Below are 288,358 nucleotides of genomic sequence, written 5' to 3'. Positions count from 1 at the left end.
CAGATGGTGGTTGAGTTGCCCTTGGTGGAATGTTTTTTTAGTTGCCGTGGAGGCAGTGTCTCTGTTGTTCGTGACGCCAGCACCGTAAGGTGCAATGAGGGAGTCAGAAGTTGCTGAACAAACTGGAACTTAACTTGAATAATTGCCTTCAGGTAGTTATGATCCAGTAGTAGTGCTTTGGTATACAATAAGATGGCAGAGATGCAAATCCCAACAACAGGCTTGGTAGGGTTGGTTATTACAGGCTTAGGTTTGGCTGGTGTGGGAAAGATACTCCCGGTAGCTGGATTTTGATCAGAACTTGGCAACCAACAGGGCGGGCTCCCTAGTGGCAGACATCAGTCTTCTGCTCCATTCTTTGGATAGGTTGCATTAACGCACAAAAGTCCAGTTCTTCATTGGATGGACAGTGAAACTATGGAAAGGTTTCTCTCTATATATTGCACTACAGGAGAGTGTCCTGGGGGCACACATCAGCAACTACATACATTTCTTATCTCCTCTCCTTTACTAAGCTCTCATCTAACTTCTTGTGACTGACCTGTTCTATATATATGATGCTATGGCACCACCTAATGGTGACTAGCAGTAATGCAGTGACCAGCCTGTGGAAAGGAATTTGCAGCTATTACAGACAAAATTTACATTAGCATGACATAACATTATAAAAGGTTTAAGGAACCACAATACAGAGTGGGACACTGAACCCATTTGTCTGGAACTGACACTGATGTCTGTGCACACCAATTGATTACAGTTGATCTATGGAATCAGCCTCTTGAGAAGTTCTGCTCATAGGTGGTCCTGGTTAATTAAAAAGGTGCCATTCTATTTAAAGACAATTTATCAAATATATATAAAAAAATAGGAGGCAGCACCGATCAAAATTGGAAATGGTCGGGTGCACGCTCTGGGGAATAAAGCTTACCCAAATATATAATGTCCAAAAAACACAGGGTAAAATAAATCATAGTTTATTCACCCATGGTGTAGCGATGTTTCGGCTCCACAGCTGAGCCTTTCTCAAGCTACACCATGGGTGAAAAAACTTTTGTTATTTATTTATTTTATCCTGTGTTGGACTGCTGCTCTTCTTTTTTGGACATGATATATATATACAGTACAGACCAAAAGTTTGGACACACCTTCTCATTCAAAGAGTTTTCTTTAGTTTCATGACTATGAAAATTGTAGATTCACACTGAAGGCATCAAAACTATGAATTAACACATGTGGAATTATATACATAACAAAAAGTGTGAAACAACTGAAAATATGTCATATTCTAGGTTCTTCAAAGTAGCTACCTTTTGCTTTGATTACTGCTTTGCACACTCTTGGCATTCTCTTGATGAGCTTCAAGAGGTAGTTACCTGAAATGGTCTTCCAACAGTCTTGAAGGAGTTCCCAGAGATGCTTAGCACTTGTTGGCCCTTTTGCCGTCACTCTGCGGTCCAGCTCACCCCAAACCGTCTTGATTGGGTTCAGGTCCGGTGACTGTGGTGGCCAGGTCATCTGGCGCAGCACCCCACCACTCTCCTTCATGGTCAAATAGCCCTTACACAGCCTGGAGGTGTGTTTGGGGTCATTGTCCTGTTGAAAAATAAATGATGGTCCAACTAAACGCAAACCGGATGGAATAGCATGCCACTGCAAGATGCTGTGGTAGCCATGCTGGTTCAGTATGCCTTTAATTTTAAATAAATCCACAACAGTGTCACCAGCAAAGCACCCCCACACCATCACACCTCCTCCTCCATGCTTCACGGTGGGAACCAGGCATGTAGAGTCCATCCGTTCACCTTTTCTGCGTCGCACAAAGACACGGTGGTTGGAACCAAAGATCTCAAATTTGGACTCATCAGACCAAAGCACAGATTTCCACTGGTCTAATGTCCATTCCTTGTGTTCTTTAGCCCAAACAAGCCTCTTCTGCTTGTTGCCTGTCCTTAGCAGTGGTTTCCTAGCAGATATTCTACCATGAAGGCCTGATTCACACAGTCTCCTCTTAACAGTTGTTCTAGAGATGTGTCTGCTGCTAGAACTCTGTGTGGCATTGACCTGGTATCTAATCTGTCAACCTGCGATTTCTGAGGCTGGTGACTCGGATGAACTTATCCTCCGCAGCAGAGGTGACTCTTGGTCTTCCTTTCCTGGGGCAGTCCACATGTGAGCCAGTTTCTTTGTAGCGAATGCTGGTTTTTGTGACTGCACTTGGGGACACTTTCAAAGTTTTCCCAATTTTTCAGACTGACTGACCTTCATTTCTTAAAGTAATGATGGCCACTCGTTTTTCTTTACTTAGCTGTTTTTTTCCTGCCATAATACAAATTCTAACAATCTATTCAGTAGGACTATTAGCTGTGTATCCACCTGACTTCTCCACAATGCAACTGATGGTCCCCACCCCATTTATAAGGCAAGAAATCCCATTTATTAAACCTGACAGGGCACACCTGTAAAGTGAAAACCATTTCAGGTAATTACCTCTTGAAGCTCATCAAGAGAATGCCAAGAGTGTGCAAAGCAGTAATCAAAGCAAAAGGTGGCTACTTTGAAGAACCTAGAATATGACATATTTTCAGTTGTTTCACACTTTTTTGTTATGTATATAATTCCACATGTGTTAATTCATAGTTTTGATGCCTTCAGTGTGAATCTACAATTTTCATAGTCATGAAAATAAAGACATTTCTTTGAATGAGAAGTTGTGTCCAAACTTTTGGTCTGTACTGTATATATATTTCTCCAAAAAAGAGGCAGCACTACAGTGTAAAGGGTGAAATGACCCGCTTTATTCCCCTCTGGAACGTTTCAACTGCTCATTGCAGTCTTTATCAAGCATATATATATATATATATATATATATATATAAAAATAGTGAGACAGTGACTGGAAAAGTAGTATAAAATCGCTATATTTTGCCTAGGTTTCTTTCATATACAATGTAATAGGCTACAGAAAGTGGATATCTCAATTAGGAAAGCTGGATGAGATATCAGAAATCCAGGAAAGATGGGTTGCCTTTAGTGCTGATCGATCACCAAAGTGCTTGGGTGCACCCGAGCACAATGGAATCAATAGGAGAACCCGAGCATTAAACCAGGCACCCCCTGCTCTGAAGAGGGGAGGGTGTCTGGTTCACACGAAAAGGTCACAAATTAATGGAAACACCACAAAAAAATGGTTTGGGAACAGCATGGGGAGGATGTCTGGATGCATCTTGGACTCCCAGGTCGCTGCAGGGAACGAAGCCAATTTTACAGACTGCCAATAATACGCACAAAACCGAAGATAAAATAGATTTTAGAGGAAAAATTGTTAGGAAACATTCTTTCCTGAATTTACTTGTATATAAAGTGCAAATGCTGCCAAAAATTACAAGAAAGAGGCACTCCGATACAACCTGTATATCACATAATGGAGGGCCTCATTCACATTGTGTTACAATTGTTCAGGTATTGGGAATTTTAAACTCATAAAGCCTATGCACTAAGGAGACCATCATACATAACTTATGATTAATGGCCTGCTGGTGACCCTCAAAAACATTAGGAGCAAGAGCCTGCTGGTGACCCTCGAAAACATTAGGGGCAAGGGCCTGCTGCTAGGGTGACCATCTAAAACATTAGGGGTGGGGGGCTGCTGCTGAGCTGACCATCGAAAAAATTATGGTGGAGGGTGTGCTGGTGAGCTGACTCTCTAAAACATTAGGGGCGAGTGCCTGCTGCTGATGTGACCATGAAAAAAATTATGGTTGAGGGCCTGCTGCTGATCTGACCATGGAAAAAAATATGGTTGAGGGCCTGCTGCTGAGCTGACCATTGAAAAAATTATGCTTGAGGGCCTGCTGAAGAGCTCACCATCGAAAAAAATTATGGTTGAGGACCTGCTGCTGAGCTAACCATTGAATAATTATGGTTGAGGGCCTGCTGGTGAGCTGACTCTCTAAAACATTAGGGGCGAGTGCCTGCTGCTGATGTGACCATGGAAAAAATTATGGATGAGGGCCTGCTGCTGATCTGACCATTGAAAAATTATGGTTAAGGGTCTGCTGGTGAGCTGACTCTCTAAAACATTAGGGGTGAGTGCCTGCTGCTGATGTGACCATGGAAAAAATTATGGTTGAGGGCCTGCTGCTGATCTAACCATGGAAAAAAATTATGGTTGAGGTTCTGCTGCTGAGCTGACAATCGAAAAAATGATGCTTGAGGGCCTGCTGCAGAGCTCACCATTGAAAAGATTATGGTTAAGGACCTGCTGCTGAGCTGACCCTCTAAAACATTACGAGCAAGGGCAGCCTTATAAGCATGTTGATATGATGGAGGAGGAGGACGAGAAAAGGAAGATTGAACCATATAGCCTTTTTTGTGGTGAAAGGGGTGCATGGGAATACAGTGTATTCAATACACCATAAAACAGGCAGCTGGCCCGGGCCCAGTTGCTCATGGGGGGCCCACGGCAGATGCCTCTTGAGCCCCGCTGCGGCTCTGGTAACATGTGGGGGGCGGTGGCAGAGCACAGGGAGATGAGCGCTTCCATAGTGGAAGTGCTCATCTCCATAGTCATCTGTATCGCCGACAGCGATACAGATACTGTAGATGTGCTGCGGCGGGGCAGGGCCTGCAGCCTATCAGAGGATGGTGCAGGCGGCAAAATGACGTTATTGCGCCGCCTGAGTTGTACAGAGCGCGACACAGGCTGGAAGAGACCTGCACCGCATCACTGCCAGTCTGATGGAGGTAAGTATAAGTGTTTATTTTTTTATATGGTACTACTTACTGGCACATGATTGGGGGGCATCTATGGGGGCACTTGTTACTTGCACATGATTGGGGGCATCTATAGGGGCACTTGTTACTGGCACATGATTGGGGGGCATCTATGGGGGCACTTGTTACTAGCACATGATTGGGGGCATCTGTGGGGGCACTTTTTACTGGCACATGATTGGGTTATCTATAGGGGCACTTGTTACTGGCACATGATTGGGGGCATCTATGGGGGCACTTGTTACTGGCACATGATTGGGGGCATCTATGGGGCACTTGTTACTAGCACATGATTGGGGGCATATATGGGGGCACTTGTTACTGGCACATGATTGGGGGGCATCTATTGGGGCACTTCTTACTGGCACATCATTGGGGGGCATCTATAGGGGCACATGTTACTGGCACATGATTGAGGGGCATCTATTGGGGCACTTGTTATTGGCACATGATTGGGGGCATCTATGTGGGTACTTGTTACCGGCACATGCTTGGGGGGCATCTATGGGGCATTTATTATTAGCACATGATTGGCGGGCATCTATGGGGGCACTTGTTACTGGCACATGATTGGGGGGCATCTATGGGGGTACTTGTTACTGGCCCATGATTTGGGGGCATCTATGGGGGTACTTATTACTGGCACATGATTGGGGGGCATCTATGGGGGTAATTGTCACTGGCACATGATTGGGGCTCATCTATGGGGGTACTTGTTACTGTCACAACATTGGGGGCATCAATTGGGTACTTGTTACTGGCACATTATTGGGGGCATCTATGGGGCACTTGTTACTGGCACATTATTTGGGGGGCATCTATGGGAGCACATCTTAAGATGGGAGGATGATGGAAAAGTAGTAAATTAAGGTTTTGTTTGTCAAACTGCAGAGGCGAGAAATGGCAGAAAAATGGTGGTCTGGTCTGAAAGTCTGAATGGAGAAGATGATGTAAGAGAACATCTACATCAAAGAGACATCACTGCCAGAGCATGCTCGCCCAACACTAGGGGATGGGGTTTGTTTGTGTTCTGTCCAGCAGTGTTTAGAGAGTGGAGGGAAAAGGGGGGTTAACCCTTGAAGTATCAGGCCGCTCCCACAGCAGAGCAGCGGCCTGATGGTTAGCCCCCTTCATACAGTGGTCCCTAAGGACCATGGCATGGAAGGGTGTAACGGTCACGTACACACACACACAGGGGGGAGGATAGGGACCACTGCGCTCCACTCTCACCCCTGGCCCTGCCTACTTGTCTCACGAGTCCTGATGACAGGGGACAACTGGACGGCAGTCCCTAACATAGGATACGTGCGGGCAGGACAGACAAGACAAATAACGGATAGTAAGCGGACTGGGTCTAAACCAAGAGGACAACGCAGTACAGAGAGATAAGCAAAGAATGGTCAGGAGAAGAGTTGAGAAGTACCAAAGGAGTCCACAAAGAATAGTCAGGTGGAAGCTGAGGTCAAAATACCAGGAGGGATGCGCAGTACAGGAGGAGCAGGCAAAGGATTGTCAGGGAACAGGATCAGGTAAGTATACAGGTATCCAACAAACGCCAGGAACCTAAATTAACAGGCAACCTGTGGCCAGTTGGCTGCCTGTATTTATAGTGGGGAGTGAGGGTCATGTGACGTGGCCAGCTTCACATGACCGACAGACCAACCAGTCGAGCACCGAGTGATCAGCTCGGCGCTCAAGGCAGACCTAGGAGCAGGGAGCAGGGAGAATCTGACGGATTCTCTGTAGATTTACTGAGTGTGGCGGCCGACATGACATTCTACAGCGTCTACCTAGCCGCCGTTTAAAGAGAAGAAGAGCACATGCCTGTGACAGCGAGAGTAGCACCCATGCTACAGGACGTCAGTCTGCATCTGAAGACTCTGATTCCTTAAAGGGTGTGGTCAAGGCCCTGCAGACAGAATTTAAAGAACTTTGGCTGGAAGTGTCCCAGTTAAAGGCAGGATCACCCCAGCCCCTGGAAATGACCCCAGCACCGCACACCACTCCACCCAGGATAACTCAGGTGTGGGGGCGTGTGTAAAGAGGTCCCCTCTGTTGGGCTTGTCGACAGTACGGCCACATGGCCAAAAAGTGCCCAGAACAGATGAAGTTCGAGCCGACGTTAAACTTCCGACCGACACAGTAGCTGGGTGTACTGCAAAGGTGCACCCAAAGCTATGTCCTATGCAAGAGGAACATGACCTGTTTGCCAGCAGCCCCGTTATGGATGCCGAGTTTGAAGGCCAGAAGCCTAGTTGATACAGGGTCAGAGTGCCCCCTTATGCCCCTGGGGTTTTTCTAAAGGCACTTCCGGCATACGATGAAGCCCGAAGATGTGAGATTCTTCAGGCTGCCGATAACAGAGAGATGGACATTTGAAGGATAATCTGGATGCGGGTCCGACTGTTTGGGCAAGACATCGTCAAGAAGGGGGTAGTGCTGGTGGACCATCCATCCCAGAAAGGAATGGACGTGACCCTAGGTATGAATTTACTGCTAGACCTAGACCATCAACTCTATGCAAAGATGGGCCGAAGTATTGGCAACGGGCCACCACACACCGGTCGACCCAGAAGGTTTTACAACAGATGGTAAGGAGCTGTAGTCTGCAAAAGAGTAACATATCCGGTCAGCCCATTGGAGATGTGAAGGTGCCGCGGAGGACCCCGGTGAAGATCCCACCTTGACAAGAACGAATATTGATGCTGCCGGTGGAGGCTGGACAACAACTGAATAGATTGGAGGTCCTGATTGAGCCCGCTTATCAACAGGAAACGCAGACTCGCCCACTGGTAGCCCAGGCCCTCGCCATTCGACAATGTAGTTTCACGCTACAGCCTGATAGGAGATTAGTCTGGACCTATGCTGTAGAGTTTCATCAAAGGGAGACCCCAACAGCGGAGTGGAATGGTCGAGTGATCATGGCCCGAATGGGGGTGGACTGCAAGACTCTTACTCCCGGACAACAGAAGTTGCTGGAAGACACCCACTGGGAATATCAAGAGGCATTCTCGTGACATGATGAAGACTTCAGGTGTGCTTCCTCCATTGAACACAAAATCCCTACCGGTGATACTGCACGGATCATGGAACGTTACCAGCAAATCCCACCTAAAATGTACCAGGAGTTGAAGGATATGGTAGCCAGCATGTTGGAAAACCTGGTGATCCAAGAGAGTCAAAGTCCTTTGGCTGCTCCAGTATTCTTGGTGCGGAAGAAAGATTGGAGTCTCCGGTTCTGCGTGGATTATCGGAAGCTGAATGCTCAGACCGTCCGGGATGCTTACCCACTTCCTCGAATTGAGGAGTCTTTGTCAGCCCTAAGCCACACGAAGTTCTTCTTGACTCTTTATCTGGCCAGTGGGTATTGGCAGGTGCCGGTGGCCAAGAAGAACAAAGTGAAGACGGGTTTCATTATACCTATGGGACTCTACGAGTACAACCGGATGCCATTCGGCCTGTCCAATGTCCCGGGAACATTCCAGTGGTTGATGGAGCAGTGTCTGGATGGACTGGTTGTGTAAGACTGAATCCGGTTCCATCCTGATGTCCGAGTGTCCTGGAGTGCTCGTGGACGCAGTGGAGGCGGACTAGTCGTTGTACCTCACTTAGATCTTGCTCTTAGGAACAGGGATTGTTCCAGGAGGACTGTTTGCAACAATTGAACAGAAGTTTAACTACCAAGCAAGGCCGCATGAGTACTAAGGGACTGGTGATCATCTCGGTTAAAAGACATCTTCTGACACAGAACGGACGCAGGTCAGTAAATCCATTTACTCATCGTATTACATTAGTGGCGTCTGAAGCATCAGAGAATAAATTTAGACCTGCAATTAGTTATTTAGTTAGATAGGACTTGTATGTTGGCAGGCTTTACAGAGTTGTATTGCGGCACAATATTGACTCACAGGCTCTGCTGTGTGCGCCATCGGCTAGGTTTGTCCTCTCTATTGTGGCACAGTATTGAGTTGCAGGCTCTGCTGTGCATGCCACCTCCATAGGTCTGTCCAACTGAATAGGGACAGTGACTGTGGACCCGGGGTATAAGATATTTGGTGCACCTTCATATTGTTATGTTTATATTACTGTTTTAGTAAAGTTTCTGTTTTCTGCACAAAGCTCCCTCCCCAGTTCAAAGGTCCCTCCCCAGTTTACGGTCTTACAACTAGGAAGCACAGCAGGTTGTAGAACCAAAACGGAAAAAGAAAGATAAATAGAACCACTTTCTCCACATAATAAATTACTTAGTGTAAAAATTCTATTTTTAACAAAGGTGTCCATATCCTTTAAGTCTAGAGTCGCTGATGAACAGTTTTCTTCACCTGCCTACTGAAGAAACTACTCACCAGCAGCAGCAGCTAGACAGAGAGCATAACCTGAATCAGCAGGTTGTGGCATACTTGGAGTGCACCCTCAATTTGTGACTGCAACTGGCTGAGTTTGCCCTGGACAAGCTTTCCTGCCCGGCCAGCAATATGGCATCAGGGCGGGTGTTTAGTGCGGCGGGTGCCATAGTTACCCCAAGGAGAACTTGCATATCCACCCAAAATGTTTTTCAAACACAGGCACCTGATGCATCAGACTAGATCATCCATGGTGCCACACCTATACTTTGTCAAAAGAGACCTGTTTCTTCTGGCTACCTGCTTCAGCTTCTATTCTGATGCTGCCACCCGTCTGATGCCACACCTGCTGCCAGGTGCTCCTACTGCCACCCACCATCTTCAGCTGGTACTGGAATTTCCCCCCACCTCCCCACTCTGTCACTAGGCCACTCTGTGGTCTCCTCATGCTGCTGCCACCTCACCGCTCTATGGTCTCCTCATACTTCTGACACATCACTACTCTACGGTCTCCTCATGCTTCTGCTACCTCTACACTCTATCACTGGGCTACTCTGTGGTCTCCTCAGGCTGCTGCCAACTCAACACTCCGTGGTCTCCTCATGCTGTTGCCACATCACCACTCTGTGGTCTCCTCATGCTGCTGCCACTTCACCACTATGTCACTGGGCCTCTCTGTGGTCTCCTCATGCTGCTGCTACCTCCCCACTGTCACTGGGCCACTCCCTTCTCATGCTGTTCCCACCCTTCCCACTCCATGACTGGGCCACTATTTTGCCTTTTTAGCCTGGTAAGCATCATCATTTATTTGAGCCTTCTTGTGATCTGTCAGAAGGAAGGAAAAATTAGACACACAGCAAATCCTGTCTATGTAGCAGCTATAAGGCCTGTATGACATGTTCCCTATTTTGCATCAGAAGTGGCTTATGATTTAGTAGCCAAAAGCAGGAGTGGGTACAAAACACAGAAGACATGCAAATATTCCATTCACGTGTCATCTCTGTTTTGGATCCACTCCTGTTTTATTTTGGCTTTAGCAATACTGATGGATTACTGACCAAATGTTGACCGAGTGAAGGAGGACACTCAACAGACAAGATCTGTTTTTGGGGGGTTATTATTCTGATGGATTAGAGGAAGGGAAAAATAATCAGTGACGTCAACACAAACTTTCTGCTGAAACCCTTTATTTGTATAAGTGTTTAATAGAACAGGTTCTGTAGAAAGCTAAGTGTAATAAGCTGACGACAATTTAAAAGGAGTGCGCTCTTTCAAGCTATAGTAGGATCTTGGGCGTCTGCATGGTTCTTTATACCCGGCACTAACATTGACCTGTAAGGCTGAGTTCACTATTGAGTTATTTGGTCAGTATTGGCCCCATAACTAGTGATGGACGAACATCGGCCGGGACGATTCAACTGACCCTGTGACATTAGAATGTCCTTATGGTGAATGCAGTTCATATGCCACCATAATGAGAGGCAGAGGAGTGAGACAAGGGTGTGATTATGTGGCTAGAGATAAAAAATGTAACTGTCGACTGTACAGTCCCCAAAAATTAGGCAATAGGCATTCACCTGACAGCAAAGAACTTTAGATTCTGTGGCTCGAGGTACATTAGGCGGTCACAGGATAAATACTGTATGTAACTGTAGGCTAGTACAGGCCTCAAAAATTAGCCTGAAGACATTCACCTGACAGCATAGAACTTTGGATTCTGTGGCTAGAGATACATTAGGCGGTCACAGGATAAATATATATCTGTCGGGAAGTACAGGCCCCAGAAATTAGCCAATTGGCATTCACCTGACAGCAAAGAACTTTGTATTCTGTGGCTGGAGGTACATAAGTTGGTCACAGGATAAATATGTAACTGTCGGCCAGTACAGGCCCCAAAAATTAGCAAATAGGCGTTCACCTGACAGCACAGAACTTTGGATTCTGTGGCTGGAGGTACATTAGGCGGTCACAGGATAAATATGTAACTGTCGGCCAGTACAGGCCCCAAAAATTAGCCAATTGGCATTCACCTGACAGCAAAGAACTTTGGATTCTGTGGCTGGAGGCACATTAGGGGGTCAAAGGATAAAATTGTAACTGTCGGCCAGTACAGGCCTCAAACATTAGCCAAAAGGCATTCACCTGACAGCAAAGAAATTTGGATTCTGTGGCTGGAGGTACATTAGGCGGTCACAGGATAAAAATGTAAATATCGGCCAGTGCAGGCCCCAAAAATTAGCAAATTGGCATTCACCTGACGGCAAAGAACTTTGGATTCTGTGGCTGGAGGTACATTAGGCGGCTACAGGATAAATATGTAACTGTCAGCCAGTTCAGGCCCCAAAAATTAGCCAATAGGAATTCACCTGACAGCAAGGAACCTTGGATTCTGTGGCTGGAGGTATATTAAGCGGTCACAGGATAAAAATTGAACTGTTGTCCAGTATAGGCCCCAAAAATTTGCCAATAGGCATTCACCTGAGAAGCACAGAACTTTGGATTCTGTGGCTGGAGGTGCATTCAGCGGTCATAGGATAAATAAGTAACTGTCGGCCAGTATATGCCCCAAAAATTTGGCTTTCACATGACATAAAAGGCTTTTTATGCTGCTTTATATTCATAAGGCAAGGACCATTCTTTGTTCTGTGTAGTGGAGGATATGTGTGGGCTGGCATGAGGAAATTCAATTACACATGGTCATCACAGGTGTTGAATTCCTCTGAGATCCATGCCTCATTCATTAAAAAAAATGTGAGATAGTCCACACATTCATGAGCTAGGTGAGTGCACTTATCGGTCACGATCCCCCCTGCTGAGCTGAACAGGGCAAGCTAAGAGTTCTATGGCAAATTATACTCTGGCCACAGGTCAAGCCTGCACACCCAGTAGTTAAGGGGTTCCTCGCTTCTCAGAGCGTCCACATCGGCCGTTAACCCATGTAGTCGGACACCTGTCGGTCTAGGCGTTCTCTGAGGATGGATCCAGAGGGTGGCTGTCAATAGGTTTGCTGCAAGAATGATCTCATATCCAAAGTGACCAACACATCTTCAAACCGCCCTCTTTTTACAGTCACAGTAGGATTGGTACCCGCGCCTGTTTCGCTGTGAGTGGAAATTCCTCTGCCAGTGCCCGCAACAGCAGAATGCAGCATCTCTCGCAGCAAGGCCTGGAAATGTTGCATTTTGAGAGACTTCTGTGATGCTGGTAACATGTCCACCATTTTGTGTTTGCACCAGGGGTCTAAGTACGTTGCCACCCAGTACAGGCCCTTGCCCTTTATGATTTTTATACGGGGGTCCCTCTTCAAACACTGGAGCATTAAGGCCCCCATTTGCACTAAATTGGAAGCGGTGGAGCGCCCTGGCTCCTGCTCATTGTCCAGGAGAATGTCGTCCTCTCCAGGAGAATGTCGTCATCGGTCTCCTCCCTACAGCCACGGACAACACCAGGGATCCCTGAAAAGATTAAAGCCTGCATCTCTTGCTCCGCCTCCTCCTCCTCCCCACAGCCACCATCCTCCTCTGACTTCTCTTCAGACTCCTGTTGACTTGTCTCAGATGAAGTTAGCCCCCCTGGGAATTCATTCAGCATTGCGACTTCCTCATCTTCTAGCTTCTGCTCCTCGACGACTTGATCAATGACACGACGCAATGCATGCTCCAGAATGAAGGCATAAAGTACGATGTCACTGATGGTGCCCTGGCTGCAACTGACCAGTTTAGTGATCTCATCAAATGGCCGCAGAAGTCTGCATGCGTCGCGCATAACCAACCACTGGCACGGTAAAAAAAAACAAGCTCCCAGAAACTGTCCTGCCGCTGAGTTCATACAGGTAGTTGTTAACAGCACGTTTCTGCTAGAGCAGCCTGTCAAGCATATATTGGGCAGTCACAAATCCGACGTCTGACGGGCAAGTGGTATCGCTGCTGAACGTCAGCAAGGCGATCCATGGCCGTGTAAGATCTTCTAAAATGGCCAGAGATTTTCCTGGCCTGCCGCAAAACATCCTGGAACCCGGGGTATTTGTCAACAAATCTCTGCACGACTAAATTCAGGACGTGTGCCATGCACGGCACGTGTGTCATTTTGCCCTGTTTCAACGCGCTCAGCAGATTGGCACCATTGTCGCACACCTCTTTACCAACTTTCAAATTAAGTGGGGTTAGCCACTCATCGGCCTGTGACCGCAGAGCTGAAAGCAGTGCAAGACATGTGTGGCTCTTGACTGCCACAGCACAGTATGGCAACATCTTGGCATTCTCTTGATGAGCTTCAAGAGGTAGTCACCTGAAATGGTTTTCTCTTCACAGGTGTGCCCTGTCAGGTTTAATAAGTGGGAATTCTTGCCTTATAAATGGGGTTGGGACCATCAGTTGCATTGTGGAGAAGTCAGGAGGATACACAGCTGATAGTCTTACTGAATAGACTGTTAGAATTTGTATTATGAAACCTAGAAAGTCTCACACATATACAGGTCCTTCTAAAAAAATTAGCATATTGTGATAAAGTTCATTATTTTCTGTAATGTACTGATAAACATTAGACTTTCATATATTTTAGATTCATTACACACCAACTGAAGTAGTTCAAGCCTTTTATTGTTTTAATATTGATGATTTTGGCAAACAGCTCATGAAAACCCAAATTTCCTATCTCAAAAAAATAGCATATTTCATCCGACCAATAAAAGAAAAGTGTTTTTAATACAAAAAAAGTCAACCTTCAAATAATTATGTTCAGTTATGCACTCAATACTTGGTCGGGAATCCTTTTGCAGAAATGACTGCTTCAATGCGGCGTGGCATGGAGGCAATCAGCCTGTGGCACTGCTGAGGTGTTATGGAGGCCCAGGATGCTTCAATAGCGGCCTTAAGCTCATCCAGAGTGTTGGGTCTTGCATCTCTCAACTTTCTCTTCCCAATATCCCACAGATTCTCTATGGGGTTCAGGTCAGGAGAGTTGGCAGGCCAATTGAGCCCAGTAATACCATGGTCAGTAAACCATTTACCAGTGGTTTTGGCACTGTGAGCAGGTGCCAGGTCGTGCTGAAAAATGAAATCTTCATCTCCATAAAGCTTTTCAGCAGATGGAAGCATGAAGTGCTCCAAAATCTCCTGATAGCTAGCTGCATTGACTCTGCCCTTGATAAAACAAGGTGGACCAACACCAGCAGCTGACATGGCACCCCAGACCATCACTGACTGTGGGTACTTGACACTGGACTTCAGGCATTTTGGCATTTCCCTCTCCCCAGTCTTCCTCCAGACTCTGGCACCTTGATTTCCGAATGACATGCAACAGTCCAGTGCTGCTTCTCTGTAGCCCAGGTCAGGCGCTTCTGCCGCTGTTTCTGGTTCAAAAGTGGCTTGACCTGGGGAATGCGACACCTGTAGCCCATTTCCTGCACACGCCTGTACACGGTGGCTCTGGATGTTTCTACTCCAGACTCAGTCCACTGCTTCCGCAGGTTCCCCAAGGTCTGGAATCGGTCCTTCTCCACAATCTTCCTCAGGGTCCGGTCACCTCTTCTCGTTGTGCAGCGTTTTTTTGCCACACTTTTTCCTTCCCACAGACTTCCCACTGAGGTGCCTTGATACAGCACTCTGGGAACAGCCTATTCGTTCAGAAATTTCTTTCTGTGTCTTACCCTCTTGCTTGAGGGTGTCAATGATGGCCTTCTGGACAGCAGTCAGGTCGGCAGTCTTACCCATGATTGCGGTTTGGAGTAATGAACCAGGCTGGGAGTTTTTAATAACCTCAGGAATCTTTTGCAGGTGTTTAGAGTTAATTAGTTGATTCAGATGATTAGGTTAATAGCTTGTTTAGAGAACCTTTTCATGATATGCTAATTTTTTGAGATAGGAATTTTGGGTTTTCATGAGCTGTATGCCAAAATCATCAATATTAAAACAATAAAAGGCTTGAACTATTTCAGTTGGTGTGTAATGAATCTAAAATATATGAAAGTCTAATGTTTATCAGTACATTACAGAAAATAATGAACTTTATCACAATATGCTAATTTTTTTAGAAGGACCTGTATAATTGATAAATCTTTATTAATAGAAAGACACAAATCATGAGTAATACATATACATCGGTACAATTAGTGGTAAAAAATGCAGGAGGATAAAGTGAAAAGTGCACGGAGCCACCAATAATCCTGAACTGGTAAGTCAGAAAATGCATAGGGTTAAATGAGACACAATGATGTCCTATACTGATGTGATAAATGGTAATAAATGCCTATAAATAACCACACAGAAAGATGAGGTGATGGCTCCTAGCCCGACGCGCGTTTCGCCTTGCTTCTTCAGGGGGCGTATAGTTTCTCCTGATCACCGACCAGATATAAATACCCCTGTAATCTCTCAACCTCTCTTTGTATTATGGCAAGAAAAAAAGCAGCTAAGTAAAGACAAACGAGTGGCCATCATTACTTTAAGAAATGAAGGTCAGTCAGTCTGAAAAATTGGGAAAACTTTGAAAGTGTCCCCAAGTGCAGTCACAAAAACCATCAAGCGCTACAAAGAAACTGGCTCACATGCGGACCGCCCCAGGAAAGGAAGACCAAGAGTCACCTCTGCTGCGGAGGATAAGTTCATCCGAGTCACCAGCCTCAGAAATCGCAGGTTAACAGCAGCTCAGATTAGAGACCAGGTCAATGCCACACAGAGTTCTAGCAGCAAACACATCTCTAGAACAACTGTTAAGAGGAGACTATGTGAATCAGGCCTTCATGGTAGAATATCTGCTGGGAAACCACTGCTAAGGACAGGCAACAAGCAGAAGAGACTTGTTTGGGCTAAAGAACACAAGGAATGGACATTAGACCAGTGGAAATCTGTGCTTTGGTCTGATGAGTCCAAATTTGAGATCTTTGGTTCCAACCACCGTGTCTTTGTGTGACGCAGAAAAGGTGAACGGATGGACTCTACATGCGTGGTTCCCACCGTGAAGCATGGAGGAGGTGTGATGGTGTGGGGGTGCTTTGCTGGTGACACTGTTGGGGATTTATTCAAAATTGAAGGCATACTTCCATACTTGGATGCCCTTTGACTTAGTGCATAGGCTTTATAAGTGTAGGAGTCTCACTACCTGAACAATTGTACCACAATGTGAATGAGGCCCTCCATTATGTGATATACAGGTTGTATCGGAGTGCCTCTTCCTTGTAATTTTTGGCAGCACTTGCACTTTATATACAAGTAAATATACAGGAAATAAAATGTTTCCTATCAATTTTTCTACTCAGACAATATCGTTCCCAGCAGCAACCTGGGAGTCCAAGATGTATCCAGACATCCTCCCTATGCTGTTCCCGAACCATTTTCAGTGGTGTTTCCATCAATTTCTGACCTTTTCCTATGAACCAGACACCCTCCCCTCTTCAGAGCAGGGGGTGCCTGGTTTAATACTTGGGTTCTCCCACTGACTTCCATTGTGCTCAGGTGCTCCATAGAGCACCCGTGCATCCCAAGGTGTTTGACCCTAGCCCCGAACACCCCAGCACTTTGGTGCTTGAACAACATTATTCTACAGTTATTTCTGGTGAAAGGGAATAGGGACGTATTTCAGTACTTCAAGAAATATATATACACACTTTTCTCTTTACGTTTTTTCAGGTCAAAGCTTATAGGGGCATATTTCAGTACTTCTAGAAAAATATATTCTTAGTGCATTCCTGCAGTTAATTGTAATGAAAGCGTTTAGTGGACTATTTTAGTACAAAAATAAAAATATATTTGTCGCTTTTAGGGGTGTTTTATTTTCCGTTTAATTTGTTTAGTTCAGCTACGAGTACACGCATGTCAGGCAGAGAACTGCCAGGCCATGCACAGAGGAGTAGAAGAGACCTGAATATTTCAGGTGCAGGCAGAGGTCACATCAGAGTAAGGGGGCGTGGCAGCAGGAGTCACAGCGAGAGGCCTGAGCTCCCAGTGTCATCTAGCGGTCGTGTCTTGACCAGCAACCCAGCGGTTCTTGATTGGTTAACTCGGTCATCCACTTCATCCCAAGTGACATCAGACACCCCCAGCTAACAGTCGGTGGGTTTTTCAGACACAACCTATAGTTGGCATGGCCCAGGAGCAGGCGCTGTGCCCTCACCTGTCCTGAACCTGCCTCTGTCCTTTGCTTTTTCCTCAGCCACAGAAGTATTGTATGCTGTGGGCTCAGCTCCACTATACAGCGAGGACGAGATGCTAGAGGACAGACAGCAGCTACTGGCCAGCCATAATCTGAAGGAGACATCCGCCGCTTCCTCCGCTAGGCGGGCAAGTAGTGATGAGGAGAGTGGCGCAGGAGCTTGTGTTGAGAGCGGTCCGGCTCCTGACCCAGAGACCATTGAGGAGGACATCAGTGACGTGCAGACACTACTTGATGATGATGAAACTAATTGCACTTGGGAGCCGGGTGCAGAAGGGGCTTCATCATCATCAGGAGAAGAGGGTGTCAGCTTGCCTGTGAGGCAGTGGGTGAGCCAGCTGCCTGGCAGCATGGCTGGGAGTCAGCAGGGTGGCAGCAGTTGCAGGTCGGAAGACAAAAGTGCCGGTGGTAGACCACCTGCTTCGCAGCAGCCTACCTGCACAAGAAGTAGTGTGCGGGGGTTCACAGAGGCAGGGGCAGTAGCTTTCAGTCAGTGCGGAATGTTGGCGGGAAAATCACCTACTCGGTGGTGTGGCATTATTTTTTATTAAGCTGGGAGAGGAGGTTAACGTGGCCACGTAGAATATGTGGGCAGAAGGTGAAGCATGGCTAGGGTGCCAATGTTGGCACTACGACCCTGCATCAACATATGCAGCGTCGCCATGCAGTGCCCAGGGAGAACCGTGACTCCGATGTGGTGATCCAGCCTGCTGCAGCTACAGCTGCATCACCCTGTGGCATGCACCTGGTTTCAGTCAGTCAAGGCTCCACTACCTCAGCCGAAGGGAGCTGTCTGTCATTCCCATCTTCTGCTGGTCCAGATGCTCCTGCTCCTACTCCTCGTCAGTCATTCCGTCACCAAAGCAATTGCCAAGAGACAGCAGACTGCGTGCACGCATCCAATGGCGCAGAAGCTGAACGTGCTCTTGTCCAAGTTGCTGGTGCTGCAGTCCCTCCCTTTCGAAGTGGTGGACTCTGCACCTTTCAGAGAACTGATGGCTTGTGCCAAGCCGAGGTTGAGAGTCCTAAAGCCGTCATTTTTTAAAAAAAAAAGGCAGTACCAGCCCTGCACAAATATGTAGAACAGAAAGTGGGCGAGTCCTTGAGCCTGTCGGTGTCTGCCAAAGTGCACGGTAGTGCTGACGAGTTGACGCATTTAACTACAGTCAGAGACAGTACATGTCATTTATGGCCCACTGGGTGAATGTGGTTCCTGAACAGCCACACCAGCAACTTGGCCAGGTCAATCCTCTTCCGCCTCCACGTTTTCACGCCCTTGGTCCTGCGACAATGTCCTCCTCTGCTTCCTCATCCTCCACCGTGTCTTCAGCCACCACTACAGGGACAATTCACAGTGCCCCTCCAGCATACCACATGTGCAGGGCTTGACACACAGGGGAGGAACTGCTCAGTGTGATGCATCAAGAAATCGAATCCTGGCTTTCTCTGCGTCAATTGAAAATGGGAACAATGCTGACCGGCAACAGGAAGAACATGGTGTCGGCACTGAATCAAGGAAGGCTGAGCCATGTGTCCTGCATGGCACACGTGTTCAATCTGGTTGTCAAGCGGTTCCTGAAGTTTTCAACCTATCTGCAAGACATCCTAAAAATGGCCTGGAAACTTTGCATGCACTTCAGCCACTCGTACACTGCAAAGCACAACCTCTTGAGCTGCAGCGGCAGAACGGTATCCCCCAACATAGGCTGATATGCCATGTTTCCACCCATTGGAATTCCACCCTCCATATGTTGGACCCACTATACGAACAGAGAAAGGCCATCAACGATTTCTTGATGATGCAAGCATATAGGAGTACTCCACTGTGTAACTTCGATGTCAGCCAGTGGCAGCTCATGTGTGACACTTGCCGTTTGCTCGGGCCCTTTGAGGATGCCACATTATTTGTCAGTCGCCAGGACTACGGAATGAACGTCATTCCACTGCTTTATGTCCTGGAACAGATGCTGGTAACTATGGCTAGTCAGGGGACAGGAGACGTGTGCCTAGATCTCACGGCCACATGAGCCCTGTGGGGTCTGAACTCGAAGAGGAGGAGGAGGGTTAGGAGGACATTAGAGCACAGGAGAGGAGGAGCAGGATCAGCCAGAGGAGCTACAGGGTGATGAGGAAGACCAGACAGAGGAACCGGACACACCGTGGCAGTATGCAGAGGAGATGGCGTCAGGGAGTCCCTCCAAGTCACTTGCACAAATGGCACGATGCATGCTCACTTGCTTGCATAGTGATAGCCAAATTGTCACCATTCGGCAGAGAGATAACGTCTGGCTCTCCACCTTGTTGGACCCTCGCTACCGGTCCAGAATTGGGGCCTTTTTTATACTCACTAAGAGGGAGGACAAACTGAACTACTACAGAGACATCCTATGTAGTCAGTTGGCCGCTGCCTATCTGCGTCATCGTCCATCCACTCACAGGTATGACCGGGGGAGCCCTTTGCGCTCATGTTCCACTGCCATGGCTTCTGGGGAGAGGTGAGGTGGCAGGAGCAGTACCTGCTCCATCAGCAGCAACCTAAGTCTACAGTTGCTGATGAGTAGCTTTCTTCACCCGCATAGTGAAGAAACTAGTACTCACCAGCAGCAGCAGGTAGACTTGGAGCTGGACCTGAACTAGCAGGTGGTCACATACTTGGACAGCACCTTGCCACCAATATTGAAGATCCGCTGGACTACTAGGCCAGCCAAACTAGATTTGTGGGCGCAACTAGCAGAGTTTACCCTGGAAAGGCTGTTCTGCCTGGCCAGTAGTGTGGCATCACAATGAGTTTTTAGTGCGGCGGGGGCCATAGCTACCCCAAGGTGCACTCGCCTCTCTACCCAAAATGTGGAGAGACTGATCAAAGTCAAAATGAATCAGGCGTGGATCAGCCAGGATTTCCAACCACCAATTTCTGATGCATCAGACTTGATCACCCATGGTGCAACACAAAAACTTTAATAGGAAGAAACCAGTTTCTTCTGACTACCTGCCTCAGCTACTACTTTGATGCTGCAACCCGCCTGATGCCACACATCTGATGCCAAGTGATCCTTATTTCACCCACCTTCTTCAGCGGTTACTGGAATTGACACCCACTGCCCCACTCTGTTACCGAGTCACTTTGCGGTCTCATGATGCAGCTGCTGCTGCCATCTCCAAACTATGTCACCTTGCCACTCTGTGGTCTCCCGATGCTGCTGCTGCTACTGCCATCACCACACTATGTCACCTTGCCACTCTGTGGTCTCCTCATGCTGCTACCATCTCCACACTATGTCACCTTGCCACTCTGTGGTCTCCTCATGCTGCTGCCATCTCCATACTATGTCACCTTGCCACTCTGTGGTCTTCTCATGCTGCTGCTGCTGCTACTGCCACCTCCACACTATGCCATATTGACACTTTGTTGTATCCTCCTAATGCTGCTGCTGATGCTACTGCCATCTCCAGACTATGTCACCTTTCCACTCAGTGGTCTCCTCATGCTGCTGCCAACTCCACTCTATCTCACCTTGCCATTCTGTGGTCTCCTGATGCTGCTGCTGCTACTTCCATCTCCACACTATGTCACCTTGCCAATCTGTCATATCCTAATGCTGCTGCCATATCCACAGTATGTCTCCTTGCCACTCTGTGGCCTCCTGATGCTGCCGCCACCTCCAAACTATGTCACCATGCCAATCTGTCATATCCTAATGCTGCTGCCATATCCACAGTATGTCACCTTGCCACTCTGTGGTCTCCTCATGCTGCTGCTATATCCACACTATGTCACCTTGCCACTCTGTGGTATCCTCATGCTGCCACCACCTTCAAACTATGTCACCTTGCCACACTGTGGTCTCCTGCTGCTGCCATCTTTAAATTATTTCACTTAAAATTTTGTGGTCTCCTCATGCTGCTGCCAACTCCACACTATGTCTCCTTGCCACTCTGTGGTATCCTCCTGATGCTGCTGCTACTGCCATCTCCACACTATGTCACCTTGCCACTCTGTGTTTTCCTCATGCTGATCCCATATCTACACTATGTCTCCTTGCCACTCTGTGGCCCCCTGATGCTGCTGCCACCTCCAAACTATGTCACCTTGCAAGTCTGTCATCTCCTCATGCTGCTGCTATCTCCACACTATGTCACCTTGCCACTTTGTGGTATCCTCCTAATGCTGCTGCTGCTGTTACTGTCATCTCCACACTATGTCACCTTTCACTCTGCCATCTCCACACTATGTCACACTATGTCACTCTGTGGTCTCCTCATGCTGCTGACATATCCACACTATGTCACTTTACCACTCTGTGACCTCCCGAAGCTGCTGCCACCTCCAAGCTATGTCACCTTGCCACTATGTGGTATTGTCCTGATGCTGCTGCTGCTATTGCCATCTCCACACTGTCACCTTGCCACTTTGTGGTATCCTCATGCTGCTGTCATATCCACACTATGTCACCTTACCACTCTGTGGTATGCTGCTGCTGCCATCTCTATGTTTTGTCACCTTGCCACTCTGTGGTATACTCCCGATGCTGCTGCCATCTCCACACTATGTCACCTTGCCACTTTGTGGTCTCATCATACTGCTGTCATATCCACACTATGTCACTTTACCACTCTGTGCTATGCTGCTGCCATCTCCACATTATATCACCTTGCCACTCTGGTATCCTCCTGATGCTGCTGCGCCTGCTACTGCCATCTACACATTATTTCATCTTGCCACTATGTGGTCTCCTGATTCTGCTGATGCTGCTACTGCCATCTCCACACTATGTCACCTTGCCACTCTGTGATATCCTCTTGATGCTGTTACTGTCGCCACCTCCAGACTCGGTCATTGTGCCACTCTGTAGCCTCCTGATGCTGCCGCTATCTTCATACTCTGTCATTGTGCCATTCTGTGGCCTCCTCATGCTGCTTCTACTTCACCACTATGTCTTAAGGCCACTATGTGGACTTCTCATGCTGTAACCGCCCTCCACATTTCATGACAAGTGATGAGAGGCAGGGGCTATATTCAAATTTGTGATATTTCACAAATATTTGGGCGAATATTCATCATATATATGTGAATTTGCGAATTCGAGATTATTTTCTTGATTGTGAAAAATCAGCAATGTAATATTTGTGTAATGCGCGCAAAATACAGGCGTGGGTCACTTTTGCTACATTTTCCAAGCTGCTAGAAGTTTCCTGAGACTAGGGAATATGGTTGGCATGGCAAAACATTAAAAATGGCTTTATGTGCAGTTAGAGTGCTACAATATATTTGCGATTGCGCTAATCGGCACTAACGATGTAAATATTTTGGCGTTATATGTGAAAATTAACATTTCAGAAGGTTTGCATTTATGTATGGACAGCAGAACCTATCACACTACCTAACACACTACACTGCAACAGCTATACTATATCAGGATATAACCTACACTGACTATCTCCCACTAATTACATTATATACAGTATATATAAGCTTTCTACCTCTAACTATCTGTAAAATGTAGTATGGAAAGCACAGAGCACAGCAATGACACTGCTGTCTCTCTCAAAACTTTAAAAAACTGTAGAAAATGGCTGCTGGGGAGGTTCTTATATAGTAAGGGGTAGGCAGCTTTCCTATTGGTTGTTAGGGATGTTGCTAAGTTCAGACAAAGACATTACAACCTTCTGATTGACCCACAAGCAAGAAGGGAGGTTACTGATGGGAAAAAAAAAATCTCTTTTACTCACTGGAAACTTGTCCCTTAGACAGCAATGGCACTCAAACTGGTTGTCTGAAGTTATCGCCGATCTGTGCTTAGTAGCAACAAATTATGCATTCGGGCACCTTATTTGGGGCACCAGCATTCATCTGCAATTTGCTTGCTGTGTTACGCATGTTTATCAGAACCATTCTTGCCATCCTTCTCTGACCCCTTTCATCATCAAGTTGTTTACATTTACAGGATCCCCTTTCACTGGAGGTTTTTCATCATTCACACCATTCTCTGTATACTTTTGATACTGTTGAATGTGAAAACCCCACAAGATTGGCAGTGTTTAACATACGGTACTGGACCCAGGTAGTCTAGCAAGAAGGATCATGTCTGTTTGAAGTTCCCCAGATTGCTTGATTCTCCCATTCTAATGTGGATTTCAACTGAATCTGATACACGGAAAACTTGCTCACTTAGTTTCATGCTGCACTCTGGGGATACTTGTCAAATTGTCTCTAATTAAGTAGCCAGTATATACTGTATATTATACATGTATCCTATATATATACTATAAATATTATAAATGTTAAGTACTGGTTTGATCCTTGATGTATTTTTCTGTGACAGAATAATTAATTAGCTCCTTTTTTTAAGTTACTGAATCAATTACTTTCTCAAAATCCCAGTGTGAGTCATTGGCACATTGCACTGGCTTTTTATGGCTGTAGGAGTTTCAGATCTTGAGCCAACAACAAATCTCTGATTAAAACTTTATAGCAACAGAAAATTCAGTCTACTGTTCCTATTTCCACACATGGCTCTTATATACCTATTCCATAGCAATCATCGTTAGAGGGTGACGAATATATTACACATCTTGCATATTCAGTTAGGAAATTATGTGTCATGTCGAATCCTTGCATGGTTTATTTCAGTCTTTGTTTATGACTGCTATATATTTTGTGTAATGTCATGCTGGTTTACAATGGATAGATGTAATAATAAATATAGATAAAACTGAGTGCAGGGAGGGGATAGATGCGGTAAAGAGGACTGTGCAGCTGTACACTGCACAGTTCTCTATATGAGTGCTTCTTGCCCCAGTCCTCAGCAGTCCATTCACCATATTTTCTGCAGAAGATCAATCTGTCCCTGGTGGGTTTTTTTGCAGAGAAGTGGCTTCTTTGCTGCCCTTCTTGACACCAGGCCATCTTCCAAAAGTCTTCGCCTCACTGTGCGTGCAGATGCGCTCACACCTGCCTGCTGCCATTCCTGAGCAAGCTCTGCACTGGTGGCACTCCGATCCCACAGCTGAATCCTCTTTAGGAGACGATCCTGGCGCTTGCTGGACTTTCTTGGACGCCCTGAAGCCTTCTTAACAAGAATTGAACCTCTTTCCTTGAAGTTCTTGATGATCCTATAAATTGTTGATTGAGGTGCAATCTTAGTAGCCACAATATCCTTGCCTGTGAAGCCATTTTTATGCAACGCAATGATGGATGCACGCGTTTCTTTGCAGGTCACCATGGTTAACAATGGAAGAACAATGATTTCAAGCATCACCCTCCTTTTAACAGGTCAAGTCTGCCATTTTACCCCAATCAGTCTGACATAAAGATCTCCAGCCTTGTGCTCGTCAACATTCTCACCTGAGTTAACAAAAAGATTACTGAAATGATCTCAGCAGGTCCTTTAATGACAGCAATGAAATGCAGTGGAAAGTTTTTTTTGGTATTAAGTTAATTTTCATGGCAAAGAAGGACTAGGCAATTCATCTGATCACTCTTCATAACATTCTGGAGTATATGCAAATTGCTATTATAAAAAACTTAAGCAGCAACTTTTCTAATTTTAGCAATACAGAGATATACCACCGGCGCTGATTACAGAATTAAAGCAGCAGTGTCAGGAACAGCTCCGCACTAGCTGTTAAGAAAGGGTTAAACACATGATTTATAAAAGGGGGAGACACCGCGCTGAGCCTAGATCACCTGACCCTAATTTACCTCTTGTTCCGATCGTGTACAACCTATCCACCTCAGTTTTAAAACAGGAATTACCTTGATTCTGATGTGTGGGATTAGGGGACCACCTTCTCGGGCGTTCCGATGTGCACGTGTTCTTCTATACAGGAGGTGAATAGCAGGTAGAGGTAGGCTGTATGGAGTTCGCCCCGGCCGGTGGCGAGACTCCGTTTGTACTTACGCTCACAAGGGGAGCTGGTGACGTCACCTGTTGAGCTACGGGCTGCTGTTAGCACGAAAAGACCTTCCTACGCGTTTCGAGTGCTACGGCACTCTTCGTCAGGGAATCAGCATGGTGCCTCTAGTAGCTGCCTTTTATTCTACCCGCATATGATCTTAATTGCACAGATTTACCATTAAGGATATATTTGGTATATTCAATCAAAACCAAATAACTCAATTTCAGAGTTTAAACCATTCGGGACCAGTGTGTTCATATTGAAGATCCATTGGGTTTCTTTTTTTGACATATTTTTAATGAAATCACCTCCCCGTATGTCCATTTTAACTATTTGTATCCCAAAGAAGGAGGATCCATCAAATTTTCCATTATGCTTTACTGTATAATGTCTGGACAAAGGGTGCCCTTCAGATTTTTTATTTATATTATATATATGCTCACTCAGTCGTTTTTTTAGTTGTCTCTTGGTGCGCCCAATATATAACTTTTCACAAGGACATTTTATGGCATAAATAACCCCTTTGGTACTGCATGTTATATAATCCCGGATGTTATATTCAAAGGTACCATCCTCATTTGTTATTTGGCTCATTTTGCTGGTAAATTTCTGAGATTTTTTACATACCATACATTTTTTGCAAGGAAAAAATCCTTTTAACCTTTGCTTGTCATTAGATTTTTTTGGGATTCATTATAGCTGCACATTTTTTCGTGGGTGCGATTATGTTCCCAATGTTTGCTGCTTTTTTATAAACAAATGCTGGATCTTCATTAAACAGATGTCCAATTACCTTATCTTCCTTTAATATGTCCCAATGACGTTTTACAATATTCCTAAATGTTCGAGTTTGTGCATTGTATGGGATAATAATGGGTGGAATTTTTTCTTCTTCTTTTTCTATTTCTCTATCCTCCTGTTGTATCTCTGATACTTTCTCCACCGTTACGTTATTTAGAAGGGTTTCCCTCTCTATGGATTTAATTTGATCTTTCTGTTCCAAGAGTTTATTTACATTATATCCCTTTGATGCAAATTTATTTTTTAATCTATCTGCTTCTTTGTCATACTCTGCCAGCTCAGTGCAATTTCTCCTGATACGTAAAAACTGGCTCCTAGGTATGTTGTCAAGCCAGCAAGGTAAATGACAGCTGGTCCTGGAAATATAGCTGTTGGAGTCGGTGGGCTTTTCATACGTTTTTGTGCATATTTCTTCTCCCCTTACATAGATAGTTAAATCTAAAAAATTAATTTCCCTAAAACTATATGTGGGAGTAAATTCCAAATAAAAATTATTTTTATTAATATCCATTAAAAACTCCTTTAGACCTATTTCCCCCCCCTCCCAAATAAAAATGACGTCATCTATGAAGCGCCGCCAGAGGACGAGGCCCGTCCGGAGCTCATTGTTGGGGTGTATGTTTTCCATCTCCCACCTCCCAACATATAAATTAGCGAACCCCGGCGCGAACCTCGTCCCCATAGCGGTCCCCCACGTCTGGAGATAAATATCATCCTTATATCTAAAAAAAAAATTTTCCAAAATAAATGAAATACATTCCCCAATAAATTCTATCTGCGGATTGGGTAGTTCTCCCTTTTGGTGTAAAAAATATTGTGCAGCTTCACGGCCTTTGTTATTTTCTATTACCGTATATAGTGACTTCACGTCTAGCGTTCCTATTATATAGTTCTCCCTCCACTGTATTGTCTCCAAAATTTGGAGTATGTGCTTCGTATCTTTGAGATAGGTGGGTAGCATATATATAATATAAATAAAAAATCTGAAGGGCACCCTTTGTCCAGATATTATACAGTAAAGCATAATGGAAAATTTGATGGATCCTCCTTCTTTGGGATACAAATAGTTAAAATGGACATACGGGGAGGTGATTTCATTAAAAATATGTCAAAAAAAGAAACCCAATGGATCTTCAATATGAACACACTGGTCCCGAATGGTTTAAACTCTGAAATTGAGTGAATATACCAAATATATCCTTAATGGTAAATCTGTGCAATTAAGATCATATGCGGGTAGAATAAAAGGCAGCTACTAGAGGCACCATGCTGATTCCCTGACGAAGAGTGCCGTAGCACTCGAAACGCGTAGGAAGGTCTTTTGGTGCTAACAGCAGCCCGTAGCTCAACAGGTGACGTCACCAGCTCCCCTTGTGAGCGTGAGCGTAAGTACAAACGGAGTCTCGCCACCGGCCGGGGCGAACTCCATACAGCCTACCTCTACCTGCTATTCACCTCCTGTATAGAAGAACACGTGCACATCGGAACGCCCGAGAAGGTGGTCCCCTAATCCCACACATCAGAATCAAGGTAATTCCTGTTTTAAAACTGAGGTGGATAGGTTGTACACGATCGGAACAAGAGGTAAATTAGGGTCAGGTGAACTTTTCTAATTTCCAATATTTGTGTAATTCTCAAAACTTTTGGCCACGACTATATATATATATATATATATATATATATATTGAATATGTGAACAGGGTCAAATACATGACGCCAATATTATTATTATTATTATTAATTACTGCAAATGCAGTAAAGAAGTTTTTAGCGCATATTATTGATCAAAAATATGTCGGGCCCACCTACCAGGCGACAAGGTTGCTTCTTATCAGGTTGGACCTACTCTAACATGGAGGGTCCAGCTCCATTTTCACTCTGATTTAAAAACACCAAGGGCTGGGGGATGGGCAAGGAGTGCTAAGTTCCAAAGAGGATGCCTAGTCCTCTATAATATACATATAAGCAAAAAACGGAACAGCACCTCCTGAGACTAATCGCAGGTGCAGGCTACCCGGCAATAATACAGCAAACAAATAAAGTAGCATATAAAGTATGTTAGAGTAGGTCCCACCTGATAAGAAGCAACCTTGTCGCCTGGTAGGTGGGCCCGACATATTTTTGATCAATAATATGCGCTAAAAGCTTCTTTACTGCATTTGCAGTAATTAATAATAATAATAATAATAATATATTGGCGTCATGTATTTGACCCTGTTCACATATTCACCTGTATACTCAGTCTTAGTGCATTTAGTGGTGTGCTGCTACTTTATTTGTTTGCTGTATTATTGTCGGGTAGCCTGCACCTGCGATTAGTCTCAGGAGGTGCTGTTCCGTTTTTTGCTTATATGTATATTATAGAGGACTAGGCATCCTCTTTGGAACTTAGCACTCCTTGCCCATCCCCCAGCCCTTGGTGTTTTTAAATCAGAGTGAAAATGGAGCTGGACCCTCCATGTTAGAGTAGGTCCCACCTGATAAGAAGCAACCTTGTCGCCTGGTAGGTGGGCCCGACATATTTTTGATCAATAATATGCGCTAAAAGCTTCTTTACTGCATTTGCAGTAATTAATAATAATAATAATAATAATAATATTGGCGTCATGTATTTGACCCTGTTCACATATTCACCTGTATACTCAGTCTTAGTGCATTTAGTGGTGTGCTGCTACTTTATTTGTTTGCTGTATTATTGCCGGGTAGCCTGCACCTGCGATTAGTCTCAGGAGGTGCTGTTCCGTTTTTTGCTTATATGTATATTATAGAGGACTAGGCATCCTCTTTGGAACTTAGCACTCCTTGCCCATCCCCCAGCCCTTGGTGTTTTTAAATCAGAGTGAAAATGGAGCTGGACCCTCCATGTTAGAGTAGGTCCCACCTGATAAGAAGCAACCTTGTCGCCTGGTAGGTGGGCCCGACATATTTTTGATCAATAATATGCGCTAAAAGCTTCTTTACTGCATTTGCAGTAATTAATAATAATAATAATAATAATATTGGCGTCATGTATTTGACCCTGTTCACATATTCACCTGTATACTCAGTCTTAGTGCATTTAGTGGTGTGCTGCTACTTTATTTGTTTGCTGTATTATTGCCGGGTAGCCTGCACCTGCGATTAGTCTCAGGAGGTGCTGTTCCGTTTTTTGCTTATATGTATATTATAGAGGACTAGGCATCCTCTTTGGAACTTAGCACTCCTTGCCCATCCCCCAGCCCTTGGTGTTTTTAAATCAGAGTGAAAATGGAGCTGGACCCTCCATGTTAGAGTAGGTCCCACCTGATAAGAAGCAACCTTGTCGCCTGGTAGGTGGGCCCGACATATTTTTGATCAATAATATGCGCTAAAAGCTTCTTTACTGCATTTGCAGTAATTAATAATAATAATAATAATAATAATATTGGCGTCATGTATTTGACCCTGTTCACATATTCACCTGTATACTCAGTCTTAGTGCATTTAGTGGTGTGCTGCTACTTTATTTGTTTGCTGTATATATATATATATATATATATATATATAAAGACAGTGCAAAGCTATATATCTTACCTTAGTAGCCCATGCCATAATATCCCTAGAGTACTTTGCAATGGTGCCCTGATAAAATATAAATTAGACTTTGCAATTTCTCAAGAAAAAATAAAATAAAATATACAAAGTGCGAGGAATGGATCATTTTCAAAACTATTTAAATATTTTTATGCCTGCTATTCATAGTGCATACCAATGGTTTATATGAACCCTATTAAATATTAATTTATGCAGTTTCATGTTTTTAAATAATTAGCAGCAGTGCTGGGAATTTCAAATTGCTTTCATTTTTCCAGGAACAGATATTTTCTTAGGTCATTATCAATCATGATAGTTTTAACATGAATCGAAGATCTTAAAATGATGCCTCATGGGATGACAATTTTGAGAATAGGAATTTGGATCAATGAGCTGATTTATGTACTTACAATACAACCATCTAAAAGAAAGCAGTGTTTTTTCTGTGTATGCCCTAAGCTGCAAAGTGATCATTGGTCCTTCCAGAATTAAATTGAGGCAGAAAGGGCTGACCTACCGTGTTAGCCCTATAATCAATGCCTATCTCCTTCCAGATGTCCCCACAGGGTGTTGACACTGCTCCTCTTCCAAGGTAAACCCATGTCCTGGTCTTCTCCATGCTGCTAACTCTATGATCTTGCCTGATACTCCTTTAGGGCACATGCACACTCACCTCCACCCTCTTGGCCTGAGTGTCAGTACGTGCAATCCCAAATCCTTCCCCAGCCAATGGCTGAGGGCAGGGGCGTACATAGAAATTACTGGGCCCCATAGCAAGAATCGAAATTGGGCCCCCATTCCCCGTTTATAGCTCCTCCCACTACCCATTCCAGGCCTCTCTTTTTGTTCGATGAACTATTCTTGCTGCTGCGTTTTATAATTTATGCCTGCAGGGCCGGATTGGGATTACAAAACAGCCCTGTATACAGCAGTGTACTGTTATGTGAGGTACGAAGTATAATAGATGCAGTGTGCACAGGTATATAGTATATACAGCAGTGTACTGATATGTGAGGTACGGGGTATAATATATGCAGTGTGTACAGGTATATAGTATATACAGCAGTGTACTGATATGTGAGGTACGAGGTATAATAGATGCAGTGTGAACAGATATACAATGGCCAATTCGCTTCACCTCCCTCCTTCCCCGCCCATGGCATGCCCAAAATTTTAGACCTGGCGTGAACGGGGGAAAGTCACAGATAGTGGCGCAACTAACCACGTCGCCTACAAAGATATTAAAAAGAATAGGACCCAGGACAGATCCTTGAGGTACATCATTTGTGACTCATCTCTCTTCAAAATGTACGCCATTAACAAAACAACACTGATATTTATCCAACAGACAACTACAGATCCAATCTTCAGTAATTTATTTATCAGCTTATTATGTGGCACTGTATCAACAGGCTTTGCTAAAATTCAGGTAGGCAAAATCCATGGCACCTTCGTCATCTAACACTTTTGTCACATAGTCAAAGAAATCAATAAGATTAGCTTGACATGATCGGCTCTCAGTAAAGCAATGCTGTTTTGGGTCCAATAAGTTGTTGGTTTTTAGGTGGTCAATTACCTTCTTTTTTAGGAGAGTTTCCATTATTTTTACTACTACAGATGTTAAGCTCGCTGGTCTGTAGTTTCCAGCTTCCTATCTAATACCCTTCTTGTGGATGTGTACAACACTGGCCATTTTTCAGTCTTCAGGAACATCATATTAAAAGGGACTAGTTAAACAAATCCATTAGAGGAGCAGCAATCACAGACTGGAGTTATTAAAGGACTCTGGCGTGGATGCTGTCTGGACCCATAGCCTTGTTTGACTTTAAGCATGCCAATTCACCTATAACATCATCCTCCAGAAACACTGGAGTTCCTCTCTTACAACTACTAGGACTGTCATGCCCATACAACTCATGATTCTGAGAGCTGCCTGCTTAAAATACTGAACAAAAGTAACTTTTTAAATGGTCAGTGACTTATCCCTATTAGCTCTCACGACTGTAGACAGGGACACGCACTCACACAGTGAGCCTTAACTTGAACCCAGCCCACTGACCCTTCCTATTTGCAGAACAAGTCCTAGGCGACAAGTCTACAACTGGTCGACAGTCCCTAAACTGGTAAGTTCAGAAATACAATCCAAGTGCCCCCAGAACCGCAGGTACCTGTACATAGACAGGACAGACAAACAAACAGAAACAATCAAACCAGGAGATCAGTACCAACAAAATCACAAAGCAGAAGAAGGAAGCAATAACAAGCCAAAGTTCAATATCGGACAGGAAGAAAGTACAGAATCGCTAAGCAGAGAGAGAGGTCTAGGTATAGCCGAAGTCAAGTCCAAAAATCCCAGTTCAATAACACATAGGCAGCAGAGCACAGCAAGGAAAACCTATAACTGGCAAAGGTGATTATCAGTTGCTGCCTTAAATAGGAAGCTAATCACCTGAGAGCTGAAATCACCGGGGGCGTAGGTGTGACTTAAGGGGGCGTGGGCAAAGCGGCGGTCGAGAGGGGGCGTGGCCTAAATGCCATGAGAGGGGTGTGGCCTAAATGCTGAGTCACCAATTGGCTTGGCATGACAGCAGGTCTGGCACCGCGCTGCAGTGTCCGAGCCCCAGACTGCAGCGCTGGAGCTCGGACAGGCAAGTTGGTGACATTAGCATAGTTATTTGCCCCATTTCTGATTTTATTTTATCCCACTGTTTTTCTTCTACCACTGAAGATGTTTTTATCTCCTTTCTGGCAATTTCTTCTTCCTTTGTAAACACCATATGGCAGCTTATTTAAAAAATACCTGAAACAACAACTACACTTTAAAATGCAAACCTCTGGTAACAAAACACTGCTAGAAAACATCTATAAAAGTTTGCCCAGTTCTGGAACAAGATTCCGAGAAGTGATTGAACCAATTTCTTGTATCAGAATAATGGGAAGAGAAAAATATAAAGAAGGAGAGAAAGGGTTTGCATGAATTGAAGTATACCACATTATCTGTATACCATGGTGGAGGAAGTGCTATGGCTTAGGTATGTATGGTTACCAATTTAACTGGTCATTGGTTACCAATTTAACGTATACCTCTACTTTCTGCTCAAATTCCTTCAAATACTGAAAATATGATAGGGCAGCAGTTCACAGTACAGATGGGTAGTGACTAGAGATGAGCAAAGTTTTGAAATATCCGATTTAACAGGGGCTGTTGTTGGAATGGGGTTTGGCTGGTTAGGTTGCTGTTCTTGCCTGCAAACTTCTGCATGTTATTTGACAGTAAACAAAGAATATTAATCAGCTCTGCCATACCCGCTTCTCCAACCCCAGTGCTCTCCTGCCTTACAGACGGAAGCCATCTGCATTTCCTCCTCTTCCACATCCTCTAATATCAATGAGAATATGTAATCAGAAACATCCAACTCCTCCTATCTCTGCATCTTGCTGACTTCTTTAGGACATGGAGACCAAGAAGGATGATTTGGAAGAAGTAAAGCCAGCAAAAGATGAGGATGGCCATCATAAAGGCCTGGCTCCCCTAAAGGGTGAAGTTTGGATGGTATTGGTTGGCACGCTGGCACCAGAATAATAAAGACTTCAATCTTATTGGTATTGAATTACATTTACGGCTGATGTAGGAATAAGTAAATGTAACAATAAATAAATAAAACTGAAGCAGAAACCCAAAAATTACAAGGAAGAGGCACTCCAATACAACCTGTATATCACATAAAGGAGGGCCTCATTCACATTGTGGTACAATTATTCATGTGGTTGGACTCCTACACTCATAAAGCCTATGCACTAAGTGAATGGGCTGCCAAAAATTACAAGGAATCGGCACTCCAATACACCCTTTGCTACACATAAAGGAGGGCATCATACACACCCTTGAAAAATTATGATTGATGGCCTGCTGGTGATCCTCAAAAATGATTTGGAGCAAGGGCTTGCTGATCTGGCCATCTAAAACATTATGGGCGAGGGCCTGCTGCCGCTTTGGTGATTCTAGATAACCTGGGGATGATCGCACGTCCCTGTGACGGCGAAGATCCATTCGGATGTCTGCCCTATCAACTTTCAATGTTATTTTCAGCCCAAACCATGTAGACCATAGGAAACAGGGGAATCATAGATCGATTCCAGAGAGGGAGCCTGAGAAACAGCTACGGCTACCACATCCAAGCAAGGTAGCATGCGCGCAAATTACCTATTAGGTATAATTCGGTGAGGGCCTGCAGGTGAGCTGACCCTGTAAAAGATTTTAGGTGCGGGCCTGCAGGTGAGCTCAACCTATAAAAGATTTTAGGTGCAGGCCTGCAGGTGAGCTGACCCTGTAAAAGATTTTTGGTGTGGGCCTGCTGGTGAACTGACCCTGTAAAAGATTGTAAGTGAAAGCCTACTGGTGAGCTGACCCTGTAAAAAATTAAATGTGAGGGCCTGCTGGTGAGCTGACCCTGTAAAAGATTTGAAGTGAGGACATGCAGGTGAGCTAACCCTCTAAAAAATTAAATGCGATGGCCTTAAGGTGAGCTGACCCTGTAAAAGATTTGAGGTGCGAGCCTGTAGGTGAGTTGACCCTGTTAAAGATTTGAGGTGCGGGACTGCTAGTGAGCTGACCCTGTAAAAGGTTTTAGGTGAAGGACTGCTGGTGAGCTAACCACCCAAAAAATTATATGCGAGGGCCTGCAGCTGAGCTGACCCTCTAAAAAATTATATGCGAGGGCCTGCATGTGACCATATACCCTTGTTTGTGGTGGAAAGGGTGCATGGGAATACAGTGTATTTATTACATTATAAACAACACATTTAAAGTGCATTTATGTTCAGCCACTTTCCTCTGGTGGAGTAGAGAAGTCATGGTAAATCCAGGCCTTGTTCATTTTTAGAATAGTCAACCTGTCAGATTTTTACAGTTAACAGGCGGATATGCTTATCTGTTATAATGCTACCAGCAGCACTAAATACCCACCCAGACAAAATGCTGGTGGCAGGGCAGGCCAGCACTAGTGATGAGTGGCATAGGCAATATTCGAATTTGAGATATTTTGCAAATTTTTGGCCGAATATTTGCCATAAATTTTCAAATTCAAGAATTTGTGATCTCCAGTCATTGTTTACTTGATTGCTAAAATCAGCAATGTAATATATTCACAATAAATTTGCGATTAAAATATTCAACACTATTCGCGAATACGAATATATAGCCCTATATTCAAAATATTCGAGATTTTTCAAAGTGGCAATATTCACGATTAAAATTTGCAATTTGAATATTCGCGCTCAACACTAGCCACCACCTCCAAGGCGTAGAGTGCCAGTTTGTGCCACATGTCCAGCTTGGACACCCAGTAGTTGTAAGGCACTGAGGGATCATTGAGGACGCTGACAAGGTCTACTATGAACTCCTTCACCATCTTCCAAAATATTTCCCTCCTTGTGACACTAGGCCGTGCATCAAGGTGAGGGTGCTGGCTGTGGGGTCATGAAACTGTCCCAGGCTTTGGAGAGTGTTGCCCTGCTGTGTGTGCAGCCAGCCAGAACCGCAGGGGCAACACTTGAGGTGCACGGTGGGCCAATGAGGGGCCAAACAATAACACAGTTCATCAGTTTAGTCACGGTTAGCAGAAAGCCTCCCTGGGCTGGCAGCATAGTGTTGAGGAAGACAGCACGAAATCCTCCGGGGCACGCTCTGTGGTAGGGAAGCACCAGCCTAGATAGAGGTTGAGGTGCCCTTGGTGGCAGTGGTGTTTAGGGTGCTTGTGTCGGCTGGGTCCCATGGTGTTATTTGTCGTGACGCCAGTACCGTTAATGGTGGTACAACCAGTGGTAAGAATGAAGTAGACAGTGGTAGGATACAACTCACAACTTTTACTGATGTTGGTTCCAGTTGCGGCACATACATCCAGACAGAATACAGTCTTTTGCAGTTTAAAGGAATCCTGTAGATCCACTGTTAATAGGTTTGGCTGGGTTTAGCTTAGCTTGAAGGTTCTGTATCAGTAGTTCTGGTAGGTGACTTTGCTTCAGGTCTCTAGTGAACCAGAGTTATTTGGTGAGGCTGCCCGTAATGCTTATTTGGTATGCTTAGTCCTTTTGTTTCTGTATCTTCCAAGCCCTTGAACAGGTAGCTAGTCTGTATTCTTCAATGTATGGTGAGGCTGCCTGTAGCTAGATTGTCCTCCACCATGTGCAAAGGTGCCCATTAAGCCTTTAGTAATGGCTTTTATCACCAATGTCTCTCATTTGCTTGGTTAACTTCTTCCAGGGACGAAAACGCTATCCTCTGGTTATAGGATCTAGGATCTAGGAAGGTCACAGAAGGAAAACGCTCTCCTGCACCTCATACCTTGGCTCTACCTCATTTCTGCAGCTGGCTTCAACCACTAATCTGTGGTGTGTAGCCTCAGAATAACCATAGACTCTGTTCTCTAATCCCTTCACTACCTTTTTCCTACTGCTACAACTACAACAACTCCTACACCACTAGGCCTGACCTAAGTATATATATGACCTAAGTGCTATCCCCATCTAGTGGTGGGATGTATAAATTACACCAGACCAGCCTATACAACAGGTGTTGCAATACAAAATGACATGCAGTATGTTTATGCCGTTTCACAGTAATTTCCTGAGTGGGACGCTGCATGTGTTCCCCCCGTCTCCCCTGCTCGGTTGCCCTAGCATTGTCAGATGGAAATTTTTGGAGCAATTTTTCAACAACAATCTTTCGGTATTACACTGTTTTGCTCGCCCTCTCCAACAAAGGAATTAGAGATGAGCGGGGGTCGAGAAGGGTGAACAACCAGTATTCAGTTTTGTCTAAAATGGATGGGCGTGTCGTGGGAAAGGCAGCCTAACATAAAGTCAGCGATGTGTGCCAGAGTACCAACAGGCTTCGCTGTCGTCATCACGATGATTACTCTCAATTAGTGTTGAGCGCGAATATTCGAATTGCAATTTTTTTTCTCGAATATCGCAATTTCGAGATTCCGCGAATATTTCGAATATCGTTCTATATATTCGCAAAATCGAATATTCTTTTTTTTTTTTTAATTGTTATATTTTTTTCTTTCCCACTTCCCTAAAGTTGTTCTTACCTGTCCTTTGGATTCCTGGCTTCCTGGCTGCTCCAGTCAGTGCCCGTTGCCGCTTCTGCCGACTTCCGTGCTCATGGAGCGTTCCCATCACTATGGGAACGTCTCCATATACTAGAATGTACTGTCGGATTTGAGAATTACGTTGAAATCGCAATTCGATTAATTCAAGTTATAATAATCGAATTGCGATTTCAACTTAACACTGCTATATTCCATATTCGTTAATTCTAGCCTATTAGGCTAGAATTAACAAATATGGAATATAGCAGTAAGTTGAAATCGCAATTCTAAAAGACGAAGTTAGAGCAATAATACGAAATTTCGTAAAATAAACATATTAGCCTAGCCATAGTCAATTAGTCATAGGAACGTTGCCTTATACTATCAAAGGAAAAATCGCAATACGCGATTAATTAAATTGCATATTAATCGCGATCATTGGAATAATTACGAATATTCAATTTTGACGAATATAACACGAATATTCAATCGAATATTTGCGAAATATCGCGAAATCGAATATGGCACCTCCCGCTCATCACTACTCTCAATCTTCTCATCTTCTTCCTTCTCTTCTGCCCACCCACGCTGAACAGATGGAATTAAACTACCATGGGTACTACCCTCTGTAACGGAGGCAACCATCTCCTGCTCCTCCTCCTCCTCCTCCTCCTCTTCCTTTTCATCATCCAATTCGCGCTGAGAAGACGAATTGAGGATGGTCTGTCTATCACCCTGTTTAATGTCTTCCCCCATTTCCACCTCTTCCACATGCAAAGCGTCATCCTTAATTGTGAGCAGCGAGTGTTTGAGTAGACACAGAAGTGGGATGGTTACGCTGATAATAGTGTTATCGCCGCTCACAATCCATGTTGATTCTTCCATGTTTCTTAAAGCCTCAAAGAGGTCAGACATCCTTGCCGACTCCTCGCTTGTGAATAGCGGAAGCTGACTGGAAAGGCAACGACTATGTTGCAGCTGGTATTCCACTACTGCCCTCTGCTGCTCACAAAGCCTGGCCAACATGTGAAACGTCGAGTTCTAGCACCTGCTCACATCGCACAACAGCCTGTGAGCTGGTAATTTTGTTAACAGACTGGCTGAAGCTATCGGTGACTTGCGGAAATGTTCACACACGCTGCGCATCTTCACCAGTAGCTCAGGCAAATTGGGGTAGGTTTTGAGAAACCGCTGAACCACAAGGTTGAACCCATGGGCTAGGCATGGTATGTGTGTGAGCTTGCCGAACTCCAAAGCCACCACCAAGTTACGGCCATTATCAGACACAACCATGCCTGGTTCTAGGTTGAGTTGTGAGAGCCACAGCTCAGTCTGGTCTCTTATCCCCTGCCACAGCTGCAGTATGCAGCCCTGCAGAGTGAGCAATGGTGAGGTCACAGTGGTAGTTACTAACCGAGGGTGTTTTTTGGTACTCACAGTTTTTTATATACCCTGGGCAGGTGTACAGCAGTGATGGAGAGACTGGCACATGGATCCTCTGGGGCACTCTCTATGTATAGGGACCAGGCCTGGTGGTAGGTGAGGTGCCCTGGGTGTTGCAGGTTTAATGTGCCGGTGGCAAGATCCCTTTAAGTTTGTGACGCCTGTGACGGTAACGGTGGCACACCGATTTGTTGTAGGAATAATTGAGGAACACAAGTTGCAGTGAACCAGAACTTCCTTTTACTGAACAGTTCAACTATGTACAGTCTTTAGTTAGTTCCACATGTAAAAGGTGGTAACAGGCAGACTTTATATAAACGGCAGGCAAAGTCCTTGCAAGATACTCAGAGGGAATAACACTTACAGATCAGGCTGTATTTTCCTCAGTTCCTGTCTGACTTTCTCCAAGGCCCGTATTCCCTATTGCTGGCTTTATCCTTGGGTAGGGAAGCCTTCCTCTGGTATATGTCTCCTTGCTGTAGAATATCCTTCTGCCCTTCAGCTCTCTGTTTGGCTGGAATAAACTTGGCTCTGCACGGTACTTTTAAGGGAACTTCAGGAGGCAAACTCTTCCCCTGGATTTACTCCTGAGCTCCTCTTGCTCAGGGACTCAGGCAGGCTAGACTGCACTGACTAGCCTCCTGGACTAAACTCCCTTTCCTATCTTGGCCTAACTATATATATATATATATATATATATATATATATATACTAGGGGGTTCCCTAGCTCCCTCTACTGTCTAGGAGGAGGAACTACCCCTAACAGGCCTGGTACAGGAGACAACAGGAAAACACACACCATTATGCAATACAAAATACCGTATAAAATACAATGACCCTGTTCCACAAAAGGTGGGGAACAACGTGGCCCAATTGACCCTTGTGTAGTGCCCATATTTACCTAGTGGGACACTACACAGCTCTACGGCGGTGTGCGGTTTGTTCCCTAAGCATATCAGCTTCAGCACGGCCTGTTTCCGCTTCCCCACTGCAATGCTACACTGCATCCAGCTACCAACTGATGACTGACTGGTGCTGCTGGTGGATAATTCAGAGGTTGAAATGGAGGAGGAGGCGGAGGAGGAGAAGTGGGGGTTGGAGCCACTAAAGTAGGTGCTGGCGGAAACCCTGATCGATGCAGGGCCTGCAATCCTTGGCGTCGGTAGCACCTGTGCCATCCCAGGTTACAATTTACTCCCGGCCTCCACAACGTTCACCCAGTGTGCTGTCAGGGAAATGTAGCGTCCCTGGCCGAATTCACTTGTCCATGTGTCCATGGTTAAGTGGACATTCTCAGTAACTGCATTGGTCAGAGCACGTGTGATGTTACGGGACATATGTTGGTGTAAGGCAGGCATGGCACACCGTGAAAAATAGTGGCGGCTGGGGGAGGGCCTGACTGGGGATAAAAACCAGCCCCGGAAAAAGTTGCATACCAGCCCCACAGAGGGGGGGTGTCTTTACTATTTGGTTGCATAGAGGGGGGCCTGTACTATATGACAGCACAGAGGGAGAGCCTGTACTATATGGTGGCACAAAGGGGGAGTCTGTACTATCTGGGGGCACAGAGGGGTCTGTACTATATTGGGGCTCAAATGGGGAGTCTGTACTATCTGGAGCACAGAGGGGGGTCTGTACTATATGGGGGCACAGGGGGGACTATATGGGGGAACAGAGGAGGGAAATTAAAATAAATGTAGTATTGTAGTATGACAGACTTGTATGACTTTAAAAGGGTTATTGGCGGATCGGAACTGCCCGCCGGATCCGCCAATCTGCATGTGACTGAAAGCATTTGTGGGACGGATCCGGATGCGGATCCATCTCACAAATGCATTACAAGAGCGGATCCGTCTCTCCGCTTGTCATGTGGACAGACGGATCTGTCTAATATTTTATTTTTTTTCACATTTTTACCGGTCTGCGCATACACAGGCTGAATGCCGGATTCGGCACTAATACATTCCTTTGGGGAAAAATGCCGGATCCGGCATTCAGGCAAGTCTTCAGTTTCTTTGTCCGGAGATAAAACCGTAGCTTGAAAATTTTTTTACAAAGGTATTTGTGATAAGGAAACGTTATACAGGACAGGTACCACAGGTAATGTCACAGTTCGCAGTGTCTACGGAAAAAGTGCACTGGATGTCACTGATATTTTAGGGATGTGCATTCTTTAAATAGGAGAACAGAGCCGACTCTATCATAAATCAGCCCAAGCGGCTGCTTGAGGGCGCAGAGAAGGGGGGGTGGCAAACAATTTACTTGCCAACTTACATTTACCTCGCTGAGCCTGTGTGCCACCCCCCGCACTTACTGACTTTCTCACAGTCACAGAGCGGCACGTAGCTATGAGACCTGGTGTATTTAAATCTCATTTAGCATGTCTTTCAGAAAAGTTTTTCTCCTGGGATTCAAACTCACGACCTTTCAGATCAGAGGCAAGGCTTTTACCCACACAGCTATGACATCTGTATTGCCAGTTACTTAACTGCTTCCCGACCGCCTAACGCAGGGATGCGTCCTGCGGGTGGCCGGGTTATTCCTCCTTCACGCATCTACGCGTCATCTCGCGAGACAAAAAACTTGTGACAAAAAATAAAATTTTACATGAACTCACCATACCCCTAACGGAATACCTTGGGGTGTCTTCTTTCTAAAATGGGGAGACTTGTGGGATATTTATCCTAAAGGTACTCATTGAAATTTGGGCCCCTTTGCGCATCTTGGCTGCAAAAAAGTGTCACTCATGTGATATCTCCGTACTCAGGACAAGTAAGGCAATGTATTTTGGGGTGTATTTTTACATATACCCATGCTGGATGAGAGAAATATCTCTGTAAATTGACAACTTTGTATAAAAAAATGTAAAAAGTTGTCATTTACAGAGATATTTTTCACACACAGTATGGATATATGTAAAATTAGCCATGAAATATGACCGAGCAATAAACCGTGAAAGTAGTGTAGTGCAGAATTGTAAAAAGACTTCTATTTTTATATAACTTTGATACCTAGTGTACATACACATGACAGCTGCCCCAGAACACTGTGTATGGATGTAGCAGAGCTGGGTGTGTTGGGGCAACTGTCATGTGTATGGTTGTACCCTAGGTATCAAAGTTATCTACAGTAGAAGTCTATATATATATATATATATATATATATATATATATAGCTTTTTTTATTTTTTTTTGTTAAAGGCAATTGGCTCTACAGCTCTCATAGCTGTGTGGGTAAGTGCTTTGCCTTTGATACAGAAGGTCATGGGTTTGAATCCCATCATAAACTTTTCAGAAAGACAGGCTAAATAAGAACACGAGCACCAAATCTTTAACACTAGAGGCTGCTGGGAACACAGGAAGAGGAAGAGGCTGCAACGCATCGCTGACATGGAGGTAAGTATAAAAGTTTTTTTTTTTGTTTTTTTTTTAATACCGGACTGTTAATTTACTGCCACGGGGGAGGGGGGCTATTGGTGCCATGATACTGGCACATGGAGGGGGGAGGAAAGAGGCACTTGATACTGCCACATTAGGGGGCAGGGGGAGAGGATGGCACTATGATATTGGCTCATGGGGGGGCAAGAAATGGACATGAATCATGAGGGGCAGAAATGTGAAATGATGGGGGAGGGGGGGCAAGAAATGGATATAAATCATGAGGGGCAGAAATGTGAAATGACAGGGGGGACAAGAAATGTATATGAATCATGAGGGGCAGAAATGTGAAATGAATGGGGGGCAAGAAATGGATATGAATCATGAGGGGCAGAAATGTGAAATGATGGGGGGGGCAAGAAATGGATATGAATCATGAGGGGCAGAAATGTGAAATGATGGGGGGACAAGAAATGGATATGAATCATGAGGGGCAGAAATGTGAAATGATGGGGGAGGGGGGGCAAGAAATGGATATGAATCATGAGGGGCTGAAATGTGAAATGATGGGGGGGGGGGGCAAGAAATGGATATAAATCATGAGGGGCAGAAATGTGAAATGACGGGGGGACAAGAAATGGATATGAATCATGGGCAGAAATGTGAAATGATGGGGGGGCAAGAAATGGATATGAATCATGAGGGGCAGAAATGTGAAATGATGGGGGGGCAAGAAATGGAAATGAAACATGAGGGGCAGAAATGTGAAATGATGGGGGGCAAGAAATGGATATAAATCATGAGGGGCAGAAATGTGAAATGATGGGGGGCAAGAAATGGATATGAATCATGAGGGGCAGAAATGTGAAATGATGGGGGGCAAGAAATGGATATAAATCATGAGGGGCAGAAATGTGAAATGATGGGGGGGGGGGCAAGAAATGGATATGAATCATGAGGGGCAGAAATTTAAAATGATGGGGGGGGCAAGAAATGGATATGAATCATGAGGGGCAGAAATGTGAAATGATGGGGGGGCAAGAAATGGATATGAATCATGAGGGGCAGAAATGTGAAATGATGGGGGGGCAAGAAATGGACATGAATCATGAGGGGCAGAAATTTGAAATGATGGGGGGGGCAAGAAATGGATATAAATCATGAGGGGCAGAAATGTGAAATGATGGGGGGCAAGAAATGGATATGAATCATGAGGGGCAGAAATGTGAAATGATGGGGGGGGGCAAGAAATGGATATGAATCATGAGGGGCATAAATGTGAAATGATGGGGGGGCAAGAAATGGATATGAATCATGAGGGGCAGAAATGTGAAATGATGGGGGGGCAAGAAATGGATATGAATCATGAGGGGCAGAAATGTGAAATGATGGGGGGTGGGCAAGAAATGGACATGAATCATGAGGGGCAGAAATGTGAAATGATGGGGGGGCAAGAAATGGATATGAATCGTGAGGGGCAGAAATGTGAAATGATGGGGGAGGGCAAGAAATGGACATGAATCATGAGGGGCAGAAATGCGAAATGATGGGGGGGGGGCGCCAAAATGTAGATTTGCTTGTGTTGACAAAAATCCTTGCACCGGCTCCGTAGGAGATGTGGCGTGGATAATTTAACTGTCCGCAGTGGACACCGTCTACTAAAAAGTGCACTGGATGCCACTGATATTTTAGGGATGCGCACACTTTAAACAGGAGATGTGGCACGGATAATTTAACTGTCCGCAGCGGCCTATTACGCAGTATTTTGTGCCGGATGCGCTAAAATATATATTGCTGCTGTCACACACAATAGTCCTTAAAATGAATTTTGGGTCTCAGAAAAGTTTTGGGTATAAAAATCTGCCTATTACACTCCCTACACTGTTTGTCTGCACAGCTCTCCCTAAGGCCTCATGCACACGACCGTATTTTGTTTCCATGTCCGTTACGTTTTTTTTTATGGATAGGATGCGGACCCATTCATTTCAATGGGTCAGCAAAAAACACAGACAGCACACTGTGTGCTGGATATGAATCATATGAATGCCATACGGACCGCCATACGGATCGCAAAACACATACGGTTGTGTGCATGTAGCCTAACACTGAGCAATTTAGCACAGGTTGCGCTACAAACATATATTGCTGCTGTCACAGACAATAGTCATTACAAGGACTTTTGGGTCTATGAAACATTTTTGTAGAAAAATGTTATTCAATTACAGTCTCTACACTGTCTGTCCCTTCCTATGCTCAGCTCTCCCTGACTTAGAATGAGCCGAACACGTGTCATTCAATTTGTGAGATCCGTTTCAGGGCTCTCACAAGCGGCCCAAAACGGATCAGTTCAGTCCCAATGCATTCTGAATCGATAAGGATCCGTTCAGAATGCATCAGTTTGCCTCCGTTCTGCCTCTGTTCTGCCTCCATTCTGTTCTGGAGGTGGACACCAAAACTCTGCTTGTAGCGTTTTGATATCCGCCTGACGATGCAGAGCCAAACGGATCCGTCCTGACTTACAATGTAAGTCAATGGGGACGGATCCGTTTTCACTGACACTATATGGTGCAATAGAAAACGGATCCGCCTCCCATTAACTTTCAGTGTAAGTCAAAACGGATCTGTTTGCATTATCATGAACAAAAAAAATATATTATTTTTTATTTATCTTTTTTGTTCATGGTAATGCAAACGGATCTGTTCTGAACGGATACAAGCATTTGCTTTATCAGTGCGGATCCGTCTGTGCAGATACCAGACAGATCCGCAACTAACGCAGGTGTGAAAGTAGCCTAAGAGAGCAGATATGTGTCTGTCCAGGAGACGTCACTGTGCTGGCCACACCACCCTGCACTGCCATCGGCTCTCTCCTTGGATTCGTCAGGAAAAACTTTAACAGATACAGGACCCTCCAAAGACGTGAAATGTTTTGGATATTCAAGCTCCACACACTTGAACCCAATGGACTAAACGAGAGCATGGAAAACCAGTGTTTCTAGCACCCGCGCTGTCACGTTCCACCCCGCCCCCCCCCCCCCTTTCACCTCCAGTTCCACACTCTCCCACCCCTGAGCCACACACCAGGACACTCGGTCTGACCCCAGGACCCATCATCCATCCCGCTGACACTCGGCCCCCCATCCCACTTCCTTCCCAGCGATACACCCCATCCGGACCTCCAGTCCACTCTGCACACCACCGTTCCACATCCCCATCCCAATTCCAGTTACCCCCACAACTCCAGACAACACCCCAATACACCCATCACACCACACATTTCATCCACATCTACACCCCTACACCTCCCCTTCATACCCCCCCCCACTCTCCCCTCCATATCCTACAGAACCAACCACCACCCCCAACCATCCTCCTCACACAAGTTCCCCCCCCACCACTCCAGAACCCCCTAAACCGAGCCAGTCCCCCCTCATCCACCCACACCAGTCCCCCTTCATAGGTTAACCCACACCATTCATCCACCCTCCGCCTTACATCGCAACAGCAGTCACCACTGCATCCACCGACCACTCAGCATCATCAGCCATAGGACCGCCCCCCCATCACGCCCCTCTCTGGCCACCCAGTCAAATCATCTCCAACCCCGATCCCCCCTCCAGCACTTACAACACACCCCACATCGGCATCCACCAGCCCCTCACAAGGCAGGCTCAACACCCTTCCTCATTCCGGACCACCCGACCGCGTCCCCAGCAACATGCCCCGCCCATGTCCTCCACGCCCGCCCCCACCATCAGCTCCCATGTATCTCTACCACACCCCCTCCAGCCCGCTGCTGCACCGCAACGCCGCCCCGCCCACCACCACAACACACACCCAGGTCCGGATCCCCACCACGCCCACAGCTCCGCCCATAGCGCTGTGTCCCGCCGCCAGCATCGGCACCCTCACCATCAGCCACGCCTCCGCCTGCATCGCCACACCCAGTCTCCTCCTCCACCACTAGGGACCACCGCCCACCCTCACTCTTTTCCACACCGGCTCCCCACCATGCCCGCCCCCTCTCCACCCACCGAACTCAGCCCCGCCCCCGCTTCAGCGTACACAGTCACAGCAATCACCGCCCACCCCCTCACCACACACGCCCCGGCCACGCCCCCACCACCGCCCTCATAACCCCTGGATAGAGCGCGCTTCTGCACACCACTGGCCACACGTGCAGAAGCGCTACCACTGGAGGACACTCACCGGCCGCATCTAAAAGGTAACCACTGCTATCCCCCACATCCCGTCCACTGCCCACCACAAATCCACACCAAGTCCGGACCCAAGCCTTACATTATCCACAGTTACTCCCCCCTTGCCTGCTATCCATTTACTTCCCCCAGCATACTATTCCCCCCAGAAATATCTAACAGACTACACAGCCCAACCAGCAGACCACTGTCCCCCATTAACCCCTTATTGCACAGGAACTCCCTGCTTATCCTGCCCCCCCCCCCCATCCCTTCATATAACGCCACTGCCATCCAGCCACCACCACTATCCCCCACATCCCATACACACCATCACTGCCCATCGATCACTAACCAGTGCCTATCACATCCTGCATCAAGCCCGGATCCCTGCCTTACATCACTCACAGTCACTCTCCCCACAATTGTGTGCGGTTCTGCTGAGATACCGCAGCTAGATAGAGGGACAAAGGCTATTGGATAACTAGTTGCAACTGGTGTTATATACCTGTTTGACCCCCCAAAATAATCTGATTGAGGGGTGTGAAATACCTATAATATACCGTCTAACATAGAAAGTGTATTATAGTGCATTTGTATTGTGCTGCAGTGGTGTGCAGTTCTGCTGAGATACCACAGCTAGATAGTGGGACAAATGATATTGAAATAACTAATTGCAACTGATGTGATATACCTGTTGCCCCCCCCCAAAAAAAAAAAAAATTATTAAGGAGTGCGATATACCTGCTTCCACAAAATACTGATTGAGGGGTGTGATACACCAGCTTCCACAAAATATTGATTGAGGGGTGTGATACACCGGCTTCCACCAAATATAGATTAAGGGGTTTGATAAACCAGCTTCCAGCAAATACTAAATATTGGGTTCTATATACCTGTTTCCACAAAATAATGATAGAGGGTATTGATATACCGGCTTCCACCAAATATTGATTGAGGGGTTTAATTTACCAGCTTCCAGCAAATACTCATTATTGGGTTCTATATACTTGTTTCCACAAAATACTGATACAGGGAATTGATATACCGGCTTCCACAAAATATTGATTAAGGGGTTTGATATATACCAGCTTCCAGCAAATACTCATTATTGGGTTCTATATACCTGTTTTCATAAAATACTGATATAGGGTTTGATATACCGGCTTCCACCAAAAAATGATTGAGGGGTTTAATTTACCGGCTTCCAGCAAATACTCATTATTGGGTTCTATATACCTGTTTCCACAAAATACTGACACAGGGAATTGATATACCGGCTTCCACCAAACATTCATTGAGGCCTGCGATACACCGGCTTCTACCAAATATTGATTAAGGGGTTTGATATACCAGCTTCCAGCAAATACTCATTATTGGGTTATATATACCTGTTTCCATAAAATATTGATAGAGGGTTTGATATAACGGCTTTCACCAAAAATTGATTAAGGGGTTTGATTTACCAGCTTCCAGCAAATACTCATTATTAGGTTCTATATACCTGTTTCCACAAAATACTGATAGAGGGGATTGATATACCAGCTTCCACAAAATATTGATTGAGGCCTGCGATGCACCGGCTTCCACAAAATATTGATTAAGGAGTTTGATATACTAGCTTCCAGCAAATACTCATTATTGGGTTCTTTATACCTGTTTCCACAAAATAATGATACAGGGTATTGATATATAGGCTTCCACCAAATATTGATTGAGGCCTGCAATACATCGGCTTTCACCAAAAATTGATTAAGGGGTTTAATTGACCAGCTTCCAGCAAATACTCATTATTGGGTTCTATATACCTGTTTCCACAAAATACTGATAGAGGGGATTGATATACCGGATTCCACCAAATATTGATTGAGGCCTGCGATACACCGGCTTCCACCAAATATTGATTAAGGGGTTTGATTTACCGGCTTCTAGCAAATACTCATTATTGGGTTCTATATACCTGTTTCTACAAATACTGATAGAGGGGAATAATATACCGGATTCCACCAAATATTGATTGAGGCCTGCGATACACCGACTTCCACCAAATATTGATTAAGGGGTTTGATTTACTGGCTTCCAGCAAATACTCATTATTGGGTTCTATATACTTGTTTCCACAAAATACTGATAGATGGAATTGATATACCGGCATCAACAAAATATTGATTGAAACCTGCGATACACCAGCTTCCCACAAATATTGATTAAGGGTTTTGATTTAACGGCTTCCAGCAAATACTCATTATTGGGTTCCATATACCTGTTTCTACAAAAGACTGTTACAGGGAATTGATATTCCGACTTCCACCAAATATTGATTGAGGCCTGTGATACACCAGCTTCCACCAAATTTTGATTAAGGGGTTTGATTTACCTGCTTCCAGCAAATACTCATTATTGGGTTCTATATACCTGTTTCCACAAAATACCGATAGAGGGTATTGATATACCGGCTTTGAACAAATATTGATTGAGGCCCGCGATATACCTGCTTCCACAAATACTGCTCTTCTATAGGGACTTTTTCATAGGGTCATTTCGAAAATAACAGGCAGGGGAAGAGGCAGGCCATTCAGCAGGGGTGATAGAGGTCAGGCAGGTGCACCAGGCCGGAGCCTAAGTGGGAAGTTGGAGAAGGTGCGTGAGATTACGTAAAAGGATGCACCAGAGTTGGTTGAGTGGCTCACTTAGCCTTCCACTTCTGCACCCTCCTCATCCTCTGTTTCAGCACCCTCCTCACTCTCTGCTGTGTGCACCCCCAAAGACACCACCACCATAGCCACTTCACTCGAGTCAGAAGAAATACTTTTCCATCCATTACCAGACCTTAACAATGCGCAGCCATGCTTGGCATCGGATGAGGAAGAGGAGCTAGCAACGGCCGCTACCCAGCGGTCTGACGACAGTATCCGGACTCTCTAATGTCAGTGGTGGTGAAGGTGACGATGATGACGTGTCGATGGATGTCACGTGGGTCCCCACAAAGAGGAAGAGGAGGGGAGTTCAGAGGGAGAGACGGAGCAGCAGAGAGGGAGGAGAAGGAGGAGAAGCAGGCAGAACTCGCAGTGCACAGGTGGCAAAAAGCAGACTGCAAATATATCTGGAGTGAGCCATCCACCATGCACGGTCACATCTTGCGCTCCCAGGACACCGGCACATGGCTCCACAGTGTAGGCTATTTTTAACGTGTCAGCTGCTGACAATAGTGCTGTCAACGCATAAGTCGCGGTAAGCCCAACACTTACCGAGTGATGACCGCCTTAAGAAGGCACCTGGCCTCCCATCACCAAGCCCAGTGGGAGCAACACCGTCAGAACCCACAAAGCCACACTCTCGGCGCTCCACGTCCTGCCTCTTCTTCTTCTCCTCTTAATTGTCCGCCACTCCACCTTCCACCGTGCCATCGTCGCGTTAATCTGGCCAAAGGCAGGCTTCTGTGGCCCAAATGTTTGAAACGTAAAAAGTCGATGACGCCGGACAACCCTCTTGCCCGATGGCTGACCGCCAGCTTGTCGGAATTGCTATCCCAACTACTTCCATATAAACTATTGGACTCGGAGGCCTTTAGAAAATTTGTGGCCATTGGCACACAGCAATAGAAGGTCCCCGGATGGAAATATTTCTCCCAGAAGGGCATCTGAGAGCTATGTGGTCATGTTCAGCGGCAAGTGAATGTATCTCTGGCATATACTGTAGTGTTGTGGCCAAGATACATCTGACCACAGACACGTGGTCTAGCAAACACGGGCAGGGAACATACATAACTTTTACTGCCAAATGGGTGAACCTTCTGACGACTGTCAAGAATGCAACCTGTGGCACCCGTGTGGATTTGGTGTTACCGCCACGGATTGCATGCAGGCCTGCCTCTTCTTCTCTTCCTCCTAATCCATCCTCCGTCTCCTCCTCGGCTGACTCCTCCTTTTCAAATGCTACCGCCTCTTCCACTGCACCCCCCAGAACCTATTTGACATGCCAGGAGAGGCGTTGCCAGGCTGTGCTGCGGCTGTTGTGCCTGGAAGCCAAGAGCCACACCGGTACTGCACTCCTTTCAGTTTTGCGGTCACAGGCTGATCAGTGGCTAACCCTGCTAAATTTGACAGTTGGTAAAGTGGTGTGCGACAACGGTGCCAATCTGCTGAGTGTGCTGAAACAGGGCAAAATGACACACGTGCCGTGCAAGGTACACTTCCTGAACTTAGTCGTGCAGCGATTCTTTGCCAAATAACCCTGGGGTCCAGGACGTCTTGCATCAGGCCAGGAAAAACTCTGGCCATTTTAGATTTTACATCTTACACGGCCATGGCTCTCTTTGCTGACGTTCAGCGGCGACACCACTTGCCCGTCAGACGTCTGATTTGTGACTGCCCGACGCTGCTGTAACTCCACATTGTATATGCTTCATAGGCTGCTTCAGCAGAAACATGCCTTTAATGACTATCTATACGAACTCTGCAGCAGGACAGGTTCTGGGGAGCTTGTTTTTTTTTTTTTCACCGAGCCAGTGGCTGCTCACGTGCGATGCATGCAGACTTCTGTGGCCACTTGATGAGATCACCAAACTGGTCAGTAGCAGCCTTGGCGCCATCAGTGACATAGTACCTTACGCCTTCTTTCTGGAGCGTGCATTGTGTCGTGTATTTGATCGAGCCATCTAGGAGCAGGAAGATGAGGAAGTCGCAATGCTGAAAGAATTCCCAGGGGGGCTACTCCATCTGAGACAAGTCAGCAGGAGTCTGAAGAGAAGTCCGAGGAGTATGGTGCCTGGGGGGGAGGAGGAGCAAGAAGAGCAGGCTTTATATTTTTCTAGGATCCCTGGTGTTGTCCGTGGCTAGGGGGAGGAGACCGAGGACGACATTCTCCTGGCCGATGAGTAGGAGCCAGGGCGCTCCGACGCTTCCAATTTAGTGCAAATGGGGCCTTCATGCTCCAGTGTTTGAAGAGGCACCCCTGTATAAAAAGCATAAAGGGCAAGGACCAGTACTGTGTGGCAATGTACTTAGACCCCCGGTACAAACACAAAATAGGGGACATGTTACCAGCATCACAGAGGGCTGTCAGAATGCAGCATTTCCATGCCTTGCTTCGATAGATGCTGCATTCTGCTGTTGCGGGCGATGGCAGAGAAATTTTCACCCACAGAGAAACAACTGCGGGTACCAATCCTACATCGCATGCAAGAAGAGGGCAGTTTGAAGATGTGTTAGTCACATCGGATATGAGATCATTCTTGCAGCCAACCCATTGACAGCCGCCTTCCAGATCCAGCCTCAGGGAACGCCTAGATGGACAGGATTAACGGCCGATGTGGACGCTCTGAGAAGCAAGGAACCCCTTGACTACTGGGTGTGCAGGCTTGACCTGTGGCCAGAGCTGGCACAAATTGCCATGGAACTCTTGACTTGCCCCTCATCGAGTGTTCTGTCCAAAAGGACGTTCAGTGCAGCAGGGGAAATCGTGACCGATAAGCGCACTGGACTAGTTCACGACAGTGTGGACTACTTCACATTTCTAAAAATTAATGAGGCATGGATCTCGGAGGAATTCAACACCTGTGACGACCACGTTTAACTGAATTTCCTCATGCCAGCCCACACTTATCCGCCACCACCCAGGACAAATAATGGTCCCTGTCTTATGTAAATATAGAGGCATAAAAGGCCTTTTCTGTCCAGTGAATGTCTAATGTTTGGGGCCGAGGATGAATTCAACACCTGTGACTATCATGTGTTATAAAATTTCAACTATTATCATTTGGGGTTTTTTCAAGAGGGGAGATTTTGTTAGCGATGTTTTTAATCCAATTTTATATTTTTAGTTCTTTTAAACATATGTATTTGACATGTATTTGTATTGGCCTGCAGTAAAATTGATATCCAATGACCGTCTAATATACCTCCAGCCACATAATCACTTGTTCTTTGTTGTACGTTGAATGAATACTTTTTGGGGCCTGTACTCCACTGGCCTAAAGTAAAATTGTTATCTAATGACCGTCTAATATACTTCCAGCCACATAATCACTTGAACTTTTATGTACGGTGAATGCCTAATGTTTGGGGCCTGTACTCCAATGGCCTGCAGTAAAATGGATCTTAAATGACCGTCTAATATACCTTCAGCCATATAATCACTTGATCTTTTCTGTACAGTGAATGCCTAATGTTTGGGGCCTATACTCCACTGGCCTGAAGTAAAATTGATATCCAATGACTCCAGCCACATAATCACTTGATGTTTTCTGTCCAGTGACTGAATAATTTTTGGGGCCAGTAGTCCACTGGCCTGCAGTAAAATTGATATCCATTGACTGTCTAATATACCTTCAGTCATATAATCACTTGATCTTTTCTGTACGGTGAATGCATAGTTTTTGGGGCCTGCAATCTAACTTGCCAACAGTAATATTGTTATACCGTGACCGCCTAATGTACCTCCAGCCACATTATCAATTGTTCTTTTCTGTACGGTGAATGAATAATTTTTGGGGCCTGCATTCCACTGGCCTGCAATAAAATTGATATCCATTGACCGTCTAATATGCCTCCAGCCACATAATCACTTGATTTTTTCTGTACGGTGAATGCATAATGTTTGGAGCCTGTACTCCACTAGGCCTGCAGTAAAATTGATATCCAATGACCATCTAATATACCTCCAGCCACATAATCACTTGATGTTTTCTGTCTGAATAATTTTTGTGGCCTGTAGTCCACTGGCCTGCAGTAAAATTGATATCCATCGACTGTCTAATATATCTCCAGCCACATAATCACTTTATCTTTTATTTAAGGTAAATGCATAATTTTGGGGGCTTGTGATCTAACTGACCAACAGTAAAATTGTTACATGGTGACTGCCTAATGTACCTCCAGCCACATTATCAATTGTTCTTTTCTGTACGGTGAATGGATCATTTTTGGGGCGTATACTCCACTGGCCTGCAGTAAAATTGATATCCATTGACCGTCTAATATACCTCCAGCCACATAATCATTTGATGTTTTCTGTCCGGTGAATGCATTAAGTTTGAGGCCTGTACTCCCGTGGTCTAAAACACAATTTTCCTAGGCTCCAGCAGGTCACATTTTTGACAGTTTCCCTTTAAGATGCATAAAAATGGCCCCTGATTAAAATACTTATTTTTTTGTGGGAATTTTTGCCATTGATCCCCCTCTGGTATGTCACTGTCCATGTTGTGGGACAATTTGTGAACTTCTAGTAAATATTTTGTGGCTGCAAATATGACCTGAAGGTTTTTCAGTTTCGCCTGCCATTAAAGTGAATGGGGCCCGCTGTGAACTTGCGGTTCGCGGACATTTGGGAGAAATTGCTTTTGGAGAATGCTTTGTTAATGGCACTGCTCTTAAGAAAAATTGGGAGTGAGCCAATTTATTTTGATAAGAAGCAACCTCACACATGAATAATCTCAGGATGCTTTACTAAAGGCATGATACAGGACTCATGGTAGCATGAGCATCATTTTCCAGATGTCCCAAACAGTCTGAAGAGGGCTTCCTCAGATCAAATACCTTTACCTCAGACTTCTGCAGGCAAATCCCTGTACTTCCTGTAAAATATCAGTCTATCATATAATTCAGTCACATGACAGAGTGATATCTGCTGCCTTGTCCTCATTAACATTTTCTCCTCAGATAACAAGAACACTAAAATGACATAGCAGGTCATTTTGTGGCAGGACATAAATGCAGTATAAATGTTTTCTTTGTGATTAAGTTAATTTTTGTCAAATTAACTTTTTAGCAATTGCAATTCATCTGATCACTCTTCACAACAATCTAGAGTTAATGGAAACTGCCACCATAAAAACGGAAGCAGAAAACTTTGTGATAATCAAAATTTCTGTCAGCCTTATTACAACTATACAGTGAGAAGAAAGAGTATTCACAAGTGGAAAACATTCAACACAGATAACAATCTTTCCAGTTTTAGATGTTCTTGCCAATTCACCCCAGGGTCAAACCTTACAATACATAGAGAAATTGCAGAAAACTCAAGAGCTACATCTAAGACCAAACAGGTTTACTTTACCGTGTTAAATATTCAATAGAGATGAGCGAATCGAAGTTGATGAAGTGGAATTTGATCCGAATTTCCTCACATTTCGTGGTAACAAATCGCATTTTTTTTTTCAAAAATTCCTGCTGCATGAGTGAGGACATGGAGCAAGGAACTCTGGGAATGCGGGATTACCCATAATGCCATGCATGCAGCCAATCAGCAGCCAGCCCTGTGATGTCACAGCCCTATAAATAGCCTCAGCCAGCTTGTATTAAGCCATTTTCCAGTGTACTTAGTGCAGGGAGAGATGTCAGAAGGCGCTAGGGACAGTGCTAGGAAAGACTTCATTGTGCTAAAGAAAACGATTTACAAGTTCAGGGAAAGATTATTCAAGGTGTAGGGAAAGGATAGGGAGGAATCATTCAACATTATTTATGTATAGCAGGGTTCAGTAGGGGAGGTTACAGCCTGGGTAATAGGAACAATCCTATTACACCTTGCTGCACTGACTAGGGATCCAAATTGCCATTATACAGCTCTGTAATTCCAGCAAACCATTATTGTTATTAGGGTGCTTGATACAGCCATTAACAGGGTTTATTACAAGGAAATATTTCTACATCTTATTTGCCCTTATGCGGAGCAGTTATATGTTCTAAAGCATTTTTTGGCTTGTATTAGTGGAGGAAAAAAGGACTTTTTAGCTGTTGCGTGAAGTGCAAAAATGACAGCCCTTTTTGTTGTTTATTAGTGGCCAAAGAAAAATATATTTGCTGTTCAGCGGTGCAGTTATATGTTCTAAAGCCATTTTTGGCAAGCATTAGTGGCAAAAGAAAATATATTTGCCGTTCAGCGGTGCAGTTATATATTCTAAAGCGTTTTGTGGAGTGTACAAGTGGAAAAAAGAAAAATATATTTGCTGTTAAGCGGTGCAGTTATATGTTCTAAAGCCCTTTTTGGCGTGTATTAGTGACACAAAAAAAGTATTTGCCGTTGTGTGGTGAAGTGAGAAAATTATAGCCTTTTTTGGCGTGTATTAGTGGAAAAAAAGGGCTTATTAGCTGTTGTGTGGTGAAGTGAGAAATTAAAGACTTTTCTTGGGTACTTTAATTTCCTTTTTCCTTTTTTTTTATTTATTTGATCTAATAGTATGTCAGACAGAGAAGTGCCAGGCCCTGCACAGGGGAGTGGCAGAGGCCTAAATGTTTCTGGCACAGGCACAGGTAAGTCAGAGACAGGAAGAGAAAAAGAGAGTGTTAGTCACTGGACCTTCAGAATAACTTAGCAGGGCGCCAAAAGAAAGGCAAAAAAGAACACTATACAATAAATACTTTTAAATAAGAAAAGATTATATTATACAAATATATTTCTTAGTAAAGCATAGGTGGGCAGGCTGCCAATGGTCTCAACCTAGCCTTGGAGAACTCTAGGTAGGTGATAGAGAATGAGGATAGTGGTGCGTGAAACACGCTAAAAAAGACCAAAGGAGAAGGCGCCAAGTTCCCTAGGAGTAAAATATGAAGAGGCTATTAAGTAGATTATAGAGACCCGTATAATTTAATCTATATAGACTTATTAAGTCTATATAGATTACATTATACGGATCTCTATGATCCATTTCATAGCCTCTTCATAATTTACTCCTAGGGAACTTGGCGCCTTCTCCTTTGGTCTTTTTTAGCGTGTTTCACGCACCACTATCCTCACAGGCACAGGCAGCAGGAGTCACAGCGAGAGGCCTGAGCTCCCAGTGTCATCTAGCGGTCGTGTCTTGACCAGCAATCCAGCTGTTCTTGAATGGTTGACGGTCGGTCGGTCATCTCTGTTTTGGATCCACTCCTGTTTTTTGGGCATTAGCAATACTGATGGATTACTGACCAAATACTGTTCGAGTTAAGGCAGATGCTCAACAGACAGGATCCATTTTTTTTTTTTTTTTGTTCTGACAGATCAGAGGAAGGGCAAAATAATCAGTGACGTCAACACAAACTCACTGCTGACACCTTCTCCACTCTGTCGGGGACTCTACTTGTATAAGCCTTTAATAGAACAGGTTCTGTAGACATCTATGTGGAATCAGCTAACAACGGTGTAAAAGGAGTGTGCTTTTTCTTGACGCTAACACCGACCTGTAAGGCTGAGTTCACACTTGAGTTATTTGGTCAGTTTTGGCCCCGTGACTGCCCAAATAAGTGCAGTGATTCTAAAGTGTGCAGTGATTCTAAGAGCGACGCCTGTCATCTGCATGTCATACTGACTCATAGTATTATTTCACTACCACAGCAAACTCCCGATGCATGTTACTGCAAGGCACAGTGTTCTACACTACAATATAAGGTTCTCTGTAGCCAGGAACTAGCCGTTTTTAACGTGATTTGCCGTGAATAAATTCAGATCGAAGCGAATATTTTAAAAAAAATTCTGCAAACCGACCGAATCGAGTTTTTGAAAAATTTGCTCAACTCTAATATTCACGTTCATAACAGTACAATTCGAAAAATACTGAACAAATATGGCTTATATGGAAGGATTTCCCAGGGAAAGAACCTTCTTTCTAAAAAGAAAATGGCAGCATCTCTTAAGTTTTCAAAGTTTCATCTGAACAAATCAAATGATTTCTAGAATGATTTCTTTGTGGAGATGAAACCAAAGTGGAGATGTTTGACAATGATGCACATTGAAAACTGAACACAGGATATCAGCACAAACAGCTGAAACCAAATGTCAAGAACAATGTTGGAAGGGTGATGATTTGTGCTTGTTTTGCCGCCACAGGACCTGGGCACCTGGTAGTCACTGAGTTGACCATTAACTTATCTGTATATCAAAGTATCCTTGAGTCAAACATGAGGCCATGAAACTGGTCATGCAACAGGGCAATGATCCCAAGGACACTAGAAAATCTACAGCAGACTGGTTGAAAAATAAATGAATCAAGGTTTTGAAATGGCAATTTTAAAGTCCAGATCTCAACCCAATTAAAATGCTTTGGCCAGACCAGTGAGCTGAGCATAAATAAATGCTGAAAAACTTAAATAAAATAAGAATGCTGTAAGAAAGAGTAGGCTAAATTTCATACAGAACTATGTAAGAGACATAAAACCATAGAATTCAAAGAAGGTGTGTGTGTGTGCACATCCGATTAGTGATGAGCGGCAGGGGTCATATTCGAATTTGCAATATTTCGCAAATATTTTGTAGAATATTTGTAGAATATTCGCGAATTCGAATATTCGTTAGGAGTAGTGTTGATTGCGAATTTTCGTAATGAGAATTTTCGTGATGCAAATTTTCGTAATGAGAATCAATGAGTGACGGGGACGCTTGTTGGGGAGGAGTATGCCAAAGTGGAATAACTGTACAGATAAAAAAAAGACAAATATTCTAGAAAACAAATATATTTGTTTTTAGAATATTCTTAATATTCAAAAACAAGAATATATAACAATATAGCGAATATAAAAAAAAACTAATATAGAGCAATTTAGCTAATATAGGGCTATAATCTTCTTTGTCTAACAGTTATAATTTTTTTTCTCATCTGAAGTTCAGATTAACTATTAAAAAAACACATTATAGCACTCTATTAGCTATATTGTTCTACATTTGGTTTTTTTCAAATATTCCCTCTTTTGCTATATATTCTTGTTTTTGATTATTACGAATATTCTAAAAAAAAAATATATTTGTTTTTTAGAATATTTGTCTTTTTTTTTTAAATCTGTACAGTTGTTCCACTTTGGCAACCTCCTCCCCGACAAGTGTCCCCGTCACCATGGGAATGCCTGGGGGTTAGAATATACCATCGGATCTGAGTTTTCACAATCTCATTGATTCTCATTACAAAAATTTGCATTACGAAAATTTGCTATCAACAATACTCCTAAAGTCAAAGATATTGCAGCCTTCTCATTGGCCCACAAGCTAGAAGCAGGGAGGGATCATGTGTAATGATTTTAAAAAAATCTCGAATATTCGAAATTACGAATATATATCACTATATTCTAAATATTCGTGAATTCTTGAAGTGCTGATATTCGAGATAAAAATTTGCAATTCGAATATTTGTGATCAACACTACATCTGATACATAAACATTATTTTCTATTTAATATATCTCTTAATTTACTCTTTCTCTTCAGACTAAGAAATGTCACAGACACAGAAAACCAACTCCAGAAAGGTAAGTTTTATTAGGGCAATTTCACTTTATTTTCATACAACATGATCAACTATTAGCAGTAAGAATAAAATAAGCATAAAAAACTGCAGCCGAAGACGGAGTACATAGGTTTCAGCAACTACTAGCAAAAAAGTAAGCTTGTGGTTATACAACTGCAAAATCAAGCACATATGTCCTTCTAGCAGATGAAGAGTCTAACAATTCAATTTAAGTGCAACTTAGGTATTTGCCAGTGTGACTTCTGGGTAATAAAATGGTCCAATAATATTAATAACAATAATAATAATAACAATAATAATAGCAATAATAAATTTTAGCTTTGGTTTACAACAATATACTGTTTGGTGAGTGCAATTTATTAAGTACTTATATACAAATCATCTGCTAAAAGAACAATTAAAAGCAAATTAAATATAAAATCACACTACTACTGCAGCTAATGTGCGCTGTTTGTTTTGCCTGCTAATGAATATAAAGTGTACATTTCACAGAAACACAGTGGAGGTCTCTATTTTGTGCACCAAACAAATACCCATGAAAATGTGGCTATTGATGTTTTGAAGGGGTTACAACATTTAGATAAAGCATTTTTATATGCACTATTAGGACACTTAGATGTATGAAGCACCAACCAGTTTCATAGCACGCTATTCTAATACACATACTATTAGAACAAGTGGGATGTTGATCAAGAGATTTATTCTGATCACCATATTTAGTATGAGGAAAGCATTTTTGCCATATTATGAAGCAAATGGCATTAGCCTCATGGTTGATTTTTCCATTCTTCTGGATCAACAGAATAATATGTTGAAGATGATGGCTCTGTGTCCTTTTTCAACTTTATCAACTATATTTCTATGTAAGTAGAGTAATGCACCATCTGGCACTTACTACAGCTGTATGAACATCGTGGAGGTTGAAAGTCAGCCTCTTGGGGGCCTTCTCCATAAGCCAGAGAGGAGGCTCCACTGTGGTGAACTTTGCATGGCCATATATAACATGGAGACCTGTTCATGTTAATGAATGGCATGTAATACTACATTTCTCCTACAATGGCTGCTGCAAGAAAAGGTGTCGTGGCCGAAGGTTTCAGTTGCTGGACTTGTTTTTATCAGCTGATCTTCAGTGGGTCTGCATTTAGAAAAAAATGAATGGAAGCCTGAGAACCCAACATAGGAGATCCCGGGTCATCCTTTTGCATCGGTACTACTTTTGTGCTCCATTGATAGCTTTTTATGCTCAATCAGTCGTGATTTCACAAGTCACAGGCAACTGACCCATTGTGTCTTTGGTAGCATCACTGAAGCACAAGGTGCATCATATCTCTGTATTATTTGTTCCGCCCATAAAACAGCCTCCTCCGCTATGTATAGGTGACAGGTGCACTTTAAGGTTTGTGAAACTCCGTAAGTTCAGTATATCTTGTGAATGATAAACTACAAATCTGTCAGAAATTGAATAGTTATATACCCTTAATATAGTTTGTTTTTCTGTGATATTTTAAACATGCAGTTGTTTGTTCGAGTAATGGATGGATTACTTGATCCATGACTACCTTTCAATGGCTGGAATATCTGCACTGCTTGTATGATGCTGCTCAGGCAGACGTGGACCAGTGGGTCTGTATCTTTAAGTCATATGATCTTAGAATAATGGTATATCTGCCCAGCTAAAAATTCCTTGCAAACTACAAGCTGATCACATAAAGCAAAGCAACTTTTTATGGGGTATGGAGTGCTACCTCTGTGCCACTTTGCAAGCAATTTTGTTTAGTCTGTCATTTATAAGCCTTAACAAAACTCCTTGTAATTATAGACATTTTTATTCAAAATAAGATCTTACTATAATACATGTTTCTCTCTTTATTTTGACTATATACAGAAGTGCAAAAAGTCAACTTCTCCCTATCTTTTCCGACATGCAAAATTGCAGCATGATCAACCTTCAAGAGTTTGCACACTCTTACTCGCTACGTAAACTTTGAATATTTGGATTATCAACAAAAAAAGTCCCTTGATTTATTGATTATGCAGCTTATTTATAACAAGGCCTGATATTCAGGGATTTCCAAAAATATTAAAACAATATCTTAACATTTGAAATGGATACAGTAGAAAATAAATTTTTATTCTAATATCTAGGAACTATTTTATCATAACTAATTACAAACAAAATAACTCATCAAAATATTACTTGTCTGCCAGGATGGTTGCCGTAGCAACAACGTATCACCTTACTTTTAATGATTACATAATATAAGATATCCATACAAAAGATCTTTGTTCTCTTAGTGAAAACTAACAATGACTGATATTCTTACATTGCAATATTAAGTCAGTAAAATAGAAATCATTTTGTTAACAATAATACAAATACTTATATGACAATACATGTAAATTTAGAACTGAGTATGGTATGAAGAAAATAAAACTACTTTTTTTTTTTCTATTTTGAATTTTTTTTCAGTAAAACCTATGTCAATGAGAAAAAAAAACCTACAAACTTAACAGTATTTAACTTGCAATAGAAATGAAAACATTCTAATAAATGTATGAAATTAAAAATTACATTTTAACAAGAAAAAAATAACTATTTCAATGATGTAAGTAATTATCATAAAATGCAAAGTCACTTAAACTTTCTTAACACAACTGAAATTACATTGGTTTGGGTTATAACCCGTAATGTAATCTAAGGCTTTAATAGATGCACAGTACAATCATTAATCTTGTCTTCAGCCCCATAACTAAAGTGATTGTTATATCATGTATCTCAATCATAAGTATTTGTGACTCTGAGGGTCCTGCATCCAGTTCTGTGTGTAAAGATTTCATGGGTGCAGGTTCTTAGCAATAGGATGAAATGGATGAACAGTTAATAGAACATTTTATTTTTCTACATTAAATATTTTTGTATGAGGAAAACTTTGTCAATGCTAAAATATATGGGTTCTTTGCTATTAAGGCAAAGCAATGCATAGGCTGGATGAAGTGGACTTTCCAGTTTCCATGGTCCACTGGCCAGATAGAACATACAGCCTTTGAGTCAGATTCATTATATTTTAGATAAGATGCATTAACGTTTAGATGCAGGTGACATATTAGATCAAATTCTGCTCAGCAGCATCATGTTAAATCAGCAAGTATATTATGACCCTCGAAGGGATTGTCTAGTTCTTTACTATTGAGGCCTTCAACATCTGATCAACGGAGGATCAACACCATGCACCCCTGCCAATCAGCTGTTTCAGAGTAGATCCGATGCCGGAAATGCACAGCTACATCAGTGGACAGGGCTTTGAAATACATCCCTGCTCCCATTCACTTCAATAGGAGCACCACTGCAGTAACCAGCTCTGCCTGCTACATAATGGACTGAGCTGTGCAGTTTCAGCACTGACTTCTAGTAGTGCAGGGTGTTGGACCCTGGATGATCAGATATTGATGGTCTATCAATAGTGAATGATTGGACATCCTCTTTTATTTAGTGCATTGTAAATATGGTGGTTGGTAAACAGCTCATGACCATTATAGCCCTGAGGGTCTGACTCCATACCACTCTCAAAACCTAGTGAACCAAAGCATCTACCCCAGTCTACCTTGGGCTCACATTAGCCCATGTTTTCTTAAGGTGAATTATTAACTTGTTTTGTATAGGATCTACAAGCTAGAATAAGGTGGTACTAATGCCCCAGATTCATCACACTGAATATACACTGTACTGCACATGAGTGGACAATGACATGATCCATGTTATGATCCTGTCCTATAGCATTTATTATATCATTATCTTACTGTAGGAAATTAATAACTTGGCTGATATTCCTTGAACCAAATAGTAAAGGCTACCTACCCAGCCAATGCATTGCACACGTGTCCACTAGCAAAATACAAAGTTCATCCATGGAATACAATTCAAATGTTCTACATCAAATCAGAAAAATGCATACGTTGAAAGAACTGTAGTTTTTGGTACTTTTTGTCATATGGGTAATTTCATATCTATGAGTTTACTGAACCTTCGTGAAGATTGACTCCTACCAATTATTCACAACTAGAATAAAATTGCTGTAATAACTTGTACTCTGACATCACAGAAATAGCACATCACTGAATGCACACCTGTGACCAGTCTTCTGAGTAATTATCACTTATTTAAAAACACATATATTTTATCGAATATATTATATATGACTCTATATATTTACACACAATCATAAAAAGTCTAAATGTTTCTCTATAGTTCAGGTTAGTGCATACTGTATGTAATGTACATACTAGGTGTAAAATATTGGTATTCTTAAATGAATACTATGTTGTATATGCTTATCTATGGTACATATATACAGCACAGCCCTAAATAGTTTTGAAGGGGATGGGAGTAGCAGCATTTAATAACAGAGTAAGTGTATTATGTGACAGGATTATTTTGGATCCATCTTTGTATAATTTCCATATACATTTATAAATCTATATTAGAATGAATGTTGCTGAATCACTTGCCTATATGTTCACGCTATGTCCTTATAGTTTGTGAGGTTATGTTTTGTCATTTATTTAGGGGTCTGCAATATATTGTCACAGAATGGATCCATGCTATTACTCTAAAATGCATGCTAAGGCAATAAAAAGTGCAACGTGTGATGATTGATTAAGCATTGGAATTGTGATAAAAACATTCATTAACAAAAGAGGGTAATAATCATAGGTATTTGCTTAATGTGTACATTCACCTTTGGGAGTCCGAAATTAATATATTAGACAGTATATTGTGTATAGTCAATTCCTTAAAGGACTTTTCCCACCACAAGACTGTTGAGATCCTGACCAATCCTTCAAATAAAAGGAACACAGGAATAGTTGAGAGATGTGGGTTGTATTTTCATGAACAAGTTGAGCTCCACAAATTTTTATGTTAAAGGGATATTCCAGGTGTTTAATGTTAAGAACCTATCCTCAGGATAGATCATCAATATCAGATTGCTGGGAATCTGATAACCGGCACCCCCATCATTCAGCTGTTTGAGGAGCTTATCAAGCTCACCGCTCTACATTGGAGAGCTTGGTATTGAATGGGACTGAGCTACACACAGACCTAAGAAGAGGATGCAGAGCTCACCTGAGTGCCGCAGTCTCTTCAAACAGCTGATCAATGGGAGTGCTAGGACTGGGACCCTTATCCATCAGATATTGATGACTTATCATGAGGATAGGCAATCAATACCAAAATCTAGGACAATCCCTTAAAACATAATTATTTTGAATGTTGGCAGCCTGCATTCTGCCTGTAGAGAAGAAGACTCAGATCATTGTAAAATTTCATACAATATGTCTTCCAAATGACTAAAATGAAGTTCACTTCTCTGGCTTATTATTGGTTAAAGGTTATTCGGGTGACAGAAGTATACTGGTTCCTTAGTATACTGTAAAAGCCAAACAAGTAAGAAGGTTTTACATTATGGGTTAACAGGATGTCAATTTGTGATTGAGTGGTCTGATAGCAGAACAAAGCCCCCCATCCTTACAGATCAATGGTCTATTCTAACGATAGAATGTTATTAAAACTAATTTATGGCCACTATCACACAGGAGCATTTTGGTCAGTATTTTGCATTAGAGGAAGAGGAGGTATGCATTTTTCCATTATACTCTTCATTTCGGAGATTCCACTTCTGGCTTTGGCAAACAAATGCTGATGGAAATTACTGACCAAATACTGACTTGATGAAAGTGGTCTCAATCAGTTGTTGGAACTATATGTTCTTCTGGTAATATAATATATCCTACGATTTTTTTCATAAGGTTTAGGGCTCATTCACACAACCATTGTTTGGATCCGCATCCAAGCCACATTTTTTGTGGCTCGGGTGCGGACCCATTCCCTTCAATGCCCAAAAAATAGAACATGTCCTATCCTTGTTCGTTTTACAGACAAGAATAGGCATTTCTATCATGGGCAGCCCATTACATTCTACAAATTGCAGAACATAAACAAACAGCCGGTATCCGTGTTTTGTGGATCCACAATTTGCGGACCGCAAAACATGGCACAGTCGTGTGAATGAGCCCCTAATGTAACATAAATAATTAGAATTTGTTAAAAAATGTTTGAGGAGAGTTATCAAAACTGGCGTAAAGGAAAAAAGGCTTTGCTGGCCAGGGCAACCAATCATATTCCACCTTTTTTTATATAAAGTAGCTCTGAAAAATGAAATGTGTAATCTGATTGGTTGCACAATACATGGCATCCACCCACTATGGCATTTCCTGTTTTCCCTGGCATGTTTGTTTAAAACCACAAAAAAAGATGGCATTTCTATGATGTCAACCTCACAGGTTTGGTTCAGGTAAACTCATTTCAGCGAGAACTTTGGCTTTGCAAATCTAACAGTGCCTATGACTAATCCATTGTAACATAGAAAATGTGTTTTTTATGCATACAAAAAATAACACTGTTGCAATAATACTATAATATAATGATGCACACTCAATGGCACTTTATGGGCACAAATAGTAATTCCATATTTAAAGCCTTAATGTGTTTTAAAAACATACACAGCAGTGGGTTGCTTGGCACATTCATCTGTGTCAGACCTCCTGCCCCCTGTTACAATCTAGAGCAGGAAAATATCATCCTTGTAAAACTAGTTTGCATGCATACTCCCAGCTACAATGGTAACTTCAAAGACAAGGTGCACCCTTTGTTATTTGTAAACCTTAAAAGAAAAAATATATATAAAAAATTATAATCTTGGTCTAAAGACGTACCAACACGTTGTAAATAACCAAGTACAACATAGTCAGAATTTTCAACTCGGAAAGCAAATATTGATTAGTCTTAATTGACAGGGGCATAGCTGGAGGGGGTGTGACAGGGTATGTGGTATACCCCAGTGCTGAGTGCCATGGAGGTGCCAGAGGCAGAAAATTGAATATTTGGCACAGATGATGTAAAGACTGGCTAGGCCTCCGCTAAGAGATGTACGCATGCAAACCTCTGTGAGAAAAGACAGGATATGTTGTATCACGTTTGAATAGAAATTTCACTTTAGCACAAATATTAAGAAAAATAAAATGTACAAATTATATACTGTAATGTGTGTAATGGGATCCATGTTGATTTAGGCATTGTTTGGCATGCAAGATGAAAGTGTGTCTCTGTGGGCAATGCTGTGTTTCTTGTTTGTACTGTATGCATACTATGGCTAATGGCCTTGGCCTGTACTTTCTTCAAGTTCCTTGTCCCCTTAGCATAATCTATAAGGGAAAAAAATAAAGGGTTAATTTTAAGACTGTAATCAGTGAAATAATTATAATTCTATTAAAGTCTATTCAGTTTTATTTTAGAGCTATATGAAAAGACACTCCAGAATTGTTATATTTTGGGTATTAGAATCATGTAAGTAGAAGTGGATCCATTGTGCCAACTGAAATGATTTGGCTTGGTGCTATTCCCAAGGGTGTTAGCCTTCACCTTTAAGTCCTATACAGGGATCTAGACTCTGCTGCAAGGAAACCACCAGGTCACTTCCTCCTGGGGTAGTCTCTGTTTAGTGGTTGTTTACCTTCAGGAGTCAAAAGACACAGATGCAAAGTGCCACGGGGATCAGACAAAACTACACTCAAGGACAAGCTGAGGTCAGGGCAGGCAGAGTTTGTGCTATTCAAAATCAGTCCAAGGGTTATGACAGGCAGCTCAGGGTTAGTACCATGAATAGCTGGAGGTTTGTAAATGGACAGGCAAAACAAGACAATGGGGCACCTTAGCTGGACAATAAGCTACTAAAACATATTGCTCAGGCACTTTCCCACAGGGAAAGGCGCCTTCAATACCCTAAGGTAGCCAGTCATTGGCTGGGAAGACAGAGATACATAGACACTGGTCCTTTAAAAGCTGGAGGAAGCTTTCAGATCAGGCAAGGTGAAGGCCTCATTCTGAAGGGAGTGGACGGACAGGCTGCCATACCTGCCAGAAGGGAATAGGAGGACAGGCATGGACAACCCCACCTCCCAGAAGGGAAGGTGGCAGACTCTGTAGGCACACACTCTTTTGATAAGGTGAATAGTGATGCCCTGTTTTAAATTTAGTCATACATTTGTAGGAGGAATAACAGAGGTAGAACACAACACAACGAAAAGATGTCCTAGAATTGTTACTTGATGAGGAATACAAGTATTTAAGTAAAATAGGCATGCCAGGAGTGGTAATAGGTCCTCCACAAATACTGACCCTGATCCCACTGTTTATTGGACACTGTGCTAAAGCTGTTTATGACTGAGATACTCTGCTGTTGCTTAAGTGGGGTCAGTGTGATGGAGCTGCTCATGAAGCCATTATGGAGGCTTGTCTGTGTCAGGTACAGAATAAAAATAAAATTTACCATATTTTTCACCCCTTAAGATGCACTTTCCCCTCCCCTCAAATGGCAGATTTGCAGGGAGACATTGATGGGAGCATAGGAGCAGGCATATGAGAGGCAGAGCAGGCTTTCCTGCCACACATGCCTTCTCCACCTCTAAGTCTTCACACATGTCTGATGAGTGGCATGGGGGCTGATAAGAGTTATGAGGGCTGATAAGAAGTATGAGGGCTGACAGGAGGCATGGGGTCTGATAGAAGGCATGGGGTCTGATAGGAGGCATGGGGTCTGATAGGAGGCATGGGGTCTGATAGGAGGCATGGGGGCTAATGATAGGAGGCATGGGGGCTGATCTGAGGTCTGAATGGGGGTCATTTTTAGATTGGTGGTCTGACCTGATGTCTAATAAAAAATATTTTTTTATTGTCCTCTAAAACCTACAGATGTAGCAGGGTTAGCACTCCAGCTCTTAACTCAAATTTCTTAACTCATCGTGTTATCTTGAGACAAAAGCCATTAAAAAGCAATTGAAGGTGTTTGCTTAGATTAGATAACACATCTCAGAAATCTTAAAAAACAGTAGTGTTAACTCTACTCCATCCGTAGGTGCGTCTTATAGGGCGTAAAATATGATAATTGTTTCTAAGAATGGTATGTGATTTTAATGTACATGATATGACTTCTACACTATGGGACATTTTTTTTTATATCCCCTGTACCTGGCGATGGATCCGGATCCTACGCCACTTCTAAATGTAAGCCAGCTTTCTAGATGTCTTACATTTAGACCATTTTCTATGCCTAAAACAGGTGCAGTCTTGGCGTGAGCAGGGAGAAGTCGTAGAGTGCGGTGCAAATTTAGGCATAATTATGTTAGATAAATGACCCCCTGTATGTTTTATTCACATTATGTATTGGCATCTTTCTCTCCTATAAAAATTCTAAATACGTCACACGGTTTAGTAGTTCGGAAGGACAGCGGCTTCTAATTAAACATTTGTTGTACTGCATAATCTAACACTAACTAGTATTTAAAGCAGTCTGTTACCTCCAAATTCGGTTTCAAAGTAAGCATACCATTATGAAGGGTAAGTGCCTGGAAATGTAACCTTTTTTGTGAAAATCCAGTCCCCTGAGAAATGCTTCATTATGCTTGTATGCAAAAATAGAAAGAAGCATTCCTCAGGATTAGAGGACATGATTGTAACAAGAAAGTGATGGGTATGGTTTGGGGCCTCTACCCAAGATAGCTGTACACTTACTATGTGTTTGGAGATGACAGACTCCCCTTAAGCGTGTGACAATTCTTTTAATGGATTCATCATATATGGACTACAAAACCCAAATGAAATAGTCCAGCAACGACATCACATAAATGTGCACTTGGATTTTTCAAAACTGATTGCCACATTGCAATTTCTTTTTAAAGAAACACTGTATAAAGAGCAATAAAGAAATGAAAATTCCGTAATAATGAAACTTACTGCATCAGGACATGACCTCTAGAGCTGTGTAACATACTTGTGACTACTCAGATGATCTGCAGATATTATGGGTATCTGTAGATAAAACAGGTTAACAATGAATTGAAAACATTTGCAGCCAACAATCAGCCGTTTGTAGAAAACAGAACAAAAGCCGTTGACTTCTGAATACGGAGTAATAAGTAAAACATTGTGAAACTAAATGCTACAGTAGCAAACTGATGTTAAGAAATTGCTCAACAACTCTAAATAAGTGTCAGCAGCTGCCCAGGGAGGCGAGGGAGCAGCACACTACAGAAATCGTACGGAGCAGTAATCGTCAAGAGATCCTCTTTTGTTGGCATACACAAAGGGCATTATTGAATTCTAACTAGGATTATCTAACCAAGAACTAAGGCAGAACTTATACAAAGATTTATCGAAAAAAGTATACAAAATATTAGGGAAATTCTATATTTCCCAATGTTGCATCAACTGTGAGGCGACTTGACTAAAGGGGCAAATCCCTAAAAAGTTTTAACAATCAAATCTAGTAAAAAAAAAGAACATAATAATTAGTTGTAAAGGGCAACAACACTGACTACATATGTCTTACTTTCAATATGTGCTAGATCGGTATCAAAGAATGACACCGAAAAAGAAAAATGGAACGTGGCTTGTAGTTGCTATGGACAACAAGGAAATTTATGGATTCTCCAGGAATTCAATATTGATGAGAAAATATCTTAAAGTTTGATTTGGACCCCGATAAACACCACCAGAATCAAAAGTGCTCTTATTACCTGGAAAAGTCTCTCTCTCTCTTTGATTCTCCAGGATCAATACAAAATTTGGGTTCATTAAAATAAGAACATTTTGAAAAATTTGGGTCAAATTTTAAAATTTTATAATCTATTCACTCTTCTCAAATGATTTCATGATCAATGTCTAATTGGTAAGCGTCCAACTCCCGACACCCCTGCCGATCAGCTGTTTAAAGGGGCCACAGTGCTCAGGTGATTAGAAGTAATACAGCAGAAACGTGAGCTGCAGAAAGGCTGGGTGACTGATGGACTTGACATCACAGGCCATGGAGGTGGCAGAAGTTGGACCCACACTGATTAGATACTGTTGACGCATCCTGAAGGTAGGTCATCAGTATTGAATTCCTAGAAAACCTTGACAGGATCTACTCTGCTCCACCTAACCATGCTTATATTTTGGGAACCTGCAGAATGGCTCATTGGAGGGTTTATTTTTATTCTATCCTTCCCTAAGTTAACCTGTCACATTCAGTCACTGTACATGTGACCTTAGCTTTGTTACAGGAGATTGTCTTACTTCTTATTAAACTGCAATTTCAATAAAACCTGTCATAAGCTTTGAATGCCAGGAGAATGAATACGTATGCCAGCAGGAGGAACGGTGAACATAGTGTTATTACAAAGCACTGATTTAGAGTTGTTCTTAAGAATGGAAGCTGTAAATTAGCAAACCTGGTTGGCTGTGGCTGTTGCAGCGAAGGGAACACTTGTGGCAGATGTTGCTGCTGCAGACACAGTAGCGGGCGCTGTACCGTGCACCATGGGAACTTTCGGAGGAAATCATATAAGCAAACATACAGAAGAGTGTAGCACAGTGGGAACCATAGCAACAGGTGGCAGAACAATTTGGCATGGTATTTATTGCAGCGTGAAGCCACGTGGTGTAACATCATCACCAGCGAGTGGCATGCAATCAAAGTGCAAAAGCAGGTCAGCATTCCAGGGAAAAGGAGGAAAAGGGTGGGATGAAAGAGAAAAAAAAAAGGGAAAATATTTGTTACCATAAAAACAATGTATTCATTACACACAAAGCTTCATTTTATATGACTGAACCAGTTATAATGAAAGTACCCTTATTATGAGCACACAGGGGAGGAATACATTGTGTCGGCTTAACTGATGCTGCACAGTAGAAATGGGCAAACTTGAAAAAAATTGAGCTTAGCCTGCATTTTATATGTTTTTTTTCTCAATAAAATAAAATAAAAAAATGCATTTATTAGGGGATTTTGCTACACAAACAAGCCATGGTCCATGCAGGACCTAACCAAACATTGAGTGACAGGGCATCCTGCTCTCCTCCTAGTCCACCGTTTTTAGTACAGGAGATAAAATGAGCAATATTTATAGATTCAATTGACTTGAAAAATGTGGAACTATAAAGGCTATGTTCACACCACATTTCGTACTGTATGTATGTTTAGTGGGTGCATTAGACACTGTTCCTGGTTGGGTTAATGGGCTCCTATGAACTTAACTCATTTTAAAAGAATCTCCTTTCAGGATCTGCTGGGCACTAAGAATACATTAGTGTTCCTTTTTTCACTCTCTTGGAAACTGTGACCTGTCGTGTGTAGTGATGAGTGGCAGGGGCAATATTCGAATTTGCAATATTTCACAAATTTTTGGTAGAATATTCGTCATATATTTGCAAATTCGAGATTATTTTCTTGATCGCGAAAAATCGGCAATGTAATACAGGCGTGGGTCACTATAGCTACATTTTTCAAGATGCTAGAAGTTTTGCGGAGACTAGAGAAAATGGTTGGTACGGCAGAACCTTACAATAACTTTATATGCAGATAGAGTGCTCCAATATATTTGCGATTGCAAAATCGGCACTAATGATGCAAATATTTTGGCGAAATACATGCAACTTCACATTTTAGCAGGTCTGACTACTTATATGTGATTGGTGCACTAAGTATTGTTGTGAACTTGTGACATCACAGCACTATGTCTGTAGCATGTATGTATGGACAGCAGAACCTATCAGCTACACTATATCAGGATATAACCTACACTGACTATCTCCCACTAACTATCTGTATTATATATAAGCTAACTAACTATCTAATGTAATGACAGAGGAAAGCACAGAGCACAGCAATAACACTGCTGTCTGTCTCAGAACTTTAAAAATCTGCAGAAAATGGCTGCTGGGGAGGTTCTTATATAGTAAGGGGCAGGCAAATTTCCTATTGGTTGCTAGGGATGTTGCTAAGCTCAGACAAAGACATTGCAGCCTTCTCATTGGCCCCCAAGAAAGAATGGAGGTTACTGATGAAAAAAAAATTCTAGAATATTCAAAATTACAAATATATATCACTATGTTCTAAATATTCGCAAATTCTCGAAGTGCCGATATTCGCGATTAATATTCACTATTCGAATATTCGCGCCCAACATTAGTCATGTGGATTGTGTATATATATAATTTATTTTTTACAGTGGTGGCCTATAGGCAACATATGCAGTTGTATGACATACAGTTGCATGCATCAGACCTTTAAGTTTAGTGCATATGTTAGGAGATCTTCCCAGTGCATGTGTTGACAGTAAAGAGTAGATAAAATGGGGAGCCTTATGCCTCATTCACATGTCAGTGTTTGGTCAGTGATTTCCATCAGTGTGGCTGTGTGGCTGCGTCGCAAACACCCCTCGAACGCGCTGTGTGGTCGTATCTAAAGGATGCATTTATAGAAAACCACTCATGTAAATGAACTTATTAATAGTGTTGAGCAAACTTGTGTTTTAAGCTTGGCGTCCAAAGTCTGGGTTATGAAAGAATTCCGTTATGGATTCCGCTACCACGGACCATAATGAAATTCTATAACGGCATGAACCACGGAAGCCTACTAGAGGCATTCCGTAGTGCGTTCCATAATAATAGAAGTCTATGCTGGCCATAGACTTCTATTATGACGGAATACGTCCAACCCGAACCTTGCACGCCGAACTTAAAACACAAGTTCGCTCAACACTTCTCATTAACTATAAGTAAAAATTCTACACTGGGACAGCACACGGACGTGAACATGGCATGATGTCTGAATGAGCCATTAGTGAGCATTTCCATCCATATGGTATGTATGATGTTATGGGTTCAAATCAATCGGTCAGAAATGCTTTCTCTATTATCCCTGTGTTAAACTTCTCTTTGCTTGGGCAGATGACCTGACCAGACTGGGAAAGATCTTTCACTGCCATTGTCGTGGAAGGAAAGTGACAAGCAGACTCCGCAAACCTAGTGCTCATTATTTAGCCCAGGAAAATGAATGATGCCAGATTTAACATTCCCCATGGTTCAGACTGTGCCCTACAAATGCCATTTATTAGCTGGGGTATAAAATCCTCAAAAAAATAGGTTGTGCCAGAAAATGGATGCCTCCACTGTGTGCAGCTGCATTTGCCACTCTTTCTATGTTTAATGCCCATAAATAATGTATTTTAAACAATTTCTAGCAATAAAAATATTAGCACAATGTTTAATTGTACAGTCAAAATCCACAGACAGTAAATTTTGAAATGACATTAGCAGCATCTCCCAAACTAGACAAGTGGCCCCAGACATGGATTTTGAGTGCAAGAATAAAAGTTCATCAGGCATGTCAAATAATTAAGAAACAAAGCTGGCACCTACCAACACTTGCAGCGGGTGTCATGCACAAAATTGAGCCTGCCCATCATGCATTGCAACAGGAAGGTGGATTGAAAGGGAAAAGAATTAAAAAAAAACCCATCACACATGTTATTATTAGGAAAAATTATTTGTACAAGGAAGAAATGTGTTATTAATGCAACAGTGGAACGTACAGTGAGCATACTAAAATCACAGAGGAGCAGAGTGGGTGATTAGGACTTCTGTGGAGCGGAGGAACAAGAGTAAACCTTTATTCATCGGGTAATAGGATCGTTCATGCTGTCACCTAAATCATCACCGGCAGCAGCACTAACGCCTGCAGGATGCTGACTGCTGCTCTGGGCTATAACAGACTTTGTAACTACGGTTAAGTACAAGATAACTAATGCAATTTATATACTAAGTAACAGAACTAGGGCTGAGCGAATCGAAGTATCCAAAGTGGACTTCGATCATCCGAATTTCAGGAAAAAATTGATTTGTTGCAAAGCCGAATTTCCTTCTGCTTCGTGGTAACGAATCAATGTTCCCTGAAATTTTTCATGCGGTGTCTTCAATCATAATGGCTGCAGTGGCTTCTTTGCGCTCAAATGGATAAGGTGAGTATTATTTATTTTTACTGGATTAACCCCTGAAAGCCCTGACTAATATTCTCAAATGCCGCGATCAGCGATGAATGTGGCATCTGAGGGGTTCAATGACGGGGGCGGCGCAATCGCCATTCCCCATCATTGTGCCTGCTACTTACAAAGAAATGCACTCTGTGACAAAGTAACTCATCGCAAAGTGAATTTCTTTGTGAAATCAAATTTTTAAAAACGTGGCTCAACACTAAACTGAACTACGTGGAATAATTCTATGTGTAAACTGTAAAAAGCTGTTCACAGGTGAGCAAACACTTTTAAGGATTCTCCGATTTTGTCAAAATAATGCCAACTAAATCAAGATCTGTGCCCGTGTCCCCACGTGTCTCTCAGACACCTGGGCTGGGATGAGACTGCAACCCTCATGCCTAACTATTATGCCACTACTGTCCTAAAGAAATCCAGCAATCCTGAGAGCAGATATTCAGGACTGTGGGTACGAAGGCTCACTGGGCGAGGAGCGGACGCCATGTCTTGGACTTGTCCTATGTAAACAGCTCTTTTATTTGTTGTCCTTGGATTGTGCTGTGTAACAGCATGTTCATCTGGTGGAAATACATGCAGGAAAAATCTGATGTGTATTATTGCTGTGGAACCCATGGCAGAAATCCGAGGCTGGCCCTTTGGTTTGCAGTTTGCATTGACATAGAATCTACCCATGAATTAACCCCAACCTCACCAGAAATGGACATGCTATATATTTTTTTGCAATACATACTTTAAAATCTGCATTGCTATTGTTTGTTCTTGTCCTAAGAAAAATATTCTACATTTTTTAAACCAGTAACCGGATCTGTTTTTTTCCTTATTTCTCTGCCCTCCTCAGTAATATCGCTGGTGTTGACAAAGTGGCGTACATAGAGAAGTAAGCGTGCCATAGCAAGGATCAAACCAAGTCTCCCACACAGGACAGAAGGGTTTACGCCTAAACCCTTTTCAATGACCATTGGGCCATTTTTTCCACTGCCTTAGTTGCTAAAAGTTGTTCCTTTAGAGGGTAGAGTTCCTGACCAAGTTTTCACCTCCAGTAGAAGAGGAGATAATCCCAACTAAGACTGGGCCCCCTATTGCCCTGGACACTATAGCAGTCGCATGGTTGCCGCTATGGTAGTTACGCCCCTGTGTAGACACATATGTTCAGTTCATGTTAGAAGCTGTGACAGTTACAGTGCAAGAGCTGCAGCAGAAAGGTCACATCCCCTGAGAAAGGATACACCCTCTCAGCTGCTGGCTTAATATAAATTTAGAAGATCTACTGCAGTAATGAATAGAGAGAGGTCTGGATCCATGTGAACTATGGGTTGGATTCATATACTACATTAATTCTGATTATTATTTTTTTACATGAATTATGGGATCACCTCTTAAATTGGATTTTTATGTGTATTTCAGCACACAACAAATTAATTGAAATTCTCAGCAAAGATCCACCATGTGAACATGTCCTAAGGCCTATCTGCTACACGTTGTATATTGCAAGCTTTAAGTGTACCCAGTTGTCATTTAACTTTATTTGTCACTGTATAACCCTTTAAAACAAAGGTTTTATGCTCGATATATTATGCCTGTGGCTTTCCATCTAAACGAGGACCTGTTCTATCAAATGTTGGTATTCTTTATAAAATGACAATTCTTGATCATCTTTTCTTACATCTATCCATTGTGCCATTCTTCTGTGTGTGAATACATTGACAACTGGGTTTTACCCATTGGGGGTTGTCGCTGCACACCCTGACACTGTCCAACCAGTGTTGACTACGTAGGGACACACCCCTTTGTCAGTTCTCAATGCATTCATTTCCAGAAAGAATAATAGAGGAACGGTGCACAAGTATGACAGATGCTACAGAATTGTGGGGGATACAAGTATTTACTAAAATAAAGAAATGACAGCCCATTTATAAATGTTCCTAAGCAAGCAGAAGCAGATGAAATCATCAAGGTCAAGGCTAGAAACGGAAGCCAGTATCATGCTGAATACCAGGAATTGTGGGGGTAGGGAAGCGAGACCCCACTAATGTTTTATTGAAGGTGCAGATCACCAGCAGAACATTCAGATTTTGTCAGGTGTCTGGCTGTGTTCACATGCACAGGATTTGGTGATGATTTAAGTAAGGATAACGCACCTGAATCCTCCCCAGCTAATCTGACATTATGCATTCAATACAAGTGAATGGGATAATTATATCCGATGTACGTGCAGTGGGAAAACAAATTTGCCGAAATAATGACCTGTAGGTTTTCATATTTGAAACATGCTCATGATTTGCACCTTGAAAAGCCATGGATTTTTGCCCTAATGAATTACTATGGGTCTAACACTTGTGCGGATCTGCTGGCACATACATACATGTTGGATTTGCCTATACATGTGAACATACTCTCTCTGGACATATCACAGCATGCAACCATACTACGTGAATGTCTTAAAATTCAATTTGTGTCCAAATAAATCTGGGTCCAAATAAATTTTAACCATGTTGAAAGTGCCGAGTGTCTAAAAAGTCTTTCTCCTTGATTCTCCTAAATAAAATAAAAATTGGGTTCAGCAGAACAGAACGTTTTGGGAAAATTTGGGTTGAATTTCTGAATGTGCTAATCTCTATACAATATCTATCTGAACTTTCATATGGCTCACTACTAATTTTGCTGTATTCAAACCCGATTCAATAACAACATAGCCTCTGTCTTTCTGTAAAATGTATGGTCTCCGCAGAGGTGTTTGCTAATTTGTGACAAATATTGCGAGACTTGCTTCGTCTCATATCTATGACTTTATACTTTATTTAGTCGCATAAATTACAGTGTTAAAATCCCAAGCTGAACTCGGCTTCGTTAATGAGGAAGGATATTTGCAGCAAGTTTGCAAAAACCTCAGTGGAGACCATACATTTTATGGTAGAATGGAGGCTATATTGTTAAAGGGGTTCTCCAGGAATAGAAAATGAAAATACGTAAATATTACTTTATTATAAATATATTCCCAAATACCTTTCATTAGTTATAATGGCTTGTTTTGTCTAGGGAGCAATCATTAGAAGAAACAAAATGGCCGCCGTCCTATTACATAGTTACATAGTTAATACGGTTAAAAAAAACATAAGTCCATCAAGTTCAACCAAGGGATAGGGATAGGTGGGGATTCAAATTCCAGAATGAGCTGAGACTCTGATTTCTACACGTTTTCATAAGAATTAATGTTGTTTGCTTTTAAGAATTCATCTAAACCCTTTTTAAAACTGTCCACTGTTCCTGCTGTGACCATGTCCTGAGGAAGTCTTCCCCAGAGTCACAGTTCTTACAGTAAAGATGCTTCCGGGGACTAAACTTTTTCTCTCTAATCGGAGGCAATGCCCCCTCGTCTTTTGAGTGCATTTTACATGGAACAGTTTTTCACTGTATTTTTTGTATGGCCTATTTATATATTTGTATAAGTTGAATCATGTCCCCCCTTAGATGTCTCTTATCAAGACTAAATAAATTCAATTATTTTAATCTTTCTTGATAACTAAGACCCTCCATGCCCCTTATCAGTTTATTCTCCTATGTACTTTTTCCAGCTGTAGTGCACCCTTTCTATGGACTGGTGCCTAGAACTGAACTGCATATTCCAGATGAGGCCCACCAACACTTTGTAAAGTAGTAGTATTACATCCCTACCCCGCGAGTCCATGCCTCATTTAATTTATGACAATATCCTGGTGGCCTTAGAAGCAGCTGATTGACATTGTATATAGATGTATGCTACCAGAAGTCAACCAACTTCTGGCCCCTGTGAACAGGTATTCCAGCCCAGGATGATTGGACTACATTCCACAGTTCTTCTCTATTTCTTGGTTTTGCCTCATAAACTGCATTTTTTATGTCACCCCACAAGTTTTCTATTGGCTTAAAATCCGGGGATTAGGCTGACCACTCTAAAACTTCAATCTTGTTGGTCTGGAACCAAGATGGTGCATGTTTACTGGTGTGTTTGGGGTCGTTGTCTTGTTGGAACACCCATTTCAAGGGCATTTCCTCTTCAGCATAAGGCAGCATGATCTCTTCAAGTATTCAAACTAAACAATGATCCCTAGTATGCGATAAATAGGCCCAACACCTTAGTATGAGAAACATCCAAATATCATGATGCTTGCACCACCATGCTTCACTGTCTTCACAGTGTACTGTGGCTTGAATTTAGTGTTTGGGTTCATCTGTCTCCGGCCACTAGACCCAAAAAGAACAATCTTACTTTCATCAGTCCACAAAATATCTCTTTAGGCCAGCCAATGTGCTAGTTGGCAAATTGTAACCTCTTCAGCACATGTCTGTGGGACTTTGCGGGGGCTTCTCGAAGATAGCTTGGCTTCACATAGGCGTCTTCTAATTGTAACAGTAGTCACAGGTAACTTTAGACCTTCTTTGATCTTTCTGGAGCTGATTGTTGGCTGGGTCCTTGCCATTTTGGCTATTCTTCTATCCATTCGTATTGTAGTTTTTTGCTTTCTTCCACGTCTTTCAGGTTTTGGTTGCAATTTTAAAGCATTTGAAATAATTTTAGCTGAGCAGCCTATCATTTTCTGCACTTCTTTATGTTTTCCCCTCTCCAATCAACTTTTTAATTTAAGGTACGCTTTTCTTCTGAACAATGTCTGGAATTACCCAGCTTTCTCAGAATTTCAGAGAGAAATGCACTGTAACCAGCATGTACAACATTTGCTGCCTTCCTTAAATAACGACAATAATTGCCACCTATTTTTCAAAGAATGAATGACCTCACTCATTGAACTCCACACTGCTATTTTTTTTTAACATGCCTCTTTCAATAAGTGATTGAATTACAGAGAATCAGCAGCATGCATGTCATGACTGTTGGGTCTGTTGGGTTTCTTTTACTCTACTACACCTGCTAGTAAATTATTTGCCATGTAGAAATATCATTTCTACCAAAAACAGTGATTGATCAGGTTAGTGATGTCTGACTGCTATTATTTTGAACACAGCTGTAGGTTTTTTAGCATTTATATAATAAAATATTTTTGGGGGATTGTTTTTGCTCTCTATTGCTACCTGCTGTTTGTTTTGTATTTTTGCTAATTTTATCTCCTTTTTGCAGATTTTATTAAGCCCTTTGAAATCTTCAAACGCTACAGCTGACCCATCAGATTTGTATTTTTTAAATGCCCTTTTTTTGTCTTTTATTGCCCTTTTTACAGTAGCAGTAAGCCATGGGGGGTTTATTTTAGCCGTTTATACTTGTTACCTAAAGGAATATATATTTTTTAGTGCAATTACTCAATGTGGATTTAAAGCTCTCCCATTTATCCTCAGTATTATTATGTGACAGTAGCTGCTCCCAGTCTATGCCCTGAAATGCTGCCCTCAACCCAGAGAAATTATCCTGTGGTCACTATTACCTAGTCTTTCTCGAACAGTAACATTTCCAACAAGCTCTGCATCATTAGAGGCTTTCATCCCTAATATCAGCCAAACAGGCATATTTACTAGGGCGGTCCAGCTCAGGACTAGCCTCCCCAGCACTTTTCCCTCTACCCCTTCTTCTCACATTAACCCAACTGCTGATCTGATAGTCCTGATCTTGTCCTCCTCCCACCTCCATTTCACTGACCCCAGTCAGTGCCTGCACAGTGAGGTCTAAGCGTCTCTCCAGGTCTGCAATGCCCCTAAGTGTTTCAAGCTGCTTATTTAGATCCGAGATCTGGGCTTCCAAATATGCAACATGATTGCATCTAGTGTAAATGTATTTACCCTTGAAAAGCTCTTCAAGGCACGCATACATTGCACAGGACACACACTTAGTAGCATTGTCCATGGGGCACATGTTTAAATGGGGATGAACAGTAAAGAAAAAAAACTGTAAATATGAGTTAAGATTTTGACCCTGTCTGCTGCAGTTGGAGGAGTAGCTAGAATCAAGCCAACAACACACAAGGACAATCTATCAAACCTTAGTTTCTTGCTCCTTGTCTTAAACTCCAATTCTTTCACATATTCAGCAGCCCACTTACGGTAGTACAGAAAGCTTCAGGTAGAGCACACAAAACCAGTCCTAACCACACAGGAGGACATGTTACTTTACAACGCTAAGGTAAAGAGCTGCCTCATCCTCCTCTCTGCTATGCTCGTCAGGGATTATGATCCTGAATACAGTTTAATATGATATTCGGCTGAATATCTGTAGGATTGGAGTTCATGAGGATACCTGAAGTACAGAGAGGAGGTGGGGATGTGGCTGTGTCCTGCTGTGTGATTAAGAAAGGTTTTGTGTGTACTAGTAGGACGGCGGGCATTTTATTTCTGTTAATGATTGCTCCCCAGACTAAATGAGGCATTACGACTAATGAAAGACTTTTGGGAATGTATTTATAGTAAAGTAATATTTAGGCATTTTCATTTGCTTAATTCATGACCCCCTTTAATTAAGTTTACAAACTAATCAGGTTCGGATACAGCAATCCAAACCCTATTCGCTCAACACTACTCACTATTATTGATTTACCCCATAACTGCTACTTCCCTTCCCTATTATACAAGCTAATTAGAGATGAGCAAATGGATTCTACTAATTTGGAATTCATCCTGAATTTCAAACAAAAATTCGGATTCTAACTGACCCATTTTGAGTCAATGCCAAAAAGGCAGAGCAGCATTGGCTGAACTAAATACTCCTTATGCAAAATGATGAGCAGCAGGGGCTATATTCGAATTTGCGATATTTCAAGAATATTTTGGAAAATATTCCTGATATATTTGCGAATTCGAGATTATTTTCTTTATTGCGAAAAATCGGCAATGTAATATTTGCGTAATGCGAGCAAAACACAGGCGTGGGTCACTTTGCTAAATTTTCCAAGCTGCTAGAAGTTTCCTGAGACTGGAGAAAATGGTTGGCACGGCAGAACATTAAAAATTGCTTTATATGCAGTTAGAGTTCTCTAATATATTCACGATTGCGCTAATCGGCACTAATGATGCGAATATTTTGGTGCAATATGTGAAATTTCACATTTTAGAAGGTCTGCATCTATGTATGGACAGCAGAACCTAAAATACTGCATTGCAACAGCTACACTATATCAGAATATAATCTACACTGACTATCTACCACTAACTACAGTATCTGTATTATATATATAAACTATCTAACTATCCATCTAATGTAACACTGCTATCTCTCTCAGAACTTTAAAAAACTGTAGAAAATGGCTGCTGGGGAGGTTCTTATATAGTAAGGGGTAGGCAACTTTTCTATTGGTTACTAGGGATGTTGCTAAGCTCAGACAAAGACATTTCAGCCTTTTCATTGGCCCACTAGCAAGAAGGGAGGTTACTGATTACGAATATATATCACTATATTCTAAATATTCGCAAATTCTCAAAGTGCTGATATTCCGGTTAATATTCGCAATTTGAATATTCGCGCCCAACACTACTCATGCATACTTGTTGGTCTCCCTAATGAGAAAGAGAACTGCTAATGCCTCTCTGCTAACCAGGGCAATTTCCCTATGAGACTCCGCATGCACTCATCCTTTAGGAAGGAGAACTGGCTAGCATGTTTCACGTGGGATATTGGTTGTAGATCTCTCTCCACCACCCTTATCCCCCTTGTTTGTGTCTTTTAGGACTCTTAATCATTTACTGATTCTTTTTAGAACAATATGAGTCCTAGGAGACCACAGACTGTTATATTTTCAAAGCAACTGGGGCATATTTCATTTAGGTAAAACTGATTCAGATCTAAATCATATTTTTTTGAAAAATTAGCCGTATTGGACACAAAAAGTATTTCAAGAAATGTGCTCATCTCTATTGTTAATACAATGTTAGACTACGCTGAGTATATAATATTTAGGAGGTTTAGTCTTCTACACATCAAGTTATACATTATGCCAGTCAACAAATATTTTCACATTGGGCTTACCTGGTGGGAAAAAAGCCGCCTGCTGCTGGAGCTGCATGTTGGCAAGAGCCTGTTGATACTGGAAAAAACCCGTATTAAACATTCCCGTGGCACCATTGGTTTTTTCAAGTGCAGGCCTCTTTGGTAATGGGGGAAGTATAGTTTGAGGAATTCCCTTCAATCCGGAGGTGGAGGAAGAAACCATAAAAGAAATTAGGAACAAAAATAAATAAATAGTAAAAAGTCCAGACTGCCATCATAAAAAAAAACCTCTCTGAGCTGGAAAAGGCGGCAGGTAAGTGAATTCACTGCAGACTTCTCCAGGTCGGAGGGAAATGAGCCATAAGCAGATAAAGCAGCACGCTAGACTACTGCACTAATGTTATAAACCCTACCCTGGGGGAATCATTAACCCCTAAATTAGGGTCAATTACATCTCCTCATCACACAGGCAACAGATATTATAGGTGAATAATATCTGTACCTTGCGGGAGAAAATGTACAAGAGTATATTAATAAAAAATACCGCAATTCGGAGCTATATGGCAGGTAGAAGTTTACACGGTTATCATTTCATTGTATCTTTTTAGGGAAAAAAAATTGCACTGCTAGCTCCATGAAGGTCAACAATTAAAGCAACAGTTACCCCAGAAAATGACTGAAGAAGGTAGGATCATGTTGAAAAAATACCCACACTTCCCCAGACCTATCTACATGTAGTCATGCAAACCTTACCCGTGCATGCAGGTATGTTAACATTGACTTACAAATGTTAAAACTACACGTACATAAGAGTAGCAATAGAGCCATGCCAACCACACACATTTATGTACAGTCTGAATGTAGGTCTAGATGATAGTAATACTATTACTGCTGAGGTGGCACTGAATGTGGTTATTGCGGTAAATACTACGCATAAGAATAGATTGCTATCTATACCGATGTAGAAAAGCTGAATGGGTCATTTAACTCTTAGGGGTTCTGTTGCTTGCACAGAGAGAAAAATCGTTCACTAAAGATTTTGCCTGCAATCCTATGTAAACCCACAGACAACACAGTGTGCTATACCAATGTGCTGTAGCTCTGCTTCATCTAATATAAGCCCCTGTTAACCACACTCAGTTTTACATCTCATTTTATGACCACAGAAAACATCTAGATAACATACTCTATGCTTGCAAGCTTAACACTGGTTTCTACAGTAAAAGCTACATGCCAAGCTAAAAGGTGAAAGGTCATAGTACCAGGTCAAAGGTTGCCTCGAGGTTTCGCTTCAGTGATTTGACAGCCGACTGAGTCTTAATTAGCAGGCAGCGAGCACATGATGGCAATGGGCCAATGGGGTTCAAGCGCATTAACATAAACAGCAAGCAGAGGTGCATCATGGGGGCAGCAGTGCATATTTTGGTAGGTGAGAAAAAAAAACAAATAAAAAAAACAAATCATCCGAATGCCGTATAATAACATATACAAGACTAAACATGCACAATAAAGGCTTTGGTTTGTTACTGTCATACAACTTTTTAATGGAGAATTAGCATACATTATTAAGGCAGTGGCTGATATAGGATTTGCTGGTATTTTCACGGCAAGTATATATATAAATCTACCGTTACGTTTGTGGCCACATTTTCAATGGAGTGAAACCAGCAAATGACTTTAACTTTCTTTACCTACTGTATGTAGTAAACTTTTGCATGCTTTTATTTTTTTTTGTATTATTTTTAATCCATGCATTGTTTAAAGTGGGTTATACGTATATACAGGTGAAACTCGAAAAATTTGAATATCGTGAAAAGTTCATCTATTTCAGTAATGCAACTTAAAAGGTGAAACTAACATATGAGATAGACTCATTACAGGCAAAGCGAGATATTTCAAGCCTTGATTTGGTATAATTTGGATGATTATAGTTTCTGAAACCCCAAAGTCACAATTTTGAGGTACCCTTTGCTGAGGGGGTATGGATTAATCAGCTGACTAGAGTGTGACACTTTGAGCCTAGAATATTGAACCTTTTCACAAAATTCAAATTTTAAGCTGCATTACTGAAATAAATGAACTTTTGCACAATATTCTAATTTTTCTAGTTTCGCCTGTATAGGTAATACCCATTACATATTGCTGAGCCATCACAATGGCCAACGGAGAAGCATGCGCTTTACTTCAGTTTTTAGGGCGGTAGTAATTTATTTAACGACTTGTGTATGGAGTATCAATTAAAGGGCAACACTGTGCAAAAATGGAAAATTCTGATTTTATCCACCGATGCCTACTCTGTCCCTGTCTTTTGTAAATGGATATTCCCACATGTTATAAAGTGATGGTTACTTTATGATCTGTGGAGGTCAGAGAGGTGTGTCCTAGTGACATGTCATCATTTTAAAAGATGGGACTGCCCCTTTGTCCCCTTTCAGACGAGCGAGTGTCACACTCCGGACTCGCAGCACAGCACCCGTCCTGACCTCCCAGCACTGCCGGGGTCACATAGTATTTTATTGATTTATGATTCTATGTAACCTTTACAGTTCTGGAATGTATTATATAACACTGGCAGCATTATGTCAGTGTTATCCAGTACATTCCAGACCTCTAAGAGTTACATTGCATCACAAATAAATATAATGCCATGCGACCCCAGCAGTGCTGGAAGTTCAGGACGGGTGCTGCGCTGCGAGTCCGGAACGTGACACTCGCTCGTCTGAAAGCGACCTTTAACTGGGTTTCTGCTTTGAGGACATATCCAGGGTTGTTTTCTCCTGGCACAAAACTGCAGAGGTGTAATAGGCCACCTGACAGCCTGCCTAAGGACTCATGCACATGGCCATATACTGCAAAAACACAAACTAAATCTCCAGCATGCCGTGAAACTTCACATTGAAAACATCAGATGAAATATGAGAGACACTTACCCGTTTCAGACAAGTAAATATTTACTGTCTTTAGTCTCTATGACTGAGGATGGTACATATTTACTTGTCTGAAACTCATAAGCATCTAATGGTTTATGAGAAAAAAACTTCAAATTTTTATGGGATGCTGGAGTTTTACCATTTATTTTTAAAGAATCAGGGGATTGCACCAATGGCCACCTTAAGATTGCACCTACGGCCACTTTAAGATTTCTCTCCCTACCTAGGCTATTAGTCTAAGGAAAGAGAATAGACCCTGGGTATGTCCGCAGTGAAGGAACACAGGGATGGAAGGAACTTTAGGGATAGATTAAAGAGGACCTGTCACCTCTCCTGCCTCCATGTCTGTTTTGACAAATACTTGAATCCCCCTGTAATACCAATTCTGAGCATCTATTCCTATGACTCTATATTGTGCCATTCCTCCATTATTCCTTCTAGACGTTTATAAATTAATTACTAGCAGTTCGCAGTGAAGATAAAGCTGTTACCAACTGAGGGTGTGCACCTGCACAGTCTGATGTAATCCAATCAGTGCTGCCAGTGTCAGACTGTGCAAGGACCCCCCCCCCAAGTGGTAACATCCATCTGCAAACTGTTAATAATTCATTCATAACTTCTAGAAGGAATAATAGTGGAATGGCACACCATAGAGCTATAAGAGGTGTTATGGCATGAAGAATGAAAGTAGTTACTAAAGCAGACATGCCAGGAGAGAGGACAGGTCCTCTTTAACTCTGAAAAATACATTTTCAGAGTTACACTTTAATAAGTTAGAGGCCCGCATGTCAAGGTGTAATCTTCAAAGCAACCTTTTTCCTTGGAGTCTCACATTAAGACTGAAGTGTTAAGAAGGTTCGGCGAGATCTATGCTCAACCAACCACACAGAGGAGCAGATCATGACCTGACCAGAAGATGATTTATATCTTAAGACTTGGACTCCCTTCAAGAAGGATAAAAAAATAATAATAATTGCTCTATATAATCTATTAATGGAATTGCTAAGAAGTCATGTAAGGACACTGACAGGTTCAAAATGAAGCCACCAAAATTCACAGCAGCCCCTTTCAGAGTTTACCGTCTATCTAAATTCTGATGACATGTGTGCAAGTGTTATGGAAGGCAAGACAGATCGGGGCATAATCCATTAGTATTAATACAGCATAGGCACACCGTCTCCTCCCGCAGTGTTATATTGCCCAGTAGGTTACCATAATCAAGCCGTCAAAGCAAGCTCTCTTACTTGTCTTTTGTTATGGCTAAAATGTTACTTAAACTGTAAAAATGTAATGCACAAAGGACAAAATAAGATATTACCCACACAAGACGTAGCTGTATGCACTTTCAATATTAGAGCCTTAGGACATAGTCATATACTTTCATACTACATAGCCTGGCATATGCAATTATACAGAATAAGACAATCCAAAAAGGACACATTGTGGCCAATGACAAACTCAGCTCGTCTACATCTCACCAAGTCAGTGCACCTCTATCTGTACCTTTTCCTTAATGCAGCATTAGAGACACTAATTTAAGGAAGTCATTGTACAGGATTGGCAATTCGGCTCATAGTGGACAGCGTAAACTTACCATGGCTGCTGCGGTTGCTGCTGCCTGAGCAGCTGCAGCCTGGTTGACCTGGTATTGTGCAGCCTTTATCTTGGCTTGCAAATGTGCAGGGGGGTGGAAGTATTTGCACTTTTCCCGTGAACACCTTCCTTTAATATAATCCATACACACGGTAACGGTGTTATCATTGGTGTCGATCATTGCACTCTCAGATGGGTGCGCAAACCTGCATTCATTTTCTCCTCTGTTACAGTTGCCACGTTGATACTCTCGACAAACCTGGAGACACATCAGCAGAGAGCGTTACCTGGTTGGATAAAACTGCAAACACCAAAATAAAGGGACAACGATGTATTCATGTCGTGCACCCAGGGCATGTGTCTATAAGCAAGTGCACAAGAGAGCGGTAGCAATTTCCACTATAGCAGATGTGAGATTTTAAGTCAATTAAGGTTTGGTAACATTTCTATTAATTAATTTTTACAAATTGCACCAGTAATTTAACCTTGAGTGAATAGAAAACACTATCCAGACAGAAACATGCTGGTATTATTTTACCTGTATGCACATACAGTACTAGAGTGAATATTTCCAGTAACTGCATGTTCTATGGAAAGCCACTAGAGGGAGCTCTTAGCTTTAAAAAAAAAAAATGTAATGCTCAAAACAGGTTCGGAGACCATGCCAAGCACAGCCAATAAAACTGTAGAAAGAATAAAGTGGCTTTGTCTTTTTACAGTCATCATGCCAACAAAGCCAATTCATATATAACTAACTACTAATTATTGTTTTCTTCCCTCACCTAACAGGTCTTACATACCTAAGAGTACAGTATGTTCACACAGGAGAGTTGTGTGCAGAAAATACTCAGCATTCTACAGTACTAGCAATGTGGATAACATAAAAATAAAAAATAAACAAATTTACATATTGCAAAAAATTAAATAAATAAATTGACATGTGGTGCAGATATTTAAAGGGGTCATCCCACAAAAAATATTCTACAGTCAGAGCCAGTGCAAGGATTTCAAGGCTTCAATAACATAAAATATAGAAAATGGACAAAGCCCTAGGTATAAGTGGGGGCATATGGAGGTCTCGCACTAGAGCGGCGCCAATCGGAGAGAGGCCAGGCGGAGCGATGGCAACTGCACAGAAGAGCAGGTAAAGGCTGAGGCAGGGGCTGCTGGGAGAGAAATGTGGGGCAGGAGGGGACGGAGCCTGGGAGCGGACAGTATTCCGACCATGTAGGCTGTGCTGTACAACATCTGTATACACTGACTCTGCAGTGTAGGGGGGTGGCCGGCAGCGCTAGTGATTTATTTTAAAAAGTTTCATTCCCCCCCCCCCCTGCATCTTTGCGCCCTAAGGCAGCGGCTTGGTCTGCCTTATTATAGCGCCGGGCCTGTCTACAGTCTCCAAACCAGCACCTAGATCTAAATACTTTTGTATTTATATGTAATTAAAAATTAGCATAGCCACTGAGTTATTCATTAAAATGTATCTGTATAGCGCCACCTGCTGTTTGTACGCTTTCTTATTTCTTTGTCTGGCTCACTTAGGCTACTTTCACACTTGCGGCAGAGAGATCCGGCAAGCAGTTCTGTCGCCAGAACTGCCTGCCGGATCAGGCAAAATGTATGCCAACTGATGGCATTAGTAAGACTGATCAGGATCCTGATCAGTCTTAAAAATGCCTGATCAGTCGAAAAAATGCATTGAAATGCCGGATCCGTCGTTCAGGCAAGTCTTCAGTTTTTTTTCGCCGGAGATAAAACCGTAGCATGCTGCGGTTTTCTCTTTTGCCTGATCAGTCAAAACGACTGAACTGAAGACATCCTGATGCAAACTGAACGGATTACTCTCCATTCAGAATGCATGGGGATAAAACTGATCAGTTATTTTCCGGTATAGAGCCCCTGTGACGGAACTCTATGCCGGAAAAGAAAAACGCAAGTGTGAAAGTACCCTTAGGCCTCTTTCACACTTGCGTTTTCCGGATCCGGCGTGTACTACACTTGCCGGAATTACACGCCGGATCCGGAAAAACGCAAGTGAACTGAAAGCATTTGAAGACGGATCCGTCTTCAAAATGCATTCAGTGTTACTATGGCAGCCAGGACGCTATTAAAGTCCTGGTTCCCATAGTAGTAGTGGGTAGCGGGGGAGCGGTATACTTACAGTCCGTGCGGCTCCCGGGGCGCTCCAGAATGACGTCAGAGCGCCCCATGCGCATGGATGACATGCCATGCGATCACGTCATCCATGCGCGTGGGGCGCCCTGACGTCACTCTGAAGCGCCCCGGGAGCCGCACGGACGGTAAGTATGCTGCTCCCCAGCTCCCCACTACACTTTACCATGGCTGCCAGGACTTCAGCGCCCCGGGATCGTTCCGGATCCGGCCTTGCGGCAAGTGTTCAGGATTTTTGGCCGGAGCAAAAAGCGCAGCATGCTGCGGTATTTTCTCCGGCCAAAAAACGTTCCGGTCCTGAACTGAAGACATCCTGATGCATCCTGAACGGATTTCTCTCCATTCAGAATGCATTAGGATAAAACTGATCAGGATTCTTCCGGCATAGAGCCCCTGACGACGGAACTCTATGCCGGAAGAAAAGAACGCAGGTGTGAAAGAGCCCTTAGATGGCCGCACATGCTCAGTTTCATCCTTCAACTGCCTCCTGAGCTGTGATAGGGAGAGCTGAGACACGCCCCCTGAGCTGTGATAGGTAGAGCTGAGACACGCCCCCTGAGCTGTGATAGGGAGACCATGGACACGCCCCCTGAGCTGCAAAAGAATAGACACTCCCCTTGAGCTGCCAGCCTGATATAAATCTAGCAGAACAATGAATGGAAGATCTCTGGATCCATGTGAGGTGCAGGGCTGGTTCTAGCTTTATTAGAAAGGGGTTGTCATGTACTATATGATGTCAGTTTTTTTTTCTTTTTTACATTTTCCAGAGGATAGCACCTTTAATCCACAGGACGTTAATTTGTGCTGTGGATTTCCACTGCTGATTTCACCATTTGCTATGCATAGAGTGAAGTTTGTAGCAAATTCAGCAGCATATCTGCAGTACAATTTCTGCTGTGGAAAATCCACTCCGTGTGGCCATACTGCTAGGGTATGTTCACATGGTTGAATTAGCATGCTGGAAATTGAGGCAGAGGATTAAAAGAAAATGTGGAAAATGCACCAAAATGTGGGTGGAAAATTCCCTGTGTGGACATAGCCCTATAGTTTTTTTGCAGAAATTTCTGTGAGATATCCATGTGTGTACGGCTAAGACATCCTTAATCATATGAATAGAAGTGATTTTCAGTCATGGAAATTTCTGCAACAAATCCATCGCATGTGAATTTCCCCTTCAACATGTATGAACCTGGAATAACCTTGACAAGCAGAGCAGTAGCACCACTTCTATTATTTACAATCCCATTTACAGTTAATAGTGCTTTACATTTTTACTCATTTGTATATGTTGTGTACATTCATTATACATGACATGTTTACCATTATGAATTTATGTGCATTTGAATTATATAAATATTGCAGTTCTGCGCAGCTTCACATAAATTAATTATGATGGCATTTAGATCCAGGAATATCAATATCAAAGGACTGTCAGTCATAGCAGCTCTAGGCTACATACAGCTTCACACACTTCACTTGTATTATGTTTAAGGCAGAAAGTTTCATTACTTTGTTACATTATTAATGAATGTATTATTTAGTAATACATTATTATTAATTTATTTTGTAATAATTCTATACTAGGACAACTGCAGAAATTTATAGAAATAGTGACATATCACAGCAGATTGATGAAGTAGAAAAGTCGCAGCAGCATCTCCGTTTATTTCTTTTTATTGCGAAAACTTCACAGCATATACACAAATAAAGTGCAATGTTTCGGCTGTTACCAGCCTTTATCAAGCTGGTAACAGCCAAAACGTTGCACTTTATTTGTGTATATGCTGTGAAGTTTTCGCAATAAAAAGAAAAAAACTGAGATGCTGCTGCGACTTTTCTACTTCAACTTTCTGGTGTGACCGCTGTGGATCAGTGGTCCTCTTGGCGGCTGTTGCATTCTGGTGACCCGATGAGACCGTGTGTGCTACTTTCATTCCTTCTTCTAATATCACAGCAGATGTCAGTAAAGTGGGCTATTATTAATCACCTGTGTAACTCGGGCCTTAGGTTGCTGCTACATGTCATAGTGATTACCGTATTTTTCGCTTTTTAAGACGCACTTTTTTTTCCATTCAAAGTGGAGGGGAGTGACTGAGTCTTATAAAGCGAATCTGTTGAAAATCAAGCAGGCCAGCAGTATTACAGGGTTGCAGGAGCTTTTAATTAGCCTGCTCCTGCGATTTAAATGTGGGGCGGGAGGCGGCAGTTAAGTATTCATTGAAGCTGAATGCGCCAGCCAGCAAGTCCATAGTACGCAGCTGCTGCTGCCTGGGTCCGCTCCATAGAAGAGGAAGGGGGAGAAAAGCAGTTCTCCTTCTCCGCTGCACTGCCACCTGCACGTACTGCTGATTGGTGGTGTGCGCCGGCGGAAACTGCCGCCTCCACCAATTAACTTACCCCCTCCCCCAGTCCCTCCAGCCATGAGCAGACTGGACTCTGCTACATCCCAGCCTCTCAGTCCACACACACAATAGCCCGCTGTGCTCCAGCACTTCTCCAACTCTCCCGGACATCTCCCCTCCCGGTGCTCACCTTCTGTTTGGCCTCGTCAGTGCCCGCAGCCCCGGGTCCTGTCCCTCAGCCGCGGCCGCCTCCTCTCCAGTGACCCCGCAGTGCGCACCCGCGAGACACTGACCATTAGCATTGGGAACCCACAACTTTCAGGCAAGCCCTGTATCCTGAACACTTCTCTCCCTAAGATTTGAGGAGTCCAGCAAAAACCACACCCACAACTGTGTGTTAAATAGGACTATAACCCCCCTCATCCATAAGAATGCACCCATAAACTGCAGTACATGGGTGCACTCTTAAGGATGAGGGGGGTTATAGTCACATTTGATACAAACACATGTCAATTACATTACAGTCTCTGGGAAGTATTAATATTAAATGTGACTATAACCCACTCATCCTTAAAGGGGTTGTCCGGGTTCAGAGCTGAACCCGGACATACCCTTATTTTCATCCCGGCAGCCCCCCTGAGCCTAGCATCGGAGCATCTCATGCTCCGATGCGCTCCAGTGCCCTGCGCTTAATCGCGCAGGGCACGGGGTCTTTTGTTTTCAATAACACACTGCCGGGCGGTAACTTCCGCCCGGCAGTGTGTTCGGTGACGTCACCGGCTCTGAGGGGCGGACTTTAGCTCTGCCCTAGCCATTTTACTGGCTAGGGCAGAGCCAAATCCCGCCCATCAGTGCCGGTGACGTCACCAGGGTTCCTGTCAGCCCCATAGAGAGCTCCGGTACGTCACCAGAACTCTGAAAAATGCCTTTGCCCTGCGCGATTTAGCGCAGGGCAGAGGAGAGCATCGGAGCATGAACTGCTCCGATGCTCATGTCACGGGGGCTGCCGGGGTAAAAATGGAGGGCTGTCCAGGTTCAGCTCTGAACCTGGACAACCCCTTTAAGAATACACCCATGTACTGCCGTAAATAGATGCATTCTTATGGATGAGGAGGGTTCTAGTCATGTTTTATATAAACACAGGCCAATTACATTATAGTCTCTGGACAGTGCTAATATTAAATGTGACTATAACCCCCTCATCTTTAAGAGTAGACCCGTATACTGCGGTACATGGGTGTATTCTAAAAGACGAGAGGGGATATAGTCACATAACAGTGCGTCATCCAAAGATCTCCCAAATATCCTCATAACAGTGTGTCGTCTGTAGATCCCACATAGACATCCTCACATGTGCATGGTAGCAGGTTATGTACAATATTCATGGCTGGTACCTTCCTTAGGTTATGTTAATTTGTTTTTAACCAAGGTTTAAAATGTGTGTATGGCTAATAGAAAGATAGACAGATGATACTCAAGATTATTATTACCATTTTGTGGTGACAACCTACAGTACTTTACATGACTACCTGGCAATATGCTGTATCATATTGCTCTTGGATTGCCTATTAAATCTCAAAAAAAAAAGCTTCATCACCAGCACACTGTATTTCCAATTAACTGTTACTGTTTGGATAGATAGTGCCTGTCGAGGGGAGCTGGGCAGATTGCCTCTACACTTTACAATCCAGAAGAGGGTGCTATCATTCTGGAGCCATCTACATGGTAGTAGTGAAGGCTCCCATCACCATAAAGCCTTGCTACACCAAGGGATCCCAGGCAAGGCAAAGCCCCAAAATCAACTTACTGAAACCCAGAAAATCACCCCACACCACCTCACAAAAGACGGGATCAGGAGCACAGTAAACAAGAGAAAAGAGGAATGCGTCAGTGAATGGAGGAAGGAGATGAGAGCATCCCAGAAGCTGACGGTGTACCAGAGCCTGCAGAGAGACTACAAACTGGCCCCATATCTGGGGAAACTAGGAAACACTAAAGACTGGAAAATCCTGAGCCGTTACAGACTGAGCGCCCACAGCCTGGCCATAGAATCCGGATGGCATCGACAGAGCTACATGCCTAGAGAAAGCAGACTGTGCCAGCAAAGCCACCTGGAGGCGGGTGGAGGATGAGGCCCACTTCCCGATATACTGTTCCAAATACTCAGCAGTGAGGGACATCCACTTTAGGAGACTCTCTGATCTACTCCCAGACTTCAGCTCCATGGACGAGGAAGAGAAGCTGCCCATCCTGCTGGGAGAGGAAGAGAACACTGTGGACATAGCAGCACAATATATCAGTGCCTGCCACAGACTGAGAGGAGCCTGATATGCCATGGACTCATATACCCTGACCCAGGGTGTGTCCGCAACCAACCCCCCCAACCCCCCGTCATGATACACTGCGGACTCCTATACACCAACCCAGGTGTGTCTCCATTCCTCAACCCCCTATTTCCCTCATGCTTTAGCAATACTAATTTATAATTTTAGACCTGCCTATAAAGCTTTATTGTTAGATAGATAGATAGATAGATAGATAGATAGATAGATAGATAGTAGAAAGAGATAGATGAGTAGATATATAAATAGATAATAGATGGACAGCTAGATAATAGATAGATAGACAGATGAACAGAAAAATAGATAGATAATAGATGAATAGATGGATAGATAGATAGATAGATAGATAGATAGATAGAAAGAAAGAGTCAAGGCAGCACAAAATCGTAGCCAAAGAAAGGAGTGTGCGCAATAAGACGTAACCCATTGTCTAAAAATACAAAGTAGAAAAGACTGCAGCACTTCCAATCGGTGAAAAAAATGTGAGGTCCTTTATTTACCCACACAACGTTTCAGTCGACTTTCTGGGACCGTTCTCGAGCAGATAGATAAATAGAAGGACAGATATATATAGATGGAGGGAGGTTGAGAGGGATAGAGAGACAATATTCTAGCATATAAAATATATTCATATTTAAGACTAAAATATTATGAATGGATATATGGATGGATAGGCAGACAGACGAAGATAGATAGATAGATAGATGGATAGACAGATAGATAGATAGATAGATAATAGATAGACAGATGTAGGATAGATACTGTAGATCGATAGATAGATAGAACTGAATGAACTTATGTTCTCCAGCCCATGCTGTCTTCTTGCGTTGCTTTAATGGAGCGATTGTCCATTCATACTGGTGCCATGATATAGTGTAGCCATTCATAACGCTCACAAAAGTAAACAGACATTTTTCCTGGGGCCGGCATGCATATTCTATATAATTGCAAAATGATTGAGCTCACGGAAATCACACTCATAGGATACAGTCCATCTGCCTCAATGTTATATTTATTGTATATGCTAGCTGTATATTGAAATGTAAAGGGTAGCAGCTGAATTGATAGTGTTCAGTTTGAAGCCAGCAGAAATAGTAACCAGAACATCCCCAAGCAACATAAACCCAGGACTTTACATTGTCAGGTAGACATATTGGGCGAGATTTACCAAATTGGTGTAAAGTAGACCTGACTTAGTTGCCTGCCCATAGCAACCAATCAGATTCCACCTTTCACAGCTCCTTTGAAAAATGAAAGGTGGAATCTGATTGGTTGCTATGGGCAACTAAGCCAGTTCTACTTTACACCAGTTTGATAAATCTCCTCCAATGTTCTCTGGTACTATTTATAGTCAGAACGAACGCTGGACCTTAAACAAGAATACCTGCCAAGATTAAAAATCATGGAGGGTACCGGTTTTCACTGAAGAGAACCACCAGGGTAGCAATACACCATGGGAAAAGTCCAGCCAACCAGTTCTCTGCTCTGCACTGACGATGGGCAAGAACTAAACAAGAACAAAACAGCTAAATATTGGTCGCTCTTCCTTTTGGAGAAGTCTCTGGTTTGGCTAATTTCCATATTTTTTCCCATGAGCATGTCCTGAAAATAAGTCTCTTCAATGGAAAACAGTACCAAGAAAACACATCTCCTCTTAGACTGTAAATATCAATAGAAAGCACACAATATATGTAATGATTATTCATTTGATATGCATTTCTGTAAAGACACTGAACAAAAAAATACTTTTCAAAAAGACACAAAAGATATGGAATATAAGACTTAAAAGAAGAAAAGGAAGAAATGGAGTTAGCGGAAAGGAATATGGTAGAGATTGCCTTGAAAATGAGGTTTGATTGTGTAAGCACCAGAGTTGAGAAGTAATGGGATGAACTGGAATGGAAGGTGAATACAAGTAGTGACATGAAACAGAATTAATACATTCAGTGTTAGAAGATCCATGTGGTCACAATGATTTCCATGGACTCAAAGCTTGCACAGAAGGCAGAAAGATAGAAATAGTATGGTGTACATAGTGAGGAACACTCGCCTTTCTCTTCTGAGACCGGGGGTCAAGTCCAGCTTGATGTCCTAAGTGAAATGAGTTTGCTGGTCTCAGCTCACTTCCCAGAGGGCAGGAGTCCACATCATAAAACCACCACACATAATTTGGCACAACTGGCAGTCTCTGTTCTGGAGAGGCCCAGGATTGAGCTGGCATGGAGACTGAACTACCTCTCACCCATAAAGAGGGTGCTCCCTCCAGTTCAGGGTTGAGGTCATTGGTTGGGCAACGTGGGGAAGCTCGTACTGCAGCTGCCTGATTGTAGCTGGCCGCCTGTGAATAAAAAGAGGACTTCAGTTTCCATTCCAGCCAGTCCTTCCACCATTAACATAGTTAAAGTGAGCTCACTACCTGTGGCCGCAAATGCAGGGGCATGTCATGGCAAATGCATAAAACAAAATACATAAGCAATAAAAATAAAGCATGCAAGAAAAAGCCAAGAAATTGCAGGCTGATACTAGATGATTTCACCATTTATACTCTTTAGAACATTTTCACTATAATCCATGTACTGAATTAGAAATAATCACTAAATAACTTCAATGGGTTCTCCAGGACTTCTGATTAATGACCCATCCTTATAACTGACCATCAATGTATAATTAGTGGAGGACCTCCACCAATCAGCAGATGAAAGGGCCCTTTAACTGTTCATCTGATCCCAGTGCCATACATATGTTTGTAGCTGTACTCAGATCTTGAACGGGCCGGTCCTCAAATTGATGGTCCAACCTAAGGATAGTTTGCCAATCAAAATCCCCAAGAACACTTTACATTTTTAAGAATATGTTAGGCCCAATTCACACGACTGTTTGCATCCAATTGCAAATTGGATATGGGCCCATTCATTGCAATAGGGCTGCAAAAAATGTAGATAGCACACTGTGTGCCGTCTGTTCCACAGTCTCACAAAAAAGACAGAACATATCCTATTCTTGTTTGTTTTACGAACAATAATGGGCATTGTTACAATCAGTCCGCAAAAAAAAACAAAAAAACGGATGCAACACTGATGCCCTATGTATTGTTTTGTGGACCGCAAAATACAAATGGTCATGTGAAAGCATCTAAATTAAAGCAAGACCTAGGAGAATAAGCCCATGTGAAGTGTTTAATATTCCGTTCAGTTTTTTCTGAGTTTCCTTACCTGGGAGCTGAGTAACAGCCTATTGTATAATATCTTACCATTAGGGTGCCTTCACATGTGGCGGAAAATCCGCCAGAAAATATACACAGGTGCAGATTTTTACAAAGGTAGGGATTTTGCTGCAGATTTTTGTGCAGATCACATCCCCCATTGAAATAAATGAAGACATTCTACTTTAGAAACGCCACAACACATCATTAGTTGTTCTGCATAATGTAATTTCACTGTGGAACACAGGGCAGGGATTGACACTTTTCCACTCCATAGTATAACATAGGAAAATATTTAAGCTGTGGATTTTCTGGTGGATTTTTCCATCATATGTAAAGGCACCCTTACAATGCTCTTTGCGGTGGTCACCTAGCTATCCATTCTACTCACTGCTATGCAACCACTGAAGACATTATCTTCAGGTGCCTACCTTTCATACCATTAGAGTATATAGCCTTTCTTAAGAAATGATCTTAAACATATAAATTGTATAAAAAAACATGTTTGCTGCTCCTCTGATTTTAGTGCATTATGGTTATCTTGAGGAGCAACAAACTGTAACAGAACTCAGTCTCGCCTACTGTTAAATTGTAAATGATCAAGCTGAATCTACACTGAACCAAAATATAAACACAACACTTTTGGTTTTGCCTCTTTTTTGCATGAGCTGAACTCAAAGATCTGAAACATTTTCTACATACACAAAAGATCCATTACTCTCAAATATTGTTCACAAATCTGTCTAAATCTGTGTTAGTGAGCACTTCTCCTTTGCCGAGATAGTCCATCCCACCTCACAGGTGTGGCATATCGAGGTGCTGATTAGACAGCATGAATATTGCACAGGTATGCCTTAGACTGCCCACAATAAAAGGCCATCTGAAATGTGCACAGTTTTGCCTTACTGGGGGGAAGGGGTCAGAAAACCAGTCAGTATCTGGTGTGGCGACCATTTGCCTTACACAGTGCAACACATCTCCGTCGCATAGAGTTGATCAGGTTGTTGATTGTGGTCTGTGAAATGTCGGTCCACTCCTGTTCAATAGCTGTGCAAAGTTGCAGAATATTGGCAGGAACTGGAACACACTGTCGTATACGCCGATCCAGAGAATCCCAAACATGCTCAATGGGTGACATGTCCGGTGAGTATGCTGGCCATGCAAGAACTGGGATGTTTTCAGCCTCCAGGAATTGTGTACAGATCCTTGCAATATGGGGCCGTCCATTATCATGCTGCAACATGAGTTGATGGTCATGGATGAACAACACACAACGGGCCTCAGGATCTCGTCACGGTATCTCTGTGCCTTCAAAATGCACCTGTGTTTGTTGTCCATAACATACGCCTGCCCATACCATGACCCCACTGCCACCATGGGCCACTCGATCCACAACGTTGACGTCAGCAAATCGCTCACCCACACAATGCCACACACGCTGTCTGCCATCTGCCCTGGACAGTGAAAACCGGGACTCATCTGTGAACAGAACGCCTCTCCAATGTGCCAGACACCACCGAATGTGAGCATTTGCTCACTTGTCGGTTACGACGACCAACTGCAGTCAGGTCCAGACCCCGATGAGGACAACGAGCATGCTGATGAGCTTCCCTGAGACGGTTTCTGACAGTTTGTGCAGAAATGTTTGGGTTATGCAAACCGATTGTTACATGATTGTCACCGATCATGGAAATGAACATGCTGGATGTGGAGGTCCTGGGCTGGTGTGGTTACACGTGGTCTGGGGTGGTGAGGCCGGTTGGATGTACTGCCAAATTCTCTGAAACACCTTTGGAGACGGCTTATGGTAGAGAAATGAACATTCATTGCACGAGCAACAGCTCTGGTAAACACTCCTGCAGTCAGAATGCCAATTGCATGCTCCTTCAAACATTGCGACATCTGTGGCATTGTGCTGTGTGATTAAACTGCACATTTCAGAGTGGCCTTTTATTTTGGGCAGTCTAAGGCACACCTGTGCAATATTCATGCTGTCTAATCAGCACCCTGATAAGCCACACCTGTGAGGTGGGATGGATTATCTTGGCAAAGGAGAAGTGCTCACTAACACAGATTTAGACAGATTTGTGAACAATATTTGAGAGTAATGGGTCTTGTGTGTATGTAGAAAATGTAGAAAAGATCTTTGAGTTCAGCTCATGCAAAATGGGAGCAAAAACAAAAGTGTTGCGTTTATATTTTTGTTCAGTGTAGAAATGTCAGATGAAAATAATGAAGTACTGCGGCAGTCCTAAATGTCACATACATGCCTTACATGTCCATCTTAAGGAGAGGAAACTGGAAGCAAAGAAATAGTGAACGGATGAATGGTTAAGTATAACTATGATGAAGAGCGGAGTCTATCATGAGAAAGCAGAAAGGTGATACAAAGGTAAAGTTCTATGGAAAAGGAAGGCATCAAGCGTAAAGCACATAATATGATGAGCAGAATGGAATAATCTGTTACACAAAGCATAGTAGAATAAAATGAGCCCAGTCCTAGGTAGATACAGTAACATAATAACACACCACTTGTCTCTTCTACTAACCTTTCAATTTGTCAGTCTTGGAGTATATAGCATTCCAAACAGTAGATCTTCCTTAGCTGAACATTGCATTTTGAGGCCAATACTATCACGACTGACAACCAAGACATGGAGACTGCTGTTTGGAATGGTATACACTTCAAGGTATCTGCTCGATCAGTGGAAAAAAGAAGTAAGTCATAGGGTCTTCTATATCAGTGTTCCTCAACTCCAGTCCTCAGGGATCACCTGCTGGTCATGATTTAGGAATATCCCACAGAATGAATACCTCTGGTAAATACTGATGCATGGAAACTAGTTATATCACCTGCTCAATACTAAGGAAATACAGAAAACGGGACCGGTAGGTGTGCCTTGAGGACTGGAGTTGAGGAACAATGCTCTACATGACAAATTTGACTATGTACATCAACAAACAATGAACAGTAGTTATTATTTTATATTATCTGATGTGCAAAATGCAGAATGTTAGCCAGAATGTTAAGTTTGCTATAAAAATTATAGACATTTATGGTATATCCCTAGGACCATCTTTATGTTCCCGATTGTGCCGATTGGTCTGATAGAACCTGGCTGTGAAGAGGAGGAGGAGGAGAATTATGAAATATAGCTAAGCTCAGCTTGGCTGTTCATATCAGCCCAAAGACTATAAAGCGCATGTGCAGCCAACTCTCTCCTTCTTCTTTTCCCTTCTGCTAGCCAGGTTCTGCAAAGTTGATAGGCATGACTCAGAGTCCCTGTCCCATTCATTTATCTACAGAAATACCATAAATGTCTATTGGCAGAATACCCCTTAACCCATAGCTATAGCTATAAATACTTTTGCTTCATATTGATACTTTCATGAGGTGTTTTCCCCTGTAATTTTGACTCCTTTGGATGTCCTAGTTACAGTGGAAAAGTGCAAAAAAAAAGTATCAATGTTCCCCAGAAGTCTTTTAACAACCCTTTTGGAGACATATTATGTAGCAACTATTAAAAAAAATGCTAATAAAAAAAAAAAAAAAAAATTAAAATACAATAAAATAAAAAAACATGCTAACCAAAACCATTGCCATCATCACCGGGTTCATGCAAAACTATATATACATATTATATATCAAACTGACCAACACAAAATAGGGAATCCATTTTAATCATGTACAAACCGGATTCCAAAAAAGTTGGGACACTAAACAAATTGTGAATAAAAACTGAATGAAATGATGTGGAGATGGCAAATGTCAATATTTTATTTGTAATAGAACGTAGATGACAGATCAAACGTTTAATCCCAGTAAATGTATCATTTTAAAGGAAAAATACGTTGATTCAAATTTTCACGGTGTCAACAAATCCCAAAAAAGTTGGGACAAGTAGCAATAAGAGGCTGGAAAAAGTAAATTTGAGCATAACGAAGAGCTGGAAGACCAATTAACACTAATTAGGTCAATTGGCAACATGATTGGGTATAAAAAGAGCTTCTCAGAGTGGCAGTGTCTCTCAGAAGCCAAGATGGGTAGAGGATCACCAATTCCCACAATGTTGCGCAGAAAGATAGTGGAGCAATATCAGAAAGGTGTTACCCAGCGAAAAATTGCAAAGACTTTGCATCTATCATCATCGACTGTGCATAACATCATCCGAAGATTCAGAGAATCTGGAACAATCTCTGTGCGTAAGGGTCAAGGCCGTAAAACCATACTGGATGACCGTGATCTCCGGGCCCTTACACGACACTGCACCACAAACAGGAATGCTACTGTAAAGGAAATCACAGAATGGGCTCTGGAATACTTCAAGAAACCATTGTCAGTGAACACAATCCACAATTGCCAGCTGAAACTCTACAGTGCAAAGAAGAAGCCATTTCTAAGCAAGATCCACAAGCTCAGGTGTTTTCACTGGGCCAGGGAGTGTGGCAAAATGGAAGACTGTTCTGTGGTCAGACGAGTCACCATTCGAAGTTCTTTTTGGAAATCTGGGACGCCATGTCATCCGGACCAAAGAGGACAAGGACAACCCAAGTTGTTATCAACGCTCAGTTCAGAAGCCTGCATCTCTGATGGTATGGGGTTGCATGAGTGCGTGTGGCATGGGCAGCTTGCATGTCTGAAAAGGCACCATCAATGCAGAAAAATATATTCAGGTTCTAGAACAACATATGCTCCCATCCAGACGTCATCTCTTTCAGGGAAGACCCTGCATTTTTCAACAAGATAATGCCAGACCACATTCTGCATCAATCACAACATCATGGCTGCGTAGGAGAAGGATCCGGGTACTGAAATGGCCAGTCTGCAGTCCAGATCTTTCACCTATAGAGAACATTTGGCGCATCATAAAGAGGAAGGTGCAACAAAGAAGGCCCAAGACGATTGAACAGTTAGAGGCCTGTATTAGACAAGAATGGGAGAGCATTCCTATTTCTAAACTTTAGAAACTGGTCTCCTCGGTCCCCAGACGTCTGTTGAGTGTTGTAAGAAGAAGGGGAGATGCCACACAGTGGTGAAAATGGCCTTGTCCCAACTTTTTGGGGATTTGTTGACACCATGAAATTCTGATTTAACATATTTTTCCCTTAAAATGGTACATTTTCTCAGTTTAAACTTTTGTTCCGTGATTTATGTTCTATTCTGAATAAAATATTAGAAGTTGGCACCTCCACATCATTGCATTCAGTTTTTTTTCACGATATGAATATTGTCCCAACTTTTTTGGAATCCGGTTTGTATTTTCATGTTGGTTTGCATATAAAAAAAAAAAAAAAAAAAGCTACATGCAATGCCTCTTTCTTGTAAAACCACAACCCTTTGCTGTTAATCACCACCATTTTTGTAGACTAGGTGCAGAAAAGTTTCTCTTTACAATCTTGCTGCACTTTTTGGCATAATTTACAATAAACTCTAGGTGCAGTCACATTAGTAAATGTGAGCCAGTGTCCTATATACTATTCCTTCTTTACTGTAATTTATAAGGTCGGTCTGAAGTGACGGTCCCTTTAATGAATGTCTATCGGCATCTCTGTGGATTTTAGATGCTTAAGACTATTTAGAAAATTGAAGTGTAAAAACCCCAATTAGTACAAGATGCTCTTGTACATCATTCTAAAATAAGAAGCCAAAAAGCATGTTCTCATGGTGTACTAAATAAATGGTAAAATAACAAGTTCAGCTCTGCTACATCTGGACCTATATATGATGCAACAAAACAGCATTTTTAAGCATTTTCTGTTGAATACACCTTGGTTACTATCACTTGGCAACCAAAGTAGTTTGTTGTCTTCACAGCGTGGAATGGATGACTCCAACTAGAAGCAATTAAAATGTGCCACAAGTCCGCATACAGGATGGTTACAGTGTAGATAATTAGGTCACCTGAAAGTAGACTCTTCAGTTAGCCTAGTAGCACACGAGGGGTTAATAATAGCCATTTCATTCATAAAAGCATTTAATGGTTCAAGGACTTTAATGCATCTGACTGTGTGAAGACTGTGGTTATTACCTCTGATGTTCTTTAGTGACAGCATAACTAACTAAAATGTATGTTTTGCATTTATTACATTCTTAAAAAAAAAAAAAAAAGACATCCATGTTGTTAGGTGATTACGCTAAGTTACATTGCTCATACCTCCAGTCTGTCGGTTCTCATCAACTTCTGTGCGGCAGACGGTTGCATTGCGACTCCAGGGTTTCCGGCAACAAGCACTTGTGTTGTAGGAAGGATTTCAGTTGGTACTAGGCCCGGTGATACAGGACCCAGGTATGGATTAAAGGCTGCTGTTGCATTGGTGGCTAGGCTTGGTGCCATTGAGAACATTGGCTGGAAAAGACAACATACTATCAGGGTAACATTGTAACTTGCTAATAATTTCTAAAAATCAAATGGTGACGCATAAAGGTTTTGGGGAAGATTTATTGAAATGGTGGAAAGGAAAACTGGCTTAATTGCCTAAAGCACCTTTCATTTAAAAAAAAAAAAAAAAAGCTCTGAAAAATGAAAGGTGAAATCCCCCTTTGTCTCTTTGGATATATATATAAAACCCCAAAGAATAAAAACATATTATGTTTCCCTGAATGTATTTTATGAAGATATTTTCCATAGCATGGTGCCATACAGAAGCAACAGTGTCTACATCCCTATTCTATGGAACTGTAGAGATGCATGTCACCATAAAAAACTCCATTCCAGACACATGGCTTTGCTGTGTGCATAAGGTTTTAGTCTTCAATAGTAACTATTGTTTCATCCCCCCCCCCCCCCATAAATTAATAGTACAGGTGAATATAAGAAAGTTTGTAATATATATTATCAGAGAAAAATGCTTCCATCTCCTCTTATCAGGCTGCTCTCCTTCCTTCTGCTTGCCTCTAAGTCTCAATTCATTGCTCATCTATCTTTGGTAAAGACAGGCTGCCTGCTTACTGAAGGATCAAATTACATAGAACGCTAAAGATAGAGGAGAAGGAGGTGGGAGGGGCTGCTGGAAATAAGCAGAGGCATAGAGACTGACACAGAGACTGCTTGTAAATGATTTACTGTCTAACTTTACTGCTGGGTTTACATCTAAACTGCTTCTATGTGCTTCTGGGTCCATGTCTCTGCCCTGCAAAATATAGCACATGTCCTGTCTTTGGCTGCATCTTGCAGATCGTGGATTCATTGAAGTTAATGGATCCGAACCACAATGTGGGGTGCACATGGCTGGCGTTCGTGTTTTGCGGATCCGCTGTTTGCACTGCATGGACAGCCGTGGAACAGTTGTGTGAAAGTGGCCTTAAAGAGAGATTGCAAACCAAAAAAACTGCTAAAAATGCCAAATAAAATGTTTTTACTCATGTACACGTACATGGCAGATTATTCTGAAAAATTACCTGAAACAAGAGTTACACTTTAAAGTTTAGAAGAATTGATATGTTTAAAACAAAGCAAAAAAATATATATAAACCATATTCATTTCCAGTAAGGACTGGAAGATCTTCTAGAAGAATCATCTGACAGACTCCTCATGAAATGATCTGAGTGTCCAATGCCAAAAGGAATGTATAAAATTTTGTAGCGGTGGATACGACACAACACATCCCACCCTCTTGAATCTAGAACTCCCTGTTCCCTTCAAGTGTGAAGTAAAACTCAAAGACTGCCTTCAGTGCTAGGCAGCCATCCAACCACTTTCACAGATGTTAGCACTGTGTCTGTACACAGATACATAGAATCCTGATCTATGTTCCAAAGGCTTCTGTTACACTGCCTTTCTGTGTGTGGATTAGAGTTTATTCATTGAACCTCTTAGCACTGTGCGGCACTGTAGAGGTTAACTCCCTCTAGATCTGTGTCCAGGTGCTAGGCTGTGAGGTCCTGATAGGCACTGCTCTATACTGTATGCTTACCTGTGTGTCCCACCTCTTGCCTGTGCAATAGGTCTCCAAAGATCTGCCAGATCTGCCACTCTTCCTGCTGGAGCATGTACTAGAGCTATAATCTATTTGCCTGTCTCTGTACCTAGTATGCCTGTCTGTCCTAACCAGTGTTTGTGTCCCTGGTCTGTTTATCTGCCTGTTGTTTGTATTCTGACCTAGCTCCATGTGTCCTGGCCCTGGACTGTCCTTGAATTAGCATGTACTCTATCTGCCTGACCTTTGCCTGGTTCTGTTTGTATGTTTAGCCTGTTCCTCTGGTGCTCTGCACTGGTGTCCCTCTGGGTCAGCTGCTATCTACACTGGGATTATTCTGTGTGTAGCCAACTATAGTAACTTATTCTTCATTCACACCTGTGTTGGGTATTTTAGCAGAGAAAAAGAAAAAATGTAATGCAAGCCAAAGGTGTGTTTCAATGAACTAAAGCTATACAGTTTATTTCCCTTAAAAATGAAGCACATGTCAAATAAAATAATGCTGAACTTACCCTGCAAAAAATGCCACAAAACAGCCTACCATTTATTTCAATAAGAAAAAGGACTTGTTTTTTCCCAACATGCCCTATCGGGGCAGAATCGGAAATTGAAGAAAAGAATGGGAAGCATAAAAAATCAGCACCATGAAAGTCTGCGTGTTTTTGGGGCATTTTCTGCTCCTTTTTTGGTGCAGATTTGCAACAAAAACCTTGAGCTGACAATGCAGCTCTGTATTGAAGTGAACACCTATTGGGTCAAAAAAAGACACGTCAAAAACCGCATGAAAAAACATGCGAAAAGACACGCTGAAAAAAACAAGAGTGGATTCCTTGCAGATTTTTTGCAGCAAGTGTAAACACCCCATTAGGCTGGTTTTACACATTGTGAAGAAGCTATGCTGTGAAACCAGCCTAACAATCTACACTAAAACCCAAAATGGGATTAACATAGCTGATAGACGGATATTGTGGCATGATTTTTTTGCTGACTGTGATACAAATTTCACTTATTGTAATGCAATGAAATCTGTGCTGTAAACTGGTATCACTTCAGTTGTGTTGCAGCACATGGGTACAAATCAGACCAATTGGAGCTTATACAGTATGTTCTCACCATGGTTTAATGGGTTCACTGCAGATACTGACAGGGAGTGTTCCACAGGATTGGCGCATAGCAAATGTGGCGCCAATATTCAAAAAGGGTGCAAAAACAAACCCCCGAAACTATAGGCCGGTAAGTTTAATATTTGTTGTCGGTAAACTGTTTGAAGGTTTTCTAAGAGATGCTATCTTGGAGGACCTCAATGAAAACAAGCAAATAACATCATATCAGCATGGCTTCATGAGGGATCGATCATGTCAAACTAATTTAATCAGTTTCTATGAGGAGGTAAGTTCTAGACTTGACAGCGGCGAATCAATGGATGTCGTATATCTGGACTTCTCCAAAGCATTTGACACTGTACCGCATAAAAGGTTAGTATATAAAATGGGAATGCTCGGACTGGGAGAAAAAGTCTGTATGTGGGTAAGTAACTGGCTCAGTGATAGAAAACAGAGGGTGGTTATTAACGGTACACACTCAGATTGGGTCACTGTCACTAGTGGAGTACCTCAGGGGTCAGTATTATGCCCTATTCTCTTCAATATATTTATTAATGATCTTGTAGAAGGCTTGCACAGTAAAATATACATTTTTGCAGGTGACACTAAACTGTGTAAAGTAATTAACACTGAAGAGGACAGTATACGACTACAGAGGGATCTGGATAGATTGGAGGCTTGGGCAGAGAAGTGGCAGATGAGGTTTAACACTGACAAATGTAAGGTTATGCACATGGGAAGGAATAATGCAAGTCACCCGTACATACTAAATGGTAAAACACTCGGTAACACTGACATGGAAAAGGACCTAGGAATTTTAATAAACAGCAAACTAAGCAGTAAAAACCAGTGTCATGCAGCTGCTACCAAAGCCAATAAGATAATGGGTTGCATCAGAAGGGGCATAGATGCCTGTGATGAGAACATAGTCCTACCACTTTATAAATCACTAGTCAGACCACACATGGAGTACTGTGTACAGTTCTGGGCTCCTGTGAACAAGGCAGACATAGCAGAGCTGGAGAGGGTTCAGAGGAGGGCAACTAAAGTAATAACTGGAATTGGGCAACTACAGTACCCTGAAAGATTAGGGTTATTCACTTTAGAAAAAAGACGACTGAGGGGTTTTATAATAACTATGTATAAATCATATATATGTATGTATATATAATAGGTCAGTACAGAGATCTCTCCCATCATCTATTTATCCCCAGGACTGTGACGAGGGGACACCATCTGCGTCTGGAGGAAAGAAGGTTTGTACACAAAAATAGAAGAGGATTCTTTACGGTAAGAGCAGTGAGACTATGGAACTCTCTGCCTCAGGAGGTGGTGATGGTGAGTACAATAAAATAATTGAAGAGGGGCCTGCATAAATTTCTGGAGTGTAATAATATTACAGGCTATAGCTACTAGAGAGTTATTCTGATTGGAGTCGGGAAGGAATTTTCCCCCCCTTAAGTGGGGAAAATTGGCTGGTACCTCCCAGGGTTTTTTGCCTTCCTCTGGATCAACTTGCAGGATAACAGGCCAAACTGGATGGACAAATGTCTTTTTTCGGCCTTATATACTATGTTACTATGTTACTTAAGTTTCCTTGCAATGTGTGAATCTACCCTAAGAAATACATTCTAAAATAAGTCTACTTTGCACCTCCCACCCAGCAAAATCAGTTCTCCCTGTTCTGCACTGCTGAAGAGGGCAATCATCCTGAAAAAAAAAAAACTGTCTGCAGATTAGGTACTGGCTTAGCTATAATAATAAGTTAAGTCTCAAGGTCTGTTTAAAAGGTTGAACATTGAATTATAGGATAGCTACCTTCCAACTTATGGTACTAGAGGCATTGCTTTCTTTTCTTTTTTTCAGAAAAAGCTCTTTTGCATAACTTTAACTTTTTTTCCCACAGGAGCATTGCATAGCCTGTAAGACTCCTGATATCTACTAGACACTGTCCACAAGGAGAAATAGTACCCCCCCCCCCCCCCTAGATCCTCAACAAAGGGCTCTCATTTAACAAAGCCAGTTCTTTCTAATGTGCATTGACTCAGGGAAATTGCACTAAAACAGCAGATGAGATACTAACTTGACTATAATCATAAATTATGTCTCATGGCCTGCTTAAAGAGTCAAAAATTGACTTATAGGATAGCTAACTTCCAACTGGTTTTCTCTTTTAGAAAGGGCTCATTTGCACATTCGCATGCCTTTTTCCCACAGGAGCATTGCATAGCCTGTAAGACGCCTCACATCTACTAGCCACTTTCCCCAAGACTAAATAGTATCCCCCCCAGATCCTCGACAAAGGGCTCTCACCCAACAAAGTCAGTTCTTTCTGTTTTACTCTGATGAGTGGGAATCACATTGAAACTGCTGTATGCAGATTAAGTACTAGCTTAGCTGTAAGTCTCGAGGGCTGTTTAAAAAGTTAAAAAATTGACAGGACTTTTTATTCCATCATACATAATGGAACAAAATGGAACTATGTGCACCCATAAAAATGTATTATAACTCTAAAGGGTTCTGTTTTGTGTTCTGTACTCAAATTCCGTTATATTTTATTATAACCCTGTTATAACGGATCAGTATAATGGAATTGCAAACACATATGTGACCCCACCCTAATATGTGCCCCAAAAAAGATAAAATAAAACACTCACCCATCCATGGCCCTGCCATACCCATGCCACTGCTCCACTCCTGGTTAATTCACTGGGAGACCAGTGATAGTCAAATGGTCATGGAACCAAGCCACTTCCTGTTCCTACAAAGACTGGAAATGGGACAGCAGCCTGAGAATATCAGGACCACAGACAGGTATATATATATTTTTTTATATATATATATATATATATATGTATATATATAGTGACACAGTGAGAGGTTTGGTCTGGGAAAACAGGATTTTAAATGCCATTCCGGGTTTTGGCAGCACCTGGCTGTCCTTAAATAGGCAGCTGGGCTCAGAAGCCAGGTCTATGTGTTGGGATCTGGGAGCCCTTGTGTCTGGATGAAGGCTTGCTATGTGTTTGGCATGAAAACAGGTTGGTGCTGCTATCAGCAAGGACTCTTTGAGGCAGAGTTGCCGCATGGTGTGAATTACCTCTAACACCGCAAGGTGACTTTTTTGTTTGAATATGACTGCTTGTTTTGTCACTTGCCTAAAGTGTGAATAAAACACTGAACTGTTTGATCCAAATAACTTGTTGTTGCCTCTATACTGCGTCCGCTAATCCTGTCTACCAGAGCGAGTCCCCAACTACATATATATATACTAACAAGATTCCACGGCATGTCCAAAAACAGTATAAGTTTATTTCACTAGAAAAAACTGCAACGTTTCAATCCACTCGGTGGGATCTTTCTCAAGCAGTCATGATAACAGAAATGGTGCTCAAGTATAGGTATATATACACACCCACATAATAATTGATTAACAAGAGCAATTAGTACAGAAGTATAAAAAAGTGATACATCTTGAAAATAAATATACAAACATAATTAATAGTGTATATAAAACATGACGCAAAGGCATGTGTAAAACTCCAATCATCTAATACAATTATATAGCATAAAAGTACAATCGATCATAAAGTGTAATCATTACCAGATTAAAAACATATGTGAATCCACTTGTGATATCAATTAAAAACATCCGTGTATGATATAGATAAAGTGTATAAACACTAACCAGTATGGAGAATCCTCACGGTTTGAGTGTCTACTGAATCACATTGCACATGTCCACAATGACCTCCGATCACATGATCCGCTGACATCAGCAACAATGGGTCAGGTGATCAAGCATAAGAGGCGCAGTCTGCGCCAGCGTATCACGAAGGTCCCAGTGTATCAAATACCATCACTAGGCAACATCAAGAGATGCTCACTGTCACGTGACCGGAGAAAACGTCACGTGACAGCCTATGGCTACAGCGCAATGGTGAAATAGCTCAAAAATAGAAAAATCGAAATCTTGTGTATACAATTACAATGTATCAGCTGCATATATATTTTTTTGTGTAGATATATATATATATATATATATATATATATATACAGTACAGACCAAAAGTTTGAACACACCTTCTCATTCAAAGAGTTTTCTTTATTTTCATGACTATGAAAATTGTAGATTCACACTGAAGGCATCAAAACTATGAATTAACACATGTGGAATTATATACATAACAAAAAAGTGTGAAACAACAGAAAATATGTCATATTCTAGGTTCTTCAAAGTAGCCACCTTTTGCTTTGATTACTGCTTTGCACACTCTTGGAATTCTCTTAATGAGCTTCAAGAGGTAGTCACCTGAAATGGTTTTCACTTCACAGGTGTGCCCTGTCAGGTTTAATAAGTGCAATTTCTTGCCTTATAAATGGTGTTGGGACCATCAGTTGCGTTATGGAGAAGTCAGGTGGATACACAGCTGATAGTCCTACTGAATAGACTGTTAGAATTTGTATTATGGCAAGAAAAAAGCAGCTAAGTAAAGAAAAACGAGTGGCCATCATTACTTTAAGAAATGAAGGTCAGTCAGTCCGAAAAATTGGGAAAACTTTGAAAGTGTCCTCAAGTGCAGTCACAAAACCATCAAGCGCTACAGAGAAACTGGCTCACATGTGGACCGCCCCAGGAAAGGAAGACCAAGAGTCACCTCTGCTGCAGAGGATAAGTTCATCCGAGTCACCAGCCTCAGAAATCGCAGGTTAACAGCAGCTCAGATTAGAGAGCAGGTCAATGCCACACAGAGTTCTAGCAGCAGACACATCTCTAGAACAACTGTTAAGAGGAGACTGTGTGAATCAAGCCTTCATGGTAGAATATCTGCTAGGAAACCACTGCTAAGGACAGGCAACAAGCAGAAGAAACTTGTTTGGGCTAAAGAACACAAGGAATGGACATTAGACCAGTGGAAATCTGTGCTTTGGTCTGATGAGTCCAAATTTGAGATCTTTGGTTCCAACCACCATGTCTTTGTGTGACGCAGAAAAGGTGAACAGATGGACTCTACATGCCTGGTTCCCACTGTGAAGCATGGAGGAGGAGGTGTGATGGTGTGGGGGTGCTTTGCTGGTGACACTGTTAGGGATTTATTCAAAATTGAAGGCATACTGAACCAGCATGGCTACCACAGCATCTTGCAGCGGCATGCTATTCCATCCGGTTTGCGTTTAGTTGGACCGTCATTTATTTTTCAACAGGACAATGACCCCAAACACACCTCCAGGCTGTGTAAGGGCTATTTGACCATGAAGGAGAGTGATGGGGTGCTGCGCCAGATGATCTGGCATCCACAGTCACCAGACCTGAACCCAATCGAGATGGTTTGGGGTGAGCTGGACCGCAGAGTGAAGGCAAAAGGGCCAACAAGTGCTAAGCATCTCTAGGAACTCCTTCAAGACTGTTGGAAGACCATTTCAGATGACTACCTCTTGAAGCTCATCAAGAAAATGCCAAGAGTGTGCAAAGCAGTAATCAAAGCAAAAGGTGGCTACTTTGAAGAACCAAGAATATGACATATTTTCAGTTGTTTCGCACTTTTTTGTTATGTATATAATTCCACATGTGTTAATTCATAGTTTTGATGCCTTCAGTGTGAATCTACAATTTTCATAGTCATGAAAATAAAGAAAACTCTTTGAATGAGAAGGTGTGTCCAAACTTTTGGTCTGTACTGTATATAAACATATATATATATATATATTTTTTTTTTATTATTATTATTTTATGGGGCACAGGTTAAGGCCATAGGAGTTGTTAGCTGTTAGTTGTTCATTGATATTTATTTCTATATCTAATCATGTTATTAAACTGTACTTCCACATGTAAAAAAAAAAAAAAAGGCAGCTAACCGGCAGCAATGGTCGACATGCATTGTTTATGTTATTTTATATTCTGCATCCAGAGCTGAATTCCTGGCTGTTACTGTTGTGATGTCCTGTACATTTCTCAGTGACACATTGTGAGTAAACAGAAATGAAGTGCCTTGTGGTGACCTTTAAGAGGCTGCCTGTTATAATACCCACTCATTCATTAACTCAGAGTTAGGGATGAGCGAACTCGAACTGTATAGTTCGGGTTCGTACCGAATTTTGGGGTGTCCGTGACACGGACCCGAACCCGGACATTTTCGTAAAAGTCCGGGTTCGGGTTCGGTGTTCGTCGCTTTCTTGGCGCTTTTGTGACGCTTTCTTGGCGCTTTTTGAAAGGCTGCAAAGCAGCCAATCAACAAGCGTCATACTACTTGCCCCAAGAGGCCATCACAGCCATGCCTACTATTGGCATGGCTGTGATTGGCCAGAGCACCATGTGACCCAGCCTCTATTTAAGCTGGAGTCACATAGCACCGCCCGTCACTCTGCTCTGATTAGCGTAGGGAGAGGTTGCGGCTGCGACAGTAGGGCGAGATTAGGCAGATTAACTCCTCCAAAGGACTTGATTAACTGATCGATCTGCAGCTGTGGATCATTGAGCTGCTGATCCTCAATTGCTCACTGTTTTTAGGCTGCACAGACCGTTTGTCAGTCTCATTTTTCTGGGGTGATCGGCGGCCATTTTGTGTCTTGTGGTGCGCCAGCACAAGCTGCGACCAAGTGCATTTAACCCTCAATGGTGTGGTTGTTTTTTGGCTAAAGCCTACATCAGGGTGAAGCTGTCACACCAAGTGCATTTAACCAGCAATAGTCTGTTCATTTTTTGGCCATATACAAAATCAGGGGCAAGCTGCGCCTGTCACCAAGTGCATTTAACCCTCAATGGTGTGGTTGTTTTTTGGCTAAAGCCTACATCAGGGTGAAGCTGTGACACCAAGTGCATTTAACCAGCAATAGTCTGTTCATTTTTTGGCCATATACAAAATCAGGGGCAAGCTGCGCCTGTCACCAAGTGCATTTAACCCTCAATGGTGTGGTTGTTTTTTGGCTAAAGCCTACATCAGGGTGAAGCTGTCACACCAAGTGCATTTAACCAGCAATAGTCTGTTCATTTTTTGGCCATATACAAAATCAGGGGCAAGCTGCGCCTGTCACCAAGTGCATTTAACCCTCAATGGTGTGGTTGTTTTTTGGCTAAAGCCTACATCAGGGTGAAGCTGTCACACCAAGTGCATTTAACCAGCAATAGTCTGTTTATTTTTTGGCCATATCCCAGTCTAATTCTGTCACTAAATCCATACCGGTCACCCAGCGCCTAAATACTAGGCCTCAAATTTATATCCAGCTAAATCTGTCCCTAGTGCTGTAGCTGGGCAAGTTATTTAGTGTCCGTTCAAGCACATTTCTTGTTCTGGGTTGAAATACAATTCCCAATTTAGCAATTTCATAATTTAGTGGTTCCTGCTATATCAGAGCTATTTGAAATCTATCCCAAAAAGGGTATATAATATTGAAGGTGCACATTGGGTCATTCAGAATAACTTCACACACACCCGCTACTGTGTATTTCCAAGTCTAATTCTGTCACTAAACCCATACCTGTCACCCAGCGCCTAAATACTAGGCCTCAAATTTAAATCCCTCTAAATCTCTCGTTACCGCTGTACTGTTGTTGCTGGGCAAGATATTTAGTGTCCGTCAAAGCACATTTTTTGTTCTGGGTTGAAGTACAATTCCCAATTTAGCAATTTCATAATTTAGTGGTTCCTGCTATATCAGAGCTATTTGGAATCTATCCCTAAAAGGGTATATAATATTGAAGGTGCACATTGGGTCATTCAGAATAACTTCACACACACCCGCTACTGTGTATTTCCAAGTCTAATTCTGTCACTAAACCCATACCTGTCACCCAGCGCCTAAATACTAGGCCTCAAATTTAAATCCCTCTAAATCTCTCGTTACCGCTGTACTGTTGTTGCTGGGCAAGATATTTAGTGTCCGTCAAAGCACATTTTTTGTTCTGGGTTGAAGTACAATTCCCAATTTAGCAATTTCATAATTTAGTGGTTCCTGCTATATCAGAGCTATTTGGAATCTATCCCTAAAAGGGTATATAATATTGAAGGTGCACATTGGGTCATTCAGAATAACTTCACACACACCCGCTACTGTGTATTTCCAAGTCTAATTCTGTCACTAAACCCATACCTGTCACCCAGCGCCTAAATACTAGGCCTCAAATTTAAATCCCTCTAAATCTCTCGTTACCGCTGTACTGTTGTTGCTGGGCAAGATATTTAGTGTCCGTCAAAGCACATTTTTTGTTCTGGGTTGAAGTACAATTCCCAATTTAGCAATTTCATAATTTAGTGGTTTCTGCTATATCAGAGCTATTTGAAATCTATCCCTAAAAGGGTATATAATATTGAAGGTGCACATTGGGTCATTCAGAATAACTTCACACACACCCGCTACTGTGTATTTCCAAGTCTAATTCTGTCACTAAACCCATACCTGTCACCCAGCGCCTAAATACTAGGCCTCAAATTTAAATCCCTCTAAATCTCTCGTTACCGCTGTACTGTTGTTGCTGGGCAAGATATTTAGTGTCCGTCAAAGCACATTTTTTGTTCTGGGTTGAAGTACAATTCCCAATTTAGCAATTTCATAATTTAGTGGTTTCTGCTATATCAGAGCTATTTGAAATCTATCCCTAAAAGGGTATATAATATTGAAGGTGCACATAGGGTCATTCAGAATAACTTCACACACACGCTTCTGTGCATTTCCAAGTCTAATTCTGTCACTAAATCCATACCGGTGACCCAGCGCCTAAATACTAGGCCTCAAATTTAAATCCCTCTAAATCTCTCGTTACCCACCGCTGTACTGTTGTTGCTGGGCAAGATATTTAGTGTCCGTCAAAGCACATTTTTTGTTCTGGGTTGAAGTACAATTCCCAATTTAGCAATTTCATAATTTAGTGGTTTCTGCTATATCAGAGCTATTTGAAATCTATCCCTAAAAGGGTATATAATATTGAAGGTGCACATAGGGTCATTCAGAATAACTTCACACACACGCTTCTGTGCATTTCCAAGTCTAATTCTGTCACTAAATCCATACCGGTGACCCAGCGCCTAAATACTAGGCCTCAAATTTAAATCCCTCTAAATCTCTCGTTACCCACCGCTGTACTGTTGTTGCTGGGCAAGATATTTAGTGTCCGTCAAAGCACATTTTTTGTTCTGGGTTGAAGTACAATTCCCAATTTAGCAATTTCATAATTTAGTGGTTTCTGCTATATCAGAGCTATTTGAAATCTATCCCTAAAAGGGTATATAATATTGAAGGTGCACATAGGGTCATTCAGAATAACTTCACACACACGCTTCTGTGCATTTCCAAGTCTAATTCTGTCACTAAATCCATACCGGTGACCCAGCGCCTAAATACTAGGCCTCAAATTTAAATCCCTCTAAATCTCTCGTTACCCACCGCTGTACTGTTGTTGCTGGGCAAGATATTTAGTGTCCGTCAAAGCACATTTTTTGTTCTGGGTTGAAGTACAATTCCCAATTTAGCAATTTCATAATTTAGTGGTTTCTGCTATATCAGAGCTATTTGAAATCTATCCCTAAAAGGGTATATAATATTGAAGGTGCACATAGGGTCATTCAGAATAACTTCACACACACGCTTCTGTGCATTTCCAAGTCTAATTCTGTCACTAAATCCATACCGGTGACCCAGCGCCTAAATACTAGGCCTCAAATTTAAATCCCTCTAAATCTCTCGTTACCCACCGCTGTACTGTTGTTGCTGGGCAAGATATTTAGTGTCCGTCAAAGCACATTTTTTGTTCTGGGTTGAAGTACAATTCCCAATTTAGCAATTTCATAATTTAGTGGTTTCTGCTATATCAGAGCTATTTGAAATCTATCCCTAAAAGGGTATATAATATTGAAGGTGCACATAGGGTCATTCAGAATAACTTCACACACACGCTTCTGTGCATTTCCAAGTCTAATTCTGTCACTAAATCCATACCGGTGACCCAGCGCCTAAATACTAGGCCTCAAATTTAAATCCCTCTAAATCTCTCGTTACCCACCGCTGTACTGTTGTTGCTGGGCAAGATATTTAGTGTCCGTCAAAGCACATTTTTTGTTCTGGGTTGAAGTACAATTCCCAATTTAGCAATTTCATAATTTAGTGGTTTCTGCTATATCAGAGCTATTTGAAATCTATCCCTAAAAGGGTATATAATATTGAAGGTGCACATAGGGTCATTCAGAATAACTTCACACACACGCTTCTGTGCATTTCCAAGTCTAATTCTGTCACTAAATCCATACCGGTGACCCAGCGCCTAAATACTAGGCCTCAAATTTAAATCCCTCTAAATCTCTCGTTACCCACCGCTGTACTGTTGTTGCTGGGCAAGATATTTAGTGTCCGTCAAAGCACATTTTTTGTTCTGGGTTGAAGTACAATTCCCAATTTAGCAATTTCATAATTTAGTGGTTTCTGCTATATCAGAGCTATTTGAAATCTATCCCTAAAAGGGTATATAATATTGAAGGTGCACATAGGGTCATTCAGAATAACTTCACACACACGCTTCTGTGCATTTCCAAGTCTAATTCTGTCACTAAATCCATACCGGTCACCCAGCGCCTAAATACTAGGCCTCAAATTTATATCCCGCTGAATTTGAATACAATACATTGGGCCAAATAATATATTTGTTGTTGTGGTGAACCATAACAATGAGAAAAACATCTAGTAAGGGACGCGGACGTGGACATGGTCGTGGTGGTGTTAGTGGACCCTCTGGTGCTGGGAGAGGACGTGGCCGTTCTGCCACATCCACACGTCCTAGTGTACCAACTACCTCAGGTCCCAGTAGCCGCCAGAATTTACAGCGATATATGGTGGGGCCCAATGCCGTTCTAAGGATGGTAAGGCCTGAGCAGGTACAGGCATTAGTCAATTGGGTGGCCGACAGTGGATCCAGCACGTTCACATTATCTCCCACCCAGTCTTCTGCAGAAAGCGCACAGATGGCGCCTGAAAACCAACCCCATCAGTCTGTCACATCACCCCCATGCATACCAGGGAAACTGTCTCAGCCTCAAGTTATGCAGCAGTCTCTTATGCTGTTTGAAGACTCCGCTGGCAGGGTTTCCCAAGGGCATCCACCTAGCCCTTCCCCAGCGGTGAAAGACATAGAATGCACTGACGCACAACCACTTATGTTTCCTGATGATGAGGACATGGGAATACCACCTCAGCATGTCTCTGATGATGACGAAACACAGGTGCCAACTGCTGCGTCTTTCTGCAGTGTGCAGACTGAACAGGAGGTCAGGGATCAAGACTGGGTGGAAGACGATGCAGGGGACGATGAGGTCCTAGACCCCACATGGAATGAAGGTCGTGCCACTGACTTTCACAGTTCGGAGGAAGAGGCAGTGGTGAGACCGAGCCAACAGCGTAGCAAAAGAGGGAGCAGTGGGCAAAAGCAGAACACCCGCCGCCAAGAGACTCCGCCTGCTACTGACCGCCGCCATCTGGGACCGAGCACCCCAAAGGCAGCTTCAAGGAGTTCCCTGGCATGGCACTTCTTCAAACAATGTGCTGACGACAAGACCCGAGTGGTTTGCACGCTGTGCCATCAGAGCCTGAAGCGAGGCATTAACGTTCTGAACCTGAGCACAACCTGCATGACCAGGCACCTGCATGCAAAGCATGAACTGCAGTGGAGTAAACACCTTAAAACCAAGGAAGTCACTCAGGCTCCCCCTGCTACCTCTTCTGCTGCTGCCGCCTCGGCCTATTCTGCTGCTGCCGCCTCGGCCTCTTCCTCCGCCTCTGGAGGAACGTTGGCACCTGCCGCCCAGCAAACAGGGGATGTACCACCAACACCACCACCACCACCTCCGTCACCAAGCGTCTCAACCATGTCACACGCCAGCGTTCAGCTCTCCATCTCACAAACATTTGATAGAAAGCGTAAATTCCCACCTAGCCACCCTCGATCCCTGGCCCTGAATGCCAGCATTTCTAAACTACTGGCCTATGAAATGCTGTCATTTAGGCTGGTGGACACAGACAGCTTCAAACAGCTCATGTCGCTTGCTGTCCCACAGTATGTTGTTCCCAGCCGGCACTACTTCTCCAAGAGAGCCGTGCCTTCCCTGCACAACCAAGTATCCGATAAAATCAAGTGTGCACTGCGCAACGCCATCTGTAGCAAGGTCCACCTAACCACAGATACGTGGACCAGTAAGCACGGCCAGGGACGCTATATCTCCCTAACTGCACACTGGGTAAATGTAGTGGCAGCTGGGCCCCAGGCGGAGAGCTGTTTGGCGCACGTCCTGCCGCCGCCAAGGATCGCAGGGCAACATTCTTTGCCTCCTGTTGCCACCTCCTCCTTCTCGGCTTCCTCCTCCTCTTCTTCCACCTGCTCATCCAGTCAGCCACACACCTTCACCACCAACTTCAGCACAGCCCGGGGTAAACGTCAGCAGGCCATTCTGAAACTCATATGTTTGGGGGACAGGCCCCACACCGCACAGGAGTTGTGGCGGGGTATTGAACAACAGACCGACGAGTGGTTGCTGCCGGTGAGCCTCAAGCCCGGCCTGGTGGTGTGTGATAATGGGCGAAATCTCGTTGCAGCTCTGGGACTAGCCAATTTGACGCACATCCCTTGCTTGGCGCATGTGCTGAATTTGGTGGTGCAGAAGTTCATTCACAACTACCCCGACATGTCAGAGCTGCTGCATAAAGTGCGGGCTGTCTGTTCGCGCTTCCGGCGTTCACATCCTGCCGCTGCTCGCCTGTCTGCGCTACAGCGTAACTTCGGCCTTCCCGCTCACCGCCTCATATGCGACGTGCCCACCAGGTGGAACTCCACCTTGCACATGCTGGACAGACTGTGCGAGCAGCAGCAGGCCATAGTGGAGTTTCAGCTGCAGCACGCACGGGTCAGTCGCACTACAGAACAGCACCACTTCACCACCAATGACTGGGCCTCCATGCGAGACCTGTGTGCCCTGTTGCGCTGTTTCGAGTACTCCACCAACATGGCCAGTGGCGATGACACCGTTATCAGCGTTACAATACCACTTCTATGTCTCCTTGAGAAAACACTTAGGGCGATGATGGAACAGGAGGTGGCCCAGGAGGAGGAGGAGGAGGATGAGGAAGAGGGGTCATTTTTAGCACTTTCAGGCCAGTCTCTTCGAAGTGACTCAGAGGGAGGTTTTTTGCAACAGCAGAGGCCAGGTACAAATGTGGCCAGCCAGGGCCCACTACTGGAGGACGAGGAGGACGAGGATGAGGAGGAGGTGGAGGAGGATGAGGATGAAGCATGGTCACAGCGGGGTGGCACCCAACGCAGCTCGGGTCCATCACTGGTGCGTGGCTGGGGGGAAAGGCAGGACGATGACGATACGCCTCCCACAGAGGACAGCTTGTCCTTACCCCTGGGCAGCCTGGCACACATGAGCGACTACATGCTGCAGTGCCTGCGCAACGACAGCAGAGTTGCCCACATTTTAACCTGTGCGGACTACTGGGTTGCCACCCTGCTGGATCCACGCTACAAAGACAATGTGCCCACCTTACTTCCTGCACTGGAGCGTGATAGGAAGATGCGCGAGTACAAGCGCACGTTGGTAGACGCGCTACTGAGAGCATTCCCAAATGTCACAGGGGAACAAGTGGAAGCCCAAGGCCAAGGCAGAGGAGGAGCAAGAGGTTGCCAAGGCAGCTGTGTCACGGCCAGCTCCTCTGAGGGCAGGGTTAGCATGGCAGAGATGTGGAAAACTTTTGTCAACACGCCACAGCTAACTGCACCACCACCTGATACGCAACGTGTTAGCAGGAGGCAACATTTCACTAACATGGTGGAACAGTACGTGTGCACACCCCTCCACGTACTGACTGATGGTTCGGCCCCATTCAACTTCTGGGTCTCTAAATTGTCCACGTGGCCAGAGCTAGCCTTTTATGCCTTGGAGGTGCTGGCCTGCCCGGCAGCCAGCGTTTTGTCTGAACGTGTATTCAGCACGGCAGGGGGCGTCATTACAGACAAACGCAGCCGCCTGTCTACAGCCAATGTGGACAAGCTGACGTTCATAAAAATGAACCAGGCATGGATCCCACAGGACCTGTCCGTCCCTTGTCCAGATTAGACATTAACTACCTCCCCATAACCATATATTATTGGACTCCAGGGCACTTCCTCATTCAATCCTATTTTTATTTTCATTTTACCATTATATTGCGATGCTACCCAAAGTTGAATGAACCTCTCCTCTGCCTGTGTGCTAGGCCTAAATATATGCCAATGGACTGTTGCAGTGGTGGCTGACATGAAGCCTGATTCTCTGCTATGACATGCAGACTAATTCTCTGCTGACATGAAGCCAGATTGTCTGTTACGGGACCTCTCTCCTCTGCCTGGGTGCTGGGCCTAAATTTATGACAATGGACTGTTGCAGTGGTGGCTGACGTGAAGCCTGATTCTCTGCTATGACATGCAGACTGATTCTCTGCTGACATGAAGCCAGATCCTCTGTTACGGGACCTCTCTCCTCTGCCTGGGTGCTGGGCCTAAATTTATGACAATGGACTGTTGCAGTGGTGGCTGACGTGAAGCCTGATTCTCTGCTATGACATGCAGACTGATTCTCTGCTGACATGAAGCCAGATCCTCTTTTACGGGACCTCTCTCCTCTGCCTGGGTGCTGGGCCTAAATTTATGACAATGGACTGTTGCAGTGGTGGCTGACGTGAAGCCTGATTCTCTGCTATGACATGGAGACTGATTCTCTGCTGTCATGAAGCTAGATTGTCTGTTACGGGACCTTTCTCCTCTACCTGGGTTCTGGGCCTAAATTTATGAAAATTGACTCTTACAGTGGTGGGTGACGTGAAGCCTGATTCTCTGCTATGATATGAAGACTGATTCTCTGCTGACATGAAGCCAGATTGTCTGTTACGGGACCTTTCTCCTCTGCCTGGGTTCTGGGCCTAAATTTATGAAAATTGACTCTTACAGTGGTGGGTGACGTGAAGCCTGATTCTCTGCTATGATATGAAGACTGATTCTCTGCTGACATGAAGCCAGATTGTCTGTTACGGGACCTTTCTCCTCTGCCTGGGTTCTGGGCCTAAATTTATGAAAATTGACTCTTACAGTGGTGGGTGACGTGAAGCCTGATTCTCTGCTATGATATGAAGACTGATTCTCTGCTGACATGAAGCCAGATTGTCTGTTACGGGACCTTTCTCCTCTGCCTGGGTTCTGGGCCTAAATTTATGAAAATTGACTCTTACAGTGGTGGGTGACGTGAAGCCTGATTCTCTGCTATGATATGAAGACTGATTCTCTGCTGACATGAAGCCAGATTGTCTGTTACGGGACCTTTCTCCTCTGCCTGGGTTCTGGGCCTAAATTTATGAAAATTGACTCTTACAGTGGTGGGTGACGTGAAGCCTGATTCTCTGCTATGATATGAAGACTGATTCTCTGCTGACATGAAGCCAGATTGTCTGTTACGGGACCTTTCTCCTCTGCCTGGGTTCTGGGCCTAAATTTATGAAAATTGACTCTTACAGTGGTGGGTGACGTGAAGCCTGATTCTCTGCTATGATATGAAGACTGATTCTCTGCTGACATGAAGCCAGATTGTCTGTTACGGGACCTTTCTCCTCTGCCTGGGTTCTGGGCCTAAATTTATGAAAATTGACTCTTACAGTGGTGGGTGACGTGAAGCCTGATTCTCTGCTATGATATGAAGACTGATTCTCTGCTGACATGAAGCCAGATTCTCTGTTACGGGACCTCTCTCCTCTGCCTGGGTGCTGGGCCTAAATTTATGACAATGGACTGTTGCAGTGGTGGCTGACGTGAAGCCTGATTCTCTGCTATGACATGCAGACTGATTCTCTGCTGACATGAAGCCAGATTCTCTGTTACGGGACCTCTCTCCTCTGCCTGTGTGTGTGCTGGGCCTAAATATATGCCAATGGACTGTTGCAGTGGTGGCTGACGTGAAGCCTCATTCTCTGCTATGACATGCAGACTAATTCTCTGCTGACATGAAGACAGATTCTCTGTTACGGGACCTCTCTCCTCTGCCTGGGTGCCGGGGCCTAAATATCTGAGAATGGACTGTTCCAGTGGTGGGTGACGGGAAGCCAGATTCTCTGCTATGGAACCTCTCTCCAATTGATTTTGGTTAATTTTTATTTATTTAATTTTTATTTTAATTCATTTCCCTATCCACATTTGTTTGCAGGGGATTTACCTACATGTTGCTGCCTTTTGCAGCCCTCTAGCTCTTTCCTGGGCTGTTTTACAGCCTTTTTAGTGCCGAAAAGTTCGGGTCCCCATTGACTTCAATGGGGTTCGGGTTCGGGACGAAGTTCGGATCGGGTTCGGATCCCGAACCCGAACATTTCCGGGATGTTCGGCCGAACTTCTCGAACCCGAACATCCAGGTGTTCGCTCAACTCTACTCAGAGTTAAACAGATGAATTCTGGTGGCCCTCGCTACAGAGAGAACATTGCATACAGGTTTATACAGTTTCTTATTCTTAACAAATACAAGTTTGTGAGCGTTCACGTGTTTGATTTCAAGTGTGTGTTTGTATTGAGTGTGTGACTTTAGATTACTTCAGATTCAGGAGGGGACTACAGTAAATCTGTGCCTTAGTACTGCACTGTATTGTATATTTTTTTATTTTCTTGCATAATCCTCATTTAGTATGAGTTCCATTATTGACAGCGCAGTCCAGTGCACATCTTGTCTAATGTATGCAGTCATTGAAGAGCCGTTTGAGGGTGCATATCTTTGTTCAAAATATGAGAAAATTGGCAGTTTGAAATTGCACATTGAGTATCTAACCGGGTGAGTTTTAACACTGAGAAGCGTTGGTGATTTGGAACAGAGTTTGCTACTCACTGAGCAGGCACTCTATGGGGTAGATGTGGACGGGGGTGGTAGTATGAAGGATCAGGAAAGTGAGGAAGCTAGCTGGGTAACAATTAAAAAGCAGGGTAGAGGGAAGAGTGCCTGGGAGGCTATCCCTGATCTGACACACCCCGACAAGTTGCAAGGTTGGTAGTTGAGGGGGATGTCAGTTCAGGGAGAGCACTGCTGCACCCGGACAATTCCTCTGCCAGTCAGGAAAATGTCAGCTCCAGTAAGTAGGGGACCAGGAGAGCAGGGCAGGTGAGACAGATACTGGCAGTGGGAGACTGAATTATTAGCAGTACAGATAGGGCGATCTGTAACAATCGTCACAAAGACCGGGATGTCACAAAGACCGGGATCATTGAATGGTGTGTTGTCTTCCTGGCGCTTGAGTTTGACACATCGCAGATCTGGTTGACAGATTTTGGTGCCAATATTCAAAAAGGGTCCTAAAAACAGCCCGGAAACTATACTCCAGTAAGTTTAACATCTGTCGTGGGTAAACTGTTTGAAGGCTTTCTAAGAGATGCTATCTTGGAGTACCTCAATGAACATAAGCAAATAACTCTATATAAGCATGGCTTTGTGAGGGATCGGTCATGTCAAACTAATTTAGTCAGTTTCTATGAGGAGGTAAGTTCTAGACTTGACCGTGGCAAACCAATGGATATCTTATATCTGGACTTCTCCAAAGCATTTGACACTGTACCACATAAAAGGTTAGTATATAAAATGAGAAGGCTTGGACTGGGGGAAAACGTCTGCATGTGGGTAAGTAACTGTCTCAGTGATAGAAAACAGAGGGTAGTTATTACGGTACACACTCAGATTGGGTCACTGTCACTAGTGGAGTACCTAAGGGGTCAGTATTGGGCCCTATTCTCTTCAATATATTTATTAATGATCTTGTAGAAGGCTTGCACAGTAAAATATAAATTTCTGCAGATGACACTAAACTGTGTAAAGTAATTAACACTGAAGTGGACAGTATACTGCTACAGAGGGATCTGGATAGATTGGAGTCTTGGGCAGAGAAGTGGCAGATGAGGTTTAACACTGACAAATGTAAGGTTATGCACATGGGAAGGAATAATGCAAGTCACCCGTACATACTAAATGCTAAAACACTGGGTGGAAAATGACCTAGAAATTTTGGTGAACCGCAAACTAAGCTGTAGAAACCAGTGTCAGGCAGCTGCTGCCAAAGCCAATAAGATAATTGGTTGCATCAAAAGGGGCATAGATGCCCGTGATGAGAAACATAGTCCTGCCACTTTACAAATCACTAGTCAGACCACACATGGAGTACTGTGTACAGTTCTGGGCTCCTGTGAACAAGGCAGACATAGCTGGAGAGGGTTCAGAGGAGGGCAACTAAAGTAATAACTGGAATGGGTCAACTACAGTACCCTGAAAGATTATCAAAATTAGGGTTATTCACTTTAGAAAAAAGACGACTGAGAGGAGATCTAATTACTATGTATAAATATATCAGGGGTCAGTACAGAGATCTCTCCCATCAGCTATTTATCCCCAGGGCTGTGACTGTGAGATGGGTTGTTGATCCAGGGAGTTATTCTGATTGCCTGATTGGAGTCAGGAAGGTATTTGTTCTCATAAAGTAATGAAAATTGGCTTCTACCTCACAGTTTTTTTTTTTGCCTTCCTCTGGATCAACTTGCAGGATAAGAGGCTGAACTGGATGGACAGATGTTACTATGTATATGTAAAAAGGAGTAGTGGAGGATCAGAAAATGTTTGATCGTATTCAAAAACATCAGTGATCGGCTCAGATACAAAATCTAAAATGAAAACATATTCAAAGGCCCGGTAGAGTCGGCCGAATGACTTACCATAGGTTGAAGTTGGGTACCAGGAATCATTGCATTGGCTAGCTGCATTTGCTGGGCCAGCATGGCCATATTCTTTTGCTGAATCAGGTTATTCCGTCCATTTATCTCTAGCTGTGTTTTTAAGTGTGGTGGTGGATGGAGATATTTACAGTTCTCTCGTGAACAGCGACCCTAGATGAAAATAACAAGAAAGAAAAAGACTCATTATTATTTTCTAATAAAAGGGGCAATGTAATTCCACAACTAGAGAGAACATTAACTTCTTTAAACTTAAAGAGAATCTGTCATCAAGTAAGGTTTATATAAGTAATGCTATGATGCTGTTGTGCACTCAGATATGGTTTAAAACATACCTTTATTACCCTTCTGTGCATTTGTTCTCGCCAGAAAATGATGTTTGTTCTATATGCAGATTAGGCACAAAGTGCCAAGAAGGGCGTTTCCAAACTTTTAAACAGTCCAAGCCCACCTATTTAAATAGCCCAGTACCTGCCCCATGTGCTCCTAACTCCCTGCGATGTCACCAATGCCCCCCTTTGCCTGTAAGGTCACCTCTCTGCTTGGCCCTGCGCACTCCAATACATAGTAAGAGCATTGTATGAAAATAAGACAGGAAGTCCAGCTTTCCAAAAAAGACGTTGTTCTTTATTCCAAAATAACACAGGATAAAAGACAATCCAACACGGCAAGCAGGTCTACATGTTTCGGATGCTCTAATACTGATCCTTATTCATGACCTAGTAAGAGCATTGGCTTCTCTATATGTAATGGACAAGCGCAGTGCAGCTGTTTTCATCTTTTCAAGATCACGGCGCTCCCACAGTGACGGGGCCACCTATTTGCATACAGGATAGACATTTTCTGGCAAGAGCAAATGCATAGAATAGTACTAACAGTATATTTTAAACCATGTCTGAGTGCACAGCAACACTGCAGCATTACTTACAGATGGCAAATATTGGTGACAGATTCCCGAACATACAGTCTGATCTACCAGCAGTATGGTATACAGCAGGAGGAGCTAATCAGATCAATATATACTTTTACAGGAAAAGATTTAGGAGGATTTATTAAGACCAGAGTTTTAGACGCCAGAGTTAATAAGGCCCTACGTTGGCGGTGGTCTGCCAAAGTTATATAGAGGCGCCAGCTGGCGCTACATACATTTTGCGGATTGACTGGCGCTTCTAAATCTACGCCAGCAAGGGAGCGGAGTTTCTTTGCCCACACCCCCTTTTTTAGACCTGGCGTGAGCGGGGAAAAGTCGCAGATTGCGGCACAAATAACCTTTGCGCCGCAATCAGTTTCAGACATACGCCTTATATAGAGGTTTTTCTGGTTAGTAAATTACATCCTTAGTGTAACTTGTATTGTATTTGTTTATTTTGAACCTCTGATCATTTGTACTTTAGAAGTCCAGAGGGAAGGACCGCCCACTGGACTCTTAAACTCTTAAATAGAGATGGCCTTGCGGTTCGCCCGGCGGTCGTTTCACGGCGAACTTTGCATGTTTGCGATTCACTGAACATGCGGACATATGGCGTTGTCTGCCTGCGCCATATAGTTTTTTTCATTGCATCAAACTTTGACCCATGACACATCCATCAGGTGGGACAGTTAAGCCAATTGAGACGTTTCAGCACATGGACATACCCTCACCCTATAAAAGAACCCGATCTGGCAGCCATTTTACATTCTGTGTTTTGCCAGTGTAAGGAGCGGTTGCTTTGTGGAGCAGGGACAGACTGTTAGGGACACCAAATGCTAGCTAATAGCCACAAAAGTCCTTTTAAGGACTGGTATAGGTGTGCTATCGATAGGTGTGATATACTGAGGGGTGTGATATACTTATAATATACTTTCTAACATAGAAAGTATATTATAGTGCCTTTGTATTGTGCAGCAGTTGTGTGCGGTTCTGCTAAGATACCGCAGCTATACAGAGGGACAAACACTACATAAACAACTAATTGCAACTGGTGTGATATACCTGTTGCCCCCCAAAAAAACTGATTGAGGGGTGTGATATACCTATATTATACTTTCTAACATAGAAAGTATAGAGTGCATTTGTATTGTGCAGCAGTTGTGTACGGTTCTCCTGCTATACTGCAGCTATATAGAGGGACAAGCGCTATGGAATAACTAATTGCAATGGGTGTGATATACCTGTTGCCCCCCAAAAAAACTGATTGAGGGGTGTGATATACCTATATTATACTTTCTAACATAGAAAGTATAGAGTGCATTTGTATTGTGCAGCAGTTGCATGCGGTTCTGCAGCGATACTGCAGCTATATAGAGGGACAAGCGCTATTGGAACAACTATTTGCAATGGGTGTGATATACCTGTTGCCCCCCAAAAAACTGATTAAGGAGTGTGATATACCTTCTTCCACAAAATACTGATAGAGGGCTGAGATATACCTGTTGCCCCAAATAAACAGGGTGTTATAAAATAAAATAATTGAGGTGTGTGATATTCCTGCTTCCACAAAATACTGATTAAGGGGATTGTTAAGCCTGCTTCCGCCAGATTTTGATTGAGGCCTGCGATATACCTACTTCCACAAAATACTGATTAAGGGGATTGATATACCTGCATCCACAAAATACAGATTGAGGTCTGAGATATACCTGCTACCACAAAATACTAATTAAGGGGATTGATATACCTGCTTCCACCTAATATTGATTGAGGCCTATAAGATACCTGCTTCCATAAAATACTGATTAAGAGGATTAATATAACTGCTTCCACAAAATAGTTATTTAAGGCTGCGAGATACCTGCTTCCACAAAATACCGATTAAGGGGATTGATATATCTGCTTTCACCAAATATTGATTGAGGCCTGCGAGATACCTGCTTCCACAAAATACTGATTTAGGGGTTTTATATACCTGCTTCGACAAAATATTGATTGAGGCCACAAAATTTTGGAATGGGCCCCTACCAGCAACTTCTTCACAACTTTCCTCCTACCATGCGACCCTCCCTCCTGTGCCTAGTCAAGATTGCGCTCTCAGATGAGAATCGGCAGCAGCACAGTCCGTTTTCTACACGTATATACTGTATGTCAAGTCAGTGTATATAATGTCATTGTCAATACTGTTGAGGGGGCCCTGACAATAAAATCTTTTGGTCCTCCTCCTGGGTGGGCTCCTTCTGAGTTCAGGCCTCAAAGCAGATACTTCCCCTGCTTCCATTATAGCTACTCCCCTGGATAGTAGATAGATACATATAGATAGACAGACCAATAAATAGAAAGGTTTTTTTTACTTCTGAATTGTTTTGATTTTATTTCTCCATCCTTTTAAACCCTGAAGGAAGTTGATAGACATGGTCACGCTCACTATGACTTCATACTGTATTGACTGTCACTGTTTATTTGTCATGTTTTGGGTGTGAGAATTAGAAACAACTTTTAACAGCGTGCTGCTTTACTGCCTTCTCAGGAGTGGTTTTCTTCATCACCTGCCCCCTTACTAGCACCCCTTGTTTTGTACGATTTAGCTCTTTTATAGGGATATTAGGTGGATCCTAATCACCATTCACATCAATCTATACATCCTAAATATTTAACCCCTTAAGGACCTGTGCCGTACATGCACGGCGCAGACGTCCGTGACTTAAGGACCAGCGCCGAAGATATACGGCGCTGTGATTGTGCAGGTGCAGGAGCTGCGCCTGCCCAATCAGCGGTGGGGTCCAGCAGTCACTGATAACTGGACCCCTGCTGCATGGGCCGGTATCGGTGAAATTATCGATGCCGGCGCATTAACCCTTGATGTGCCACGGTCAGCACTGACCGCGGCACGTGCAAAGTGTGGAGGGAGGGAGAGAGCAGCCATCGTGTCCCTGCACTGCTGTGATGGGGACCAGATGGCAGGGAAGGCAGTCCGATGTCTTCCTTAGGCATCGTGGCTGCCTTCCGTGACAGCCTATGAGATCCACCCCCTGGATCTCACAGACAAGCAGGCTGTAAGTGTATTACAGTCTGTAATACACTTAAAGCCAATGCATCACAATACAGAAGTATTGTGATGCATTGTAAAGGGGATCAGACCCCCAAAAGTTGAAGTCCCAGAGTGGGACAAAAAAGAAAGTGTAAAATTTTTTTTACAAAAATAAAGTTTTACAAAAAAAATTTAAGTTTCAAGTAAAAAAAATAAAAGCGTCCTTTCTCAAAATAAAGTAAAAAGAATTTGAAAAAATAGGCAAGTAGACATATTAGGTATCACATCAGTATCGACCAGCTCCATAAAAATATCACATGTCCTAACCCCACAAATGAACACCGTCAAAAACATTTTTTTGTCACCTTACATCACTAAAAGTGCAACACCAAGCGATCAAATCACCCAAAAAAAAAAAATATATGGCTCTCAGACTTACTAAAACATATTTTTTTGGTTTAAAAAATGCTGTTAATGTGTAAAACTTAAGTAAATAAAAAAAGCATACATATTAGGTATCACCGCGTCCGTATCAACCAGCTCTATAAAAATACCACATGACCTCAGGTGAACAAAATAAATAAAAAAACTATGTCAAAAAAGCCATTTACTGTCACCTTACATCACAAAAAGTGTAATAGCAAGCGATCAAAAAGTCATATGCACCCCAAAATAGTGCCAATCTAACCGTGACCTCATTCCACAAAAAATTATATCCTACCTAAGACAATCACCCAAAACATAAAAAAATCTATGGCTCTCAGAATATGGTGACACTAAAACATGATTTTTAGTTATCACCACATAAAGTGACACGTCGGATTTGCAAAAAATGGGCTGGTCCTTCATGTGAAATATGGCAGGGTCCTTAAGGGGTTAAACTTTAGGTTAGCCCACACATTTAAAACTTTTTTTTTTGTTACTCATCTTTTTCCTTTTCTGTGCATAGTCAGAAGCTCACATTAAGTATTTGCTTGCTTCTCTCCAGATGCATGACAATTACTTCTTGTTAACCTCTTCTCCCCTTGCTTACATAATAGTCCTTCACATATAGCCCCAGAGATAATGTACATATGGGGATCTAATGCCCTCAAAATTTCCTTCTCCAGAGGCAAAGCTCTATGATTCTAGAGTAATTCTATATAATTCTAGAAGTAGGGATGAATGAATGAGCCGTTTCTACTGCTTCACTATGAGATCAGTATACCAGCACTGAGGGGAGTGGAGCAGGGAGGCTCCTGAGCATGTTACTCCACCTCTGAAAGCAGGAGATGGTGGACCAGAAGGATAAACAGCAGGGGGTGCTACCAAAGAGGAAAATGTAATGTACATACAGAAACTAACAATATATTTATTCCATGCATATTGCAATAACACTTCATTTGCAATGCCCTATACGATGAATAGAAATACTTTTTGTGGGATAACCTCTTTTTACGTGCTGATTATGTTGTTTTTGCAGTTTTTTTTAGCAAACTGCCAAAGCCCTGATAAATAATAAAAGCCCTTCCACTTACCTTTCCTTATCTATCACTGCCGCGCTTTTCTCCATCCTGGGCTGCAGCCAGTGACTCATTATGGTGCTGGCAGCAGTGGTGTATGGCCCAAGTCCGCTGAGGTCAGTGACTGGCTGCAGCAGTATACAGAACATTACTGCTGCAGCCTGGGAAGAGGAACGGTTGGCAGCGCAGGTTCAGAGTGGGTGGTAAAGATTAGTGGGAGCACTTTAATTATTTTATTACGGCTCAGGCAGTTTGCATTAGTAAAAAAAAAAAAATATTACTTTGACAACTCATTTAATGTGAATGATCTTTTTATATGACATTTCTGGTTGATCACCTAGCAGCAGTAGTTTGTAGGCATGTGAATTTGTTCCCGTATTTCCATATTTCCTTCAGATATGAATTGAGATAGACAATCATATGCAGGCAGATAGTTTCTTTGTCATTCACTGCAATGTTGTTCATATGTTAATACTCCACAATAATACATTTCTGCTTCAGTCTGCTATTAAAATGTCAAAGCTATTAAATGGTCTGTAAATGGTTTCTTAAAAGTTCTAAATCTTTATACGAATTGACAGATAATGCCTTCTCCCCTATTTCCCGTGAATACAGAAGGAGCTTCATTATGAACACAAGTACAAGTGATTCACATGACAGATACATCAGGCTCAAATGACTAATCAGCTTGTGTAATTGTAGGAACAAAACCAAGCTTTGCCACTGAATTACTGTACCATACTCGGAATATGATAAGTAGACTAATGCTCCCATCTGTAAGGCCTCATGCACGAGACTGAGCCATATGCACAATCTCGGGGAGAATAGTACCTCCACTATAAGTACAGCAGGGCCCCAAAAAAGTGTACGGGCACCCTATGAACCTTCTATATAACAGGCAGATTGTACAGAGCTGTAATATGACCTTGTGCATGATGCTCTGAAAATACAAATACAGTATAATGCATGCATATTGGGCCAACCAATCACAGCGCAGCTTCCATTTTCCAGGAGCACTGGGCTAAATGAAAGCTAGGCTGTGATTGGTAGACAGTTTCGGAAATCTATCCCATTATCTTTAGAAAAAGCTTAATTTTGACGGGTTAAAAGAGTCTAAAGGAGATATTTTTTATTTCTTCTATAAATGCCCCTGGCATCTCCACGAGTTGCCCTAGGTTAACAGAAATTATTATGACAAGAGGTATGCATTAATAGAAAGATATAGTCTGATTCCCGCCAGTTTTGACTAAGCTCTCGGCTGTCCCATCAAAATCTAAGTTGATGGCAAATAATGTGCAGAGAAAGATAAAGGGACTATATACTGATAAAGTCCAAGGACATTCTAGTTACCAGAACCTTGCAGAATATCATAGATTTCTTAAAGGGGTCTTCTAGCTTTCAGTAAATATAAGGCATGATAAAAGGTAACCCCGTACTTGGATCTAATAAAAACAAGTCTTGGTACTCCTAGAGGCACTCTGTAAGGGCTCGAATATATAAAACACAGATCTGCAAAAAATAGTCCATGTGACATCCGTATTGCATCAGTTTTTTATATTTTTTGCAGACTCATTGAGGTGAATGTGTAACATCCCAGAGTATTGTTACTAAACTCTCTTTATCCCGCTACAACCTGTTAATTGCATTTGTACGGTCATCTATGTGATTTATCTTATATTCTCACAAATGTGCATATTCTAAGCCTGTTACATGTATTTGCTGTAATTTTCATGTTCACCAGCAGGTGTCAGCAATGTGTCAGCAGGGCCTTAGTAACAGTTTAGCATATCTAGACTGGAATAGTACATTCCAGTTTACTCCCCCCCTCTTTGAGGAGGTGTGGAATGTTCCCACATCCTGCCTCATGGGTGGGGAAGGAAGTTCAGTTAGTGTGCCAGCCACCCCGGCTAGGGGAAGGCTGTGCTGGTAGGAGCTCCCAGTTCTAGGGGTCCAAGACCAGAATCTTGTCTCGGCTAAGACCAAAGATCATCATTCCCAGTCTGAGCCTTTCAGCCTCAGCTGGTGTAAAGCAAGCAGCCACCTCCAGGACTCCAGGAAGAACCAGACCCTGTGAGCACAACTGTGAGTAACATCCAGGAGACCAGGAGACCAGGAGAAGCCAAATGTCTCCTCAGCTAGTCAGTCCCATACACAGCAGAAGATAGACTGAGCAGAAGATAGTAATTCCTGCCATATTCTCCAGGCATATGATAGAAGCAGAAGAGATAGTAATCCCTGCCACATATTGCCTATACCTGCTGGGACCCAAGACTATTGCTGTATCTCATGTGGATTAATGCTGCCTCCAGTAAAGACAAGTTGAATTATATTCCAAGTCTGGATCTCATTCATTACTACCAAATCCCTCAATTACTCCTACTAGCAACACTCATTTATTGCAAGTGAGGAGTCCAGCCGTACCCAGGTAGGAGACACCGTTGACACTATATCCACTACTATACAGAGATATTACACCACTCTGGCATTCCTCACAAAAAACGGAACAGACACAGGGGAAAAAAAATTGCTTGTGTGCATGAGCCTTAAATCTGATCATTTTTCATGTATTTCAATTGTAGGGAAAGCAGGGCAGCAGTGAAAGGGTCCTGGATATTCCAGTATTATAATAACTTGATATTGCTTTGACTGTACTGAAGATTCAAAGGAATCCTCCGTCCCATTAATCTAATGCACACAACGGATTCGCAAAATGCTGATGATGTCCATGTTGGATCAATTTTTTTTGCAGACCCATTGACTTTAATGGGTCCATAGTCCACACTTTGCGGCCATGTATAGGGCATTTTCATGGGAGTCACTGTACCACCATTTACTTATTAGATGAGGGTTTCCATACATTAATAACACTTTAAGGGTCCATTCACACGTCCGCAAAAGGGTCCGCACCCGTTCTGCAATTTTGCGGAACGGGTGCAGACCGATTCATTCTCTATGGGCCCGGACGTGAAGCGGAGAGCACACTATGTGCTCTCCGCTTCCGCATTTGCGGAGCGCAGCCCCGAACTTCCGGTCCACAGCTCCGCAAAAGATAAAACATGTCCTATTCTTGTCCACAGCTGCGGACAAGAATAGGCATTACTATAGCGGGCGCCGGCCAGATGTGTTGCGGATCTGCAATTTGCGGGTCCGCAACACACCCAAGATGTGTGAATAGACCCTAAGACTGTCATAGTTGTCCCAGGGAATAGATTCTACAGTTTTCCTGGACCTGAATAGTTTAGTAATTGCATGTTATTACTCATTTTTTTGTAATTCCTCTGTCCTGCTCACTGAGGTGAACGAACATGATCCCATCTTTCAACTGCCACCAGCTGCAGCAGAAAGTACACGCCCCCTGAAAAAGTGCACTCTCCCTGAGCTGCCAGCTTGACATAAATGTAGCAGAAATTTTTTAGAAATGAATGGGGAGATCTCTGGATACATGTGAGGTACAGGGCTGGTTCTAGCTTTGTTTATGGAATATACCCTATACTATGTCAATTATTTCTTGTATGAGGTATCAGTAAATAGATGCTGAAAAGGATAGACAGATACTGTACATATACTGTACCTTTGGGTAGAATAGGAAGGATTTTTTTTTTTGCATAGAGAATAATTATAATCTAGTGTCCCAATTTCCAGTAGAGAATATTTTTCACATTCATTTACACCGTGATTTATTTTACAATTTTTCTACAATTTGCAAAAATTCAAACCAATTATTTTCAGGGATGTGGTTATTCACTTTATTTTTGGAGCAGAGCGCTCTATAGCTTAAGTGTGTGTGCTGTGTTGAAAATACATTAATGCTTTGTCATACTGTAGTTGAATCTGACCAAGAAAGCAATATTTGTGACAAAAAATCTATAACCCCCGAGAGTGATATCTTCAACCTGAAAGCAAATCTACATTACCAAAGAGCACATCTACCACACAGCAAAGGAGGTCAACAATAATGACTTGTTATTACTTGCTCAAGTCAGAATCATGAGATACACCATTGAAAACACTAAAAGCAGTTTATAAGTTTCATCCTCAGAATGATATGTAACCAGCTACAGGTAATGGTGGTCCAGTATATCTGCTGTAGAGAAGATCGGCGGCATCCACAGCTGAACTATAACTTCCATAATCATGAATTCCTATTAACATATATGCCACATGATGGGGTGGCATGTTCTAGTCACCAGTGTCTTTCCCATCTCATCTCTCAAGGTAGTGAAGGTGGGTAGCCACACTTATAGCAAGCTTGCTGGAAGAAGATGCCCACCAGATACTGGCAGAAGTTTGAGAAAGCTGTAGAAGCAAACCATGGGCCCGTGCCAGTAAAATAGTGCACATTCTAATTTTGCTATACCCTCTGTATATAATGGGCACAACATGTCTTAATATGTGGGATTATGTACGCCCTACTATTATATTAGCAGCCACAGAGATGTTGTGGGACCCTAAAGAATAGTGAATAGAGATGAGTGAGATTTGATTCAGTTGAATCGGTTGGGCGATTTGATTTGTGTCCTAATAAATTCATCCTGAATCAAAAGTGCTCCAGTTACCTGAAAAGTTGTGGATGAAACTCAGGAGGTCTCCTAGGACTGTATGCAACTCATTCTATGCTCTTTAACGCCATGTCAGCATTAGTCATTTTAAAGTGACAGCAACATATATAGCTATGGCTGCTGGTGGTAACAAACAACCTCTTTAAAAACCATCACTGTAACTTTTTTACAATTGAAAAAAAAAAAAGAAACTGAAAATGTTTTCAGAGGCAAATGCCTGCTGGTGTCTATACAACATGCACACCTCCTGGGCTCATGTAATCCTGCTTCTTCATTATCTTCATTCATGATCTTCTGAGCCGAAAAATGGCTGAAATTTTCCTGAATCTGGTTGTCAAAAATTAGGATTTGGAATTTACCTGCATTTTTGAAAAATGTGGGTCATAACGGCACCTCAAATAGTTGATGCCATTTTGAGAAATTTGCCTGAATCTAATCGCCAAAGATTCAGATTTGGTTTAGAATTGATTCCCTCATCTCTAACAGCGAGGCTATAGGCTGAGCGCATGTATACAGGTCACAGAACTGTAAGGTCACTTTGTAATATCCTGTATGATTTATAGTAGAGATATTATTCCTCATAAAACACACCTTCTTATCCAGCACTGGATGATCTGGAATGTCCTCTCATGCTCATCCAAAGTAAAGCCTACAGCATTGCCGTAGTGTATTATTGTATGCAGAGGCACAGGACTACATAATGCACACTGCTGCTGCTGAAGATCTTTTTTTTTTCAAAGAGAAAGGGCGATATATTTGTCAAGAGAATGAACAGCATAAAAAAGCAGTCAAAATATGAGCAGAGCCTAAAGTGGTAACTTACGTATTGGGATTCGAGAGGACGAGATGTAGTTGTGGCAAGGCCAAAAACCCAAGGTTTGTGCCGTGTGCAAATAACTATAGTGTTCAGTATAGAGTATGAAGGACAGATACTATCTAACCTCTTTGTTTAATCTGCTTCTGGTTTTGGATCCAAAATCTGCTTCAGAAAACCTGAACATGTAACTCAGCCTAAAAACACTGTGTATCGCAGTAAAGTGAATAACATTGACTATCTCTCATCATTGCGTCTGTCAAGGGGCATGATATATTAGGCCTCAAGTGATTAGTCAGTTCTTTAAGTGCTGGAAGCAGGAAAAATAGGCAAGCGAAAGGATTTGTGTGACCTAGCTAAGGGTCAGCTAGTGATGGCTGCTCTCCCCAGTGTACAGGTATCTTTCTCCAGGGGATCCAAAATCCAGGATGCTGAGCTGGCGTTCAGGTAAGTATAAAGACCAGAAGATAGGAGTAATTGCACTTCGTCAACAGGTTAAAATATGCACTCCACCGGTAAAAGCCCTGCTTACACGTTTTAGACTATGAAGGTTTTTAATCATAGCCAATAGCTATATTACTAAAAACCTTCCGACTTTAGGTTAAAAAGCAAAAGTGTGGTTTTCCCCTATGGATGTACAACTTGAGTTTTAAATAGTTGCTTCAATAAAGATATGTTTTAATTGAATGATACTGGAGAACTGCATTTTTCCTGACTTCTTATCTACAATGGTTAGTACTTAGTTCATATAGTTTGACCACTATAGCACAAATAGCTAAAAAAGTGAATGCTGGCTATGACAGAATGATGTCCAGGGACACAGTGCACTGCAGGACTTGTCAAACTGGTCTGAGGTTGGTCTGACAGACTAGTTGGATTGCCTAGGCTGACTCCTGTCCATCACCGAAGGCGTGAGTGATGGGATTGTGAGCATCAGAAGTGGACCATGAAGCAATGGAAGAAGATGGTCCGGTGTGATGAATCATGTTTTTTTTTTTTTTTATGTGGATGGCCGGGTGCATGTGTGCTGCTTACCTTGGGGAAGGGAATATACTAGGAGGCAATGTGATGCTCTTGGAAATGTTCTAGTGGGAAGTTTTGAGGATTGAAAAGTCTGGTATTTAAAAACGGTGTAGAGGAAACCATAGCTGCCAGGCTTCTGCTGTTTTAAACTAATGAATGTGGATGATGATAACGCAATTGCAGACATTTATCCAATCAGATACCATGGTCTATTGTGACCATGGCATCTAAAGAAGATTTCCTGGAACACTGAGCTCCCAGGGTCTGAACAGCTCCCCAGGGACTGATTGGGGGAACCGTTGGTTGTACGTGAAAGCCCTGCTCTCTCTGAAGGGCTTTTATAGCTGTAGTTTTTATGGAGCCACACCAGAACATAGAAAATCTGCAATCAATTGCAATAGTAATTAATTGCAATGTATTGGAGAAGCAATCTAATAATTGCATATTAAAGTCATCTATTAAAAAAAAACTAAGTAAACATTTTTAAATGTAACTTTTTTTTACATAAAAATAAATCAAATCATCCCTTTCCCCATAATTAAAATGCAAAAAGAACAATAAAAAAATAAACATCAAAGGGATCGCAGTGTTACAAAATGGCAAAAATTATTAAAAAATTAAAATATTTATCCCATACAGCATATGGCATAACAGAAAAAAAATGCTGATTTGAATAAAAAAATATCAAATAATCATACACAATCCAAAACTACAGATTGTAAATCAGAAAATAAGCCCCCACGCAGCTCCACAGTAGTAACTATAAAAATAAGTTATGGGGGGTGGAGTCAGAATATGGCAATGAAAAGAAAAAAGTTTTTTTTCAATATTAAAAAGCAAGAAAACTAAATAAATGTGGTAATTGTACTGACCCAGAGAATGAATGTAACAGATCATTTTACCACAGGAAATGCCATAAAAACAAAACCCCAAAAATTCCAATCTCACACCATTTGGAATTTTTCTCTAGCTTTCCACTATTATGAATTAGAAAGTGTAACTTGCCCCGCAATAAAATCAAGGCTATGTGAATGGAAAAATAAAAAAAGTTATTGCTTGGGGACAGCAGGGATTAAAAAATGAAAAACATGGAAAATTGCAGGGTGCCGAAGGGGGTTTATACAACTCCTATCAGCGGGCAGTCTCTATACACTGCCTACAATCACCATACAGTAACTGGAAGACCTCCCAGTCCTTCTTCTAGCCAGGCTATAGATTTTACATTGATCCAATACACAAGTGCAAATTAAAAATCTCCTAAATTTTGTTTCATTATTTAAAAAAATCTATGTGATTACTTTTCTTCTAAGTTACAGTTCCCTGAACAACTTTAGGTCAAATGCAGTAGAGAAAAGCATGGAATCATGGAAACTCAATACTACCGTTTAATTATTACGCTTCCTTTCTGTTATCACTTTTGCCGGCCTCGTTAATACTTGGCATGCCCGAAAAAAGAAACGTATGGTAGGAGGAGGGCGAGAGTTAGGATGCTGCCAGTTTATAGGAGCTCCGAAACTTGATCGGCAGGAATATGAAAGTTAGAGGGGAAAGCACAGACGACTGTCATATGATGTTTTTCTTTTCCTATCACATCAACAACATTTCGGCTGAACGCCCAGGCTCTGCTAAACAACCGGCCTGTGTGTAATTAAATTACAGCACCATTATGTGCGCAGCTTTTTAGAGCTCGGCCTTGGCTACTACAAGAAAAGCCACACTTATCTCGAAAGAGCGTGTTCACTGCAGCTGGGCCTCGTGCATTAGAAGTCCGAAATATGTCTGTCAAGGGTGCACATATGTTCTGCATAGTGAACAATACTTTCTGTCTCCGTTTCATACCTCTTATAAATATGCACATCAGCACATTGTACAATCTTTACCCCCCGGGTATGCTTCTGCTTTCCTGTGTGCTTACAAATTAAAGGGATTGTCTAGGACTGACTATATTTACCAGGTGCAGTCATGGTGGGTTTTTTAAGTAGATTTTTTTTTCGAATACGGGACAAAAATCCCTTTAAAAGGATTACCAGAGATATGAATAAAGGTTTTTTTATTTTTATTTCTCCAGAACTAGTGCCACCTTTGTTTATAGGCTGAGACTACTACTGCAGCTCAATACCTTTCAAGTGCATGAAGCTGAGCTGCAATACCAGGCGCGGCCCATAAACAAGAGTGGCACTGCTTCTGGGGAGTGCCGCTGTTTCTACTCCCGGACAACTCTTTTAGAGTAATTCACTGTGAATTTATTGCTTACCGTAGGTTACAAAAGCATACAGAGGGAGATTATTAGAATGCAAAGATGGGTACTTTCAGCTCTGGTTGATGACAACATAGCCCCTGGATTTGGCAGTCATGGAAAACCAATCCTGCACTAAGAAGCTGCAGTGATAGAACCATAAATCAGAAAAGGTTATCCAACCTTACAGAAAAAGTAGGAAAAGAGCAAACAGCAGCACTCACCAAATTCCAACTCTGGCACTTTATTCTTCATTAAAAGCCAAACAAGTGGACAAGGATGTGAGTAACATATCAGGCAACGGTTGTTTCTCCAGTGCCGTTCTTTGTCAGGTCTTCTAAAGGAGTGAAGACTTATTGGAAGTGGATGGCTATTTTCTCTAGGCCTATTAAAAAGTGACTCATATAGATCCATTTACATAAGGTGGTGCTTGTGAGATAGTTCTCTTTTCTCAGGATAGGCCTCTTTGCATATAGTTTTCCTATGGAGCATTGCCAATAAGCCTCCATACCATAGAGCACTTCGATTAAGTCTCCACTCAGGACTGGTCTCTGTAAGGAGATCCAGTACCCTGACTACACTACATCCAAGGCATTATACCCAACCAGCCAGAATCCTAATGTTAGACAAGAGCCCTGAAACAACTGTCTACGGATGGATATCTGGCTTGGCTATTTACACTTGATATATCCTAAGGCTTTTTAAAAAGTCGGATTGTGACTCATGGGGAGCCACTTCCAGAAGGTGGCACTAGTGAGACGGTTCTCTTTTCCCAGAAGATACCTCTTTCTAACCTTATGTTGTAATTCTAGATGGGGGTGACTAATTTAGGATATATATCTACAGAATATCTAATATATATATATATATATTAGCTGCACAGCTGGAGAGTTACAGTTACACATATATGAATATTAAGTTAATATGCAAAAAAAAAAAAGAAACTGGTTTGCAAGCCTGCATATCCACCTCCAGCAATACGACAGGATCACCTTGTTATCACCGTACACAGAACATCTTGTGAACAACTGATAATTTGTACCATTTAAAGGTTAAGCATCTACATATAGTGCTTTAAGCGACGGGGCAAAAAGGCCACTCGGTCTTAAGCCTGTATATTCATAGACTGGATTCTTAAGTAAGAGCTTTCTTTGTCTTTGTGCTTCATTGGAGGTTCAAGTAAAGTCAATAGCGTGCTCGGCATAGACTTCTCTTGTGTGTGCTGAGTGCAAGGCTTTATACTCTGTGTACACACGTCAAATGTATCTGTCCTTTTCCCTGGCAGTTTGCTCAAAATATTATTATTTTTTTCAAACAGTGTTAATACGTTAAATAAACGGTGATGTATATACCATGAAGTGGACATCTACGACAGCATTATATTATGTTATCTAATAGATAAGTCAAATGTATTGCAAGATACAAGCAAATGCAAGAAGTACAAAAGTGTTGCAATGCTAGCATAATGAGTACTGCTGATTAGTTTTTAAAGGGAACCTGTCATTAACTTTATGCTGCCCATACTAACGGCAGAATAAAGTACAGACAGGTGAGTTGATTTCAGTGGTCTGTCATTTAAAAGTTAAAAGTAAGTGGTTGCCAAGAACCAACATCACAATCATTGCAGACTGGGCCTGGAAAAGAGTCCCGGCCTCCTGAGAAGAGTCCTGGTTATTCCTAATCTCCTGCTCTCCCTGCCCACCTGCTGATGACTGACAGTCTTCTACCTAGTTTTCTCTCTTTCTCTCTAGGAGAGAACTGCCAGTCATCAGCAGGTGGGCAGGAGATTAGGAATAACCAGGACTCTTCTCAGGTAGATGTGACTCTTTTCAAGGCCTGGGCTGCAATGATTACGATGCAGGTTCTCGGCAACCACTTACTTTTAGCTCACGAGTGACACACCGCTGACATCAGCATGTCTGTCACTATTTTATGCTGCCCTCAGTGAGGTCAGCATAGAGTTGATAACAGGCTCCCTTTAAATAACCCCCAAATATGTGTGTGTGGGGGGTCCTTTCTTATATGCAATAGGTATACAGCCATACAGCTACTTAAAAAATATACAGACAGGGGGGACTGGGAACTAAAAGTGACCCTGGAAAAAATAATAATAATAATAATAAAAGTGGCCCCATGTTGCAGGTGGGTCCAAATTGACAGAGGGTGGGGCAAAATAATTAGGCAGGGCAGCAATACCATAGTGCAAAGCAATATACAGCCCCAGCTGAACCAAATACCACAGTGCAACACAAAATACTGCCATCTGTGCTACAGTAATCAACTATATCGTCCTGAGGATTCAGGAGGACACCTGCAGCTGCTGGCCAGGTGTGTACGAGAGAATCAGATCATTATGTAGCTGGCTGGTGGCCGTGAGGAGGGCTTGGGTGGCCCTCTTAGAAGTTGGCCCACTGAGAAATTTCTCTGTAGGGTCTATGGCCAATCGGCCCCTGTATACAGATGTAGAAGAGCTGAGTTTGTTAATGCAGCAATGTTGAGTTTGTCATCTCATCATGACGCCACTTAACCACTTTGTAGTATTGATGGTTTCAGTGAAGCAATGGATGTAGATGTGTACACTGATAAAGAAGGTGTGAAGGGCTTGGTACACACCTGAGAATACTACTTCCCTTTTACTGTAACCCCTTTTATTCTTATTATTGCAATGTAAGACATATGTGTTATTTGTATCAGGATAGATTTATACTCCAGAATGCGCTCTGAATGCTACAGTACAGAATACAAGAAAGAAGCTATTTCATGAGCGTTTCGGTGACTTTAGCTTCCTGTGTTTAATACATTAATATGTAGGTGCAGTTTTCTGCTGCGCTATTTCCTGCCTAACATTACACCTCCAGCACCTTTCAAAGATTCCATTTATAGGTTCTCTGTGGGCAAGTAGTTATATTCCTGAAATTACTAAATGAACGATACTGCTTTTTCTATATTATTTTTCACCAACGCATACATTTTCCCCACATAGATGACTTTTAAATATCCATATGAGTTTAAAAATGAGTTAAAGGTGGGATACCGCCTATCAGTCATGCCATAGTTTCTCCAGATGGAAAACCTCATTTAAAGGGAACCTGTCACCAGTTTTATGGTGTCCTAACTAAGGGCAACATAAATAAGTGACAGATTCTCTTACCAAAATGCTGGGTCACTTTCTTTAATTGACCCAGTCAATCTGCCAACATTGTGTATTAAAAAGCTCCAGCTCTTAATGATGAGTCCTGAACATTCATGATCTCCTGACTCTCCCCGCCCACCTGCTGCTGAATGACAGTTTTTTTTCCCCATATGACTCAGCAGCAGGTGGGCAGGGGAGTGGCTAAAGCTCTGAATTAAATATACGCTGGACTCAATGACATCACGCTGGACTCAAATTAGCTCATTAGCATACGGCATGCAGCATCTTTGTGTGTGAGGTAACCATCTGTCACACCAGTAAGCTAATACATCTAAGGTACTTTTTAGTAGTTAATGATTGTATATAGTGTTATGCTAAAGTTTTGTGTGAATCCACATGTAGGTGTGCCCCCCTACTCTCTTGTATATTCTCTTGTATAATGATTGTATATAATTAGTTAGATTATAATCAAATATCCACATCACAGGTTCCCTTTAAGTCTAGTTTCAACAGTGTTCTAGTAGAACAGCCTGCCAGTGTGCTCCGGATCTGGCGTTGCTGGATGTTACCGGAATCCTCGACGGCCCCATTAACTATAATAGGGTCCGGCTGAGATCCAGCCGCTACTCAACAAAAATCCATTCAATTGCTTTTGTCCGGCCGATTCCTAGCACTCGGCACTGGAACAGCCAGCCGGAAGGCTGTGCTGCAACTGTGAAAGAAGCCTAAGAGGGATTATTCTATATCCTACTGTGCAACCTTCATAAATACATTAAAGCAATCAACTACTAAAGATGGCATTTTTTTAAAATTGATCTTATCTCTAATTGTTTTGGATTATTAGAAAGCTATTGGTCTGAAATTATATCTGTTTAGAGGGAACCTGTTTGCAGAGTTTTGATTATTAAACCTCTTGAATGCTGCATTTGTGCTTGCAAATATCTTTCTAAATGTGCTCCCTGTTAATATTTTCTGTTTTATTAGTAAGGAGAAAAAGAAGTTATGAACTCGCCAAGAGCTGCTCTCCAACACTCATCTGGGCTTGGCTGAAGTGGTGACTAGTCATGGTGTCCTTACTGTTAGCATGCCTATTCTGCCTTGATTGATATCCCACTTGACACAGCTAGGGGAGCAGGTGGTCAAACAAAAGAGGGTAGGATCATGCAAGCTTCCAGGACCACCTAGATATAGGTACATAATGGTTTATAACTTTTTTATCACTATTTTGATAGGGGCACATCCAGAAAGGATTATTCAAGCACTATAACAACATGCTAGTGGATTAATCAAAAAATTTCTTCTGACTGGTGCCTTAAATATGGCAGTAAAAGACACTGGCAAACATTGTTGCTCCATCTATGCTCACAGCTAGCTTTGTACTTTGTACTAACTTTGTAATCTGAGACAGACAGATAAGTTGCCTAGACTTCCGATCCCTAACAACCAGTACCACCTTCAAAAGTAGCACCTGTTGCAGTACAGAAAGGGAGAGTCAGCTTGGCAGCAGTTAGGTTGTGCTCTTCCCCATCACAATCTTTCTTAATGATGAGCATTTTAAAAAACTCATATTTAGTTGGGAAAGTATGTAACTGACCAAGACTTTCCAATGGAGGTCAATGAAAACATGCAATTTTCCATGCTTCTGCTACATGAGATTATTCAAACCAAATGGACAATGGAGGGAATTGAATAAATATGGAATTATTCATCTGATCAGCATCAAGATCTGCAGGAAATATTTATTTCTTACATTTTAATAAGACACATTTGTGAAGAGCAACAAGAACAAATGTGATAAAAAGTTCATGAAGACCTATCCCTATTTTTCACCCTATGAAATAAACATTGATGGGTGTGCAGGTCTTTTCTAAACAATGCTCGGGTTACATCTTTTCATTTCATACATTCCTGTATTGGGAAGATCTTTTTGCTAGCAATATTCTACTTTCAGGAGGCATACAAGATAACATTCTCAATGGTTATACGTAGGTCAATAGGGTCCTTTGGGCACCACCAGTGTCTGTTGGACCTTGCAAAGCATTGCGACTTTTACTGATGTAGTGAGAACAGAACGTTATTTATTTTGCAATTATCACAATTATGAACAGATTACAGCTTACCTGTAAATAAATAATGGTCATTCTGGTGAGTCCAGGCTCCCCCAATATGCCTGCTCATGAACGTTTCTACTGCCACCAGGTCATGAAGGAAATGTATGGCTGGTATTAAAAGGAAATACTTGAGCAGTGGGGGAGGGAGAGATAGAATCAGGCATTGTGTGAGCTTCTTATCACACAAACAGATGTGTCCTTCCTTACCTTTGCACTTGGCTCAACATATCTGGAGTGGCTCAAAAGTCTATATATTGCCATCCAGTGGTTGTGATCTGCATTGCAGCCTGTCAAGGGTTTTGCAGAGCTGTAGACTATATCAGGTTCACTGAAACTGCAACTGTACTGAAGATGGGAATGGAATCTGCATACCGAGAATACAAGTAACAGGCTCAATAAGTGTCCTGACTGATATACTTTGGTACCATATCTACCCACTAATCTTGTTTTTAGTACTTTGTCTATACACTAGTCTTGGTTCTGGTACTGTCCCATTGCACTATGATCCTTTTACTGAATCTATTCACTTGGGTCACTCCTGTAACTGTAACTATTCACTAGTACAGTATATAAAAACTACGGTAGGCTTGGTTACCTTTATTACATATTAGACTTGGTGATAGTCCCATATATATGCACTAAGCTTGGTCCTAGAAACAAAGCTACAAAGCAGGCTTGGTCCTAGAACCATATCTAGAAAGCAGGCTTGGTGCTATATCATATTTGCATAGTAGGTTTGGCATTATGCTACATATATATGTACAGTAGGCTTGACCCTATGCCATACCTGTACAGTAGACTTGGGGCTCTATACCATATCTGTACAGTAAGCTTGGCCCCATACCATATTCTTACAGTAGGCTTGGTCCTACAACATATCTTTACAGTAGGCTTGGTCCTACAACATATCTTTACAGTAGGCTTGGTCCCATACTATATCCTTATAGTAGGCTTTGTTGGTGCCATACCATATCTGCACATGAGGATTAGTCCTATGCCATATCTGCCCAGTAGGCTTGGTCCTAAAACATATTCGTACAGTAGAGTTGGCCCTATATCATAACAGTACAGTAGGCTTGGTCCAATACCATAACTGAAAAGTAGGCTTGGTTCTATACCATATCTTCACAGGAGGATTGGTCCTATGTCATATCTGCACATTAGGTTTGCTTGCTAAGTAGAGTATATGAGCTGTACATGCTTATTAAGAATTAAATGGTTATCAATATAAAAACCTAAGAAGTCTCAAATGAGGATGTAGATTGCACTTCTTAAACTCCTAGCATAATAAGCCTTCATAGATATTAAGATTATTATTTGGACAGACAAATGCTTTTTTATTCCATAATATTATAAAGCAGAGAAATTGAGATATTTTATTATCCAATAGATTAATTCCTTTATAGGAGTTCTCAAACAAAAGGGAAAATATATTGTTCTCATTTTCATGCTAACATTTTAATTGCTATGATCACTTTAGACTATTGAGTAATTACATTATCTGCACTGAAATCCGAGTTCAATAGCTCAGGGACAGATTCCTAGCGCTGCTCTCCATTTGATATGGATAAAAGGTGCACTCTCCCTAAAGTTTTTTTTTAACACAATGATACAGGCCAAAAACGATTCTTATAGACTTCATTATACCTGACATTTGGTTCAGACTATGAAGAGATGAAATAAATTGAATAGTTTATCATATTTCTTAAATGCATAATTGAATTCTGAACACATCGCACTCTGGAGGCCTTGGTTGCCATTATTTCATGTGATCTCAGCAAAAGACAGCGAAAAGCAAGATAGAACGTCAATACAGATCCATTAGCTCCATTAAATAGACAATGGAAAGCAAACACTTTTGACATACTTGAGTTTTTCCTTCAGAGAGGCCTTTATTCCTTTGAAATGTATTATTTATTCTTCTTCTGTACAGTACAGTGGGAGCAACAGACAAGATATAACATACAAGAAAGCCATTGATATTCTTTACTATGCACATTACCCATCAATGCCATATGCCCCTATTTCTTATGAAATTCAAATATTTTCTTCAAAGAAACACAAAATATACCATAACGGTCAGGAGCGTACACAGATCTCACAGGGTCCCGTTGTAAAACTTAGTATGGGTCCCCCACCCAGTTTCCAAGTACACATGAGTCAAATACTCACAGGCAATGTGGAATGAAAAGCACAACTACAAATTTACAATTTTGTTATTAAAAGGCAGAAATTAAGTAAAAAAATATGATTAAAAAAGTCACACTATGCCTCATATAAGTAAAAAAAAGTGGTACATGTGTTTAGAAATATGGCGCTCATTCTGAGCACCATGTCACACAACTGGCATAAATACACAGATATATTTCCTTCCTCCCTTCATACAGTCACCACTAGGGGGAGCTCAGTGCATAGGAATGTATACAGTTACTATTGAAATCAATGAGCGCTGTAGAATCATTGAGCTACTCCTAGTGGTGGCTGATGGCAAATACAGTGAATCTACAAAAAGTCAGAAAAGGGGAAGCAGTTCAAATATCTATAGTTCTCATAGGTGGAGGTCCATGCACTGCGACCCCTAGTGATTTCTTGAGCAGATCCCAGCAGATTATCTATGTGAGATGAAGACAGGCTGTAGACTATGTAAACAAAGCTAAGAGAATCCAATGGGAAAATAAGGAACATAGATACCCAATGATTGCTAAAGACTCAATTAAAGGCCTCATGCACATGACAGTGTCCATTTTGTGGTCCACAAACCGCTGATTTACAAAATATGGATGTTGTTTGTTTGAATTTTTTTGAGGGTCCATTGACTTCAATAGTTCTGTGGTCCATTTTTTGCAGACACATTCTATCTTTTGGCAGAATGAAAATATGGATGAGGAAAGCACATGGATGATCAGTGTCATTTCTGCATCCATATGTTTGATCCGCAAAAAGATAGACCATCACCAATACTTGGCTGCAAAATGCGGACCATGGACCCACTAAATTAAGTCAATGGGTCCACAAAAAATGTGAATGCAATATAGATGGTATCTGTATTTTGCAGATACAGTAGTGTGCATGAGGCCTTAGTAGGAAGTGGAGAAGTATAAAAAATAAATTAAGATACAATTTAATTTTAATGTAATGTTTCTTCCTAATTTAACTAAATAGGAAGTGATAGGTGGTATATTGGTGGTATATTGGCAATTTAGGAGGTCATTCAAACAATGTGTATGGAAGAATCCATTCGTACTCCAGGCTGAATCTTAAGATCAGTTTTATTTTGTGAAATTATATTTTTAGAATGTAGTCTAGGGAGATTTCTAATTTGGAATTCTGAAGAATTGAAGAAAGAGTTGCCCATGACATACAGTCCGATTGTTTAGTTGAATGTATTTTTTCAAGTAGATAATCCTGTCTGCCAGTAAATGGAGTGTGATCCTTTGGGTGGAGGATGTGTAATATGTAAGATGTCACTTACATAACAAGGTGGCTTGTACTAGGAGTCATCAAGTCACGCAACATTGTAATGGTTTATGCAACTGAACATCTTTGAACCCACATTGTGGAGAAGAAAAATCTGTTTCCCCATGGAGTGCTGACATGTTTTCAGGACTTATAGAAAGTGAAATCTTTTACCACAAAACCTCTTTCCTCACGACTAAGACTAAGGCTGTTCCCATAGCAACAAAGTATAATATGTGCTACGGAATCAAATCAGTATTTTACATTTTTCATAAAATATTAACACGTTCGTTGGACACAAAAAAGCTACCGAGGACGTGGCAGTCATCTTAGTGCCACTCTTTTAGCATCACCTACTGTAAATGCCTCTAAATAACAGCAATGTTTATGTTGACGCACTGAGCTTCCTTGCACATGACCGACATCTTAATAATGGCTCTCTTAAATTATAGCTTGCTTAAGCCAATATGTGTCCCAAAGCAGCAACTCATGTTAAAAAAAATACAACTTCTGACAGAAAAAACTGTCCGGGCAGTATACTCCCATAGCTGAGAAGAAGACGGCAAAAGGAAAACAAACACTCCCTATTTTTCTCCCAAATTATGTATCAGAGGAAGCATAGTACGTCTACTGCATTTTAATTCTCAGTTCTGGCAGATGTAGTAAACCAAGACAATGAGATCGGCAGACAATAGTTCAGACCATCTGAGGGACAAGCTCTTCATCAGGCAGTCGGTTTAATTTCCCAATGTGGCAGCTATGATCTAATTAATTATTATGGTCAACACCACTTTTCTGCTTCTCAGCTTTCATAAAATGTCTTCTTCAAGTCAATATTGAGGCAAAAACTGAATATTCAGCTCATTTTACTTAAAGGGGTTGTCTGATTTAGAAAACTTACTTTGATATATCACATCAGGAAAATTAAAGTCAATGCTAGAAGTTACCCTTTCAGGAACCATAGGTATTAGCCAAAGTCAGAGAAAGGCTTCATAAAGGTTTTGTTTGCTCTGGGAGACCCAGCACATTCTTGCTTTACAGCCCATTTACTTAAATGATAATGACTTGAAGGGACACTGACAGGCCCAATAAGCATATTTAGCTATATATAGGACTGCACAGGTCTTCTAATGTGTATTAAAATCATATAAGTATACCCCCTGTCCACCTGAAAAAGAACCTTTCACTAGTATACAAACTAAAAACTAACTCTATCTGTGGGCAGAGCGGCGCCCAGGGGTCCCCCTGCACTTACTAGTATGCCTGGGTGCCGCTCCGTTCGCCCGGTATAGGCTCCGGTGTCTCAGCTCCGTCTGTTGTACTGGACAGATTTTTTGTAGGAGGAGTGTCCCTTGCTGCAGTGCTGGCCAATCGCAGTGCACAGCTCATAGCCTGGCTATACCGGGCGAACGGAGTGGCGCCCAGGCATACTAGTAAGTGCAGGGGGACCCCTGGGCGCTGCTCTGCCCACAGGTATAGTTAGTTTTTAGTTTGTATACTAGTGAAAGGTCCTCTTTAAAAATACAGCAAAATCATGTTTTATAAAACATGAGTTTACTGTATTTTACTCCTCCTCTTCTGTCTCCTCATTGGCTGACTCCTCCTTTTCCACTGCTACCGCCTCTTCCGCTGCACCCCCCAAGCTCCCCAGAACCTATTTGATGCCCCGGGTGAGACGTTGCCATGCTGTGCTGCGGCTGGAAGCCAAGAGCCAAAACAGTCCTGAAATGCTTTCAGCTCTGCAGTCACAGGCCGATCAGTGGCTAACCCCACTCAATTTGACAGTTGGTAAAGTGGTGTGTGACAACGGTGCCAATCTGCTGAGCGTGCTGAAACAGGGCAAATTGACACAAATGCCGTGCATGGCACACGTCCTGAACTTAGTCATGCAGCGATTCGTTGCCAAATACCCAGGGGTCCAGGATGTCTTGCGGCAGGCCAGGAAAATCTCTGGCCATTTTAGATCTTACACGACATGGCTCGTCTTGCTGATGTTCAGCGGTGACACCACTTGCCCGTCAGATGTCTGATTTGTGACAGTCCGACGCGCTGGAATTCCACCTTGTATATGCTTGAGCAGCCATGTGCCGTTAATGACTACCAGTATCAACTCATGTTGAGCAGTGGCTGCTCATGTGCGACGCATGCAGACTTCTTTGGCCATTTGATGAGTTCACCAAACTGGTCAGTCGCATCCAGGGCGCCATCAGTGACATCTTACCTTACACCTTCTTTCTCGAGTGTGCATTGCTTTGTGTCGTTGATCAAGCCGTCGAGGAGCAAGAGCTGGAAAATGAGGAAGTTGCAATGCTGAATGAATTCCCAGGGGGCTACTCCATCTGAGACAAGTCTGTAGGAGTCAGAGGAGGATGGTGGCTGGGGGGGAGAAGAAAGAAGAGCAGGCTTTGACGGGGACTTTAAACTTTTCGGGGATCCCTGGTGTTGTCCGTGGCTAGGGGGAGGAGACCAAGGACGACATTCTCCTGGGCGATGAGCAGGAGCCAGGGCGCTCCACCACTTCCAATTTAGTGCAAATGGGGGCCTTTATGCTCCTGTGTTTGAAGAGGGTCCCCAGGACCAGTAATGGGTGGCAACATACTTAGACACCCGTTACAAACACAAAATGGTGGACATGTTACCAGCATCACAGAGGGCTGGCAAAATGCAGCATTTCCAGGCAGTGTTGCGAGAGATACTGCATTCTGCTGTTGCAGGCGCTGGCAGAGGAATTTCCACCCACAACTAAACAGGTGAGGGTGCCAATCCTTTTTTCTAAAAATGAATGAGGCATGGATCTCAGAGGAATTCAACACCTGTGACAACCACGTTTAATTGAATTTCCTCATGCCAGCGCACACATATCCGCCACCACCAGAACAAAGAATGGTCCTTGTCTTATGTATATACAGTGGCATAAAAGGCCTTTTCTGTCAGATGAATGCCTAATTTTTGCGGCCTCTACTCCAGTGGCCTATAGTAAAATTTTTAGCAAGTGACCACCTAATGTACCTCCAGCTACATCATCACAAGTTCTTTTCTGTCAGGTTAATGCCTAATATTTTGGGGTCTGTACTGGCCTACAGTAGCATTTTTATCCAGTGACTACCTAATGTACCTCCAGCCACATCATCACAATTTTTTTTCTGTCAGGTGAATGCCTAATGTTTGGGGCCTGTACTAACGTGACCTAAAATAAAAATTTTCTAGGCGCCAGCAGGGCACATTTTTGAGAGTTTCCCTTTAAGACGCATAAAAATGTCCCCTGATTAAAATACACATTTTTTGTGGGAATTTTTGCCAATGATCACCCTCTGGTATGTCACTGTCCATGTTTTGGGACTATTTGTGCACTACTAGTGAGTATTTGGTGGCTGCAAATATGACCTGAAGGTTTGTCAGGTTCTCCTGCTATTAAAGGTCAATGGGGCCCTTAATAGCTTCAGTGATTTTTACAAAACAAAAAATTAGCTTGGACATCCCCTTTAATTTTCATCTGACTCCGTTGTCTATTAGATATTAGATTGTTAGCTCATGTGGACAGAGCAGTCTTCCTTTTCTACTGTATCTTGCAATGTTATATCTGTATAAGCAATGCAATATTATTTAAGAGTATAAATGTACCTTTGCTAATATTAATATTAGTAATGTTTTACATCCTTTTGCAAACACTTTAATATAATGTGCAAAAAATAGTTTTTCTATCTTAAAATACATAAGGTATGAGATGCAGTGCCAGCAGACATACTGTAAGAGTGAAACACAAACCTGAGTGAAAATAAACCATGTAGCAAGAATCTAAATGATCAGTCTGTATCTAAAATTATAACTAACATCAAGTGTATGACTGCTCACATCACAAAGCTATGATTATTATTAAATGAGTATATGGCCTGGGATATGTTCCTGCTAACATGTACATGTAGGGGAACAGTGCAGACAAGCTATCTGAGTCAATTTTAATGACCCTAGCCACAATTTTATGTATAAATTCCATTCTTGGTGAGTCAGCTAGTATGCTTGTGTGACTGTGTAACCAGGCATTGATCCAAGAGCAACACCCTTTTAGTTAAAGAGTTGTTGTAAGATTAGGGCATTTTTGTAGACAAGCCTAATATCGTGGTTGGTGCTCTAGCAGTGGCATCATGTGTACACTAGCTCGTGCGAAAGCTACATTTCACAGAGTAGCAGAAACACAAGGAAATGGAGCTCATAGTACCAGAATATAAATATATATATTTTATTGAGACCTAATAAAATTACATGAATGAAAGAAAACAGTAAATGTGATGCCATTAACAGGATGAAATAAGAGCAGAGGACAGAAAAGAAAGAGCGCCACCCTGGGGAAGCACACGGGTCAAAAATACAGTATATGAATAAATCATAGGAAAATACTGGGAACAGTGCCCAACCTATGAGAATGAACAGTAAAACTGATGTATATAGGTGAGGCAGTGGTCAGCATAAGCACCCCCACATGGCAGTGGAAAATGGTATGTTAAACAATTGAGATAAAGGTAAACAACAGACCAACCATAAAGACCTGGTGTGGTGGGCACCAAGGTTATGTTTGCCAAAAAGGGGGAGTGACAAGAGGACCAAAGCTCACCTAACAAAGACCATGTGCTGAATTTCGAAGGATGGCGCTACCCCTAGGGGCATTTTTGTAGACAAGCCTAATATCGTGGTTGGTGCTCTAGCAGTGGCATCATGTGTACACTAGCTCGTGCGAAAACTACATTTCACAGAGTAGCAGAAACACAAGGAAATGGAGCTCATAGTACCAGAATATAAAAATATATATTTTATTGAGACATAATAAAAATACATGAATGAAAGAAAACCGTAAATGTGATGCCATTAACAGGATGAAATAAGAGCAGAGGACAGAAAAGAAAGAGCGCCACCGTGGGGAAGCACATGGGTCAAAAATACAGTATCCCTAGGTGTAGCGCCATCCTGGGAAATTCAGCACATAGTCTTTGTTAGGTGAGCTTTGGTCCTCTTGTCACTCCCCCTTTTTGGCAAACATAACCTTGGTGCCCACCACACCAGGTCTTTATGGTTGTTCTGTTGTTTACCTTTATCTCAATTGTTTAACATACCATTTTCCACTGCCATGTGGGGGTGCTTATGCTGACCACTGCCTCACCTATATACATCAGTTTTACTGTTCATTCTCATAGGTTGGGCACTGTTCCCAGTATTTTCCTATGATTTATTGATATAATGTATTTTTGACCCATGTGCTTCCCCAGGGTGGCGCTCTTTCTTTTCTGTCCTCTGCTCTTATTTCATCCTGTTAATGGCATCACATTTACTAGTTTCTTTCATTCATCTAATTTTATATGTCTCAATAAAATATATATTTTTATATTCTGGTACTATAAGCTCCATTTCCTTGTGTTTCTGCTGTTGTACTCGGGAGCTTGTGCCGAGTTACCCTTTAAAGGTGTCCTTTGTGGTCATATTGGGTAGGCATTGTCTCTCACCCCTCCATGGGTCACCCTGGGTCGTTTTTTCTGTTTCTCTGATATCACAGAGTAGATAGCGTATGTAGATAGATATAGACATTTTATAAATATGTAGATAATACTTATCTTTCCATTTTATATTTATCCATCAGTGATCATTACTTACTGTCCCCAATAGCGGCTTACGATCTAAATTCCATATGACTATGTCTTTGGAGTGTGGGAGGAAACCCCTACAAGAACATGGAGAACATACAAACTCCATGCAGATGTTGTCCTTGGTTGGATTCAAACCTAGGTACCCCCCACTGAACCAGCGTGCTGCCCACTTCTTCATGTAGCTTGCTTTGGAGTGTTTCCACGAGTGCTGCCTTTTTTGGCTTCTTACACTCTATGTATCTATTACTTATTGCTCAGATAGAAATGCAAAAGCTTATATTGCTGAATTTTAAGAAGAATGTGCCTTTGAATATGTAGCATTGAATAGAACAAAAAAAAATGTAAAAAAATATTCTCCACCAGAAGAGATGTTGGAATCGATTTCCAGAATCAAGTAGTGCAATCACATTTTGAAGAATCTGAGGAGAGGGGCTTTTGGAAAGTCTCGCTCATTTCTATCATTTCTATTTTTTTTTGTGTTATTTTTCTCTAATTCTGGAAACAATTTCAGTCTAGATCCAACTAAACTGCTGGAGTTTTTACCCCTGGAGGTTAGAGCCTGACAACATCTATATACGTACGTACATAATTTGGTTACATACATCGATTGTTCTATTTGGGAACCTGTACTGCAGCTTTCAATGAAAAGCCCACAGGTGGACCAAAACCAATCTAACATTCATCAACAGTGGCAGTAAAATAGTTTCTAATGTAGAATTGAAGTGTTATAAAACATAAAGTAAACCTGGCAGGTGTTCTGCTGCCCTATCTGAGAGTAATATATAGTGGAGACTGAGGTCTATGGTTTATAGGATTTGGAGCATTATTTCTGAGTAAAAAGCAGAGTTAGGGTCCATTCACACGTCCGTTGTTTCTTTCCTGATCTGTTCCGTTTTTTGCGGAACAGATCTGGACCAGATCTGGACCCATTCATTTTCAATGGGTCCTGAAAAAAATCGGACAGCACAATGTCTGATTTTTTTATAGGACCCATTGAAAATGAATGGGTCCAGATCTGGTCCAGATCTGTTCCGCAAAAAACGGAACAGATCAGGAAAGAAACAACGGACGTGTGAATGGACCCTAATCCTGACAGGACTCCTAGAGGAGACTGTAAGAGTCCTGATTACTCCACCCACACAGGATGACTGACAGCTCTCCTTGTATCAGTGTGTGTACACAGAATGCTGTCAATTACTGCGTGTGGGTGGATTAACCAGAACTCTCACCATCTCTCCTAGGAGTACCATCAGGATTTACTCAGCTTTTTATTAAAAATCCTGCTCCAAATCACATGAAGCTATATATCACTGATCTCCGCTTCTCTCGCTCCTACTCTGAAGAAGGGCAGCAGAAATCATTCCCTTTAAATCAAGTAACAGTCTCATCCTGCATCTGTCTGGGACTTTGCAATTGAGCACACTGTTGACTCTGGTCTCATGGTATAAATCTATACAATATTGACCCTTGCATGAAAGTAACATCTTTTTTGTGTTATGTTGCAAACATAAAGTCTGCTGGATACCTGAGGCTACTTTCACACTTGCGGCAGGACGGATCCGACAGGCTGTTCACCCTGTCGGATCCGTCCTTTCGCTACTTTGCCGTGCTGCCGGATGGGAGTGCACGGCGAAAGGCCGCCGGACTAAAAGTCCTGCATGGTCGACTTTTTAGTCTGGCGGCCTCTCACCGTACCGCACTGCGCCGGAGCTCCGCCCCGTCCCCATTATAGTCAATGGGGACGGAGCGGCGGTCCGGTGGCATGGCGAAATAGCGGAAGAACGGATCCGACAGGGTGAACAGCCTGTCTGATCTGTCCTGCCGCAAATGTGAAAGTAGCCTTAGCTACCGACAGAATACACAGAACCTTTTTATCCTGACTTTGGACTGGACAAATATAGCATTACATAGTAAATTATGAAATGAAAAATGCCATCCTCTTTACGACCAGTAAATATAGAACAGCAATTTTCCTTCACCTATAATAGCATCAGTATCATAATCATGTCTGGCAAGGATCTAGCACACACTGCTATTCTGCATGTTTTCTGTATCCAAATCCCCGTCTCTGTGGCTTCAGATTTTAGACATCCCATTTAGATACTACCTAAATGCTTGAAATGATGTGGGGATTCATGTATAAGCCTAGTTTGCTTTTGTCTGACCCTGTCTGGAGCATTCTCAGTCAGCACATGTCAGGTCTATAATGACAGATGGGATGTGACTGCATTTTAACACTTCACACACCCATGAGTGTGTTGGTTGGGAAGCTCTTTGAGCTCCTGTGTGATCCATGGTGAAGGTATATATTTGTATACGAGAGTATACAAAACGGCCACCAACAGCCTGCCATTTCTAACATAATCATATGCAAGCTAATAAAATTAGATTAAGGCAGCAATAATTGTTTTATTCCTCATAACCAATGTTTCACATATACTGTATATACTCAGTTACGCTCCTAACCAAGTCATCAGATACATTTAGAAGAAGACATACAGAAGACATTCCAGCATGAACTTGCTGGAATAGGGCTGCAATTTTCCACATTGATTATCAGTACATTTTTCATGAGGACTGTACAGATAAGATCAGTCCTTACGTCTTCTCTAAAGGAGCTCATACACATTAAATAAACATTGGCGGAACCAGTGATTTCTGCAATTGTTCTCCGACAGTAGATGTTATGGAAAGAAGAATCGTCAAGGTGGAGTTCTCATTAAAGATATAATGCTGATAGAGTTGTTTGCTAGAGGCTATTGCTTCTCCCCATTAAAACACATTCACATGCAGCTGATCCAAGCGTGCTTGTCAGTGACAGGGCTGGAAGCAATAGCTGCTGACTAGTGTTGGGCTATTATGCTCAGCCGAATACCAGTTCGGCTCGAGCATCGCTATGCTCGGCACACCGCATTGTCTGGCCGAATATCGCCTGTGCTCGAGCGCAATGCTCGAGTCAGTGTATTTACATCTAATTTAGCCTCTATTTCTGAAAAGTTTCAAACTCATAACCTTCTACATTACAGCCAAGCAGGGCCTGCGCTTCCATATAGGCAAGGAGGGCAATTGCCCCCAGGCCCCCGAGTCCTTAGGGGCCCCCAAGCCCACCACTCAACACCGGCCGGTCCCGAGCCTTATTTTACCTTTTTTTTGTGAGGCCTCGCGCTGGTGGGGGTCTAGCTCTGGCTCCGGGAAGGGGGCCCATGCCGGCAGGTCACAGGGAGATGAATGCTTCCATTGTGGAAGCGTTCATCTCCATAGTCATCTGTATCGCCGTCCTCAGGACAGCGATACAGATGCCTGTGCTGTGGGGCAGGGGAGGGAGAGGCGTCCCTCTTCCCAGTTCTTCTGATAGGCTGCCCTCACAAGGCCCACAGAATATCAGAGGCCAATGCAGGCGGCGCGACGATCGCACCACCTGAGCCGTACAGCGCAGTACACAGGCCGGAAAAGGCCTGCATCACATCGCTGTGTGATGGAGGTAAGTATAAGTGTTTTTTTTTTATATCCCAGACTTTTACTGCCACATGGGGGGAGCAGGAGGCACTTGATACTGGCACATGGAGGTGGGGGGGGTGGCACTTAAAACTGGCACATGAGGGGAGCGAGAGACACTTGATACTGGCACATGGTGTGGGGGGTTTGGCACTTGATACTGGCACATGGGGGGGTTGGCACTTTATACTGGTAAATGGGGGGGTTTGGCACTTGATACTGGCACACGGGGGGGTTTGGCACTTAATACAGGCACATAGGGGGGTTTGGCACTTGATACTGGCACATGGGGGTTGGCACTTGATTACTGGCACATGGGGGTTGGCACTTAATACTGGAAAATGGGGGATGTTGGCACTTGATCCTGGCACATGGGGGGGTTTGGCACTTGATACTGGCACATGGGGGGTTGGCACTTGATACTGGCACATGGGGGGTTGGAACTTGATACTGGCACATGGGGGGTCGGAACTTGATACTGGCACATGGGGGGGTTTGGCACTTGATACTGGCACATGGGGGGAAGAGAGGCACTTGTTACTGGCACATGGGGGGGTTTGGCACTTGTTACTGGCACATGGGGGGTGGAAGAGAGGCACTTGATACTGGCACATTTTTATGGGGCACTATGGGAACTTCTACTGACGCCACAAAGAAGGGGTATTTTATATGGGAGGGCTCTGTGTGGTACTAGTATTATCAGGGGTATTATCTGTTTCTGCAGTATAGTATTGGGCAGCACAGCATTGGGGGTAGTAGGATGATTTGTCCAGAAGATGGGAGGATGATGGAAAAGTAGTAAACTAAAAATTTTATATTTTTTTTCAAACTGCAGAGATGGAAAATGGCGACAAAATGGTGGTCTGGTCTGAAGATCTGAAAAGAGAAGACAAGGACAGAGAACATCTACATCAAAAGAGACGTCACTGGATGTAAGAGGTATCAGTCGCTGTATTTCTGTAGTGATGGGGGAGGGGGGTTAAAGTCAGAAAGTGTTGTGCCTTATTGTTTTTCACCCCAGAGCCCCATTTCACCTAGAACCGGCCCTGCAGCCAAGAATCTTAACCAATAACCACTACACTATACAGCTGCATGAACAGTTACTTAAAAAAAATATAAATAAATATGAGACTTCTGCTGTTACTAGTAGTTAGTATTCCTATATAGCAGAAGTCTCATAGTTTATTTTATGTTAAGAACTAATCATGCAGCTGTATAGTGTAGTGTTTAACATACTGGGCTGTAATGTAGAAGGTTGTGAGTTTGAATCCCGACAGAATCTTTTCAGAAATAGAAGCTAAATTAAATTTATATATATATATATATATATATATTTGTAATTCTAATTTTTTTCATGAAACTCAGCACTTTTATCCACAAGCTTTATCTGTTATTGCACCTCGGCCCCATATACTTGAATAGACAGAAGCACTCATACTGGGGGCAGCTCAATCACCAGAGTAGCTCTATTTCTAGGGGAAAAAAAGTGAAGGCTCTTTTTACTAATCTTGGGAAAAGCTACTAAACCATATGCAGCAGGAACATTTGCAAAAGCTACTATCAAATCCCCCAAATCATGACATGTCTATAATGGTTTTATGAATCCTGTGACATCCAACTCTAAGTTTCTACGGTTAATTTAACAACTGAAGTTGAATCCTAGTAAAGGTGACAAGTTTGACAATTATACACTTTCACTTGACTTCCATGAAAATTGCCTTAACACCTACAGATGTAGCAGAGTTAACACACATACTTTCTGAGACGTGTTATCTAAACTAAATGCGTTAAGCAAACACCTTCCATTGCTTTTCAATGGCTTTTGTTTCAAGGTAACGCAATGAGTTAAGAAATTTGAGTTAAGAGTTTGTGTGTTAACCCTGCTACATCTGTATCGTAAGTCTTTTGTATCTTCAATGATTGAATTTACTAATCTTTCTGACAAATCAGTTTGCACCAGTTAGGGAAAATAATGGTCTCACATTTGACAGCGCTGGGCCTTTCGTCAATGCCCTCAACAAATTAAGAGGTCTGCTGTCGCTGATTTAAGCAAGCTTAATCTTTGCCCTAACAGCTGAATGCTATTCATAGATGGCAGCTACATCCCTGCTTTCCCGACAGCAGATAATAATTACAGTATCTTCAGTGTATGCATCATTGTAGCAGCTACTGACATAATTTAGAGCTTTTGAACACAGTTGTATTATAGCTTTGTACAAGGTCCAAGTAAAATATAGTAGCATCATGACACCTATAGAAGTCCTTGGAGTTAAACAGTACCTCTGTATCATTCACATTTTTACACTTGACATAGAAGTATTATTTCTAGAAGTTTTGCTTCTAGAGGAGAATATTATTTTATTCATTGAAATATCTCCAACATATTTGCAGCTCTGTACATACCATAGATGGTCAAAACTCACATCAGTCCCTTTCCCAGTCCCTTTTGGGGCTCACAAAATTACAAAGTAGGTTATGTTTGTAGCTACTAAAGGAAATCTTGGATTCCCTTCTGGCAGAGAAACAGACTACTGGAGCTACCATATCTGGCATAGCAGAATACAGTCCCACCATGACTATAATGGGATCCAACGAGCATAGATGCCAACTTTTGACAGGACAAATACCACTGCAAAATAAAAATAAATAAAACATGACCAAAAAAAGTAAAAAACAAAAAACAAAACATATACCACACCTCATCTTCTAGCCCTGCCCCAGAATCATAAACTATATATCCCCTATATCAAAATGACTGTTACAGAAAGGAGAAGGTAATTTTAAAAAGCATTTCATTTGTACTTTTTACTATTACAAAAATGGAAAAAAAATTGAAAAACATACTATATTCTCCCTTTTCTTATAATGTCCTGAGTATAAAATAAACACAAAAGACATGCTAAAATAAAAATAACTTAAAAATAAAGCCTTGTATCAAAAAAGCACAAATAGTTTTACATTAAAGAGATAAGGAAAAAAGTTATGGCTTTCAAAGATGCATGTACAAAAAAAAAATGCTTCTGTGCAGGGAAGGGGTTAATGGCCCTGACTAGAACTGGTTAAAGAATATATGGACACATTTACAGTAATCAAAAATTGTAATAATCAGAGAGAGGATATCAAAATTAGGAATGCAAGTAAAGATTCAAATTTCATTCATTATTTTTTATTTGTTTTATATTCCTATCTTAAAAGCTCAATCTGCCTAAATCCAATAAAGACAATAAATCCAATCAAAACAGCATTTAAGCAGCCCCATTTAGTCCTGATAAGCAAAGATACAGTGCGTGCGTGCCTGAGGGACTGTTTCCCTGTTTATTGTGCGTTGGTTTTCTCCACCCTCATTATCACATGTCTATGCATTAATTGCTGTGCTGTGATTTTCTGGCCAAGTTCTATGAAGACAGCCTACAAAGTATAAGGTTATCACTTTCTCCAAATACCACCATTTATCAAAATTGTTGGTGCAAATCGATAGACACTTTGCAGGCAATTTATCAAGCCTTGTACTCCAAAATTTTGCCAACATAGAGTATTGTGACTTTTTGGACATTTATTTTATACACCCCTCATTCCAGGTATAAAAAGTGGGTGGGGAAATGAGCATAATTAGCCTATCAAACTGATTTAGAGGGAACCTGTCACCATGAAAATACAAAATAATCTGCAGGCAACAAAGAAGAAGGAGGTGAGCTGATTGGTATTTATTTTTATGGGAAAAGATTCATTATTTAGGTTTATTATTTATTGATTTAGATTATTTAAATTCATGATTTATTAAAGGACAACTGTCATATTTTTTTATTTATTTGCTATTTTATTACAGCTAGTAATACCTAGTTAGTCTGTCAATGATTGTCAAAAGATCTGTAATTACCTTATAATAACAGCTTTCATTAATGTCCCCTGTTCTTTCCACTGCTCCCTTAAAAGACTGTTGCTAGGGCTTGTCTGTCTTCTTTTAGAATAAACAGAATACAGACGGATGGTCTTCCACACTGCATGCCTGCATTAGGCTTCAGAGTGAGGAGGCGTGTCTCTCAGTAATCCAATCTGATTGGCTGGCAGGGAGCTGCTGGCTACAGCAAGTGTGTATGGGAAGTGAGGGAAAGCAGTTTTGGCCTCAGAGAACTGGCAGAGGAGCCATCTTGAGAAGGTCCTCTTATTGTAATTGTTTAAACAGCCATAACTAAGGGCAAATCTCAAGGAAAACAGTGGTATGTGAAGAAACTAAAGATTGCTTTATGCATAATAATAACTTATGCCCAAAATTTTTTTTTTTATGAAAACATGACAATTACCCTTTAAGCCTCATGCACACGACTGTATGTGTTTTGTGGTCTGCAAATCGTGGATACCGGCTGTATGCATCCCACATGTCCCGTTCAGTAGGTCCCATGCTATGTTACACTATGTGTCTTATTTTTGCAGGGCAGTGGAACTGACAAACGGATGCGAACAACACATGGTGTGCTGTCCGCTTCTTTTGCGGTCCCATTGAAATAAATCTGCTGAGCTCCTCCTGCTCTATAACATGCTGCCTTCAGCTCAGACACCATGGTCAAGGTGACAGGTTCCCTTTAAACCAGATTTATCGAACAGTCACAAAAATTGCCACAGTCTTACTCCAGTAAAGGCCTGGTGTAGAAAGTGGAGTAACATCTGAAGACAGAAGCGTTACACTTAAATATGCACGAAATGTATTAAACATCGTGTGACATATGATAAATTTGACACAAATGACAGCAATGCAAAACTGACTTTAAAACTTACAGTTGTGATAAATCTGCCTCATTACATCCAGCTCTATTCCACCCTGTAAGGTTACCATACACCATGTTCTCCATATTTTAAGCTGGCAACCTCTGCTATTCAACAAAGCCAAAAAGCTACATGACACATCTTCCTGTAGCCTTGACCTTTCAAAGGCTTGAAGAGTGCTTTTCTAAGGAATCACGGATCACTTCTTCTGGCCCCCTTGATGGTGCTTTGGAAGGCTATAAACAGGATACAAGTTGCACACTGGTTACACCGTATAGTTCAGCTATACCGTGCATCTGCTTTGAGTGGACTTTTCGTGCAATGTAATGTGGAGTTATCAAGGTGATGCTTTCTCTTTAAACAAAGTGAACTGGTTAAAAAAACAGCACTTTTGTTTGTTTTTTTCCTAACATTTATTAGCAACTTATTAACTTAGAAAAAAAATACAATGCAACAGCACTCTGCAAACCAAATAAAGTACCAAAAATGTATTCTGATGCTAATGCTATGCTTATTATGTAAATTTGAGATTCTTGGCAAATACATTTTGTACAAAATTATTTGGGGCACGTCAAGGTGATCTCTGTAAGACGGGAACCTAACACTGAATTCAACCTGTTATGTACAATGACGGCCACTATACAATTCAGGGAGTGTAGGTTCCACATGCCTGCTGGGCCCACCTTAATTTTTGTCATTTTTGGTGCCAAAATGGCCTCCATTATATCCAGGGAATGCAGGTACCAACATGCATGCCGGGCCCACTCCACACCTCTCCTGGTGCCAAATGGCCACCAATGAATGCAATGAGTCCACCCTATACCTCTCCTGGTGCCAAATGGCTTCAAGTGAGTGAGGGGGAGCAGGCTACAGATATGTATTTACACTAATTAAAATCAGCTTATGGGGCAGACATGCTGGTCACAACTTATTAACTTCCTATAATGGACAGAAAGTCTTCCGTATTTGCCTGTAATTTATGACAGACTTGATAAAAATCCTGCATTCTCTAGTCAGTCTAAAACAGAAGAGAGGTGTCTTTAAGATGAGCCTTTCTCACATCTCCCCTCCTACTTTGGTACACTAGCAGGGACCACATTCCCCATTCATTGAAAAAAGGACTGACAGAAAAAGAATTATAATGAGGGAAATAAAGATAAGTTGCAGGGACTTTATTTCAGGAGAAGCTCTATTTGACATAAATCTGTTTATATTGAATGCCGGCAAATCACTAGCCTATTCTTCTCCAAGTATCTGTCTGTGGTTCACCATGTCTTCTTTCTTCTCAAGTCATGGTACTGTCCAGTCATTTATTCAACACACATGATCAAGTCACTGTCTCCCACAAGATAGACAACCTGCATCTAATTGAATTCAGACAAAAATAGTTAATGGAGTAATCCATTGGACCACAATTATTTATTTAATGGAGTGATCCATATGCAGTTGTAATCTAGCACTGTTGGGTGGTCCAGAATAGTTTTTAAAATCTTTTGCTGTCGAGGCATGCAATAAAAAAAAAAAACTTTAAAGAAACATACCGGCAACACCTCCCATGAGAGCCTTCCTTCTTTTACTTCTTTAATGCCGCAACTCCGTTCTATTGTGTGTGGATGGACGGGGGCAGCGCTTAGGCGCTCTGGTTGTATATGGCTGGTTGTCTGGTTGTAGCAGATACTTGTTCTTAAATTCCTTATTGCAATTTCCAACTAATATTCACCCCCTTTAGATAAGCCCAGCCCTTTTCTGACACCAACTGTGGTGTCACTTACTGTTTGGCAGCTGTTGGCTCTGTGCATGTGGTGCGTCGTGGCACAGAGTCAAGGAGGCCTAGCGTGACAACAGGGACTGCTGTGTGGGCTGCAGTGTGGCTCCCTTGTGGGGGCAGTGGCCATATAGTTTTGCATCAAATTGAAAGAAGTTGGCAAGTGGACTTATACAGTTTGATCGAAATGTATACTAAGACCCTCATATTCACTTTTCTACATAGATCAATGTATCTGGATGATGTTAATAAGTAATATTAGAGCCCAAGAACGCCAACGTTTTCACATTATACATGAATTCTTTGGTTGCTATACTAAAACACATGGACAAAGAAGTCTAGTAACACACTAACACAATAATTGTATACTGATACTTGGGGCACCGATGTGCTGCCAGCCGCCTGCCATCCTGATACCATTATCATACTAAATACTTATATAATTCACTTAAAATCTGTAAAGTGTAACAAAACTGAGCATTTAGACATAAAGCACAAGTCGACATTCTAACATTTATAATCTGAGTAAATCAGGCTCAAAACTGAAGGCTCAGAGTGTTTTGGCAGTGCCTTGGGTGGGTGTGGGTGGGAAAAACACAATGGGGTTTGAAGAATGCTACTAGGAAGGAAAGCAAATTCATGTTCATCTTTTACATACTCAGATAAAGGTTTACTATACTAACAATGCAAATGTCTCTTAAATGGATTTGAATATATATATATATATATATATATATATATATAGATATGCAAAAAAGAAAAAAGGTAGATGGTGTGCCCGCGGCTATGGAGACAATACTTTATCCAAAGATAACATATAACAGAAATTCCACGGCACTCCCAAAGGTCCTAGTAAAAAAATGTGTTCTTTAATCACCAACACAACGTTTCAGTGCTCACACTGGGACTCTTTTTACTGCTTGATAAAAGTCCCAGTGTGAGGACTGAAACGTTGCGTTGGTGATTAAAGAACACATTTTTTTACTACGACCTATGGGAGTGCCGTGGAATTTCTATTTCTATATATATATATATATTTATTTCTTATTAGAAAACATAACTCTTTTGAGTGCATCAGGAAAAATTCCAGGATGGAGACACAAAGTCCTCTGCTGTTTTTCCAGGTAAGATTGAATCTCTATAACAGAGTAAAGATGAAATGTAGTCACAGACCTGCCACACCTATTACTAAGCAGCTGCCAGGACACATCACCGATTAGTAAATAACACGGATAAAATTATTACCAGTGTTTCCCTTTAAAACCACCAGATGTACTTATGAGAGGGAAACTCGAGTTGGCTTCATAATGTCTACTGGTCAAGGGTCTATTTTTACCCGAAATAAATCATCGTTGTCCGTCTTTCTGCTGATGCCATTAAACCTGGCTAGAGTTATGCAAATGATGACTAAGAGGTTATTTACAAGCTCATGACATTAAAGTGCAAGAAACCTATAACAAGCGGCGTAATAAATTGACCAGAATATTGGGGTTTGATTTCTTCAAGTGCCTGCATAACTTTATCATACTGCATCTTACATCACATATAGTACACGTGGCTTGCTAAAGAATAAGGCATCATGGTCCGCAAATCGCAGATCCACAAAACACGGATCGCGTCCGTGTGCGTTCTGCAATTTGCGGAATGGCACGGACAGCCTTCATATAAATGCCTATTCTTGTCTGCAAAGGACCTGTTATATTTTTTTAGCGGGGCCACGGGAGCGGAGCAACGGATGCGGACAGCACACTGAGTGCTGTCTGCATCTTTTGCGGCCCCATTGAAGTTAATGGGTGCGCATCCGAGCCGCCAAAACGACGGCTCGGATGCGGACCCAAACAACGGCCGTATGCATGAGGTCTAAGACAGTTGAAGCTATCTGTATGCGTTCCTGGTTTTAGACTGATACACCTTTACTGTTATATGTACAGTACACACATATATAACACCTACGAATCACCATTATCCAAGCAATGCTTGTGACCCTGAGATCAGGGGGCCCCACGTTGGCCACAAATGGTTGGCTGAGGAAAAAAAATGTTAAAAGGGCTGACATACCACCTGTGCAGCTGGTTTAGCTGCACAAGGGACTGGGAGGGGGCCCCAGACAATCAAAAATTGATGGTCTTATCTGAGGATAAGTTATTAATAATAAAATCCTGTAATACCCCCCCCCCCCCCCCCCCCTTTGTGTCTGAAGATTAGGACAGGTGACACTCCTCTCCAGTCAGCCGCTAAGTCCTGGAGAAAGGCAGAAGCACCCATGAACACAGATGAGCTGCCACTTTGTAAAAAAAACATTCAGGACAGTTACAGGAAACAAAATATATTATTGTTGCTCCAAAGACATAGAAAAACAGCAACGTGGTAATAGATGTTCTTTCAAACAAAAACTAAAGTCCAAGTGCATTGCCTGGGTGATGAGTCTCGGACTCAGCCCTGCTGATTCTGCCAGCAAAGTGTTCATCATTTGGCACTTTTAATTGGCATCATATACATTGTATGGCATCAAGATAATCCATAGGTAGGAGTCATCTGTTCAGCTAGTGCCTACCAAAACAAAGAGGTTCTCCTTTGACATTTCTTTCTACAGTAATTTGAAAGATTTGGTTGCTTGGGATGCAATTACTACTAGAATCTAGACCTTGACCTGAGAGCAAACCGAGTCAATGGCTATAATCGGAGAACAAACGCTCTTCCTATTGTATGAACTCTGTAGATTGTTAGGTAGATATATCTGAATGGGCCTTCTTGTAGACAGTTCTGCCTTGACATGCTGTGTGCTGTTAATGATGACATAGCTATACACAAGAATACTCACACCCTGTTCACGTTCGGGAGTGAAATTAGGAGTTATAAGGGATACGCCCTAATTATGCTAAACCGGTTTGAGAAGTTTTTAAGAAGACAAACTAGAATCTGGTTACTAGCCTAACCACTGCTGTAAGAAACAGGCATGAATAGGATGTGCCTGGATGTGATCAAGATGTTTTGTGATGTGTCTGGCAACTGAACTGGCTGCTGTGCCAACAAGAAAATGCATATAGAAAAGAAGTAGATTGGCGATAGAAAGTAGTGTTGTGCTTCTAGCATCTAATACTGTACATGTACACAGACCCAAAGTAAAGAGCATAAAAGCTGTATAGTTCTTAGTACTCACATACCCCTGGTTCTGGTCAGTAGAACAAGGCATCTGACACCCTTTGAATACCTTAATCTCACTGTCATAACTGTTGGCAAGATGTTCATTCACTACTGCTTAAATAAATCCACATTTTTAGAGGCTAGTCATCCAGACTTGGAGAAAGTTACGTTTATTTAGATGTGAATATGTTTGTTAGTGTTCCACTACAATCAGATGATACAGAGGTGTGGCCGACATGGATGTCAATCTCAGCATTGTGGTTTCTCCAAGAGTGAATATAGTAGATGTAACTGCTGCTCTGTGGGTTTCCAGAGTCAAATTTTTTTTATTCTTAGGTAAGGTCAAAAGACAGGAATGGGTTTATAAAAAGGGGAGAACCCAGTTTTTTCTTTAGATGTGTCTTCCAAAAGACAAAAAGACCTTAATGTTGAAACCGAGACTCAGGCTCGTGAACCGTGCTGCAAATTGTCAGCATGTGTGTTACCCTCCTGAAGGTAAAATACATTCACAGCTTATCAATGGTAGAGTTAGACCTGTTTCACATCTGTGTTGAGCTATCTTTTCTTAGATGAGTTGTTAGAGATTTGTCCACAGCTCTGTGATATTCTGTAAGGCTATTTTCACATCTGCGTTTAACAGATCCAGCAGGCCTTTCCAGGTTTGTCCAGTGGAAACCAGGCACTCATGCTGGAAACCGTCCAGATCCCCGCCAGATCTCATTATAGTCAATGGGGTCCAGCGGTGAATGGCAGTATCCAATTAGGCCAAATCCGGTGTTATCCTGCAGGCTGTTAAATGCAGATATGAACCTAGCCTTACAGAACACAACAGAGTCATGGACAAGGCTCTAACAACTCATTTAAGAAAGCAGTGCCCAAACATAGATATTTCCATATAAGACTGGTTGTCCTCATGGGAGCCTTGATGCAGCAACCGCTACCTGGCAGGTTATGGTCATATTAATTTGGGTAAAGGGAGCCATGAACTTCAAATTTGTGCGACTTTGACCATTGTGGGTGGGTGAGACTGCAGATGCCACTCTGGGACTGCACCATTGAAACCCATCCTTTCTGAGGTTTACAGATTTCGGGGAACCAGCCACTACCTTTTATGCCCCAAAAACCCTCACGACTAGCATATAAAGTATATACATATAATCTCTATACACGTACTGTATACTCATATGCATGGTATTGACTCAGCTAGTCACCTAAGGAGCATACATCCTCAATACATATAATACTATTTATACCATGTATGGCCTGTGATATTCGCTTCATTTTGTGAAAGTTACTGCACATCTATCGAAAATTGATGTGAATACTGTAGACACTTTTCCTGTACTATCATTAGTTATATAAACAACTATTTGTTGTATTGAGATACTACTGTAACTACTTTTTATATATGGACATATCTGTACTAGCTGTTCCCCATTCCTCGTGATATATACAGATGTATACATATTGTGTTGGTACAGTCTGCTGAAGATCCCCATGGACTGAAACATAATTCATAAAAATTAATCCCAATTTCCATCAGAATCCTTGGGGTGCTGGAATTGTTCACATAGTGCATGAACCCTCTTCCAAGCAGAGTTCCACAAGAAATCTAAAAAATTACCTTATAGAGTAGCTTTTTACCTATTAAATGTCTCCCTATCTGTAACATCAGTAGTTGCATGATATAAAATAAGTACTAGTATCCCCATGTATATTGTTTGAAAATTATCCCATTGTAGTCACAGAGGTGTAGTCACTCTGATGAAGAGCCACGATACCCATGCCCTGAACATCCCCACTCTGGCTTGATTGCTTTTGAGGCCAGGATATGTCATTCTCAAGCCAGCTCTAATGGTATCTAATGTATGTGCAGCAAGCTAAGGAAGCTAAGTCCAGTACACGTTTCTTGATGCAAGTGCTGGATGCCACCAGGGCTTGGTTCAAGTTAAGAGGGCTGTCCCACCATGAACTATCATATTCAATGTACAGATCACAAAACAATGAACGTTTGTCAATTTTACAAAACAAATACAAAACAATCCGGTAAAGGTATACAATTTATTTCCATAATATGGTGCCACCACCTGGTGTTAAAAGGGCATCACAATATGCATGTCCATCTAGTGAGCTGAGTGCTGCTGGACACACATGCTCAGTGACCCTTCTCACAGTCAGGTCTCTGCATAGTGATCCTTTGTTCCCTGGAAAGAGGTTTTGTGGTTTTATGCCCTGCCTGCAAGGAAGGACCAGAGCTTTAGCAGTAGCATGACAGTATAGCTGAGAAGACACGGCTGCCAGAGGAAGAAGGAGATTGATTTTATCCAAAGTCCAGAGCGACGAGGAGGATACATGGAAGCAAAAAATAATGAAAAGCAATTTTTTTACAATAGAAACAGTGCAAATTAATTTAAATTAACAGCCGATTAAGACTTTTGGAATCAGAATGATTAATGGGATAAACCTTTTTAATGTGCCTACCTATGCTTAATAGTCTGAATAAAAATTAATCAAACCCCCGAATTCTGTTTTCTCTTTCTGACTATTACTTCATATGTGTTGAGCAACAACATCATATTTCACCATTAATAACATGCATATAATTCATGTGTGCTTAGATTTCCGTCCTAACATGCCACTATAAAATTCCATCTGCTTGTAGTCATTCATATCCCGATGCCAGCGGTATTCCATAGCTTTAAATCAGATACATGTAACTTAATCTGTAATCTGACCTTTGAAAGGACTCTGATTCTATCAGATAAATCATTTTGCCACATGGGTTTTACTTTTAGATCTAACACAAGATACATCTTCCTTCCTAAAACGGAAGACAACCAGCTATCGCAACACAATATGTTACTCTATTTTTTACCACACCTGGAACCACATATTGATATCAAATACTGAGTGCCAACACAGCTGCCAGTGTGAACCTTCACTACTTGGAGCATTCATGCTCTGTTCCTTGGTCTGTGTATCCACAATACACTATAGATAGACATACTGTAGGTAGGTAGGTAGGTGAATTTCAAAGCACAGTTCTATTGTTCTTCCAAGAGATGAAAGGGATGCAAATAAGCTCTTCCTCTAATGCCACCAGATGTAAGGCAGCTATCTTATCAATGTTCGGCCCTTTAAATAGGCCTTGAGACATGACTCGGATATTAAATAAGCCAGCACCTCATCTGCAGAAAGCTGTTTCGGGGTGATTGCCCCTCATCAGTGCAGAGCAGAGAGTACTGGATTAACTGGGTGAAAGACCACCCAGAAACAGCTGTCTGCAGATGAGGTGCTGGCTTATTTAATATCTGAATCATGTCTTAAGACCTTTAAAGGGTTGACTAACATTAACTTATAGGACAGCTGCCTTACATCTGGTGGCATTAAAGCAGAGCTTGTTATGAGCTCATTTGCATCCCTTTCTTCCCAATATTCCAGAGGAGCATGTATGGCCTATAAATCTCCTAACGCCGATTAAGGTGCTCTCTCTCCAAGGAGACATAGTAACCCCCAAATTCAGGAGATGAGAAACAGCTAGAGGTGTCTGGCAGTACTTTCTCCTCTCTCCTCTCTGGAGCACATACAGGTATCACATATATGACGCTGGATGTTTTCATCCATGCGAGAGGGAGATGAAGTGGCGGCCGTGCAGATGTCAGAAGAGACGCGGCTGCCAGGGAGCCAGGTAAATACAACCTTTCTGAGGGGCACGTGTGAATAGGGAGGCATTTTAGGGGTTGGATAACCCCTTTAAGGTCTTTTTTTATGTTATGGGCAGTTATCAGAAATTAATCAAACATTCCCAATAATTACCTGATTGTCAGCAGAGATGAACCATGCAGCCGTCATCTCCTCTATTTTGAGACCAGTGATTGCTACTGCAGTCGCTATTCCCCATAGAGAATCATTGTTTCTGGGTTAGCAGATTGCTGTTTATACAGGATGATCTTTTGTACAGAAAAAATGATTTTTGGTAGTTGCTGAAAGACATGATCACTCAATGAATAAAAAAATTGCTTGTTCATTGGGTGATTGAGGATATCTTTATAAGAGCCAATTATTGGGAGCAAACGTTGATACAAATGTTCATCCCCGATGATTGACCAAATGATCCATTCTTGGTAAGGGGCCGTTACTGACATGGTTGTCAGCTGCTTGGCATGGATCCCACAGCAGAAATTCTTGGTGGTTATTGCTGAGCGAGGCAGTGAGCGACAACACTTTTTTCCACTGCAGGAGAAATATGGTATTACACTGTGTCCATTAAAATTATTAAGCAACCATGCAAAAATACCACTTGCTGTTTGTTCGTTACCTTTTTTCTCTGTTCTCCGCACTGAGGTGGATGCTCATGCTCAGTTTTATACTTCAATTGCCACTAGCGCTATATTCTGTTAGAAGCTGCGACAGTTACAGGAAGAGAGCTGTAGCAGAAAGGACATGCCCTCTGAGCTGTGATAAGGAGAGAGCTGCAGCAGAATGGAAACCCCCCGAGAAGGGACACACTCCCTGAGCTGTTATAAAGAGAGAGCTGCAACGCAAAGGCCACCTTCTCTGACAAGACACACACCCCCTGATCTGTCATAGGGAGAGAGCTGCAGCAGAGAGCATACACCCCCTGAGAAAAGACACACACCCTGAGCTGTCATAGGGAGAGAGCTGCAGCAGAAAGCCTACACCCCCTGAGAAAAGACACACCCCCTGAGCTGTCATAGGGAGAGAGCTGCAGAAGAAAGCATACACCCCCTGAGAAAAGACACACCCCCTGAACTGTCATAGGGAGAGAGCTGCAGCATAAAGCATACACCCCCTGAGAAAAGACACAGCCCCTGAGCTGTCATAAGGAGAGAGCTACAGCAGAAAGCATACGCCCCCTTAGAAAAGACACACCCTCTGAGCTGTCATAGGGAGAGAGCTGCAGCAGAAAGCATACACCCCCTGAGAAAAGACCCCCCCCCCTGAGCTGTCATAGGGAGAGAGCTGCAGCAGAAAGCATACACCCCCTGAGAAAAGACACACCCTCTGAGCTGTCATAGGGAGAGAGCTGCAGCAGAAAGCATACACCCCCTGAGAAAAGACACACCCTCTGAGCTGTCATAGGGAGAGAGCTGCAGCAGAAAGCATACACCCCCTGAGAAAAGACACACACCCTGAACTGTCATAGGGAGAGAGCTGCAGCAGAAAGCATACACCCCCTGAGAAATGACACACACCCTGAGCTGTCATAGGGAGAGAGCTGCAGCAGAAATCATACACCCCCTGAGAAAAGACACACACCCTGAACTGTCATAGGGAGAGAGCTGCAGCAGAAAGCATACACCCCCTGAGAAAATAAACATCCCTGGAGCTGTCATGGGGAGAGAGCTGCAGCAGAAAGCATACACCCCCTGAGAAAATACACACCCTCTGAGCTGTCATAGGGAGAGAGCTGCAGAAGAAAGCATACACCCCCTGAGAAAAGACACACACCCTGAACTGTCATTGGGGGAGAGCTGCAGCAGAAAGCATACACCCCCTGAGTAAAGACACACACCCTGAACTGTCATAGGGAGAGAGCTGCAGCAGAAATCATACACCCCCTGAGAAAAGAAACATCCCTGGAGCTGCAAGCTTGAAATAATAAATCTAGCAGGGCAATAAATGCTAAGAAATCTGCAGGGCTGGTTCTAGTTGTGTTAGAAAGAGATTGTCATGTAGTATATGACATCTCATTTTAATTTTCACATCAATGATTGGTTAACCCCTTACAGCGCTGTATGTATATAAGAAGATACAATTGTATGCAGGGCACCACATATGCTTTTTACCATTATGTAGTAGACCAATAATGGCACCCGTCACATGTACTACTCTGTTCATTCCCTTTCCCTATCTTGAAAGCTGCCGTCCTAAATGTATAGCTTCTTTTTTCTGATATCTTGTGGCTCATATAAATGAATTCATAACAGTCTAAATGGACAGTTTTACTGACGTATCACTTACGGATTAGCCAAATTACAGTAATAACTTCAGGCTTGAAATTCAATAAAAATGGGCTTAATGCTAGTAAAACAGTGCTTCCATTGACAGTGTGATTCAGGAAGATCACCACTAGTCAAACGCTGAATCTGCTTCATCTGTGCAGTAAAGGACGGGGAACGCGAGCAGTGATGTCTTAGAAGGCCTGTATAAGAAGAGTGGTTAGAGTTTTCACAAGATGTAGCTTGCATTGAAACGGTTACCCACTTCCTCCTGCAACTGAAAGGAGGATGTGGAATTTACTGATGACGCTTCCGCTTGAGATGTTCTTCTTTGCAACAAGTGCTGGAGCCTGTTGCTTTATAAATATAGGTCAGTGAAGTAGATCAAGAATACAGCCGGCTGGTAGGGAGATGAGAGAGCAGCCAGTCTAGGTCTACACCACACTCATCCCTTTAACCTTGCCACTACATGACGGCGACAGCGCACATTTCATTGTAATGGAGTTAACAACTTGTAAAGGCAAAAGTGTCAGTTGTCCATGTATTAATCAATTATGGGAAGATATTAATGGATTATCACATGGTTAACTGCATTATTACTAATTGTCAGCTGAGTACATTGGCCTGCAGTTTATACTGTTACCCAAATCCCCCAACTAGTCAAATAAGCTTTTACTATTAGGTGTAAACGTAGGGCCTTTCACAAGAGCCGATATACAGGGCAATGATCGAGCGGGTATACAGGGCAATGATCGAGCCCATATACAGGGCAATGATCGAGCACATATACAGGGCAATGATCGAGCCGCTATACAGGGCAATAATCGAGCAGATATACAGGGCAATGATCGAGCGGGTATACAGGGCAATGATCGAGCCGATATACAGGGCAATGATCGAGCCGATATATATAGGGCAATGATCAAGGACATACACAGGGCAATGATCTAGCACATACACAGGCAATGATTTAGCCGATATACAGGGCAATGATTGAGCGGGTATACAGGGCAAATGATCAAGCCGATATACAGGGCCCTGACAAAAATAAATTTCAGTCCTCCTCCTGGGTGGGCCCCTTCCGAGTTTGGGCCACAAAGCAGTCACTTCCTCTGCTTCCCCTATAGATGCGTCCCTGCAAAAGCCTTTACGGCCCTGCTGTTTGCTAAAAGAGTGACGTCATACCTTGTTTTGTTTTTTTACTGGTAATGGGCAATTCATGCAGCTGTTTGGCATACAGTTTGATATTTCAGGGTTATACAACTGGGGGAAACGTCAGGAGATTTTCCTTGCGTATACATTCAATGTACCGTGGTGTGAAGAGAGTAAAGGGGATTCCTGACATTTGTTACCTGATGACCTGTCCTAAGGATAGGCCGTCAGTATCTGATCGGTGGCAGTCTGACTCCTGGGACCGCACCAATCCAGAGGATATGTCATTGGTTAAAAAATCTCTGAAAAAACCTTTAAACCTGGACCAATCAATTTACTATACCTTCTTTCCGCATGCAATATTGTATGTATATGCATGTGTATTTACCTTTAGTATTCCTATTGTACTGAATAAAATTCTACCATCGACTACTACGCTCTATTAATCACAAGTTACAGATGTAGCAGAGTCAAATTTGTCACTGGTCAATTTCAGCTCCTGTAGCTGATATAGAGCCCTCTGGGATTCCGATAAGGGATCCCACTCTTCTGAGATGCTAGCATAGGAGAAGTGAACCCTTCTTTCCTACAAAGGATGGAAAGCAGGCTATTGAGCATGCATTTACTCCTCGTGCCCCAGAATGCTAATGTGGCAGCGTCATTCGGTCCAGTTTATATATTAGTTCACCCTCAGGTTTCATAAAGACAGCAGCCATGTGCGTGAAGCCTGTACAGTGGAGTCTCTGCGGTTCCATATTATGGAGGGGAAGACATTCAATATGAATCCATTTGCCGCTTTTAAACAGCATCAAATTATGGGAATATTCTCCTCTAACTGCTGTGCTACTAAGGGAAAAAACCTCGGTAATACGGCATGTAGGAAGTGTGCCGACTTACATCTCTGAGCTATAACACAGCCATGGCATTAGTCGTATTGTGTAAAGACATTGCCATTGTACATGATTTGTCCCATTCACAGCACATAACATTAGCAGTTTATGAACAAATTAAATGATATGTAAAATTCATGAATATGTATTACTCTCAGTGAATGTATCATCTTATTAACACATTTTGTTTAGTATCTATAACACAAGCTGGCATCAATAGTTTTCAGGCACGAGGATGTGACATACATTTCTACGCTGTTATTTGGAAAGAAAGCAGTTTTAATGTCTATGGAAGAATTATGCATTTACCATATACACAATTGAAAATGAGTTTCCCTCTTGTGTTAAGGCTTGTAATATTCTGTTCAGTCCTTTATCCAATATCTCGGTCTTATACATGGGTAACGGATCAATTACATGGAGTGATTTCAAACCAACATTGATCGAATGTTCCATTGCTTGACTAATCCTTTCTGAGGATCTAGTGGACATGTCCACCATAATAATCCTCACATATGGCAGGGTTTCCTCTGGCCTATCGTCTTATAAGGGCAAACTGACAGCTCTTATGAGGGGCATGTGCTAGGCAGTACTACTGAGTAATTACAAAGCTATCCAAAGATCCTGAATTCATGTAAAACCGTGCACTCCTAGCCCCCTCTCCTTCTGCTTTACCCATATGAATCTAGCAATAAGGCCCCATGTACACAACCATATCAATTTTTTCATCTGCAAATTGAGTCTCTGCAAAAAACGAATACTGGCCATGTGTGCCTCGGATTTTCCCATTCCGCACTTCCTGCCGTATAATAAAAATGTCTATTCTTGGCATTACATTGATCACCAAAAATCTCAAGATAGACAGTGTGATACCACCCTTCCAGTAGTGGAGGATATTGAATATTGCAAAGGGTTCTGCTTTACAAGGAACCTGCCAGCTAAAATGGTCTTCCTTTAGACTGAAGCCAGTGGCGTACATAGAGAAGTAAGAGCCCCATAGCAAGGATCAAACCAGGTCCCCCACACAGGACAGAAGGGCTTCTGCCTAAACCCTTTTCAATGACCCTTGGGCCATTTTATCCACGGCCTCATTTGGTAAAAGTTGCTCCTTTAGAGGGTAGAGTCCTGACCAAGTTTTCACCTCTAGTAGAAGAGGAGATAATCCCAACCAAGACTAGGTCCCCTCTTGCCCCGGGCCCCATAGCAGTCGTATGGTCTGCCGCTATGGTAGTTATGCTCCTGACTGAAGCATCTTCATAATTTATTACCAAATGTAGCTGTCAATCAGAGGAAAGGAAGTTCAGTTCAAGCAGTCACATACAGTATATATGAGTAAAGCTTCTTAAAGATGTAAGAAATGTAGAAAGAACTTTGTCCTTGTTACAGCTTCCCTTTAAATAAAGGACATGTCAACTAAGTAGCAGCATAGAAGACAGCAAAGCAGAAAACCGCAGCTCAATGGGCCCATTGTCCATACAAACAAACAATATAGATGCTTTTTTATGCCTCTCCAGCTTTATATACTGTACATTTATGTGATATATTCTGAAAGCATAGTTGCAGCTGTACATGCTAAATTTGTAAAATATTTATATACAATTGATGTTTCTGTGCAACTCTGTGCCAAATATTTCCCTGATGGAAGTCTGTCCTTGTTTGTTGCACGGCTGGCGCTTTTACAGTAAAGTGTGAATTACTTTTCCCTAGATGAACATTTTTCACTTACATAAATAAATGCATGTAAACATAATTACATACACTTTGAGAGTGACCTGTTCAGTTCAGTGCTTTCCAACTACAGCAGATGCTTTAGCTCCGTTACACAGGATGAGCTCGGTTGGTGTTTTTCATACTGGAAGTTGGCATCCACTTTATCTTGGAATGAATATTGCGACTCAATCACGTACATTTTTATGTCACCGTACAGTACACTGAATACAGTATATGTAACGTATTTTTCAGGAAAGATTCTGGAAGTAATATTAGAAGCCTCTTTAAGGACTTTGGTTATATACAATTTTTTTTTTACACTATGCACATTGCTGATGGGATCATATCATCTATCTAGATTACAAATACAAAGTGTCAAAAAGTGACGATCTGTCCTAAAACATACACAATACTAATTTTGTAGGCATGTGCATGGAATATTTACTTCCAGATTATGGGCAAACCAGAAAATGACTTAGGTTGGGGATGTAGCCCTGTAAGTAAGACTTTAGTTATTTGTTCCAGTGTTCAGGGCTGTATATTTCTGAACAGGTCTACGATACGGATCCAGTTTCATCGGGGGGCCAGAATTGTGAAGTTGTGGCTTAATTCCGTGGTTGCAGCCATAGGTCTGAAGTTCTGGGGTGATTTCCACAGTACATAGGTGACCCTCTCATAAAACTGGTACAAAGTAAAAGAGGACCTGTCGCCAAAAAATGCAATGCAATCTGAAAGCACTGTGTTATAGAGCAGGAGAAGCTGAGCAGATTGATGTATATATTTGTGAAAAGATTCTGTAAAACCAGTCATTTATACATTCATATCTCAGCTTTTTTTTCTACCTTCTGTGACCAGCTATCGGTACAGGAGGGCGGTGTTATCAGTGATTGATAGCATTGTGTGTATAAGTGTGTACGCAGAGATAGCTGTCAATCACTGGTAACTCCTCCTCCCTGTACCAATAGCTGTTCACAGGGCTGCAGATGTAACTGTAAAAATTACAAGTTATACTGAATCTTTTCCCACAAATATATACTGTACATCAATCTGCTCAGCTTCTCCTACTCTATAACATGGTACTTTCAGATTGCATTGCATTTTTGGGCGATGGGAAATACATAAATGGGAATAGATAAATAACTACATTCAATTTTAAGAAATGGGAAAAGGCATCCTGTCATTTTGGATCATATCCTTCTAAAATTCATTTAAAGGGGTTGTCTGGGTTCAGAGCTGAACCCGGACATACCCATATTTTCACCCAGGCAGCCCCCCATCTCATGCTCCGATGCGCTCTCTTTCCCTGCGCTAGATCGCACAGGACACGGGCTCTTTTGTTTTCAATAACACACTGCCGGGTGGAAACTTCCGCCCCGCAGTGTGTTCGGTGACGTCACCGGCTCTGATGGGCGGGCTTTTTTCGCTGCCCTAGCCATTTTTACTGTCTAAGGCAGCGCAAATTCCCGCCCAGCAGTGTCGATGACTTCACCAGGCTTCCTGGCAACACCATTGAGATACGTCACTGGATCTCCAAAAAAATTCCTTTTCCCTTCGCGATTTAGCACAGGGCAAAGGAGAGCATCGTAGCAGTTCATGCTCTGATGCTCAAGTCAGGGGGGCTGTCGGGGTGAAAATGGAGGTATGTCCGTGTTCAGCTCGAAACCCGGACAACCCCTTTAAGGTAAATCCTACTGTAAGGCTGGTAGAACACATAAACATAAAACTCAAACCTTCTGGCATCCCAGTGCAGAATGTGTAACAGGGCCACCCAATCGAAAAAGTGGCATTTATATCACTGGAATCAGCAAGGAGGTGTTTTGGCTCTCTCAGGCACCGGGGCCATGGTAGTAACTCTTTAGTTTCTGCGCCTTCTAGCTACATGAATTGTCTGTAGTTGGAACGAATGCTATATAAACAGATTCTGGTCCATATCACTCTCATACAGTTACATGCTCTATCCAGCATGATACTTTTCACCATTTTCTTTATATGACTGCAGACATATACAGTATAATAAGGCCGACCTCTAATTATGCGAGAGAGACCCTCACCATAATGGCCAATCACGTGAGGAAAATAGTTTAAAATAATATGTTTCTTCAAAAATTTTGTGTGTGCTTCACAATAAAATATTGTATGAAGATATGTGTATATATATATATATATATATATATATATATATACACACACACACCTAAATAGTGTAATTCAAGAACACTGTGCTACAAACTACTTTGTCACGGAAGAGGTTAAAACCTCAAGTATCTGTTTAATCAAATCTCCAAGATGAGTTGATTATTTTTTTTCGCACTCGCTTCTTTTCTTCTATTTTTCCCTCTGAATAAGTAGAAGCAGTGTGTAGAAGGCAGCTTTGTTTTTGACGCCCCCACACACAGTGTCCTTGGTACAAGCGCTATGGTTCATCAGAACATAGCATTATCTTGTGCACAACATATAAATACAGTAGCGTTCCCCTTTTGCTGACATGATACATATGGTGCCCCTTTATCCAGACTTAAAAATACCCCTAACTGAAGAAGATCCGCCACGGCAGCTATTTCTCCTGCAAGTAGCACAAAGTGCAGCAGATGGTGAGCAGTGTGCTGAAAGATTTTGATAATTAGCCAAGATCATTTGATGTGTATTCCCACATACAATCATTTAATGTTTGCAAATAGAATACAGTACTCGAGTATTTCTGTAAGGTGCAGGTGCGCCTGCCACATGCCAGCGGCAGAATACTAGAGTATAACATATTCATTTATCTAAACCATCTCAGCAGGAGATTGAGCACATTTACAGTTTGCTAATATTCCTGCTATGGCAAGCTGCTGTACCAATCTGCAGGCATATGTTCTGAAAGGTATGGAGGTTCGGCAAGCAATGAGAATGCGGACATGCTTCCAATAATCCTATTATATGTGGTTATGGGATATCCGGGATCTGTCATTTATGTCTGTGCTGTACAAATATCGACAAACTAAAATTTAAAAGAAACCTATCCCTGATAAATATAATCTTATATAATAAATAAGCTTTTCTAAAGTTATATACCTAACCAGTGGCTTTCAAGCTGTTGCTTGCAATACAACAATTCCTAGCATGCTATCATACTGGGAGTTGTAGTTTCGCAAAAGCTGGAGAGCCAAAGGTTTGATCATTGTTTTACATTATTAAATACCATAAAAAGTGCAACTTTTAAAGCTAAAGGATCATGGGGGTCATTTATCAAACTGAAATATGCCTAAATGAAATGTATTTCTGGTGCAGATTGCTGCGCAAAGGTCCTTTGTGCCGCAATCTGCGACTTCTTCCTGTTCACGCTAGGTCTAAAAAAGTGGCCTTGACATGGGTGGGGAAGGGGCAATGGTGGCAATGGTGTAAATGTAAGACAGCTAGGACTTACATTTAGAACTGGCGTCCGGCGCCTCTACATAACTTCGGCAGATCCACCGCCAGGTATAGGGGTTATTAAGACCAGCGACTAAAATGCCTGTCTAAATAAATGTGCCCCTATATCTTCACCCTAGGTAAACAGAGACGGTGCTCCCTTCAGCAAGATTTCCATTGGTGAGCCTCTAGTAAGTGGACACATAATAGTTTGGCTACCTTAAACTGGAAAAACAAGTCAAGGAGGAAAGTTTCTGTAAAATCCCTTTAATCCGTATAGGGGCTAGAATATGACATATGATGGACAATGTAAGTATATAGTTAGAGACTATCCAAACAAGGGTATAATATGTAGCATACAAAAGGGAACTGTTACTTTATTTTTGAGTTCCATTATTTATTTTTGTCAGCTTTGTGGTTTTCATGGAGAAATTCGACTTCATCTTGCAGCTGTATACCAGAAACCTAATATTTTTCAAACTCTGAGATTTAAGAGGGCTTGTTATGCTCTGCAAAAAGTCAACCTAGCAGCGTACCTTTACTTTTTGTGTTCTCCTGATTGCAGACCATTATTTTCTGCCCATCCACCCCTATTTCAGTTGAATCCCATGAGATAGTATAAGGGTACTTTCACACTTGCGGCAGAGTGATCCGGCAAGCAGTTTCCGTCGCCGGCAAAACGTATGCCAACTGATGGCATTAGTAAGACTGATCAGGATCCTGATCAGTCTTAAAAATGCCTGATCAGTCAGAAAAATGCATTGGAATGCTGTATCCGTCTTTCCGGTGTCATCTGGCAAAACGCATCCGGCATTAATTATTTATTTATTTTATTCGGTCTGCGCATGCGCAGACCAGAAGGTCGCCTCCGGCATTCCAGTATTTTGAATGCCGGATCCAGCACTAATACATTCCTACGGCATTCAGGCAAGGTTTTCTCTTGCCTGATCAGTCAAAATGACTGATCTGAAGACATCCTGATGCATCCTGAACAGATTGCTCTCCATTCAGAATGCATGGGGATATACCTGATCAGTTCTTTTCTGGCATTGAGCCCTTTTGACAGAACTCAGTGCTGGAAAAGAAAAACGCTAAGTGTGAAAGTACCCTAAGCATCACAGGATCATGTTGCTGGTGTTACTCATAATCTGTCCTTACTGATTGAATAGCATCAACGTGGCTCAGGTTCCCTCCCCTTTATAATTGGCAATTTAGCCATTAGTTAGCATATTGGGCACTGATTGCAGAGAATGGGGGGAGGGGGGTTAGCACAATCTGCAGAAAGGGGATCACAATGAAAGTATGTGGTTAATGTCCTCTTTAAGGAATTCTGCAGTAGTTTACAATGTAAAATCCTCCAAGTTTACGTATTGTACTGGATGTGCTCAAACACGAGCATAGGGAGGATTGGACACGTAGAGAAGAATTGAATATACTGAACAAATACTGGCGCTGTGCTCCATTGCTTGCTTTTAGGTGCCGGTTTATTTGCAGACCAATTTTGCAGCAGTATTGTGAGCAGATAATTGAGGTGGAAGTGACCTGCTTAGTATTTCAAAAAGCCCATTCCTAAATATTTTAGTACAAAGTGCCATTTGAAATGAAGGAAAGAACAGCACTGCTGCAGTAATTATATTACATGGGAAATGGAAGCCTCCAATTATTATAGGTGACATATTTTTTTTTTTCAAGTCTGCTATTAAAAAGCTTATGCTAACCTTCCTACAGTGGTAAGAAGAAGGGGTGGGATGAATTTTTAGGTCTCGCCCTGGGAGCCAGTTAGTCTAGAAAATGGCTTCATGTAGAACATCAGGTGCCATTAAATTATCATGTGCAGAACACTACAGAGCAATACTCTGCTAATGGCTGTGTGCAAATTGATATTCTCAATCATAAGTAATACAAAGGAAACTTAATAAAACTCCACAGGAAGTTGCTGGCAGATTGATGCAGCCTGACAAGAAAAAAATAACTTAAGGGAAAAACTGAGAGCATAGAATAACAGGAAGATTAGTCATTCTGTATGAAAAAGAAACAAAGAGCGAAGTGTGTGAAGGCAGGCTGCAACAATGAAATGGAACAAAATGTTTGACACATACTTACAACACTGCCGAGCTGTAATGTGCATGGACCAACATGACACACGTCAGAAAGAGACATTCACAGCAAAGGCGTTCATTTCTTTGTCCATCATTATTAGAAAACATACATTAGAAAGGTAAAAAATGACACTTGCCATATAGCTGTATAAGTGAGATCTAGTGACATGTGGCCTAGGAACAGGCATCAAGAAGTGGTCACATTAAAAGATGCAATGTGGCAAATTGGAGTAGCATTAATAACGCTGAAACTCAAAGACTGCGTGACGGCAGTGAGAAACTGAGCCCTGCGGAGGAAATGTAAATGTATATATAGTAGAGCAACATACAGGACACATCCTGATAGTTTGCCAGCCTCCATTAGGCTCTTAAAAACTTAAAGGCATTGTGTCACTTCAGAAAGTGGGCATTTATCATGTAGAGAAAGTTAAAAGGGTTCTCCGAGAATTAAGAAAATTAAAATACTTAAATATTACTTTATTATAAATATACTCCCAAATACCATTCATTAGTTATAATGGCTCGTTTTATCTGGGGAGCAATCATTAGGGGAAATGAAATGGCTGCCGTCCTATCAGTACACACACAACCTGTCCTAATCACACAGAAGGACAAGTTACTTTACAGCACTGAGCTAAAGAGCTGCCTCATCCTCCTCTCTGTTCTACTCGTCATGGATTATGATCCTGAATACTGCTGATAAGGTCTTTAGCTTAATCTCTGTAGGAATGGAGTTCATTAGGAGACATGAAGTACAGAGAGGAGGTGGGGATGTGGATAATGATCAGCAGCACTTGTATGCAGTCTCCATTACCACAGTCTGTGCTGTCCGTCCTCTCTGTACTTCATGTCTCTTCATGAACTCCATTCCTACAGAGATTCAGCTGAAGACCTTATCATCTGTATTCAGGATCATAACCCCTGACAGGTAGAGCAGAGATGGGGCAGCTCTTTAGCTCAGTGTTGTGAAGCAACTTGTTCTGCTGTGTGATCAGGACATGTTTTGTGTGCACTAACAGGATGGCGGCCATTTTGTTTCTGCTAATGATTGCTCCCTAGACAACATGAGCCATTATAAATAATGAAAGGTATTTGAGAATATATTTATTATAAAGTAATATTTAAGTATTTTCATTTTCTTAATTCCCAGAGAACCCTTTTAATACAAGGCACTTACTAATATATTGTTATTATCCATATTGCTGACTTTGCTGGCTGGATTCATTTTTCCATCACATTATACACTTCTCATTTCCATGGTTACGACCACTCTGCAATCCATCAGCAGTGGCCATACTTGCACACTATAGGAAAAAGTGCCAACCTCTCTGGTAACTGGTACCGTGGGGGCGCGCATAGGAAGGTGTTTTTTCTTATAGTCTGCAAGCATGGCCACCACTGATGGATTGCAGGGTGGTCGTAACCATGGAAACAAGCAGTGCATAATGTGATGAAAAAATGAATCCAGCCGGCAAAGGAAGCAATATGGATAATAACAATATATTAGTAAGTGCCTTGTATTAACTTTCTCTACATAATAAATGCTATTTGCTGAAGAGAGACCAACCCCTTTAACATTTATTGGATTGTATTAAATTAAACAAAAACTCTTTCTCCATACCTGAATTTGAAGATGCCCCATAAGCAATTATCACCTATCCACTAAATGAGTAATAACTAATAGATCAGTCTGACGGCTGGATATCGCACAGATTGCCACGACTAGGACCATGACCAGTTTGAATGGGGAAGTGGCCGAGCATATACCTGTAAGAGGTGCACATAGCTACAGTATGTAAGGGTTCATGTTTGTGGCCACATAATGGATCAGTGTTGTAAAGATATGTAATACAGCTATATGCATGAGCCCTTAACAAAGATGATGAATCGATTCTGGACAAATCAAATTTCTTTTGAATTTCCCCCAAAATTTCGCATCTAGTGAATCTGAAACTGTTGCTATTCGTTTTGGACGATTCACTCAAAATGGCATCGCCCTTTTACAGATCAGAAGGATAGCACAGCAAGAGAATCACATGACTCCGGCAGCGCCCTAGCTAAAAGGCTGGTTCATAATGCCTCAGCCAATCACCAGTGACTATAGCGGCACATTTAAGGCACTATATAGAATCCCAAACAGGAACCGTATGTGTTTTCTGGGGTTATACATTGCTGTGATAGACAAAGAGAAAACAAATCCTAACTTTAACCACCAAATACAGCTAGTTTATTGTCAGGGAGAGAAAATAGCTAGTCAGTATAGTGGGTCACTGTTTAATTCAGGCAGGCTGCCAGACATTTTCAGTGACTGTTGCAGCAGCATTTAAAGCTATGCCCCTCAATTTTTCATTTATTAATGTGTATCGCCCAATGTACGTCACATAATTCACAATCACAGACACAAATCTTTTGCAGTATTAATCCTGGTATTGATATTATACCACCTGACAATTTATTTTTCCTGCATTACAGTTGCCATGTATTGTATTTGCTGATTGATATTTTTTTTTTTTAATACTGCAAATTTTCTTAAGTATACCTGAATACCTGGTGTATATACACCTGATACCTACCTATCTGTCTGACTGTTTATCTATCTATCAAATTTTTGTCTCTTTTATATCTCTTTAACTAAACATTAGTTAAGCCTGATAACTTTTGGATCATTTCTTAATTGAAAAAGCTGAAATAATCCATCAGTGCAGTTTTAAACATGATTTTTGTTACCACCCACTGGCACCCGTTTTCCCATAGCCATACAGTACATGTTTCTGACACTAATGCTGTCTTGGCATTAACGAACTTGCAAGGGTATGATACAGTCCTAAGAGACCTCAGTGTCATACACGATGATTCAGGGAAATCGGGAAGCTTTCAATTCACATCAAATTTATTTGGACCCAAATCAAATCTGACGACCGATATGTAAAAATCGGACCAATTTTTTTTTCAAGAAATTCAGTCATCTCTAATCTTGACTTTGTGAGGTGTGTAAAACTGCTGTTTTTTGTTAGCTGATCTCAGTATTATTTTGATTATTTTTATTCTTGCTGAATTTCTATTCTACAGTTTTTTTGACTTGTGTGAAGGTTTACGAATCAGGAATAATTATATTCAATGACACATTAACATAGAAATAGTATGACTAGTAGAATACAGCTACGTTTTCCTCATGGAAATTATGGGTCAATGAGCCAGGTGACAGGGAGTATTAAAGTATTAATGAAGTGGAAAGATCAAGAACTTTCACAGCAGGGCAGCAATACGTAAACAGCAGTGGTAAGAAACGCATAGTATTAGGTCTGTCACCAACAACTTGTTGACTGTTTTCCAGCAGCAACAGGAAATAAGTGAAAACAGCAAAAAAAAAAATATGAATTAATTAAGACACATTTTAAAGCATTTGGAAATGAATAGATACTATAGATTCTTATTGTATTTCATTAGTATTCTATAGGGAACTGCTTACACATATGTAAATGTATGCATTCCGTACAACGTCATCATCACATAAAGTAAATAGGAAAACATTTGGGAAAACTGACACAGAAAATAACTTTTTGAGATTAGTGGACAGCAAACTGAAGTACAGCCAGTATCAAGTAATTGCTGCCGGGGTAAAGATGACCGCACCTTGTGCGGCATAGATGCATATGACGGGAGCATTCTTCTACCTCTATAGAAAGCACTAGATGGACCACAGATGAAACAGTGTTTACCATTTTAGGGACCAGTGTAGAGGAAAGTCAGCTTTAATGGTAAGTAATACATGGAGTGTTGAACTGCAATGTCTGGAATATCACAATTTAGGTTATTTCATTAGGAAATAAAATATGACTTAGGACAAATCTAACTATGCAAAACATATCAAAGTTCAGCACAGAGATTTCCTTAATGATCATTTTAAAAGTCTGGACAATCGCTAATGTCTCTAAATGATTGTTCAGATGGACGCTCTGTACTGAATCCTCTTTTTCTTTCAGCAAAAAGCGTAATGTTACAAACTGAAAAAGAAGACGTCTTACAGAATATTTGTTGTTAGAAGTTTATTGGCCATGAAGTGCACCTTGTACTCTTTAGTTGGCGAAAAGTATAGTAGTGGCTGGATGAACACTTTAAAGGGGATGTCTAGAAACAGCGCCATTTATTGGCTGCCTATGGTATTGCAGTTTAGCCCTATCACTTGAATGGGGGTGGGTTGAAATAGCAGACACAGCCCATGGACGGATGCGGTGCTGTTTTTAAAAGAAAGAAAACGGAACTTTTTTTTTATTATAGTCAACCCCTTAAAGGGGTTGGTACCTGTGAAGAAATCAGTTATTTACCTGCTCCCTGTCACATGGTTCCAGCTCTGTGGCTCCTGCGCTGTTTTTATTTGTTTCCCGTTCTCCGTACGTAAACATCCCCACATGCGGGTTCACATGCACCGCTGCAGCTTATGACTAGCCTAAGCCATAATGTGTCCTCAAGTGGCACCTGACCCAGCAGTGATGTGCCACCTCTGAGGCCGATCATTGGCTGCAGCTGCACAAATGAACCTGTCTATGCAGAAGTTGACCGAAATGGACCAGATCAGAAGCAGTGGAGCTGAAGTGAGCACCGGGGAGCTGGTTAATATAGATTTCTTCACAGGTGTGGCAGGGTGGAGGAGGATTTAAAAAAAGAAAATCTGGACAACCACTTTAAGGACACATTTTGTAGAATATACCTGCAGTGTCTTCTTTTCTCTTCACATACTTGCTATTAAAAAAATCTATGTTTCCTTACCAACATCATGACTGTTTCTAAGTAAGATGAATGTAGTCACCATCTTCTCAAACACTTAGAGCTAAATATGCATCAGTTCTGCAGAAGATATATATATATATATATATATATATATATATATCACATCAACACTGTAAAAAGGTACAGTATTCCCACTGAAGCCTCATGTACTGTCAGGTCCAGAATTTATTGTGGCATATAATGAAAGCATTATATGATGGAGGTTTTTTAATTATCATTATTTGTTCTTTCCAACCTCTGCTTTAGTGTACTTCTATTGCTAGTCTGGATTTATTCCTAATAGCAATGGCATATTCCAGCTACATGGACAGGAATTATCAGTTTCTTTTTTTTAATTCCTTTTGTTTCAATAAACTTTGTGCCATTTTATGAGGGCAATTAAAAGAGCGAGCGGCATTATTAGCTATTATAAGCTGCCCCGTTATCAACAGTCTACATCCTTGACAAAACGATGACTTGCCTGCTGTTAACAGAATTATCTCTTAATGTAAGAGGGATGACTCGACAAAAGTTAGAAGCATGAAAAGTAGACTGTGCTTATGTTCATTAAAGGGCATGTGCTTAAAAGTGGCAAAGCCATCTGTATATGGATTTTTTGAAATGGTGTTTAAAATTGTCCAGTTTTAACTTAAAGGGATTCTGTCACCTCCCCTAAGCCAAAAAACGATTTTAAAGCAGCCATGAAGCACAGCTTACCTGGATTAGGCTGTGCTCTTTTATCTTGAAATCCGTCCAGCAGTTACTGCAAAAAACGACTTTGATTGATATGTAAATGTGTCCTGAAGGTGCCCAGAGGGGCGTTTTTTTCTTCTTAGAGAGCCCAGTACCGCCCCTCTTTCAGTGCCCAGCCCGCCTTCCTTGTATTTTCTAACCGCCGCCTCCAGCCTGCCACAGCCTCCCCTCCCTCTCCTCCCCCTCCCTCACGCCGAATGAAGTCTCGCACAGGCGCAGTACCCACTGAGGGCTGCGCCTGTGCGATCAGCAGGAGACTGAGGGCAGCAGCTTCATCTTCGTCACTGGGCATGCACCGAGCCCAGTGACGTCCGATGCTCTCTCTTCCCTGCTGACTGAGGGAAGAGCGAGCATCGGACGTCACTGGGCTCGGCGCATGCCCAGTGACGAAGATGAAGCTGCCGCCCTCAGTCTCCTGATGATCGCACAGGCGCAGCCCTCAGTGGGTACTGCGCCTGTGCGAGACTTCATTCGGCGTGAGGGAGGGGGAGGAGAGGGAGGGGAGGCTGTGGCAGGCTGGAGGCGGCGGTTAGAAAATACAAGGAAGGCGGGCTGGGCACTGAAAGAGGGGCGGTACTGGGCTCTCTAAGAAGAAAAAAACGCCCCTCTGGGCACCTTCAGGACACATTTACATATCAATCAAAGTCGTTTTTTGCAGTAACTGCTGGACGGATTTCAAGATAAAAGAGCACAGCCTAATCCAGGTAAGCTGTGCTTCATGGCTGCTTTAAAATCGTTTTTTGGCTTAGGGGAGGTGACAGAATCCCTTTAAGGAAGTTCTGGTTACAAAAAGTTATCCCTCTATTCACAGGATTGAACCCCAGCCATCTTGAGAATGGGGTCCTGTTCCACTATCTGAATGGATCATGCATGCACTCCTCCATTCACTATGGGACTGACACCATATGCAGGAACTGTACTTGGCTACCTTGGCACGCAATACAGGCGTGGGTCACTTTTGCTACATTTTCCAAGCTGCTTTCCTGAGACTGGAGAAACTGGTTGGCACGGCAGAACATTACAATAGCTTTATATCCAGATAGAGTGCTCCAATATATTTGCGATTGCGCAAATCGGCAATTAACGATGCACATATTTTGGCGCAATACATGCAACTTCACATTTTAGGAGGTCTGACTACATATTACTGATTGGTGCACTATGTATTGTTGTGAACTTGTGACATCACAGCACTATGTCTGTAGCATGTATGTATGGACAGCAGAGAAACAGTAATTCCTATCACACTACCTAACACCCTGCACTGGAACCTATCAGCTACACTATATCACTATCTAACCTACACTGACTATCTCCCACTAACCATCTGTATTATATATATAAGCTAACTATCTAATGTAATGACACAGGAAAGCGCAGAGCACAGCAATGACACTGCTGTCTGTCTCAGAACTGCAAAATACTGCAGAAAATGGCTGCTGGGGAGGTTCTTATATAGTAAGGGGTAGGCAACTTTCCTATTGGTCGCTAGGGATGTTGCTAAGCTCAGACAAAGACATTGCAGCCTTCTCATTGGCCCACAAGCAATAAGCAGGGAGGGATCATGGCTTCAGATGAATAATAACCTAGAATATTTGCGAATACGAATATATAGCACTATATTCTAAAGCTTTGCAAATTCTCGAAGTGGCGATATTTGCGATTAAAATTTGCGATTCGAATATTCGCGCCCAACACTAGTAGACATACAAGCCATAGATTGTTAAACCCTTTTTATCAGTCTCTCTCTTATTGTTCATGGTTGTGTGGTTTTGCTGGTAGAGCCACAAAACTGTACAGCCATTAACAATAAGCAAGCAACTTTTTTTAGCAGTCTATAAATAACAGCTATGGCTGGCAAGCCACAACACGGCCACGGCTCGACCACCCACTGTCTGCCACAATATACAGTAGATGTCCAAACAGGCTAACACAGTAATTACACATGAAAGTGCTTATGAAAAGGTTTTGGAAAGTCATAAAATTTAGACCATATTTTCCTGTAATAATGTGCTTCATCTTATTTGATGATCTTGAGGGATTCAACTTGAAGGTATTTTCTGGCCTATATAAAAAATACAAACATTCCTCAGACCTGTTGAAGATAATTTTGTTAATACTTACCCGTCTGATGCCACCTTCCCAGCTGCATTAGCACAATCTACTATGCAGCCAATCAGGACCCAAGCAGAAGAGCCCGCAGCCTGTGTAAGTGCAACGGGGACTGCGGCATCAGCGGCACAGTGGATAGGTAAATGATCTATCTTCAAGAGGTCTGAGGAACGCTTGTATTTTTCATAATACTTGGAGATGAACTTTAATTAAGACACCCAGCAACTTATAATAACATGTTGTAGGATAAATAAGAACATCTATTTTTGCCTTGCTGATCAGAGTTGAAGAGCAGCAATTGTGTTGTTCAGGGAAGGAAATTCATAGATGACCATTCAAGTTCTCTTGACACAGACGGCTCTCCCCTCCTGTGAAGGTGATGTGGTTGGGGAAGAGGCTTTGGGTTTATTGTTTGGTTCCTGACTGAAGTTAGGACTTAAAGAGGTTGTCTTGTTTCATGATATTTATTGACTTATCCTCAGGATAAGTCATCAATATCATATCGCTGGGGGTCAGACTCCCAGCACCTCCACCGATTAGCTCTTTGTAGGGGCCACAGAACTCATGTGAATCCTTCCTCTCCTGTTCAAGTGAATGTGAGGCACATCTGTAATTATACTGCACCACTGCTACAAGGGGATGGTGTGCAGGTCAGCATTAAAGAGGATGCAGCATTTGCATGAGGTCTGAAACAGCTAATCTGTGAGAGTGATGGGGGTCGGACCCTCAATGATATGATATTGATGACCTGTCCTGTGGATAATTCATCAATATCATGAAACCAGACAACCCATTTCACTAATATTTGTTTTGGGATTTCCTGTCGGCATTGATGATATAAGTGATTTTAAGCCATTTAAAGTAGCACTCCCCAAAAACTTTTTATCCTCTGACCTGTTAGAAAGGTGTATGATATAATCTGTAGTGAAGGTAATCTTCTTAGCAGTGACTGTTATAACCTACCTTCTGATCCTCAGATGTGTCATGTGACCAACACTCTGATCTCCAACTGACAGAGAACAGGAAGTCAGTTACTTCTCTATTCATTCCTATGAGACTGACATTGAAGCTCTCATAGGAATACATAGAGAAAGTAACTTGCTGTCCACACATAAGATGCTGTGTGATTTGGAGAGTTACAGTGTCAGTCACATGGCAATGCTGAGGATCAAAAGGGAGGAGATAACTCACAAATACAGTGAATAAGATTACAATCACTACAGTTTACATCATCTATCTTTCTAACAGGTCAGGGAATACATTTTTTTGTGGGAGTACGTCTTCAAATAATGTTTTTTTGCTTCCCTGGTTAACATTAATTTACTGTACTTATACTTGTACTGACTATAATAAAAAAAATTGTGCTACAAGACTACATTCACACCATATTTCATCTCTACAGTTGATGAGCACCCGGATATTCTCCCAATGCATATTGTACATTTCTAACATGCTCAGAGCGTCCATTTAGTATATGGCAAAAGGATACCTTTACCTCAAATGTATTGAAAAGTAGACGACTACGCTTTTTGGTACAAGTGCATTCTGTTGATAGGACTCGACTGCAAGTTGCATACATCTGGTGCCCATGGTGGAACATTTTAATGCAATACCTGAAAGAAGTGTCCTATATAGAATCCATATAGTGACAAGTGTTCTAGTATCTGTTACTGTATTTTATACCAGTCTGACAAATTATAGAAGTTATCGAAATACTATGTAAAAAAGCCAGTGTTCTGCACAGAAAGAAATTTGCACTGATGTATCTTTGTATCTTCACAGGTAACAACCACCATGTATAAGCTGATCAACCAGTATCAGATCCATAATCCATCGTCCCTCAGTATTTCACAATGCCTTGCTTGAGTGCCCTGGGATTCTTAGTTTTTCCTATCCTACCTAATAAGCTTTACTTTATTCAAATGTGGTAATCTTCGAATATAAAGCAGCAGAACAGCGGAGACAAGGATATGACACATAACATGGATTGATACCTACACATCTGGCTCACACAAGCAATGACTCTTTATGCAAAGTCGTAGTTTTAGCTGGGAAATTGAAATGAAATTGGTTCCCATTTTAGATTATTTGATATAGTTTTAACATATACAGTTACAGTACATTAGGATTTGTGCATATGTGCTTATAGTTGTAGTAAAATGTGTGCTCCAGTGCTTCTGCTTTCTGAAGTCAATGCAAATGTCTACAATAATGCTCGCATGTAATTTACTTTCTCAGATCCATTTCAGCTGCTCCATATGCATTACATTTAGAATCGTATTGGCAAAAGGCAAGCTTCATGGCACTAGTAGACCCAATGTCTTCATTTAAAGGGAACCTGCCACCACAAAAATGCCTCGTAGGCAGCATGTTATAGGGCAGGATTCTGAACAAATGTATATGTTATTTAATGTGCAAAGACTATGTAAAACTTGCCATTTATTCATTTAAATCTTTGCTCTTTCTATGCTTAGTAGTCATGTGGGCAGTGCCACTCAGTGAATGACAGCTAAGGGTGGGTTGGCACTTCAGTTATTGAATTCCGTCATAGGTTCTGTCTAACAGAGTAATAACAGAATATAACGGAATTCTCAGGCGGAACGCAAAACGGCGTTTCACGCAAATGTGCTTCTTCTGGCCACTGACATAATCACGTCTCCTAAATGCTTATTCTATATGCTGCCTGACAATATTGTCATGGCAACAAAATAACGCTAGCTAATCCCAACAATACATAAATAAAAACTGTTAAAAACAAGCAACATTAATCACAAGGATTGCTATACTCAATCTCGGCGGCTTCTCAAAGGAAGACACTTAGGTCATTCCCATCATTCAAGCCTAATGGACCCAAGGCTTTCTGGCTTCTTTTTGTAACAATAGGCGATGCCTATCCCCTCCTTGTGGGGGGTTAGGTACATATTCTATGCCTGAAAAACTCAAATAGCCAGGATTAGCTCCGTGTACCTCTCGTACGTGGTCTATTAGTCTGGGACAGCCTTTCCCTGATTTGATGGAATTTACATGCTTCCTAATTCTTTTTAAAAATACATCTGATGGTTTTACCTATGTAGAAACGTCCACATTGGCATACCACGAGATATACAACATAAGTGCTTCTACAGGTTATAAGACCATCAACCTTATGGAAGATATCTCCGAAATGCTAAATTTTGTTTTGAGCATTGTACCTTCAAAACGTGCAGTTACCACATTTAAAGTTCCCTTTTGGTCTTCTTGCCTGTAACCAATTTTTCTTCTTCTTTTCTACATGCCTACTTCTCACCAGCATGTCTTTCATAGAATGACTCCTTCTGAATTTTACTATTGGTTTATTTTTAGTAAGCTGCTCCAAGTCTCTCTCTCTTTTTAGAATATCCCAATTGTCTTGTATTATCTTTCATATCCTGTCTGCCACCGGGCTGTATAGCGATCCTTTTGATTAATGTTGCTTGTTTTTAACTGTTTTTATTTATGTATTGTTGCGATAAGCTAGCGTTACTTGGTTGCCAATGTTGTCAGGCAGCATATAGAACAAGCACTTAGGAGACGTGATTACGTCAGTGGCCAGAAGAAGCGCATTTGAGCGAATCGGCCGTCGCTGCTTTGGACTGCAGGAAAGTTTGTCCGCCCCTGCCATGCATGTACATGTATTGCTAGACGAATAAAGGCCTTTTTTCTACAAATAGTGAATGCCGCCTTTTGAGTTCTATTGAAGACAATTTTGGCTGAGCAGCACATGGTTTGCTTGCAAGGACATACAGGATTGACAGTGTGTATGGACTCTTGAGGTTTAGGCAATGCCACCCGATTCCCACTTTATGTATATATGCATTGTATTTTATACACATGACTCTCTTCAATGTTTTGCCCCGTCATTGACAAATAATGACCACACACAGCAGTAATATGGATGAATACCTATCAATGCCACAACTGATCAACTGGAACTGCATAAATAGGGTACGGAAAATTTACCAGACAAATTTGGAGATTAGATTTAGCAAAAACAACACAAGTCACCACGCATGCATTTGCTACATGAGTGATCATTTGCCAAAATCTCAAGTACATCCAGATGTCTTGGCTTTGGCTCCACCAAACATTTTCATTGTATTTAATAACTTACTCGGGAAGACAGAATTTATCCAGTGGAGAATTTCAGCTGATATGTACTTTTTCAAACTTCATTGGAAACAAATATTCATGTACAAAAAATTTAAAATGCATTATTCCAGAGTTGTAGTTCAGTTGGGATTCACTGCTGATAGCTAAAGTGCTTAATAAATAGCTGATCTAGCATTGTCAAAAGTTACACCAGACTATAATGATAGTGCCCATAATCTTGGCAATCCCGCCAGTTATTTTAGTTACTATATCATATTCAAGAACCAGGACGTTCAGGATAAATAGAGCTAATTCTTACTAAGTTCATAACCAAAGAGAACTTGTCGTCAGATGATTGTTGCTGCCCTATCTGGGAACAGGATATGATAGACCTACAGAGAAGCTGAACTCAGTGATACAAAGTTTATGTGATTTGGATCAGGATTTTTGAGTAAAAGCAGGGCCTACAGGACGTCTAGGAGAGACCATGAGAGTCTTGATTACTCAGATCACACAGTATGATTGACAGCCTTCTCTATACACACACTGATACATGAAGAGCTGTCAATTATCATGTGTAGGCAGGGTAATCAGGACTCTTACTGTGCCTCCTAGGAGTCCTGTGAGGATTTACTGAGAAATTCTGCTCCAAATCATATAAAACTATATATCACAGAGCTCTGCTTCTCCCCATCTATCATATGCTGCTCTCAGATAAGGCAGCAGAAGTCAACTGACAGGTCCACTTTAAGCTGACTATGCACATTACACCCAACTCCTGTTACCAGACAGTTTAATTGTGATAAATCAACAATCATAGAGGGAAAATAGTATATGAAGTATTGGGTATGTGGGATTTTTTTTTTGTCTGGCAGTAGCTTCTACTCCTCTCCTCATTGAAATAAATATGTATGCTTGGTCAAGAATGCATTTCTATGGAGGAGGTCAGGAGACCACGGAACAGTAGGAAGACCAAGCTCGCACCCAACAGCCATCTAAAGCATAAGGATAAATAATAAAAGGCTGCAGGTTCTATAATACTTTCCAATTACCCACAAAATGCACTTTTTCATGTAATCAACAGTACATAAAGAAACAATTTAATATGACTAAAACAACTCTAAATGTAGGTTATTTTTGTTGCAGTCTGATATGACGTGCTTACTTCACAAGGACCTAGATTGTGTTGCTAGTAAATATTACTTCATACCATTTATTTGTCAATTGAGCCATGTACAGTCTGTTGCCTGTATGACATGAATTTCAATAAGGACTTTCAGACCTCTCTTTCCATGTAGTTATCAATTCTTTGCAATAAAATGCAGTGCACTATATGAAATTATAATACAGCAATTCTGCAGCCTGATCTTACATATATAGGTATATTGACTTTATACTTCTAAGCCACAGAAATGAGATTTTTATTAAGCTGTGTTATCTGGTAGACAAGAGTGCATCCTAATGCCGTGCTCTGATGATATACAATCGTATAGATATTATAGAGCTTTTACAACATGAGGAGACAACATAGGATATGACAGAGAAGATACTACAGGATGTCTCACATAATCTACAGGGTTTCTGTGAAGAATTAAATGAAGGTATGAAAGATACATATATACCGCATATGTTACCATATATGAAGTCTATCCTGCTTGTTTTCCCATATAGATTAAGATACCTCTTAAGCTTTGGATTCAGGACAGATTGACAGATAAGACGCATATACGGTAGCTCAATATACCATTCTTTTAGGGTGTGTTTCAATACTTCCTATACCATAACAGCTCCAACTCCCCCCACAGTGCTCACCCAAAATTGCATTGAAATATGATCTTCTAGAGGGGTGATCATCTCAAAGATGACCAGTATTACACGGAAGATCTGGCCTGGATAAGGAGCTGTTTTTTTTTTTCAGATAGGTCTTTTTTTTTGAGAGGATCCCTTATACAGTGAATACCACATATGATCAATATATACTAAATAATACAATTCCCCATTCAGTGACAGCCATGTATACTGGTATGATACTGTATATCCAGAGTCATATGGTACTCAATAGAGAGTGGACATAGGGACAATGCCTGCAAATGATAGATATAATCTCAATATGACAACAATTCACAATTCACTGCATTTGTCAATTTATTACAACCATTGCCTTATCTTTATGCGGCTACTGTACCTGCTAAGATACCATACCTACAAATAATGTTTAAAACTCCATATGCCACAAATGGCACGGCTGTGACAGATACAAATGGGATATGAAATGTAAATAATATTTAACCAATATATTTGTGACCTTTTCGACCAATAATTGAAGGCTCAATGTATTTTTTATTCAAAGGTGTATGGCTAGATAACCATGCTAGTGTGACATATTTATCATTATTAATCATTATCCTATAACAGCAATTATATCCACCAAAAAAGCAGCCGGTAAATGACAGAACGCAAATGTCATATGTGAAATCTGTAAAAGTCGCCATCAGGTACAAATATAATAAACATTCTTCAACCAATAAATTGAATACATGATTTCCCAGCCCTACGTGTCCAACAAACCGAAGCAATAAAATATTTCTTAACTTAGGAAAATGTCTTAAATCTTTCTTAGTCAGCTACCATCAGTTCATGACATCCCCAGTAATTGCTTCAAAGGCCAAGCAAACATTTTGTAGAAATGCAGTAAGACTTCATATATATTGCATTGTATTTGCTGTCCACAAAGACTATGCCACTGCACAACTAATAAGGTTTTACCTGAGATCGACAAAGTAATTAGAATGCTGCGCACTATCCAATACTGCACCAATTACACAGCGGCCTACACAATGAATTGATACATCAACTCTAATAGTCCTCTTGCGCTCACAGTAGAAATTCTCTCCCTCTCGCATTCTGAGGAATAAAAAAATGTTTTTTCCCCCACATAGTAATTAAGTGTTGGCACCAATTATTTCCAACATTATTGGCTACAGACATCTTCAAATTCCAAGTAGAACCCATCTAAGCCACCTACAAAGGCATACCAGAGTAAGTACAGTATGGTCTAATTCATGCTGCCCAACCTCCAACAATAAAACCCTGATGTTCTATATATTAGTATTATTTCTAGAGCAGGGTATGAGGTTAGATATTGGGAATTTTCTGAATAATTCCTAAAATATAATAATTTTTTATAAAGATTATGGTTTATAGCATGACTCCAATATGGTTCATGGATCAACACCGTGACCGTCTGTATAGTGTTTGTATCCGTAAACATATTTTCCTGCAGTTTTGTTTTGTATTAGCTTAGGATAGAGTTGAACAGCCTTTTCTGATCTGAGCTTCACATTGTCAGATTGCATCAGTCCCAAAGGCCACAATAAAAGAGCTGTTACCATCTATGACATTATGACATATTGAGAGTACTGTGTATGCCATAAATGTCTAATGATTTGGACTCCCAGATGTGTAACCCCTGCACCTCTAAGGATAATGTTGTTAAAACTGATGTGTTGTTTTATATCTAGTGCAAAACCTGAGAAGGTGACACATGTCACAGGGCTTCAGAGTATAGAGTACCAGTTAAGGTCTGCTCCTGGCATAATACAGTAAAAGTGAATTGGTCCTTATAGTTATTTAGAGTAGACCTCCACAGTTACACCTATAAAAGTGGTTGGGGGCCGCACAGGCTGGTATTAGGGGTCACAAGTGATCTCCTGGCAGTAGGTTGCGCATCCCTCATCTAGGACAATGTCTGAGTTCCTCAAAATGAATTGCAATGTTGATAGAGATTATCATTAAATTATTTTAATATTTATTAATTTCTTTTTGCACAATAAAATACTACATAATATTACGGTTTAACTAAAACATTAACTCTGGTTGAAGATAACAAAGTCATCTAATATGGTGAACAACCAAATATATTACTAGATGACAATTGAGCTTATCATCGTAGGTAAGTTGGATTTATAAAACATCACACTATTGAATGATTCGTTTAATTTTGTTTTCGGTAGAAAGTTCAAAAATTGCACAAATTCGTTAAATCATTGTACAAGTCTACCTTAACAACAGACATGCATCCTGTATGATGTGACAACGTTCTTCTTTATGATGTGAGGTAGGGCAGATTGCAGTAAGATGGTGACTTAACGAAAGTCAATCTATAGGACACATCTGTTTCATTATGCTGCTGGCTAAATGAACAGGGGTTCTATTCATGGCCACAGGCTTATGGTGCACGGCACAGCGACTGCTTCTCTATGAATGACGCCCATTGTAAGATATTTATACGTTTCTACTTAACCAAACTGTTTTCCTCGCGGTAACTTTTTTGTTCAAATATTTGACGTCTTTTTATAATTTCTTGGACATCCAAATATGTACACGAAATAAGCAAGTCATGTTTTTATAAGTATTACATTTCTATGAGGCATTTCATCTAAAGGTAAACTAATATATTGATACCTTATATGTCTCATTTACTATGATATTTACTGAGACATGGATAGATGTCCATAATATGAGTTGTGCATTGCAGTAAGAAACAACAGACTGTGCTTACCAATCTTCAAAGTGCAAAGTCGACCTACAGGATTATGGTTCAAAATAGCTGGATTTGGTATAGGCACTGAAAATCACACATTGGTGTGACACACTTTATTTTAGGCACATTTATTATTCGGATCCACCAAAAAGAATAACTTTTTCCAATATCCTCGATAGGAATGGTCGGATATTGTCTAATTTTTAGATATATTTATGAAGCTGAAATCCACAACACCGGTGAAGATCTGACCAACTTTAAAGCTGAAGAGTAAAGTTTCTGATGGGCAGAATTTTGTCGCATTACGACAGATTTTTGGCTTGGAGACAGCATTTTGGTGCAAAGGGACATATTTTTGGCTTGGAGACAATTCTGGATCATTGGGACATATTTTTGCTCAGGGAGACAGAATTTTGGCAAATTGGGACAAATTTTTGGCTCAGAAATTGAATTTTGGCAAATTGGGACACATTTTTGGCTCAGAAACAGAATTTTCAGCTTAAGCTAAACTAATAAATATGTGTCATCAGTCACTATAATAAATTTGGCACATTTTCACACTGCTGCCTCTATTTACTCTGTCATTTCATGCTACAAGACACTTTCCTTTGGCTTGGTTTATAAACTGTTATCACTGTATTATTATATTAAAGGGGTTCTGCAGTTTTTTAACTGATGATCTATCTTCTGAATAGATCATCAGCATCTGATTGGCGGGGGTCTGACACCCAGGACCCCTGCCGATCAGCTGTTTGAGAAGTCAGCGGCGCTGGCAGTAGTGCCGCAGCCTTCTTGCTGTTTACCACAGGCCCAGTAACGTCACGACTAGTATCAATAACCTGGGGGGCGGGGCTAAGCTATGTTCATTTGAATGGAGCTTAGCCCCGCCCAGGCTATTGATACTAGTCATGACATGACTGGGCTTGCGGTAAACAGCGAGAAGGCCGCGGCGCTACTGCCAGCGCCGCTGACTTCTCAAACAGCTGATCGGCAGGGGTCCCAGGTGTCGGACCTTCGCCGATCAGAGCTGATGATCTATCCAGAGGATAGGCCATCAGTTTAAAAAACTGTATAACCCCTTTAATTGTTCACAGGGTAATTCAATACCCAGAATACAATTTCCAATCAAAATACTTAAAACCCAGAGTTTAAAAATATATAATCCAAACAGTAATCCAATAAAAAAAAAAAATGGACTAATGCTCAAAGCTACTATTTAAATCTAATAATTGCAGTAGTTAGACCACAAGGGAAGAAAGAGAGCTTCAAGCTGGGGACAAAGTACTATAATTGTACCTATAATCTCTTGTTATTCCCTGTTTAGTCATCCGAATTCGATAGAGGTGGGGTCAAAATCCAATCAAAAGCTCCTGGACAGCAGTGGGGTCAAGATAGCAATCAGATAATCCTTTGGGAGGGATGATATGCCTCATCTAACCCTTCCTACAAGCGGAGCACATGCCAGCTAGTAAGCAGGGGTAGCTGAGGGATAACTGAGGGACAGGTTGGATAGGTCTCTACCCAAAAGATCATCTGATACTCTTGACCCCACTTCTATCCAGGAGCATTTGATTGTATTTTGATCCCACCTCTATCCAGCTCAAAGCTCTTTTTATTTCCTAGTGGTCTAACTACTGCAATTATTTAATATGAATAGTATTGTTGAGCAGAAGGCCATGTGTTTTATCAGATGACTATTGGAATATATATTTTTTAAACTCTGGTTTTTATGTATTTTGATTGGAATAAAAGTTATCTTGTATTCATAGAGTTCTCTTTGCGGTGATGGCTTGGTTTAGACTACTGTATTACTTTGCACTAAAAAACTAGTGTATGGCAATCAATGTCGGACTGGGGTGCCTGGGGTGCACCAGTAAAATTCATTCTGGGGGCCCAGTGTAAAGCTACATGCAAATATTATCTGCTCCCACAGAGACAGCAGCAAGATGCTATAAGATGATTATTATGACTTTGACTTTTAGAGGGAAGGTCCCTGGGGAAAGAAAATACTGGCTGGCCTGCCTCTGTGCCAAGAAGTCATCTATGCCCCCAGAGGCATCTATAATAATAAACTAGGCACTTTGTTAAATAATCGACCTGTTTTTAATATGAACATAGGCTGGGTGAGATAGCCTATGCATGTATGCTGCCTAGTGCCTATCTATTAATAGTGAAGTCATGGTACTGTACTGTGTCGTGTGCCACTTGTGCATAAGATGGAGAACTAGGAGTTTGTATGTTCTCCCTGTGTTTGGGAGGATTTCTTCCCATACTCCAGATACATACTGATAGGAAATCAGTTCCACTGGGGACAGTCAGCGATGACAATATCTGTAAATTGCTGTGGAATATGTCGGTGCTGTGTAAGTAAAATAAATTCTTCTAACCTAAGCCCACATTCAGGCAGAAAAATAGGCAAGAGTGGAGGGAGTGTAAAAGCGGAGTTGGAGTAATAGATATGTCTATGCAAATAAAAGGCTCACTCAATGCCAGAAAACCGACCTTAGTAGACCTGGACTATTTTTCTTGTAGGCTTTTATATAATTGCAATCATGTTTAAATGGGAAAAGCTAAAGAAAAAACAAGCAGATCTCCATTTGTCTCTCCAAGATCCATTACCAATGGTAGAACCAAGATATTTCAAAGACAAACTATTTGGTTCTGTAATCTATCCCATACAGTCACTATTCAGTCAAGTCACTACTTGGGTCCACAGAACATTACCCTGATTACATGTATGAAATTCTAGCCCCGGTTTTGCACTTCAATGCCATGCAAATAAAGCAGATCTGTCATTTTTGAAAGTATGAATATGTATTTATTTCCCTAGATTTTATCACTGTTTCATGAAATTCTACATTTGCTATGGGGAAGAATTTAATTAAGCTCACAAGTGTCCTGCTCTTAGTGCATTGAACACTTCATTTCACAAAGCATGGCAGTGTGGTCTCATCTATTAGAGCAGAGGGGGCCTGCTCATTTCATGTGAAGAATGGCGCATTGGGGTTAATCAGGAAATGATCATGGGAATTAGACATCTAATTGATAGGATTTTGTTTCATTTGCATACAAAAGTCACTTCTTAATGAGATTTACTGTTGATCTGTGTAATGACAGCAAAAACAGTATGCTAATGTGAGCTATGTATCTCTCCCTGATGGCACCACAATCTACCATAACTCTTCCAGAGGTCACTATGACAATCTGCCTAGAAACGTCTGTTACTTACTTTATCTTGAAGGAATATCATAAAATTTGAATCTTACTATCATCCTGTCGCTCAGAATTGTAACTTGAAGCTCCTGGGCCCCAATGACAAATCTACAGTATAACAATAACCCCGCCACCACCGCCAGGATCTGCTAGCTGTACACCCCATTTAGCTAAGCCCCTGCTGTTAATAATGCTGACATATTTATACAATGAATTAAGTAGAATTTGTATTTGTCACATACTAGAATCAAACTGCAATTGCACATGTGTGGCTATCGATGCTGTAGGGTCACATTGTGCATACTTTTTAAAGGGGTGCTCTGCTGTGGAAAATCCATTCAAACACCATATAAGGCAAATCTAAGTGAATAGTGATGTCTCTCATTCAGGGCTTCCTCTTTTATCCACTGTTGGACCAGGTATGTCCATGCACAGTACATGAACATGGCTATGGCTACTCTGTCACACTTAAAGTCTGTAGTTTTACCTCACAGCAGGGACGGACATAGAGAGACATTATCGGGGTGCTCTATGATGAACTCTTTGAGGACAAGGGGCCCATACATATTCCTGCTCAGATACACTCTGCTGTCAGTATTACTGTTCCCTTTAAGCTGTGTGACAAGATGGCCGTGCATCTTAAAGACTCCCCCATTCAGGGAAAGTCCGCTCTCTCCACTTACCAAATGGGCAATGTGGTTATGTAGCTCTCTGTCAAATCATATAGAGAACAGTGTAACAGTCCTCGCTATCCCCTTCTCACACTCCTCTCTATAATGTGGGGAGAAAATAAGAAACTGAATAATGAGAGCGAGAAAGGAGGCATAAAGAGCCATTTCTGTGGAGTGGGAGCTGCCACGAGGTAGCTATCAAGGTGAGAGGGGGGACATGGGGAAGCAATCTGTGTAAGAGAGAGGGAATGTGGGAACAGTCTGTGAATGAGGATCCAGAGCAGTGTTTTTTTGGGGTTTTTTTTTTTTTTTGGGGGGGGGGGGAATATGGGAGCAGTCTGTGTGAAAGTTGGGGACCATGACATCAGTCTAAGCAAGAAGGGTGACATGGGGAACAGTCTGTAAGAGAGAGGAGGGCTTTGTGAGTGTCAGTGTGAGGGGGGATGTCTGTCCATTCTAGTTTTAGCTTTTCGGCTATAGAAGCTACACTGGAGACTGGAGGGGCGAGTAACCCACTAGAATCAGAAATTCAACATTAACCCTTTTTCTGTCCTTATCCACCAGGGATACTGATAGTACCCCTTCACATTCCCAGACCATCGGCTCTCAGCTATCAAGGATACCAAGATTAAGGGTATGGCTATAGCTGTCGTGGCTAGAATAGCAGAGTAGTTGTTATCCCATAGAAATAAATGGGATCGCCACGACAGTCGTAAGTAATCCAGCAGTGTTGGATATCTTGCAACTTGCGCGGCAATCCCATTCATTTCTATGGTATTGCTGTTAATCTGTGATCCTGGCCACGACAGCTGTCACTCGACCAGTGTCACCATGTAGCAGTAACCTAAAACCTCCACTGCCCCAGCCAGGGATTTTACTATAAGCCCATTAACTACCCTTGATAATTATGGCAAATTAATAAGACATACACAACAATACTTATTTGCTGCTGTATTTGATCATCCAATTTAAAAGAAAGAGTGCCCAGGTCCCCAACTTTCCCACTGACTACCTTCAAACACTGGCATCACTGGGATTCTGTAGCATCTATAAGATAACTTGCTCGAGGTACTGCAACTACTGCATCACTTTGGGCTGCCATGAGATGCAACATCACATCTGATTGTATTTTCTATTTGTAGATGGCTGAAAGTTTAGTAAAACTCCTAGATGGATAAACATGGATCAAAATTTTGTGAATTCTGACACCAAAATAAGAACCTCCACGTTCCCTGAACTAGAACTCTCCCATGCATATAAGGTAAAAAGCAATACCGAGACTCACATCAGAACTAGCATTGAACAAAGGGAAGCATTTGAAGCAGAATTCGGTCCAAAGTTTAGGAAAACTTGGAGTCACAACTAATCCGATCTCGCGCTTCGTGATAATTAATCAGTTTTACCTAAAATGATGGCTGCACGTGTTACAAAGTGAAAGTAAGAAGCCTGGTAACGTGAGATCACCCATAATGATGTGCAGCCAGCCAATCCACAGCTAGCCATCCATTGTGATGTTGCCACCCTATAAAACCCTCATCCCACCCTCATCCCATTTCACTGTGAGCTGAGCATGGGGAGAAACATGGCAAGCGCTCATGTGCTAGGGACAGTGTTGCTGACAATGATTAATAGAAGAATATTGGAGAGGTAGAGTACTGGGACAGTGCAGGGAGACTTATTTTGCATCAGTTTTATTTATTTGTTCCTAAATATACTTATTCCTACATCATCCGTAAACTAATATATGTAATTTAATACCAATAAGATGGAAGCCATTATTCCAGTGCCAGCGTGCCAACCAATACTATCCAGTCTGCACCCTTAGGGGGGCCAGTTCTTTATGATGACCATCCTTTTTTGCTGGTATTACTTCTTCCAAATCACCCTTCTTGGTCTCCATGTCCTAGAAAAGTCAGCAAGATGAAGAGAGAGGAGGAGATGGATGTTCCTGATGACATAGTCTCATCAATATTAGATGATGTGGAAAAAGAGGAAAATCAGACGTCAGAAGAAGGGTTCCCACCTGTAGGACAGTAGAGCGCTGGGGTTGGAGAAGTGGGAATGCCAGAGCTGATTAATATTCAGTGCAGGAGATTGCAGCCAAGAACAGCAATACTATGCATTGTCCCCCGCACCTAACCATCTAAACCCATACCAGCAACAGCCCCTGTTTAAAGGTGCTGCGTGGCCATTAACAATGAAGAAGGGCTATACAGTGCGGTCTTCATTATTAAATGAAAGGCAGCTGCAGGATAATTGGCTGTGTGGTTCTTCGCCGCAGCATGGTCGCAACCCGCCCCCAGTATGGCCTCTCCGTGTGACCGTACCCTAAGGAAGAATGCCTGCTATACCAGATTTATAGCGATTTGTGACAAATTACTTCGTAACAAGTAGACAAATTTACATTTTTCAAAACTTTGCTCATCTCTAATCAGAACATTGAAACATAAAACAATAAAACATATTGTGATAGCGTATCTAAGCTCGCAATTCAGAACACCATCAGTATCTTTATAAAGTAGCAGTCATTTAGGACAGGAAACCACAAGATAATAATCATTAGCAGTTGCTACACTCGTATAATTGCTAAATTGTATTTTATACTCATATCCATGAAATACATTTCAGATGAGAATTATTTTGCCTCAATTGTTTCAGCTAACCAGAGAGTTCTTTGTCTTCCGAGGAGACAAACCCTTCTGGTACTGGTACTGCAGACATACAAGTCTTTAACAGCATATGCCATGCCTTACACACAGTTTATAAACCCCGTATTATATATATATATATATATATATATATATATATATTTATATATATATATATATATATATATTTGATAGGTTAAATAAATATATTGAGCTCATAGCTTCTTCTGGAACTTGAACCTCAGATACTTACAAAGGGATTCTCAACTTGCAAAGCTACAGCTGTTGGTGGTGTGATAAGATTTGCATTTCAGTGTAAGCAGGGAGGGTTGTAAATACTAACAATGTAGCTGAGCTTCTCTATAAAGTATTCTGCTGTAATTTATACAGGGGTTATGGCTTAGACCCCAAAGAGAATAAATCTGACCTATAATAAGCAACTTGTGAGTTGTTGATGGTTGCTTTCAGTGAGGTTAGCAGGCATGCGTGCAGTGCTACTTACGGGTTTCTGGAAATAAATATGGCTAAAATACTGTAATAAAGCACTAGACATGCTCTATTTTACTACTATACTCATATAACATGCAATCTTGAGCAAGTTCAATACGAGCATATTACAGGCAAATCTTTACATTCATATTACAGAACAATGCCCCAGCCTGAACACAGGTCTACTAACCCGAATCCACCACATCATAGATCCCTATGGTGCTGTAAGCTTGGATCAGTAGACCAGGACACATTTTTAAATAAAAGTGATGTTACTTTGTTCTAAAACATTGTCTATTGGCCTCATGCACATGACCGTTCCGTTTTTTGCTGTCCGCAAACCACGGATCCGCAAAGAACGGAAGCCGCCCGTGTGCCTTCAGCAATTTGCGGAATGGAACGGGCGACCCATTGTAGAAATGCCTATTCTTGTCCGCAAATTTTGGGGTGCTGTCCGCATCTTTTGCGGCCCCATTTAAGTGAATGGGTCTGCATCCGAGCCGCAAAAATGGCGGCTCGGATGCCGACCAAAACAATGGTCGTGTGTATGAGGCCAAAGTTGGCCATATACTCAGACAGGAGTCTTCTGTTGAGCCGGAGTTGGAATCGGTAAAAATGCATTGACTCAGTCTTTAAGATAAAAATCTGAAATAGTATAGATGATCAATATTGTGTAATTAATTCTTTAAATGACAGCTTGTTGCACACTCACTTTCACTGGAATTAATAAAAATTTAATTATTTTAATCATGTAAGGCGCCTAGTGGCTTTGGAGTCAAAGAGTTGCAGTATGAAAAATTAGGAGTCGGAGTTGAAGTCCGAGTCAGAAGTTTGGCTCAAGGCCCCTTTACATTGCACAATTAGCAGACGATCGGCGCAGCAAGGAAGTGTTCCTTCCTGACAATCACTTGCTCATCAGTAGAGGTGATGGCTGCATTTACATGCAGCGATCTCCTCCACAGTATGGGGAGGAGCAATCTCAAATGTCATCGCTCGTCCCCATACAGAATCACTGTTTGATGGCAGCAGAGTGCTGTTGATACACAATCTTCTGTCGGCAAACAATGATATTGGTGTCTGCACAAAAAAATCATATTACCCAGCGAACGAGCTTTTCACTCATTTAATCAGGTAATCAGCATAAGGAGCGATTATCTGACCGATGCTTGGCCAGTGTAAAGGGTCCGTTACCGACTATACTGCCCTACATTAACCTTACCTGTAGGGTAGGCGAGCATGCCAGCATTCTCAATAGAGAGAATATCATAAATAAGGGACAATATAATAATATCCTAATAGATAGTCCTGATCAATAAATAGCTTCTACGCTGAAGATCCCAATACCTTTCATGAAGATAATATATATGTGCAAGACAAATAACAAGAACTGTAATTTATGAACATTATGAGGGAGATTTATCAAAACTGGTGTAAAGGAAACGGATCTTAGTTGTCCATAGCAACAGTCAGGTTCCACCTTTCATTTTTCAGAGCTCCTTTGGAAAGTAAAAGGAAAGTCAGACTTCCTTATCACTAGTTTTTATCAATCTCCCCTTATGACTAATGCATAGTGAAAATAGGGACTTACCTGCAAAAAAAAACACCCTGCTACATAAATTAGACATGAAGCTAATGAGTTATACTTTTTTTTTCACAATTATAGAAGGAAGTAAAAAAAATGATCCTACAGAACTCAACTGCCAACTTGCTCATCATGTAATAGAGGCATCCTAGCAAGCAATGGGGTTCTATTTTTTATTCCTGTAGGGTTCCAGCAACCCCCACTGATGGATTGTAGGATGGTTGGAACCAAGAAAACGAACAATGTATAGTGTGATGGAAAAATGAATCAAGCCAGCAAAGTAAGCGATATGGACAATCACAGTACATTAGTAAATGCCTTGTATTAAAGGATTTTATGAGGCTTTTACTATTGATGACCTATCCTCAGGATAAGTCATCAATATCAGATCTGCGGGGGTCAATCAATATCATATTAGCACCCGCCTGATCACCTGTATGCCGTCTTCATGTCTCTCTTCCTGCTCGTTCGACAAAGCAGCGGTGAGCACGAAGAAAGATGGGAGACGGCGCGCGCACATGGAGCATGCCGTCTCTTCATACAGCTGGTCAGCGAGGGTGCCAGTTGTCGGACCCCCGCTGATCTGATGTTGATGACCTAGTCTGAGGATAGCACAAACAAAAGTGGAAGAGCAGCACAACCGGACCTTAAGACCCAAAACCAGAATGCAACAGCCACGATGGGACCGCAGATCCACCACAGTCCAGTCCACAAACAAAGTACGACATTTCGGCTACACAGTAGCTTTTGTCAAGTATTTATTTGACAAAGGCTACTGTGTAGCCGAAACGTCGTACTTTGTGTGTGCACTCAAGGCTTCCAATAAAAGACGCACTGGATATGCTGCTGTGACTTCCATTTTTCATTGCTATTCTGAGGATAGGTCATCAATATTAAAAGCCTGGACATTCTATTTAACTTTCGCTACAAGATAAAGGCCATTTGCTGAAGAGAGACAACCCCTTTAATGTCACTCTGATTAAAAACAACAAATTTTTTGTTAACAGATCAGAAAGCAAGCTAATGATTAGGCTACTTTCACACAGGCGTTTGGTGCGGATGCGTCATGGATCTGAACAAACAGATCCGTTTAGATAATACAAACATCTGCATCCGTTCAGAACGGTTCAGTTTGTATTATCTTTAACATAGCCAAGACGTCTTAAAAGTCAATGGAGGACGGATCAATTTTCTAGTGTCCGTCCCCATTGAATTACATTGTGTGTCAGAACGGATCCGTTTGGCTCAGTTTCGTCAGACGGACACCTTCAAAGTGGAACAGAGGCCGATCGGAGACAAACTGATGCATTTTAAGCGGATCCTTATTCATTCAGAATACATTAGGGCAAAACTGATCCATTTTGGACCGCTAGTGAGAGCCCTGAACGGATCTCACAAACGGAAAGCCAGAACGCCAGTGTGAAGGTACCCTTATTTACATACTTTCATACTCTCATTTTATCTCTTTTATATTTGAAATTTTATTACAAGTCTTAAAACAGAGGTTCTCATTTTCTTTTCATTCAATATACATGCTGCATATGATAGGCTTGGATAAAGAAATATCTGTTCTGTTACAGAAAGAGAAAAGGTAAAGGAGCGGACTATTTCAAAGGGACTTGTTCTATTGCCTGATAAAGGTTATCATTGACTGTTTAAAATGCTTAAAAAAGATAGCTAACTTAAAATAAGATAATAAATCATTATTCTGTGAAAACATACTGTGATTTTAAACTGAAATTAGACTTTGCCACTCAAATTGGATTTGAATACAAAACAACAATGTCAACATCAAGGGCACCATTCTCTCTACAAAGGTTAATACTAGAGATGAGCGAATTTCATGTTATGAAATTTGTTTGCACTTCGTTTGGTGGTAAAAGCAGAATTGCGTTATGGATTCCGTTACCACAGACCATAATGCCATTCTATGATGGACTCCCCTGCATAAGGAAAAGGAAAGATCTGTTATGTAGGCCATAGACTTCTATTATGACGGAATGAATAATGGAATGCCTCTAATGGCTCTCCATTATACATTCCGTGATAGAATTGCATTATGGTCTGTGGTAATGGAACCCATAACGCAATTCTGTTTTTACCATCAAATAAAGCGCTAACGAATTTCAAAATATGAAATTGGCTCATCTCTAGTTAATACACATGGCCTGTTTACAGCTCTTCAAACAGCAGTTTTATGGGGTCCTACTGTACCCCTTGTACCTACTGTGTCTAAAAGTAAAGTCCTTATACAAGAGAAAAAATAGATTATGGGACAGAACTTGGCCCTGGTGGTGTACACTGAATACTGATCAAAAAAGAGCGATCAGTCGATCACCAAGGATTGCTACATTAGTCACTGAGTACTGGACTTTAGATTACCAGAGACCAGTCACAGAGAACTAGCTTCTATATATCCAAGGAATGCTACACCGGTCACTATTAACTGGCCTCTAGATCTCCACAGTATGTTACACTAGTCACATAAAACTGGGGTCTAGCTCTCCAGGGACTGCTACATCAGTCACCACAGACTTGGCTCTAGATTACTAGGGGCTGCTACATCAGTCACCATGGAATGGGCTCTAGATTACTAAGGACTGCTACATAAGTCACCACAAACTGGGCTCTAGATTACGAAGGACTGCTACATCAGTCACGATGGACTGGGCTCTAGATTACTAAGGACTGCTATATCAGTCACCACAGTCTGGGCTCTAGATTACTAAGGACTGCTACATCAGTCACCACAGACTGGGCTCTAGATTACTAAGGACTACTACATCAGTCACCACAGACTGGGCTCTAGATTACTAAGGACTGCTACATCAGTCACCACATACTGAGCTCTAGATTACTAGGGACTGCTACATCAGTCACCATGGACTGGGCTCTAGATTACTAAGGACTGTTACATCAGTCACGATGGACTGGGCTCTAGATTACTAAGGACTGCTACATCATCACCATGGACTGGGCTCTAGATTACTAAGGACTACTACATCAGTCACCATGAACTGGGCTCTAGATTACTAAGGACTGCTACATCAGTCACCACATACTGGGCTCTAGATTACTAGGGACTGCTACATCAGTCACCATGGACTGGGCTGCTGGGCCCCAGATGCTGCTACAAAAGTAGTTGAAGACTGAAATCTATTCAACGTATAGCCAGAGAGAGCCATTTTAACCAAATTGTCCCAAAACATGATAATCTGCCCCTGAAACACCATAGATATGTCACAGTATATACAGTACAACCGTGTCTCTAGTTAGTGGGAACAATTCATGCCAGTAGATCATTAAAATCTTGCAAAGCAAACTGAAGATTTGGCTAGGCACAACATGTACCACTTCATCACCAGAAAATTGGCATTCCATAAAGAAATAACACCTGACCAGCAAAAAACTGCCCCCAGAGTACCAGAGTATTCAATATGAGAGACTACAGTAGCGCTGCTGAGTATCTTCCAATAGCAATGATGTTTATTCACCTACATTGCTCCTATAAAGTTGAGATAATGGGGACAGTTTGATTCAGGAAACATCAGTCTCTGTTGGCAGCAATGGGTCATCCGGGACATTCCATGAAATAGAGCAGAGAAACTTGTGTACTGTTGAAATAATTCAGCAAGGGGATTACAGCCAGAGTTAGTATAGGTTTTTAAACATATATAGCAAATAGTAAGGTGGATGATGTTTAGAAAGCTTGCAGAGCCGCCATGGCAATCACTGCAGTGTGCCACCGCTTACTTACACGTTAGAGAGAGAGTTCTAGGTTAAAAGTTAACATACTTTATAGTGATGGTATCATGGTAGTGTAATGTTACACCCTAAAGATGTCCTAAATTCCATGAAGGACATACCTGAGTTCAGATTTACACCAACCTGCTAGTCCAAAAGTAACATACCCATAATAAATGCCTCATACACAACCCTCTAAATCAAATGTCCAAACAGAAACCATGAGATCTAACTGCAATGTCTGAGCTGATGAATATGATATCTATCTACGTCCGGTCACCCCATGTGACATTCATGGAAATGTTCATCATCTTCCAAAATCAGAGTTGCATGATCACACTCTCTTTTGAAATAAAGCAGAACTGTCACATGTGTTTGAATTACAAGAACTTAAAGGGCCACAATTTTCTTTTTGTCACACATTGACAATCTATATCGGAATATTTAAGGTAATAGTTTTTATATGAAATGGATGGAATATTTTCGGGATATATTTTTTAAGTCACTCCATGTATTCTACTTCCTGTCCTTGCTCTTTAACTTCCTCTTTGTTGACTTTCTTATTTCTCTCATTCAGACCATCACTGCGCTCAGAGAGAGCCCACTTGCAGTATTTCAATTCAACAGAGCTGTCCCTAAATTTACACCTACTATTAGGAGATAATCTTTTCCCCTCACAGCAGCAGTAAACTGACAATGGATTACCTATTTGTATAGGAGGTCTTATGATTTGTGTTGTCTGCTTCAGAAGGACAATATTTTCTATTTATATTTCAATGGCATAGTCCTGCCCAAATGAAAAAGAAAAACAGACAAAAATTCTAAAAATAAATGTTTTTTATGAATATTGAATTAGAAAATACCCCTAAAGTGTCCATTTGAATTGAGTGTGTTTGTTTGTGTGTGTATATTATAGCATGCTGTATGTTCACATGTATTTAGGAGAAAGCGTCAGATATAATACTGCAGACATTTTATTATTTACACCTGCCAGCACTCAACAGTCGGACACAGCAAGAATCACATTGCCATAAAATGTGTAAAGTCGGAAGTATGGGCATCAATTCTTTCCATGACTTGCTATTAAATAGGCTTTTCAAGCCCTCTTAAAATGTTGGTAAGGACAGAGATTGTTATAAAACAAATCAAGTTTTACTCGATGCCCCCAACTAGCCATTGTGAATCACTGTAGCCAATAACTGGCTTCAGGAGTCATGTGGTGGAGTCAGGGATGTCACTACTGCAGTGGGACTGATGCTGGAGTTGTTATGTTCCTAAGTAACCCAAATGATCATGTAGAGTAGTCAGGGATAGCAGGGAAATAATAAGCCCTCATGTGGCTATGTGAATGGAAGAGTAAAAAAGTTATGGCCCTTGCAAGGTGGGGAGGAAAAAGCGAAAAATGAAAAAAATACAATTAGTCTTACCGTATCTTGAAAGGGTTAAGTAGAAGAGGTAGGTACATGGTAAGTGGTGTGCCATTGAATGGCACAATGACTGTTACAGGGAGCACTGCAACTTGCACTAGAGACACTGGGGCTAAGACTTTGGTTGGTACCTTTATAGGAACACTGTGGGACCAAATGCCTTGTAGCACATCATCCACACACATCTACTTGTCCTTTCAAGATCTAACTGCCTCCCTGGTTTGACTGATGAGGGCCTAGAAGACCATTTTAAGAAGTCCTGGAATGCAGTATATCAATATGCAGATATTTGATCTTCTAATAATATATATATTAAAAGTAAACATGGAAAGTATGCCAAATGTGTTACATTGTCCATGGATGTCCGTGCCAAGTCTAGGGCCACAGCCTTTCATTATGGCAAATAAGTAACTGCCAAACTACAATTTATATTCTCAATTTACATGACAGTTGAGTGTGCCATCTGACGTCTACACCCTAGCTATACATAATCAGCACTGTACAAAGTACAGCATCTTCAACTGTAATATCCCATATGTGGTTGTGTTCTAGAAGATACTAAAAAACCTCCTAATCTCTAGACTCCATTATGAAGATGTCCCAAGAATTAAAAGGAACCTGTCACCAGTTTTATGCTGCCCTATCTGAGAACAGCATAAACTGATGATAGAGACCCTGAGCAAAGTTCTGGGTCACTAAGTTAAATCATCCAGTCATTTTCTTAAAACCAGTATGGGGCAGCTCTCTATGTGATCCGAGCCAAATATTCATGAGCTCCAAGCTTTTCCTACCCCCTAGCCCACTACCATCACTTACTAACAGCTCTCTTCCTAAAGCAATCACCTGGGAGTGAGGAGAGCCAGGTCATGAATATAAGGGCTCCTGATGTCATGCACTATACTGAGAGGACTCCAGTGCTCGGCATGAGCTAGAGCTGCTCAATAATGAATTTAGCAAAACTGAGTCAATTCAAGAAACTTACCCAGTGTTTTGCTTAGGGTATCAGGGAAAAACTGGTGACTCATTCCCTCTAAAGTTATCATCAATCCCCAGGATAGGTGATAAGTGATGGTCCAAAAGCTTTGATCCTCATCCGTCATGAAAACAGTGTTCTTCCATATAAACACTCATAAGAAGATTCCTTTGACCAATTATTGGCCCATGTAAAGGGCCAATACTAATAAGTTACTATTATATCAGACCAACCTAGTGCTTCAGTACTGTACCCTTTATAAAAATGCTTTCACTATAAGCAAATGTTCAGTTATGAAATACTAGTAATTTAGGGTAGGGCGAGAAACATTTACGGTAATTTCTAAATAATCCTGTCTTTCCTGGGCTTGCACTCGTGATGTTATCCCCCTATCTGCATCAAACTTACAAAACTATCTCCAAAAGCATTACAATTCTCTGAAGGAAAGAAATCCCTTTGGCAATTCAGTATCTGCCTATTGCGGTGACAACTGATAAGTAGAGTTGAGCGAACACCTGGATGTTCGGGTTCGAGAAGTTCGGCCGAACATCCCGGAAATGTTCGGGTTCGGGATCCGAACCCGATCCGAACTTCGTCCCGAACCCGAACCCCATTGAAGTCAATGGGGACCCGAACTTTTCGGCACTAAAACGGCTGTAAAACAGCCCAGGAAAGGGCTAGAGGGCTGCAAAAGGCAGCAACATGTAGGTAAATCCCCTGCAAACAAATGTGGATAGGGAAATTAATTAAAATAAAAATTAAATAAATAAAAATTAACCAAAATCAATTGGAGAGAGGTTCCATAGCAGAGAATCTGGCTTCCCGTCACCCACCACTGGAACAGTCCATTCTCAGATATTTAGGCCCCGGCACCCAGGCAGAGGAGAGAGGTCCCGTAACAGAGAATCTGTCTTCATGTCAGCAGAGAATTAGTCTGCATGTCATAGCAGAGAATGAGGCTTCACGTCAGCCACCACTGCAACAGTCCATTGGCATATATTTAGGCCTAGCACACAGGCAGAGGAGAGAGGTCCCGTAACAGAGAATCTGGCTTCATGTCAGCAGAGAATCAGTCTGCATGTCATAGCAGAGAATGAGGCTTCACGTCAGCCACCACTGCAACAGTCCATTGGCATATATTTAGGCCCAGCACACACACAGGCAGAGGAGAGAGGTCCCGTAACAGAGAATCTGGCTTCATGTCAGCAGAGAATCAGTCTGCATGTCATAGCAGAGAATGAGGCTTCACGTCAGCCACCACTGCAACAGTCCATTGGCATATATTTAGGCCCAGCACACACACAGGCAGAGGAGAGAGGTCCCGTAACAGAGAATCTGGCTTCATGTCAGCAGAGAATCAGTCTGCATGTCATAGCAGAGAATGAGGCTTCACGTCAGCCACCACTGCAACAGTCCATTGGCATATATTTAGGCCCAGCACACACACAGGCAGAGGAGAGAGGTCCCGTAACAGAGAATCTGGCTTCATGTCAGCAGAGAATCAGTCTGCATGTCATAGCAGAGAATGAGGCTTCACGTCAGCCACCACTGCAACAGTCCATTGGCATATATTTAGGCCTAGCACACAGGCAGAGCAGAGAGGTCCCGTAACAGACAATCTGGCTTCATGACAGCAGAGAATCAGTCTGCATGTCATAGCAGAGAATGAGGCTTCACGTCACCCACCACTGCAACAGTCCATTGGCATATATTTAGGCCTAGCACACAGGCAGAGCAGAGAGGTCCCGTAACAGACAATCTGGCTTCATGTCAGCAGAGAATCAGTCTGCATGTCATAGCAGAGAATGAGGCTTCACGTCACCCACCACTGCAACAGTCCATTGGCATATATTTAGGCCTAGCACACAGGCAGAGCAGAGAGGTCCCGTAACAGACGATCTGGCTTCATGTCAGCAGAGAATCAGTCTGCATGTCATAGCAGAGAATCAGGCTTCACGTCAGCCACCACTGCAACAGTCCATTGTCATAAATTTAGGCCCAGCACCCAGGCAGAGGAGAGAGGTCCCGTAACAGACAATCTGGCTTCATGTCAGCAGAGAATTAGTCTGCATGTCATAGCAGAGAATCAGGCTTCATGTCAGCCACCACTGCAACAGTCCATTGGCATATATTTAGGCCTAGCACACAGGCAGAGGAGAGGTTCATTCAACTTTGGGTAGCATCGCAATATAATGGTAAAATGAAAATAAAAATAGGATTGAATGAGGAAGTGCCCTGGAGTCCAATAATATATGGTTATGGGGAGGTAGTTAATGTCTAATCTGGACAAGGGACGGACAGGTCCTGTGGGATCCATGCCTGGTTCATTTTTATGAACGTCAGCTTGTCCACATTGGCTGTAGACAGGCGGCTGCGTTTGTCTGTAATGACGCCCCCTGCCGTGCTGAATATACGTTCAGACAAAACGCTGGCTGCCGGGCAGGCCAGCACCTCCAAGGCATAAAAGGCTAGCTCTGGCCACGTGGACAATTTAGAGACCCAGAAGTTGAATGGGGCCGAACCATCAGTCAGTACGTGGAGGGGTGTGCACACGTACTGTTCCACCATGTTAGTGAAATGTTGCCTCCTGCTAACACGTTGCGTATCAGGTGGTGGTGCAGTTAGCTGTGGCGTGTTGACAAAAGTTTTCCACATCTCTGCCATGCTAACCCTGCCCTCAGAGGAGCTGGCCGTGACACAGCTGCCTTGGCGACCTCTTGCTCCTCCTCTGCCTTGGCCTTGGGCTTCCACTTGTTCCCCTGTGACATTTGGGAATGCTCTCAGTAGCGCGTATACCAACGTGCGCTTGTACTCGCGCATCTTCCTATCACGCTCCAGTGCAGGAAGTAAGGTGGGCACATTGTCTTTGTAGCGTGGATCCAGCAGGGTGGCAACCCAGTAGTCCGCACAGGTTAAAATGTGGGCAACTCTGCTGTCGTTGCGCAGGCACTGCAGCATGTAGTCGCTCATGTGTGCCAGGCTGCCCAGGGATAAGGACAAGCTGTCCTCTGTGGGAGGCGTATCGTCATCGTCCTGCCTTTCCCCCCAGCCACGCACCAGTGATGGACCCGAGCTGCGTTGGGTGCCACCCCGCTGTGACCATGCTTCATCCTCATCCTCCTCCACCTCCTCCTCATCCTCGTCCTCCTCGTCCTCCAGTAGTGGGCCCTGGCTGGCCACATTTGTACCTGGCCTCTGCTGTTGCAAAAAACCTCCCTCTGAGTCACTTCGAAGAGACTGGCCTGAAAGTGCTAAAAATGACCCCTCTTCCTCATCCTCCTCCTCCTCCTCCTGGGCCACCTCCTGTTCCATCATCGCCCTAAGTGTTTTCTCAAGGAGACATAGAAGTGGTATTGTAACGCTGATAACGGTGTCATCGCCACTGGCCATGTTGGTGGAGTACTCGAAACAGCGCAACAGGGCACACAGGTCTCGCATGGAGGCCCAGTCATTGGTGGTGAAGTGGTGCTGTTCTGTAGTGCGACTGACCCGTGCGTGCTGCAGCTGAAACTCCACTATGGCCTGCTGCTGCTCGCACAGTCTGTCCAGCATGTGCAAGGTGGAGTTCCACCTGGTGGGCACGTCGCATATGAGGCGGTGAGCGGGAAGGCCGAAGTTACGCTGTAGCGCAGACAGGCGAGCAGCGGCAGGATGTGAACGCCGGAAGCGCGAACAGACGGCCCGCACTTTATGCAGCAGCTCTGACATGTCGGGGTAGTTGTGAATGAACTTCTGCACCACCAAATTCAGCACATGCGCCAAGCAAGGGATGTGCGTCAAATTGGCTAGTCCCAGAGCTGCAACGAGATTTCGCCCATTATCACACACCACCAGGCCGGGCTTGAGGCTCACCGGCAGCAACCACTCGTCGGTCTGTTGTTCAATACCCCGCCACAACTCCTGTGCGGTGTGGGGCCTGTCCCCCAAACATATGAGTTTCAGAATGGCCTGCTGACGTTTACCCCGGGCTGTGCTGAAGTTGGTGGTGAAGGTGTGTGGCTGACTGGATGAGCAGGTGGAAGAAGAGGAGGAGGAAGCCGAGAAGGAGGAGGTGGCAACAGGAGGCAAAGAATGTTGCCCTGCGATCCTTGGCGGCGGCAGGACGTGCGCCAAACAGCTCTCCGCCTGGGGCCCAGCTGCCACTACATTTACCCAGTGTGCAGTTAGGGAGATATAGCGTCCCTGGCCGTGCTTACTGGTCCACGTATCTGTGGTTAGGTGGACCTTGCTACAGATGGCGTTGCGCAGTGCACACTTGATTTTATCGGATACTTGGTTGTGCAGGGAAGGCACGGCTCTCTTGGAGAAGTAGTGCCGGCTGGGAACAACATACTGTGGGACAGCAAGCGACATGAGCTGTTTGAAGCTGTCTGTGTCCACCAGCCTAAATGACAGCATTTCATAGGCCAGTAGTTTAGAAATGCTGGCATTCAGGGCCAGGGATCGAGGGTGGCTAGGTGGGAATTTACGCTTTCTATCAAATGTTTGTGAGATGGAGAGCTGAACGCTGGTGTGTGACATGGTTGAGACGCTTGGTGACGGAGGTGGTGGTGGTGGTGTTGGTGGTACATCCCCTGTTTGCTGGGCGGCAGGTGCCAACGTTCCTCCAGAGGCGGAGGAAGAGGCCGAGGCGGCAGCAGCAGAATAGGCCGAGGCGGCAGCAGCAGAAGAGGTAGCAGGGGGAGCCTGAGTGACTTCCTTGGTTTTAAGGTGTTTACTCCACTGCAGTTCATGCTTTGCATGCAGGTGCCTGGTCATGCAGGTTGTGCTCAGGTTCAGAACGTTAATGCCTCGCTTCAGGCTCTGATGGCACAGAGTGCAAACCACTCGGGTCTTGTCGTCAGCACATTGTTTGAAGAAGTGCCATGCCAGGGAACTCCTTGAAGCTGCCTTTGGGGTGCTCGGTCCCAGATGGCGGCGGTCAGTAGCAGGCGGAGTCTCTTGGCGGCGGGTGTTCTGCTTTTGCCCACTGCTCCCTCTTTTGCTACGCTGTTGGCTCGGTCTCACCACTGCCTCTTCCTCCGAACTGTGAAAGTCAGTGGCACGACCTTCATTCCATGTGGGGTCTAGGACCTCATCGTCCCCTGCATCGTCTTCCACCCAGTCTTGATCCCTGACCTCCTGTTCAGTCTGCACACTGCAGAAAGACGCAGCAGTTGGCACCTGTGTTTCGTCATCATCAGAGACATGCTGAGGTGGTATTCCCATGTCCTCATCATCAGGAAACATAAGTGGTTGTGCGTCAGTGCATTCTATGTCTTTCACCGCTGGGGAAGGGCTAGGTGGATGCCCTTGGGAAACCCTGCCAGCGGAGTCTTCAAACAGCATAAGAGACTGCTGCATAACTTGAGGCTGAGACAGTTTCCCTGGTATGCATGGGGGTGATGTGACAGACTGATGGGGTTGGTTTTCAGGCGCCATCTGTGCGCTTTCTGCAGAAGACTGGGTGGGAGATAATGTGAACGTGCTGGATCCACTGTCGGCCACCCAATTGACTAATGCCTGTACCTGCTCAGGCCTTACCATCCTTAGAACGGCATTGGGCCCCACCATATATCGCTGTAAATTCTGGCGGCTACTGGGACCTGAGGTAGTTGGTACACTAGGACGTGTGGATGTGGCAGAACGGCCACGTCCTCTCCCAGCACCAGAGGGTCCACTAACACCACCACGACCATGTCCACGTCCGCGTCCCTTACTAGATGTTTTTCTCATTGTTATGGTTCACCACAACAACAAATATATTATTTGGCCCAATGTATTGTATTCAAATTCAGCGGGATATAAATTTGAGGCCTAGTATTTAGGCGCTGGGTGACCGGTATGGATTTAGTGACAGAATTAGACTTGGAAATGCACAGAAGCGTGTGTGTGAAGTTATTCTGAATGACCCAATGTGCACCTTGAATATTATATACCCTTTTTGGGATAGATTTCAAATAGCTCTGATATAGCAGGAACCACTAAATTATGAAATTGCTAAATTGGGAATTGTACTTCAACCCAGAACAAAAAATGTGCTTTGACGGGCACTAAATAACTTTCCCAGCTACAACAGTACAGCGGTAACGAGAGATTTAGAGGGATTTAAATTTGAGGCCTAGTATTTAGGCGCTGGGTGACAGGTATGGGTTTAGTGACAGAATTAGACTTGGAAATACACAGTAGCGGGTGTGTGTGAAGTTATTCTGAATGACCCAATGTGCACCTTCAATATTATATACCCTTTTTGGGATAGATTTCAAATAGCTCTGATATAGCAGGAACCACTAAATTATGAAATTGCTAAATTGGGAATTGTACTTCAACCCAGAACAAAAAATGTGCTTTGACGGACACTAAATATCTTGCCCAGCAACAACAGTACAGCTGGTGGGTAACGAGAGATTTAGAGGGATTTAAATTTGAGGCCTAGTATTTAGGCGCTGGGTCACCGGTATGGATTTAGTGACAGAATTAGACTTGGAAATGCACAGAAGCGTGTGTGTGAAGTTATTCTGAATGACCCTATGTGCACCTTCAATATTATATACCCTTTTAGGGATAGATTTCAAATAGCTCTGATATAGCAGAAACCACTAAATTATGAAATTGCTAAATTGGGAATTGTACTTCAACCCAGAACAAAAAATGTGCTTTGACGGACACTAAATATCTTGCCCAGCAACAACAGTACAGCGGTGGGTAACGAGAGATTTAGAGGGATTTAAATTTGAGGCCTAGTATTTAGGCGCTGGGTGACAGGTATGGGTTTAGTGACAGAATTAGACTTGGAAATACACAGTAGCGGGTGTGTGTGAAGTTATTCTGAATGACCCAATGTGCACCTTCAATATTATATACCCTTTTTGGGATAGATTTCAAATAGCTCTGATATAGCAGGAACCACTAAATTATGAAATTGCTAAATTGGGAATTGTACTTCAACCCAGAACAAAAAATGTGCTTTGACGGACACTAAATATCTTGCCCAGCAACAACAGTACAGTGGTGGGTAACGAGAGATTTAGAGGGATTTAAATTTGAGGCCTAGTATTTAGGCGCTGGGTCACCGGTATGGATTTAGTGACAGAATTAGACTTGGAAATGCACAGAAGCGTGTGTGTGAAGTTATTCTGAATGACCCTATGTGCACCTTCAATATTATATACCCTTTTAGGGATAGATTTCAAATAGCTCTGATATAGCAGAAACCACTAAATTATGAAATTGCTAAATTGGGAATTGTACTTCAACCCAGAACAAAAAATGTGCTTTGACGGACACTAAATATCTTGCCCAGCAACAACAGTACAGCGGTGGGTAACGAGAGATTTAGAGGGATTTAAATTTGAGGCCTAGTATTTAGGCGCTGGGTCACCGGTATGGATTTAGTGACAGAATTAGACTTGGAAATGCACAGAAGCGTGTGTGTGAAGTTATTCTGAATGACCCTATGTGCACCTTCAATATTATATACCCTTTTAGGGATAGATTTCAAATAGCTCTGATATAGCAGAAACCACTAAATTATGAAATTGCTAAATTGGGAATTGTACTTCAACCCAGAACAAAAAATGTGCTTTGACGGACACTAAATATCTTGCCCAGCAACAACAGTACAGCGGTGGGTAACGAGAGATTTAGAGGGATTTAAATTTGAGGCCTAGTATTTAGGCGCTGGGTGACAGGTATGGGTTTAGTGACAGAATTAGACTTGGAAATACACAGTAGCGGGTGTGTGTGAAGTTATTCTGAATGACCCAATGTGCACCTTCAATATTATATACCCTTTTTGGGATAGATTTCAAATAGCTCTGATATAGCAGGAACCACTAAATTATGAAATTGCTAAATTGGGAATTGTACTTCAACCCAGAACAAAAAATGTGCTTTGACGGACACTAAATATCTTGCCCAGCAACAACAGTACAGCGGTGGGTAACGAGAGATTTAGAGGGATTTAAATTTGAGGCCTAGTATTTAGGCGCTGGGTCACCGGTATGGATTTAGTGACAGAATTAGACTTGGAAATGCACAGAAGCGTGTGTGTGAAGTTATTCTGAATGACCCTATGTGCACCTTCAATATTATATACCCTTTTAGGGATAGATTTCAAATAGCTCTGATATAGCAGAAACCACTAAATTATGAAATTGCTAAATTGGGAATTGTACTTCAACCCAGAACAAAAAATGTGCTTTGACGGACACTAAATATCTTGCCCAGCAACAACAGTACAGCGGTGGGTAACGAGAGATTTAGAGGGATTTAAATTTGAGGCCTAGTATTTAGGCGCTGGGTCACCGGTATGGATTTAGTGACAGAATTAGACTTGGAAATGCACAGAAGCGTGTGTGTGAAGTTATTCTGAATGACCCTATGTGCACCTTCAATATTATATACCCTTTTAGGGATAGATTTCAAATAGCTCTGATATAGCAGAAACCACTAAATTATGAAATTGCTAAATTGGGAATTGTACTTCAACCCAGAACAAAAAATGTGCTTTGACGGACACTAAATATCTTGCCCAGCAACAACAGTACAGTGGTGGGTAACGAGAGATTTAGAGGGATTTAAATTTGAGGCCTAGTATTTAGGCGCTGGGTCACCGGTATGGATTTAGTGACAGAATTAGACTTGGAAATGCACAGAAGCGTGTGTGTGAAGTTATTCTGAATGACCCTATGTGCACCTTCAATATTATATACCCTTTTAGGGATAGATTTCAAATAGCTCTGATATAGCAGAAACCACTAAATTATGAAATTGCTAAATTGGGAATTGTACTTCAACCCAGAACAAAAAATGTGCTTTGACGGACACTAAATATCTTGCCCAGCAACAACAGTACAGCGGTGGGTAACGAGAGATTTAGAGGGATTTAAATTTGAGGCCTAGTATTTAGGCGCTGGGTGACAGGTATGGGTTTAGTGACAGAATTAGACTTGGAAATACACAGTAGCGGGTGTGTGTGAAGTTATTCTGAATGACCCAATGTGCACCTTCAATATTATATACCCTTTTTGGGATAGATTTCAAATAGCTCTGATATAGCAGGAACCACTAAATTATGAAATTGCTAAATTGGGAATTGTATTTCAACCCAGAACAAGAAATGTGCTTGAACGGACACTAAATAACTCGCCCAGCTACAGCACTAGGGACAGATTTAGCTGGATATAAATTTGAGGCCTAGTATTTAGGCGCTGGGTGACCGGTATGGATTTAGTGACAGAATTAGACTGGGATATGGCCAAAAAATGAACAGACTATTGCTGGTTAAATGCACTTGGTGTGACAGCTTCACCCTGATGTAGGCTTTAGCCAAAAAACAACCACACCATTGAGGGTTAAATGCACTTGGTCGCAGCTTGTGCTGGCGCACCACAAGACACAAAATGGCCGCCGATCACCCCAGAAAAATGAGACTGACAAACGGTCTGTGCAGCCTAAAAACAGTGAGCAATTGAGGATCAGCAGCTCAATGATCCACAGCTGCAGATCGATCAGTTAATCAAGTCCTTTGGAGGAGTTAATCTGCCTAATCTCGCCCTACTGTCGCAGCCGCAACCTCTCCCTACGCTAATCAGAGCAGAGTGACGGGCGGCGCTATGTGACTCCAGCTTAAATAGAGGCTGGGTCACATGGTGCTCTGGCCAATCACAGCCATGCCAATAGTAGGCATGGCTGTGATGGCCTCTTGGGGCAAGTAGTATGACGCTTGTTGATTGGCTGCTTTGCAGCCTTTCAAAAAGCGCCAAGAAAGCGTCACAAAAGCGCGAAGAAAGCGACGAACACCGAACCCGAACCCGGACTTTTACGAAAATGTCCGGGTTCGGGTCCGTGTCACGGACACCCCAAAATTCGGTACGAACCCGAACTATACAGTTCGAGTTCGCTCATCCCTACTGATAAGCTATACATAGTTGATTATATTGATTTATTTATGATCTATATTTTATACCTTCTATGCAGACATATCCAGTGACCACCAGCCAACAGAAAGGCCATGACTAAGGTAAAATTCACAATGTCACCATCCAAACACAAGCTCTGGATCTCTGTATTTAGTTACTATTTGAAAGTCAGAGCTGAGGGTTTTACTTAAATTCTGCAGAATGGGGACTTTGTGGGTTAAACGGACTAGAATGTAGGTATAATGCACAACTTGTGATGCACATATTTCGCCGTGACCTAATTTACTGTGTTCTGTGCCAACTTTTATTCTAATTTCCCACAAGGCTTAAGTAATTGATGTTAGAAAAGTCACTTCTGCAGAAAGGATCTCAATGATTTTTAGATTTAAATGGCTTTTTAGTGATATGTCCTATTCTTTGGCCATATATGAATTCAGCAATCAACTCAATATTTATCCAGCACTGGTCAACAATGCAGAGAGTCACAAACCACCACATTCGTTGGAATTACCCCTTTCACCTTTCCTGGCACCCAATAAGGATAAAACACGGACAAGCAATTTGAAGGTTGTCAGGTCAGTGTAGTTGGTTTATCATGACTATATCACCAGGCATTGTAAGCATCTTGTGGCCCCGCACTGGTGGTGGATCGGCCGCACTTATGTAGAGGTGCCGGCCCACTGCCGCTTCTAAATGTAAGACAGTTTCCAAGCTTAGACCTTTTTCTATGCCTAAAGGGGCCCGTCTCATTCCAGGCCACACCCACTTTTTTAACCTGCGTGAGCGGGGAAAAGTCGCAGATTGCGGCAAAAAGGACCTTTACGCCACAATCTGTGCCACAAATATGCCCCCCCCCCCCTTTGTACTGTATATACTGGGTGTTCAGTACCTTTGCAAGCTAGAAATTAATGAAATGAGATCACTTCTGTATGCAGGAGATAAGTGTCCTATATGGTGTGTCTGCATATATTACAGTCAGCTTCAACAAGTGGGCTACCACGGGTTATTACCTATAATACACTCTGCTGTGGATCTTGCCGAGAACGCTGACCCCTTTTCATGAATCTGAAAGTGACATGTGAATGAGGACCTTATTTCTGGAGTTACTTCATTTTTTCCATCATACATTTACATGGCATGACTGTAAAAGTACGATGCAACCTGACTCCAGCCTCACAGTCCAAAGCCATGAATCGACCTTCAGTACACTGAAAAAGTCTTAAAGGGAGAAACAAGTGTCTGTTGATCATTCACGAGCTTTTCATTTCTAGGCCAAGTTTGAACAGTTTAAAAACAGCATTAGAAAATGCAGAATACAGAAGTAAACACCCGTGACAAGTACAGCAATGTCCAGAATCTCATATCTGTTTTCATCTATCTACATATTTATCTATCATATCTATCTATCTATCTATCTATCTAGCTATCTATCTATGTATCTATGTATCTATCTATCTATCTATCTATCTATCTATCAATATGTATCTCATATCTGTATCTATCTATCTACATATTTATCTATCATATATATCTATCATATACCGTATATCTATCTATGTATCGATCTATCTATCTATCAAATTTATCTATCTATTATCTATCTATCTATCTATCTATCATATATATCTATGTATCTATCCAGTTTTCAATTTTTTTTGACATTTCACCCAAAATAAACAAATAGGTACTTCAGTTTGAAATGTATCTTATTAGTAAATGTTTTCTGCCAAGATCATTGAATACATATATGTTCAACAAATTTCTGTAAGAAGTCTAAAAATAAATATTAAACGGGTTGTCCAGCTTTAAAGAGGACCTTTCACCGATTATGACAATGTGAACTAAGTATACAGACATGTAGAGCGGCGCCCGGGGATCTCACTGAACTTACTATTATCCCTGGGTGCCGCTACGTTCTCCTGCTATGCTCCCGCTCCGGTATCTCCGGTCACTAAGTTATAGTAGGCAGAGATTTCAGTCACTAAGTTATGGTAGGCGGAGTCTGCCCTTGTTCTGCTCTAGCGCTGGCCAATCGCAGCGCAGAGCTCACAGCCTGGGAGGTTATTTTCTCCCAGGCTGTGAGCTCTGCAATGCGATTGGCCAACGCTACAGAAGAACAAGGGCAGACTCCGCCTACCATAACTTTATGACCGGAGATACCGGAGGGCATAGCAGGAGAACGGAGTGGCGCCCGGGGATAATAGTAAGTGCAGTGAGATCCCCGGGCGCCGCTCTTCATGTCTGTATACTTAGTTCACAGTGTCATAATCGGTAAAAGGTCCTCTTTAAAATAATTTTTGGACTGGTATGTTTGGAGTTACCTGCTCCCTGCCACTGGGGTCTGGCTTCGGGTCATTGCTCTTCGGTTCCTTGTATGTCAACTTAAGAACCTGATGGGTCTCGGTTTTGCCAGTGACGGTAGTGGCACGCTTGACCTCAATCCACTCCGGTAGATGACAAGCTGGGACTTGAGTATGGTAAACCGAAGGAGTCAGAATCCAGCGGCAAGCAGGTAAGTGTATTTTCCCTCTATGGGTTCGGACATAGCTGGACATCCCCTTTAAAGTCATACATAGAGTCTCAACCCTGTAGTGGGCAATTCTTAAGCTAATCATACAATTTAGATGTATAATGCAAATTTCAACCAGATGGGCTGGCCATCTAATGGGGCCCCACTGATTCTTCCCCAATGGCAAGAAAGGGAAGGATAAAACTGTTTTTCTTTGGCTCTCCGGAGATAAGCTGATCCTAGAGGTGTCTGACAAGATCTTACTGTAAGATGTGCATGCACACATATGTGTGTTCGGCCAACAGTATGTAAAATGGATGCCCAGCCTTAAGCTTAGTATAATTTGGCTTAGTCTAAAACTACTCAATTGTACATTTAAACACACTGATAAAAGGGGTTGTCCAGGATTTTGGTATTAATGGCCTGTCCTCAGTATAGGATATCAACATCAGATGGGTGGGGTCCAACACCAAGCAGCCCTGCCGATCACCTTGTAGCTTCATCCCAGAAGTCAGCACTGGAAATACACAGCTCCGTCCATTAAGTATTGGGAGGAGCTGATAACTGTGGTGCTGCTTCCATTGAGGTGAAGGAAAGGCCATCTGTATTGATGGAAGTAATCATTACATCTGGCACCCCCCTGACAGCTGGCACCCAGCGGCTGATCCCCCCCCCCCCCCACTCCCCTTGACACACCACTAAGGCCATAAGTATCAAAATCATGGAAACCCCTTTAAAGTGAGAAAACAGAATCTACTTCAGATTGTAGAAAACACTAATCTGAGGGAACGGAATTACCTTTGTCAGATAAACCCAAGTTACCATGCCTTGAACAGTGATGTTCAGCTCCATAAGGTGCACCGTATCATCTGTTCCTAATAGTTACCTCCAGAAATACCTTCATATTGTCGACACTGGTGCACAGAATAATGCAATAGAGCCTATGTAGAAATCTGGTAGCAGTGCATAGTAACTGACATTGTAGAGGACTGTAGTACAGAATGATTCGCTCATCCTGATGAAGGCCTTTCCATATGGTAGGGCATCACCCTGAGTTAGGATGTATGGTGAATGGAAGTAGAGCAGCTTAAAGGAACTTACTGACATTATACTGATGTAATGCTACTGTATTTCAGGATAACTATGGGCATAACATAACATGGCATTACAGAATATGGAGGACATTTATAAAACTGGTGTAAAGTAGAACTGGCCCATAGCAACCAATCAGATTCCAGCATTCATTTTTCACATCTCCTTTGGAAAATGAAAGGTGGAATCTGATTGCTATGGGCCAGTTCTACTTTACACCAGATTGATAAATGACGCCATATCTTTTTAGCTAGCTGATGGGATTTGTATTGTATGTTATATTTTACATCTGATTTTATATATAACATTTGCCATTTATACATCATTTAAAACTACCCTACAGGAGTCCAGGAAGCTGAGACTTGGTGTACTGATTAGCAGTCCCTATCTGTTTTAGTCAGGGACTGAGGTAGTTAAAGCTGAATTTCTTACATGTGGCTTCTGATGAGTCAGATTTGGCTTCCTTTGACCCTGCAGATACATTATTTTCTTCCAACATTGTCATGGTCACATTTTTAACTCCATGTTACTGGCAGACAGAAGGACTGGTAAAGCAGCTCTTTAGTATGAGACTCTGCATACAGCCTCAGTGCATACGAATGAGAGGCTTGGCTTAACTGCAGTCAGAATGCAAAATATATCTAAAGTGTATCATGATGCAGAGAGAGATCCACAACGTAGATACGCTGGTCAGTGCAATCCATCTATTGCCTATGGAAATGTCACCACGAGAATTTAGATCTGCCCATCATGCCTCTGATAATAGTCATTTTTATCTGCGGCATGTACAATGATAATATCTTTTCCTCTACTGATAAACTATTATTACACAAAAATTTGAAAATCTGTAACATTGTCACAGATAAAGCAGGGATGCTCAACCTGCAGCCCTCCAACTGTTGCAAAACTACAGCTCTCAACATGCCCTAATAGCTGTAGGCTGTCCAGGAATACTGGTAGTTTTGCAACAGCTGGAGGGCCGCAGGTTGGGCATCCCTGTGGTAGTGTAGTTGGCTTAGGCTGCTTTCACATTTGTGGTTGGGTGTTCCGGACGGCAGTTCCAGCAGTGGTTTTTGTCCGATCTATTCTGAGCATATTTGCCAGGCAGCAGCCAGAGCTCTTCCGGACCCCATTATAGTCAATGGGGTCGAGCAGGTAGAACGTCAGTATCGGGCAATGCTGGATCCGGAGCATTCTGTCAGGCTGTTCTCTACTGGAAGAGCTCTCCAGAGGGTCTGTCACAGATGTTAAACTAGCCTTAACGGGAAACCGGTCCTAGTGTTTATAAATGTTTGAAAGATTTTGAGTACTATTGGAGACATGGACTGATGTGACAATCTCTGTACAGACGTAGAATATATTGGTGCCATATAAACAAAAAGCATAAAAAATTATATTATATACAGTACGGGTGGATAAAAATCAATGATTTAAAAAATATATATATATATATATATCTTATTTTTTTTATTTAAATCAGATTTTTTTATTTAAATCACCTTTTTTTCATATATATATATATATATATATATATATATATAAAATGCTTTTTGAGGAAAATATAATACCATCCAAAGGTTATTTCATCATGAATTAAAGATTAGTTTTTTAATTATGTAGAATAAGGCTGTATATGTTATTTTTTTTGGGGGTAAATAAACTCCATTAATCCATTCACAATGTCATGCTCTTCCAGAGGCTTTTGTAAGATTATTGGGCAGTTTCTCTGCCTACAAGATATTATCACAGATGCTTGGTTTACTTTTGCAGTTCTCAAAACTGAATTTGACTCAGCAGAGATCACATGCCTCTTCTTCACAGCAAAAATGTTATAACATGAATAGAGTTGAGAAAAAGACCTTAATCCTAACTTCTACAAACCTATGAATACAGAATCAACCTAATTAAACTAATATGAAAAATTTTTATTCTAAAAATCTTCATCTACCTGCATATTATAAGTTATACCAGCAAGAATTAGTCTTTATGTAGAAAACTAGGATTTAAATCAAGCCTTACTGACTAGTGATTTAAATCAGTTTGATTTAAATCAAATCCACCCTGATATAGTACTATCTATCTATCTATATACAGAATATACCTAACACCATAATACGGATAATAAGGATAAAATATAATATAATGCTTTTTTAGACCACATTAAATTACACAGACAAACATAGTATTAAATAAAAGTTAGGAATCACTTACAATTATCCTGGAAGAGATATGAAACATGTTGGGGTGGAGCAGCATAGCGGTCTGTATGAACTATTTTAATTTCACCATTGTTTTGTGCCTCTATTTATTATGGATATGGGATTCATACATTTTGCACATTGTCATATCTAACTGTGTCACTTGTGTAGATTAGGTTCTGGCATGGCCATTAATCCTGTAGTAGCTTTGTTTGGCACTGAGTGGCGATACTATAGTTCCTACTTCCTTCTTGTAAGCGATTGCCACCTTTTATTTCATACTATGTTTGACTAATTTTAATGTGATGTAATAAAGCATTATTTTATGTGTTATTACCATAATGTGGTGTGTGTTATTGGTACGTGTTAGTTTGGTATTTTTCACACATCAACGACAATATTTAGTACTGTACACTATTCATCTTCCACTCCCGACAGGAATAGCCGAAGCTGTATTTGAGAAAAAGCCCTCTGATTTGATAGATGTGCATAGATTGTACTCATAAATACTGTACTGACTATTTTGAATGGTTGCCCTTTACCATCATCCCGCAGTAGAAACTCTGCACTACTTAATATAAGGCTCCTGGGATTTTAGCCAAAAACTGAAAAGCACAGCTGAAGGGTAACACCATGCCATAGGGTGTCCTTTGAATATAATACAGTAGCCAATCTCCTATTCTAAATATAGAATGGACCCCCTTCCCCCGCCCCCATCGAAAAAAGAAACCTGAGACCCCAGGCATTATACTTTGCTGAACCTATACAGTCATCATTTACATGGGATGTACATACAGGGACATGGAGTAACAAGCTGTATCGGTATCCCAAATGTTCTCGGGCCTTTAAGGCACATTGGAACATAAAGTTCCACAAATAAGCAAAATTTACAGCCGGGTGAAAATGAAAATCTTCTACTCTAAAGAACAAGACATAAAAGCAATCATAATGAACCATTATGTTAAATGTTTAGACATCTGCTTTGAACATTAAAGGAAATGTTCCCCTGGCCGTACAGTGTATTACTATAAGTTTTCTCCATTGCACCCTTTGATGACCTTGTACATTTTATGTTGTGCAGTTGATGCCTCATATATAATTGTTAATCAGAAACTTCATCCCATCAGTGTCCAAGCTAAATTAATTCAAAGGCCAATTATAAAGCATGTAAAAGAGACTAAACCCAAATAGAAACATAAAAGTAAAAAGCCAATATCAATAATGTTCTACAGAGCAGAATAATTCAGTTATACAAAGTTCAGTAGACATCATGTAGCAACTGTTGTCAATCTTAAAGATTTATACAAGACAATAACATACATTTATTAAAAAATAAAAACTTTATTGAGGAATCCTTCAAAAGAAACCTAAAAAGGTACCTCTTTAGACAAGCCTACAACCAGTGACCCTGCTGCCTCTATACCACCATGACCAGCCTTACCCTCACCTACTGTGTCCTTCCTCCATACCTTGTAGATTGTAAGCCCTCACGGGCAGGGCCCTCTCTCCTTCTGTACCAGTTTGTAACTCGTCTTGTTCATGCTTAGTGCAATTGTCTGTATTATGGATGTATACTCCATATCATATGTACAGAACTATGGAATGAATGGTGCTTTAATAATAAATAATAATAATATCATGAGCAAAAAGTAATGGCAACCATCTTAGGGCTGTTTGTGGTCCCCCCATTACGGCAGCAGGTTATAAGTTTCCAGCAGAAGTACCATACACATGTTCATTTGGTTGTCCCAACTATGATATTGCCTTACATTGGTCTCAAACATTATCTTCCATGAACCCATAAACGGGTTGTCCTAAAATCACACAATTCACAGGATAGGTAAAAAGTGTCTGTTCGGTGGGGGTCTGTCTGCTGGAACCCCCTACCTTGATCATGAGAATGTAGACCCCACGTCCACCGTCTGAAAGAAGCAGTGGTCATGAAAGCACATTGCTACTCCATTCAAACTCTGGGAGTGTTTGAAATAGCTGAGTGCTGTATTCAGCTATATCTTCAGCAGTCCCTTGGATCCTCTGGAGAGGTCATTAGTATTTGATCGGCGGGGGTCCAACACCCAGGACCTCCACCGATGAGTGCAATGGCCTTCTTCGCTGCTCACCAAGCACAGTGCCATACATTGTATAGAAGCTGTGCTTGGTATTGAACAAAGAGGGAAGCTGCAACTAGGCCTCGTGACTGATGAATTTGTCATCACTGGCCTAGGAAAAGCTGGAGAAGGTTGTGGCGCTCACAGGAGCATCGATGCCTTCTCTAATAGCTGATTGGCGGGGGTACCGGGTGTCTGACCCCCACCGATCAGATACTGATGACCTATCCTGAGAATAGGTCATCAGTTATAATGTCTCAGAAAACCTTTAGCTTTTATTAATATAATGCAGCAGAAACTGATGTCTGAGAATACTGCAGATGAAGCAGTCATGTCAGGCAGCTACTGTACTAGCAGAAGTCTGAATATGACTTTGGATGTAGAAGAAGACACAGTAATAAGCAAAGTACAATGTTCATATTAAAACTAACTGGAACTAATAACTTTACAAAGTAACTAACTGCATTTTAATGACTGTCTAGAGGAACCTATGAAAAATTCATATCTAGTGATAGTGACGACATGGCACATGGCAAGGATGTCTATACCGTGCCTGTTTTATTGCAGTTGAAATGACTTGAGTTGAAGCCAATGCTGGATTCTGACAAAATGCTGAGGCCTAGTACAGCCCAGAAGTTATATTCATCAGGATCCTATCTCATTGTTGAAAGCATGTAGACAAACATTTTCCTGGTTGAAATCCCTAGGCATATAAAAACCTCACAAGTTATAATATCTGTGAAAGAAGTCTACGTGATCCATCGAATGATAGAAATTTATTACACCGTCCAAAATGGCCACCAGAGTTCTTTTGTGCTAAAGTCAATATAGCGTCCTTGGTTAAAGAAGAGCTGTCAAGTTTGCCATTAAAGTATTTTATGAAATAATTGTATTAAAATGAAAAATAACAATACAGGAACATATTTTCTTTGATTTTTTTCATTTTGCCATTGTTCCGTTATTCCACCTAGAAATGTATTTCTAGTTTTATTTATTTAATAAAATGGACATGTCACCAGAAGTGAGAGGTCCTCTTTAAAGGGGTTATCCCATCTTAGACAATGGGGGTATATCGCTAGGATATGCCCCCATTGTCTGATAGGGGCGGGTCCCACCTCTGGGAACCGCACCTACAAGGAGAACAGAGCCGGGGAGAGTTGTGGCTGGAGGACCCCGGGTTTCCCAGGGTCCGTCCACCACCAGGCGCAGCTCCCCGCCTCTCCCATTGAAGTGAATGGGAGCACACAGCGCATGCGCGGCCACCGTTCCCATTCATTTCTATGGGGCCAAGGGAAATAGCCGAGCCAGCGCTCAGCTATTTTCGGCAGCTCCATAGAAATGAATGGAGGGCGGCTGCGCATGCGCGGTGCGCCCTACTCAACTTTCTTCGCTCTGTTCTCTTTGTAGGTGCGGGTCCCCAGAGGTGGGACCTGCACCTATCAGACAATGGGGGCATATCCAAGCGATATGCCCCCATTGTCTAAGATGGGATAACCCCTTTAAGTGGGTTACTAGAAGGTCAGAAGACAACAGACGCTCACAATCTACAGCTATCTAACAGGGGTTTTCCGAGACGTTTATATTGATAGTGACCCCAATTTAACATAAATGTACAGTAACATATACTGTAGAAAGGAAATGACTACACTTAGGTAATATACTATGTACATTTATTGTAACCTGATTTACAAATACTTGTGAAGTTTTGGTTTGGGGGAATTAACCCTTAAAAGGGTCTTCCAACACTCTTATACTGATGTCCTATCGTCAGTATCTTATCAGTGGGGGTCTGACACTTTTTGAGAAGGCACCGGTGCTGACAGTAGTGCCACAGCGTTTCTCTGCTTTCCCTAGGCCAGTGATGACATGTACAGCGGTCATATGGCCTAAGAGCAGCTCAGCTCCTTTGTAGTGAATAGGACTGAGCGTGATACCAAGCACAGCAACCATACAATGTACAGCACGGTGAGGAGGCCGCGGCACTCACAGGAGCGCTGGTGCCTTCTCAAACATCTGATCGGCGGGGGTCCCGGCAAATATTGAATGGTGACCTCCATTTAAGGGTTAATTCCCCTAAATCCAACCTGCACAAGTACTGTCTTTGTAAACCAGGTTACAATAAATCTACATAATACAGTATATTACCACGGTGTAGTCATCTTCTCCTTCACATGTTACTGTACATGCATGTTAAACTGGGGTCACTACCAAAACCTGTAAACCTGAACCCCATCAGGTATAAGAAAGCAAGAGGCTGCTGACCAGTATTCCACAGGGAGATTCTGTATAGATGAAAGCGAGTGATCACGGGGTGAGAGCAGCTTATATTTAAAGCAAACCATGCAAGTGATTAACGGGATAGAGAGATGTCGGTGTAGAATATCCATTGAGGTCAGCTTCTGAATATGTCTAGCTGTGGGGTTTCCAGGTCACGACCACTGAAAGATACCATCTTGTTCTCTTTTAGTGCACACACTTTTGTGACTACAGTATCTATCTATTCATCTATCTATCTATCTATCTATCTATCTATCTATCTATTCTATCTATCTGTTATCTATCTATCTATCTATTCTATCTATTATCTATCTATCTATTCATCCATTCATCTATCTATCTATCTATCTATCTATCTGTTATCTATCTATTCTATCTATCATCTATCTATCTATTCATCCATTCATCTATCTGTTATCTATCTATCTAATCTATTATCTATCTATCTATTATCTATCTATTCATCTATCTATCATCTATTATCTATCTATTATCTATATCTCTGTCTGTCTATCTATTCATCTATCTATCATATATTATCTACCTTTCTATTATCTATCTATCTATCTATTATCTATCTATCTATTATCTATCTATCTATTATCTATTATCTATCTATCTATTATCTATTACTCTATCTATTACTCTATCTATTACTCTATCTATTATCTATCTATTATCTATCTCTCTATCTATTATCTATCTCTCTATCTATTATCTATCTCTCTATCTATCTATCTATCATCTATCTACCTGCCTGCCTATGTATCTCATATCTATTATCTATCTATCTATCTATCTATCTATCTATCTATCTATCTTCTACCTATTTTCTTTCTTTCTCTCTATTTATCCATCTAAATATCTAGCCACATGCAAATTCTAGAATTTATTGATTTGCATTTTTTAAAAATGAACCCTCAATCTGAATAATCTTACCCTCCCCCTTGACAGATATAACTAGAGTAATTACCGGCTCATTCAGTAAATTACTGACATCAGGACTCCTATAATAATACCTTTATCAGTAATGTATAATGACAGACATGCCCCTACTCACTCGGCTACCTTCAGTGTCATATTAATCCCCTACCAAGAACATGTCAACACAAAACGTACACCCTTCACATGTAGCACGGCCGCTGAGACCCTACTGCCTTGGGGGCAATCTATAATATTAAAATGATCTCTGTTCAGAGACATGAACTAGACAGTCATTTTGAAATGATTCCCTCATTACTATGTAACTAGAAGACAATAACAATATACTGGAACCCTCACTTTTATGCATTTGAAAAGTAGTCACTATAGACAGAGGCCATGATCCTTTTGGGTGGTCCTGGAGTTTAATGGCTTATAATTGGGCCAGCAAGCGCACAACCAGCTTTTATTATATCTAATAAATGCAGCCCGGACATGGCCTTCCTTTTCAAATGCACACTCTACATATTTTGTCGGTCATCCTGTCATTTTGCACAGCACCCATAAATCACGAGTAATAAACGAATAAACCACCAATATACCAGTTTGTCGTTCAGCGTATTTCCTTAAAATGATGCAGCTACTTTTCCATTACTGAGCAAGCGAAGCAATACATCGTGGAGGCAAACTATAACACAGCAGGTATTGAATGCTGACCTCCATTTACAAAGCCTATGGGTGAAAGCTCAACCTTGGGATAACATGCAAATGGTAATTGATGGAGAAGAATGGAAATGACGACCTGAACACAGTGAGAACCATTATCGACATTGTAATTATAGATATAATGGGCAGCTCCTCCACAATCCAACACAGTGAAGACTGTCTTTATATATATATATGTATCTATATGGGCTTAATAAAGTCCTCACTTTTGGGATTTTTGAAGCGTTGCCAATATTATTATTTTTTACTTTATATAAGAACATTCCATATATCATCCTGGAGATTTATAGATATATAATAGTATCTATCTGATTAATACAGAATACAGAGTAGATGTAGCAAAGCTGAGTTTGTCAAATGTAGCATAACTGATTATGTGTTGTCCGTAGTTTTACATAGGACTGCAGCTAACTGCAGTCTGCTGACCTGAGTTATCATAAGTAATCAATCATAGTGCAGTGAAGAACCAGATAAATGACAAATTCAGCTCTACAGTGCACAAACGTACACAGGCACACTATATATATATATATATATATATATATATATATATATATAATACTGCGGTGTCGTATTTCACTTTGCAGTTAATACAAGACTACAATGGGTGTTCACCCTTAAAATAGATGGGAATGTTTACTCACTTTCAATGAATCAAAGCAGGCAATTACTCGTCCATTTTCAACTTGGCAGCTTTTTGATGGGTGTGCAAATTTACATTCTGTGTCTGGCCGTGAACAAGTCCCTCTCTGGAACTCCCGACACACTTCCAACGTTAGCCATTTTGTGTCCCGAATCGGTGCCACGCTAACAGCCATACTTAAAACTTAAAGGTAGTTTTTTAAAAAGAAAACGAAGAAGAACAACCACGTCTCTGAAGTCGAGAGATAAAGGCAAATTCCAGTCGTCCTCTCTTTTTTTTTTCCGTGTGGTTTTTAAATTGTAAATCTGTGCTGTGCGTATCTGCATACAGATGTCCCGCTCTCGTTCTTCAGAGATGATGTGATCCGTGATCTTAAAATCATTCGGTGGTGAGTATCATTGCCCAGGCCCCGCAACTTCTCCGTACTTTCAGTTGCCCATTCGGTGTTCCGATAGTCAACCCAAAATGCAAGCTTGAAAACGTGGCAGCCCCTGCGCCGGAATAAATTTTTCAAAAAGTCCTCTCAGTATAAAGTTTTCTGAGAGGTAATCTCCACGCAGCTGAACTGGCGATTCGGTCGGGTTGGGTATTGATTAGCTTGGCATATATAGATGCTTTGCTGTAGGATAATAATAGAGGTGTTCTCTCCCTCTCTCTCTATCCCCTGTGTCTGTCTGTCCTTGATTTCGTCTTACAGAAGCAGATACCTCAGTTTGGATTCTACTACAGAACAGTATAAGACGGTGCCTTATGCACCAGGATTTCTCTTGATTAAGAACAGAATTGGGGAGGGGGGTTGTCTAGATGAGGAGGGTGGCTGGGCTCTCGTTGCAGTGTAGCTGGCAGCAAGCAAGGCAAAAAAGCAGAAGCTGCTCTACAAGCGGGTCCAAGCAGCAGAGACGTCAGGAAAGGCACTTCTTAGTACCAACCTGTAGAAAAAACAAACATGTTACCATTTTAACCAAGCAGCACTTTACTTTCTCCTGTACTTTCACCCGCTCTCCCATGTGGCTACAACGTGGAATCTAAGCTCGCCTGTTTTCCCCCATGCAAAATACTTACAGAGTAGCATATTGCAGCCAGCCATCGTAGGTTTATTTAAAAAAAAAAAAAAAGGCAGCTTCCCTTGTGAAGCAATGCATGATAGGAAGATAACCAATCACAGATAATGTTGCAGCAATATTCTGGGCAGAAAGCCAATAATGTGGGCTGTCTTATGAAAGGTCGCGCCTGTCAGAAGCTCATTACTATGCAATAAGCAGAGAAAATATCCATCAAATGTAAAGAAGTCTTCTGCATCAGCTTTTTGCATGGAGGTTTTCGATCTGCCCGACATGCAGCATGCAGTTAATGGGCTGAACGAGGTTATTTTCCAATAAAACAGCCTCCCCTTTACAAGAAGGGAGGGCGGGCGGGGGGACGAAAAGAGAAGCAGAAGCGCTTGGAAAATCACTAGATGGAAAGGCAAAGCCCTAGGACTGCAGATCACTTCCAGGCTGAGTCCGCTCTCCTGCGCAGCCTGCTCTGCCTTGTGTACTGCCTGCGTTCGCTCTGCTACATCTCGCACATGAGTATAAAAGGAAAGGAGGGGTGTTTATAAATGGTGCATTCTTCAGACCGATCACAGTCACTTCCTTCTTAACTATAAGCACACAGACCAGCCTTAGCCTGCACTGGAAAGCTAGGCTGCTCACCAGACGGACACTTTTCAATATACCACAAACTGGTCAGGTTATGAACAAAAGTTCTCTATACCGTCAAAGAAAAAAAAAAAAACTCCATACCATAAGAAGACATAAAAAAGGACAAGCATCTATGAGTGCTTCGTGCTTCTCTATACCTCCGGGGATCACTGCCGCTAAATCGTAAATCATTTATTTGATTCCAGAATTACAATAAACTGTAGCACGCTGTTCCCCTGCCAAAAAAGTAGCTGTGCAGTATAAGCCTAAAACATGCTAACGCTGGCCCCGCCATATGCAAACCATTATCACGACACCTCTGGGCTTCTGCTTTTAAAATGGCATCTTACTTTTAACATTTTCCATTGCTTCACCACAAAATGGTGACATCTTGCCAGAAGCAGAACCACGTGGTAGCATCCGCCCTTATTTGATGACATTTATTTATTTATTTATTTTTATTCGATGAGACAGATTAGACAATAGAAGAGTTGAGGAAATAAGATTTCACTTAAGAACTGCTGTACTTCCATATATGTACAACTTTCTGGCACCCCATAGAAGAGCCCAAAATGGAACAGAAAAATCACAGTAAATAACTCCTCAATTATTACTGAGCTAATTCCCTAACAAAGTCCCAAAAGTCGTTCTCTGAAGTGCAGGACGCCAGAGGTAAAATGCAAAGAGTAAGAATCGCTTGCTAGATAATAGACTGCTACTCTTGGTTACCTTTCTGTCACCATCCAGAAGAAAACTACTCCCAATGCAAAGGCGGCTATGGCACCTTTATAATTAAGGGAGTTTTCCGCTTTAATGTAAATAAAACTTAAATAAGAACTCCAGAAATGTTTTGGATGTATACTTCTCACTAGCAATATTCTAGCACTGTGATGTGTCTGATCCTAGATCACTTGCATCTACATTTGAGTCTTCTCATTATGGGTTGCTGTGTCATGCGATGCGAGTCTGACCTTCTGTCCAGACCTTGCACCTTGTGTAGACAGAAGGTCAATCTTCCCTGTATGGCTGACTTCCTGTGAATTACAGCATTACATCAGCATCTATGAAACCCCCCCTGCCAGCTTCACCTTCTTTCACCTTCCCTCCCAACCAAGTTCCACCCCCCTTGTGCCTCACTATGTCCCCCATCTACTCAGTGCTGCTGAAGACATAATTTCTGCCATAAGAGATGAGAAGGGCAATGATATATTAGGTAAGTCTGTAGCCACAGAGTTATAGAACTCCCCTGGTTCACACTAAGGGGGTCATTTATTATCCCGAAATATGCCTATAGTAAGTGTATTTCAGGCGCAGATCACGACGCAACGGTCTCAGGCGCAGATCACGACGCAACGGTCAGCGACAAATCTGCGACTTACTCCCAACTCACACCAGGTCTAAAAAAGTGGGTGTGGCATGGCATTAATCATTTTCTACGCCTGTTTTAGGCATAGAAAATGGTCTAAATGTAAGATGGCTAGAAAGCTGGCTTACATTTAGACTGGTGCTGGATGCGCTAAAGTAATGTTCATAACTTCGATAGATCCACCGCCACATATAGGGGTTATTAAGACTGGCGTCTAAAATGCGGGTCTTAATAAATGACCCCCTAAATGTTTGGGTGTTTCTGTTTCTGAGCGTACTGTGTTCAGAATCCCTAGTGCATTTCTATGGGATGCAGCATCACACTGCTTTCTCCTCCTTCTTGCTTGCAAGAGCTGATGAAAAGAAACTTATCACAAGCAGGAGGCAGGGAGGACAGGCTGAAGCTGCCTCAAATGGGATACACTGAGACTCTGTAGTGTGAGTTAGGGGACATTACTTCTACAGTATGCAACTGATCTATCACTTGCTGCCCTGGAGCACAGCAAGTGTACTGTGATGATGATACTTTACATCTCTGTCTCTGAAGATCCAGAGGCATATTAAGAAATGTAGGCTGCATTAGGGGAACCATATATGAGGGGAAGTAGACAAATGACCCATAAGGCCAGTTTCACACTAGTGTTGAAACCATCTTGCAGGTTGTTCCGGCAGGGGAACAGCCTGCCAGAGTTCATCATATCGGGCATAGCTGGAAATGGCCAAAACATTGCCAGCCCACATTGACTTAAATGGGACGCGTGCTTGCACCGCTTTTTGTCTGGATAATTACCAGCACTTATGCCGGAAACAGTTCGGAATCTGCCAGGTCCCATTAAAGTCAATGGGCTTCAATGGGAAAAGGCAGTACCGGGTATACCAGATACTATGATCTCCAGCAGGCTGACAGAACAGCCTGCCAGTTGATTTTAATGCTAATGTGAAACTACCCTAAATGGGACAGAAATACCTAATATGTCTATTTAAAAAAATATATAAAATCAGTTTTACACAAAAAGGCATTATTGAAAAAAAAAATCCTGTTTTAGTTGTCACCATTAGTGATTAGCGGCAGGGGCAATATTCGAATTCACGATATTTCGCAAATATTTTGTAGAATATTCGTCATATATTTGCGAACTCGAGATTGCCGAAAATCGGCAATGTATTATTTGCGTAATGCGTGCAAAATACCGGCGTGGGTCACTTATGCTACATTTTTCCAGCTGGTATAAGTTTCCGGAGACTAGAGAAAATGGTTGGCATGGCAGAACATTAGAATAGCTTTATATGCAGATAGAGTGCTCCAATATATTTGTGCAAATTTTCGACTTTTAATGATGCACATATTTTTTTGCAATACGTGCAACTTGTGACATTACAGCACTATGTCTGTAGCATGTAGGTTCTGCTGTCCCTACATATCAGCTACACCATGGATCAATCTAACCTACACTGACTATCTCCCCCTAACTATCTGAATTATATATATAAGTTAACTGTCTAATGTAATAACACAAAGCACAGAGCACAGCAATGTCACTGAAGTCTCTTTCATAACTGCAATAAACTTTAGAAAATGGCTGCTGGGGAGGTTCTTATATAGTAAGGGGTAGGCAACTGTTCTATTGGTTGCTAGGGATGTTGCTAAGCTATGATAAAGACTTCTCATTGGCCCAAAAGAAGGGAGGGATGATCACCTGATGTGTACTGTGTTAAAAAAAAAAAAAAAGAAAAAAACTAATATTCATCATTACAAATATATAACACTATATTCTAAATATTCACAAATTCTCAAAGTGCCGATATTCATGATAAAAATTTGCTTTTCGAATATTCGCACTCAACACTAGTCACCATATTGAGAGCCATTTTATATTTTTTTATTTTTTTATGACTATAGTCTTGTGTGAGGGCTTGTTTTTGCAGAATAAGATGGCATTTTCATTGGTAACATTTTGGGGTACAAAATACTTTTTAATCGCTCAATATTACACTTTTTGTGAGGCAAGGTGACCAAAAAATTGCTGTTACAGTTATATATTTTAGTTTATAAAAAGTCTACACACCGCTGTTAAAATGTCAGGTTTCTGTGCTGTAAAAAATCGAGACAAAGATAAATCATTTCAGAACTTTTTCCACCTTTAATATGACCTATAAACTGTACAACTCAATTGAAAAACAAACTGAAATCTTTTGCCATCGATGCCAGCGGATACACTGCCCTGCCACAGATCAAGTGAGAGCAGCTTCTCTACCCATTTGATCACCACATCATAATAGTACGGTGCTGGTTCTTAACTCCTTTCCAGTTGCACCGTACATGTGCGGTGCATGTTGTCTAGGGGTTAAAACAGCCTTTCAGCATTGTTGATGAGAAAAAGATTCATGGGATAACCCCTTAAAAAATATTTGGCTTCTTTTCACATAAAACTGGATAAAATCTGATCCAACCACAGTAATCAACTGATTGTTGATTAATGAAAATCCACTTAAAGGGGTTGTCCCCTAAAAAATATTCTACAATTTTTAAAGCACCTCATTGAGGTGGACAACCATGATCCATTCTTCAACTGCCACTAGCTGCAACAGAAAGAACATAGCCCCTGGGAAAAGACATGTTCCCTGAGCTGCCAAACTGGAATAAATCAACAAATCAATGGGAGCAAAGAATGGGGAGATCTCTGGATCATGTGAGGTACAGGACTGGTTCTTGCTTTGTTAGAAAGAGACTGTCATGTCCTATATAATGTCTCATGTTCATTGTTTACATTAATTACAAACCTGTTCTTCTTTAAACCAGATGACCACATTGGATATTGGGTCTTCTGATGACAAGCTAATCACAGGGTTTCTTGCAACTATGAAGGAACCAGGTAGTATCTCCTCACTTCCTAGACGTTTACAGGCTGTTGTTAAAAAAGGGGATGTTACACAATGGTAGACATGGCCCTGTCCCAACTTTTTTGAGATGTGTTGCTGCCATCAAGTTCTAAAAGAGTTAATTATTTTCATGAAATGGTAAAATTTCTCACTTTCAACACCTAATATGTATTCTATGACCTATTTTGAAAATAATATGGCACTATGAGATTTGCCAATCATTGCATTCTGTTCGTATTTATGCATATTACCATTTTACGTAGCGGAGTACTGTGTACAGTTCTGGGCTCCTGTAAACAAGGCAGACATAGCAGAGCTGGAGAGGGTCCAGAGGAGGGCAACTAAAGTAATAACTGGAATGGGGCAACTACAGTACCCTGAAAGATTATCAAAATTAGGGTTATTCACTTTAGAAAAAAGACGACTGAGAGGAGATCTAATTAATATGTATAAATATATCAGGGGTCAGTACAGAGATCTATCCCATCATCTATTCATTCCCAGGACTGTGACTGTGACGAGGGGACATCCTCTGCGTCTGGAGGAAAGAAGGTTTGTACACAAACATAGAAGAGGATTCTTTACGGTAAGAGCAGTGAGACTATGGAACTCTCTGCCTGAGAAGGTGGTGATGGTGAGTACAATAACGGAATTCAAGAGGGGCCTGGATGTATTTCTGGAGCGTAATAATATTACAGGCTATAGCTACTAGAGAGAGATCGTTGATCCAGGGATTTATTCTGATTGCCTGATTGGAGTCGGGAAGGAATTTTTATTCCCCTAAAGTGAGGAAAATTGGCTTCTACCTCACAGGGTTTTTTTGCCTTCCTCTGGATCAACTTGCAGGATGACAGGCCGAACTGGATGGACAAATGTCTTTTTTCGGCCTTATGTACTATGTTACTATGTCTCAACTTTTTGGGGAATAACTGTTGTATTTCGAAGGGCTGCCCATGGAATGCACAGGTCTTCAAGAAGGAGAAACTCTTTGTAGCTGCCTCTGCTCTGGCTAGTAGATGAAAGTCCTACATGGGTTACCAACCTATGAACGGATTTCCCTCATATGACAATGGGACTCAAACTTGCAAAGGTTTGGATCTCATACTTTATAATCATAAGGGGCAAATGACTTTCATTTTGTCAGAATCTTTTTTATTGATCAGGATATACAGGAGAAACATAGTTAACCTTCCAAGTGTTGGAACACCATATCTGGTAAAACATTCAGATACATTTCTGACACGGCCATGATGCTGTATGAGACTATACCTGACTATCTCTTGATTATTTTCTATACGGTATCATTTTCCATACTATAGAATGATTTTACGAATTCATCCAATTACCCAACAATCTTTTCTGTTGTATCATTTAGAGACCATTTAAGTGCCTCATAGCTGCCTACTGGAAAAATAATGCAAACTCATTCTATGAGATTTGCTCTGATGCACAAAAACTAGGACAGTAATGGCAGTCCTGAAATCTGATATGCGTCATTAACTTTCTAAGTACTGTTTGTGCAAAACCATACTGTTCTGAAAGTTCTCATAGCACCGCTCAGTCACACAAAATCCCTCTGCGGTATTCCTGGGACAAGACCACTACTGTGTAGCACCATTGATACCGTGCAATTAGCTGTTCACTAAGTCATGGCCGTCACATTGCAAGGGATTTAGTTAATGACACCCAGATGTGTAAAATGCATCCACAAATATATTTTATATTTCAGTATAAAAAATGTTGACAGCAGTCAAGCACTTGATAGATTTTAGGTGAATGATATGGAGGATGTATGTTATTGCGGTGTGAAATTAAAATATACAAATGACCTGTAGAAATGTGGAGGTTTCTCTACTCTCCACCATTTCACCGGGTGCTAGCCTATGATTGGCAGGTACACTCCCACTCCTCTGTAATAGTATGGCTCAGTGCAAGAGCTTGCTTCTGCCAGTCGTATGCGTATGTCGATGATATGCAGGAAGAGAGCACAGGACTTCCAATCAACAAAGACAATTTTTTTTTCAGTTTTAAATAGGACTGTTTCAGACAGACCTTCATAGATCAACTACGACTAACTGAAATACTGTACTGCTTTATACTAAGATAATAAACTACAGTGAATCATAAGAATGCAAAGTCCTCCTCATTACTGAGGAATTCTTATTAAAAAGATAGTGTTCATGAAAAGTTATAGACACTGAATTCTCCTGCTGTGAGACAAATTAAAAATGCAATGCAAAACTATAATATAACGGCAAAGAGAAAATCGACTTTTAGGTTACAAATAAATCTTTGTCATTAATATTTAATTTAAAAAATGACATTTTGTCTTTTCATTTCTGTAATTACTTGCTTAGAATTATTAATATGAACACCAACATACATAGCATTACTTGTAGATCAGTGCAGTTTGAACCCTTAGAAAGCTAAACTGTTTAAAAGTAAAGAAACTGCACTGACAATGGTTTAGTTCCAAGGTTAGGAGAGTGCAGGACTTGTGATGACATCACCAAAGGTCCTTCACCCTCTGATGTTTATAGAAGTACTACAGAAGAAACTCTCTCCCTCCAACTCCAGCATCAAAAGGGGCACATGACAAGAATTTAGTTACATCCTTTACAAATCACTAGTCAGACCACACATGTGTATTGTGTACAATTTTGGGCTACGGTAGACAAGACAGACATAGCAGACTAGAGACGGTTCAGGGGAGAGCAACCAAAGTAATAACTGGAATGGGTGGACTACAGTACCCGGAAAGATAGTCACAATAAGGTTTATTTAGTTTAGAAAAATTAGGGGAGATCTAATAACCGTGTATAAATATATCAGGGTCAGTACAGAGATCTCTCTCATGATGTTTTTATTACCAGGACTGTGACGGGGGGGGGGGGGGCATCCTCTGCTTCTAGAGGAAAGAAGGTTTTTACACAAACATAGGTGAAGGTTCTTTACTGTAAGAGCAGTGAGACTATGGAACTCCTATGCCAGAAGAGGTGGTGATGGTGAACTCACTAAAAGAGTTCAAGAGTGGCCTGAATGTATTTCCTGAGGGTAATAATACAGGGTGGCCCATGAGAAAGTAGCCTGCCTCCAGCAATAATATGAGAAGATGAACGAGCAAGTGGATTGTTTTATTTTTTAATTACCCACAAGTCACAACAGATGCTGAAAATGGTCCCTGTTCATGTCTATGCATCTTTGGGCAAGTTGGATTATGTTTGCTGATACTGCTTACAGCTTGTCAACAGTGATGCTGTGGATAGTGTTTATGATCTTTTTGTTTAGTTCATCCAAGGTATGTGGCTTGGAAGCCTACACTTTTATGTTTTAAATTTCCCCACAGATAAAAATTGTATGTAGACCAGTCTGGGGAATGTGGTGGCCATAACCCCTTTCTCACAGTTCGCTCCTTCGTAAGTTTATAAACCCGTGCCAGTGAGGTTTGTGAGGTGTGGCATGTTGCCCCATCTTGTTGGAGAAAGCAGAACATTTTTTCTTCTGCAGCATCACTGTTGAAGACCCTTACTTTCTACCTCATGGGGGCTTTTGCCTTGTCCCAGACTGAGTAATCCACCATTTAGTATATTAAAAAGACTGCCACTACATTTAGTACAACTTTATGATTAAGTCTATACTGGCGATACCTATGATGGGGTATAGTTTCCTGCTACCCACAACTACATTACTTTTCAATTATTTTCCTTTCCCTCCATTAAGATCATTTTTTAGGTTAGTTTTAAAATGCCTTCAATTAATATCTGCTAATATCCCGCTATAATGTAATATACTGAAATATCTGTCAAGATGAAGAAAACTAATTTTGTTTAACCTTATGGTAGAGATTGAACTGTCTTGCTGAGTAGGTGCTTCATTAACTAATCTGCTCTTTAACTCTAAAATTAAATTAAGTCAGAGGACAAGTTCCGCTATCACACTACGTCTGAGTGGCTCTCTATACTATACCATGCCTTTCCATCCATTTTTGCCTTTTATTTTGGATGATGAGAAGTTCACCCATAAGTTTGGAAAATAAATTGATGCCTCAAAGAAATTACACCTTTATTTGATTGTATTTGATGCAGTGAATTTTTTTCCATTTATTTTTTTAGTGAGTAAATGCCATCTAGGAACTAGGTTAGTTATTATTGTCTCCTGCAAAATATGTAAACTAGAGATGAGCTAATCAATTCTTTAACAAAGGAATCTGAATTTGTTAAGATTCGATTCAGGAGAATTTTCCTGTCACATCAGATGTGCATTCCTAACCTTCACCCTCACTACTTTCCCTACCTACTTGGACGATCTGCCCTAAATGGTGACCCCCAACAGGGCGAAGGTCCCTGACCTAACTAAGTGTGCAGGACGTACTTGGGGAGACAAAAGGGGAAGTCAGACACGCAAAGTCAAAATCAGAAAATACTATTAGGCTGGGTTCACATGGGCGTGACGGATTTGTTCAGGATGCGTCCTGGGTGTATTGCGGCAAACCCGCATGAGTAGGTACGCAATTGCAGTCAGTTTTGACTGCAATTGCGTTCCGATTAGTTTTTATTGCGCAGGTGCAATGTGTTTTGCACGCACGCACATGATAAAAAAATTCATGTGCTACCCAGACCCGAACTTCTTTACTGAAGTTCAGGTTTGGGTTAGGTGTTGTGTAGATTGTATTATTTTCCCTTATAACATGGTTATAAGGGAAAATAATAGCATTCTGAATACAGAATGCTAAGTAAAATAGGGCTGGAGGGGTTAAAAAAAATATAATAATAATTTAACTCACCTTAATCCACTTGTTCGCGCAGCCGGCATCTCTTCTGTCTTCATCTGTGAGGTAAAGGACCTGTGGTGACGTCACTGCGCTCATCACATGATCCATCACCATGGTGATGTAGGCATGTAGCCTAAGGCCTCTTTCACACTACAGTATGTTGAATTCAGTGTTTTGCGTTCCGTTTTTCACGGATCCGTTGTTCCGTTTTTTGCTTCCGTTGTGGTTCCGTTTCCGTTCCGTTGTTCCGTTCCGTTTTTCCGTATGGCAAATACAGTATACAGTAATTTCATATTAAAAATTGGGCTGGGCATAACATTTTCAATAGATGGTTCCGCAAAAAACGGAACGGAAACGGAAGACATACGGATGCATTTCCGTATGTGTTCCGTTTTTTTTGCGGACCCATTGACTTGAATGGAGCCACGGACTGTGATTTGCGGCCAAATATAGGACATGTTCTATCTTTTCAACGGAACGGAAAAACGGAAATACGGAAACGGAATGCATACGGAACACATTCCGTTTTTTTGCGGAACCATTGAAATGAATGGTTCCGTATACGGACCGTATACGGAACGCAAAAAACGGACCGTATACGGAACGCAAAAAACTGTAGTGTGAAAGAGGCCTAAGGCTGAGTTCATACTTGAGATATTTGGTCAGTTTTTGTCCCGTGACTGCCCAAATAAGTGAAGTGTGCAGTAATTCTAAGGCCTCATGCACACAACCATTGTTCAGGTCCGCATCCAAGCCGCAGTTTTTGCGGACCCATTCACTTCAATGGAGCTGCAAAAGATGCGGACACATCCGTTGCTCCGTTCAGTGGCTCAGCCCCAAAAATATCACATGTCCTATTCTTGTACGTTTTGCGGACAAGAATAGGCATTTCTACAATGGGCCGCCCATTCCGTTCCTTAAATTGCGGTTTGCGGACCGCAAAAAACAGAACGGCGGTATGCATGAGGCCTAAGAGTGATGCCTGTCATCTGCATGTCATACTGACTCACAGTATTATTTCACTACCAAAGCAGACTCCCTATGCGTGTTACTCCAATGCACAGTGTTCTACACCACTATAAAGGCTCTCTGCAGCCAGGAAATAGACGTTAGATGAAATTTACCTTGAATATATTCGGATGGAACCAAATGTTTTTCAAAAAAAATTCGGCATACCGGAAAATCTAATTTTTTAAGAAATTGCTAATCTCTAGTCACTTTCCATATGCTGCTACTGGGAAAGAATTGCTTTGGAACTGTGTCTTGTTACTGTCTGGTGTACTACTACTCCCACTATGCACTTTAGCAAAGAGAGACTTATTTATTGATACTACAGTAACTGGCCTGATTACTTACTCCACCATCCATCGACCATTGCACCTGCTATGCCTTGCACCCAGACAAATACCCAACATCAATGGCACTCCAACTACCACCACACAGGAGCCCAAACTCCAAGGAATGCCTCGGAGGGAGAAAGGGTGCGCCCTCCTGACATTGCTGAGCCCTAGGGAGATCCAGAGGGGGAGATCACCACGGTGACCTGGGAGTACTTAAACCACCTTCCGGGTAATAACTACCTCTTCCATTCTCCCCCACGCACTCCCTGGAGGGTCACTGCATCCCTTACGATATCTACTTTTAACCAAGTATCTAAGCTATTTGCATAGTTTGCAGATACCTGGATGAACCTCTAAACCTACAATCATAGATTCTGCTTCTTTCCAATTTTCTAATTCAGAACATGTATGCACCATTTAAAAGCCCTTCCCTGCATAATCTTTAATTTATTAATGCCCTTCAGGAGACATGATCTGAGCTGAACTGAAGAGACCAGGCAATGTGAAGCCGTAGCAATGATCTATAAGACGATGTCCCCACCTCTTTTTCAGTTGATCGTACACCACCAGGAGCTATTGCAACAAGCCAACATTACAACACATTTCAGTTATGAAAATAAACCAACAGCAGAAGAGTTTTGTCCTTGCCCTGCCTGCAAGCCATTTAGGATTATAATAGCTAGGAGATGATAAAACATGTCTAGAACAGCTAGAAGCTCAAAGAACACTCTGTGAATCAGATTTAATGGGCACCACTTTTTAATGTACATATCTGCAATGCTAGCAGATGTTTCAAGCTGCAGACAATAAAGAGGAAGTGAAGACATATTTTAGGTAGGCCTAGAATATTACTACAGTGCCTAAAGGCCGCTGTAAACATTAGTAGGTTCCCCCAGTCTAATGTGTGTGGGGAGGTCTTGACTTTCCCCCATCCTTTTATCCTTCCGAAAGATAAGCCACCACCATAAGTGAATGGAAGTTCTCCCCACTTAATACACATACGTGTTTGGCTGAATCAAATGTGGATGGAGTCAAGAGAGATAGCTGACGTCCAAATGTGGATGGCTTTAGTTTCATTCTGACACTGCATGCCATAGGCATCAACCTATTTTTATTCCAATAGCTGGCAAGAGGGTCAATGGAAAACACCATACAAATACAATTGGAAGGTTTTGTGAAGGTCTGTTTAGCAGGAGTGGTCTGGCCATTCTGGTATTAAAGCAGTACCTGAGGGCTCCTACCCAGAAATGACTTGGAATAAAGTCTGTAAAAATGCAAGAGATATGTTCTGCTGAAAGGCAATGTGTTAACCCAACTCAAGTGCATCACAACTGGTAAGGGGCCTATGGCCTTTATTGCCCAGAGATCCTGACCTCATACGTCCACTGCTGGTGTTTGGTACATTTACAACCACAGATACATTTTAATGTTTCTAGACTCAGGTATAAAAATTACACTAGACCCTTACACCCGACCCAAACTTTACTGTGCTACTGTTCTGATAGTTTTCAGGATTTATGCCTTATTACAATAAAGCATTCATTTGTAGATTGAAATTGGAGTGTATCATTATCTAATAAGCTCATGGCATGGGTTATTGTCCAGAACTTAGTGTTACTGTTCTCCTACAGGGTCAGGGACTCTCGGGGACAGGGGTCTAATTACATTACCAACTTCTGCAAACATTATTGCTATAACACTGTGTACAGGACTGGACCTGGAGGGACATTTTGTGAGACTGACAGCCAGCAAAAGTGAAATGCACCACTATCAGTATCACAAATGAGTCAACCAGACTGTGCACACACAACGGTATTCCTGTAGGTATAATGTCAGTCACACTATATACCACTAAGGGCAACAGCATAAAAAAGATGCCCTAAAAAATGTCAATGAATGAGTCTATGAGCAGGTAAAAACAAGTAAGTGCACCCTCCATTGATTACAAGGGATTTGAATAGCTAGCTTTAATGGGTTGTATCACTTCAGTAAGTGGCATTTATTATGTAGAGAAAGGTAATACAAGCCACCAGTGATGGTCAGTTCGCAGTGTTCACCAGCGAACACATGCAGGTTGCCATCTTTAGTAAGGTAGACTCACCTGTCCGGTGATGTACAGGTAAGCCCTTACTTGTGCCTGTGCCAGGAGCCGGTCTGAGATCAAATGCGGTCACCGGGAGCAGGCAGTTACGAAAACAGCCGCCGGGGGCCTTCATCGGGCTGTTCTCGGAACTGCCTGCTCCGGGTGACCGCATTTGATTTCAGACCGGCTTGCGGCACAGGCACAGGTAAGGGCTTACCTGTACATCGCCAGACGGGTGAGTCTACCTTACTAAAGATGGCAGCCCGCATGTGTTCGCTGGCGAACACTGCAAACTGACCATCACTGCAAGCCACTTACTAATGTATTGTTATTATCCATGTTGCTTCCTTTGCTGGCTGGATTTATTTTTCCATCACATTATACACTGCTTGTTTCCATAGTTAGGCTACTTTAATACTTGCGGCAAAGGAATCCGGCAGGCAGTTCCGTGGCGGGAACTGCCTGCCGGATCCAGCAAAACGTATGCCACCTGATTGCATTTTAAGACTGATCAGGATCCTGGTCCGTCTTAAAAATGCACTGCAAGAACGTATCTGTCTGTCCGTTTGTCATACGGGCAAATATCCGTTTAGATTTTTTTTCACATTTTAAACGTGCTGTGCATGCGCATACCGGAAGGACGGATCCGACATTCCGGTATTTTGTATGCCGGATCCATCACTTATACATTCCTGTGGTTTTATCTTTTGCCTGATCAGTCAAAAAGACTGAACTGAAGACATCTCCATTTAGAATGCATGGGGATATACCTGATCAGTTCTTTTCCGGTATTGAGCCCCTAGGACGGAACTCAATGCCGGAAAAGAATAACGCTAGTGTGAAAGTGCCCTTAAGACCACCCTGCAACTCATCAGCGGTGGCTGTCCTTGCACACTATAGGAAAAAACGCTGGTCTATGTGTTCTCCCACGGTCCTGGCCACCAGAGAAACCAGCACTTTTTCCTATATTATGCAAGCACGACCACCACTGCTAGATTGCAGGGTGGTTGTAACCATGGGAACAAGCAGTGTATAATATGATGGAAAAATGAATCCAGCCAGGGAAGGAAGCAATATGGATAAGATACATTAGTAAGTGGCTTGTAGGCTGAAGTGACACAACCCCTTTAATGTTTAATTACAGCGATGAAACCTAAAATACTTGAACACAGTCTTCTCCTGTATTACATCAGTAAGTAAACACAAGGTCCATTTTGGTGTCAGAAGTCTGCAGATTTCTGTGGAATTCATTCTTGGAGATGAAGGTCACATTTCATTGTACATCTTGTTCCTCGCACATTGCACATGGGAAAACATGGGCATTTTTAGCTTACCAAAATAGCTTTCACTGTAATATGCACAGTCAAAAGATGAAAAGTGCATTCTTTGGAAAAGTACCGCATTATGATCATCATCTTCAGGACAAACAGTACATACTGTAGATGGAGTCTCACCTTTGCAAATGTAAATGAATGCAAAAGCTATTCCAAGAGTAACACGCAAAGTATAACATCATTTGTAATGATATCGAGGGGATAAAATAGAAACATAGAATGTGTCGGCAGATAAGAACCGTTTGGCCCATCTAGTCTGCCCAATATACTGAATACTATGAATAGCCCCTGGCCCTATCTTATGTGAAGGATGGCCTTATGCCTATCCCATGCATGCTTAAACTCCTTCACTGTATTTGCAGCTACCACTTCTGCAGGAAGGCTATTCCATGCATCCACTACTCTCTCAGTAAAGTAATACTTCCTGATATTACTTTTAAACCTTTGCCCCTCTAATTTAAAACGATGTCCTCTTGTAGCAATAGAAACATAGAAATGATCCAGAATGGAGTATGGTGTGATTGGCAGAATGAATAGACATACGTTACACTAGCTACAATTCAGTCCAGGATTTTAAATGTTTTACACAAGCGGCCTTTATAACCAAAAATGCAGTGCAAGGAAAAAGAATAAATCATTCTATTTATTCATATCGGCCTCAGCTAAAGGAGTTGTCTCATCGGAGCAGCCTCTTGTCATGTCAACAGGTCACGCGATGCATGGGAGACACGTCACCTGGCTGCAGTGACACATGTGACACATATAAAACTGGATGTGAATGACCGGAACTGGAACACAGCAGTGGGACCAGAAAACGACAGCAGGGAGCAAGTCCAGTGACAAGGGGGCATCTGGCTGAATGGCCCCCCAAAGATGGACAGCCTATTTAAAGGGAGTTAAGCAGCTCCCATTCTGGCAACCAGGAACCATCCCCGCATTATATAGACAGCCATTCATTTGCAGGGGCAGCTAAAATAGCATCCATAAGCAGCCTCCATTGAATAGCACTGTTTATGTTTTATAATTAGGGCACTGAAGTCTCATTACAGATAACTGGTAGCTCTGATACAGAAAAGGCAGTCAATTAGGGATGTGAAAATCGATTCTACCAGTTCACAATTCGTCCTGATTTTCCCCAAAAATTTAGATTTGAATGAACCTGAATTTTTTGTGATTCATTTCAGAAAAATAGGCTAGAAGAGGAGAGAGCCTAGTATGCTCCTCTGGGTTTCTGGACATTTCCTCGCATGCATAATACATGTGAGGAGTATTATAGGCCAGGGAACACCTCTCTGGGTTTCTGGAAAAGATATTCAAATTAGCTTTCCTAAGCCAATCTAATGCCAGTAGATAGAAGGGGTATTAATTTGATATATTTTCCCCAAAAGCCCACAGGAGTGTTGGCTTACTGGCTTAGGCTACTTTCACACTTGCGGCAGAGAGATCCGGCAAGCAGTTCCGTCGCCGGAACTGCCTGATCAGTCGAAAAAATGCATTGAAATGCCGGATCCGTCGTTCCGGTGTCATCCGGCAAAACGGATCCGGCATTTATTTTTTTCACCTTTTTTTCAGTCTGCGCATGCACATAACGGAACGACGGATCCGGCATTACGGTATTCTGAACGCCGGATCCGGCACTAATACATCCCTATGGGAAGGAATGCTGGATCCGGCGTTCAGGCAAGTTTTTTTCGCCGGAGATAAAACCGTAGCATGCTGCGGTTTTCTCTTTTGCCTGATCAGTCAAAACGACTGAACTGAAGACATCCTGATGCAAACTGAACGGATTACTCTCCATTCAGAATGCATGGGGATAAAACTGATCAGTTCTTTTCCGGTATAGAGCCCCTGTGACGGAACTCTATGCCGGAAAAGAAAAACGCAAGTGTGAAAGTACCCTTATGATACTCCTCATGCATACTCAGCACTCACCATCATGAGAAATAGTACCACAAACCAAGGCCTCTCAGGCAACCAAGCAAATTGTATTTGCTTGGCTCTGCTAAAATGTAGTTAACTAGAAAGAGCTGGGATGGGTTCCTGGTATGAGACACTCAGTTTTCCTTCCCTTTTGGAAAGGGGGTTAGCTTCCATGTTTTTTTTTCCAGAAAAGCATTATGTGTCGATGCAAGAACAGCAATAGATAAAAAATCTTATTATGAAAAAGGCACTGATTGAACAGTTTGAGGCTACCACAAAAAACTCAAGATTAGCAAACAATTCTATCAATTTGGAATTCATCTTGATTTATTTAATTTTTTTTATTTGGATTCTAACAAACCCAAATATTTTGTAATTAATTTTAGGTAAACCAAGAGAAAGATGTGCACATGACAAACATGCGTAAGGCTGGGTTCACATCACATTATGAACCTTCTGTCAGATGTTTATGCCAGGAGGATTTATGACTGAAGACTGTAACGTATCCCACAGGATAAGCATACAGTGGGATACGTTGTTGACACATCCCTTCCCCCTCTGCAGCAGTCTAACCTGGCAGCAGGCTACATCATCCACTCTTCATAACTTCGGTGGAACCACCACTAGTTTAGGGTTTTATTAAAACACCGGTCTTAATAAATGTGCCCCTTTATCTTTTTTGTCAGGGAAGCTAATTTGCATACCTATTCAAATTAGCTTCTCTGACAAAACGTATAAGAAACAAAAGTCTTTCTGATGTCAGCTGATGTTAGACATTCTAATTTTCATATTTTTCCCAAAAGCCAAGAGGAGCATTGCCTAGCCAACAATAGTCATCACTTATATTAACTGGTCTCCATAATGGCCTGAAACTGTTCAATTAGTGCTTTTTTCATAATATTTTTTATTTATTTATTGCTGTGCTTTTCCTAAAGGAAAATTAAACTGAGTGTCTCATACCAGAAACTCATCTCTTTCTGACCAACTACACTTTAGCACAGCCAAGCACGGTAAAGTTGCTTGGCTGCCTGAGAGGCCTTGGTTGGGGAGGGTGCCAAGTATGAATGAGGAGTAGTGTAAGCTAGGCAACACTCCTCTGGGTTTCTGGGCAAAATAAATGAAACTTAGCACATCTTACACCTGCTGGCATCAGACAGGCTGAGGAAAGGTAATTTGTGTTGCTTGGCCTACAATACTCCGCACATGTACTATTCATACTTGGTGCTTCTCGTAATAAGAATGAGTACCCCCAAACAACACATATATATTGCCCAGAAACCCAGAGTAGCACACTAAGCTCTCTCTCCTCTCATTCTTCATCCCCTCTCATCCTCTTTCTAGGAAAAAAAAGTCCTGAGAGACCATAGAACCATATATACCAACTTTCAGGGCAATTGGAGCATACTTGATTAGCGACTGAATTGAAATTTTTCAAGAAACTTGCTCATCTCTACTCTCTTTCACTGATTAAGACCGTCCGCGTGACTACTGTGCTCAGAGTGATCTCTCTCTTGTCAAATTTAGATTGTACTAAATAAAATCACTTATCACTGTATACGACAAGTTTTCTTTAAGGACTCAAAGTTTCACAATATTGTAATATACTAGCAAAACTCCTGACATACTGTAATCCACAACACAACCACTGGGTGGCTTCTTGTGATGTAGCACAACAAAATCATGTCATATCTTGGGTTATGCTTAGCCAAGTGGGTGGTATGGAAGCACATAAGGGTATGTTGTTTAGATACAGTGTGTACCTATGGCATGTTTGAGTATATGACGTATAGATATAAAGATGCAGCAGTCATGATGTGCTATGTTAATACCGGATATTAATACGTTATTTTTGTACCTATTTGATGTGACTGAACATCGCATTACACAAATAGGATAGATGAGCTACATTAATGCAGCAGCCCATCTTGCTGGTTGCTACATCTGTATGTGCACTTGCTCCTATGTAGCTCTGTGTATGTGTGAATGCGTGTGTGCTGGACCCTGGAGTCATGCTCTGGTGGTAATGGGCCCTTATTCCAAATTTTACTATGGGTCCTTAGGATCAATTTCTACAGCCCTGATGCTATACCTTCTATTATATTTCACATGATCTTCAATGAATAATAGAAAAGAAGAAGTGAGAGTAACCTCGACCCCCCCCCCGATGAGTATCTGTACACTTTTACCAAACGGAAGGGGGGGGGGGGGGGGAGTTCCAGCTGCATCTTTACAGTTTCCTGTTTAAACGTCCTTCTATTGAAGTAAAAATATCTACATATCAGGGGTGGGAAAGTAGATGCTTCTTCCAAGTAACTGGTGTCAAAATAAATTAATAAATGAATTAATGCATTGTTAATTGGTTGCCTATTTGCATGCAGGCTATGAAGTCCAATAGAAGGTCCAGGCAGATATTTGTAATTATATTATCGTATCAGATGGTATATGAGTGACTTCATTCCATATAGTTTGCTGTAATAATGACTTATTACAGTAAACTTTGATATAGACAGTTGACTGGCAAGAGCAATAGGAGGCTAGGGCATAAAATAAAAATATGAATTTTCCAAGTTTAGTTGACTTTAGTTTATTGGCTTGAACATACTGCCCTGCAACTTTTATGATGTTTTTTTTGTTCTTGTGTTGGTTTCTTCTATGATTCTTCACAGTGGATAAATGTCATCTCGCTGGGTTGCTTATTGCTGTCTTGGGATACAACACAGGCCTGCTGTGCAGTCGTGTCTGAAGAGGACCATTGTGCCATAACCCAGGACAAGAACAAAAAAAGAGCTAAAAAAAATCAATGCACAAATAAACGTCACAGGATGATTCAAGTATTCCAGTGACTATTAGTATGCCGAAGTCTAGCCTCTATGGGTCTATGCAAATTAGGGTTTATTATTGTATGATGATTTAATATCTCTGCTTGCTGTAAATGAATACAACCACTTATTGTTTATCAGATTTCTGGGGCCTAAAATATGTCCAGTTGACACAAGTGCACAGCTTGTTACGAGAGAGAGCTCTTCTGCACTTAAGTTGTTGGGTCGGCCTAAATGGACAGGACGGGTTTTACAGTGACTTTACATGTGCCCATAGCGTAAATACACTTGCAAATTTAGTTTTATGTTTTACCACAACATGCTACTTAAAGAACATCTTTCAGCAGATTTTGTACCTATGACACTGGCTGACCTGTTACATCTGCGCTTGGAAGCTGAAGGCATCTGTGTTGGTCCCATGTTTAAATGTGCCCGCATTTCTGAGAAAAATGAAGTTTTGACATATGCAAATGAGCCTCTAGGAGCAACGGGGGTGTTGTTGTTACTCCTAGAGGCTCTGCTCTTTCTCTCTCTGCAACTCCCATGCCCTCTGCACATTGAATGACTTTAGGAGAAGTCATGACTGGGTGTGATGACGTTTACACTGCCTGGCCCTGTCTATCAAAAACACAGTGGCCGTGGCCATTGCAGAGAGAGCCTCTAGGTGCAATGGCAACACCCCCTTTGCTCCCAGAGGCTCATTTGCATATATCAAACATTCTCAGCAATGCGGGCACATATGAACGTAAGACCAACACAGATGTCTTTAGCTGCCAAGTGGACATACAACAGGTCAGACAGTGTCATAGGTACAAATCTGCTGACAGATGCCCTTTAATTCCTCTTGCGACTACAAAGGTTCACTGAATGAGTACAATGTGCAATCCCATGTAGAACCTTTGATCAGAAGATGCAGTTTGTGGTAAGGGCTTTTGGCGGGTGCAGTAACACCTGCTAGCTGGATGCAATAATTGATGTATGTACTAATGCAAAGCTATCAGTGTAGCAATAGGGGCTAAAGAGGTAGCAGTTGCACCCAGGCCTTGGTGCTTGATGGAGCTGAAAGGTTTCCTTGTACTTATAGTAGGTAGTGGACCTCATTAGAGAATTTAGATTGGGGTCCAAAAAATTCTAGGTATGCCTCTATTATTATTTGTATACCATGCCCGGCCATGATGACCCCTACCATTTTGAAAATCATTCCTTTTTTATAGAAAGTTCATAGTTGGCAATAGTGGAAGAGGTAGTCATTAAATATCAATTAACAGGGAGAATGCCAGGCATTTCTATTTGCACATACAATAATATGGTGTTCAAGGCTGGGACATGGCAATATTGCAATTTGTCATCATTTGCAATTTGGCACAGTCCAAAAATTTAGGACAGTGGCTCTGAAGAGATCCTATGACAAAACACGATGGGCTGTCCTGTTGTTTTAGAGACATAACAAGCTGACTGGGAAATTGCTTGTATTCCCCAGCATCTGTGCCGGGCTATGTAGTGAAAATGATTTCCAATAATGCACCTTGGGGACTTTGTGTACCCCTTTTGGAGCTCTTTTTTTAATTAGCATTCATCACAGCTTGTGCAGAATGATAGTTTCTAGAAAATACTTAGATGATGATGGATACCATTGTGCATTCTGCACTGAGACATGAGGACTAAAAGTAATGTGTAAAGTAGCAAGGGAAATCTGCAAATTTGAAAGGCCAGATGGTCCCCACGCTACTACCAGCCAGGGTAAAGAATTTTGGGCATGACATCACTTACTGCTCCGAAAGCTCAACTTTCCTAAGTAGCATTCATGAGCTATTTTGGAGAAGTGTTAAAACAATCACACAAAATTGTAGGTCTGGATACGTTCCTCCAAACCTCTTTTTTTCTCCCTCTCTACTTAAATCAACATTCAAAATAACTCAGGAGCAGTTGTTTTATTCTAGCACATTACATAAATGGGCTCTCAGGTCACCTAAAGGTTTCTCAAGGTCTGCAAAAATAAAACTGATTAAAAAAAGGAGAAACCCATGTGATTTCACACAAATTAAAGCCATAAAGTACTCATCAGAGCTGGGGTACAGAGTGGAGGAGGTACCTCAAGATTTAACATATCCTTAGGATAGGTCATCAATTTGTGATAGCTGCTGATGAGCACAATATAGAGAAAGTGATAAAGTGCAGTATCGGACGTAGTGACTTGTAGTGAGCCGGTATTTTGCTTGTTGGAGATCCAGGAAGACATACCTCTACTGATCAAACACTGATGGCTTGTCCAAAGTGTAGGACGTCCTTATCATCCCTATTACAGCCCCAGAGAACCCTTTTTAATGGTGTGAGAAGTGTATGACAGAAGGAGACAAATAGAAGAATGGAAATATGGGACGGTAGGGACCAGGGGGAGTACCCTAAGCTCAAAGGTCAGGACGCTTTTAAATCTTCTTGACAAGCTTTAAAGGAGTTGTGTCACTTCAGCAAATGACATTTATCTTGTAGGGAAAGTAAATACTAGACACTTACTAATGTATTATATTATTGTATTGCACTAATGTATGATATTTTTATAATGCCCTTAACAATGTATTATTGTATTATAAGCTACTGAATGATGGCGTTCCGTCATCCAGCGTCACTATATACTTAGTTTCCGACTTATTGTCCATGAACAAGGTCTTGGAAAAAGGACCGAAACATTAACTATGTCAAAACAATGTAACTGGATGAAATAATAAATAATTCTGCATTATACTACTGAGGTGCTGTGGTGTTTTATGATAGGAAAAATGCATCAAGCCAGCAAAGGAAGCAATATGGACAATCACAATACATTAGGAAGTGCTTTATATTAAATTTTTCTACATGATAAATGCCATTTTCTAAAGTAGGACAACCCCTTCAAGAGTTTGGCCACCTTCTGGCCACTCTTAACTAATGCGTATGTAAGACAACTATATGGCACTTACTAATATACCTGTGAAGATGTTTTGTGCCATTTGCTATATTTCATAAGGCATGTCCACTTGGACAAATCTTCTGTGCTGTCCATATAGAGGTTTAGTCCATAGGATGACCACTGATGGAAGCTCATGTGACCAGACACATTGCTCAGCCTCCTCCATTGAAACACAGTGAACCTGCACTCCCAACAGTGCAAATACAAATAACAGATGCAGTATATTTGAATAAAGAAGGATAAGTGACATATATTGTCACATGCCCCTCCAGCAGCAGCCATTTCATGGACAGGTCCTTGACTTAACAAGAAGATATGGCTTATTAAATATTGATGATGACGCAGGGCATCAACAAAGGCTATATTTTTAAGTCTTATACAGTCATCTTACAAAAAACACTGGGTAACAAAAGAGAGAACAATCTTTTTTTTAAAGGGAGTCTTTCACCTAAACTGACCATTATAGGACACTAACACCATGATCTGCATTATAGTCCCCATATTGGAATGATACTTACCGTATAACTGTCCGTTGCTTATTTTCGTTAAAAAACACTTTTATTTGATATGTTAATTAGGTTCTGAAGGTGTCCAGGGGTGGCGTGCAAGCGGCCAGTGCCCAGGCCCCTCGTCGCTTTTCATATGACACCCCTCCCCTTTCACCCCTCTGGCCCGGCCTAGGTTCTTCAGAAATCAAGCGCCAGCACCGTTCACAAGATTCGCTGCGCCTGCGCACTTCATTCCCCATAATGGGCAGAGGCCCAATAGTGTTTAATGCGCATGTGCCGGCCCGTACATCTAGCCAGTGTGTTCTGTTCTGAATACTATACCTTATTAGAATGCTATACCCTCATCATTTCCGGTGACGCGGCCGCACTGGAAGTGACGATAATCAGCTTGAGGAGGGGGTGTGCGGTGCTGCGCAAGTGCAGATCCACGGGTAAGTCAAAATTATAGCACCGCCGCGGGAGAAGCGCCCACTTAATGGGCATGCACAAAATCATAGCATTCTGATAAGGTATAGTATTGTGACAGAACACCGGCCTTGTGCCTCTGCCCATAGTGGGGAATAAAGTGTGCAGGCGCGCCGAATCTTGTGAACGGCGATGGCGCTGGATTTCTGAAGAACCCAGAGCGGGCCAGAGGGGTGAAAGGGGAGGGGTTTCATATGAAAAGAGACGAGGCGCCTGGGCACCGGCCGCTTGCACGCCACCCCTGGGCACCTATACGGTAAGTAGCATTCCAATATGGGGACTATAATGCAGATAATGGTGTTAGTGTCCTATAATGGTCAGTTTAGGTGAAAGACTCCCTTTAAGGGTGGTTGACAATCCGTAGTCCATAGATTCAGTCTTTCAGAACTACCTTTTAAATTAGGCCTATCAGCTCTCCTAACATGTCTGTTTTAATAGATACAATACGAGCGTCCTCATGATCATGAAATAACAATTTTGAAGCATCTTTTCTTAGAACTCTGCACTGTCTGGTTCTTTTAATCCTCCTTAATATTTATGGATACATTGCGCACTGTCATTCTCTACACTGATTGGACAGCGCCATATCATGCCGGGACACCCCCCAAACTGCTAGCACCAAGTTGTCAATTTATTTATAATTTTCTAGGAAGGATAACAGATGAAGGGTACAATGTGATATCTATATAGAATACATGTTCCAGAAACATTATGAGGATTAGAAGTATTTACTAAAGATTAGAAACCACTATGTTAGTCTATAGACTATGTCTGCTCTCACAGATTAGCTCCATTGAAAGGAATGAAATTGAGTTCTAATATCATATAAGACCCATGAACAAGACTGGTGTTTCTTCTGGACTAAAAAAATACCCTTCTTGCTATTCTCTAACAAATGCTTTAAAAGTTTGTTCTGTAAGAGGTATGGGGGGCATCTGAGCTACACGGTCAATTGGATCCATCATTTTGGAGTAGTCTTCTATTCCCATAAAAACAATCTTACCAACTTACAGTATGTTTGCAATTGTTCACTTTTTTTAAAGAGGTATTCCACAATTTGCTATTGATAGCCTATCCTCAGGATAGCCTACTAATATTTGATCAGCGGGGGTTCTACATCAGCTGTTCTGCAACAGTTTGGGCAACGTTTGTCGGCACCGGAAGCACACAGCTTCATCCACTGTGTTCTGGGTGGGGTTGAATGGGAGCAACGCCTCAATAGGGTGAATGGGAGCAGTAACCAGCTTTATCCACTACACAATGGACAGAGCTGTGTAGTTCCGGTGTCGACTTCTGGCACGGAAGCTACCCCATACCAGCTGATAGGCAGGGGTGTGTTAGACCCTCGCCAATCAGATATTGATGGCCTATCTTTAGGGTAGGCCATCAATAATAAAATCTTAAATACCCCATTAACGCTTGAGATATAACTAACAGATGTCCCACGAGGACATTGCACAAAGTCAGTTTTATAAACTGGGGTGCAAGCAATTGTTTAGGGTAAGGGGTCAGTGTTGACTAGGGGAATAAGGCTTCTTTCACACTCAAATTTTGGTTTTCCGTTTGTGAGATCCATTCAGGGCTCTCACATGTGGTCCAAAAAGGATCAGTTTGCATTCTGAATGAAAAAGGATCCGCTCAGAATGCATCAGTTTGCCTCCGTTCCGTCTCCATTCCGCTTTGGAGACGGACACCAAAATGCTGCTTGCAGCGGTTTGGTGTCCGTCTGATGAAACTGAGCCAAACGGATCCGTCCTGACACACAATGTAAGTCAATGAGGACGGATCCGCTTTCACTGACACAATCTGGCACAATAGAAAACTGATCCATCCTCCATTGACTTTCAATGGTGTCCAAGACGGATCCGTCTTGGCTATGCTAAACATAATACAAATGGATCCGTTCTGAACAGATGCAGACGGCTGTATTATCTGAATGGATCCGTCCATGATGGATCCGCACAAAACGCAAGTGTGAAAGTAGCCTAACTAGTGTCTTTGCCATGTATTCTGAAGAAATGTGGTCCCTGATAGCATACCCCAGGGGGCTCTGGATACAGGCACAGTACTGTTCACTTTCATCCACAGATACGACATGTGTGCATACTGAGGAGCTCTATGTATGCCTCTCTAGTCCTAAACATACTGCATGGAAACACAGTGCACTTGTGTAGCCTCAGTCCCTGTGACCAAACTGCTACAAAAGACATATTACAAGTGCAGCATAATAAACTTTCTAATGTCCTGGAGACATATACTAAATCATAACAAGCTACAGAAGATCTAGGTAGGATTATTCCTTAGATAAACCACACAAAAACCTTACTTTGCATTCCTAAAAAAAAATATATATATATATATATATATATATATATAATTTTATATATATATATATATATATATATATACATATACACACTGTATATACACTAGCAGAAGGACCCGGCTTCGCACAGGTATTTTTCATCCTTTTCAGTATCCCCCATAACAGTGACCTCTACAGTACCCCGCCCCCTTAACAGTGAACTCAACAGCCCCTCCCCCATTAACACTGCCCCCCCCACAGTGCCCCGCCTCCTTAATATGGGACCTATAAAGCAGCCTGCCCCTTTAACAGTGAGTTTCACAGCACCCCACTCCCTTGACATTAACCTCCTCAGGGGCCCACCCCCTTAACAGTGACCTATACAGCATCCCGCCCCTTAAAACTGACCTCCATAGGGGACCGTGCCCTTATCTGTGACCTCCACTGTTCCCTGCCCCCTTAACAGAGACCTCCACAGCACCCGTCCCTTTAACAGTGACTTCCACAGTACCCCGATCCCTTAACAGTGACCTCACAGTAACCCGATCCCTTAACAGTGACCTCACAGCAGCTGCCCTTTAACAGTAGTGTTGATCGCAAATATTCTAATTGCAAATTTTTTTTGCGAATATCGGCACTTTGAGAGTGCTCGAAAATCTAGAAAATAGTGCTATATATTTGTAATCACGAATATTCAAGTTTTTTTTTCAGCAGTACTACTGCTTCTTGCTTGTGGGCCAATGAGAAGGCTGCAATGTCTTTGTCAGAGCTTAGCAACATCCCTAGCAACCAATAGGAAAGTTGCCTACCCCTTACTATATAAGAACCTCCCCAGCCGCCATTTTCTGCAGTTTTTTTCAGTTCTGAGAGAGACAGCAGTGACATTGCTGTGCTCTGTGCTTTCATCTGGATCCTGGTTCATATATATAGTACAGGTAGTCAGTGTAGGTTGGATAGTGATATAGTGTAGCTGATAGGTTCCAGTGCAGGGTGTTAGGTAGTGTGATAGGAATTACTGTTTCTCTGCTGTCCATACATACATGCTACAGACATAGCGCTGTGATGTCACAACAATACTTAGTGCACCAATCAGTAATAGCTACTCAGACCTGATAAAATGTGAAGTTGCACGTATTGCACAAGAATATGCGCATCATTAGTGCCTATTTGCGCAATCGCGAAAATAATGACTGGAGATCACAAATTCTAGAATTTGCTAATTTATTGAGAATATTATGCGAAAAATTTGCTAAATATCGTGAAAACGAATATTGCCTATGCCACTCATCACTATTTTATAGTGACCCCTGCCTCCTTAGCAGTGACCTCCACAGTGCTCGCCCCATTAACAGTGAGCTCCACAGCGGCCTGCCCCCTTAACTGTAACATCCACAGTGAGCACCCCTTTAACAGTGACCTCCACAGTGCCCGCCCCTTTAACAGTGAGCTTCACAGCAGCTGCCCTTTTAATAGTGCCTACTGCTCCCTTAATAGTGACCTGCACAGCAGCTGCCCCTTTATTAGTGGCCCCTGCCCCCTTAACATTGACCTCTACAGTGCCCTGCCCCTTTAAGGCTAGGGCTACACAACGAGATGTGTTGCGTGACATTTTGTTGCACCAATGTTGCGGCTGTGACACGCCCCTTTGAAAAAGCTGAGCGAAACGAGCGTCGGGGTGCGCTCACCAAGGCTCCAAGGTTTGTTCCCCATTACATTCTTAGATTGGTGTTTTACATGCCTGTTGTGGTTATTTGGGTTCCAGATGGATGTGGCACATAAGTGTGCCGGATGTTTTCGATACTATGTTCACATACTACGTCCATTAAAGGGGTTGTCCAGGTTCAGAGCTGAACCTGGACATCCCTCCATTTTCACCCCGGCAGCCCCCCTGACATGAGCATCGGAGCAGTTCATGCTCCGATGCTCTCCTTTGCCCTGCGCTAAATCGCGCAGGGCAAAGGCATTTTTCTGAGTTCCGGTGACATACCGGGCTCTCTATGGGGCTGACAGGCAGCCCGGTGACGTCACCGGCACTGATGGGCGGGATTTGGCTCTGCCCTAGCCAGTAAAACGGCTAGGGCAGAGCTAAAGCCCGCCCCTCAGAGCCGGTGACGTCACCGAACACACTGCTGGGCGGAAGTTACCGCCCGGCAGTGTGTTATTGAAAACACAAGAGCCTGTGCCCTGCGCGATCTAGCACAGGGCACTGGAGCGCATCGGAGCATGAGATGCTCCGATGCCAGGCTCAGGAGGGCTGCCGGGGTGAAATTAAGGGTATGTCCGGGTTCAGCTCTGAACCCGGACAACCCCTTTAACCATTACAATTTGGTTGGCATGGTATCACCTGTATGACCACTCTAATGCACGTTTTCCTTTGACCTGTGGGTGAGATATTCTATCTCTGCATAGCACTGTCAGGCCATTAGGAGGGGTGCATTAAGGGGGTACAGCGAGCCGGTGTAACCTTGGTGTGGCACTGAATCGTAGCGCTACTGCATTACTGCTATGTACTAACTATATTTATTATTATTGTCTATCTGGTCTTCCTTTATGTGACTATGTAATAAAAAACTTTTTGTATTCATGTATATGTGTGTTCTTGTCTATTTGGGTATATTGAGTTTATGCTCACACATGACTTTCTCATCTTTGTTGAGGATTTTTTCGGTTATAATAGTGCAACACCATAGACTATCATTATAAAATGATGACCTACAGCAGTGAAGAAAAATGGCTGGTTTGTATGGAAACCTAGAGTAACTGTGTGTATGTGGAGACTAAGGGCCTGCGAGCTCCTATTGGCTGATAAGGGACATGTGACCGTGTGTATGGCAGATGGGATATGAAGAGAAAGACTTGCAGGCTTGTATTGGCTAAAGCAGGTCATTTTTTGGGAATATCTCAGGAACAGTACGTCCTAGAGAGCTGGGACCTGGTCTAAAACCTTCCCGGACACCTAATGTGTGCCAAATTTGGTGAAGATCAGTCCAGTCGTTTGGTTGCGCATAAAGAACAGACAGACAGAAACTCGTTTTTATACCGTATATAAGAGATATGTATATATATATATATTTTTTACAATTCAGTCTGTAGGTAGAGTTACATTGCTTTCTAGATACTAACGTAAATTGTTTCTATCAATTTTTATAAGCAACTTACGATACACAATAATAATAATATTAATAATAATAATGATGATCTCCTCATGTGGACACTGATTTTTCACTTAAATCTCTTTGAATTAGCCTACATCTACTTCTCTTTGAAAGCAATCCCCTAATAGACAAACGAGGGGATGATCTGCCGTTTGCATCTAAACTATATCAGACAGTCTGTAAGGGACAACTTCAAAGTTACAAAGTCTCCGGCATATGTCTGTAGTCCATAATTACAGCAACTTCAACATGAAAAACTCTCATTCTTTGATGCCGCTTAAAATCCTCTTTATTATTACATGTCAGATGTAAACCGGCAGGATGAGCTGTATTAGTGTCATAAAAATAATTTACAGATACTCTAATAACATGTTTAAAGTCAACTCCTGTACCTCTAGTATCTGACAGGCTCCATGTCACACTTTGAGGGACCCATGAAGCTGAGTTATAGGGAGTTGTCTGGTGGGATCCTCGCCCTAGTGCATATCTGCAGCTACAACTAATTGTCTTTCATAACCAACTTGACCCTGCAGAGACAGATCTTGACCCTGCAGAGACAGATCTTGACCCTGCAGAGACAGATAACCACCAATGACTACAGTGTCCCCACCAAGTCCCAAGTAGGAACATGGACAGCTCAAAGGTATCCAGTATTTATAAAAATGGCTATATGCAATAAATGTGTTAAAAAAAAACAACAATACCTACCAGTCAGACCCCCAAGAGCTCCTGCACCTCTGCATCAGTGGGCCCCACCAGTCTGTATTTACTTGCACTGTATTGAAGACTTTATGAACCTGACTACTGCAGCCAATCTTTGGCCTCAGCAGTTTCATGCTTTACATTCTAGCATCACTGCTGAGGCCAGTGATTGGCTGGAGTGGTCACATGTATGTACAGTACCTCATCGCTGCAGAGAAGCAAACAGACACTGGCGAGGACCACCAAAGTAATAGCGCAGGAACTGCGGTTGGATTGAGCAGGTGAATATATATTAATTTTTATTTCATTATTTTTATTTCATTATTTTTTATTTTATGTTATCATCTTTTTTTTTTTATCCTGGACTACCTCTAAGTCACAGTCTATGGCAGTCACCTAACAGTTCCTTATTTATTATCTCGGCTTCCTAGTTCCCTGTTTGCGTGACATGGAGGAAGTGGGATTTGGGGTTTAACTGGAATTACAACCAAACTTTTATATTTTGAGAGGAGTTTGGCTTTTGCTACTGTAATTGCCCTTGAAAACACCATCATAATAATATGAGGTAATCAGCAGCCTCAAAAATCCTTCCATACTCTGACTCACTAAATATCCATAGAAAAAAAAAAAAAAGCTGTTGACAGTAAAAATGCCTTTCCATGAAAGGAAAACTATACCCAAAATACCATCTCTTCTGCCTGGTGGGACCAGCTGTTAACCTATGATACAAGTAATAAAAAAATTGCCACAGTCCGTTTCTATTTGCTGTCATTGCGACACTCTGTGCAACATTATAATCGTCACGTGGGGCGTTTCTACCTTTAAAACTTGGCAAGAAGCGCACTCTACTGAAATATATTGCTGGCCTTATAAGGAATCCCAGTTCAACATGTCACGCAGAATTTATATACAGTAGCAGTCCATTTAACCTTGCACAGAAGATATTTCAACCTTAGACATAGAGACACATTCTGAAACATAAGTGTCTACACAGTAGATTGAAAACGGCCTTCCCCTTTAAAAAAGACAGCGCGGATAGTCCATTTAACCCCTTATGTCGCATGCACCTGCCTTAACCCCCCCCAAACTGAATCTCTTCCATATGGCGAGACGGTTCTTTCAGGTTTGCCAGTGTTACCCAGTGGTCTGCAGCCCAGACAGCTGCAGGAAAGCAGGAGCAGATGTACTGAGATGTAAATCTGCACCCAGATCTGTGCCCTCACAATATGACTGGAGTGGGCATGCTGCCCTGCAATGTTACAGGCCATCCTATAGTTCTGGAAATGCAAAAAGCAACTTACCTCTCTCTGTTTTCAGAGACTTGCAGACTGTGTACTGGCCACCCATTGTGTCAATTATTTATTAGATGCAAAGTAAAAAAAAAAGGCGTATAGATCCGTATGTCACTGCAGCATTATAATGGACACCGGTTACTCAGCGAGAGAGGAAAACAGTCTGTTGAACATACTGTAGCTGTACAGCCTCTTATCTGTAATGTCTAGCTTGCCTTGCTTATGCACTGCCCCTCCCCCTCAGTCACAAAAACCTACCAGGAAGCATTGGGCGTTCATGTCTGGGGCCTGAGGAATGTGAGAGAAGAAAAAATATCTTTCACTGCTCTCACAGTGTGTGATGTGTTCCAAGTAGCTGCATGACAGATGGATTTCACAGCCCGATTAATGCGATGCCGCAGTTTTATCCGGCAGCCGCCGTCGTACAGTAATAAAATGTCATTTTGGAGCAAACCCCCTGTAATGCCGACTAAATGGTACGTTCCGTTTTATATGCATAACATCATAACCTCCGAGCAGTATTACATTGCAAATGTCGTACAAAGTCACAAGCGTTCTATTAAGGATTCAGGATGGCCGCTTGTCAGAATAAAATGCGCGCTGCCAGTCTCTTCGGCGAGGGAAGAGGTCAAGGGAAAAAGCTTCAATGTTAATGGCAAAGTTTTAAATGGATCATTGAAAAGTGGATCAAAAAGTCACGTGGGCTTCAGAACAAGATATGGAGTTCACCCATCATTGTGCGCTTTCATAGGTCTTCATAAAAAAGATATAGAATTCACGACAAATAAATAACTTACTCTACAATAAAGTATGCTACAAAAAAAAAGGCTCTGTGCCCAAGAGCTTACAATTGTTATATTTGCTAAGCCCAAAAATTATTTTTCTATAACATTTTATATGCTTTAAACATGTCAGAAGGAGAGAAGGATAGTAAACAACATAAAAGAACACACTAAAAAGAATCCTAGATTTAGCACTTGGGGACTAAGGCCTTGATGATAGTAAGGCTGTGTTTCCACATAGGATTTGGGCGCAATGTGTGAAGGCAGTGGGAATGAAATCAACCTGTCCTGGCACCTCTCGTCTAGGAGCTGGTGAGGCCTCGAGCTCCACCAAGTATTTCCAAAGACCAAAGCTTCTGCGCTAGAACCGCTTGTTAGTGCCACACGCCCTAGCAGGGCACAAGAACAGGCACAGTCTAAATTTTGAGGGTGCTTTGACTTTCAATAAAACCCAGGAGGATTTGTCTTCTAAATCTTTAGCTACACTGTGGTATGTTCTGCCTCTTAAGGTGTTAGCCATGGAATAACCATGTCTATTCTATAATGTACATTACAAGAGTTCTCCGCTTTGGACAGTAACGTATTGTAAAAAGGGTCTCCTGATAAGAAGCTAGTGACAGGGTGGTCTGCTGCTGGGATCCAGGCAATCAGCTGTAATCTCTGGGGGAATCCTTAAAGCAGGGATGGCCAACCTAAGTCTCTCCGGCTGTTGCAAAACTACAACTCCCAGCATGCCCAGCTTGCCTACAGCTATTGGCCTACAGCAGGGCATGGTGCGAGTTATAGTTTTAGAACAGCTGGAGAGCCACAGGTTGGCTATCCCTGACTTAAAGGCTTTATTCAACCACTCGTATGCCTCGCTATACGCCTGGGCCTCTCACAGAGGTTGTACTTACCCGGCTCCCTGGCACCTGCGTTGCTTCTGACGCCCACGCGGCCGCCTCTGCATCTCCCCTTCGTGCGGATGAAAACATCTGGCGTTGGGGGGGCAGCCAATAGCAGGCCGCTACAGATACGAGCCTCCTTAGCATCACGGGTGAAGCTAGGGAGGCTCGTTCCTGTCGCAACCTACTATTCGCTAACATCCCCCAAACCCCCTTCCAGACGCTGGATGTTTTTATCCACGCGACGGGGAGATGCGGCGGTGGCTGTGCAGGCGTCAGAAGCGACGCAGGTGCTGGGGCACCAGGTAAGTACAACATCTGTGAAGGGCTCGGGCGTATAGGGAGGCATTTTAGGGGTTGTATAACCCATTTAAGCAGAGCCACCACAGGGTAAAAAATGCATTACACTATGAAATCAACCATCTGCATAATACACGGATGAGTTTAGACCTCCAGAGTCTTGTAATCTGCTCTCCATCCTCGCTACTCATTGAGGGTCTTGAATGGAAGAAAATCCTATGGTAACTCAGGATGTGAAACTGCATTGTCTAAACCAGACAACTATAAAGATAATGTCGTGCCCACATGGAGTTTATTCTCCACTTTTCTGAGGTGGTAATCAATCTGCCCTAACCTTATTCTCTCAGTGAGCTATAGCAAGTTTTACTCTATTTCCCTGTTATCGTCCATATTTCTAGTGAACAACAGTGCACTCCATTATTCGTGAGAATCCAGAAAAGTCCAGAAAATTCTTCATTTGCAATGTTGGTTTATAACACTATAATGTGACTTGAGCATTAAAGGTGATGTGTCATTTCAGCAAATATCATTTATTATGTAGAGAAAGGTAATACAAGGAACTTACTAATGTACTCTGATTCTCCATATTGCCTCCTTTGCTGGCTGGATTCATTTTTCCCTAACATTATACACTTCTGATCTCCAGGGGTTACGACCACCCTGCAATCCTGCCGTGGTGGTCATGCTTGTAAACTATAGTAAGAAGCACCAGCCTATGTGCGCTCCCACCAAAGAGGCCGGCTCCTTTCCCTATAGTGTGCAAGCAAGACCACCACTGCTGGATTGCAGGATAGTCGTAACCATAGAAACAAGCAGTGTATAATGTGATGTAAAAATGAATCCAGCCAGCAAAGGAGGCAATATGGACAATCACAATACATTAGTAAGTAACTTTCTCTACATGATAAATGCCATTTGCTGAAGTGAGACAACGCCTTTAACGTAGACACTTTATAATTGTAATATTTATTTCTGCCTGTGCTGTACCTACCTCATTCTACACTGATTAACATCTCAATATAACATCCAGCCTCCAAATACTTGTCATTAAAGGTCACTGGCAATCCAGTGTCAGCAGCAGATGCCTGCAGAACAGAGATGAGTAATTTGTCATCTGTGGATCCCAGTGGCTAGAGAAATGACTGCTCCTGTTTCACTAATCTCATTATCAGAGGCACGTGTCACCATTACTTCACTCACCATTAGCTTTTTAGATTGCAAATGGTTGTTATCAGCCCAAAGAACTTCCTCACCTGAAAAAGTTGGTGTTCAGTAATTACTTCAGTATTCACTTCCCCTTTACAACTAGGGCAGCCTGGATGGCGTTTAGTAGTTGAGATAAGACCACTGAAAATGTAGCTGATATGTGACTATATATATATATATATTGGAGAATACAATATCTCCTCATGGAGAGCGCCTTAACACTGAGGACAGGCCAGGCAATTCTTATCTGGAATTCTGGGAAGAGGGAATACAAATGAGCTCTTAACAACAGTCATGGTCAGTTTCCAGTGTTCGCCAGTGAACACATGCGGGCTGCCATCTTTAGTAAGGTAGCCTCACCCGTCCGGCGATGCACAGGTAAGCCCTTACCTGTGCCTGTGCCGCGAGCCGGTCTGAAATCAAATGCGGTCACCGGGAGCAGGCAGTTCTGAGAACATCCGATAAAGGCCCCCGGCGGCTGTTCTTGGAGCTGCCTGCTCCCAGTGACCGCATTTGATATTAGACCGGCTCGCGGCACAGGCACAGGTAAGGGCTTACCTGTGCATCGCCGGATGGGTGAGGGCCCAGGGCCGGCCTTAGGTGTTCAGGCGCCCTGTGCGAGATAACCTTGTGGCGCCCCCCCCCCCCCCCCCCAAAAAAAAAAAAACACTGCTTGTTGCTGGCATCATGGCATAGGCTGGCTGACTATCCAACCAAGTAGTTACCAGCCCTCACACCCCAAAGGCCGGTGTAATGTTATACTTCCCTAGTTCGTGAGATTTCCCTACCCTCGTCACTTCCGGTCGCACCGGACATGACGTGAGGAGGTGTGCCGCGCAGGCGCACAACGACAGGTTAGGGAAATTTCACAGCAGAGTGCGCATGCGCCAGGAGCCTCGCCGGCGGTTAGGGTAGGGAAAAACTATGGGCCAATGCGCAGGCGCAGTGATCGGATGGATGTTCTCAGCTGAACACCGGCCGACACTGCGCATGCATCGGGAGCCTCACCAGCGGTTAGGGAAGGGAAAAATTACGTACGGGCCAGTGCTTTTTCCCTACCCTAACCGCTGGTGAGGCTCCCAGCGCATGCGCAGTGTCGGCCGGTGTCCAGCTGAGAAAATTCGTTTCCAATGTAGTATTAATAACTAAACAATTAAATAATAAACATATTGCATTGTCTACTTACCGCCAGGACAATTAGATGATCTGGACTCTGGCTGCAGTCTGGCTCTGGGGACTCCATTGTCACTCTCTTCCCCCCCCCCCCCTCCCTCTCTTGTCACTCTTTCCCCCCCCCCCCTTCCCTTGTCACTCTCATTATCCCCCCTCTCCCTTGTCACTCTCATTATTCCACCCGCCCTCCCTTGTCACGCTCATTATTCCCCCCCCCATCACTCTCATTATTTCCCCCCCCCATCACTCTCATTATTCCCCCCATCACTCTCATTATTTCCCCCCCCCCATCACTCATTATTTCCCCCCCCATCACTCATTATTCCCCCCCCCATCACTCATTATTCCCCCCCCCCATCACTCATTATTCCCCCCATCACTCATTATTCCCCCCATCACTCATTATTCCCCCCCCCCCATCACTCTCATTATTCCCCCCCCCCCCATCACTCTCATTATTTCCCCCCATCACTCTCATTATTTCCCCCCCCATGTCACTCTCTTTCTTTCCCCCCCATGTCACTCTCTTTCTTTCCTCCCCCATGTCACTCTCTTTCTTTCCTCCCCCCTCCCCCCTTGTCACTCTCTTTCTTTCCTCCCCCCTTGTCACTCTCTTTCTTTCCTCCCCCCTCCCCCCTTGTCACTCTCTTTCTTTCCTCCCCCCTCCCCCCTTGTCACTCTCTTTCTACTTCCACCTCCACCTCTAGTGTAGCGTGGCCGAGCTCTGTTAGGTCCGCGGTACAGGAGCATTTGTTTCCTGTACCCGGCCGGACTGAAAGGAAGTGCACACTAAGTGAGCACTTCCTGTCAGTCCGGCCGGGTACAGGAAACAAAAGCTCCTGTACCGCGGACCTAACAGAGCTCGGCCACGCTACATTAACAGGCGCAGGATTCTTTAGACTAGAGCGGCAAGCGCTCAGCCTCAGCCACTCAGGCGGCGCAGAATGAGGGGCGCCGCCAGCCGCCCCCAACTTATATAAGTAACTTTTTTTTTTTTAAACCGCAACGGGCGCCGGGCGCCCCCTGCTGAATATAGGAGGAGGGGGGGGGGGGGGGGGAAACATAAGTGCCGCCTCGCCTGCCCATATTACATTGCGGGCTGTCGGCCGCCCGGCGCCCCTGTTGCTATGGCGCCCTGTGCGGCCGCACAGCCCGCACACCCCAAAGGCCGGCCCTGGGTGAGGCTACCTTACTAAAGATGGCAGCCCGCATGTGTTCGCTGGCGAACAGTGCGAACTGACCATCACTGCTTAACAAGCTCTGCCTCTAATGATTTCATAAATATAATATTTAGTCACTCCATGTATTCTACTTCCTGCCCTAGCTCTTTAACATGGACTGTTAGCACTGCTTACAGGGTTTTTCTGGTAATAAAGCTCCTGCGTGTCCATCTTTCAGGCCTCCAGCTTGTTTCCTTCTGGCTGAGTATGGACCTGATCACCTGTACCACTGCAGCAACTAAGGGTACTTTCACACTTGCGTTGTGAGGATCCGGCAGGCAGTTCCGTCGCCGGAACTGCCTGCCGGAGGCAAACGGATATCATTTGTAGATGGATCCGGATGCGGATCTGTCTGACAAATGCATTGAAATTCCAGATCCGTCTCTCCTGTGTCATCCAGAAAAACGGATCCGGTATTTTATTAATATTTTTTGCACTTTTAAAGGTCTGCGCATGCGCAGACCAGGAAACAGGATCCGTTTTTTCTGAACACTTGGCATTAATAAGTTTCAATGGAATTAATGCCAGATCCGGCATTCCGGCAAGTGTTCCGGAATTTTGGCCGGGGAAAATACCGCAGCATACCTTACAGGGACTGAACTGAAGACATCCTAATGCATACTGAATTGCTCTCCATTCAGAATGCATTAGGATAAAACTGACCAGTTCTTTTCCGGTATTGATCCACTGTGACGGAACTCAATACCGGAAAAGAATAACACTAGTGTGAAAGTACCCTAACTGGCTTCATCAATGTCATGTGCAGTGACCAGGACTACAGGGGCAATGTATAAGTGTGGTGGCCTGATGGGTGTAGTAGTTGGTACTCATATTTCTGCAGCTCCCTGGGCTGGCATTCAGTGAGTGGAAGGATAGCACTGGATTCCTTCGGGGCACACTCTGGTGTTGAAGGATCTACTGCTGGATGTTGGTTGAGGTGCCCTTGGTGGTATGGGTTTTAGGTGCAGGAAAGAAGGGTTCCTGAGGTTCGTGATGCCAGCACCCTTGGGTGCAAGTAGTTGATAAGTTTGCACAATAAGGAGACCAGTTCTTTTAACAAATTCCCATTACTTTACTAAAACCGATCCAAAGGTCATCAATGTGCACAAAAGTAATTTACAGCAAGGTAGCTACAATGGCTGAGGTTAATTCCCAAATGTTCGATAAGGGGTTGTTTTCATCTATAGCAATCAATCTTTCTCTCTGGTTTCTCTAGGCTGGAGGGATGTACTATCTCCGTTGTACTGTATAGTTATGTACTTCGGTTCACAATAGCTGCAGTATCCTCTCTAGGAATACTATCTCCTGACAGGTGGCCTTTCTGTCTTTGGTTATGGTGGGCAGCTGGTAGCTTGGAATTTCTCCACCAAATTCAGAGGCGGCTAAAGCCTGATAAACAACAATTACCTTAATTTGCCAATATTCCCACTTCCTCTCTCGGTTGCCTGGATCTTATGTAATCTATCCCTTTTAGTGGCTGGTGCATGGAACTAACTCTCCACAATGGCTGCTAAGGTGTTGCTTTTACCTCAGACAACACGCTACACTTATCTGCACTGACTTTATTCCTCTTAGAGAGAGCAGGATGGAGTCAGCCCTGGGAAGTTTGTTAAAACCTCCCCCTTCCTATGCAACTTTGTGGGAACTCAGTCACAAGCATATTTTCATGAAACACAATTACATGTCTAGCAGTGTGTTTCAGGACACTATACCTGGGTGCAGTGGAGCATGTGACCATGTTGATACCTGGCCAGAAGAAAACAAGCCAGAGACCAGGAGATAGATTAGTAGGAGAGCAGCTGTGAGCAGCAGAAAACAGCAATGAGCAATATGAATCTTTCAGTAGGTGATGTAGGCTAAGGGGCATAACCAGAAAACCCCTTTAACTCTCTCAGACCACCAATGCAACCATAGAGAACCCCTCTGCAGTGGCTCAATAAGAGCCTCAGACATAACACTAATCGAGCAGACAATGAATTACCTATCCTTGTAGAATATTCTGTGTTTAATTTACAGTCACATAGTAATGCTCAAAGACAGCCAAAATTGTAAAAGAAATTTGCTTTCTTTGAATATTGGGGCAGATTTGCTAACCCTGTAGATGGCGTAAATTTAAGCTGTTAGACCTGCACCAGATTTATCACAGTGGTTCAGGTTGGATTATAAATGTGGCGCACGGCTAGATACTTTTGTATAACTTTACAACAACTATTAGCTCAGTCTGTGACAGAACTTTACTCAAGAATTGTGGTGCAATTTTGGTACAAAATGTTGCATCCCAGGCCACACTCCTTCCCTTCACCAAGCTAGATGTAGTGGATTTTCCCTAAACTACATGTGCCAAACTATGCCCGAAATGCAACAGATATTGGCCCAATTCTTCACCAAGTCTAGGAGCATTAGTAAATGTGGGCCACTGAATTGAAACAAATGCATGCAACCAACCAAGATGTAGTGGTTAGCTGCTATCTTACCGGGTTTGGTGTGTTAGGAAGTATTCATCGACACTAATCAACTCTTCTGAAGACTCCAAGAGCAACCAAAGAAGGAGCAAAGGTGAAAGTCTGAGAAATGTACACGGCCAGTAGGTCAGTAAGTAGAAGGCCAAGTACTGCTTCTTAGCCCTGGACAACAGGCAAAAGGTCAAGTGCTGCATCAATATTCTGGATTACAAACGGCATACATCCTAACCTTCAGAGAATGTAAAGATGGACAAATGCTGTGGCCCACACAGCTTGCCATGGAAAATTTTTCATGTAAATGTTTCCCCAAAAAACACAGCGGTGGTGCTTTCCAAGAAGTATGCACAGATAAATGATATTTTTTTTCTAACTGAGAACATTGAGTCAAGGACTGTGCCTGCACGTTTTAAGTACAGCACACAACAATTAGAGGTTACTGAAGGGGAGAAATCAATGGAAATAACCTGGGGAACTCGCAGTGAGCTGGATGGTTAGAGCAATGACATAGAGTCATAGTGTCAGAAATAGGAATATCTAAAGCAAACCAGGAATAATAGTCACACATTACACAGTAGATGTCATGACCAAAATAAAAAAATGTGGTAATCACAAGGAAAAACAAGGAAGTTGTGTGATTAAGGCCTCCTGCACACGACCGTAGGTGTCCAGTTGCCGTATTGCGGACCGCATTTGTGGATCCGCAAAACACGGCACCGTTCCGTGTTCATTCTGAATCACGGATGCGGACCCTCTCACTTCAATGGGTCCGCAAATCCGGAGATGCAGAATGGTGCGGAACGGAAGCACGGAACCCTACGGAAGCACTACGGAGTGCTTCCGTGGGGTTTCGTCCCATACTTCCATTCCACAAAAAGATAGAACATGTCCTATCTTTTTGTGGAACAGCCCGATCGTGGACCCATTAAAGTGAATGGGTCCCGCATCCGCTGCGGCTGCCCCATGGTCGGTATTTGTGCATTTCGGCCAGCATTTTGCATCCCGCAGCAAAACCATGGGGCGCACATGTTCGTGTGCAGGAGGCCTAAGACTAGTGTAAAAGCCAATACTTCTACAGCATGCTTGGCAGTATAAATGAATGCAGGATATCCAAGACTCCTTTGAAAAGGAGGTGACCAAAGGACTCTAGTCAGAACAGTCATACAAAACCATGTGCCAGAGTCCCTATGGTCTATCGATTTTATATGAGCCTTTAAGGGCTTGTCCACCTTTTATTAAGTGATGGCCTGTCCTTAGGGTAGGCGATCTCTAGTTGTTCATTGGTGGTCCTACACCCCCGAACCCCCACCAATCCGCTGTTCGGCAATACCTCTGACCCCAGAAACGGACAGCTATATTACTTTGTAGGGGGCTGTGCTCGTCACTGCATCCCATTGAAATCAGAAGAGGCAGTGCTGCAGTGACAAGCTCATTCCACTGCAAAGTAGACAGAGCTGTCTGCTTCTGGTGCCTGGTGGACGACATAATTATTACTAGACAGTGGTTTTGCGCTATTTTAAAGTACTTTTCCCTCAAAACACATTTTTCGATTAGTAGGATTTCACATAGATAGATTCTGGGCTCCCATTACTCCCATTAATTAAACTATAGCTGGCAACCTACCTAAGCTCTGGAGATCTTGTCTGAATTGTATCTGTTGGGCACTGAGCCTAATAATGTATGCACAGTAACCTGAGGATTCTTCTGGGATATATTTCTTGTAGGCAATGTCCGTTCCTATATAATAAGGGCCTGCAACTCACCGTATAAGTTTTACATAACTGGTGCTTCCGCTTTTCACTGTTGGTAGATATAAATACGTTAAGCAAACAGCTGGTCCCTCTCTTTTTCTGTAATGACTTCAGTTACAAGTGTTTGCATAACAGGAAATTCTATTTGATTAGATCAGAGAAAAACTGTATAGCATATGAACAATCTGTCTTAAGCAATATATGAGATCCTTTACCAAAATATTAGACCATGAACACTAGTAATTATTGCAAGAGGAACTATGAAAATACATTCAAAAACATCAGATCAAAAAGATTAAAATGTATAAAAGGATAAGAATAAAGTCTCAGTCACACGTCAGTGTTTGGTCAGTGATTTCCATCAGTGATTGTGAGCCAAAACCAAGATGGGAGCCTATACAGACATAAGGTACAACGGAAAGATCTGCACCTGCTCTGTGTTTAGAGCCGCACCTGGTTTGGGCTCAAAATCACTGATGGAAATCACTGACCAAACTCTGATGTGTGAATGAGGCATAAGAAAAAAGTAAAATAAATAAATAAACACTTTCCCACTAATTTCACATCGTTGCTTGCAGAAAGTAAATTTCTAAATTAAGTTTTAGATGGTGGATTTTCATTAGCACATCAGAAGTCAATGAGACCTGATGGCAATCTAAAATTTGTAGAAGTGGCTGCTGTCTTTGGATTTAGATGGATTTTTCACGTCCGATTATTTTTTATTTTCCCTGTAAAAATCCCTCTACAGGAGGAATCATGGACCTCCTATATGAGGAAACCCCAGCACACTGTATAAAAAAATCTACACCGAATTGTAGCAAAACATATCTTTTCAAATTGTTTATCCGTTTTAGGCCCCATGCACACGGCCGTGTTTCACAGCCGTGTGCGGGCCGTGGAACCAGTGACGCCGTGCGCGCCTGCTCTCAGGAGGGATCCAGGCCGTGGTTCCACGGCTCGCACACGGCTGTGAAACACGGTCGTGTGCATGGGGCCTTATTCAGTTTTGTATCCGTTTTACCCCTTTTAAAGGGTTTCTGTCATGAGAAATAACATTCTGTAGCTGACTGACATTAGCGATGTGCTAATGTCAGCAGTACATAACAGTATGCTTAATAACTCCCTGCCTGCCGCCGTTCCCTCAAAATAAAGACTTTTAAAGTATGCTAATGAGCCTCTATGTGCTAGTGGGGCGTTGCTTCTGCACCTATAGGCTCTGTCTACGCACCCTTTGGCACGCCCATGTCCAGTTGATTGACTTTCGAGTTCTCCTCATCATCCCGTAAATCCTGCTCCTGCGCCGTCCCCTTTAGTAATTGGCGCAGGCGTAGTGAGTGAAGGACGCACTCCTGCTGCCGGCTTACTCACTGCACCTGCGCCGAAGGAAGGAAGCCGGCAGCAGGAGCGCGTCCTTTACTCACTGCACCTGCGCCGAATACTAAAGGGGACGGCGCGGGAGTTACGGGACTATGAGGAGAACTCAAAAGTCAATCAACTGGACCTGGGCGTGCCAAAGGGTGAGTTGACCGAGCCTCTAGGTGCTGAAGCAACGTCCTAATAGCACCTGGAGGCTCATTAGCATATTTAAAAGTCTTTATTTTTCAAGAGAACAGCGGCAGGCAGGGAGTTATAAAGCATACTGTTATGTACTGCTGACATTAGCACATCTGTGCCTAATCATATTCATCCCACTTGCTTGCCCATTCTCAGTGTGAAGGCTTGGAACTTAAGCTGCAGGGAAATTGCAAGGAGAGTGTATCACCGTGTGCATTACGTTCTAGTGTACCCACATTCAGGGGCGTAGCTATAGGGGGTGCAGAGGTAGCAGTCGCTACCGGGCCGAGGAGCCTGAGGGGGCCCAAAGACCCTTGTGCTGCATTAGAAGACACCGGTATTATAGAAAGTGCATGCTGGTCAAGTTACCCCTCTGGCTGGAGGGAAGGGGTTAGGTCAAAATGGAGGGTAGGGGGATGAAGGCTATGTGCTTCTCCGCCCTTGGTCACAAAGCACTGAGGGAACGGGGGCCTAAGCTGAGCTCTTGCACCAGGGCCCATGAGCTTTTAGCTACGCCCCTGCCCACATTCCTAGTCAACCCGTTCTGTAGGTACTCTGTGTCATGGTCTTACCTTCGTTTGACATGTGCTGGCGGCCATCTTGGTTTCTGGGTTTCTTGTAGCCTCCCACCCTGCGGCTTCTCCTTCCCACTGGGAGGAGCTGGATGCCCAGCTCATATATATAGAAGGTCTGTGGCTTCAGTTCCTTGCTTGGTCCTCCTGTGTTCACATGCTTCTAAGACTGCTGCTGCTTCTGGTTCCTGATCCTGGCCTCGTCTGACTACCCCGTTGGTTCCTGATCCTGGCTTCGTCTGACTACCCCGTTGGTTCCTGATCCTGGCTTCGTCTGACTACCCCGTTGGTTCCTGATCCTGGCTTCGTCTGACCACCCTCCTGGTTCCTGACCTCTGTCTACGCAAGACCCTGCTTCGGTTTAGCCATCCGTTTGGACTTTTGCTACGGCTTGATTTCCAATAAAGCCTTCTTATTTCCACTCATCTCTGTTGTACGTCTGGTTCATGGTTCCATGACATTAGGACCAAGCCATGAATTCTGACGGTACAGGGCCATCCTCGCTACCTACGCTGGTTGCCAGACTTGATCAGCAGGATCACCTGTTGGGTCGGTTCGCTGTGGCGTTGCAAACCCTGCTTGAACGCACGGCTCATTTCGCTTCCGTTGCCGATGGGTCGGTTGTCGCTCCTGGGCCCGCTCCTACTGCCGCCCCGGTTGTTATGCCAGAGTCTACCCCGACACCTGTTGCTGCGCCTGCGGTGTCTCGGGGTATGACCGGTTCTGCCCCCCTTCCACAGCGCTTTGGGGGAGAGCCAACTCAGTGCCGAAGTTTCCTTAACCAGGTGGGCATTTATTTCGAGTTGCTGCCACATGCCTTTCCTACTGAGAGATCAAAGGTGGGCTTCTTGATCTCGCTGCTCTCGGACAAGGCCTTGTCCTGGGCCAGCCCTTTATGGGAGAACAACAATCCGGTGGTTGCCGAGTTTTCCGGTTTTGTTGCTTCTCTTCGGAAGGTATTCGATGTGCCGGCTCGTGCTGCCTCTGCTGCGAAGCTCCTTATGTCCATCAGACAGGGTTCACGATCCGTAGCTGAATACGCCATTGAGTTTCGTACCCTGGCAGCAGAGGTGGGCTGGAATAATGAGGCTCTGGTCGCTGCTTTCTCTCATGGTCTCTCGGATGCCTTGAAGGATGAGGTTGCAGCTAAGGACCTACCAGTGGAGCTCGAGTCTCTTATTTCTTTCCTGATTTTGATTGACACCAGACTCAGGGAGAGACCTTCCTTTAAGGAGAGCCTGCGGAGGTCTCCTAACAGATTGGCGCCTACGTTTGCTGTCCCACCCGTGCCTCCCTCTCCTCCCACGCCTCCAGCGGGGGTTTGCTCGCCTGTCCGAGGGGGAGAGGGCACTCCGGAGACGCGAGGGCCGATGCATGTACTGTGGTCTCGTTGGGCATTTTCGGTTGGCATGTCCGAACCGTCCGGGAGAACGCTCGCACCTGAGGTCCTGTCGGGGGCAGATCTTGGGTGGAGTCTCCTCGTCCCCGGTTTCCCATGTTGACAAACCACTGATCACGGCTGTCCTCTCCTGGGTCGGGGGCTCGGTGACGACCCAGGCGTTGGTGGACTCTGGTGCTGGTGGTTTGTTCATTGATAGAGTGTTCGTTGCCGCCAATTCCATTCCTTTGCAGCCTCGAGGTTCCCCACTGGCTCTTGAGGCGATAGACGGCAGACCCCTTCTGCCGCCACACGTGACTCATGAGACCCTTCCAGTGGGGATAGCCATTGGTGCCGTTCACAGAGAGTCGGTCTGTCTCCAGGTTATTTCGTCTCCACACTACTCGGTGGTCTTGGGGTACCCCTGGCTCCAGAAGCATAATCCGACTTTCGATTGGAGATCGGTCGAGATCCTCTCGTGGTCACCGCAGTGTGGGGTTAGTTGCATCCATGGGCCTGTCAAGTTGCTGTGTACTTCCTCGGACTCTCTGTTGCCTCCTGAATACGAAGAGTACCGGGATGTATTCGATAAGGTGCGCGCGGTTGCCCTACCTCCGCACCGCCCATACGATTGTGCCATAGAGTTACAATCCGGTGCCGTTCCTCCTCGTGGCAAAGTCTATCCACTGTCGGTAGCGGAGAATGAGGCCATGGAGGAGTACGTGAGGGAGGCGCTTTCACGCGGACACATTCGCAAATCCTCGTCCCCGGCAGGGGCTGGATTTTTCTTTGTGATAAAGAAGGGCGGTGAGTTGAGGCCTTGCATCGATTACAGGGGTCTCAATCGCATCACGATCAAGAACGCTTACCCGATACCCTTGATTTCCGAGCTGTTCGATCGCCTCAAAGGGGCCACGGTCTTTACCAAACTCGACCTGAGGGCGGCATATAACCTGGTAAGGATCAAGGCGGGCGATGAGTGGAAGACCGCGTTTAACACCAGGACCGGTCATTATGAATCCTTGGTTATGCCCTTTGGGTTGTGCAATGCGCCCGCAGTCTTCCAGGAATTCATCAACGATGTTTTCCGTGACCTGTTGCAGCAGTGTGTGGTGGTCTATTTGGATGACATCTTGGTATATTCTGAATCCATGGAGGCCCACATTATGGATGTCAGACGAGTGTTGCAACGGTTACGAGAGAACAGGCTGTTCGGTAAGCTTGAGAAATGCGAATTTCACCGATCCCAGGTAACCTTCTTAGGTTACATCATTTCCGCTGAGGGGTTCTCCATGGATCCTGAGAAGGTTTCGGCTGTCTTACAGTGGCCCCAGCCCAGTGGTCTCCGTGCCCTGCAGCGCTTTTTGGGCTTCGCCAATTATTATCGGAAGTTCATCAGGGACTTTTCCATGCTAGCCAAGCCTCTCACGGATCTGACCAGGAAGGGCAGTAATTTCCAGGTCTGGCCGCTCGAGGCCATCCGAGCTTTTGAGGCTCTAAAGTCTGCCTTTGTGTCGGCTCCGATTCTGTCGCATCCCAACCCTGGGTTGCCCTTTGTCCTCGAGGTGGACGCGTCTGAGACGGGAGTAGGCGCCCTTCTGTCTCAGCGTAGAACACCAGAGGGTCCTCTGCTTCCCTGTGGGTTTTACTCCCGGAAACTGTCTTCCGCGGAGTGCAACTATCAGATTGGTGACAGGGAGTTATTGGCCATCGTGCAGGCCCTTAAAGAATGGAGGCACTTGCTCGAGGGCTCGGTGGTTCCGGTTCTCATCCTGACGGACCACAAGAATCTGACCTACCTTTCTGAGGCCAAGAGATTGACACCACGTCAGGCCAGATGGGCTCTGTTCTTGTCACGTTTTAATTACGTGGTCTCCTACCTACCCGGTTCCAAGAACATCAGAGCGGATGCCTTATCACGGCAGTACTCCGAGCTGTCCGGGGAGGAGTCGATTCCGACTTCGGTCATACCTCCGAATCAGATCCTGGCCGCCATTCGCACCAGCCTGACCTCTCCCCTGGGTGAGCAGATTTTGGCGGCTCAATCTGGTGCTCCCTCTGGGAGACCCAACGGCAGGTGTTTTGTGCCTGAGGAGTTGCGCACTCGGTTGTTGCGAACCTACCATAACTCCAAGGCCGCGGGGCATCCTGGAAAGAACCAGCTGTCCTGGGCTGTTTCACGTCTGTTCTGGTGGCCTTCTCTACGTTCCGACATCGCCGCATATGTAGCGGCATGCTCCGTTTGTGCCCAGAGTAAGTCCCCTCGGCACCTTCCGTTGGGCCTTTTGCAACCCATAGCCACCGGGGAGCGCCCATGGTCACACCTGGGGATAGATTTCATTGTGGACCTCCCTGCATCCCGAGGCCATACGGTCATTCTCATGATTGTGGACCGGTTTTCCAAAATGTGCCACTGTGTTCCTCTCAAGAAGTTACCCTCTGCACAAGAGTTGGCCACGATTTTCGCCAGGGAGGTCTTCCGGTTGCACGGTTTGCCCAAGGAGATTGTGTCGGATCGGGGGAGTCAGTTTGTGTCCAGGTTCTGGCGCGCCTTTTGCTCCCAGTTGGGGATTCATCTCTCTTTCTCCTCGGCCTACCACCCTCAGTCCAATGGGGCCGCAGAACGATCTAATCAGGCCTTGGAGCAATTCCTTCGTTGCTATGTCTCCGATCACCAAGACAATTGGGTTGACCTCCTGCCTTGGGCTGAGTTTGCCAGGAATACGGCGGTGAACTCTTCCTCTGGGACGTCTCCCTTCATGGCCAATTATGGGTTCCAACCTGCCGTGTTACCGGAGGTATTCTCTCCCCAGGATACTCCGGCTGTGGAGGATCACCTTTCCGTCCTACGTGCTTCTTGGGTACAGATCCAGAGGTCCCTTGAGGTCTCTGCGTAGCGCCAGAGACTCCAGGCTGATCGCAGACGAGCGCCCGCTCCTTCCTACCAGGTCGGAGACCGTGTATGGTTGTCCACCCGCAACCTCAACCTTCGAGTGCCCACTCCCAAGCTGGCGCCTCGCTTTGTTGGTCCCTTCCGAGTGCTTCGCAGGGTAAACCTGTAGCCTATGCCCTTGCGCTTCCTCCTGGCATGCGGATCTCCAACGTGTTTCATGTCTCCCTGTTGAAGCCGTTGGTGTGTAATCGTTTCACTTCCTCGGTTCCTTGGCCCCGTCCGGTCCAAGTGGGCAATCATGAGGAATATGAGGTGAGCAATATCCTGGACTCACGCCTGGTCCGCGGTCGGTTGCAGTTTTTGGTCCATTGGCGTGGTTATGGTCCAGAGGAGCGTTCCTGGGTTCCCTCCGCAGATGTCCATGCTCCTGCATTGCTCCGAGCCTTCCACGCACGCTTCCCTCAGAAACCGTTCCTTACTCCGCGGAGGAGGGGCCCTTGAGGGGGAGGTACTGTCATGGTCTTACCTTCGTTTGACATGTGCTGGCGGCCATCTTGGTTTCTGGGTTTCTTGTAGCCTCCCACCCTGCGGCTTCTCCTTCCCACTGGGAGGAGCTGGATGCCCAGCTCATATATATAGAAGGTCTGTGGCTTCAGTTCCTTGCTTGGTCCTCCTGTGTTCACATGCTTCTAAGACTGCTGCTGCTTCTGGTTCCTGATCCTGGCCTCGTCTGACTACCCCGTTGGTTCCTGATCCTGGCTTCGTCTGACTACCCCGTTGGTTCCTGATCCTGGCTTCGTCTGACTACCCCGTTGGTTCCTGATCCTGGCTTCGTCTGACCACCCTCCTGGTTCCTGACCTCTGTCTACGCAAGACCTTGCTTCGGTTTAGCCATCCGTTTGGACTTTTGCTACGGCTTGATTTCCAATAAAGCCTTCTTATTTCCACTCATCTCTGTTGTACGTCTGGTTCATGGTTCCATGACACTCTGCCTTTAGTATTACAGGTGTAATTTATCACCGTTTACATCACTGCGCAGGGCACCAAGATTCATAGCTAATCCCTTCTGGTAAACAAAAAGAAAAGCATACAGCAACTTTCAGTAAAGCAAAAAAAAAAAAAAAACTGTGCACATGGCTCCTTAGTGGAACAAAATAAAGAAATAGAGGCAGCGACAATAAAGTAGTGGAGAAAAAAATGTTCTTTTAATGCACGTTGTGGAAGTCCAAACACATACTTTTTAATCCCTTCTGTTAGCTGTAGATTTACTGTGCGTCAGTATTACAGGTCATAGTTAGGGTCAGGTCTAATTTGTCACCATGGACTTAACTGTGCAGTGCCCAAAGATTCAAGTAGTGGACAAGCACATGACAGGTGTCGCTCTTAGAATCACTGCACACTTCACTTATTTGGGCAGTCGCGGGGCCAACACTGACCAAATAACTAGTGTTGATCGAGCATGCCGAATACCGCGTGTGCTCGAGCGCGATGCTCGAGTCTCCCCCTGCACGTTTGTTGACTGCTACGCAGCCAATAAACGTGCAGGTAAGTACTGCCACTCACTGTAATCCTTTTAAGGACTATTGTTGTACCTGGCAGCAATACCGTATTTTTCACCCCATAAGACGCATTCCCCCCCCCAAAAGTGGGGGGAAAATGACCCTCCCTCTTATGGGGGCAAATACTAATGAAGCACTTCCATTATGGAAGGTCTTTATTAGTACCGGAGGACCAGGAAGTGGTGTACGCACCACTTCCTGGCCCTCGGCTGTCGTCTGTGCAGGGCTGCGCACAGCGTGAGTTGCTCTGTGACATCACGCTGTGCGCGACGCTTCACATAGCACAGCCGACAGCCGGATGAAGAGGATCGTGGGCGGTGAGGAGCAGCAACATCCAGGAGCAGGAGAGGTAAGTGTTTGTTTTTTTTTATCTTAGAAAACACGAGGCTGTTGGGGGGCATAATGGGGGCCTAAAAGCTGATAATGGGGGTTTAAAAGTTGATAATGGGGGCTTAAAAGTTGATAATGGGGGCTGATAATGGGGAGGCATAATGGGGGCTTAAACGCTGATAATGGGGGCATAAAAGCTGATAATGGGGGCTAAAGGGGGCATAAAAGCTGATAATGGGGGCTGATAATGGGGAGGCATAATGAGGGCTTAAAAGCTGATAATAGGGGCTAATAATGAGGAGGCATAATGGGGGCTAATGGGGCTGATAATGGGGGCTAATGGGGCTGATAATGGGGGCATAATAGCTGATAATGGGGGCAGAGAGGCATAATGGGGGCTGAGAGGCATAAGGGCTGATATGGGCGCTGATGAGAGCCATAGGGCTCTTATCTGAGGTCTGATTGGTGGTCTGATTTAAGGTCTTACTGAGGTCTAATTAACATTGGGGGTCTGATTCGTGGTCTGACCTGAGGTGTAATGAAAAATATTTTTTTCTTATTGTCCGCCTCTAAAACCTAGGTGCATCTTATAGGCCAGTGCGTCTGATAGGGTGAAAAATACGGTATATATTTTTAGCGCAGCCTGTGCTAAATTGCGTGCTATTGTAGAGACCCAAAAGTCCTTTTAAGCACTATAGTTGTATCTGGCAGCAATATATATTTTTAGTGCAACCTGCGCTAAATTGCAATTGTTTGGCTGCTGTGTTAGTGCCGCGAAATTACCTGCGCTACATCTCCAGAATATCATTAGCGCATCCAAAATATCAGTGACATTCAGTGTAATTTTTTCGCTACTGATGGCAGCGACATTACCTGTGCTACATCTCCTGTATGACATTTGCCCATTCTAAATATCAGTGACATTCAGTCTAATTTTTTTTGCTGCTGGTTGCAGCGACATTACCTGCGCTACATCTCCAGTATAACGTTAGCGCATCCAAAATATCATTGACATTTAATCTAAGTTTTTTGCTGCTGGTGGCAGCGACATTACCTGTGCTACATCTCCTGTATAACATTTACCCATCCTAAATATCAGTGACATTCAGTCAAATTTTTTTGTTGCTGGTTGTAGCGACATTACCTGCGCTACATCTCCAGTATAACGTTAGAGCATCCGAAATATCAGTGACATTCAGTGTAATTTTTTTGCCAATGGTGACAGTGACATTACCTGTGCTACATCTTTAGTATAACGTTAGCGCATTCGAAATATCTGTGACATTCAGTGTAATTTTTTTCGCTGCTGGTGTCAGAGACATTACCTGCAGTACATCTCCAGTATTACATTAGCGCATCCGAAATACCAGTGATATTAAGTATATTTTTTCGCCGCTAGAGACAATGACATTACCTGCGCTACATCTACTGTATAACATTAGCACAACCGAAATATCAGTGACATTCAGTGTAAATTTTTTCGCTGCTGGTGACAGTGACATTACCTGTGCTACATCTCCTGTATAACGTTTGCCCATCCTAAATATCAGTAACATTCATTCTAATTTTTTTGTTGCTGGTTGCAGCGACATTACCTGCGCTACATCTCCAGTATAACATTAGAACATCCGAAATATCAGTGACATTCAGTTAAATTTTTTCGCTGCTGGTGACAGTGACATTACCTGTGCTACATCTCCTGTATAACGTTTGCCCATCCTAAATATCTGTGACATTCAGTGCAATTTATTTGCGTATACACTTACAAAACCTGCGCTACTGTACCTGTGGCATACTTGCAAGCATATATACCATTTAATATGCTCAAGGCAAGCAGTAAGGGACGGGGAAGTGGCCGTGCTGCTGATGGTGCACGCAGAGGTCGTGGCCCTGTGAGCGGTAAAACAGTACCTGCTGTAAGAGTACAAGAAACACACTCATCCACGATGCCTAGCTTTATGTCCCAGTTTGCAGGGCGGTGCAGGACACCACTCTTGAGGTCACATCAGTGTGACCAGTTGGTCGGTTGGATTGCAGAGGATAATGCTTCCAGTCAGTTAAGAACCACCCTGTCTTCCAAAAAGTCCAGTCTTAGTAGCCAGGATTCTGGTCAACAGAATCCTCGCCCTGATCCTCCTGCCTCCCACCACGGAGAGTCTTTGCAAACAAGTGATCCCACACTCGGATATTCAGAGGAGCTCTTTTCATCGTGATTACTTAATTTGGGCCTCTCGCCACGCCCGCTTGAAGAGTGTCATGAGGAGATCTTGTGCACTAATTCCCAAACTCTTGAGCGTCCACAGTCAGAAGAAGATGACGGTGGGGAATGGCAATTAGTGTTTTACGATGTGGCTGATGATGATGAGACACAGTTACTAATAAGTCAACCACCATTAGTGTCTCAAGAGGTTGATAATGAGGATGAGACACAGTTGTCAATAAGTGAGGTTGTTGTTAGGTCAACAAGTTAGAAGGATGACCAGAGTAAGGAAGTGGAAGAGGAGGTGGTGGATGATGAAATCACTGACCCAAGGTGGCAAGCCTAGTGATGGACAGCAGTACAGAGGTGGAGGGATCTGCAGCACTGCAACAGGCTGGAAGAGGCAGTGGGGTGGAAAAAGGGAGAAGGCAGGCCACACCAAACAGGCACGCAACTGTTCCCCGGAGCACCCCCTTGCAGCAATCTCCTTTGCCAAGGTGTAGGTGTTCTGCAGTCTGGCGCTTTTTTGAGGAAAGTGCGGACGATAAAGGAATTGTCATTTGCAACCTGTGCCATACCAAAATGAACATGAACACTAGCAACCTCACCACCACCAGCATGATCCGCCACATGGCATCAAACACCCTAATAGGTGTCCACAATCAGTTTCTGTGGGTCACACCACTGCCTCCTCTTCCCCTGTGTTACGTGCTGGCCAATCCCCTGTCCAAGACGCAGGCCCGGATGCGTCCCACCCTGCATCTGGAACTTCGCAAGCACCATCAGCTAGCACATCCACTTCTGTGTCCCAGCGCAGCATACAGATGTCCATACCCCAGGCCTTTGAACGAAAGCGCAAATACCCAGCCACCCACAGGCCATAGCACTAAATGCGCACCTTTCCAAATTGCTGGCCCTGGAAATGTTGCCATTTAGGCTTGTGGACACTGAGGCTTTCCACAGCCTGAAGGCGGCGGCCATCACTCGCTACTCAGTCCCAAGCCGCCACTATTTTGCCAGGTGTGCTGTCCCCGCCTTACACCAGCATGTGTCCCGTAACCTCACCCATGCCATGACCAACGCAGCTATTGGGAAGGTCCACTTAACGACTGAAACAAGGACAAGTGCTTGTGGCCAGGAACGCTACATTTCCCTGACGCCAAACTGGGTAAATGTTGTGGAGGTCGGGAGCGAGTCGTAACCTGGGATGGCACAGATGCTACCGACGTCAAGGGTTGTGGGCTCTACTTCCATCAGGATTTTCGCCACCACCTACATTAGTGGCTGCAACCCCCCTTCTCCTCCTACACTTCCACGTCTGAATTCTCATCTTGCAGCACCAGTCAGCCATCAGTTAGTAGCTGGAAGCAGTGTACCACCACAGTGGGGAAGCGGCAAAAGGCCATGCTGAAGCTTATTTACTTAGGTGACAAACAGCACACCACCGCAGAGTTGTGACAGGGTATAAGGGTCTAGACTGAGCTGTGGCTCTCGCCACTCAACCTACAACCAGGCATGGTTTTGTCTGATAATGGCCGTAGCTTGGTGGCGGCTTTGGAGCTCGGCAAGCTCACACACATACCATGACTAGCCAACGTGCTAAACTTAGTGGTTCAGCGGTTTCTCAAAACCTACCCCAATTTACCTGAGCTACTGGTGAAGGTGCGCCGCGTGTGGGCCCATTTCCGAAAGTCATCTACAGCTGCCGCCGGTCTGGCAGTGCTACAGCAGTGCTTGCAATTGCCAGTTCACCGACTGTTGTGCGATGTGAGCACGTCATGGAACTCTATGTTTCACACGTTGGCCAGGCTTTTTGAGCAGCAGAGGGCAGTAGTGGAATACCAGCTGTAACATGGTCGTTGACTTTCCAGTCAGCTGCCGCTCTTCACAAGAGATGAGTGGGCATGAATGTCTGACCTCTGTGAGGTTTTACGCAACTTTGAGGAATCAACACAGATGGTGAGTGGTGATGCCGCTATTATCAGCGTAACTATCCCGCTTCTGTGTCTACTGAAACGCTCTGCTCTCACAATGAAGGCAGACGCTTTGCATGTGGAAGAGGTGGAAATGGGGGAAGACAATACACAGGGTGATAGACAGACCACCCTCATTTTGTCTTCTCAGCGCGAAGGAGGAGCAGGAGACGGTTGCCTCCGCTACAGAGGATAGTACCCATAGCAGGTTTAGTCCATCGGTTCAGCATGGATGGGCAGAAGAAGATGAGGAGATTGAGAGTCATCCTCCTGATGAGGACAGCAAAATCTTGTCTGTTGGGACCCTGGCACACATGGCTGACTTAATGTTATGCTGCCTTTCCCGTGACCCTCGCGTTGTATGCATTTTGGCCAACATCGATTACTGGTTGTTCACCCTTCCTCCCCCACGTGGAGAGGAATAGCAAAATGGTGCAATACCAGAAGGTCCTTGTGAAAAAATTGCTCCAAATATTTCCAGCTGACCACGCTGGTGGCAGAATACCTAATTCCTTGGGCAAACGAGGACGGGAGACAAGGGGAACACACAGCAGTTCCAACAGCGGCAGGGCAACACTCGCCAAGGCCTGGGACAGTTTCATGACACCCCGCCAGCACCCTTACCCTGATTCACAGCCTACTGTCACAAGGAGGAAATTTTTTAGGAAGATGGTGAAGGAGTGCGTAGCCTCTGGCATTCTATGAATTGGAGGTGCTGGCCTGCCCTGCCACCAGAGTTTTGTCAGAGCAGGTATTAAGTGCTGCTGGGGGCATAATAACTGATAAGCGCATCCGTCTGTCAACTGAAAATGCTGATCGGTTGACTCTTATCAAAATGAACAAGGCCTGGATTGCCCCTGACTTCTCTACTCCACCAGAGGAAAGCGGCTGAACATAAAGGCACTTTAAATGTGGCTTTTATGGTGTATTGAATACACTGCATTCCCATGCACCCCTTCCACCACAAAAAAGGGTATATGGTTCAATCTTCCTTTTGTCGTCCTCCCCCTCCATCATATCAACATGCTTATTAGGCTGCCCTCGCTCCTAATGTTTTAGAGGGTCAGTTCAGCAGCAGGCCCTCAACCATAATTTTTTCAATGGTCAGCTCAGCAGCAGGCCCTCGCCCCTAATGTTTTAGAGAGTCAGCTCAGCAGCAGACCCTCAACCAGATTTTTTTCCATGGTCAGCTCAGCAGCAGGAACTTGCCCGTAATGTTTTAGAGAGTCAGCTCAGCAGCAGACCCTTACCCCTAATGTTTTAGATGGTCAGCTCAGTAGCAGGCCCTCGCCCATAATTTTTCCATGGCCAGTTCAGCAGCAGGCACTCGTCCCTAATGTTTTAGAGAGTCAGCTCAGCAGCA

The 288,358-nt window shown here is 42.6% G+C and overlaps 1 protein-coding gene across 12 annotated transcripts; it reads right to left on the bottom strand.

The window, feature by feature from the left end:
• Positions 1-57,824: 57,824 nt before the first annotated feature.
• On the bottom strand, positions 57,825-264,958 carry MBNL1 (muscleblind like splicing regulator 1). Of its 12 annotated transcripts, none has more exons than XM_044292197.1 (12): positions 264,771-264,956; positions 233,194-234,121; positions 122,993-123,163; positions 101,394-101,585; positions 94,087-94,374; positions 85,182-85,439; positions 81,920-81,973; positions 80,697-80,850; positions 72,126-72,161; positions 69,155-69,249; positions 67,680-67,754; positions 57,825-65,092 (listed from the first exon to the last, which is right to left on the bottom strand). In XM_044292197.1, the coding sequence occupies exons 2-11, from the start codon at positions 233,365-233,367 to the stop codon at positions 67,698-67,700; spliced, it is 1,479 nt and encodes a 492-aa protein (XP_044148132.1). In that variant the 5' UTR covers positions 233,368-234,121; positions 264,771-264,956; the 3' UTR covers positions 57,825-65,092; positions 67,680-67,697. The 12 variants fall into 12 exon arrangements, with proteins under 12 accessions (XP_044148132.1, XP_044148133.1, XP_044148140.1 ...); XM_044292198.1 differs by lacking the exon at positions 264,771-264,956 and adding an exon at positions 234,255-234,597; XM_044292205.1 differs by lacking the exon at positions 233,194-234,121 and having other exon boundaries at positions 264,771-264,958.
• Positions 264,959-288,358: the final 23,400 nt, after the last annotated feature.

The sequence above is a fragment of the Bufo gargarizans genome, chromosome 4 (assembly GCF_014858855.1).
Source record: "Bufo gargarizans isolate SCDJY-AF-19 chromosome 4, ASM1485885v1, whole genome shotgun sequence".
NCBI lineage: Eukaryota > Metazoa > Chordata > Amphibia > Anura > Bufonidae > Bufo > Bufo gargarizans.
This window is presented reverse-complemented; position numbering and strand designations above follow the sequence as displayed.

What these genes read in the sequence shown, in the direction of transcription:
- MBNL1 (XM_044292197.1), bottom strand. Translation starts at nt 233,367, where the DNA reads ATGGCTGTTAGCGTGGCACCGATTCGGGACACAAAATGGCTAACGTTG. An exon ending in CCTGCTTTGATTCATTGAAA is followed by an intron (nt 123,164 to 233,193) that starts GTGAGTAAACAT and finishes ATTTTCATCTAG; the next exon opens with GGTCGCTGTTCACGAGAGAA. An exon ending in GACACCCGCTGCAAGTGTTG is followed by an intron (nt 69,250 to 72,125) that starts GTAGGTGCCAGC and finishes TTCCTCCGAAAG; the next exon opens with TTCCCATGGTGCACGGTACA.